The 288,358-nt window shown below is 44.9% G+C and overlaps 2 protein-coding genes across 3 annotated transcripts; one reads left to right on the forward strand and one right to left on the reverse strand.

Moving 5' to 3' along the window:
- The first annotated feature begins 1,961 nt into the window (after nt 1-1,961).
- Nucleotides 1,962-4,584, forward strand: LOC143775065 (uncharacterized). The gene is made up of 6 exons (XM_077262900.1): nt 1,962-2,186; nt 2,267-2,335; nt 2,532-2,724; nt 2,887-3,043; nt 3,164-3,300; nt 4,511-4,584. The coding sequence occupies exons 1-6, from the start codon at nt 2,115-2,117 to the stop codon at nt 4,582-4,584; spliced, it is 702 nt and encodes a 233-aa protein (XP_077119015.1). The 5' UTR covers nt 1,962-2,114.
- Nucleotides 4,585-69,472: 64,888 nt separating this feature from the next.
- Nucleotides 69,473-193,836, reverse strand: GFRA3 (GDNF family receptor alpha 3). Of its 2 annotated transcripts, none has more exons than XM_077265545.1 (8): nt 193,633-193,836; nt 105,048-105,311; nt 91,725-91,814; nt 84,509-84,854; nt 83,141-83,250; nt 81,886-82,020; nt 72,659-72,777; nt 69,473-71,437 (listed from the first exon to the last, which is right to left on the reverse strand). In XM_077265545.1, exons 1-8 carry the CDS (start codon nt 193,670-193,672, stop codon nt 71,333-71,335), a joined length of 1,209 nt encoding a protein of 402 aa, XP_077121660.1. In that variant the 5' UTR covers nt 193,673-193,836; the 3' UTR covers nt 69,473-71,332. The 2 variants fall into 2 exon arrangements, with proteins under 2 accessions (XP_077121660.1, XP_077121659.1); XM_077265544.1 differs by having other exon boundaries at nt 69,473-71,485; nt 193,633-193,835.
- Nucleotides 193,837-288,358: the final 94,522 nt, after the last annotated feature.

Consider the following 288,358-nt stretch of genomic DNA (forward strand, 5'->3'; position numbering starts at 1 on the left):
ACTAAACACGATGACCCGGAAGACCACCCCTAAGATGACGACGACACCAGAGACGACAACCACCGTGATGACGACGACCCTGGAGACGATGACCCTGAAGACCACCCCGATGACGACGACCCCGGAGACGACAACCACCGTGATGACGACGACCCTGGAGATGATGACCCTGAAGACCACCCCGATGACGACGACCCCGGAGACGACGACCCTGGAGACGACGACGACCTGGAAGACCAAGAAGCAGAAGAACAAGAGGCTGCAGAACAAAGAGCAGAAGAACATTAAGCATAAGACTAAATATCAGAGCAAAAGATATTATCTAAATTATAAGCAGAAGAAGACTAAGCAGTGTATGGGGGTGAGTCCGTTCCTCCTCGTGGTGCCCCTGGATAAAGCCTGATGCTGCAGGCCAAACTGAACGCGGACAAATGTAACTGTTTTGTGACAGGCAGAACGGAAGGTGTAATCTTCAAACTTTTATAGATAACAACTACGGGAATGCCTGTCACAAATAAGAATATGATGAAGAAGTAGAATATGAAGAAGATAATAGTAAAATAAAAAGAATATGAACAATGTAACAAAAAAAATAATAGGTAGAAGATGAAGAAGAAGATGAATAAGGTGAAGAAGTTGATGTCAAAGAAGCTGATGATGAGGATAATGAAGAAGAAAGTGTGGGAGAAGTAAAAAAGAAGGTGAAGGGCGTGGAAGTAGTGAAACATCAATATCTGACAAAATAAAATAAAAAAAAATAACAGTCAAAATCTTTCTAACGCCGAACGTCATAAAAAAAAATAAAAATCCTGCTATTCTATTTGATTGGGCTAAACCTCTGTGCCTTTAATGTCTCCGCCACCTCCCCCAATACATCCTACATTATTCTTAGTTGTTTTCCTTCATGTAGAATGAACCTACAAGTTTATAAAGGGTTTATTTTAATTCCGATATTTTCGTCCCATTGACTTGCATTGGGATCGGGTATCGGTATCGGATTAGATCCGATACTTTGACGGTATCGGCCGATACTTTCCGATACCGATACTTTCCGATATCGGAAGGTATCGCTCAACACTATACATCAGTGATTTTGTAGGTGTTGACATCATTTCCTGGACATGATTAGTGTTAAGTAAGCATGCGTATCGAATGCATGCGTACGCATGTCCTTGCGTACCAATGCGTTCCCATGGACTGTAATGCTTTTTTTATGCAATCATCCACAATCGTCGGCATGCGGATGATTGCGCAATATTTGACACCTCAAAAAATGCAACATTTTACGTTCGCCGGACACCGCCCCACACCGTGAAACAACGCATGCGTACCCATCTGCATGTGAACCCATGCGATCGCATGTCCTTGCGTACACCATGTTAAAGATATGTACACATGATGCTTGGGGATGTATGCAGATCATAAGCAGCACAGAGAAACACTAATGTGAACCCGGCGTAAGCGGCAGTTGCAACCTCACCCGCCGCTGATTGCCTGCCAACTCTGTACTGATGCACAGTTGAGCAGGCTGTCAGGGTCATAGCGTGTTTAGGGTGGTTTCACACTTGCGTTTTTGTCTGCAGCGTTTTTTTTTCAAAAAAACGCATGCGTTTTTTTTCCTATATTTAACATTGAAAACGCATGCGTTTTTATGTGTACGCGTTTGGTCGCGTTTTCAATCGCATGCGTTTTTTTACTGCATGCGTTCATTTTCAAAAATGCAACTTGTAGTATTTTTGAGGGGCGTTTTTTTGACCCAAAAAAACGCATGCGTTTTCATGCGTTTTTTTTGGCCAAAAAATGCATTGGCGTCAATGGGAACGCATGCGTTTTTTGACGCATGCGTTTTTTTAAACAAAAGTTGAATAGACTGTAGATAAGGTTATCTAGACACTGATAAGCCTCCCCCATAGCAGCAGGGTTATAAAAGGAAGGTTGGGGGAAGTTTCTGGTCATTTCTCATCAGACTCAAAAGAAGACCAGACCCTGGCCGGACTCATTGATGGACAAGACCCAGAGCAATGTGAGTATATCCTAGGCAATGCGTTTATTTTAAATTTTTTTGATCTACATGTCCTAATTTATTATTTTTTTTTCTTTCAACATGCATCAGAATGTCTTCTACGGAGTATTCATCAGATGAGGAGTTCCAGCCACGTCAGTCAGAAGTGGATCGTGTCAGTGAGGTTAGTTTTTGGTCCTTCAGCTTGGTAAGTATTGACTGTCACATCGACACATGAGACAATTTGATTTTTTTTTTTTATAGAGCACTTCAACTGAGGGACAGAGAGGGACTGAGCAGCGTAGTCAAGGTCCGGTGGGAAGACGGCAGCGGGTATGTATATAAGGCAGACTGTCCTCATTGAAATATTCTTGAATCTTCCTTTCTGTACCCTTGATTTTCTTTAAATTTTTCTTGTATGATCCTTTTCTTAAATTTATCTTTCAGATTCCTGCCCTTTCTCATATTATGGTTTTTTCTTTTTCCTAATGTGATTGAGCAAATTTAATTTTTTTTTTTTTTCTTTTAGGTATCACAACGGGACGAGGACCGGATCGATAATGACCTCCTGATCACCTTGGTCCAGGAGCGAGTCCCGTTGTGGGACAGCCGGGATCCACAGCACGCCGTCAACAGTACGCTACGTCGTTTGTGGAGTGAGGTGGCCCAAGCGTTGTGGGATGGCTGGGAGAATGCCCCGCCACGGGTCCGTAATGCATTTAGTAAGTATTGCACTGCAGTGTGAAGCAGCAGAGACCTTGGCCGGGCTCTCTTGACTTTGTGTGATGAAAGAAACTTTTCGGAGTTTCTTTCATCACACACAGTCAAGAGAGCACGGCCTAAAGTCCTTTTTCTGACCATTATATTTTATTGTTATTTCACAGTGGACAAAGTAAGAACACGTTGGCGTTCCATGAAGGACCGCTTCAACAAGGACCTTCGTGATGAGAATCGTGCAGCCAGTGGTTCCGGAGCAAGGCACCGGCCGTACAAATATCACCGTGTGCTGGCCTTTCTAAGACCGGTCCTTCTCATGAGAACGTAAGTATTTCTCACATGCTTCCGGTTGTATTGCATTGAGATAATCTGTCATTTTTATTTCCACAGGATGTACCGTCTTGTTATAGTTTGGTATTAATTTTCTGTTTTCTTTTTACACAGCACACACTGCACGACTGTCGCAACAGGTTCTGGAGCGGTCCTTCAGCCGGCAGCCACGGACCCGTCCCAGCCATCCAGCAGCGCAGCACCAGGTGGGTCTTCCACACTCACTGGAGACCAGGGGGCTGGCACATCAGGTCTTCCCCTTTCGCAATCCTCTTTCACTGCACCCATTTTTGCGGGCACATCCCGGCAGCGACAGAGGGCTTCGGATAGGTCCCTCATGCCTGAGTTTTTGCACTTGAGCTCGGTTTTACACGAAGCTATCAAGGCTTTAGGTGACAGAATGGATGTGACCCATAATCTCTTACATTGCCGCATCCAGGATGTCGCCAAAAGCGTTGATCAATTGAAAGCCGACCTCAAGAAGCCAGCTCATCATTTTTTTAATCAAATCCTACAGGGCATGTCGGAACACCTTAGCCCTGATCTCCAGCTGAGTGTGATGCAGGCCTGCAATGTTGCTTTTGTGCAGGCTATGCAGCAGAGTCAGAGTCGAAATGTGGCGGCATATCCTACTGTGCCGTCACTGTCACTATTAAACACCATTCCTACCGCTGCTGCATGCCACTGCACGGCCACCTCTATTCTATCCACAGGTGTACTCCACTACAGCGCCAACACGATGACGAGTGCTGTTGGACATCCCACTGCCACCACCGTGACAACCGCTGCTCCGGCTTGGACCTCCTCCGCTGACACCACGATGACGCAGGACCCTGGCGTGGCTTATCGGCCCGGCCCCCTCCCGATGCAGCAGGACCCATCCATGGCATATCGGACCGGCCCACCCCCGATGCAGCAGGACCAAGGCCTGGCATATCGGACCGGACCCCCCCGATGCAGCAGGACCCATCCATGGCATATCGGACTGGCCTACCACCGATGCAGCAGGACCGAGGCATTGCTTTCCTGGCAGGACACCCCCCGATGCAGCAGGACCCAGGCCAGGCGTATAGGACGGCCCACCCCCCGATGCAGAAGGACCCAGGCATGGCGTATAGGACGGGCCACCCCCCCATGCAGCAGGACCCAGGCATGGCGTATCGCACTGGCCCCCCCATGATGCAGCAGGAACCTGCCACGCCTTTATGTTCCCCCCCACCAGCAATGCAGCAGGACACTGGTATGGGCTTTGTTTCCCCCCCCCAACGAGGCACCAGGACCCTGGGATGGTTTTATGTTCCCCCCCCCAACGAGGCACCAGGACCCAGGCGGGGCTTTATCTTTCCCCCCCACTACAATGCTGTTGGACTCAGATGTTGCCGAGCGCACCACAATGGAGACGGACTGTGTAATTGTTGAGCCGGGTCCTGACGTGTCTCCCGCCAACACTCAACATCCTAGCCCAAGAATACATCCCCCTACCAGGAGAACCCAAAGGCAAACCGGACAAACTCACAAAGAACAAAAAACTCTGAATATTCCTCCCCCATCACCTACCGATGTGTCTCTATTGTCTCTTGTGTCTCAACCTTCCAGTGTGTCTCAAGCCCCTCATGTTTTAAGCCCCATCCCCGAACTTCCAGACTCTTCCAGTTTTATTGCCCCTTCTCCTGCCACCTCTGCCTGCTCCACGGTGAGCCAGGCTTCAGTTCTGAACACCCCCCAGATACGTCACTCCACCCCACGCCGGCGCGGTACAACCCATCGCGGCACAAAAAAATAAATTTGTTTGTGTTTAATCAATAAAAAAAAAGTTTATTTGCAACAATTATGCTTGGTTTATTGTGTCTTTCACCCCTCTCAATACACATCAATAAACTTCGCCACACACTTATTCTTTTGGCCAAAACATATCTCCAGTAGTATAAAATACAAGACAACATCTATATGTGTTTCTTTAGTATAAAGATATGAGTTGGCCAAAAAAATATTATTTATTTCCATACTCTTATTTTTGTACCTAGTGTAGTGTCACTGTACAAAGAGAAAATTGTGGAAATCAAGTTCAGAACTCAACTGAACCGGTCAGATGTCAAAATAGACATATTCACCATATTCTATATAGCACATTATGGGACAATGGTTGTCACACGCTACATATCTATGCTCACCTGGCCAGGTGTAAAAATTGGTGAATTCATGATCATGTATATGTTTATCATGAATTTATTATTTCTTACACTTGACTTGATGGGTATAGAGACCGTGACAGTCTTGACGCAATGACGTCAACAAGATTAACAATAAATAAATGTAAATTTTGTACCATTATTATAAGTATTGGGGCCGTGTTTTATATCATTCTTTGAAAACCAAAATAAGGAGTGCAACAGAGGTAAATTACGATTAAAAAATAAAAATTATTACCTCATCAACTATCACCCACTCCTGGATTTGGATTACAAAATATGATATACATATCTACTTCCCATCTTTGGTCAACCTTTGTTTAGAGAGGAAAAAGATAGTAGACATGGTCAACACAAAAAAGTTTATTAATTTGAAAAATTTGTATCAGTGTTTAATAATTGTTAAACATAAACATACAACAGGACATTTACACAACATTGTCCTGCCATGACACACGTCCAATATCGGACACAAAATAGGCCGCAAATTGGTCCCGCATAAGACCAACGGCTGCAGTTGACCGCATCGGGTGAGGCTGAAAATCAGGCAATGGGTGTGAAACAGGTTCATCAAGTTCAATGTGGGGTCGCTCCTTAGCCATTATATAATTGTGTAGAACCACACAGGCTTTGACCACCTCGTCCACTGTTTCCACTTTTAGATTGATGGCTGTTGCAAGAATGCGCCATTTAGCAACAAGAATGCCAAAGCTGCACTCTACGGTTCTTCTGGCCCTGGTCAGTCTGTAGTTGAATATTCTTCTAGTGTGGTCCAAGTCCCTACTAGAATAGGGCTTCAGGAGATTTTCACACATCTGGAAGGCCTCATCCCCAACCATAACAAATGGCAGCGGTGGGCCTTGAGTGTTGGGGAGAGGCTGTGGAGAGGGAAAATTAAAATTGTTGCCATACACCCGACGGCCCATATCCGAGCTCTTGAAGGTCTGGGAATCATTGCCATGGCCAAAACCTCCAATATCCACGGCGATGAAGCGACACTCCGCATCCGCTATTGCCATGAGCACTACCGAAAAATATTTTTTATAATTATAAAACTCAGATCCGGTTCTGGCAGGTTTGACAATGCGGATGTGCTTTCCATCCACCGCCCCTAAACAGTTGGGGAAATCACACACGTTCAAAAATGTAGTTGAAATTTCCCGCCACATGTCCACGGTGGGTACGGGTATAAACTCCTCACGGAGTACATTCCATAACGCACGACAGGTGTCCACAACAATTCCGGAGAGGGTTGAGATTCCAAGGTGGTATTGGAAGTGCAGGGAAGATAAACTCTCTCCTGTGGCAAGAAATCTAGAAGAAAAAGAAACAAAAAAAACATTTAAAATCGGCTCTTATGGTGTGTTTAAAAAAAAAAAAAAAAAAGTAATAACAACAAATTTGACGGTCATTGGTTTAGTTTTGTAACGTACCGTAATGTCACTAACAGACGTTCCTCAGGTGGAATCGCTCTACGGAGCCGTGTGTCCTGTCGCCTTATGGATCCTTCGACACGAGCCAGTAAATCCCGGAAAGAATCTTGAGACATTCTGGTATAATCCTGGAATTTCTCCGGGTTGTCATTCAGCTCTGCATAGAGCGTGTGATATGCTCCACGGCTCTCACGCACTTCAATGATGGGGTGCCTCCAAAAACGCCGACGCTGTCTCCTTCTCCATCTTTGGCGGTTTCGGTCTTGCTCCCAAGCAAAAACACAGGCAAGGAAAATCTTGAAGCTGAACTCCAGATTGAAATAAAAGTTATCCATAGCAAGATCCATCATGACACAGGAAACAGTAGCAAGCTATGAAAATTTCTGTCCCCCTAGGGTCTATATATTGAGAGACAATCATATACGCCCTCTCTATTCCCATTGGTTGTGTCAGGTTATCTTTTTTTTTTTTTTGTAAAATTTTCAAAAAAACGCAAACGCATGCAAAAACGCATGTAAATGCGTGTAAACGCTGCGTTTTTTTGACGCACGCGTTTAAAGCATGCGTCAAAAAAACGCTGCGTTTACATGCATTTACATGCGTTTTTGCACCATGCGTTTTTTTTTTTAAACGCATGCGTTCAAAAACGCAAGTGTGAAACCAGCCTTACAGCTGCCGCTCACTATGTACTGAGTGATGACTGAAAGCGTGCTAGCCACATCCCTACAACTGAAAGTCAGAGGCTGCCAGGAGGAATAAAGTTAATTTCTTCCCAGAAGACTGGTTTTCAGTGCAGACATGGCAGCTTCAGAACGCTATTAACCTGCAGATTAACCCCATAACTGCAGGTTAATTTTGTTTTAGGTCATGACAGGTTTCCTTTAAACAGTAACACGTTTTGGAAAGAGTCTTATTTAAATGATGGGAAAATAACCATGAATAGAGATCTGTTTGAGTTTTTTCCACCCTGAATTTGTTCTGAAATTAACCCCTTTCTGACCTCGGACGGGATAGTACGTCCAAGGTCGGAACCCCCGCTTTGATGCGGGCTCCGGCGGTGAGCCCGCATCAAAGCCAGGACATGTCAGCTGTCTTGAACAGCTGACATGTGCCCGTAATAGCGGCAGGTGAAATCGCGATTCACCCGCCGCTATTAACTAGTTAAATGCCGCTTTCAAACGCAGACAGCGGCATTTAACTGGAGCTTCCGGTCGGGCGGCCAGAAATGAGCGCATCGCCAACCCCGTCACATGATCGGAGGTCGGCGATGCATCAGAATAGTAACCATAGAGGTCCTTGAGACCTCTATGGTTACTGATTACCGGTAGCTGTGAGCGCCACCCTGTGGTCGGCGCTCACAGCACACCTGCATTTCTGCTGCATTGCAGCGATCTGATGATTGCTGCTATGTAGCAGAGCCGATCGGGTTGTGCCAGCTACTAGGCTATTGAAGCATGGCTAAAGTAAAAAAAAAAGTTAAAAAAATGTGAAAAAAATAAAAAAATATAAAAGTTTAAATCACCCCCCTTTTGCCCCAATCAAAATAAATCTATAAAAAAAAAAATGAAACCTACACATATTTGGTATCGCCGCATTCAGAATCACCCGATCTATCAATAAAAAAAAGCATTAACCTGATTGCTAAACGGCGTAGTGAGAAAAAAATTAAAAATGCCTGAATTACGTTTTTTTGGTCGCCGCAACATTGCATTAAAATGCAATAACGGGCGATCAAAAGAACGTATCTGCACCGAAATGGTATCATTAAAAACGCCAGCTCGGCACACAAAAAATAATCCCTCAACCAACCCTGGATCATGAAAAATGGACACGCTACGAGTATCGGAAAATGGCGCAATTTTTTTTTTTTTTAGCAAAGTTTGGAATTTTTTTTCACCACTTAGATCAAAAAGAACCTAGTCATGTTAGGTGTCTATGAACTCTTACTGACCTGGAGAATCATAATGGCAGGCCAGTTTTAGCATTTAGTGAACCTAGCAAAAAAGCCAAGCAAAAAACAAGTGTAGGATTGCACTTTTTTTGCAATTTCACCGCACTTGGAATTTTTTTCCCGTTTTCTAGTACACGACATGGTAAAACCAATGATGTCGTTCAAAAGTACAACTCGTCCCGCAAAAAATAAGCCCTCACATGGCCAAATTGACGGAACACGGAAAAACGGAAAATCCCAAGGTTAATGTCAAAGATTAGGACTGTTTATTCCCTACACCAGGTAACCAAAGCAAGTTACATACAGTTTTCTATCCTACAATTCTTATAATCTTTTTTATTGAAAATTAAATGTGTTTCTTTAGTAGTGTAACTAGCTTCAAGACTACAGCAATTTTATCACCCCTATCATAGGCACATGTAAGAAGAATCCATTGGTGAAGTCTCCGATCTGGTACTGCCACTGGTTTCCAGAATGAACAGATGCTTAGGCTACTTTCACAGTAGCGTCGTACGACGCACGTCGCAATGCGTTGTTTTGGAGAAAAAACGCATCCTGCAAAATTGCCTGCAGGATGCGTTTTTTCTCCATACACTTGCATTAGCGACGCATTGCGACGGATTGCCACACGTTGCATCCGTCATGCGACGGATGCGTCGTGTTGTGGCAGACCGTCGGCACAAAAAAAGTTACATGTAACATTTTTGGTGCGTCGTGTTCGCCATTTCCGACCGCGCATGCGCGTCCGGAACTCCGCCCCCTCCTCCCTGGACATCAAAATGGGGCAGCGGATGTGTTGTAAAACTGCATCCGCTGCCCCCGTTGTGGTTTTTTTTCACAGTATGCGTCGGTACGTCGGCACAACGCATTGCGACGTGCGTCGTACGACGCTAGTGTGAAAGTAGCCTTAGTGTGTTGAAATCCCTTCCGTATTGCTCAGACCTTTCTGGCAATCTAACATGACATGCTGTCATTTATTTGAATGCCTTTGCTTAGAATATTTAGCTTGTAAGTAACAGAAAGGTGTGGGTAGTGCCAAAGGGTTAATGCACTGTATAGAGTCTATTTTATTACAGCGGTATTCTGTAATTTTCTAAAATATCAAATATCAAACGGTTGTATTTTTTCTATTCCTTACTTGGATATTTGTTGTTATTAGTTCTAATAGTTTTATTGCTCTATTGATTTTACCTCCAGTACATTCATTTACAACAAATCCTGGATAAAATAAATGCAATTTATCAGTTCTACTGGACTGGAAGAAACTGTTTATGGCTTTTCTAAACTTTAATTTGCTTATGAATTATTTATCGTCAGGAAGAATTATGACCACCTATGTGCGATAGCTTCAGTTTGGTTTTTTTTACTATGTTGATGGTTTAGTATATGGATTTTAGTTTTCTAAGCACCCTTTTGTGGAGACATTTGATTCCAGACTGCCACTGGATCCTTGATTTGGCAAGCAGTTCAATGCCTCTTGGTCAACTTCATCGTTCTCCACGATGTTCTGGGCATCCCAAAGGACCAATTCCTGAATCAAATCTGACCATGTGTTGGTGGCCCGGCATTTGATGCTTCGAAGCTGGCACAACTCCTGTAGTTACATTTCTGTTGAGCCAACCTAGTGGAGTTGGACATGGTGGCGTCCTAGACCTGCTGTGTATGCCTCACCTATTGTCTGATAGGACTGTCTATCTGCCTCCCTGGTTGTGGAGCCCTTAAAAGGTGTCTACAAACACCAGTCCCCTGCAGCTCCCCCAGATCTGGCAGGCTGAGTAGTATCCCACCGCTGCCACCAAGTGTGAAGACACGAAGGTAAGTGGGTGCTCTCATCCACTGGCCTGGCTGTCATTAGAAAGACCACATAGATCAGGGCTCATCCCACTGAATGCACTCACTCCTTCCCTGTGGGCAGAATACTACTCAGATAACAGTGTGATAGTAACACAATGAGGTTATTCTTTATTGGGTCAATAACATAATAGCATAATAGCAAGTACATAAGATGGTGCAAATGACAGAGTCTGACCGTTCCACTACCTCGCAGGGAATTAGAACATCTGCGACTTTGGTGCTTCCAGGGCAAACTACCCCAACAAGTAGCACCCCGATTCTGGCGGGCACCCATAGAGAGGAGGTAGGGGTAAGCTTATTAAGCTGATAGAGTCCATTGAGGTATGTGGCCAGGTGTCCTGATTGTCCCAACCTGGGATCTCCAAATGTCTCCATGGGTTCAGTGATGGTCACTAGAGCAACTTTGTATTCTACCGGTTGGAGCCATGTTGTCTTGGCTGCTGTTCTATAGAGTCTCTGTCCTTCAGGGCATTATCCACACTTTTGGGGGGGAAGATATAATCCCTCATTGTTTGAGTGTTCAAGTTAACTTGCATACTTTGATCTTTAATGTTTGCAGAGCAACAAGCTAGGAGCGTTGCAGCCTGCAGTTGTCAGTTTTGCCTGGCTGGTAATCAAAAATACAGGGGAACTCCACGTCATTTTTTTTTTGGGGGGATCCCCCATTTTTATAACCATGAAAGGCTAAGTCTACAGCTGTGAACTGATATTAATAGCCTGGGAACCTTTATGAATATTGTCTCTTTCCCAGAATGTTAAAATCAGCTCCCAGCCGTCAGCTTTCCAACAGCTGTTTATGAAAATTATGAGGGACCACGCTTCATTTTTTTCATTTATTTATTTATTTACTAGTACGGTAAAATACACACCCAAGGTAACCTTAGTTAACAGCCTTCAGGTGTTCCAGCAGCTGAAAACTTCAGTAACCTTAAAATGTCCCTCATAATTTCATATGATGTTTCAGGGCCTCACAGCTGTCAGGAGACCCAATAGCTCTGAACTCTGGTAACATGAAAGGTTACCTGAGTACAAGCCACCGGGTCTCATTGTAGCTTCAGTGCCGGACTGTTGAATGCCAGAGTGCCGATTGCTGGATTTATGGCGGTTCATCAGACCGGCACTGGCACTGGCACTAGCAAAGCAAGAGAAACAGATACTATGAACTCAGGTGACCTTGCTGTTCTTGTTGACAATTAAAATAATTGAAAATAAAAACGCATGGGGGTCCCCCATAATTTTCATAATCAACAGAGGGAAAGCCGACAGCTGGTGGCTGATGATAATATTCTGGGAATAAGACAATATTCATAAAGGTTCCCAAGTGATTAATATCAGCTCACAGCTGTATACTTAACTTTCCTGGTTACTAAAATGGGGGACCCCTCCAAAAAAATGATTTAGGGTCCTCCTATATTTAATAACCAGCAAAGGTTAGGCAGGCAGCTGCAGGCTGATATTAATAGCCAAGGAAGAGGCAATGAATATTGGTGCCTCCCAGACTAAAAACATCAGCTCTCAGCAGCCCCAAAAATGGTGCATCCATGAGATGCATCAAATCTGGCACTCTTCCTCGCTCTTCCCACCTGACCTGGTGCAGGTGGCAAGTGGGGTGATAGTTGGGGGGGTTGATATCAGCTTTATATGGTCAGGTGACATGAAGCCCAGTGGTTAGTAATGGAGAGGCGTCTATAAGACGCCCCATTACTAACTCCATAGTCATATGGTATAAAAAAAAAACACACCCAGAAAAAGTCCTTTAATTGAAAGAGTGGCACAGACTCCTTTAATCTAAATTAAACCATACTTATGTCATCACCCAGTCCACAGAAGCCATGGTCTCCTGTAAGAGAATTAAAATAATAAACAACAGTATTCCTCACCTGTCCGCAGAGACAATAATAATCCATTTGTCCCATGACGGGTCTAGCTCTGCTACATTTAGATGGTAAGTTGCATTGTGTCATGATGAGACTATAAAGCCTGCCATCCAGCAGAGACACTGTGTATGACAGTGCGACAAACACCTGGTGTTCAGGGGGCCAAACCTGAACAGTAACATGGACGTCCTGCGAAGTCCGTGTTCGGTGTCTGTACCCAAACAGTAGGTGTTAGGTAAGGATGCCGAACTTTACTGTTTGGGTTCACCCGTCTCTAATTGTAAGCACTTATGTGGGAAGGCCACTCCACTATTTGTCTCGGTGTCTATAAATGTTTTTATTACTTTCCATTACTTGTCTATTTTGAATAATATTGAGTGTTATATTGAATATACATTTTTTAGATGATGTGAAAGAGAATAAACTAGTTCCAGATACAATATATCAGAACAGAGGAGCATAGAATTTACCAAGTAATGTTGGGAACAGACTGATATTTATACAGGTGAGTGGTACGTGCACGCCTCAACATTGAACTTGCAAAACTATGTTGGCAAACCCATGAAGAGGCATTCATGAGGGAACATCACTCTGGTCCTACTCCTGGGATTATGGTTTGGGGTGGCATAATGTACCATAGCCAGACCCTTTTAGTCTTCATTCAAGCTACACTATCAACTCGTTACATTGATTTAGCTTTAGAACCACTGGTGCAGTCATTTCAGCAAAGTGTCCCAGGAGTCATTTTTCAACAGGAGGACACAAGGCCAAATGTTGCTCATGGCCTAAATGTGCTACCAAAATCTGCAGTGTCTCCGGAATTGTCGCAAATCTGTCATTGGTCAACTGCAAAGAGAGCTGCCAGCAGTGGATTTTGATAATTTGCATGCTCAAGTGTATTCACAATGGCAGAACATTCCTCAGAAAATCATTAATAACCTTGTGCTTGTATTTCTGTGTGTGGCGCCCAAACTCCATTCTGAATAAATAAAGATGTTTTGAACCTTTTTTTCCACTTTTTTCTTCAGCATTGTTATATTATTAACATGTTTATCAATCCTGTGATTTCCATAATTCCACGACTTTTCCTTCTTGGTGTTTTAATTTCAATGCTGAGTAGTGTATATTCCATTCTCTGACTGAAATAAAAATACATGTACGCAGATGTGTTATGCCGTGGGTATGGACTTTTGTCTCCCAGATCTTGGAAGTAAAGGTTCACCTTTTAAAAGGACAAGATGATCATATACATGAATTATAGCTTCAGAAGGGTCAATGCTTCCATCATAAATCTGTCCTCACATCTTCCAGTTTTCTAGAGCTCTGATGTACAATAGGAATAATGTAATAGGAAAAAAGCAATAAACTACGCCCCAGACAGCAATAACCTCAGGTGGCAGTCTGAGGTCATCAGGGGATTTGTTTCTGAAATAACATTTGACTTTGCTTACATTGCAGCTATTTGCCTGCATTACTAATCAGATATTGTAGGATATATGTAGAACAACATTTAAACACACATCGGTGATTTATCTGTGGTTAATGCCAGATTTCTACCAGATTCATCTGAACACTATTTATACAAACACCATATTTAAGTTGTGAAGTTTATTGAGTTTTCATGACATTAGTTTTTCTGTAAATAGTTTATTGTGTTATTTTCATGAAGATGGAAACATAAACTTCAAGGGGTGCTGATGTAGAGAGATGGAAATGCTGCCCATGTTCCCCTTGAAGAATATAAGAATATGTGTATTGTTGATGTGTAATGTGAACTCTGAAATGAGTTATGGTGTTGGGATTGTATTCTGCCCAGCAACAGATAATTTACTGGGACAGTTATAGTTAATGGTTGGTAATATATAAAAATAGAAGGTCCCAGCAATCATGTTAGTTAGCGCTCTTTACTAGTGTTGAGCGATACCTTCCGATATCGGAAAGTATCGGTATCGGATTGGATCGGCCGATATTCAAAAAATATCGGATATCGCAGATACCGATACCCGATACCAATGCAAGTCAATGGGACCAAAATATCGGAATTAAAATAAACCCTTTCTTTCCTTGTAGGTTCATTCTACATGAAGGAAAACAACTAAGAATAATGTAGGATGTTTTGGGGGAGGTAGTGGAGACATTAAAGGCATAGAGGTTTAGCCCAATCACATAGAATAGCAGGAATTTTATTTTATTTTTTTAAGACGTTCAGAGTTACAAAGATATTGACTATGTTAAGATTTTTTTTATTTTGTCAGATATTGATGTTTCACTACTTCCCCGCCCTTCACCTTTTTTACTTCTCCCACACTTTCTTCTTCATCATCCTCAGCAGCAGCATCTTTGACATCAACTTCTTCTTCACCTTATTCATCTTCTTCTTCATCTTCTACCTATTATTTTTTTTTGTTACATTCTTCATATTCTTTTTATTCAACTATTATTCTTCTTCATATTCTACTTCTTCATCATATTCTTATTTGTGACAGGCATTCCTGTAGTTCTTATCTATAAAAGTTTGAAGATTACACCTTCCGTTCTGCCTGTCACAAAAGAGTAACAACAGGATTTGTCCGCGTTCAGTTTGGCCTGCAGCAGCAGGCTTTATCCAGGGGCACCACGAGGAGGAACGGACTCACCCCCATACACTGCTTAGTCTTCTTCTGCTTATAATTTAGATAATATCTTTTGCTCTGATGTTTAGTGTTATGCTTAATGTTCTTCTGCTCTTTGTTCTGCAGCCTCTTTTTCTTCTGCTTCTTGGTCTTCCGGGTCGTCGTCTTTAGGGTCTTGAACTTGGAAATGTAGCAGAAGGTACAAAAAGGCTGAGAAAATGCCGAGAACCAGCTGATGGAACTGGAACTCGGATGGCTACCCGAAGGTCCAAGAGCCAATGGAACTACCGAGGACCAGCTGACGTTACTGGAACCCGGTTACTAAGCAGGAGGTACCCCTGCCAGAAAGCACTACCAAGGACCCCCTGACATTGGTGGAACTCGGATAACAAGAAGGAGGCACCTAAGCCGAAGGCTCTGCCCGGAACCAGCTGACGGTACTGGAACCAGGATGGGGAGCATAAGGTTCAAGAGCAAAAGACACTGCCGAGAACCAGCTGACGGTACTGGAACCCGGGTGGGTAGCCGAAGGTCCAAGAGCCAATGGAACTACCGAGGACCAGCTGACGTTACTGGAACCCGGTTACTAAGCAGGAGGTGCCTGAAAGCACTACCAAGGAGCACCTGACGTTGGTGGAACTCGGATACCCAGAAGGAGGCACCTAAGCCAAAGGCTCTGCCCGGAACCAGCTGACGGTACTGGAACCAGGATGGGGACCTATTCAAGATTGTCTTCCTAGAGCCCCAACTAGCGGTGTTGGAGCAAAGGGTCAGCAGGGGGAGCAGAGTGTAGGCCGGATCCTGCACTGGAGGCAGCTTAGTGTCTGTTGTGTCTGCGTGGCATTTGCAGGACACGTTGCCGGCTACACAGCAGGGGAACAGCTGGCGTTGCTGAACTCCACTGACACATTGGCGGGTGTTTTTCTCTGTGTAGCCAGCACTACCGGGCACCAACTGGCGGTGTTAGAGCCCAGGGAATCCAGGAATAGGAGAGGAGCAGAGTGTAGGCTGAAGCCTGCACTGGAGGGAGGCAGCTTATTGTCTGTTGTGTCTGCGTGGCGTTTGCAGGACACGTTGCCAGCTACACAGCAGGGGAACAGCTGGCGTTACTGAACCCCACTGACACATTGGCGGGTGTTTTTCTCTGTGCAGCCAGCACTACCGGGCACCAACTGGCGGTGTTAGAGCCCAGGGAATCCAGGAGGAGGAGAGGAGCAGAGTGTAGGCCGAAGCCTGCACTGGAGGGAGGCAGCTTATTGTCTGTTGTGTCTGCGTGGCGTTTGCAGGACACGTTGCAAGCTACACAGTAGGGGAACAGCTGGCATTACTGAACCCCACTGACACATTGGCGGGTGTTTTTCTCTGTGCAGCCAGCACTACCGGGCACCAACTGGCGGTGTTAGAGCCCAGGGAATCCATGAGGAGGAGAGGAGCAGAGTGTAGGCCGAAGCCTGCACTGGAGGGAGGCAGCTTATTGTCTGTTGTGTCTGCGTGGCAGTTGCAGGACACGTTACCGGCTACACAGCAGGGGAACAGCTGGCGTTACTGAACCCCACTGACACATTGGCGGGTGTTTTTCTATGTGCAGCCAGCACTACCGGGCACCAACTGGCGGTGTTAGAGCCCAGGGAATCCACGAGGAGGAGAGGAGCAGAGTGTAGGCCGAAGCCTGCACTGGAGGCATTTGGAGGTCTGTTGTGTCTGCGTGGCATTTGCAGGACACGTTGCCGGCTACACAGCAGGGGAACAGCTGGCGTTACTGAACCCCACTGACACATTGGCGGGTGTTTTTCTCTGTGCAGCCAGCACTACCGGGCACCAACTGGCGGTGTTAGAGCCCAGGGAATCCAGGAGGAGGAGAGGAGCAGAGTGTAGGCCGAAGCCTGCACTGGAGGCAGTTTAATATCTGTTGTTTCTGCGTGGCGGTTGCAGGACACGTTACCGGCTACACAGCAGGGGAACAGCTGGCGTTGCTGAACCCCACTGACACATTGGCGGGTGTTTTTCTCTGTGCAGCCAGCACTACCGGGCACCAACTGGCGGTGTTAGAGCCCAGGGAATCCAGGAGGAGAAGAGGAGCAGAGTGTAGGCCGAAGTCTGCACTGGAGGGAGGCAGCTTATTGTCTGTTGTGTCTGCGTGGCGTTTGCAGGACACGTTGCCAGCTACATAGCAGGGGAACAGCTGGCGTTACTGAACCCCACTGACACATTGGCGGGTGTTTTTCTCTGTGCAGCCAGCACTACCAGGCACCAACTGGCGGTGTTAAAGCCCAGGGAATCCAGGAGGAGGAGAGGAGCAGAGTGTAGGCCGAAGCCTGCACTGGAGGCATTTGGAGGTCTGTTGTGTCTGCGTGGCGTTTGCAGGACACGTTGCCGGCTACACAGCAGGGGAACAGCTGGCATTACTGAACCCCACTGACACATTGGCGGGTGTTTTTCCCTCTGCAGCCAGCACTACCGGGCACCAACTGGTGGTGTTAGAGCCCAGGGAATCCAGGAGGAGGAGAGGAGCAGAGTGTAGGCCGAAGCCTGCACTGGAGGCAGTTTAATATCTGTTGTGTCTGCATGGCGGTTGCAGGACACGTTACCGGCTACACAGCAGGGGAACAGCTGGCGTTGCTGAACTCCACTGACACATTGGCGGGTGTTTTTCTCTGTGCAGCCAGCACTACCGGGCACCAACTGGCGGTGTTGGAGCCCAAGGAATCCAGGAGGAGGAGAGGAGCAGAGTGTAGGCCGAAGCCTGCACTGGAGGGAGGCAGCTTATTGTCTGTTGTGTCTGTGTGGCGTTTGCAGGACACATTGCCAGCTACACAGCAGGGGAACAGCTGGCGTTACTGAACCCCACTGACACATTGGCGGGTGTTTTTCTCTGTGCAGCCAGCACTACCGGGCACCAACTGGCGGTGTTGGAGCCCAGGGAATCCAGGAGGAGGAGAGGAGCAGAGTGTAGGCCGAAGCCTGCACTGGAGGCATTTGGAGGTCTGTTGTGTCTGCGTGGTGTTTGCAGGACACGTTGCCGGCTACACAGCAGGGGAACAGCTGGCGTTACTGAACCCCACTGACACATTGGCGGGTGTTTTTCTCTGTGCAGCCAGCACTACCGGGCACCAACTGGCGGTGTTGAAGCCCAGGGTCAGCAGGGGAAGCAGAGTGTAGGCCGAAGCCTAATTGGAGCAAATTGAAAGGGAACCTTTAAACCCCCCTCAGGTGTTACAAACTAGAATAGCCACCTTGTGCAGCAGTAATGCTGCACAAGTAAAAGATTGCTCTTTTAATTTTGTTCCTTGCACACGCTGAATGAAACACATTTAAAATTTAGCCCCTTATACCGTCAAACTGTCTTGGAGGCGGGACTTTCCTTCTTAATGAGACGCAGCACAGCTGTCAAAAATACCACCTTGGTGCTGGGCGCAGCCTCCTGAGCGTCGCTTTTTTCTGTCCCGGAGTCTGCTCTGTTGTGTTATCCCTTGGCCATGCGCTGTTATCGCTGCCCGTCTTCTGACATCATTTGATGTCAGCCGGTGCGGTCGCGCTGCCCATGAATCCCAGCCCCGCAGTGTCTTTTCATTTATTCACACTGCGGGGCTGGGATTCATGGCCTTGCGCAGTAAATATGTTCGCCTCTCACTCATGTCCTTACACCTGCTTCAGACTGTGCGGCGTCAGCTGATCCCTTATCGCATGCCACGGCCATGAAGCCGCACAGTCTGAAGAAGGTGGAAGGAGATGAGTTAGTGGCAAAGATATGCACCGCTCATGCCCATGAATCCCAGCCCCGTAGTGTCTTTTCATTTATTCACACTGCGGGCCTGGGATTAATGGCCTTGCGTAGTAAATATGTTCGCCTCTCACTCATGTCCTTACACCTGCTTCAGACTGTGCGGCGTCAGCTGATCCCTTATCGCATGCCACGGCCATGAAGCCGCACAGTCTGAAGAAGGCGGAAGGAGATGTTAGTGGCGAAGATATGCACCGCTCATGCCCATGAATCCCAGCCCCGTAGTGTCTTTTCATTTATTCACACTGCGGGCCTGGGATTCATGGCCTTGCGCAGTAAATATGTTCGCCTCTCACTCATGTCCTTACGCCTGCTACAGACTGTGCGGCGTCAGCTGATCCCTTATCGCATGCCACGGCCATGAAGCCGCACAGTCTGAAGAAGGCGGAAGGAGATGAGTGAGAGGCGAAGATATGCACTGCTCATGCCCATCAATCACACCCTCGCTGTCAAAATAAGTAAGACACTGAGGGGCGTTGTTTCGGGCAGGGCGGCCGCACAGACGCAGCCAGCCTGCCAACCAATGATGTTAGAAGACGGGCAGCGCTACCTGCGCATGGCCAAGGTTGAACATAGCAGCGCAGGGTCCGTGGCAGATTCAAACAATGCTGATGAGGCAGCGCATGGCACCAAGGGGGTTGCTGCGTGTCATTACAAAGGAAAGTCACACCTCAGGGACGGTTTAATGGTATCAGGGGACACATTTTATACGTGTTGAGTTTGACGTGTGCAAGGAGAATAACTTAATGAGCCACTTTGTTCAAATGCAGCATTACTGCTGTACAAGGTGGCTGTTATACATACAAATGCCTGGGTTGGCAGGTTCCCTTTAATTTCAGTTGTGGTGTCTGCTGTTGTGAATTTGCTTTTTGCTCCCTCTAGTGGTTACTAGTTTTTTGACTCTGGTTTTTCTGTCTTTCCTTTTATCCGCACCTGGGTCGTTAGTTAGGGGTGTTGCTATATAAGCTCTCTGGACCTTCAGTTCTATGCCTGGCAACGTAGTTATCAGAGCTAGTCTGCTGTGCTCTTGTCTACTGATCCTGGTTCCAGTTATACCAACTAAGTCTGCCTTTTGCTTTTTGCTATTTGTTTTGGTTTTGTATTTTTGTCCAGCTTGTTCCAAATCTATATCCTGACCTTTGCTGGAAGCTCTAGGGGGGCTGGTGTTCTCCCCCCGGACCGTTAGACGGTTCGGGGGTTCTTGAATTTCCAGTGTGGATTTTGATAGGGTTTTTGTTGACCATATAAGTTACCTTTCTTATTCTGCTATCAGTAAGCGGGCCTCTCTGTGCTAAACCTGATTCATTTCTGTGTTTGTCATTTCCTCTTACCTCACCGTCATTATTTGTGGGGGGCTTCTATCCAGCTTTGGGGTCCCCTTCTCTGGAGGCAAGAAAGGTCTTTGTTTTCCTCTACTAGGGGTAGCTAGATTCTCCGGCTGGCGCGTGTCATCTAGAATCAACGTAGGAATGATCCCCGGCTACTTCTAGTGTTGGCGTTAGGAGTAGATATATGGTCAACCCAGTTACCACTGCCCTATGAGCTGGATTTTTGTATTCTGCAGACTTCCACGTTCCTCTGAGACCCTCGCCATTGGGGTCATAACAGTTTGCCAGGCCAGTATTAAATGTTTTATGCATTGCAGAAGAGGGATTATAAGAAAGAAGATTCTGAGTTTTTTTTTTTTTTTTTTTTTCTTCTTCCCCTTTACCTCAGAGTGGCTATGCTTGCTGCAGACATGAATGTCCAGACCTTGATTACAAGTGTGGACCAGCTGGCTACTCGTGTGCAGGGCATACAAGACTATGTTATCAGAAATCCTAGGTCAGAACCTAAAATACCGATTCCTGAACTGTTTTCCGGAGACAGGTTTAAGTTTAGGAATTTCATGAATAATTGTAAATTGTTTTTGTCCCTGAGACCCCGTTCATCTGGAGACTCTGCTCAGCAAGTAAAAATTGTTATTTCGTTCTTACGGGGCGACCCTCAGGATTGGGCTTTTTCGCTGGCGCCAGGAGATCCGGCATTGGCTGATATTGATGCGTTTTTTCTGGCGCTCGGTTTACTTTATGAGGAACCCAATCTTGAGATTCAGGCAGAAAAGGCCTTGCTGGCTATGTCTCAGGGGCAGGACGAGGCTGAAGTGTATTGCCAAAAATTTCGGAAATGGTCCGTGCTGACACATTGGAACGAGTGTGCACTGGCCGCTAATTTTAGAAATGGCCTTTCTGAAGCCATTAAGAATGTTATGGTGGGTTTTCCCATTCCCACAGGTCTGAATGATACTATGGCACTGGCTATTCAAATTGACCGGCGGTTGCGGGAGCGCAAAACCGCAAATTCCCTCATGGTGTTGTCTGAACAGACACCTAATTCGGTGCAATGTGATAGAAAAACCGCAAATTCCCTCATGGTGTTGTCTGAACAGACACCTGATTTAATGCAATGTGATAGAATCCTGACTAGAAATGAGCGGAAAATTCATAGACGCCGGAATGGCTTGTGCTACTACTGTGGTGATTCTACACATGTTATCTCAGCATGCTCTAAACGTATAGCTAAGGTTGTTAGTCCTGTCACCGTTGGTAATTTGCAACCTAAATTTATTCTGTCTGTAACTTTGATTTGCTCACTGTCGTCTTATCCTGTCATGGCGTTTGTAGATTCAGGTGCTGCCCTGAGTCTTATGGATCTGTCATTTGCTAAGCGCTGTGGTTTTACTCTTGAACCATTAGTTAATCCTATTCCTCTTAGGGGTATTGATGCTACGCCATTGGCAGCAAATAAACCGCAGTATTGGACACAGGTTACCATGTGCATGACTCCTGAACACCGCGAGGTGATACGTTTCCTGGTTTTACATAAAATGCATGATTTGGTGGTTTTAGGGCTGCCATGGTTACAGACCCATAATCCAGTCCTGGACTGGAAGGCTATGTCAGTCTCAAGTTGGGGCTGTCGTGGTATTCATGGGGATTCCCTGCCTGTGTCTATTGCTTCTTCTACGCCTTCGGAAGTTCCTGAGTATTTGTCTGATTATCAGGATGTCTTCAGTGAGTCTGAGTCCAGTGCACTGCCTCCTCATAGGGACTGTGACTGTGCTATAGATTTGATCCCAGGCAGTAAATTTCCTAAGGGAAGACTGTTTAATCTGTCGGTACCTGAACATACCGCTATGCGTTCATATATCAAGGAGTCTCTGGAGAAAGGACATATTCGTCCGTCTTCTTCCCCTCTTGGTGCGGGATTCTTTTTTGTGGCAAAAAAGGACGGATCTTTGAGGCCTTGTATTGATTATCGGCTTTTAAATAAGATCACTGTCAAATTTCAGTATCCTTTACCGCTGTTGTCTGACTTGTTTGCCCGGATTAAAGGTGCCAAGTGGTTCACCAAGATAGACCTTCGTGGTGCGTACAACCTTGTGCGCATTAAGCAAGGTGATGAATGGAAAACCGCATTCAATACGCCCGAGGGTCATTTTGAGTACTTGGTGATGCCTTTTGGGCTCTCCAATGCGCCTTCAGTTTTTCAGTCCTTTATGCATGACATTTTCCGGAAGTATCTGGATAAATTTTTGATTGTTTATCTGGATGATATTTTGGTTTTTTCTGAGAATTGGGATTCGCATGTGGAGCAGGTCAGGTTGGTCTTTAAAATTTTGCGTGAAAATTCTTTGTTTGTCAAGGGCTCAAAATGTCTCTTTGGTGTACAGAAGGTTCCCTTTTTGGGGTTCATTTTTTCCCCTTCTGCTGTGGAGATGGACCCAGTCAAGGTCCGAGCTATTCTTGATTGGACTCAGCCCTCGTCAGTTAAGAGTCTTCAGAAGTTCTTGGGTTTCGCTAACTTCTACCGTCGTTTTATCGCTAATTTTTCTAGCATTGTGAAACCTTTGACGGATATGACCAAGAAGGGCTCCGATGTAGCTAACTGGGCTCCTGCTGCCGTGGAGGCTTTCCAGGAGTTGAAACGCCGGTTTACTTCGGCGCCTGTTTTGTGCCAGCCCGATGTCTCACTTCCCTTTCAGGTTGAGGTGGATGCTTCAGAGATTGGAGCAGGGGCCGTTTTGTCGCAGAGAGGTCCTGGTTGCTCTGTTATGAAACCTTGTGCCTTTTTCTCTAGGAAGTTTTCGCCTGCCGAGCGAAATTATGATGTGGGCAATCGGGAGTTGTTGGCCATGAAATGGGCATTTGAGGAGTGGCGTCATTGGCTCGAGGGTGCTAAGCATCGTGTGGTGGTCTTGACTGATCACAAAAATCTGATGTATCTCGAGTCTGCTAAACGCCTTAATCCGAGACAGGCCCGCTGGTCATTGTTTTTCTCCCGCTTTGATTTTGTTGTCTCGTATTTACCAGGTTCAAAGAATGTGAAGGCCGATGCTCTTTCTAGGAGCTTTGTGCCTGATGCTCCTGAAGTCGCTGATCCTGTTGGTATTCTTAAAGATGGAGTTATCTTGTCAGCTATTTCTCCGGATCTGCGACGTGTGTTGCAGAGATTTCAGGCTGATAGGCCTGAGTCTTGTCCACCTGACAGACTGTTTGTCCCGGATAAGTGGACCAGCAGAGTCATTTCTGAGGTTCATTCCTCGGTGTTGGCAGGTCACCCGGGAATTTTTGGCACCAGAGATCTGGTGGCCAGGTCCTTTTGGTGGCCTTCCTTGTCAAGGGATGTGCGGTCATTTGTGCAGTCCTGTGGGACTTGTGCTCGAGCTAAGCCTTGCTGTTCTCGTGCCAGCGGTTTGCTCTTGCCCTTGCCTGTCCCGAAGAGACCTTGGACACATATCTCCATGGATTTCATTTCTGATCTTCCGCTGTCTCAGGGCATGTCCGTTATCTGGGTGATATGTGATCGCTTCTCCAAGATGGTCCATTTGGTTCCTTTGCCTAAGCTGCCTTCCTCTTCCGATCTGGTTCCTGTGTTTTTCCAGAACGTGGTTCGTTTGCACGGCATCCCTGAGAATATTGTGTCAGACAGAGGATCCCAGTTCGTTTCCAGGTTCTGGCGATCCTTTTGTAGTAGGATGGGCATTGATTTGTCGTTTTCGTCTGCTTTCCATCCTCAGACTAATGGACAGACGGAGCGAACCAATCAGACTTTGGAGGCTTATTTGAGGTGTTTTGTCTCTGCTGATCAGGACGATTGGGTGACATTCTTGCCGTTGGCTGAGTTTGCCCTTAATAATCGGGCTAGTTCCGCCACCTTGGTTTCGCCTTTTTTCTGCAACTCTGGTTTCCATCCTCGCTTTTCTTCGGGTCATGTGGAACCTTCTGACTGTCCTGGGGTGGATTCTGTGGTGGATAGGTTGCAGCGGATCTGGAATCATGTGGTGGACAACTTGAAGTTGTCACAGGAGAGGGCTCAGCGCTTTGCCAACCGCCGCCGCGGTGTGGGTCCCCGACTACGCGTTGGGGATTTGGTATGGCTTTCTTCCCGCTTTGTTCCTATGAAGGTCTCCTCTCCCAAATTTAAACCTCGTTTTATTGGGCCTTACAAGATATTGGAAATCCTTAATCCTGTATCTTTTCGTCTGGATCTTCCTGTGTCGTTTGCTATTCACAATGTATTTCATAGGTCCTTGTTGCGGCGGTACATTGTGCCTGTAGTTCCTTCTGCTGAGCCTCCTGCTCCGGTGTTGGTTGAGGGCGAGTTGGAGTACGTGGTGGAGAAGATCTTGGATTCTCGCCTCTCCAGGCGGAGGCTTCAGTACCTGGTTAAGTGGAAGGGCTATGGTCAGGAGGATAATTCCTGGGTGGTCGCCTCTGATGTTCATGCGGCCGATTTAGTTCGTGCCTTTCATGCCGCTCATCCTGATCGCCCTGGTGGTCGTGGTGAGGGTTCGGTGACCCCTCACTAAGGGGGGGGGTACTGTTGTGAATTTGCTTTTTGCTCCCTCTAGTGGTTACTAGTTTTTTGACTCTGGTTTTTCTGTCTTTCCTTTTATCCGCCCCTGGGTCGTTAGTTAGGGGTGTTGCTATATAAGCTCTCTGGACCTTCAGTTCTATGCCTGGCAACGTAGTTATCAGAGCTAGTCTGCTGTGCTCTTGTCTACTGATCCTGGTTCCAGTTATACCAGCTAAGTCTGCCTTTTGCTTTTTGCTATTTGTTTTGGTTTTGTATTTTTGTCCAGCTTGTTCCAAATCTATATCCTGACCTTTGCTGGAAGCTCTAGGGGGGCTGGTGTTCTCCCCCCGGACCGTTAGACGGTTCGGGGGTTCTTGAATTTCCAGTGTGGATTTTGATAGGGTTTTTGTTGACCATATAAGTTACCTTTCTTATTCTGCTATCAGTAAGCGGGCCTCTCTGTGCTAAACCTGATTCATTTCTGTGTTTGTCATTTCCTCTTACCTCACCGTCATTATTTGTGGGGGGCTTCTATCCAGCTTTGGGGTCCCCTTCTCTGGAGGCAAGAAAGGTCTTTGTTTTCCTCTACTAGGGGTAGCTAGATTCTCCGGCTGGCGCGTGTCATCTAGAATCAACGTAGGAATGATCCCCGGCTACTTCTAGTGTTGGCGTTAGGAGTAGATATATGGTCAACCCAGTTACCACTGCCCTATGAGCTGGATTTTTGTATTCTGCAGACTTCCACGTTCCTCTGAGACCCTCGCCATTGGGGTCATAACAGTCTGCGTGGCGTTTGCAGGACACGATGACAGCTACACAGCAGGGGAACAGCTGGCGTTACTGAACCCCACTGACACAGTGGCTAGTGTTTTTCTCTGTGCAGCCAGCACTTCCAAGCACCAACTGGCGGTGTTAGAGCCCAGGGACAGCAGGAGGAGCAGAGTGTAGGCCGAAGCCTGCACTGGAGGCAGTTTTAGGTCTGTTGTGTCTGCGTGGCGTTTGCAGGACACGATGCCGGCTACACAGCAGGGGAACAGCTGGCGTTACTGAACCCCACTGACACAGTGGCTAGTGTTTTTCTCTGTGCAGCCAGCACTTCCGAGCACCAACTGGCGGTGGTAGAGCCCAGGGACAGCAGGAGGAGCAGAGTGTAGGCCAAAGCCTGCACTGGAGGCAGTTTTAGGTCTGTTGTGTCTGCGTGGCGTTTGCAGGACACGTTGCTGGCTACACAGCAGGGGAACAGCTGGCGTTACTGAACCCCACTGACACAGTGGCTAGTGTTTTTCTCTGTGCAGCCAGCACTTCCGGGCAGCAACTGGCGGTGTTGAAGCCCAGGGACAGCAGGAGGAGCCGAGTGTAGGCTGAGGCCTACTTGTAGCAAGTATAAAGGGAACCTTTAACCCCCCCCAGGCGTTTGTAGCTGAAAGAGCCAACTTGTGCATCTCAAATGCTGCAAAAGGAAAAGGTGGCTCTTGTAATTATGCTCCTTGCAAACGCAGAACTAAACACTTATAAAATGTGTCCCCTGATACCGTGAAATCGTCCCAGAGGTGGGACTTTCCTTCGTGGTGGGATGCAGCACTGCCGTTATTCCTACCCCCTTGGCAGCGTGCGCCGCATCCTCAGCGTTGTTGGAATCTGTCACCGAGCCTGCGCTGTTATGTTCAACCTTGGTCATGCGCAGTTAGCGCTGCCCATCTTCTGACATCACTTGGTGTCAGGCGGGCTGTGCCTGTGCGGTCGCACTGCCCGGGATCCCACCTCGCTGTGTCGTCTAATGTAATCACACCACAGGCCTGGGATCCATGGGCATGCGCAGTGCATATCTTTGCCTCTCACTCACCTCCTTTCGGCTTCTTCAGACTGTGCGGCGTCACGGCCGTGGCATGCTATTAGGGATCAGCTGACGGCGCACAGTCTGAAGAACGTGGAGGGAGATGAGTAAGAGCCTGAGGTGAAGATATGCACTGCACATGCCCATGGGTCCCAGGCCCGCAGTATGATGAAATCAGAAGACACTGCGAGGCGGGATCTCGGGCAGCGCGGCCGCACAGGCCCAGTCCACCTGACACCAAATGATGTCAGAAGACGGGCAGCGCAAACAGCGCATGGCCAAGGTTGAACATAGCAGAGCAGGCTATAGGACAGATTAAAACAACGCTAAGGAGGTGGCGCAAGGTGCCAAGGGGGTAGGGATGACGGCTGTGCTGCGTTCCATTACGAAGGAAAGTCCCACCTCCGGGACGGTTTTACGGTATCAGTGGACACATTTTATAAGTGTTAAGTTCTGCGTGTGCAAGGAGCACAAGTAAAAGAACTACCTTTTCCTTGTGCAGCATAACTGATGCACAAGGTGGCTCTTTCAGTAACAAACGCCTAGGGGGGGGCAGGTTCCCTTACATTTCAGTTGTTGTGTCAGCATGGCGTTTGCAGGACACGTTGCCCGATACACAGCTGGGAATAAGCTGACGTTACTGAAACCCAATAACAGTGGGTCATGTGTTTTGACTGTGCAGACGGCACTTCTGAGCATCAACAGGCGTTGTTGGAGCCCAGGGATTACAGGTCAGGTGGTAGAAAGATGAACACAACAGGAGACCTGGATACTGTAGACACCCAATTATTTAATCAGGAAGAGGAGTGGCGAATTCCTGCGAGATCCAGGCCTTGTTCATTTTCAGAAAAGTAAGCCGGTCAACGTTATCGGAGGATAGTTGCATGCGACGGTCTGTTAGTACACCACCTGCGGCACTAAAGACGCGTTCCGATAATACACTAGCCGCAGGGCAAGCCAGCACCTCCAATGCATACTGGCTAAGCTCTGGCCATGTATCCAGCTTAGAGACCCAAAACTTGAAAGGAGAAGAGCCGTCTGGGAGTACAGTAAGAGGGCAAGACATGTAGTCTGTCACCATCTGACGGAACCGTTGCCTCCTGCTGACTGGAGCCGCCTGTGATGGTGTAGACATTTGTGGCGGGCACACAAAACTGTGCCACAGTTGGGCCATACTGGTCTTGGCACTGCTTCTGCTCCCTCTTTGTGCAGAGCCTCCTCCACTGCCTCGACGCACTGAGCTGCTTTGTAAAGCACTAGCAGCACTGCTCTCAGTTGGACTGGAGAAGATGATGGAATTCACCAGTGTGTCTTGGTACTCCCGCATTTTACGCTCCCGGTTCAATGGTGTGATGAGGCTTTGTAAGTTGTCCCGGTAGCGAGGATCGAGGAGGGTGTACACCCAATAATCAGCCATGTTGAGAATGTGGGTGATGCGGCGGTCGTTTCTCAGGCACTGCAGCATGTAATCAACCATGTGCTGCAGACTGCCAACTGGCCAAGAAACGCTGTCCCCTGCTTGAGGCGTGATCTCTGCCTGCTCTTCATCACCCCACCCTCGCTGTACACACTGACTACAGGACAATTGTGTAACTCCCTCCTCTGGACGGATGTCTTCCTCCTCATTTGACTCCTCTTCATCCTCCTCACAAAATGTCCCCTGCCTAGGCCTTTGTGAGGAACCACGTAGCGCTGACTGTCCAGAAGCTGATGGAAATGGTGACTCCTCATCCTCCACCTCTTCCACAACATCATCCCTTAGCGCTTGCAGTGTTTGTCAAAGCAGGCAGATAAGGGGGACAGTCATGCTGACTAGTGCATCATCTGCACTCGCCATCCGCGTGGAATAATCGAAGGGATGCAAAACCTGGCAGACGTCCTTCATAGTGGCCCATTCTGTGGTTGTGAAGTCTGAACGGCACGGAGTGCAACTTCTTTGCGCCTGATGCAGCTGGTACTCCATTACATAGCTTGCTGCTGCTCACACAACCGCTCCAACATATGTAATGTGGAATTCCACCTGGTGGGTAGGTCACATATGATGCAATGTTCCGGAAGGCGGAATCGGCGCTGCAGAGCTGCAATGCGCGATCTTGCCATGCTGGAACGCCGCAAGTGAGCACACTCTAGGTGGACCTTGTGCAGCAATGCATCAAGATCCGGATAGTCCCTCAACAAACTCTGCACGACCAAGTTGAGCACATGTGCCAGACATGGGATGTGAGTGAGGTTGCCTAGGCCCAGAGCTGCCACCAGATTTCGGCCATTGTCACACACTACCATGCCTGGCTGGAGATTCGCTGGCACAAACCACACGTCGCTCTCCTGCTTTATGGCATTCCAGATCTCCTGCGCTGTGTGGCTTCGATTCCCCAAAGAAACTAATTTCAAGATGGCCTGTTGACGTTTGGCCATGGCTGTGCTCATATCGGTCGTAACAGGTAAACGTTCATGGGTCCATGTGGTGGTGGACTGTGACGGCTCCTGCAGCGATGATTCTGAGGAACTTGTGTATGAGGAGGAGTCAATGCGTACAGACTGGATTCCTGCAATCCTTGGAGTTGGCAGAACACGTTCTGTGCCACTCGCACGATCTGTACCCGGCTCAACAACATTAACCCAATGGGCAGTGAGGGAAAGGTATCGCCCCTGTCCATGGTGACTGGTCCACGCATCGGTGGTGAGGTGGACCTTGCTACTGACGGCGTTCAGTAGCGCGTGTTTTATGTGTCCCTCCACATGCTTGTGCAGGGCAGGGACGGCTTGCCTGCTGAAATAAAAGCGGCTGGGCACGTTGTATTGTGGGACTGCCAATGCCATCAAGTTACGGAAGCTGTCAGTCTCCACCAGCCTGAATGAGAGCATTTCAAGGGACAGTAGTTTTGCAATGCAAGCATTCGGAGCCTGTGCTCGGGGGTGGTTTGCCGAGAATGGCCGCTTTTTCTCCCATGCCTGTGCTACCGATGGATGTAGACTGGGCTGGGACTGTGAGGATGACTGGGAACGTGGTGCTGTGGGTGGAATTACAGTGGGTCTCTGAACAACAGTGCCAGAGGTTCTTCCATGGCGTTACTGTGAGGAAGCCGAACCAGCTGTGTGTGAGCTGGAGGAAGAGGCAACAACACGAGCTGAAGAGGTGGTAGGTGCCGCTGTTGGTTGGCCTAGGTCTTCAGTGTGTTTTTGTAACTCCGCCGCGTGCCTGCTCCACACATGTTTCCACATATTTGTGGTATTGAGGTTGCTGACATTTTTCCCTCATTTGACTTTCTAATGACACACCGTGCATTTGACAAAGCAAAATGTCATCTGCAACTGTGTCAAAAAAGGACCAGGCACTGCAAGTCTTGGGAGCGCCCGTTTTGGCTTTTGGAAGAGACATGCTCCTAACGGGTGCCAAAGTGGAGGCTACAGGCTCCGCAGTCTTCCCCCTCCCTCTCCCTCTTTGGGCCGTTCGGGGAATCTCTTCCTCAGAGCTGCTCCCACCACCTTCCTGTACCTCACGGCATGATGGGTCCAGGACCTCATCATCTACACTACCCTCTTCCACCAACTGCTTCTCCTGGGTAGTCTCGGCAGCACAGTACGCACCAGAAAGTGGCACCTGGGTCTCATCATCAGCTGCGTACTGAGGTGTGCTGACCGGAGGCACTGGCCCACCCATCTCTTCAGAGTCAGAGAGACAAAGCTGTTGGGCATCACTGCATACTGCCTCTTCTTCCATTTCTCCAATGCTGCTTGGCTGGCCCCGTTTCCAAGCCAAGAGATTCAGAGAACAGAAGTAGAGACGGCTCCTGTCCTGGGCTCTCTGACTGCCTGGGCAATTTGGCAGGTGGTGAAGAGACAGATGGGTGCTCTTCAGTGCTCTGTGCCTGAGAGGATGTGGCACTAATTGAAGTCGATGCGTTAGCTGCCATCCATCCAACAACGGCTTCAATTTGGTCTTCATGCAGCAGCGGTGTACGGCGCTCTCCTACAAAGCTGCGCATGAAGGACTGTTCCCTGCTGAAACTGGGTGATGATGAGTCACCGGTGCCCGCAGCAGGCACATTATCCCCACGTCCTCTCCCAGCTCCGCGCCCACGTGCCTTACTCCCTGCCTTCTTCATCTTGGTTGACTGATAAAGATAAGCAGAAAAGTACTACTAAGGGCTTAGTGTGCTTATTCCTGAACAGCTCCTAACAGGTATAAGAAACACTGATTTTCTAGAGTGTGGACTAGACTTTAATATGAGCTAATGCGGCCTACACAACTGTAAAGTGGTGTGTTTAGTGAACTTTTTTAAATTTTTTTTTTTCCTTGCAGAACTGACTACTGAGTGAGCTGCAGTCAGACAAAGACCGTGCAGACAGCCGTAAACGGCGCTGCAAGGCCCAAAAAAGCTCCTCTCTGTTATCCTATGTAGTGTTTTTCCAAAATTTAGCTGGATACGGATGGAAAGCCACTAATAGGAAATATTTGAAAAAATGTGCAGCAGGCTGCACTATTTGGCAAAAAAGGACAATGGATTTAACTGTATGAGGCTGTGACGCACCCTGAGCTGACTCCAACCGGCTGTGGCTGCAGATAGACTACAGAGCGATGTGCACTCACACAGCGACCGTGCAGACAGCCGTAAACGGCGCTGCAAGGTCCAAAAAAGCTCCTCTCTGTTATCCTATGTAGTGTTTTTCCAAAATTTAGCTGGATACGGATGGAAAGCCACTAATAGGAAATATTTGAAAAAATGTGCAGCAGGCTGCACTATTTGGCAAAAAAGGACAATGGATTTAACTGTATGAGGCTGTGACGCACCCTTAAGTGACTACAACCGACTGTGGCTGCAGACAGACTACAGAGCGATGTGCACTCACACAGCGACCGTGCAGACAGCCGTAAACGGCGCTGCAAGGCCCAAAAAACCTCCTCTATGTTATCCTATGTAGTGTTTTTCCACAATGTAGCTGGATATGGATGGAAAGCCACTAATAGGAAATATTTGAAAAAATGTGCAGCAGGCTGCACTATTTGGCAAAAAAGGACAATGGATTTAACTGTATGAGGCTGTGACGCACCCTGAGCTGACTCCAACCGGCTGTGGCTGCAGACAGACTACAGAGCGATGTGCACTCACACAGCGACCGTGCAGACAGCCGTAAACGGCGCTGCAAGGCCCAAAAAAGCTCCTCTCTGTTATCCTATGTAGTGTTTTTCCAAAATTTAGCTGGATACGGATGGAAAGCCACTAATAGGAAATATTTGAAAAAATGTGCAGCAGGCTGCACTATTTGGCAAAAAAGGACAATGGATTTAACTGTATGAGGCTGTGACGCACCCTTAAGTGACTACAACCTACTGTGGCTGCAGACAGACTACAGAGCGATGTGCACTCACACAGCGACCGTGCAGACAGCCGTAAACGGCGCTGCAAGGCCCAAAAAACCTCCTCTATGTTATCCTATGTAGTGTTTTTCCACAATGTAGCTGGATACGGGTGGAAAGCCACTAATAGGAAATATTTGAAAAAACAGTGCAGCAGGCTGCACTAATAGCAAAAAAGGACAATGAATATAACAGTATGAGGCAGTGAAGCACCCTGAGCTGAGTACAACCGGCTGTGGCTGCACACAGACTACAGAGTGAGCTGCACTCATACACACACAGAGACCTTGCAGACAGCTGTGAACAGCGCTGCAAGGCAAAAGCAAGTTTCTCACACAGCGGTTGCTAAATTAGCCTGGGTAAAGCACAATGAAGCAAATCGCTATCTCTAAACTGGCCCTCAGTCAGAACACAGCATCCTGTCCCTAACTGAATTCACAGCAGAGTGAGCCCGAAATGGCGGCAGCGATTTTTATAGTGCATCATGACATCATTTCAGCAGCCAATCACAGCCTTGCCAGTAGTTACATGCCCACCATGCAGAACAGGATGTGCCCACACTTGTAATCATTCCTCATTGGCTGAATTAGGCAGTTTGAATTATGGGAACTTCCGATTCCGGTATCCGATATGCGGAAAATATCGGAATTCGGTATCGGAATTCCGATACCGCAAATATCGGCCGATACCCGATACTTGCGGTATCGGAATGCTCAACACTACTCTTTCCTGAAAATCCACTCACAAGTTAGTTGTTGGGACTAGCCCACAATGGGAGGGGCTAAGCTGAAGTGACAAAAGACAGTTCTTGTCAGAATGTCAGAAAGGGTCCAGTGTGCCTAAACAAAAGACCTATGGTCTAATGCGAGCAGTGCCACATGATGTGGATTTCCCTAATGAGAGAGGAGACAGAGGATAGTGAGATTCTGAGAAAAGAAGTGACTGAAGGAACAGAGTGATCGATCACAGATGAGTCCTATGTCAGGATGCCTAGCAGTATGACCCAGAGTTTGTAACTCACAAAAGTAACAGGCCTAGATGGGACAGAGTACGTAGGTTGAAGAGAGTGCCCCGGCCCCTGGGCAGGAGTTCCAGAGCTTCAGAAGCAGAAGAGATAAGTAATGGCTATAGTGACAAAGTAGCTCCCCTAAGGGGAAAAGATGTGGAACCACAGATTGAGACTAGGACTCTTACAAACTGTACTGCAGTATTTAGCTGGTCACTGATGAGAAGTTTGTATGTTCTCCTCGTGTTTATGTGGGTTTCCTTCGGGTTCTCCTGTTTTCTCCCACATTCCAAAGACATACTGATATGGAATCTAGATTGTGAGCCCCTATGGAGACAGTGATGATAATGTCTGTAAAGCGCTGCGGAATAAGATAGCGCTAAATAAGAAAAGCATAATAAATAATGAATAATGTAAAGGTGAATACAGAGAACAGAAGAGAAAAGAGGAAAGAATCTGTGTACAAAAAATGCTCCGGATTGTGAAAGAAGCGTTCATCAAGATATGTGCCAGCTATCTTCTGCATATATAATTCCTTCCCAGTTATCATTCAGCAAAAAGTTTATTTCTGACTGGTGGTCTCCTTCAGGTGAGATGTCAAACATCTGGTCCTGGCAAACCAATGTTACCGGTTACATGTGGCCTGCAAGGGCGTAGCACCCACACAGCACAAGTCGACATACCCAGCCAGGACCCCCACTTTCATGTAAAGTGGCAGGGTGCAAGAGATGAGTACCTCGATCATTGCTACTGCCCCACCCCAGGTTACAGCCTGGCAACTAAAATGTATGTTCTATCTATCTATCTTTACACCCTAACCACTTTTGTAATTTGCTTTATTATACAACACCATACACTTTTCCTTATCTAACTAATCTCTACATATGCTTTTTTACTGTAATTACTGTAATGTTTTACTTGAGAGGAGTCTAAAACGTGATGCCATAGGTGTCTGGGTCTGAATTCACTTCCCACAGCGTCCATCACCCCTCCTGGAACAGGATGTCACAGGGGGCAGTGCTGCAGTTACTCTCTACTTTCATGCCTCACTGCCCCCTCTGAAGATGTCCTCCATGATGGACTCTGTAGCAGATGTGAGTGCCCCATAGCTTCTCTGAATGAAGATGTTATCAGAGGCGGATATGTAAGCAATCAGTGACACCTGCGTTGCCCCATAGCTCCTAGCATGATCCTCTAACAAGTCATCAGAAGGGGGTGGTAATAAATGCAGTGAGTGACACCAGCACCGTGCACACAGCTTCTAGCACCACCCTCAAATGATTTGTCATCAGGAGGCGATGACAGAAGCAGTGAGTGACACCAGCTGTTCCCCGATTCTGATTCTTCTGAGGGCAGTGCTAGAAGCTGTGGAGCAGTGGTGATGTCACGCTCTGCAGCTATCACTCTTCCTTGATGCTGTATTTTTTCACATACGCTATAGTGGCAGTGGAGACAACAGCAGAGAGCCAGCACTCAACTCACATCTGCCACAGCGTCCATCTCCCAGGATCCAGGACATCTTCAGGGGGACAGCGATGTAAGAAACCAGTGTGTAACTGCAGCATCCTATTCCAGGACATCCTGCTCCAGGTGGTGCAAAGGACACTGAGGGGAGTGAGTACAGCCCCAGCCTCCTGTGATGCAACATTTGAGAACCCTCTCAGATAAAGCGTCACAGGAAGTATAGTACACTTTTAGAGATTAAGTAGGGTATCGTATAATAAAGCAAATTACAAAAGTAGTGTTCTGTCCCCACATGAGGCGAATGGAGGTGTGGTTGATTAATAGAGGTTGTGAGAGATTCATACCTTCAGTTTCCTCAATGCAGGGCAGACAGGACCAATGCTGTTCAGCGTCTTGAGAGATGATGCACACCAGGGATTGTGCAATCCAGACTTGTTTATTTGGAAATCTGGACATACAGCGTATAATCGGTAATACAGTACTTTCTCGGGAAATGCAGGTGTAGACAAGGTACAGCAAGATGAAGCACCAAGTATGGCTGCAAGTGTGAGCAGCAAGAGGTCGAAAGACTGATGCCTTCCTAAACCCGGTACAAGCGGGTCCTCTCACAACAGCAAGTAAACTAAAAAATGAAATGGCTGCCAGAGGAAGAGAAGACGTGACCCCTGAACCGGAAGACATGCCCACAAGAATTAATTAATAACAAGCTGCCATACAGAAAAAGCCCATTAAGTGGCAGCAGAGTAAAATATAAGAGCAGATATATACATGGAAACAACACATAGAAACTGAAGAGCATATGAGTCGCTTGCCATGGCCATGGGGTACTTAGTACCTGGTCCTGAGTTTCACAGGGGGATGTCACGGTGGCAACCCGGTCCGTGTCCCTGGGCGCCCAAGTAAAAGGGAAAGGTCTTTAAAGGGAATAAAGTTTATGTTCGTGACGCCACCTGTGGTATTCGGTAAGTGGGGACCGACGCTGCTTTAAGGCGTCCTCTGGGGCGATGTTATGGCAGCTAGATGGTATAACTTCCCACAGTTGAAGTATATCCACAGGGCTCCCGGTGTGTAGATGGAATATGGTGAGTGGTGCAATGAAGAACGAGGACACAGATTTGCAGTCTCTTTACCTTATTTACTGAAGTCTTCAGGCAGCCACAGTCCAGGGCACCAGATCACAGGGCAGGCAGGATCCAGCCGGCTTGGAGGCAAGTTAGGAGTCCCCCTTACCCAGGTGGAAATCAAAGCCTTCCTCTAGCGCCATGGTGTTGTAGTCCCTTACTGCCTAGGGCTTCAAGTAAGGTCCTCACAGGTGTTCTATTGTTCTCTCTGTCCCCCATATAGGATAGGACATGACCCGTATGACTGGTGACTTGAGGCGGTTTATAGGGACTCTAGCACGCCCCAGTGTCTAAGGGTGTCACTGTGCCTCCTGGGTACTAAGGTGGACAGGTAACATGGAGTTTAGCTGTCCTTCCAGTCTTTGATGTAAGTCGTGTAGGGCCTTACGATCCTCGGTGTTCCGGCTACCGGTTTCTGCACCTCATAAGAAGGCAGCCTGCTTGGGGCTGGTCTCCCCCTGGTATCCTCTCATGTGCTTTTCTCTCCTGCACGTTCACTGCAATGTATTCGGCTTTCTGAATGTCTTAGTGTTTACTGCTAGTAAAAAAAAGATTCTGAGGATTCAAGGTGCTTACAGTGCTACAAAAACAATATTTTACAAAGTTTTAAAGTTTGAGAACATCTTGAAAGATTGATATTCCACCCTTCTTCTCTTTCTATTATTAATTATGTTTGTATAAGCAATTGTTAAAAAAACTGAGGAAAAGGTGCATGTCAACTCCTTATAATTGACCAAGGAGTAGCATTGTAAAGTCCGCCATACATATTAGATGTCATCTCAGCCAGCTCTATTATACACTGGGACACCCCTTTGACCAAGCGCTCCAATGTTGTCTATGAGTTCTCCAGGAACACAAAGTGGTTGGCAATCCTAAATTGGCCTATTCTCTATAGACATCTCCCTTGTGAATCAGTTGACTGGTGCCCCCACACACATGAGGGTGTAGGCTGAACCTATCGATGTTGGCGGCTGCGGCCAACTTTAGTCATATGTATGAGGAGTTAACTCTACTCTGACTTGTTTGTAGTTAGTGAATAGAAAAATAAATGACTTTGTTGTGGTGGCCCTGCAGGACAAGGCTGAGACCTTTGCTCCAGTTATTTTATTAGCACAATAATGTCAACACATTTGGAAACTGGTCTCTTTCTCAGGACAGTAATGTTATTCTACTCTGACTTTTGGTACTGATTATTGTGGTAAAATCAAAGCGCCATATAAGAAGGAAATAACGATGTACAAAGCACAGAAAAAAATGTGGTCTCCTTAGAAATTATGTAAACAGGATAAAATTGTTAACTGTGTAGATGAATAGTAAATTTTTTTTAATAAAATAAGAGATGGAATACAGCAGCAGGGGGCTCAGTGATTAGTACTGTTGCTTTGCAGCGTGAGGGACCTGGATCAAATCCCACCAAGGACAACATCTGCAAGGAGCTTGTATGTTCTCCACGTGTTTGCGTGGATTTCCTCCAGATTCTCTGGTTTCCTCCCACACTCCAAACACATATTTATAGGGATTGTGAGCCCCAATGGGGATAGTGTTGATATTATCTGTAAAGCACTGTTAATGGTGCTATATAAATAATGATGAGATAAAAAATAGAGATGGAGCAAATGAATTTTTTTAAGACTCTGGAGGGTGTCTGACAGGAACTGGCTGGCACTTTTCAGCCTGGGGGCAATCACAAGGCAGGGGGCAATCACAAGGCAGTGGCCCTTGAGTTGCTATCGCCCACCTTTGCCCTACTTATCTCTGACTGCTGCATTAAAGTGAACCTGTCACCCCCAAAATGGAAGTTGAGCCAAGCCTACCAACATCAGGGGCTTATCTACAGCATTCTGGAATGCTGTAGATAAGCCCCCGATGTATCCTGAAAGATGAGAAAAAAAGGTTAGACTATACTCACCCAGGGGCGGTCCCGCTGCAGTCCGGTCCGATGGGCGTCGCGGTCCGGTCCGGGGCCTCCCATCTTCATAGGATGACGTCCTCTTCTTGTCTTCACGCTGCGGCTCCGGCGCAGGCGTACTTTGTCTGCCCTGTTGAGGGCAGAGCAAAGTACTGCAGTGCGCAGGTGCCGGGAAAGGTCAGAGAGGCCCGGCGCCTGCGCACTGCATAGATATGGGAGCAAAACCAAGCTTACTGCCTACATAGATACTGTAACAGAAGCAAGCTGACTACATATACACGAGAAGGATGGATTACTATGTAGATAAGGGAGCAGAACCGACCTTACTAGAGAGATATAGGAGTATAACCAAGCCTACTACAGAGACATGGGAGCAGAAAAGAGCTTACTTTGATATTGGAGAGGAACTGAGCTTACTACTACAAAGATAAGGGAGCAGGACTGAGCTTACTACAGAGATATGGAAGCAGAACTGAGCTTACTACAGAGATATGGGAGCATAACTGCACTTACTACAGAGATAAGGGAGCAAAACCAAGCTTAATACAGAGATAATGGAGCAGAACGGAGTTTACTACAGAGATAAGGGAGCAGAAGAGAGCTTACTACAGAGATAAAGGAGCAGAATGGAGTTTACTACAGAGATATGGGAGCAGAACAGAGCTTAATGCAGAGATAAGGGAGCAGAACCGAGCTTACTACAGAGAAAATGGAGCAGAACGGAGTTTACTACAGTGATAAGGGAGCAGAACAGAGCTTACTACAGATGTAAGGGTACCGTTACACTAAACGACTTACCAACGATCACGACCAGTGATACGACCTGGCCGTGATCGTTGGTAAGTCGTTGTGTGGTCGCTGGAGAGCTGTCACACAGACAGCTCTCCAGCGACCAACGATGCCCAAGTCCCAGGGTAACCAGGGTAAACATCGGGTTACTAAGCGCAGGGCCGCGCTTAGTAACCCGATGCTTACCCTGGTTACCATTGTAAATGTAAAAAAACCAAAAACACTACATACTCACATTCCGGTGACTGTCATGTCCCTCGCCGTCAGCTTCCCGCACTGACTGTGTCAGTGCCGGCCGTAAAGCACAGCAGTGACGTCACTGCTGTGCTCTGCTTTTACTTTACGGCCGGCGCTCACAGTCAGTGTGGGAAGCTGACGGCGGGGGACGTGACAGACATCGGAATGTGAGTATGTAGTGGGGTTTTTTTTACATTTACAATGGTAACCAGGGTAAACATCGGGTTACTAAGCGCGGCCCTGCGCTTAGTAACCCGATGTTTACCCTGGTTACAAGCGAACACATCGCTGGATTGGTGTCACACACACCGATCCAGCGATGACAGCGGGTGATCCAGCGACGAAATAAAGTTTCAAACGATCTGCTACGACATACGATTCTCAGCGGGGTCCCTGATCGCAGTAGCGTGTCAGACACAGTGAGATCGTATGTATATCGCTGGAACGTCACGGATCGTACCGTCTTTGCGACCAAAGTGCCACTGTGAGATGGTACCCTAAGGGAGCAGAGCAGAGCTTACTTACAGAGATAAGAAAATGGAGCAGAACGGAGTTTACTACAGTGATAAGGGAGCAGAACAGAGCTTACTACAGATGTAAGGGAGCAGAGCAGAGCTTACTTACAGAGATAAGGGAGCAGAACCAAGCTTACTACAGAGATAATGGAGCAGAACGGAGTTTACTACAGTGATAAGGGAGCAGAACAGAGCTTCCTACAGATGTAAGGGAGCAGAAGAGAGCATACTACAGAGATAAGGGAGCAGAACCAAGCTTACTACAGAGATAATGGAGCAGAACTGAGTTTACTACAGAGATAAGGGAGCAGAACAGAGCTTACTAAAGATTTAAGGGAGCAGAACAGAGCTTACTTACAGAGATATGGGAGAAGAACCAAGCTTACTACAGAGATAAGGGAGCAAAACAGAGCTTACTACAGAGCTGAAGGAGAAGAACTGAGCTTACTCCAGAAATATGGGAGCAGAACACAGCTTACTACAGAGATATGGGAGCAGAACAGCGCTTACTACAGAGATATGGGAGCAGAACCAAGCTTACCACAGAAATATGGGAGCAGAACCGAGCTTGCTACAGAGAAATGGGAGCAGAATTGAGCTTACTACAGAGATATGGGAGCAGAACCAAGCTTACTGCAGAGATAAGGAAGCAGAACCAAGCTTACTAGGTCTACTACATATATACGGGAACAGAACCAAACTTACGGCATCCATATGGTACCAGAATCTAGATTACTATATCGATATAGTACCAGAACCAAGCTTACTGCTTAGATATGGAACCATAACTGAGCTTACTTACAAACATACATATATCTCTAGAAACACTGACAAGTAAACACACAGTATGGCAGGGAAATTGCTAGGGTTCTAAAAGATCAGGGGTCAAAGCCCCAAAGAGCATGTCTCCCCATCTAACCCCCCTACAACCATTTAAAAGAGCATCTACAGTATACATATATAATTACATTATCACACTGTTGTTAACCAAAAACATACAATGCAAAGACCAATATTATCAAAATTACTACTATAAAAGACCAAAACAATAAAACTACTCAATGTCCACCAGCATCACCTCTACACAGTGAATACATAATCTACTATATAATTGTCTAAGGGTCACTTCCGTCTTTCTGTCTGTCTGTCTTTCTGTCTGTCTGTCTGTCTGTAACGGAAATCTCAAGTCACTGACTGGTCGCGGCAAAACAGCCACGACCAATCAGCAACGGGCACAGTCCGGCGGCAAAATGGCCGCTCCTTACTCCCCGCAGTCAGCGCCCGCTCCATACTCCCCGCAGTCAGCGCTCACACAGGGTTAATGGCAGCTTTAGCGGACCGCATTATGCCGCGGGATAACGGACTCCGTTAATGCTGCTATTAACCATGTGTGACCAACTTTTTACTATTGATGCTGCCTATGCAGCATGAATAGTAACAAGATCTAATGTTAAAAATAATAAAAAAAAATAAAAAAAAAAATAGTTATATACTCACCGTCCGTCAGCCCCTCGAATCCAGAACAGGCCTTTCCCGCTCCTCGCGACGCTCCGGTGACCGCTCCATGCATTGTGGTCTTGCGAGATGATGACGTAGCGGTCTCGTGACCGCAATGCACTCTTGGGACCGGAGCGCGCGAGGAGCATCGGTAAATGCTTCGCCTGCATCCGGGGGCCAACGGAAAGTGAGTATATAACTATTTTTTATTTTAATTCTTTTTTAACAGGGATATGATGCCCACATTGCTATATACTACGTGGGCTGTGCAATATACTAAGTGGGCTGTGCAATATACTACGTGGGCTGTGCAATGTACTACGTAGGCTGTGCAATATACTATGTGGGCTGTGCAATATACTACGTGGGTTGTGCAATATACTACGTGGGCTGTGCAATGTACTACGTGGGCTGTGCAATGTACTACGTGGGCTGTGCAATGTACTATGTGGGCTTTGCAATGTACTACGTGGGCTGTGCAATATACTATGTGGGCTGTGCAATATACTATGTGGTCTGTGCAATGTACTATGTGGGCTGTGCAATGTACTATGTGGGCTGTGCAATGTACTACGTGGGCTGTGCTATATACTACGTGGCTGTGCAATATACTACGTAGCTGTGCTATATACTACTTGGTCTGTGTTATGCACTACATGGGCTGTGTTATATACTGCGTGCGTGGGCTGTGTTATACACTACATGGGCTGTGTTATATACTGCGTGCGTGGGCTGTTATATACTACGTGAGCTGTGTTATATGCTACATGGGCTGTTATAAACTAAGTGGCTGTGTTATATGCTATGTGGGCTGTTATACACTCCGTGGGCTGTGCTATATACTACGTGGCTGTGCTATATACTCAGTGGGCTGTGTTATATACTACATGGCTGTGCTATATACTCCGTGGGCTGTGCTATATACTCCATGGGCTGTGCTATATACTACATGGCTGTGCTATATACTACGTGGCTGTGCAATATACTACATGGCTGTGCTATGTACTACGTGACTGTGCTATTTACTACTTGGGCTGTTATATACTACGTGGCTGTGCTATATACTACGTGGCCGGCAGCGAACAATCAGTGACAGGCGCAGTCCGAATTGGCGCGGGATTTGAACCACGCTTCGCTAATTGGTCGCGGCCGGCCGAATCTGTGTATAAATTGCATTATTCTAAAATCTTCATAAATAAACTACATACATATTCTAGAATACCTGATGCGTTAGAATCGGGCTACCATCTAGTATAATGTAATACCGTATAATATTACCAGAGACCAATGACACCACCATACACCTACTACTACATAATGACTGAAACTAATTTAGCTGTTACTAAATAAAAAAAATAAAAAAAAGACTACTAAAAAGAGTAATATTACCACCTTACTGTAACATATATTGGTAGATACCAGTCCTGCAGAACATACACGTGAGTACAGTACAGTTATATATAGTAACTTACAAATGACGATCTTTCTGATTTAGGTCGCTCACTTTTCCCATCTTTTCCATCTTGCCCAGACCTCCATTTCCACTTCTCCAGCTACAACTCGTATGCACAGATTACAACAAAAACGCATCTGACTTCTCACATTTCTAGTGATGTCTCCATTTATTCCCAACCTACAAAAACTCTGCATGCAGCATAGAATACTGACCCCAATATTTAAAAAACTGTGTCATTACTATGATTACTCCCTCCCAAAAAAAATAAAGTGTCCCATAGAAAGTATTAATACCCCCACTGTGCAAAGGCCTGTATGCTCCTTTGAAAGATTTAATATCCCATTTGACCCCTTCCAGCAACAAATACCCTTGAGTGTCCATTTCAAGTTAACAATGTCCCCACCCCAAAAAAAATTACTGGAACCTGAGTGCCCCTATCAAAACTATTAATATCCCCATTTATAACAAATAATGTCCGGAGTGCCCACAAAGCTCTGCATATACAGAGCCCCGAATTTACACAGCCCCAATACACAATATGGTGGTCCCCAAAGCCCTTTATTATACACTAGCTGAAGAGCCCGGCGTTGCCCAGGCATAGTAACTAACTGTTAGTTATAGCACCTCACTTCTCTTATTTTCCCCCTCACATCTCTCATTTTCCCCTCACTCCTCTCATTTCCCTCCACACCTCATTTTCCCCCTCACACCTCTCATTTTCTCCCCTCACTTCTCTCATTTCCCCCCAACACCTGTCATTTTGACCTCACACCTGTCTTTTTCCAATCACTCCACTATTTTCCCCTCACTCCTCTCCTTTTGCACTCACACCTCTTCATTTTCACCTCACATCTCTTATTTTCCCCTCAGTATATACCTGTATGTCATCTGCTCCTGTATATAGTATATACAGTGGGGCAAAAAAGTATTTAGTCAGTCAGCAATAGTGCAAGTTCCACCACTTAAAAAGATGAGAGGCGTCTGTAATTTACATCATAGGTAGACCTCAACTATGGGAGACAAACTGAGAAAAAAACATCCAGAAAATCACTTTGTCTGTTTTTTTAATCATTTTATTTGCATATTATGGTTGAAAATAAGTATTTGGTCAGAAACAAACAATCAAGATTTCTGGCTCTCACAGACCTGTAACTTCTTCTTTAAGAGTCTCCTCTTTCCTCCACTCACTACCTGTAGTAATGGCACCTGTTTAAACTTGTTATCAGTATAAAAAGACACCTGTGCACACCCTCAAACAGTCTGACTCCAAACTCCACTATGGTGAAGACCAAAGAGCTGTCAAAGGACACCAGAAACAAAATTGTAGCCCTGCACCAGGCTGGGACGACTCAATCTGCAATAGCCAACCAGCTTAGAGTGAAGAAATCAACAGTGGGAGCAATAATTATAAAATGGAAGACATTCAAGACCACTGATAATCTCCCTCGATCTGGGGCTCCACGCAAAATCCCACCCCGTGGGGTCAGAATGATCACAAGAACGGTGAGCAAAAATCCCAGAACCACGCGGGGGGACCTAGTGAATGAACTGCAGAGAGCTGGGACCAATGTAACAAGGCCTACCATAAGTAACACACTACGCCACCATGGACTCAGATCCTGCAGTGCCAGACGTGTCCCACTGCTTAAGCCAGTACATGTCCGGGCCCGTCTGAAGTTTGCTAGAGAGCATTTGGATGATCTAGAGGAGTTTTGGCAGAATGTCCTATGGTCTGATGAAACCAAACTGGAACTGTTTGGTAGAAACACAACTTGTCGTGTTTGGAGGAAAAAGAATACTGAGTTGCATCCATCAAACACCATACCTACTGTAAAGCATGGTGGTGGAAACATCATGCTTTGGGGCTGTTTCTCTGCAAAGGGGCCAGGACGACTGATCCGGGTACATGAAAGAATGAATGGGGCCATGTATCGTGAGATTTTGAGTGCAAACCTCCTTCCATCAGCAAGGGCATTGAAGATGAAACGTGGCTGGGTCTTTCAACATGACAATGATCCAAAGCACACCGCCAGGGCAACGAAGGAGTGGCTTCGTAAGAAGCATTTCAAGGTCCTGGAGTGGCCTAGCCAGTCTCCAGATCTCAACCCTATAGAAAACCTTTGGAGGGAGTTGAAAGTCCGTGTTGCCAAGCGAAAAGCCAAAAACATCACTGCTCTAGAGGAGATCTGCATGGAGGAATGGGCCAACATACCAACAACAGTGTGTGGCAACCTTGTGAAGACTTACAGGAAACGTTTGACCTCTGTCATTGCCAACAAAGGATGTATTACAAAGTATTGAGATGAAATTTTGTTTCTGACCAAATACTTATTTGCCACCATAATATGCAAAGAAAATGATAAAAAAAACAGACAATGTGATTTTCTTGATTTTTTTTTCTCAGTTTGTCTCCCATAGTTGAGGTCTACCTATGATGTAAATTACAGACACCTCTCATCTTTTTAAGTGGTGGAACTTGCACTATTGCTGACTGACTAAATACTTTTTTGCCCCACTGTACCTGTATGTCACCTCCTCCTGTATATAGTATATACCTGTATGTCATCTCCCCTGTATATAGTATATACGTGTGTCATCTCCCCTGTATATAGTATATACCTGTATGTCATCTCCCCTGTATACAGTATATACCTGTATGTCATCTCCTCCTGTATATAATATATAGCTGTATGTCATCTCCTCCTGTATATAGTATATACGTGCATGTCATCTCCCCTGTATATAGTATATACCTGTATGTCATCTCCTGTATATAGTATATACCTGTACGTCATCTCCCCTGTATATAGTATATACCTGTATGTCATCTGTATATAGTATATACCAGTATGTCATCTCCTGTATATAGTATATACCTGTATGTCATCTTCCCTGTATATAGTATACACCTGTATGTCATCTCCTGTATATAGTATATACCTGTATGTCATCTCCTGTATATAGTATATACCTGTATGTCATCTCCTGTATATAGTATATACCTGTAAGTCATCTCCCCTGTATATAGTATACACCTGTATGTCATCTCCCCTGTATATAGTATATACCTGTATGTCATCTCCTCCTGTATATAATATATACCTGTATGTCATCTCCTCCTGTATATAGTATATACGTGTATGTCATCTCCCCTGTATATAGTATATACCTGTATGTCATCTCCTCCTGTATATAGTATATACGTGTATATCATCTCCCCTGTATATAGTATATACCTGTATGCCATCTCCTCCTGGCTGTCAATTTGCCTCCAACACTTTTCCTTTCAATTTTTCCCCATTATGTAGATAGGGGCAAAATTGTTTGGTGAATTGGAACGCGCGGGGTTAAAATTTTGCCTCACAACATAGCCTATGATGCTGTTGGGGTCCAGATGTGTGACTGTGCAAAATTTTGTGGCTGTAGCTGCGACGGTGCAGATGCCAATCCCGGACATACACACACATACACACACACATTCAGCTTTATATATTAGACTAGCTGTACTACCCGGCTTCGCCTGGGGTAATAACTGCTGTTAGCAAAATAGAATGTGTTAACAAAAATTTATTCTGCACAAAAAAACCACAAAACAAATAGACAGAAATGTAATTATTAAAAGGCAAAAACTAAGCTAATAGAAGCATTTTACAACATATATTTCAACACCAGAGATATTCCACACAGATTTAACTAAATTGGCCAACCAATGTGAAGTAATCTTCTACTACTTATTCGAGAGCCTTTTGATAAACGACATTCTTAGTTTTTCCTTCAGGTGCAAAGACAAACAGATTTTTGGCTGTTCCAACTCTTGAACAGGCCACATAAAGTTGACCATGAAAAAAGCATGGAGATTGTAAATCTAAGCTAGCTGAAGAGCCCGGCGTTGCCTGGGCATAGTAAATATCTGTGGTTAGTTATAGCACCTCACTTCTCTTATTTTCCCATCACGCCTCTCATTTTCCCCATCACATCTTTCATTTTCCCCCTCACATCTCTCATTTTCTCCCTCACACCTCTCATTTTCCCCCTCACTCCTCTTATTTTCCCCCTCACTCCTCTCATTCCCCCCTAACACTTGTCATTTCGACCTCACATCTGTCATTTTCCGATCACTCCACTATTTTCCCTCACTCCTCTCATTTTGCACTCACACCTTTTCATTTTCACCTCACACCTCTCATTTTCACCTCAGTATATACATGTTTGTCATCTCCCTTATATATAGTATACACCTGTATGTCATCTCCTGTATATAGTATATACCTGTATGTCATCTCCCCTGTATATAGTATATACCTGCTGTGTGTCATCTCCCCTGTATATAGTATATACCTGTATGTCATCTCCTCCTATATATAGTATATACCTGTATGTAATCTCCTCCTGTATATAGTATATACCTGCGTGTCATCTCACCTATATATAGTATATATCTGTGTGTCATCTCCTCCTGTATATAGTATATACCTGTATGTCATCTCCTCCTATACATAGCATATACCTGTATGTCATCTCCTCCTCTATATACTATATACCTGTAGGTAATCTGCTCCTGTATATAGTATATACCTGTGTGTCATCTCCTCCTGTATATAGTATATACCTGTATGTCATCTCCTGCTGTATGTAGTATGTACCTGTATGTCATCTCCTCCTCTATATAGTATATACCTGTGTGTCATCTCTCCTGTATATAGTATATATCTGTGTGTCATCTCCTCCTGCATATAGTATATACCTGTGTGTCATCTCCCCTGTAAATAGTATATACCTGTGTGTCATCTCCTCCTGTATATAGTATATATCTGTATGTCATCTCCTCCTGTATTAGACCTCGTTCACACGTTATTTGGTCAGTATTTTTACCTCAGTATTTGTAAGCTAAATTGGCAGCCTGATAAATCCCCAGCCAACAGTAAGCCCACCCCCTGGCAGTATATATTAGCTCACACATACACATAATAGACTGGTCATGTGACTGACAGCTGCCGGATTCCTATATGGTACATTTGTTGCTCTTGTAGTTTGTCAGCTTATTAATCAGATTTTTATTTTTGAAGGATAATACCAGACTTGTGTGTGTTTTAGGGCGAGTTTCGTGTGTCAAGTTGTGTGTGTTGAGTTGCGTGTGGCGACATGCATGTAGCGACTTTTGTGAGATGAGTTTTGTGTGGCGACATGCGTGTAGCAATTTTTTGTGTGTCGAGTTGCATGTGAAAGGTTAGTGTAGCAAGTTGTGTGCAGCAAGTTTTGCGCATGGCGAGTTTTGCGCGTGGCGAGTTTTATGTGTGGTGCCTTTTGAGTATGTGCAAGTTTTGTGTGAGGCAACTTTTGCATGTGTTGCAACTTTTGTGCATGTGGCAATTTTTCCACGTGTGCAAGTTTTGCGTGTGGCGAGTTTTCCATGAGGTGAGTTTTGCACGTGTGGCGAGTTTTGCATGTGGAGAGTTTTGCGCGTGGCGAGTTTTGAGCGGCGACTTTTGTGTTTCAACTTTTATGTGGCGAGGTTGGTGTATGTGTGGTGAAATGTGCGCTGAGGGTGGTATATGTGTTCGAGCACGTGGTAGTGTGTGGCGCATTTTGTGTGTGTGTTCATATCCCCGTGGTGGTGTGGTGATTATCCCATGTCGGGGCCCCACCTTAGCAACTGTACAGTATATACTCTTTGGCGCCATCGCTCTCATTCTTTAAGTCCCCCTTGTTCACATCTGGCAGCTGTTAATTTGCCTCCAACACTTTTCCTTTCATTTTTTCCCCATTATGTAGATAGGGGCAAAATTGTTTGGTGTAATTGGAAAGCGCAGGGTTAAAATTTCACCTCACAACATAGCTTTGACGCTCTCGGGGTCCAGACGTGTGACTGTGCAAAATTTTGTGCCTGTAGCTGCGACGCCTCCAACACTTTTCCTTTCACTTTTTCCCCATTATGTAGATAGGGGCAAAATTGTTTGGTGAATTGGAAAGCGCGGGGTTAAAATTTCACCTCACAACATAGCCTATGACGCTCTCGGGGTCCAGACGTGTGACTGTGCAAAATTTTGTGGCTGTAGCTGCGACGGTTCAGATGCCAATCCCGGACATACACACATACACACATACACACATTCAGCTTTATATATTAGATTGAGGACCTCATAGCTCCCCATATAGTAAAATGGCTACATAGCTCCTATATACAATGTGATGTCCCCACTGCCCCATATATAGAGTATGATGGGCCCACTGCCCCCTGTATATAGTATCATTGTCCTCACTTCCTCTATATATGGCCCCAGTTTTCACAACATATATAGTATGATGGCCCTAGTTCTCCCATATATATAGCATAATGGCCCCAGTTCCCCCATATATATTATGATGGCCCCATAGGCAGCCAGTACAGTATTGTGCACCACCATAGGTAGACTGTATCGTATAATGCACCCCCATTAGGCAGCCAGTACTGTATAATGCACCCCCATAGGCAGCCAGTACAGTATAATGCACCCCCATAGGCAGCCAGTACAGTATAATGCACCCCCATTAGGCAGCCAGTACAGTATAATATACTCCCCATAGGCCTGTATAGTATAATGCACCCCATAGGCAGCCAGTACAGTATAATGCACCCCCATTAGGCAGCCAGTACAGTATAATGCACCCCCATTAGGCAGCCAGTATAGTATAATGCACCCCCATAGGCAGCCAGCACAGTATAATGCACCCCCATTAAGCAGCCAGTATAGTATAATGCACCCCCATTACGCAGCCTGCATAGTATAATGAACCCCCATTAGGCAGCCTGCATAGCATAACGCTCCCGCTCTCATCAATGTGGTCAGCTGTATCGGCATCCAGCCAATACAGCTGACCCTGCGATGACGGGCAGGGGGCCCTGTGCTAGCGGCCGGCGGCAGAGCAGAGAGATTGATTCGCTCTGCTCTGCCACAGAATGTAACGCAATTAACTCGCCGATGCAGCTACATAGGCAGCCAACCCTACACAGATACTGGGGTAGCGGCTCAGGGGGGGGGTTGCCTTTCTGCTGCCTGGCCCAGCCCACCCCTGATTTCTGAATAATAAAAACAAACAAATCGCATGTACTAAATTCCTCTATTTACCCCTGATCAGTAGCGCACTACCGGGGGGCAGAGGGTGCGGGCACCCCGGGCCCGGTGCTCAGAGGGGGCCCACCCGGAGCTACGCTACTGTAACTGTATCGGCGCACACAGCGTTCCGATGCAGCTACCTTCTGCGGCAGAGCAGGGAAAATCGATCTCCCTGCTCTGCTGCTGTCCGCTATGGGGCCCCTGAGCAGGTGGGGGGCCTGGTGCCAGCAGTGGCCCCCCGCCTGTCAACGCAAGGTCAGCTGTATCAGCATTTAGCCGATACAGCTGACCGCAATGATGAGGGAGCACTGCACTCCTTCCCCCATCATCCCCCTGTCAGCGTCTGACGTCGGCGATGCTGACAGCGGGCGCGATGAGTCACTGCCGGTGCTCGCTGTCAGGAGACGAGCGGGAGCTCACAGAAGCACAGGAACCAGGAAGAAGAGAGGTGAGTATTTATTTTTTTAAGGGGTGCTGCCTTATACTACAGAGTCTGCCTATAGGTGCTATCTTATACTACAGGGTCTGCCTATGGGGGGATCTGCCTAATAATACAGGGTCTGCCTAATACGACAGGGTCTGCCTATGGTGGGTCTGCCTTATACTACAGGGTCTGCCTATGGGGGGGTCTGCCTTATACTACAGGGTCTGCCTATGGGGGTCTGCCTAATACCACAGGGTCTGCCTTATACTACAAGGTCTGTCTATGGGGGTCTGCCTGATACTACAGGGTCTGCCTATGGGGGGTCTGCCTTATACTACAGGGCCTGCCTATGGGGGATCTGCCTAATTCTACAGGGTCTGCCTATGGGGGTCTGCCTAATGCTGCAGGGTCTGCCTAATACTACAGGGTCTGCCTATGGGGGGGTCTGCCTTATACTACAGGGTCTGCCTATGGGGGTCTGCCTTATACTACAGGGTCAGCCTATGGGGGGTCTGCCTTATACTACAGGGTCTGCCTATGGGGCTGTGCCTAATACTACAGGTTCTGCCTATGGGGGGTCTGCCTTATGCTACAGGGTCTGCCTATGGGGGTCTGCCTAATACTACAGGGTCTGCCTATGGGGGGTCTGCCTAATTCTACAGGGTCTGCCTATGGGGGGTCTGCCTAATGCTGCAGGGTCTGCCTAATACTACAGGGTCTGCCTATGGGGGTCTGCCTAATACTACAGGGTCTGCCTATGGGGGGTCTGCCTTATACTACAGGGTCTGCCTAGGGGGCTCTGCCTAATAATACAGGTTCTGCCTATGGGGGGTCTGCCTTATGCTACAGGGTCTGCCTATGGGGGTCTGCCTAATACTACAGGGTCTGCCTATGGTGGGTCTGCCTAATACTACAGGGTCTGCCTAATACTACAGGGTCTGCCTATGGGGGGTCTGCTTTATACTACAGGGTCTGCCTTATACTACAGGATCTGCCTATGGGGTACTTACTTATACTACAGGGTCTGCCTATGGGGGTGTTGCCTTATAGTACAGGGTCTGCCTATATAACGGTGCTACCTTATACTACAGGGTCTTCCTATAGGGGTGCTGTCTTATAATACAGGGTCTGCCTATAGGGGTGCTGCTTTATACTACAGGGTCTGCTTGTGGGGTATTAACTTATACTACAGGGTCTGCCTATGAGGTGCTGCCTTATACTACAGAGTCTGTCTATGGGTGCTGCCTTGTGCTATAGAATCTGCCTATGGGGGTGCATTATACAATACAGAGTTTGCCTATGGGGAGTGCATTATACTATATTGAGGACTATAAGGTGCATTATACTATATTGAGGACAATCTGGTGCATTATACTATATGGAGGCTATCTAGAGGCGCATCATACAGTGTGGGGATTACAGTGTTGGAGCCACCAGTTTGGAGGCTACTAAGGGGTCAGTATACTGTGTATAAGAGAGCATCATACTGTGTATAGGGGAGCTGTACAGGGGCAGACTCGAGACATTATTAAATGTAAAGTGGGCACTTATTGTTATAGGGGAACTCAGGTTACTATGACTATCAAAGGGGCACACAGGGCAATATTACTTTCTAGGGGGCAAAATGTAGGCACTGTTTTCTAGGGCACTTGCACCTGGCATTGCTATATTATAGAGGGGTGCTTTAGAATTTAGAGGGCACACAGAACCACACAGCAGGGGCAGTAATAGGGTCACATATGGCAGCAACGGCTCAGTATTGGGATATCAGGGGCAGTAATAGGGACACATACAGCAGCAGCGGCTCAGTATTGGGATATCAGGGGCAGTAATAGGGACACATAGGGCAGCAGCTGCTCAGTATTGGGGTATCAAGGGCAGTAATAGGGACACATACGGCAGCAGCTGCTCAGTATTGGGGTATCAGGTGGAGTAATAGGGTCACATACACCAGCAGCGGCTCAGTATTGGGGTATCAGGGGCAGTAATAGGGACACATATGGCAGCAGCGGCTCAGTATTGGGATATCAGGGGCAATAATAGGGACACATACGGCAGCAGCTGCTCAGTATTGGGGTATCAGGTGGAGTAATAGGGTCACATACAGCAGCAGCGGCTCAGTATTGGGGAATCAGGTGGAGTAATAGGGTCACATATCGCAGCAGCGGCTCAGTATTGGGATATCAGGGGCAGTAATAGGGACACATAGGGCAGCAGCTGCTCAGTATTGGGGTATCAGGGGCAGTAATAGGGACACATACGGTAGCAGCGGCTCAGTATTGGGGTATCAGGGGCAATAATAGTGACACATACGGCAGCAGCGGCTCAGTATTGGGGTATCAGGGGCAGTAATAGGGTCACATACAGCAGCAGCGGCTCAGTGTTGGGTTATCAGGGCCAGTAATAGGGACATATATGGCAGCAGCAGCTCAGTATTGGGGTATCAGGTGCAGTAATAGGGACACATAGGGCAGCAGCTGCTCAGTATTGGGGTATCAGGGGCAGTAATAGGGACACATACGGCAGCAGCGGCTCAGTATTGGGATATCAGGGGCAGTAATAGGGACACATAGGGCAGCAGCTGCTCAGTATTGGGGCATCAGGGGCAGTAATAGGGACACATACGGCAGCAGCAGCTCAGTATTGGGGTATAAGGTGGAGTAATAGGGACACATACGGCAGCAGCGGCTCAGTATTGGGGTATCAGGGGCAATAATAGGGACACATACGGCTGCAGCGGCTCAGTATTGGGGTATCAGGGGCAGTAATAGGGTCACATACAGCAGCAGCGGCTCAGTGTTGGGTTATCAGGGCCAGTAATAGGGACATATATGGCAGCAGCAGCTCAGTATTGGGGTATCAGGTGCAGTAATAGGGACACATATGGCAGCAGCGGCTCAGTATTGTGGTATCAGGTGCAGTAATAGGGACACATATGGCAGCAGCGGCTCAGTATTGGGGTATCAGGAGCAGTAATAGGGACACATACGGCAGCAGCGGCTCAGTATTGGGGTATCAGGTGCAATAATAGGGACACATATGGCAGCAGCAGCTCAGTATTGGGGTATCAGGGGCAGTAATAGGGACACATATGGCAGCAGCGGCTCAGTTTTGGGATATCAGGTGCAGTAATAGGGACACATATGGCAGTAGCGGCTCAGTATTGGGGTATCAGGTGGAGTAATAGGGACACACGGCAGCAGCGGCTCAGTATTGGGGTATCAGATGGAGTAATAGGGTCACATACGGCAGCAGCGGCTCATTATTGGGGTATCAGGTGCAGTAATAGGGACACATATGGCAGTAGCGGTTCAGTATTGGGGTATCAGGTGGAGTAATAGGGACATACAGCAGCAGCGGCTCAGTATTGGGGTATCAGGTGCAGTAATAGGGACACATATGGCAGCAGCGGCTCAGTATTGGGATATCAGGGGCAGTAATAGGGACACATACGGCAGCAGCGGCTCAGTATTGGGGTATCAGGGGCAGTAATAGGGTCACATACGGCAGCAGCGGCTCAGTATTGGGGTATCAGGGGCAGTAATAGGGTCACATACGGCAGCAGCAGCTCAGTGTTGGGTTATCAGGGGCAGTAATAGGGACACATACGGCAGCAGCGGCTCAGTATTGGGGTATCAGGGGCAGTAATAGGGACACATACGGCAGCAGCGGCTCAGTATTGGGGTATCAGGGGCAGTAATAGGGTCACATACGGCAGCAGCAGCTCAGTGTTGGGTTATCAGGGGCAGTAATAGGGACACATACGGCAGCAGCAGCTCAGTATTGGGGTATTAGGTGCAGTAATAGGGACACATATGGCAGCAGCGGCTCAGTATTGGGGTATCAGGTGCAGTAATAGGGTCACATACAGCAGCAGAAGCTTAGTATGGGGGTATCAGGTGCAGTAATAGGGACATATATGGCAGCAGCGGCTCTGTATTGGGGTATCAGGTGCAGTAATAGGGTCACATACGACAGCAGCGGCTCAGTATTGGGGTATCAGGTGCAGTAATAGGGACACATACAGCAGCAGAAGCTCAGTATGGGGGTATCAGGTGCAGTAATAGGGACATATATGGCAGCAGCGGCTCTGTATTGGGGTATCAGGTGCAGTAATAGGGTCACATACAGCAGCAGAAGCTTAGTATGGGGGTATCAGGTGCAGTAATAGGGACATATATGGCAGCAGCGGCTCAGTATCGGGGTATCAGGTGCAGTAATAGGGACATATATGGCAGCAGCGGCTCAGTATTGGGATATCAGGTGCAGTAATAGGGACACATACGGCAGCAGCGGCTCAGTATTGGGGTATCAGGGGCAGTAATAGGGACACATATGGCAGCAGCGGCTCAGTTTTGGGATATCAGGTGCAGTAATAGGGACACATATGGCAGTAGCGGCTCAGTATTGGGGTATCAGGTGGAGTAATAGGGACACACGGCAGCAGCGGCTCAGTATTGGGGTATCAGATGGAGTAATAGGGTCACATACGGCAGCAGCGGCTCATTATTGGGGTATCAGGTGCAGTAATAGGGACACATATGGCAGTAGCGGTTCAGTATTGGGGTATCAGGTGGAGTAATAGGGACATACAGCAGCAGCGGCTCAGTATTGGGGTATCAGGTGCAGTAATAGGGACACATATGGCAGCAGCGGCTCAGTATTGGGATATCAGGGGCAGTAATAGGGACACATACGGCAGCAGCGGCTCAGTATTGGGGTATCAGGGGCAGTAATAGGGTCACATACGGCAGCAGCGGCTCAGTATTGGGGTATCAGGGGCAGTAATAGGGTCACATACGGCAGCAGCAGCTCAGTGTTGGGTTATCAGGGGCAGTAATAGGGACACATACGGCAGCAGCGGCTCAGTATTGGGGTATCAGGGGCAGTAATAGGGACACATACGGCAGCAGCGGCTCAGTATTGGGGTATCAGGGGCAGTAATAGGGTCACATACGGCAGCAGCAGCTCAGTGTTGGGTTATCAGGGGCAGTAATAGGGACACATACGGCAGCAGCAGCTCAGTATTGGGGTATTAGGTGCAGTAATAGGGACACATATGGCAGCAGCGGCTCAGTATTGGGGTATCAGGTGCAGTAATAGGGTCACATACAGCAGCAGAAGCTTAGTATGGGGGTATCAGGTGCAGTAATAGGGACATATATGGCAGCAGCGGCTCTGTATTGGGGTATCAGGTGCAGTAATAGGGTCACATACGACAGCAGCGGCTCAGTATTGGGGTATCAGGTGCAGTAATAGGGACACATACAGCAGCAGAAGCTCAGTATGGGGGTATCAGGTGCAGTAATAGGGACATATATGGCAGCAGCGGCTCTGTATTGGGGTATCAGGTGCAGTAATAGGGTCACATACAGCAGCAGAAGCTTAGTATGGGGGTATCAGGTGCAGTAATAGGGACATATATGGCAGCAGCGGCTCAGTATCGGGGTATCAGGTGCAGTAATAGGGACATATATGGCAGCAGCGGCTCAGTATTGGGATATCAGGTGCAGTAATAGGGACACATACGGCAGCAGCGGCTCAGTATTGGGATATCAGGTGCAGTAATAGGGACATATATGGCAGCAGTGGCTCTGTATTGGGGTATCAGCAGGATGAGGAGTTTGTGCAGGTTGGGAATAGATGGTGATGGCTGGAATGTGAGAAGTGAAACGTGTCTTTGTTTTATTCTCTGCAGCCAAGTCCTGGCTGGAAGAAGTTGTCATGTCGGTCTGGGCCAGATGGAAAAGACAGGAAAAATGACCGATTCCATCAGATAGAACGTCAGCGGTAAGACATTATCTGTAACTGTGCTGTGATCTCTTATATGTCCTGTAGGACCGTTATCTACCACTGACCATATGGCGGTAATATTTATGTTGGTCTTTATATAGAGATTATGTTCAGTAACAGCACGGTCATCTGCTGAGGTTCTCCTCCACTATTAGGGCGCGTCACTGAGTTGTAATCAAGGTTACCTGGTTAGGGGCCCACTCAAAAGCTTTGCCCCCCCTGAACCAAAACCCTAGCTACAACTCTGCCCCTGATTATTAGTATCTGAGACTACTTTCATCCGATTGACTCAATACAGAGGAAATTATATGACAAGATGGTGAACAACTATTATAACAAGCACAACATCTAAAATAACGTTCAATAAAAACATATTTTTATTAATACATAAGAAATAAAAATTATTTAAAAAAGGGAATATAGTATACAGAGAGGATCAATCATACACTGGGAATTTCACTGGGTAACGTGTTAGGATGTAGGTATATCAGAAATGTTAATTTCCCTAAACAAATATGGTTTACAAGTCTAATAAGGCTAGCTTCACACTAGCGTTCGGCAGGGCTGCGGACAGCAGCCTTCTTGCTCCTTGAAGACCCGCCCACTGCCACGCCTCTTCCTTCAGCTCCGCCTACGTCTGCATGCGTTCTGCATACCCTATTTTTAACATTCTATCTGGCAGCAGGTTTACTAGTCCTCTAGTGATAATCTCCTGCTGATAAAACAGTGATTTTATCAAAATTTGCAAGCAGCTCAGTAAGTGATACATTGCTGGAATTAGTCTTTTTCTCCATATGATGCTGCTCTCTGATTAGGTGGCAAAAACCTGGTGAGATAATTCCTTTAAACACATAGCTAGACTAGATTTCTTACTGTAGGTAGGTCTGTAAATGCACTGAATACATTTTTGTAAGAGCATAGAATGGGTTCTCTAGGAAGGAACAAGCTAATTTACATTGGCTTCTGTAAAGATCGCTCTAGGCCTCTGGAATATCAACTTTCTGCAGAAATCATGTATACTGAACATAACATTAGATAATTGTCTGCAGATTATATCAACGTTTAGTATTCCTGGTGACAATCTTATGTGTGGGAGAGCGATTGACTGTCCTCCATTGACTTCCATTTATTAAATGAATTGCTGAATGCTAGAATGACTGATCATTTATTTAACCAAAAACTAAAGGTACCTTCACATTAAGCGACGCTGCAGCGATAGCGACAACGATGCCGATCGCTGCAGCGTCGCTGTTTGGTCGCTGGAGAGCTGTCACACAGACCGCTCTCCAGCGACCAACGATGCCGAGGTCCCCGGGTAACCAGGGTAAACATCGGGTTACTAAGCGCAGGGCCGCGCTTAGTAACCCGATGTTTACCCTGGTTACCAGCGTAAAATGTTAAAAAAAAAAAACAGTACATACTTACATTCAGCGGTGACGTCACCGCTGTGCTGTACTTTCACTTTCACTTTACGGCGCTCAGTCAGTGTGGGAAGCGGACGCCGGGGGACGCGAAGGTGAGTATGTACTGTTTGTTTTTTTACATTTTACACTGGTAACCAGGGTAAACATCGGGTTACTAAGCGCGGCCCTGCGCTTAGTAACCCGATGTTTACCCTGGTTACCAGTGTAAAACATCGCTGGTATCGTTGCTTTTGGTGTCAAACACGACGATACACGCTGGTCTGACGACCAAATGAAGTTCTGGACTTTGTTTAACGACCAGCGATATCACAGCAGGATCCTGATCGCTGCTGCGTGTCAAACACAACGATATCGCTAGCGAGGACGCTGCAACGTCACGGATCGCTAGCGATATCGTTTGGTGTGAAGGTACCTTAAGTGCAGCATGCATGCTGGACCAACAGATTCTTCTAGAAGTGGTAGTCACCAGTGTAAGCAGATAAGGATCACTAGTAAAAGTCTATGGGAAGAGCTGGCAGATATTTAGTGCTATATCGCCGGTGCTACATAGATCACCCGTGAATTCAGTTGCCGAACAGTTTGACATCCGACATACAATAAAGTATATGTGAGCAAATTATCGCTAGCTGTATGGTCACTGAAGTCCTACAGGACCACAAAGAGGAGAAACAAATGGAATAATAATCATTAAATTGCTAATTAAAAATGTAGAGTCGGGTTTAGCTGCCATTTCAATAACTAGCGAGATTCTTTCCCAGTTTGGCCATTGTATTCACACAGGGATAATTGGTTTGTTTTCTACTTCGCATGCTTCCTTTTAATGGCTTGATGTGGTTTTCTTAGATGCAGTTGCTAAATGTGTTGAAGTCATTTGTGGGAAGACATGTTCGATGGTGAGCAAGACTTTCATATATCTTATTTATAGTGTGTACAGAAAAACTAACACCACCTTCCAGTACACCAAATTGTGCTATCACATCCAGAAACTCTCATGCAGTTCACCAAGAGTAAATCAGACATTTTTTATGATTTCTTTTTTATTGCGCTGTTGCAACACATCTCATATACAAAAAGCAGCTTTGTATATAATATTGATTATTATTATTAATGTTGATTAATCACACAACCCATGTGCAGTCTCTTCTATCTGTACTCAACATTTTATTACTCCATAGGTGAGCAAGAAGTAGGGGCAGTATGCAAGGCTGGACTACACCATGGAGACACGTGGGTCCACATAGAAGTGGTACACATTGCAGCAAAGAAAAAAAATCATTGCAAAAGTGGACATACTATATAGGCATATTTTTAATAGCTGTGTATTATACATATTTATGGCAGTACGGTGGCTCAGTGCTTAACACTATGGCTTTGCAGCACTTTGGTGGTTTGGATGTTCTCCATGCTTGCGCGGGTTTCCTCCGGGTTCTCCAATTTCCTCCCACGCTCCAAAGACATAATGATAGGGAATGTAGATTATAAACCCATATGGGGACTGTGATAATATTAGCAGTAAAGCACTGAACAAGTAAGTAATGATAATGAACCAGTGCTTTTTTTAGTTTATGGCACGGTGCATGTGGCTGAATGAACAGTGTGACACAAGTTACTGGTGAGGTGTCAGAATCAAGTTGTTGGCGCCATAATGAAACTTAAAAATGAAATCAGTGGAAGATAAGAAAATCTCTTGTGTGAAACCATCTACCTGGAAACTACCTCTAAAAAAATATTTGACAACAATATGCCGGTAATAAGTTAAAAAAATGCTGTGGAAGTAGATTTTTGTTAAGGCCAACCATACACGTAATGAAAAAGTGAAAAAGTCAACTAAAATGTCTACTTTTGACCATAACAAACGATCATCAGCTATGACAGTGACATGAGCGATCGTTTGTTTCGACTGATAAACAAGCATTATAGTTCAAATATGCCGATCGGCATGTTGGGTTGGATGTTTTGGGAAGATGATAAGCACTGGCTTAAAAATTCCACCATGGCCGATGCAGTCTGAGATGGTTTTTCTTTACCGTCAACTGTTCGTCTGACTGATGAACAATCGCATGTCACCCCATTTTTTAGGTGTATGGGGGCTTTTAGTATGTTACTGTTACCTATTACTTATTTCTAGACAGCGCGGGATACAATACAGTCACAGTGGTAATTAAAGGTTGGCAAATGCCACAAATCTATAATTACCAAAGGTTAAAGACAATAGGAAGTAACCCGATTGTGCCAGCTACTTCACAATCTGCTTAATAGAGTTGTCCATTCTTGACTTTTCTCCTTTAATTATCAAAGATGTCATTAATTTAAGAGACACTCTCATCCTCTCATTATTTAGCACACACTTTAATGTCATTAAAATCTTCCAAAAGGACACAATTTCTCTAAGAGCTTTATCTCTGCATCACTAATGGACAGCGTTTGGCTTGGATCCCTGTGAGGGGAAAGCAAGCAGTTGTTTACCGGGAATATAGGACTACATTACACAGGGAATTAGCTCTGAGCTGTTAGTCTGATTAATGCACTTAACTATTCCTGAGCTCCCCCTCCTCCTTGTGGAAGATAATGTATGGCGACCAGCTGTGAGTGGTAAGGATGTGGGGGTCACAGTACAGGAGCGCTGAATGGGAGGAAGGCAAGGGGTGACCAATCTGCAGTGCTTTAGGAAGAAGAAAGAATGTAGAAATCACTTCCAGGACAGGAGTCGCAATGGACACTTAGAAGTGAGTCCATTAGGAAATTTGCTAAAATTCCAACACCTTTCTCTTTTAGCAGTAAAAACCTTAAAACCACAAGGATGAAAAATGAACCCAACATGGCCAGAACAAGCCTGAATCTGAAATCATGGCTTCATTTCTACATTAGCAGAGCTGGTTATTTCCTTTCAAGTGCTCGGATACATATTGAAAGTATAAAACTTTAATACAAAGAAGAAAATATGTTTTCCATTCAAATCTTTACCGATAATTGCTCTTATATCGATCCTCATTTTCAACAGTTACAGCTGTAAGCCTCTATGTCTGTATGAATTAATATCAGAATTGACAACAGATAAATAATAGAAAGCATTAGTCCTATGCTTCCTGTTTAGATGAAGGCCTGCAATGTTGTAATTTTTATTCAATTAGTCCAGAAATCAAGTAAATTAACAAGAAATGGATGCGAAAAAGAAAACTATTAACTTACATTTTTCAAGTTGAGATTATACTGATAGAGAGTTTAGATTGTGAGCCCCAATAGGGACAGTGATGTTAGTGTTTGTAAAGCGCTGGGGAATATGATTGTGCTATGTAACTGAGTGTACTAGGTACAGTGGCATGTAAACGTTTGGGCACCCCTGGTCAAAATTACTGTTATTGTGAACAGTAAAGCAAGTTAAAGATAAAATAATCTCTGAAAGGCCTAACAATAAAGATGAGATGTTTACTTTGCATTTTAGGAAAAAATAAATATATATATTAATATTTTTTAAATTTTAAAAATTAAAAAAAGGAAAATGGGCTGATGCAAAATATATCAACACGAGGGGTCTGTTTACCTGATTTTCATAAAAAGTGAAAAGAGCCTCTCGTGATAATGGTCACCATTACATTTTATTTTCATCAAGTATAAGGTAGTCTTTGGCACCAAACCATTACTTATAGAAAAATCACTCTTGCGGTATCAAAAAATGGATTCAGGGGGTGCAAAGCCAAATAGTATGAGTTAAATTGTCCAAGCCAAAAAAAGTGGAGAAATAGCGGCACTCACCAATTTCCTTAGAATAGTCCTTTATTGCAGATTGCGGAACATGTGAGCAGCATGCAGGCGGTGTGGTCGATTCAATGAATTGTCCATTGATTTCCCCACACAGCCTGCACGCCACTCGCATGTCCCGCAATCTGCAATAAAGGACTGTTGTTAGGAAATTGGTGAGTGCCGCTATTTCTTCACTTCTTTACACTCCCTGACAGAAGTTATGTCGCTTATCCATGTTATGTAAATAAAAGCTTATAACCTGACGTTAAATTCATCCATTGGTTGTATAAATTATTCTTTTGAAAGCTGAAACCCCCCGAAATGTGGTTTAGGTTAAGAAAATAAATTGGCATCAATGCAGAAATATTGATCAGTTAATGGACACAGAATGGTCAGATTTTGGCAAGACAAAAGTTTTGTCGCCTGGTCATATAATGCACCCAATCCTAGTTTACATCCTCACCTGTGCTCAGTAAATGATCGGTTAATTAGTGTGTGTGTATAAAAAGAAATCCAGTGCCCCAGACCTTCACTTGAGCTGCAACTTGGGCTCTAACAACATGCCAAAAATCTACCCTGTGACCAAAGTCTTGATTATCAAGAGGCTGAAGACCAGATCCACTGCAGAGGTGGCTGGCACCTTTAATGTGTCTCAGTGTCAAGTACAAAGAATTAAAAAAAAGATTTGAAGAGACTGGAGATGTGATTGACAAGCCCAGGTCCGGCAGACCCCGCAAGACAACTGCTCAGGAGGAATGTTTGTTGGTTAGAAAATCCAAAGCAAGCCCTCTTCCACTGCAGCAGAGCTCCAACAGGCCTGGTCACCTCAAGTCCCTGTGTCAACTAGAACAGTTTGTAGGATTCTGTCTCGAAATGGCCTCCATGGTCGAATCAGTGCCCAGAAGCCAGCACTAAACAAAAGGCAAATAAAAAACCGTGTGGCATTTGCCAAGTCCCACAGCCTGCTAAACAGATGGACGCTGGAAAAGTGGCAGAAGGTGGATTTCTCTGATGAATCTTCAGTAGAATTACACCACAGCCACCGCAAATACTGCAGGAGACCTACTGGAGCCCATATGGATCCAAAATACACCCAAAAAACAGTTAAATTTGGTGGTGGAAAGATCATGGTCTGGGGTTACATTCAGTATGGGGGTATGTGAAACATTTGCAAGGTGGAAGGCAATATCAATAGCCTAAAATATCAAGAAGTATTAGCTACCTCTTATATTCCAAATCACAAAGGGGTCAAATTCTGCAGCAAGATGGTGCTCCATCTCATACATCCATCTCTACAACAAAGTTCCTCCAGGCAAAAAAGATCAAAGTGCTCAAGGACTGGCCAGCCCAGTAACCACACATGAACATCTTGAGCATGTTTGGGGTAGGATGAAAGAGGAAGCTTGCAAGACAAAACCAAAGAATCTAGATGAACTCTGGGAGGCATGTAAGACTGCATTCTTTGCTATTCCTGATGACTTCATTAATAAATTGTATGAATCATTGTTGAACCGCATGGATGCAGTCCTTGAAGCTCATGGAAGTCAACCAAAATATTAAATATGACTCCAATAGCACCACAACTTCATTCACCAATGTTATGCAACATATATTTGTATTTTAAGTTAATTATTTGTTTGAATACCACATTACTTTCTGTGGGCGACAAAACATTTGTCTTGCCAAAATCTGACCATTCTGTGTCCATTAACTGATCAATATTTCTGCATTGATGCCAATTAATTTTTTTAACCTAAACCACATTTCGGAGGGTTTCAGCTTTCAAAAGAATAATTTATACAACCAATGGATGAATTTAGCATCAGGTTATAAGCTTTTATTTACATAACATGGATAAGCAACATAACTTGTGTCAGGGAGTGTATGCTTGGACATTTTATTTTCAGCCTAACCAGTCATGATGGACCATCAGGGAACCTCTTTGTTGAGAAAAGTGATGGTACCAGAGGTGGAGTCTACACTTCTCAGACAAACACTGAATATGCCATAAATATCTGAATTGGAATACCCCTTTAAAGGTGTTTGCTTTGAGATATTCTCCTGCAGTGTAACACAAGTAACATAGTCCAAAAATTTGTAATCACTCACATTAGACCATGTCCCCACTGGAACTCACTATTGAATTAGCCTGCCTATACTTTAACTTGGAATAGGTATTATAGATATTATATTTTATATTTTTAGACTACATTATCTTTGTGATCTGGTACAAACCTGAAACTTCTGCCCCTTCTGTGGTCTTCTCAAAGGAACAAATGTATTAACTGAAAAGTTTCTTGTAGATAGGCTTTAATAACAAATGTACATCTGTCTCTGGAGACATTGTATATCTCTCAAAGCTGCACAAAGATAGTTCAACGTTAAGGTTTCATTATTCCTAGCACATACAGTAAAAGAAAGGGCACCTTGGCTATTGATGAATTACAACTCTTATTGTTATCAATGTTGATCAGGTTGATAGGATTTGTGGTTCAGACTGCACCACTCATAAATAACATCCACTCTGACATATTATGATTTCAAATACGTACATTGTTCGATTCATAAGCAGAGTGATTCCATAAGAGATTGCAGAATTTCAGAGTGTATTCTCAGCCACGGCTTAGTAAGCTTTCTATTATGTCTGAGTCCATCAATAATAGAAGTGTGTATCAAAGTTACAAATATTGCTCAAGATAGACTTAATTTTTTTTTATTTTAGAATTCAGTTTGACATTAAAAAAAGAAAAACACAAGACATTTATTTTCCTAAGTCAGACATTGTTTCTGCCAGTAAGATGCCTCTATCAATGTATCTATACAAGCCATGACACATCAACACTTTTTTTTGTAATTCAAATACGTACAGTATAGCAAACTTTCAGGAAGATACAGTAATTCATCTGTATATTCACTCATGTTAATGAATCCCATGATAAATGATAAATTATTTGGATCAGTAGTAATTATTGATGAGCGAGTGTACTCGTTGCGCGGGTTTTCCAGAGCATGCTTGGGTGGTCTCCGAGTATTTGTAACTGCTCGGAGATTTCGTTTTCGTTGCCTCAGCTGCATGATTTACATCTTATAGACAGCTTGAATAAATGTGTGGATTCCCTAGCAACCAGGCAACCCCCACATGTACTCTGGCTGGCTAGCAGCTGTAAATCATGCGGCTACGTCAACAAAAACTAAATCTCCGAGCAGTTACAAATACTCGGAGACCACCCGAGCAATGAGTACACTCGCTCATCAGTAATCCATTAAGATGTCCAACAGAATGTGACTGATGGATGCTAGACATGCCACCTTCTTTGCTCGAGAAAATGCGGCATGTCTGATGTGCTTTCTAGATATACCTGGATTCAGGGGCAGACACTGACAGCTTGGCACCCCTGTGCAAGAAATGTGTCTGGGGGCCCCCTCCTTTTATGGTGACAAAGTTACATACGGTACATATATATATATGTGTATATATATATATATATTTATAAATATAGTTATATATATTTACAGCTCTGACAAAAAGTAAGAGACCACTGCACAGTTTTATAAAAATCAGCTTCTCTACATGTCTGACAGCTATTCCATTCCAGTGTCAGTTGAATTCCAACCAGAGGACACCTCATTCTACTTAATGTGCTTCTGATTAGGTGATCGCCTGAACCAAATCTTATTTAACGAAGGAAAGTATAAAAAAACCCTGCTGTGGTGTTCACAATCCTCTTGCAATAGGACAAGATGGATGGCAAAACAAGTGCTAGTAATATTCCAAAAGTAATAGGAATGAAAAAATAACTTTTAACCATGTCAAAGGAGTTGAAAAGAAAAGTCTTGAGTGAGGAAAAGGGCTCAATTCTGGCTTTACTAGCAGAGGGACACAGTGAGCGTCATGTTGCCTCCATCCTTAAAATTTCTAAGACGGCAATCCATTACAACAAGGTCAAGCAGCAGACATTGGGGACCACGAAGCTACAGACCGACAGAGGGCAAAAACGACTCTCCACTGAGCGGGATGACCATCATCTTATTCGAATGTCACTCAGCAACCACAGGATGACATCAAGTGACCTACAAAAGGAATGGCAAATGGCAGCTGTAGTGAAGTGCATGGCAAGAACAGCTCGTAACAGGCTCCTAGAGGCAGGACTCAAGTCATGTAAAGCTAGAAAAAAGACTTTCATCAATGAGAAGCAAAGGAGAGCCAGGCTGAAGTTTGCCAAAGACCATAAGGATTGGACCATAGAGAACTGGAGTAAGGTAACCTTCTCTGATGAGTCTAATTTTCAGCTTCGCCCAACACTATATACCTAAGGGACTGTGCTATACATAATAAGGTTATATTCCTGTATCCGTGTGCAGTGTCGGTGTGCTGCCCACTTTTACAGACCCATTGAGCATGTTCTAGTCTGATCATCAAAATCGAATCAGAACAGGATATTCTCTGACCCTCATGGATCTCATTCTCAGATCCATGATTTTCACAAATCTGTGAATGGATCTATAAAACTCTACGAGTTCGTGTGCCGTCCGATAAAAAAATCTGGCATCACACAGACATATCACCCAAATGTGAGAATGCAGCTTAAGGGACTCTACGGATAACACTATCACTCCAAGCCACACAGTGCAGAAACAGAATATTTACATCCAGGAACTGACGATACCGCTGAGGTTTCATCTGATTAGATAAAATTTCTGCTGTTTCTTCTGCATCTGATGTCGACATCTCCCAGCTACGACTCATCTTGTCACAATGATTGTCGCAAGCCTGAAAATAACAAGATCACATCTATTGTATACAACATGTGTCTCCCCTGCACTGCATCCTTGAATACAGATATGTACCCCACCACTAATATACTATTAGCCATGCATCAATCTAAATATAAGGTGATAAGCAGCACTGTGTCCTTCATTACCTATAATCTCTGCTAGTCAATAATATAAATGATTCAGTCTGTGACTATCCCCAATTAACTTGTAACGCTATGTGCACACGGAAAGTAGGCAAGGTTTTACAGTACAAGCAAACTGAATGAGATCACTGAAGTATCATGCACACGTTGCTTATTTTTTCTTTGCAGTTTTGCAGCAGATTAAAATCTGCATAATGACAATTCTTGTACTGTATTTCAGCCAGGAGTGGGGGAAAATACGCAACAAAATCATGTAAAAAAATATGGCAAAAAATTAATTTTACGCAGTATTCTTCCTGCCAACACATTAGGATATGCAGCAGAATTTTCTCCTGCATATCCTCAACATGTGCACATAGCCTTAGTCCCTGTCCTGCCTTTAATTTAAGTATTTGTTAGCATCATAATGAATTTGGGGGTGGTAGAAGACGTTATCAGACACTGAACATTCTCTGTCACCTCCCAATTCATTAAAAGTCCCTGTTGGCATTTTCTCCCACCTTTCAATTTATTATAAAGGGTCCTATGCACCTTACTGCCTCCTCTCCCACTCCTCAATACATTTTAAGTCTGTGATAGCATCACCATGAATTGTGAGCTGGGGATGTGATCAGGGACTTAGCACCCTTTCCACCACCCAATTCATTTTACATCCATATCTAACATCTTTCTACCCCCTGTCCATGGTAAGTCCCCACCCCCTCATTGTCCTCTCCCACCTCCATCATTGCCCTGTCCCCCACCTCCATCACTGTCATCTCCCCCACCTCCATTATTGCCCTTTCTCTCACCTCCATCATTGTCATCTCCACACCCCTCCTCATTGTCCACTCCCCTCCTCCATCATTGTCCTCCCTCACCTCCATCATTGCTCTCTCCCCCACCTCCATCAATGTCATCTCTCCCACCTCCATCACTGACCTCTCCCTCGCCTCCATCATTTCCATCACTGTCAGCTCCCCCTCCTCCATCATTGTCCTCCCCCACCTCCATCATTTTCCTTCCCCCACCTCCATCCTAGCCCTCTTCTCCACCATTGCCTTCTCCCCATCTCCATCATTGTCCTCGCCACCAACCCAATCATTGTTCTCCCCCACTCCCATCATTGTTCTCTCCCCACCTCCAACATTGTTCTCTCCCCCACACCATCATTGTCCTCTCCCCCAACCAATCATTGGTTTCCCCACCTCAATTAGTTCTTCCCTACCGCCATAATTGTGGTCTCCCTCGCCTCCATCATTGTCATCTCCTCCACCCCCTCATTGTCCTCTCCTCCTCCATCATTGTCCTCCCCCACCTCCATCATTTTCCTTCCCCCACCTCCATCATAGCCCTCTTCTCCACCTCCATCATTGCCTTATCCCCATCTCCATCATTGTCCTCTCCACCAACCCAATCATTGTTCTCCCCCACTCCCATCATTGTTATCTCCCCAACTCCATCATTGTACTCTCCTCCAACCCAGCATTTCTTTTCCCCACCTCCATCATTGTTCTTCCCTACCGCCATAATTGTCCTCTCCCTCACCTCCATCATTGTCATCTCCTTCACCCCCTCATTGTCCTCTCCTCCTCCTCCATCATTGTCCTCCCCACCTCCATCATTTTGCTTCCCCGCCTCTATCATAGCCCTCTTCTCCACCTCCATCATTGCCTTCTCCCCATCTCCATCATTGTACTCGCCACCAACTCAATCCTTGTTCTCCCCCACTCCCATCATTGTTCTCTCCCCCACCTCCATCATTGTTATCTCCCCCACACCATCACTGTCCTCTCCCCCAACCCATCATTGTTTTTCCCCACCTCCATCATTGTTCTCCCCTACCACCATAATTGTCCTCACCCTCACCTCCATTATTGTCCTGTCCACCACCCCAATCATTGTTCTCCCCAACCTTCAACATTGTCCTCTCCCACACCTCTATCATTGTCCTCTCCCACACCTTCATCATTGTCCTCCTCCACCTCCATCATTGCCTTCTCACCCACCTCCATCATTGTCAACTCCACAACCCCAATCATTGTTCTCCCCCACTCCCATCATTGTTCTCTCTCCCAGCTCCATCATTGTCCTCTCCCCCGACATCCCATCATTATCCTCTCTCCCACACCCAATCATTGTTCTCCCTCAACTTCATGATTGTTTTCCTCCACTGCCATCATTTTCTCCCCCACCTCCAACATTATCCTCTCCCCACCTCCATCATTGTCCTCTCCATTCACATCATTATTCTCTCCACCATCCCAATCATTGTTCTCCCCATCTCCATCAATGTTCTCTCCAATCTCAATCATTGTTTTTCCCACCTCCATCTTTTTCCCCTCCACCACCTCAATCACTGTTCTCCCCCACTTCCATAATTGTTCTTACCCACCACCATCATTGTCTTCTCCCCCACCTCCATCATTTCCTTCTAACCCAACCCATCATTGCCTTCTCCCCAACCAACATTATCATAGCCTCACTTTGAGCACTGGGGCATAACCATCCTAAAATAGGAAAGGGAATCCCCACAAATTGTTGTTGTAAAATCGGAATAACAAAATTGTCTAAAATATATCTGTAGGCTGTAACATTAATATTACTCTTGGGAATAAACATCTTGGCACAATTTCTTAAAAAGTTCGATAATATTATACCTCATCATCCTAATTTACAGTAGGAATTATGTTGTCTAGTTGGTAGCGTTCTCTCAGCATGCACTAAACCCAGATATTTCAATTAGACACCCAGATAGTGAAATGTGATTTATCGTTTGAAGAAAATAATTTTCCCTGCTCCAGAGTCATGTGGCAGTGTGATTTTTCCATTTCAGTTGATTTTTTTGCACATGGTGATATTAGCTTATGTTCAGATGGCCATCCATGGAATCCCATTTCTTGGAGCTCAAAATGCAAAGTTCTTGTTCCAGGCAGTTTAAATCTCTGTAATTAGTGATGTAGCAAAATACAGGCTCCAAGAGGTTAAGCACTTGGTGGTTCCGATCTGTAAGTTTGCATGGTCTCCTGCATCATGACTGAGCTATTCCTTCTTAACATTTCCAATTCACAATGATATACTTAAAGCACTTATTGATGACTGATGAAAACTTAGCAGATCAGACATTATCAAAGCGATGTCATAGAAGTGTCATCCTATGATAGCGTTTCTGGTGTATTGCACACTAATATAGAGCCATGTAATGCCCTGCTATCCATTCCGCAAAACATCCTTTACTAGACTTCTGCTAGAGTCTGTGGTTTGCTCAAGGTGCTATATAGACATCGGCATGATAATGCATAGTCTGAAGACAGGCTGCAGGGATGGTGTTTTCCCAGAGGCTACCTTATACTATCCACAGATATATTCTGCATATATCAGGAGTGATTTGGATACTGAAATTGTAAAGAGAAGCTGAGAACGTTGGCTAGAGACACAGAGAAATAATGGGACCCCACCCAAGGATTCACTAGTGCCAAAACATAAGAATAAAATAGTTCCTTAATATAAAAACACACCCAAACATGGTGCCTAATTTAAAAAAGCTCCAGTGGGCAAATATACTTCACTTTAACCAGCGTAATCCTCCATGACAAAACCATAACCTTCCCTTTGGTCATAGTAATTCACGATCCCATTTGCTGATGGCACTTAATCAGAACTGGGTGAGGTTTGTACACAATAGATAATGTTACTGTTGGTCCAACCCCTAGAACCCCTTATGAATCCAAGAAAGGGGCTTTGCATAGTGATATCTGAGTGGAGTGGAGGTATTGTCGAATATAGCCATTCACTGCACTCCACTTTATCTGGCAGTCCCACTGACAAAAAATAGACCTGAGCTGTGAATGCGGCTCTGCTCCCTTCTCGCGATTGCAACTTCTCAGCAGTCGGACCTCTTGCCATCAGTAAGTCGTTCCCTATCCAGAGGTTAAATTAGTAACTGGTTGCAATCACTTTAAAGCTAGTCTGTGTGTACAGTAATGTGGTACTATTAACCTGCAGCATAATGGACCTGTTCCACACAGCAGCATTATTTTTGTGTATGGTACGTCATCATTATTCTGTATTACTGTCCAAATTGGAAATTGCAAGATGTGTTTTCTTTATTATATATCATTGTATAAAATAGCAATACTAGCCACCCTGCAGGAAAGTAAACCCTTTCGACCTCTTACATTTATGTTATAAAGCTTCTCTTGCCTGAAGATATGCTATAAGTTCTTGCAACATACTGAAACAATATGATAACATAAAAACTTGCATTATCCCTATTAAAAAGCATATGTACATTTATTGGTCTTATCTTTAAAAGCAAATTAGACACTTTCCTGTAGGATAATTAACTTGTTACTTTATTTTACACATATATAATAATTTACACACATATTAGGTCAGTGCACAGCTTACTTTAGACAGTGATGTGCAGAATTCTGCGTTAATATGCGTTCATTACCAGTTATGTTATGAACAGTAGATGAAAACCAGGTACAAGTATTGTGTAAGTGGATATAAGCCGTCCAGTAGTTTTTATGCATTAGATGCAGAAAGTACATTTTTTCATACTTTAATCCTAAATACCAAATAAATTCTGTCTTTCTGTAAAGTGATTTTTGACAAAATAATCTCTCATCTAAAATAATGATCTTGAAAATGTCAAATGCAGTCAGTATTTTCACTAAAACATTAGTGTGATCGGGGTTCAAAACTAAAACTTGAGTTTTTTTATATCTAGCTGTCAAGGAGCTGGGGTAGCAACCCTCTATGAGCTCTCTAAGTTGGCAAAAAGGGGCTCATATAGTCAAAAGTTGCCCCAGGCCTTTAAATGGAATTTTTTAAAAATCATGTATAAATGATCATATATTCAGATTGCAAATTGCCTCTTCAGAGAGGAAGAGGACATGAAGTCCTCTTCCTCTCTGTAGATGTAATTTGCATATGAAATTTCCCAAGGGAGCATTGCACAAGGAACAAGCCTCCTTCTATTGGCATGCCACAGCTGGTATGTCACTCTCCAGAAGGAAAACCGTGACCCCAATGGGTTCAGAAGTCATTTTAAATGATCTGAAGCCCTACCAGGAAAGAAGCATTACTGTTGCTTAGCAAGAGCTGGGCACTATCCAGCAATGCCTTAAGTAAATGTTACTACAAGTATTTACATTAAGCAATCATGCCGCCAATATGATGATTTGAACAATGGCACAATTAATCAAGATCCACAATAAATAACAGAGTTATAGTTTATTGCTGATCTTTCTTCTTAATTTTCACTGGCAAATTATTATTACATTTAGTCTGAAGCCAGTGAATTTTAATAAGGGCAGGAATAAACAGATCTTTACTTGCTGTCACTTCAAATGCTTTTATGTGCCAAAACCCTGGAGCAGTGGAATTGATCTATCAAGACATCACAAATTACCACCGAAAGCAGATTGTCAACTTCTTGGAATGTAGCACCTTTTCAGAAATGTTTCCACACTTTTCACTCCTAATCACCACAAAATGCTTCCACCTTCAATACTAGACTTCTGCAATTGTTAGCAGCTCTGTATACATTAATAAACCTGTGTTCACTTATACAAAGCTATGCAATTGGCATAAAGTCACAGATAAAAGGGATTTGTAGTGTCTTGAACATTCCTCAGACTCTCAATTTACACGCCAAGGAGTCTTACAAGCCGGTACCAAAGATTCCTATATATACGATAGATCTTTTCATTGGTCATTATTGGTCATCTCATCTTCTTCAGACAATTATATCTATAAGAAAAGCTCTTGAAAGCTCTTTCAGTCACATTATCAGGAACACATTATGTATCTAGTATGACATCCACATGAGTGTCCCATTTGCTTTGGAGGCATCTGGTAAAACACTCAAGTTACCTGTGGTTGTAAGTTTTCTCTGAGAAGCAACACTCCAACATCTAGAGCTCCAATGGTGCTTAACATACATCAGCCAATGTCCTACCGAGACAATTGCAGATCATCAAGTCTTTGCAGTGTGTGGTCCTTGGCTGTTCACACCATCTAGTCTTATTGCCTTGTGAATCATCATCTTTAGTATTTAAGTTCAAGATTGAAAAAAACAATTCACACACCAGTGTTTCCCAGCTGTCATTTTCTCAATCCAAGCATGTTCATAGTTATTGTGCTGTCATGTTACTTTGGTGGCCTTCCTTTTCTTCTGTCACATTAATACCACCACTTTTAGCAGCCACAAAAATAGTGCTGGCTTCAGTAGGGTGAAAGATGGTGCACAAACACCTGATGATGGATCAGAAGACATTTGTTTCTTGGAGGGAAGCACAGACATATCATTCATTTCTGCTGTCTGCTTGTTCTGAAAAACATGTATTTTAAAATCAGCCTTACCCCTAATGTTGTGTAGGCCAGACAGTACTTCTTATAAACAATGACAATTATCTTTTATATATTATATTCTGTACCATTTTATTCCACCTACACACACAATCTCTGTATTTGTGATCTCCGTAATTAACATAGTTGCCAAAAGTTGAGATGAGAGAACCAATTTGCGATGTATTGGCTGGATCAGTAATGTGTGACCTCTGGATGGGAGGCTTGCGAATCTCCTTGCCAGCTCTTCTTTTAATTAGCCAAGCTGGCATGACGTCATCACTGTGACATGACACACAAAGACGTTGTACCAGCCCAGCTAATCAAAAGAATAGTTGGAGATGTAAGGAGGTTTGCCGTCCAATGGTCACAGATTACTGACCATGTTGGTGGACCGGAGTCCTATAAATTGATTCTTCCATCTCTATTCCTGATTTTCCCAGGTTTATCTCAAAGTTTTATAAACAAGTCCAGAAAATTTTGGCATGTCCCAGTCCAAAAGGTATGTGTCACACAGAAACCTCAGCTTATTTAAAATTGGGACATGTTAGGAAGAGGGTTTTCCTGCCCTGTTTTATGTGTTCCAGAGGAGGTCTTGGAGGCTGGGCTTAGAGGAGATTTTCCATGAACAAAGTTCATTTAAATCAACCCTGCAGGACATTGGTCTGATCATACCACAGCTCCTGGGCAGGGGAGGAAGTAAAAAAGTACACAGAATACAGCACAGGATAACAGCTGATTTTATCTTTGAGTTAAAATATTGTTCAAAAAGAGGCATCCCATGGTGTCCTATCTGTATACTCTTTTGTGTCCTCCCCTGACCAGCAGCTGTGGTAAGATCAGACCATGTCCCTGCATGGTCAGACACAGCCATTACACAGTACACAGCAGGGGCACATTTATAAGATTATCTCAGCACAGGAACATTTTTTAACACATCAAATTGTGGAACTTATTATTATTCCAAGATCTATTGATTAAAATGTACTTTGTTCATGGGAAATCCCTTTAAACATCCCTTTTTTCCAACCAATATGTTGCTATGTATAAAATAACAAAAGGAAGGAAGGTAAAAAAATCAAATATAGGATGGAAATAGTCATAGAAATCAATCATAGCGTTCTTTTATCTTCAAGCAAAGAGAAATAAGCCTTACCTGCTTTTCATCAGTGTGGATGGATAAATGAGGACTACTTTTATCATCATCAGACCTTCGCTGGTCATCATTTACTGTCTTCGGGACATTCTGGTTATGGTCTGGGCTAATTGCTTTTTCTGCAGATAAATAAGTTATTATTTATTTGGCTTTTTAAGGTTTCATAGTTTCATAAGAGTTAAAGCATATACAGTATTTAGTAGTAAACTTTATAAGTGTAATCTGAGTGAAGTCAAAACTATCCATCATACCAATGTCTACCTCCTCAGTCCATAGATTCACAAAATATATAATAGTTGTTATAAATGTGCACATGGATTTATGTATGATCAGCTAAAAATCTATGCTTCTCATTGTTTTAAATATGTGTCCATATATTAACATATCACAATCTTACAAGAACACTGAACCCAAGAATGAATGATTAAATTGAATAAAAAATATAGTTTCTCTTGTTTGTTAGTCTGCAACAATTTTTGCGCTATCCTAGACCACTCAATTAAGGAGGCGTCTACCACAGCCGGTTGTCTTATGGCCACACACAAAATATTGAAGAAAAGATGGGCATGTTTCCTGGGATACATGGAGAAGACTGCTTTATATATTTCTCATATTTGAGTGTTTCATATGACAAAACACATCATGAAAGGAGGAGATTAAAGAAAAATGTGCTGCCGAATGTTTTGTACATTTTTTGTGTTTAGTGCTCCTTTAAGAGTTTCTTAATGAGAAGGGAAATGCAACAGAAAGAACATGTAATAAGTTACACCCACTGAGTGAGGAACTCCTGCTTCCACTATGGAAAAAAAGTTAGGGTAACATTACTATGCCCACTATAGCAGGGGTGGACACTAACAGCTTGGGGCCCATGTGCAAGACATGTGTCTGGGCCCCCCTCCTTTTATGGTGACAAGGCTACATACTGTATATACTGTATATATATATATATATATATATATATATATATATATATATATATATACATATATATATATATATATATACACTCACTGGCCACTTTATTAGGTACACCTGTCCAACTTCTTGTTAACACTTAATTTCTAATCAGCCAATCACATGGCGGCAACTCAGTGCATTTAGGCATGTAGACATGGTCAAGACAATCTCCTGCAGTTCAAACCGAGCATCAGTATGGGGAAGAAAGGTGATTTGAGTGCCTTTGAACGTGGCATGGTTGTTGGTGCCAGAAGGGCTGGTCTGAGTATTTCAGAAACTGCTGATCTACTGGGATTTTCACGCACAACCATCTCTAGGGTTTACAGAGAATGGTCCGAAAAAGAAAAAAAATCCAGTAAGCGGCAGTTCTGTGGGCGGAAATGCCTTGTTGATGCCAGAGGTCAGAGGAGAATGGGCAGACTGGTTTGAGCTGATAGAAAGGCAACAGTGACTCAAATCGCCACCCGTTACAACCAAGGTAGGCCTAAGAGCATCTCTGAACGCACAGTGCGTCGAACTTTGAGGCAGATGGGCTACAGCAGCAGAAGACCACACCGGGTACCACTCCTTTCAGCTAAGAACAGGAAACTGAGGCTACAATTTGTACAAGCTCATCGAAATTGGACAGTAGAAGATTGGAAAAACGTTGCTTGGTCTGATGAGTCTCGATTTCTGCTGCGACATTCGGATGGTAGGGTCAGAATTTGGCGTAAACAACATGAAAGCATGGATCCATCCTGCCTTGTATGGAGCATCTTTGGGATGTGCAGCCGACAAATCTGCGGCAACTGTGTGATGCCATCATGTCAATATGGACCAAAATCTCTGAGGAATGCTTCCAGCACCTTGTTGAATCTATGCCACGAAGAATTGAGGCAGTTCTGAAGGCAAAAGGGGGTCCAACCCGTTACTAGCATGGTGTACCTAATAAAGTGGCCGGTGAGTGTATATACACTGTATATATATATATACACACACGTACATGTATACAGTATATTACATAGTCTCCTTTATTATGTATATTGCAGTCCCTTATACAGTGCCCTCTCTTCCTATGTACAGCACCATCCCTTAGATATTGGATTACCGTATACAGAGCCCTGTTTTTTTAATCACAAACCATCCTCTCTTGTAAAGGTACCGTTACACTACACGACTGGCCAACAATCACGACCAGCGATACGACCTGGCCGTGATCGTTGGTAAGTCGTTGTGTGGTCGCTGGGGAGCTGTCACACAGACAGCTCTCTCCAGCGACCAACGATCAGGGGAACGACTTCGGCATCGTTGAAACTGTCTTCAACGATGCCGAAGTCCCCCTGCAGCACCCGGGTAACCAGGGTAAACATCGGGTTACTAAGTGCAGGGCCGCGCTTAGTAACCCGATATTTACCCTAGTTACCATTGTAAAAGTAAAAAAAAAAACCACTACATACTCACATTCTGATGTCTGTCAAATCCCCCGGCGTCCACAGGGTTAAAACTGCTTTCGGCAGGAGCGCTGCTAATATGCACGCACTGATGCTGAGAGCTTCCCTGCAGTGAATGTCTCAGCGCCGGCCGTAAAGCAAAGCACAGCGGTGATGTCACCGCTGTGCTCTGCTTTACGGCCGGCGCTGACACAGTCAACCCTGTGGACGCTGGGGGACGTGACAGACATCAGAATGTGAGTATGTAGTGTTTTTTTTTTTTTACTTTTACAATGGTAACCAGGGTAAATATCGGGTTACTAAGCGCGGCCCTGCACTTAGTAACCCGATGTTTACCCTGGTTACAAGTGAACACATCGCTGGATCAGCGTCACACACGCCGATCCAGCGATGACAGCGGGTGATCAGCGACCAAAAAAAGGTCCTGATCATTCCCATCGACCAACGATCTCCCAGCAGGGGCCTGATCGTTGGTCGCTGTCACACATAACGAGATCGTTAGCGGGATCGTTGCTTACGTCACCAAAAGCGTGACGTTGCAACGATATCGTTAACGATATCGTTATGTGTGACTCAGCCTTAAGGTATATAATGTAAGATGGCTGATGGAGCATGGGAAAGCTTCTTTTCTAATGGAGGAGATAATGGACTGGTAGTCTGGTCACCGGCTCCTCCATCAGCAGTCATTTTATATCTAACAAGAGAGCAGACTATGTAATAAAAGAGGACGCTGTGAATAACAAAATAACAAGAATACACTATGTAAGAGACAGCACTGTACATAACAGCAGAGGAAGCTATATAATAAGGGATGGCACCATATGTAACTAGAGAGGATGGTATGTAATAAAGGATTGTGTTATACATAACAAAAGAGGAAACTATGCATCTAAGGATGGTGTTATACATAATAAGTGAGTACACTATATACTATGGGACTGTGCTATACATAAAAAGTGACTACACTATATACTGAGGGATGGCGTTATACATAATAAAGGAGTACACTATATACTAAGGGACAGGGCTATACATAATAAGTGAGTACACTATATTACTAAGGGGCTGTGCTATGTATAATAAGTGAGTACACTATATACTAAGGGACTGTGTTAAAGGGAACCTGTCACCTGTTTTGGCCGCTATAAGATGCGGCCACTGCCTTTCAGGGCTTATCTACAGCATTCTATAGTGCTGTAGATAAGCCTCCGATCCGACCTGAAAGATACGAAAAATAAGTTTAATTATACTCACCTGGGGGGCGGTCCGGTTCGATGGGCGTCGCAGGTCTGAGTCTGGCGCCTCCCATATGCTTGCGATTCCGCCCTCCTACTTGCTTCATGGCTCCTCGGCATCGCACTCCTGCGCAAGTGAACTTATCTGCCCTGTTGAGGGCAGAGCAAAGAACGGCAGTGTGCAGGTGCCGGGAAAGGTCAGAGAGGCCCAGCGCCTGCGCACTGCAGTACTTCATTCTGCCCTCAACAGGGCAGATAAGTACACCTGCGCAGGAGCGCAATGTTGGGGAGCCATGAAGCAAGCAGGAGGGCTGCATCGCAAGAAGATGAGAGGCGCTGGACCCGGACCTGCGACACCCATCGGACCAGATCGCACTTGACCGTTCCACCCTGGGTGAGTATAATAAAACTTATTTTTCTTCACTTGCAGGTGGGAATCGGGGCTTATCTACAGCATTAACCAATGTGGTTGATAAGCCCTGAAAGGGGCCCTCCGGAGCCTTGGGGCCGGATAAACAGGCCAGATTGCCCTCATTATTAGCCGCCCTGCAGCCTCTGGGCCCCGGTGTAATAAGGTCTCCCATCTTGGTTCCCTTCTTAGAGCAATGACCCTATGGTTGGCTGGTGGATGATATTAGTATTGTGGTGCAGACAGCAGGTCTCTATGCCACATTACATTTCAATTGAATGTGCGTCAATGATGCACATTCAGCTGAAAAGAAGCTCAGGCATTGGGGCCTCCTGGACCGGAACGTGATCATCTCGGCAGTTCCAGTGCAGAATGCAGCCTCAGGGGCTGCCGTGGGCCATGTGTTTGAGACCCCTGACTTACATTGTAACGTGTTGCTCATTTAGATTGCTGTGCTTGCTTATAATAAGCTTATGTGCAGATAAAGGTTATGTAATGTTTTCATTACTTGTATGTACTGTAAGTGGACAGTCATATGCATGTAGCACCCACAATGGTTTGGATAAATAAGGCAAAGGAGTTAATATCTCACATATCAACTATGCAGAGTTATCTAGTTAGCTATGAATGGCTGAAAGTGGAATACTCCTTTAAGGCTGCTTTCACATTTGCGTATATGTGCGCAGCGTTTGATCTGCATATATCTGCATGCGTCTTGCGTACCTACCTTTAACATGCTGTACGCAAGGACATGCGTTTGTATGCGTTCGCATGCATCTGCGTACACATGCGTCGTTTCTCAATGTGCGGCGGGGCACAGCGAATGCAACATGTTGCATTTTTTGAGGCGTCAATTATGCGCAGTTATCCCCATGTGGATGATTGCGAATGGAATGCGTTAAAACACCACATTACTGTCTATGGGAACGCAATGGTAGGCAAGGACATTCATACGCATGCGTACGGAACGCAATTCGTACTTAACACTAATCATGTCCAGGAAACTGTTACCACCTGCAAAATCACTGATGTATAAAAAGGGTGTGGAGTCAGGTAGTCCATTACTCTCAAGACTCTTGATGGAAGCAGAAGACTCTCGACGGAAGCACAAGACTCTGCACGAAAGCACAAGACTCAGCACTGAAGCACAAGACTCTGCACTGTAGCACAAGACTCTGCACTGAAGCACAAGACTGCACGGAAGCACAAGACTGCACGAAAGCACAAGACTCTGCACTGAAGCACAAGACTCTGCACTGAAGCACAAGACTCTGCACTGAAGCACAAGACTCTGCACTGAAGCACAAGACTGCACGGAAGCACAAGACTGCACGGAAGCACAAGACTGCACGGAAGCACAAGACTCTGCACGGAAGCACAAGATTAGTTGTCTCCTGGTGCTGCCATCTCTCTTGGTGCTGTAGTCTCTCCTGGTGCTGCCATTTGTCTCTGGTGCTGGCGTCTCTCCTGATGCTGCCATCTGTCTCTGGTGCTGGCATCTCTCCTGGTGCTGCTTGCCTGGTGAGGACAACACTGGCTATGTAAGTATAGAACCTTTGAAAATGTCTGTCTCTCTTAATTTTTCTTTTCCTTTAGACTGGTTGTCTCCTGGTGCTGCCATCTGTCTCTGGTGCTTGCATCTCTCCTGGTGCTGCCATATGTCTCTGGTGCTGGCGTCTCTCCTGGTGCTGCTTGCCTGGTGAGGACAAGACTGGCTATGTAAGTACAGAACCTTTGAAAATATCTGTCTCTCTTAATTTTTCTTTCTGTTCCTTTAGACTGGTTGTCTCCTGGTGCTGCCATCTGTCTCTGGTGCTGGCATCTTTCCTGGTGCTGCTTGCCTGGTGAGGACAAGATTGGCTATGTAAGTATAGAACCTTTGAAAATGTCTGTCTCTCTTAATTTTTCTTTTCCTTTAGACTGGTTGTCTCCTGGTGCTGCCATCTGTCTCTGGTGCTTGCGTCTCTCCTGGTGCTGCCATATGTCTCTGGTGCTGGCGTCTCTCCTGGTGCTGCTTGCCTGGTGAGGACAAGACTGGCTATGTAAGTACAGAACCTTTGAAAATATCTGTCTCTCTTAATTTTTCTTTCTGTTCCTTTAGACTGGTTGTCTCCTGGTGCTGCCATCTGTCTCTGGTGCTGGCGTCTTTCCTGGTGCTGCTTGCCTGGTGAGGACAAGATTGGCTATGTAAGTATAGAACCTTTGAAAATGTCTGTCTCTCTTAATTTTTCTTTCTGTTCCTTTAGACTGGTTGTCTCCTGGTGCTGCCATCTCTCCATGTGAACACACTTTTACAGGATATCAATAAACGCCTTGACCGCCTGAAAGCCAACCTTGAGAGACCGGCAAGACATTTCTTTTCAGCAATAGAGCGGAGCGTGTCGGAAAACCTTACGCCTCAACTCCAGCTGAACGTCATGCAGGCCTGCCAGGCTGCTTACAGCCACGCATTGCAGCAGTCCCAGCAGCAGTCCCAAAGCTACAATCCACAGGCCAGAGGATATTACCAGCAGCCACACATCTACTTTACATCTCCCACAGGACCAAACTATCCTCCACCACCACCGCCTCCAGTTCACAGATCCACCACGCTGCCGAGTTCAGCAGCCCTGCAGCCAGCATTATCCACAATGCTGCCCATTCCAGCACCTTTGCAGCCAGCAGTATCCACAACGCTGTCCTTTCCAGCACCCCTGCAGCCAGCAGTATCCACAACACTGCCCATTCCATCACCCCTGCAACCAGCAGTATCCACAATGCTGACCATCCCAGCACCATGCCAGAACACTAAAGTGGCCATCACTACCAGTCGGCCAAGAAAACAAAGAACCAGGACAAAGCTTTGGAACCACAAAAAACTGCCAAGATTTGACCCACCACCTCCACCCTCACCAACCAATGTGACCTTGTGTCTGTGTCTGTCCCTTCCAGCTTGTCTATCCATTCTCATGATTCCACTGTGTCGTCTATCCCGGATGTGTCCACTCCCATTCATGATCCAATCCTTCAATTTGTTGCCCCTTCCCCTGTAACCCCTGCCTCATCAACTACCACCCAAACCTCACATCTCCTCACCCCCTTAAGGTCCACCTCATCTCACCCTCAGATAGGCCCTTGATCCAAAACCCAATCACCCCTATCCTAAATCCCCCCATCCTAAACCCAATCACCCCTATCCTAAACCCATTTTTTTGTTAAATATTGTTAAATAAAATTTGTATTTTTTTGCCACAATATCTGTGTTTTCTTTGTACCTTTATGCGCCGCCGCCGCAAACACACACAGGTGTGTATTGTATTGTTGAGGGAACTTGTAAGTTTAACTGGAGGTATTTAAATATTTGAGTAAGCACAAATTACAGGTACAGTGTAAAATTAAAGGTATATTTTAACATTAAAGGTACATTGTAAAATTACAGTTAAATTTTAACATTACATGTACATTTGAACAGCTCCATTTTAAAATTACATGTACATTTTAACATTACATGGAATTTTTAACATTACAGGAATATTTTAACATTGCAGGGACATTTTAACATTAAAGAAAAATTTTACTTGGCGGCTTAAGCCATTTCGTCTTGCCATGCAACACGTCCATTATCAGAAACAAAATAAGCAGCAAACTTATCCCTCATCTGAGCAACTTCCACTGAAGTCCTCAGAGAGTGATCTTGGTAATCATGCAATGAAACAGGTTCCTCAGGTTCTAAGTTTGGTCACTCTTTTACCAGGAAGTAGTTGTGCAGAAGAACACAAGCTTTCACAACCTCATCAATAGTCTAAATTTCTAGATTAATGGATGTTCCCAAAATGCACCATTTAGAAACCAGCAATCCAAAGGCACACTCAACAGTTCTTCTTGCCCTTGTCAGTCGGTAGTTGTAAATCTTTTTTGTGTGATTTAAGTCCCGACTTGAGTACGGTTTGATGAGGTTGGCACACATTTGGAATGCTTCATCCCCAACCACAACAAATGGCATTGGTGGTCCTTCAGTGTTGGGAAGAGGTTGTGGCTGTGGAAAATTAAAATCATTCCCATATAAACGTTGGCCCATATCAGAGTTTTTGAAAGCCTGTGAGTCATTTCCTCGTCCTTACGAGCCAATGTCCATGGCAACAAATCTACACCCAGCATCTGCAATTGCCATTAGAACAATGGAAAAGTATTTTATATAATTGAAATAGTCGGTTACACTTCTGGCAAGTTTCAGAATCCGAATTTGTTTGCCGTCCACAGCCCCCACACAGTTAGGAAAATTACAAATTTCCTTGAATTTTTCAGCATTTTCAAGCCATATTTCAGTTGTGGGTTGTGGGAGGAATTCTTGTTGCAGAACCTCACCTAAAATACGGCAGGTGTCTCCTATAATCCAAAAAAGTGTTGACACTCCAATTCTGAATTGAAAATGGAGGGATGACAAGGTCTCTCCGGTAGCCAGGAATCTACGGAAGAGAAAATGAGAAAATAAAATCAGTACATGGCTTTTTGAAAAATCATATTAATGACAGGTGTTTCTTTTTCCAAATTATGTACCTCAGGGTGACCAAGAGACGTTCCTCAGCAGGAATTGCTCGACAGAGCTGTGTGTCCTGCCTGGCGATTGATCCTTGGACATGTAGCAGCAGGTCATCGAAACTCTGTTCTGACATTCTTGTTTAGTCCAAAAACTTCTGAGGGTTTGCACGCAGCTCTGTGTACAAAGAGTGGTAGGCTCCACGTCTCTCTCGGAGTTCAAGGATGGGGTGTTGCCAATCTCGACGATGTCTTCTCCGTCTTTCTCTTCTTCTTTGTTCTTGACAAGCCACAGCAAAGGAAGCAGCCAATTTCAATTGTAAATCCAGATCTTCATAGAAGTCCATGACAAGATCCATCTTGCTGCTTGATACAGCAGCCAAAAAGTGAGTCTATATATATATAAATCCCATGAGACACGCCTACTGGGTGTCTGATGTCAAGGAAAAGCTACTGTGAAGCATTGGAAATATCTAACGCATGCGCATAAACAACGCAAACGCATGCCAAAATGCATGCACACGCAGCATTTTTTTGGCGTCATACGTACGATGATGAGGATAAAAAAACGCTGTGTAAGCATGCATTTGCACATGTGGATGATACGCTGCGGACTGAAATGCTAATGTGAACCTAGCCTAAACGCAGCGAAAATTAGGAAATATTGGGATTTTTACTTACGGAGACACCTGTTGGAAGTGAACATCCCAAGGAAGACATTGCACTCTTCCAGCTCGTTACCACTACCTTCACAAGTGCACCATAGTGATGTATCCATGCTCGAGTTGTTAATAAAATTAGGGGTAACTGCAGTGCCTGTGTGGCGAAGAAGAAAATAGGCATATAAATTGCAATTGCAATTTTTCTCAGGTGGGTGTCCCAAAAGTCAGACCCTCACAATCACGATTTTATAACATATCTAATTAAAGTTATGCTCACACTATGTTATTGTTAGGCAGGTTTGGAGCAAGTTCACCCTAAAACCTGCCTGAAAAAGTGCCAATAAAACACTCAAAAGAACAAATATATTCATTTCTACATAAAACCAACTTGCTGTGCACATGATTAGGCATTTGATCATCCTCTAAAGGCTTCAGGTTTCCAAATATGCTTAAAAGAAGTGGACTGCTCAGTCTCCTTGCATGTTCCTCTCTGAAGACTCTCTATACTTTGCAATACAAGTCAATAGGAAAGTTTTAAAAAAAGAATTTTTGAGCACCTTGTCAGCATTTTTGCTTCCAAAACCAAAAGAGGTTTCTTCATTGTTGAAAGGATTTAAAAAATAATCCTGAAATTGCCAATACAAAAGACACCCAAAAAGACACACAAAAAATCTGCTAGTGGTCAAAGAAGTCAAAAAAGAGTTCAGGAAACAACCAAAAAAGCACTAAAAAATGCTAAAGATTTACTAGATGCCAGAAAAAAAGACAGTTCCACGAAAAAAATTAGTCGATATTGGCTGTCTGAAAAAAAAAATTGTGTGAGCCTACCCTAAGCAGGTTTTCAAGAAATACTTTTATTTTTATTTTAAAGGTTGTACATGTGAAAAACAATAAACATAAGCTGTTCTGGTCTCTGTGTACAGGCATCCGCAGGGACATCATGACTACAGCGCACTTCACCGCTGCAGCCAGTCACTGAGCTCAGAGGTTCTGTGATGTAGGCAGCACAAGTGTTGAGCTTAGTGTTTGGCTACAGCGGTGATGTGGCTGCTTTCTCTACTTCATCAAACAGAGAGTAAACAAAGACTGGAGCGTGGCAGAAAAGGCGAGCGCTGGACCTAAGGAGGGTGAGTATCGTGTGTTCTATGTTTACAAAATATGGAAGACTTTGAAAAAAAAAACGTATTACCAGGCAACATTTTTAGCGTAATATAGAATGGTCTAAGTGGAAAATTTATTTAGAATCCTAGGTTCCTCTTATATTTAGGTCTTACCGATCAGCCTAATGTAGGACTTTATGCACGGATCATATTGTTCCACAGAACAGTTTTCATTCTTTTTTTCAAACAGGTGGCAATGTTTCTGGTAGTCCAAAAGACGAGATCTGAAAGATGTAAAATTATATTTGCAATTCATATTAAAACTTAAAAATGTTTGTTGGTCTGTCCGAAACATTAGTGCGCTCTGATGTGAGAAGAACGTTTTAGCTGTCAGTATGATCAATTACAACCCAGAAGTTCACTTTATATGTATATTTCTTAGATGCTACCATAGTAGCCAGGTGTTAATGCTTGTGGCATAGGTGCAATATGGCAATCTGAAATAAAACATGCTTAATGTGGTATTCCCATCTCCAAGATCCCATCCCAATATGTAGTAGGTGTAATAATAATAATATTATCAAATTCCTCCTATTAGAAATGTTGTATAGTTCTTCTAATAAGCTACATGTGTCGGGCATTGCAGTAGCTTAAATATCCATGGTTACAATCAGTAACTGTCACTATATGAGTGGTCGTAACCATGGATACATAGCTAATCAGGTGAACTACAGTATATTTCTAACTCAAGGTATTTGCTACTAATATTATTATTATTATTACAGCTACTAAATATTGGGATTTTATCTTGGAGATGGGTATACCCTTTTAAAGTGGTATTTCAGTAAATAAAATATATGCATTATACAGTAACAAAAAAAAGAGTGTCAAAATTTCCAAAATAATTTCTGGATCATTTTTTCATAATTTTTAATATCTCTGCTTGCAATCAGAGAGAACCTTTATTAATTACTTCTCATGTATATAAACTTCTGTCCTGATTATGCGATGAACATAAAGGCACAGGACAGATTACAGATACAGCATGTAACTGTAAAATTGATTTTACTAAAAAGAAATTAAAATATATATCTATATGCTATAAATAAACTGTTCATATTGTTTGTATGCTGTTTGTGCTTAGAGATTGCCTTAGGGGCCAATTTTTTGTACTTAAATGCATGGATTTGGGATAAAAAAATAATAATTTTTACAATAGGGTTTCATTAAAAATGTCTGCATTGTTTGACTTTTACAGGCTGTTTGTTTTCCTACAATTCTGTGGCCATAAATCAGATGGGGGGAGCTCCGAAAATGACTGATAAAAGAGTTACAAACGCCCCTTTAGACCATCATAGCGAGCTGACTGACTGATTTTAGTGGACTCATTTAGAGAGTGCAACACACATAAGCTATAGGAGGCAAATGGTGCAACATTTTTAATGAAACTCAGTTGTAAAAAATATTTTTAGGCCCAAATAAATGTATATAAGTGAAATTCCTGTAAAGAATGAACTGGTTTGATCTGTTTTTAGTACTCACCTGCACAAGTTGTCGCTCATGCAGGAATCATAGAGCTCCAGACAGTTTTTCTTTTCCCTGTCCTCAAAAGAACACTTGGGCACTATAGTCTTGCGTCTGCGTTCTCCACAGTTTGCATTCTGCTTGCATGGACAAAATAGCAATCTCTTTGTGAATTCCATAGGAAGTTTTTTTAAAAAATTCCTGAGGTGGTTGTGACACTTCCGTCGGTCACAAAAGCCTACAGCTTTTGAAACACTGCAGGCAATAACATATTCGTTCTTCAATTGCGTGCACTTCTCAATGGAACTACAAATAGCCGCTTCATGTAAACAAGTGTTCGTCTCCTCATTGGGAAGGAGAGACTCTGAGATAAAATATTAGAATAAATATATTTATTAGTCAGGGAAATATTTTATAGAATTAAATGATAAAAAGTCCCAATAAATACTCCTAGGGTCACCATTAGAATAAATACATCAGAAAACACCACAACCAAAAATCCACTGGTTAGATATATAGAGATTACCACATTTAATGACAAAATATATTATTTTATTGAAATATTTTTTTATTTTTTTTTAAATAAAATTAGGTACCTCAACAAAGTGGGACACAGAACAATATCCATATGTACACAACACGATGGAACAAGTAACAATGGTAACAGACTGGCATTACCTAGTTATACAATAGCTATCTTAAATACGCATTAAGGAAAAGGAATACAGCCCAATGTGGAATGTATATTTACCGACATTTGTATCTCAAGGAAAGCCGTGCCATCCTGTTCTGTGTCCCTCACCCCGACGCGTGTTTCATACCACTTCCTCAGGGGGCGTGTTGTGCACATATGGATTTGTTGAGGTACCTAATGTTATTAACATTTTTGAATATATTTCAATAAAATAATATATTTTATCATTAAATGTAGTATTCACTACCACCAGCGGATTTTTGGTTGTGGTATTTTCTGATATGTATTTTATAGACTTAGCAAGAAATATTTTCAGCCTTTTCCACTGGAAACCAATCATATCACTTCTTTCATAGTCTAACATGCAATTTAAAATGAAAGGTATGGCCCTGTTTGCTATTGGAAACCTCTTCTGTATCCGGAGGACATCACTGTGGCCAACTCTCACCTCTGAACTGCCAACCAGCGAAGCACAGTAAGCGCTGATCACCATTGTCCGACAGGTAGATCACCAGAAGAAATAATTGAGGCTCTATAAACCTGCCATACAGGACCACTTCATATCTAATTAAAGGGAACCTGTCTTCACAACCACGGGCAACATGAATCATACAATGGCTATGTGACTGCATCCAAGTATGTTTTCCTCGGAAATACTGAGATATTTCACAGTACAAAAACTTTGAAAAGATAGTTAGGGACTACGGAGTCGATTCATTAAGACCTAATGAACAGGCTTGCTGAAGCACAATGGGCCAAATTAACTTAATTAGGTGCATCTCTGTCAAGTGTTGTTGCCAGAAATGTACTAGAGTCAGAGACTGGAGTAAGTTCTGCCACTAAATAGGTGTAACATTTTATGAATTTGATGGTGAAACTTAACTATGTCTCATCCTGCTCATGCTCCACCCATGCTAAGCCCATATTGGCATAGCTGGCCAGGACTAGCATGTAAACACTAAGGCTTCTTTTACACATACCGTTGTTTTGCGGCCGCAATAGATTTCTATGGGGCCGCAAAAACGGGCCGCAATAATTTCACGGTGCTCTGTGCGCCGTATGGCCGTGAGGGCCGTATTTATGGCTGTGAAAAAAGATTGAGCCTGCTCGATCTTTTTCATGGCTTATGGACATGGCCCCCATTGAAAATCAATGGGGCCGCATAAACAACTGAAGCTTGTTTTTGCGGTGCACTGTGACTTCCGGTTTTGCAGAACGCTGTTTTTTTTCCAATACTATTTCCGAATAACGGCGATCTGCAAGTTTTTTGCGGTCCGTTATTGTGGCAGACCGTGAAAATTGCGGCGATGCAACCCGCAAAAACGGCCCACAATAATGGGCCGCAAAAAACCCGGTAGGTGTAAAAGAAGCCTTACAGTTGCAATATTTTTATGCAACTTTTAATTTGCACAAAAATATTACAACTTATTAAGGTGTTTTATGCAAGAATTAAGTCATAAGCACCTTCATTAATCAGCCCCCATGTATATCGGCTTACTAGTCCACGGCAGGTCCCTGGCCAGCTCCTTCTTTTGACTAACAGGTCTCTCCCTATGTATACACTTTAGTAGAGACCTGTACACTCTTAGGCCAGTCTCACACGTCCAGATAATTCCGGTACCAGAAAAAACGGTACCGGAGTTATCCGTGTCCGTGTGCTCATGTGGCACATCAGTGTGGCACACGTGCGGCAGCCCTGTGCCGCCCGTGTGCCGCCTGAAGACCACACGGACCGTGCAGGAGAGACATGGCTACAGTTAAGTGCTGTCCCCAGCGTGTGGTGCTGAAGCCGGCATTCATCCCTTCTGTCCTGCTTGGCTGAAAGCAGCGCTTGCAGGAGAGAAGGGATGAAAGATCAAGTTTAAAAAAAACTTGATCTTTCATCCCTTCTCTCCTGCAAGTGCTGCTTTCAGCCGAGCAGGACAGAAGGGATGAATGCCGGCTTCAGCACCAAACGCAGGGCACAGCGCTTAACTGTAGCGCTGTTTCTCCTGCAGCGGTACGTGCACACGAAGGAGAGTGCACACTGTCCTCCGTGTGCACGTGTGCGGGACGCTTTGCGGACCGTGCTGCCAGAGAAAAATGGACATGTCTCCGTGTTTTGCACACGGACACACGGTCCGTGAAAACACGCAGGCATGTGCATGGACCCATTCATTTGAATGGGTCTACGTGTGTCAGTGACGTGAGAAAACTGTCACTACACGTAGCGGAGTGACTGACGTGTGAAACCGGCCTTATGGAGAGGCCTGTCAATCAACTGAGGATGGGCGGGAGAAGTGTCACTGTGTTTCAGAGGAAACACATCTGTCTGCAATAGTGCAGACAGTGTCTGATAAATGCTGTCCGTTGCAGGGCCTGACGTAGTAATATATGACTTTTCTATTTAGTTTTTTGAATCCCTAAGGCTACTTTCACACTAGCGTTAACTGCAATACGTCGCAATGCATAGTTTTGCCGAAAAAACGCATCCTGCAAAAGTGCTTGCAGGATGCGTTTTTTCTGCATTGACTAATTAGCGACGCATTTGCGACGCATTGACACATGTCGCAACCGTCGTGCGACAGTTGCGCCATGTTGTGGCGGACCATCGGGAGCAAAAAACGTTACATGTAACGTTTTTTGCTCACGACGGTCTGCTTTTTCCGACCGCGCGTGCGCGGCCGGAACTCCGCCCCCACCTCCCCGCACTTCCCCGCACCTCACAATGGGGCAGCGGATGCGCTGGAAAAATGCATCCGCTGCCCCCGTTGTGCGGCGGAGACAACGCTAGCGTCGGTGACCTCGGCCCGACGCACGGCGACGGACCGAGCCCGACGCTAGTGTGAAAGTAGCCTAAGTCATACACCACCCTTTGAGTCCCTGTAATAGCAATAAAACAGCCTTCCTGAAAATGCATTGTGAAACAACCTAAATATTAAGTGATATTGTCTAGTGTCTGTGTTCTTTACATCTAACGATTGTAATGGATGGAGCCCATACATTTTTCAGAATCTGGGATCACTGGAGGGTTCTCTAGCTCTGTGATCGCCTAGCCCAATCCTGTTTGATCCAGCCAATCCATGGTTGGAATCCATTGGCAAAAGCAATAAAAAATATATCATAGAGGCATGTATGTTGTATATGTAATAACAGCAATTCAGAGGCTGCATGTACAAACGATATTAGACAATTACACAATAAAACATAATGAATCAATTAAAATAATGGGATTGAGGGTCCTGTTTGCAAGCTTACAACATATAAGGAAACAAGGCTGCTATGGGGCCCGTGAGTTGAGTTGAGTTGAGGATGGGGGGCAGTGATGAGCAGCATGACCCCGCGCCAAGCATCCCAAGATACTGAGACAGTTGAATACAATGGTGGAACAGTGAGCAATCAGTGCCCTGCTCCACCATTCAGCCGGTGCCTTTAAGTCTCAGTGCAGCAGGTGCAGTAACATCACAAGATCACACCTGGTGTACGAAATCTCAGTCCACATGTTACACACACAAGAATGACACTTTGAGGAATGGGGCTAGGTTTTTTATTAGTCAGTACTTATAGGTGAAACTTATGGGAGTATAATACTGTGTGGAGGCCATTATACTGTGTGAAGGCCATCATATTATAAGGGAGAGCTGTGAGGCCCACAATACTGTCTGAGAGGCTATGGGGGACATTATATTGTGAGGGTCCATCATATTGTATGGGCCTGTGAGGGCCATCATACTGTGTAGGGTGGCCTCATTCTATGTGGGTCTGCTGTAGTAGGGTAATCATACTGTGTGCTGGGTCATCATACTGTATGAGGGGCTGGGGGAACCATTATACTATGTTTTGAGAGTTACTTTTGGAAAGCATCATACTGTGTGACCATCATTCTGTATGGGTAATGTGGGGGACCATCATATTATGCATGGGGGCTGTGGACCATCATATTGTGTGGGGGCCTGGGGGCTATAGAGGCCATTATACTGTGTGGGGAGCTATGGAGCCATCACACTGTGTACAGGAAGCTTCTGTCAGTGTACACTCCCTGACGGAAGTTATGTCGCTTATCCATGTTATGTAAATAAAAGCTTATAACCTGACATTAAATTCATCCATTGGTTGTATAAATTATTCTTTTGAAAGCTGAAACCCTCCAAAATTTGGTTTAGGTTAAGAAAATAAATTGGCAACAATGCAGAAATATTGATCAGTTAATGGACACAGAATGGCCAGACTTTGGCAAGACAAAAGTTTTGTCACCCACAGAAAGTAATGTGATATTCAAACAAATAATTAACTTAACATACAAATATATGTTGCATAACATTGGTGAATTAAGTTGTGGTGCTATTAGAGTCACATTTCATATTTTGTGTGTCTTCCATGTGGTGGGGAGCTATGTGGATTATCATACCGTGTGTGGGGAGCTGTGTGGGCTATTGTTCTGTATGTGAGAGCAATCTCATATTGTGCATGGGGACTGTGGTGGCCATCATACTGTGTGGGGGTTTGTAGGAGCATCACACTGTGTGTGGGACTTGTATGGGGCATTATATTGTAGGGGGTGACTGTGGGAACATGATGTTAGAAAAAGCAGAAGTACAATCACTGGTATATACGGTACGTGTGTGTTAGATGGTTGGCACTAGTACAAAAATCTTTCCAACACAGTTAGTAAGGATAAAACTTGCCATTTTGGGAGCAAAACCCATCTTTTTAAAGAAGTCTCCTGAACTTTTACTTACTGAGGCTCATGCAGCTATCACTCTAGACTGATTTGAATGAAGTGGAGTCTTCTCTTATCAGTCCAGCAAAACACAGATTTTAGAAAAATAAATTATGTCCTGCCAGAATATATCTTCTTATAAAGGATAGAACAGTGTACACAAATCTACGTTCAAATAAAGCCAACAATTATAATTATAAGCACCCTTACAATTACAAAGAACATAATCTCAGTGTTAGAATTTAGGTTATTTTTAACGTCCCTTAGGCTCAGATAAGGACATATGGTTTCCATATGATTTCTATTACAATTTGCAACATCTTGTACGTGGAACATAAGGATAATGACCCAGATCAGGAAATTAGGAATGAGTGGTCCTGGTGGAATAGTACCATGTGTGAAAACACACAAGTCAGGGACAAAACATGGTCAAGTAATGGATACAGATGTTATTCGTCCAAACAGCCTCTAGATATGTAGCTGTCAATAAGTGTGAATAATTCACGAGGTCTTGGGTTATGTGTACATAAGAATGCCTTATACTCAATCTCTAAGCTAATAACTTGGTTCTTCAATGTGATGTTAAAATTGAGCCAGCGGGATCAGAATCTTATAAAATGCACGAGGTTTTCATATCCCAATAATACATCTCCTTCATCTTGATTCCCTAATTTAGCATGCATTTAGCATTTAGCATTAGCTATCAGGTTAATATGTGTGTTATTTCCATTGGAGGTTGTTTGATGAACTTTAATTGTTCGTGCTTAGAAAGTCTGTGTGAACAATGCTGCACAGTATGTTGTTGGAGGCAGGACATTTCTTTATGAAGAAATTTGGGCACTTTTACTATTCAGGTCTATTATTTAGACAGTTTAAACCCTGAATGACCCAGAAACTTTTAGTTTTGCACTTTCCTTTTTTTCCTCTCCTTGTTCCAAGAGCCATAATTCGTTTTTGGGAAATAATATGAGGGCCTGTTTTTTGCAGGACGAGTTAGAGTTTTGAATGACCTCGTCCGTTTTACTGTGTAATGTGGTGAAAAAAGCTAAACAAATGAAATGTGTAGTGTGATTGTGGAAAAAAAGTGCAATTCTGCCTATATTTTGAGATTGTTTTGGTAAAAATGACTTTGTAATATAATTCTACAGGTGAGTACAAGTACAGCTTACATACCAAACTTGTCCAGTTTTTTGTTATTTTAATGGAGAAAAAATATTTTGAAATTCATAAAAAATATAAATATATCTGTAACGCCATCTTTTGAGATTCGTTACTTTTTATTTTTCCATATTTTTCAATCCATAATGTTGGATAAGGGCTTGTGTGCTTAATTTTCATGGATATTTTGGTATATATATATATTAATATATGTAGTTTGAGAGGTTTTTTTATTGTATTTTCTATGGGAAGTGTGTGGATTTGAAAAGTAGAAATTCTGGCATTATATTTTCAGCGTGTAATGTATGGTTTCAATAATTTAATACGTTGGTTTTCTTTGGACACAGGGATAAAAATACGGCTAATTTTTTAATGTCTTTCCTTTTAATGGAGTAAAAATTGGTAATTTGAACTTTTATGCGTTTCATTTATTTTATTTTATTTTTTTTTTACTTTAATTTTTAACCCCCTTAGTAAACTTGAACTTACAATCGTTCGATAGTTTAATTGGCAGGGGTTAATGTGACTGCAGAATGCCGAATTGTGAAACGCTGTCACAATTCCTTAGCATTCCCCTTGCTTGTCAGTTGTCATGTGACCAAAGTCAAGAATACCCCTTTAAGATATCAATAGCAAGGAAAAGCAAGGCAGACACATGGAAGCATTATACAATAGATGTTTACCAGAAGTGACAGTTAAGAGTTGCCTCAACTTCGTTTCTTCTTTGGTTTCTAAGTCATCTGCGTATGGAGAGTCATAGGAAACTAGGGAACCTGTGTAAAAAAAACACAACAGTAAATAGTGAATTACGTTACATGGTGTTTAATAATATTAATATATGATATATTATTATTTTAATAAAAGCCCTGTTCATGGATCTAAATATGCAGCTTGCAACATTCAGGAACATTGCAAACTTGGAGAGGAGTTTAGAGCTCACTGAGGATGTTCTGGCTGGGGCTGGTAGCTGGGTAATAGCTAAGGCATATGCACACAGAGTCTTTTAAATACTGGCATCCCTATATCTCATTCAGAAGACGCTTCGGAAAAACGCCGCAGTATTTTTCCTGAATTGTTTTTTCTGACCTCTGTTTGGATGCCTTCTGCGGAGGCTTTAGTACAGAAGGATGGACAGGTCACTTCTTTTAGCCACTTCACGGATTGAAAAGCCTGAAGTGGTTAAAAGATGTTACGAAAGACAGAACACATGCACAGCAAGTCATTTTGACACTACAGTTCATATATTAATTCTTTTTGGAGTTTGTTTTAGTGCTATTTCAGGCGGAATCCATCTGAAAAAGATGCCATGTGCACAAACCCCCAGAAGAAAGAGATAGGGGAAAAATATCAGATAACCCAATCCTGATCTGAGGCAACCTAGTAAATATGTCTGTTTGGCTGATATTAGGGAATGCTAATCTAGAACTAGCATTAATACTCTATGGTTTTGCTCCTAACAACCAGGAAATTGTCTTTCGTAGCAAGAAGAGAAATAGGAGTGCAGCAAAGGCCAGACAGATGTTGGTGGTAGTGGGACTCTATAATTAGGTGGACAGAGAGGGTCATCTGCCATCATGACTGAGAATGCTGAACAATGTGTTGGCTACCTCTCAAGTGTGGCATAATGCAGGTCGCATACACAGATTGCTGGATGGAGGCTAAGGAAAACCAAGTGGTTATGGCAGTCATAGGAAGATGAAAGGTCCTTTAACCCCTTAGTGACAGAGCCAATTTGGTACTTAATGACCGAGCCAATTTTTACAATTCTGACCAGTGTCACTTTAAGAGGTTATAACTCTGGAACGCTTTATCAGATCCCGCTGATTCTGAGAGATTGTTTTTTCGTGACATATTGTACTTCAAGTTAGTGGTAACATTTCTTTGATATTACTTGCAATTATTTATGAAAAAAATGGAAATATGGCGAAAATGTTTAAAATTTTGCAATTTTCAAACTTTGTATTTTTATGCCCTTAAATCAGAGAGATATGTCACAAAAAATAGTTAATAAATAACATTTCTCACATGTCTACTTTACATCAGCACAATTTTGGAAACAATTTTTTTTTTTTGTTAGGGAGTTATAAGGGTTAAAAGTTGACCAGCAATTTCTCATTTTTACAACACCATGTTTTTTTAGGGACCACATCACCTTTGAAGTGATTTTGAGGGGTCTATATGATAGAAAATAACCAAGTGTGACACCATTCTAAAAACTGCACCCCTCAAGCTGCTCAAAACCACATTCAAGAAGTTTATTAACCCTTTACGTACTTCACAGGAACTAAAACAATGTGGAAGAAAAAAATGAACATTTAACTTTTTTTTGCAAACATTTTACTTCAGAACCATTTTTTTTAATTTTCACAAGTGTAAAAACAGAAATTTAACCACAAATTTTGTTGTGCAATTTTTCCTGAGTACGCCGATACCCCATATGTGGAGGTAAACCACTGTTTGGGCGCACCGCAGAGCTTGGAAGTGAAGGAGCACCGTTTGACTGTTTCAATGCAGAATTGGCTGGAATTGAGATCGGATGCCATGTCGCGTTTGGAGAGTCTCTGATGTGCCTAAACAGTGGAAACCCCCCACAAGTGATACCATTTTGGAAACTAGACCCCTTAAGGAACTTATCTAGATGTGTGGTGAGCACTTTGAACCCCCAAGTGCTTCACAAAAGTTTATAACGTAGAGCCGTGAAAATAAAAAATCTCATTTTTTCTACAAAAATGATCTTTTTGCCCCCAAATTTTTATTTTCACAAGGGTAACAGGAGAAATTAGACCACAAAAGTTGTTGTGCAATTTCTCCTGAGTACGTCGATACCCCATATATGGGGGTAAACCACTGTTTGGGCGCACCGCAGAGCTTGGAAGAGAAGGAGTGTCGTTTTACTTTTTCAATGTAGAATTGGCTGGAATTGAGATCGGACGCCATGTCACGTTTGGAGAGCCGCTGATGTGCCTAAACAGTAGAGACCCCCCACATATGACACCATTTTGGAAACTAGACCCCTTAAGGAACTTATCTAGATGTGTGGTGAGCACTTTAAACCCCCAGGTGCTTCACAGAAGTTTATAACGTAGAGACGTGAAAATAAAAAAATCGCATTTTTTCTACAAAAATGATCTTTTTGCCTCCAAATTTTTATTTTACCAAGGGTAACAGGAGAAAATGGACCCCAGAAGTTGTTGTACAATTTGTCTTGAGTACGCCGACACCCCACATGTGGGGGTAAACCACTGTTTGGGCGCATGGCTGAGCTCGGAAGCAAAGGAGCGCCATTTGACTTTTCAATGCAAAATTGACTGGAATTGAGATCGGACGCCATGTCGCGTTTGGAGAGCCCCTGATGTGCCTAAACAGTAGAAACCCCCCAAAAGTGACCCCATTTTGGAAACTAGACCCCCCATGGAACTTATCTAGATGTGTAGTGAGAACTTTGAATGCCCAAGTGCATCACAGAAGTTTATAATGCAGAGTCGTGAAAATAAAAAATATATTTTTTTTAACAATTAAGATTTTTTAGCCCCCAAGTTTTTATTTTCACAAGGGTAACAAGATAAATTGGACCCCAAAAGTTGTTGTCCAATTTGTCCTGAGTATGCTGGTACCCCATATGTGGGGGTAAACCACTGTTTGGGCGCACGGCAGAGCTCGGAAGAGAAGGAGCGCCATTTTGGAATGCAGACTTTGATAGAATTGTCTGCGGGCGTTATGTTGCGTTTGCAGACCCCTAATGTACCTAAACAGTAGAAACCCCCAACAAGTGACCCCATTTTGGAAAATAGACCCCCCAAGGAACTTATCTAGATATGTGGTGAGAACTTTGAATGCCCAAGTGCTTCACAGAAGTTTATAATGCAGAGTAGTGAAAATAAAACATATTTTTTTTCCCACAAAAAAGATTTTTTTAGCCTCCAAATTTTTATTTTCACAAAGGTAACAAGAGAAATTGGATGCCAATATTTGTTCTCCAATTTGTCCTGAGTATTCTGGTACCCCATATGTGGGGGTAAACCACTGTTTTGGCACACGGCAGAGCTCGGAAGAGAAGGAGCGCCATTTTGGAATTCAGACTTTGATAGAATTGTCTGTGGGTGTTATGTTGCGTTTGCAGAGCCCCTGATGTACCTAAACAGTAGAAACCCCCACAAGTGACCAAATTTTGGAAACTAGACCCCCTAAGGAACTTATCTAGATATGTGGTGAGAACTTTGAAAGCTCAAGTGCTTCACAGAAGTTTATAATGCAGAGTAGTGAAAATAAAAAAATATTTTTTTTTCCAACAAAAAAGATTTTTAGCCCCCAAGTTTTTATTTTCACAAGGGTAACAGGAGAAATTGGACCCCAAAAGTTGTTGTCCAATTTATCCCGAGTACGCTGATGCCCCATATGTGGGGGTAAACCACTGTTTGGGCGCACGGCAGAGCTCAGAAGGGAGGGAGTACCATTTGACTTTTTTAGCGCAAAATTGGCTGTCGTGTTTGGAGACCCCCTGATGTACCTAAACAGTGGAAACCCCCAAATTATAACTCCAACCCTAACTCCAACACACCCCTAACCCTAATCTCAACCCGATCCATAATCCTAATCACAACCCTAACGATAATCACAACCCTAACCCCAAAACAGCCCTAATCTCAACCCTAACCATAACCCTAATCAAAACCCTAAATCCAACACACCCCTAACCCTAATCCCAACCCTAACCCTAATCCCAACCCTAATCCCAAACGTAACACTAATCCCAACCCTAATCCAAACCCTAACCCTAATCCCAACTCTAACCCTAACTTTAGCCCCAACCCTAACTTTAGCCCCAACCCTAACCATAACTTTAGCCCCCGTCGTCACAAAAAAAGTTCAATGTAACCTTTTTTTTGTACGTCGCGTCCGCCATTTCCGCGCATGCTTGGCCGTAACTCTGCCCCCTCCTCCCCAGGACATAGACTGGGCAGCGGATGCGTTGAAAAACTGCATCCGCTGCCCACGTTGTGCACAATTTTCACAACGTGCGTCGGTACGTCGGGCCGACGCATTGCGACCGCCCCGTACCGACGCAAGTGTGAAAGAAGCCTAAGGCTACTTTCACACTAGCGTCGTACTCGGCCCATCGCAGTGTGTCGGGCCGACGTACCGACGCTAGCGTTGTAAGCGCCGCACAACGGGTGCAGCGGATGCTGTTTTTTCAACGCATCCGCTGCCCCATTGTGAGGTGCGGGGAGGCGGGGGCGGAGTTCCGGCCACGCATGCGCGGTCGGAAATGGCGGACACGTCGCACAAAAAAGTTACATGTAGTTTTTTTTGTGTCGACGGTCCGCCAAAGCACGACGCATCCGTCGCACGACGGATGCGACATGTGGCAATCCGTCGCAATGCATCGCTAATGCAAGCCAATGGAGAAAAAACGCATCCTGCAAGCACTTTTGCAGGATGCGTTTTTTCTCCGACGCATTGCGACAGAAGCCAAAAAACGCTAGTGTGAAAGTAGCCTAACCCTAACCCTAGCCCTAACCCTAACCCTAAATTTAGCCCCAACCCTAACCCTAACTCTAACCCTAACCCTAACTCTAACCCTAACCCTAACTCTAACCCTAACTCTAACCCTAACCCTAACTCTAACCCTAACTCTAACCCTAACCCTAACCCTAATTTTAGCCCCAACTCGTCTTCTCCTGCCGGCCGGCAGATGGCAGCAGATGGCGGGCGCACTGCGCATGCGCCCGCCATGGTGAAAAAGCCGGCTGGCAGGAGAAGACAGAAGAGGACCCAGGGACACCGGGTGAGTATGTTAGGGTCCCCGAATCCCCCTATTTCTCTGTCCTCTGATGTGCGATCACATCAGAGGACAGAGAAATAACTGATCGCTTTTTTTTTTCTTTTTTTGCGGTCGCCGGTAAACTGTTAATTACCGGCGATCGCAAAGCAGGGGTCGGTGCAAACCGACCCCGATCATGTTCTTTGGGGTCTCGGCTACCCCCGGCAGCCAAGACCCCAAAGATCCTCCGGGTGCCGGGCGGCGGGCGTACTGCGCGTACGCCCGCCATTTTTTCCCGGAAAAAAGATGGCGGCGCCCATCGGGAGCCACGAGGAGCACCGGGGGAGGTAGGTAAGTATCGGGGGGCTATTGGGGGCCATCGGGGACCACATTTCTCTGTCCTCCGATGTGCGATCACATCGGAGGACAGAGAAATTAAACGGCAAATCGCGTTTTGTTTTTTTTTGTTGCGACCGCCGGTAAACGGTTAATTACCGGCGATCGCAACTCGGGGGTCGGTAAAAACCCCCCGAATCATGTTCTCTGGGGTCTCGGCTACCCTCGGCAACCGAGACCCCAGAGAAAATCCGACTCTGGGGGGGCGCTATTCACTTTTTCCACAGCGCCGTTAATTAACGGCGCTGTGGTTTAAGTACCCTTAGCGGCCGCCATTAAAAGGCGTATCGGCGGTCGTTAAGGGGTTAAATTGATATCAGGAAGCTGAGAGAGAAGCTGTAGTCTAGAACCTCCAAGATGGCGGATTACCATGAGTGTGACTAGAAAGACAGCAGAAGCTTTGGGAGATAAATTAGGCCACGTGCACACGTTAAGTATTTGGTGAGTTTCTTACCTCAGTATTTGTAAGCCAAAACCAGGAGTGGGTGATAAATACAGAAGTGGTGACGTGTTTCTATTATACTCTTCCTCTGATTGTTCCACTGTTGGTTTTGGCTTACACATACTGAGGTAAAAAACTGACCAAATATTCAATGTGCACACATGGACTAAGCGGATTACATAATTGTGCAAGAAGAAAGGGCTTATGGTCATGATAGAATTTGGCTGAATTACCTGCTGGTTACAGGTTTTACAGTAGGGACAGGTTGCACCTCAATGGAAAGGATACAGCTGTGCTGAGGAATTGGTTAAAAGGTTGGATGAGCTTTTAATCCCTGAATGCTCCATGATATACCATACTATTGCACCATGTAATGTGTCAGGGCGTGTGTTTGGAGCGGGTTCCGGAGCCGAGCTTGCTCCTCATAAGTGCCCAGTTCTAGGCACTACATTTTAAAAAAGACATTGAAAAACTGGAGCAAGTTCAGAGAAGAGTTACCAGGATGGTGAACGCACTGCAAAGAATGTTTTATGATGAGCAGTTAACACCTATACCCCCCAAGCCTGTTTGCACCTTTATGACCAGGCCAAATTTTACAATTTTGACCAGTGTCACTTTATGTGGTAATAACTCTGGAATGCTTCAACATATCCCACAGACTGTTTTTTTCATGACACATTTTTACATCATGATAGTGGTAAAATTTCTTTGATATGACTTGCAATTATTTATGAAAAAAATGAAAATTTGGGAACATTTTAAAAATTGAGCAAGTTTTATGCCCTTAAATCAGCGAGATATGTAACAAAAATAGTTAATAAATAACATTTCCCATATGTCTACTTTGCATCACTATATTTTTTGAAACATACTATTTTTTTTGTTAAGAAGTTATAAAGGTTAAAGTTGACCAGCGATTTCTCATTTGTTCAACAAAATTTACAAAACCTTTTTTTTATGAACCACATTACATTTGAAGTGACTTTGAGGGGCCTATATGACAGAAAATACCTTAGGCTATGTTCACACTTTGCGGTTTTTGCTGCGGATCCGCAGCGGATTTGCAGCTGCGGATCCGCAGCAGTTTTCCATGCAGGGTACAGTACAATGTTACCCTATGGAAAACAAAAACCGCTGTGCCCACTTTGCGTTTTTCCGCTTGAAAATCCGCGCTGATTTTCTGCGGAAAAAAAGATGGAGCATGTCAATTCTTTCTGCGGATTCCGCAGCGGTTTTCCACCTGCACCAATAGGAAAGTGCAGTTGGAAACCCGCAGTGGAATCCGCAGTAGAAACCGCACAAAAAACCGCAGTGAAAACCACCGCGGTTTTGCACTGCGGTTTTTCCAAATCCGCAGCTGAAAAATCCGCAGCAAAAAAAGGAAAGTGTGAACAAGCCCTAAAAGTAACACCATTCTAAAAACTGCACTCCTCAAGGTGCTCAAAACCATGTGAAAGAAGTTTATTAACCCTTTAGGTGCTTCACAAGAATTTTACTTTAGACCCAATTTTTATATTTTCACAAGGGTAACAGAAAAAAATGGACACCAAAATTTGTTGTGCAATTTGTCCTGAACCTGCCGATACTTAATATGTGGGGGAAAACAGCTCGGAAGGAAAGGAGTGCCATTTTACTTTTTGAATGCCACATTTGCTGGAATAATTACAGGATGCCGTGTTGTGTTTGGAAAGCCCCTGATGTACCTGATCATTATAAACCTTCCACAAGTGACATCAGTTTGGAAACTAACTAATAATAAAAATCAATTTGCACAAAAAGTGAAGAAAGAGATATGCTTCAGTAGGGGTTAATGAAGATTTATATGAGGTCCTGTCAGGAAAATAGGTGACTAAGAAAAAACATGGACCTAAAAATAAATAAATGTGGCAGTCACTGACATCGCTCACCCCTTTCTCTCCTGGGCCCCGACCATCTTTCCCTCCCCGCACTCAATTGTATTCACATATGCCAGACGCTAATACAATTACTGCATGGCCGCCCGGCTCAGTAGCAGAGCAGCTGTAATCTCCCCTGTTCTGCTGGGATCTCCAGCAAGAAGCAGGCCACTTCCGGCCTGCGCCTTGTTAGAGGAGGCACACGCAGTTATGCCATCCAGCGTCCACTGCTGTACTTCACAGAAGAGGAGGTGGTGGACTGGAGCCAAGATAAGGAGAGTAGAAACTTTTCTTTATTTTTTTGAAATTCTTATATTACTGTGCATGGGGGCATAAAATGATGGGTTGTGCAGATAAGGAGGGAATAAAATGAGAGGAGAGGCTGTGCTGATGGAGGGGAATAAAATTAGGAGCTGTGCTGATGGGGGAATAAAATGAGGGGCTGTGCAGATGGGGGGAATAAAATGAGGGGCTGTGAAGATGGGGGGATAAAATGAGGGTCTGTACAGAGGGGGGAATAAACTGAGGGGCTGTGCTGATGGGGATAAAATAAGGCGAGGGGCTGTGCTGATGGAAGGAATAAAATGAGGGGCTCTGCAGAAGTAGGGAATAAAATGAGGGTTTGCGCAGAGGGGGGAATATAATGGGCTGTGCAGAGGGAGTGAATAAAATGAGGGGCCGTGCTGATAGGGGGAATAAAATGAGAGGCTTTGGTGATGGTGGAAATAAAATGAGGGGCTGTGCTGATGGGGTGAGTAAAATGAGGGGAGGGACTGTGCGGGGGGAGAAATGAGGGGACAAGCTGTGCAGAGGGGGTTAAAATGAGGGTCTGTACAGATGGGGGAATAAACTGAGGTGCTGTGCTGATGGGGGGATAAAATGAGGAGGGGGCTGTGCTGATGGAAGGAATAAAATGAGGGTTCGTGCTGATAGGGGGAATAAAATGGGGTCTGCGCAGAGGGGGGAATAAAATGAGGGGCTGTGCAGAGGGGTGAATAAAATGAGGGGCTGTGCTGATAGGGGAAATAAAATGAAGGGCTGCACTGATTGGGGGAATAAAGGGCTTTGCTGATGGTGGAAATAAAATGAAGGGCTGTGCTGATGGGGGTGAGTAAATGAGGGGAGGGGCTGTGTGGGAGGGAGAAATGAGGGGACAAGCTGTGCAGAGCGGGGTTAAATTGAGGGTCTGTGCTGATGGAGGAATAAAATGAGAGTCTGTGCAGATGGGGGAATAAAATGAGGGTTTGTGCAGGGAGGAATAAAATGAGGGTCTGTGCAGATGGGGAATAAAATAAGGGGCTGTGTAGATGGAGGATAAAATGAGGGGCTGTGCTGATGGGGTGAATAAAATTAGGGGCTGTGCAGGGGGGATAACATGAGCAGCTGTGCTGATGAGGGACTGTACTAATAGGGGAATAAACTGAGGGGCTGTGCAGATGGGAGAATTACCTGAGGGGTTGTGCAGATGGGGGATAAATGAGTAGGGAATAAAATGATGGACTGTGCAGCTGGGGTGAATAGGATGAGGGGCTGTGCAGATGAGGGGTGAATAAAATGAGGGGCTGTACAAATGGGGTAATAAATTGAGGGTCTTTGCAGATGGGGAATAAAAAGAGGGGCTCTGCACATGAGAGAGGAATAAAATGAGGGGCTGTGCAGATGAGGAGGGAATTAAATGAGGGGCTGTGCATATGGGGGAATAAATAGAGGGGATGTGCAGAGGGGGGAATAAAATGAGGGGCTATGCAGATGGGGGAATAAAATGCTTTGCTTTGCAAGTGATCAAACTGCAAAAAGTGAAAGTTCTTTAGTGGGACAAAGTAAAAAAGTGAAAAAAAAAATTGAAAACCTGTAAAAAAAAAATAAATCACAAAATAATTTTAAAAAATAAAAATATATTGAACCCATAAATAAATATTTTTGTGAAAAAAAATAAAAAAGCATACATATTTGGTATCGCTGTATCCATAAGACTCGACAGTTAAAACTGTCCCACAAATTAACCCTTTAGTGAACACTGCAAAATAAAAAATAAAAAAATGATGCTTTATCATAAAATTGATTAAAATGCGATCAAAAGACAAATGTAGATAAAAATGGTATAGTTGAAAACATCATCTTGTCCCGCAAAAAGCAAACTGCCATAGAGCTCAATCAGCGATAATAATAAAAAATTATAGAATAAAGTGATGTAAAAATAATTAATTTTTCTATAAAATAGTTTTTATTGCATAAAAGTGACAAAACACAAAAAAACTATATAAATGTGGTATCGTTGGATTCGTACTGACCCAAAGAATAAAGCTGCCTTATCAATTTTACCACACGTGGAAGGACATAAAAAACCTCCAAAAAACAATTCCTGAATTGTTGGTGTTTGTTCATTTTGCCAACCAAAAAACAAAATAGAAAGTGATAAAAAAAAATGTAATGTGCTCGAAAATGGTACCAATAAAAACGTTAACTTGGCCTGCAAAAAAACAAACAATCACATAGCTCTGTTAGCAGAAATATGGAAAACTTATAGTTCTCAAAATATGGCGATGCAAAAACTTATACATTTTTTTTAAAAAGTGTTTTTAGTGTGTGACAGCAGCCAAACATAAAAAATATAAATCTGGTATCACTGTAATCGCACCGACCCAACAAAAAAGTTGTCTAATCACTTATACCACACGAGTAATGGTGTAAAATTAAAAACAATTTTTCACCTGTAGTTGATTTGTTCATTCTGCCTCTCAAAGATCGCAGTAAAGCTTTACTTACATTTATTCTGTGCTCAGTGCTGAGCGCTTACCCCGGGGTTTTTGTGTAAATATGTGATTCAGATGGAACCCCCAGCGGAAGATTCCCTATAAAGAGGGAAATGGAGGCACTGTGGATTCAGTCTGGCCTGTGACCCAGCTGTATCTGTTTTTTTAGGGTGCATACAAAGGCGGTTGAGGCTGTCCACCACAGTTTTGTGCACTTCTGAAAAAAAGGACTTTGCTGAACAGAGGTAACTGCTGCCTCATTATAGTTAATGTGTCCTTCTGGGGTTTCATCTGAATCACTTCAGAGATTTAGATAGAAACCCCAAAGTAAATGCTCAGCATGGAGCACAGGTTAAATGTGATCTCAAATGTTATGTAAAATGTTCCCAATAAAAGCTTCAACTCAATCCACATAAAAAGCTCCCAGTCAGGTCTGTCATCTGTCAATGGAAATATTGGAGGCTTTCACATTACTAGTAGCACAAAAACTCTGGAAAAGCAAAATGGCTAATGGCCCAAAAGAAATTCAGCAAATTCTGCGCTCTCAAATCCAAATGCCCCCTCCCTTCTGAGCCCCACAGTGTGCCTAAACCATATTTAGCATCCACGTTTGGCATTTCTGTAGTGATAAGAGCCTACCTAATTTACAGGTGCATGCCTCTGGCATCATGAGCTGGGCATAACGTACTGGTCACTAAAGCATACTGGTCACTACAACGACAGTTTGCAATTTTCACTCAACAACATCCACTGCTGTAAAACACCCATATAGCCAAAATCAACAATACACATGTAGATAATTTCCCAAAGGGGAAAAATTTCCAAAATGGGGTCACTTGAAGGGAGGAATCTGCTCTTCTACAACTTAGGTGCTCTGTCTATGGAGTCCGCAAACTATTCTGCGCTCCAGGAGGCAAATAGCACACTGTCCCTCCGGAGTCTCCCTATATGGCTAAGCAGTACTGTACAGCCACATATGGGGGATTTCTACATTCATCAGAAACTGTGGGACAAATTTTGGTGCCATTTTTATAAATTTCCCAGTGTGACAATGTAAAATCTGGGGCTTAAAATTTTTTTTGCTGGTTATAATGTAATTATTTTTTTTTTCAATGCCCAATGGTATAAAATTCTGTGACCCACCCATGGTGTCATTATGATCACTGCACCCAGTCCAGCAAAATCTGAACTCCAATATGGCACTTCTGAGATTTGCACTGTGCCTCCAAAGTAGTTTGAGACCACATATTGGGTATAGGCATACTCAGGAGAAATTGCACAACACATTTTGGAATCTATTTTCCCATGCTACCATTGTGAAAGTAAAAAAATGTGGCAAAAATAAAGTTTTTATGAAAAAATGTAATTTTTTTTTATTGGAGATTCAATGTGCTCACCACACATCTAGATATATTACTTGAGGGGTCTAGTTTCCAAAATGGGGTCACTTGTGGGGGTTTCCACTGTTTAGGCACATCAGGGGCTCTTCAAGCGCAACATGCCACTCACAGACCATTCTATCAAAGTCTGCGTTCCAAAACATCACTCCTTCCTTTCTGAGCCCAAACAGTAGTTTTCCCCCACATTTTGGGTATCTGCTTACTCAGGAGAAATTGCACAACAAATTTTGGGGTCCATTTTCTCCTGTTACTTTGTAAAAATACAAGATTTGGGACTAAAATAATTTTTTGTGGGAAACATTTGATTCTTTTATTTTCCTGGCCCTACGTTACAAACTTCTGTGAAGCACCTGGAGTTTAAGGTGCTCACCACACATCTAGAAAAGTTCCCTGAGGGGTCTAGTTTCCAAAATGGTGTCACTTGTGGGGGGTTTCCACTGTTTAGGCACATGAGGGGCAATCCTAATGCGACATGGTATCCACTAATTATTCCAGCATATTTTCCATTCAAAAAGTCAAATGGCGCTCCTTCCCTTCCGAGCCCTGCCATGCGTCCAAACAGATTTGGATCTAAAGTAAATTTTTTGTGAAAAAAGTTAAATGTCCTCTTTTTTTTCCAAAAGGTGTTAAGGGGTGAAGTTTTTAGAATGGTGTCACTTTTGACTATTTTCTGTCATATAGACCCCTCAAAGTCACTTCAAATGTGATATGGTTCCTAAAAAAAATGGATTTGTACATTTTTTGGAAAAATGAGAATTCGCTGGTAAACTTTTAACCCTTATAATTTCTTAACAAAAAAAATGTTTAAAAAATTGTACTGATGTAAATTAGACATGTGGGAAAAGTTATTTATTGACTATTTTGTCTGATTTAAGGGCAAAAAAATAGCTTTGCCAAATTTCTTTTTTTCACAAATAAATGCAAGTCATATCAAAGAAATGTTACCATGAAGTACAACATGTCACAAAAATCAATCTCAGAATCCCCGGGATCTGTTGAAGCGTTCCAGAGTTATTAACTCATAAAGAGACATTGGTCAGAATTGTAAAATTTGGCCTGATCATGAAGTTGCAAACAGCCTTGGGGGTAATGGGGTTAATACATATCATGACTTTTTATTCAAATAATTTGTTATAAAATGCATAGAATGCAAAAACCTGATTTAAAAAATAGGCTATTTTTTATAACATTCACTTTAAGAGTACAGAAAAAGGCTGATTTAATTGTACAGAATTTTAAAAACTACACTGTTACACGTAACATGCTCTCAGTATGAAAATCATAAAAAAAATTCTGTTCTATGAGAGTTCTGCTCTCTTTTCATGTACGGTAAATTGGAAAGTTGCATAAAATGCTTACCGGGCATATAGGCAGGATGCACAGTCCAATAAATGTTCAAACAAAGCTCCTCCTTCTTCATACGATGATGACATTTGCAATGGATGATGGGAGTCTGAGAAATTAGCTGAGATGCCTCTTGACATTCGGGTGTGTTTAGAGGGTATACTCCACTGGACACAGAGCAATTTTTTAACACAAGGTAGCTGTTATTGCACAGATTATCATTCTTACAAAGGAACTCTGCAAAGATGCAGTCATTGTGTTCCACGGACAAAGTGAAAGCTGAAGAAAAAAATGAAAAAAACACATCAGATGATAATATGTACTTTTTGGCTACCTTTGCTATTATACAGCATCTGTTGAACACATAATGGATATGTTCACCCTTGCAAACCAATTTTATTTATTGTTAAAAATACATCAGCCCCTTCCAACTGATCTGTAAAGTGTGCTGCAGTGGAGCAAGTGTGTTCCGTGCCTGTGCATTCCAGACATGTTATAACTCTGGAAGGACAAGCACAGTTTAAAGGGGTTTTCTAATCCTGAGAAACATTTGGCAAGCACTGCAACTTGCTGAATCCTAGAGTGTGTAATATACACAAGTTAGGATTCGGCTCTGCTGACCCCCCCCATTTCCTGTCCTCTATGATGAAGAAAAGAATGAGTATATACAGGTGCTTCTCACAAAATAAGAATATCATCAAAAAGTTAATTTATTTCAGTTCTTCAATACAAAAATTGAAACTCATATATTATATAGAGTCATTACAAAGTGATCTATTTCAAGTGTTTATTTCTGTTAATGTTGATGATTATGAGTTTCACTTTTTGTATTGAAGAACCGAAATAAATTAACTTTTTGATGATATTTTAATTTTGTGAGAAGCACCTAATAATAATAATAATTTTATTTCAATAGCGCCTGCATATTCCGCAGCACTTTACATTTTAGAGGAGACTTGTACATACAATAGACATTACAGCATAACAATAAACACATATATCAAAACAGATACCAAGAGAAATGAGGGCCCGGCTTGCAAGCTTACAATCTATGAGGAAAAGGGGAGACACAAAAGGTGAATGTTAACAATTGCTTTAGTTGTTCGGACCAGCCATAGTGTAAGATTTGGGTGTTCATGTAATGCTGCATGAACCAGCCTAAGTATGTAACAGTACAGACACAGGGCTATTGAATGCATAAAGCATGTGAGAACATGATGCGAGGAACCTGGTTATGGTAAGAATTTTGAATGGGCAACACAGGGATAGTTAGGTAAATGCATTGAGACAGTAGGCCAGTCTGAACAAATGTGTTTTTAGGGCACGCTTAAAACTGTGTGGATTGGGGATTAATCGTATTAACCTGGGTCGTGCATTCCAAAGAATTGGCGCAGCACGTGAAAAGTCTTAGAGACGGGAGTGAGAAGTTCTGATTATTGAGGATGCTAACCTCAGGTCATTAGCAGAATGGAGGGCACGGGTAGGAAGTTAGATTGAGACAAGGGGGGAGATGTACGGTGGTGCTGAGCCATGGAGTGCTTTGTGGGTGAGGGTAATACGTTTGTACTGGATTCTGGAGTGGATGGGTAACCAGTGTAATGACTGGCACAAGGTAGAGGCATCGGTGTAACGATTGGTGAGGAATATGATCCTGGCTGCAGCATTCAAGACAGATTGGAGAGGGGCGAGTTTGGTAAGAGGGAGACCGATTAATAAAAAGTTACAATAGTCCAGATGAGAATGAATGAGAGAAACAGTGAGCGTTTTTGCAGAGTCAAAAGTAAGAAAGGGTCGAATTCTAGAAATGTTTTTAAGGTGCAGATAACAAGAGCGAGCCAGTGATCGGATGTGGGGGATGAAAGAAAGCTCTGAATCAAGTATGACCCCAAGACAGCGGGTGTGTTGCTGGGGAGTAATGGTGGAACCACACATGGAAATGGCAATGTCGGGAATAGGTAGGTTAGTAGAGGGAGGAAAAACAAGGAGTTCAGCTTTTGACAGGTTCAGTTTCAGATAGAGGGAGGACATGATGTTAGAGACAGTGGTAAGAGAATCACTGCTGTTATCTTAATAGGCAGGCGTGATATCAGGAGAAAAAGTGTATAATTGGGTGTCATCAGCATAGAGATGGTACTGGAAACCAAATCTACTGATTGTTTGACCAATAGGGGCAGTATACAAAGAGAAGAGAAGGGGGTCTAGAACTGATTCTTGAGGTACTCCAACAGTAAGGGGAAGATGAGAGGAGGAGGAACCAGCAAAAGATACATTGAAGGAGCGATCAGAGAGATAGGAGGAGAACCACGAGAGAACGGTGTCCTTGAGGCAGATGGAGTGGAGCACAGTGAGGAGGAGCTGATGAGCCACAGTATCGAATGCTGCAGAGAGTTACAAGAGAATTAGCAGGGAGCAGTGACCATTCGATATGGCTGTTTGTAGATCATTAGAGACTTTAGTAAGGGCAGTTTCAGTAGAGTGTAAAGAGATAGCGGACAAGGAGTTTTGAGATGAAGGGAAGATTAGAGACAAGTCTATAGTTAGCGGCACAGTTTTGGTCGAGGGATGGTTTTTTAAGTAATGGATGCATGCATGCTTAAATGAGGAGGGAAAGATACCAGAAGAGAGAGGTTGGATATTTTTGTTAGGTGAGTGGTGACAGCAGGGGAAAGGGACTTGAGGAATGGGGTCACTGGTGCAAGTGGTAGGGCGAGAAGATGCAAGGAGCCTGATTACTTCTTCTTCTGTGACTGGTTAAAAATCAGAGAGTGAGCTAGATGTAGTGGGGGAGGGAGGACAGTGCATGTTATGAGGGGATTGGGACATCATTTCCTGTCGGATATGGTCAATTTTTTTTTTTAAATAATTTGCCAGATCGTCAGCGCGGAGATCCGTGGTTGGGACCTGCACTCTTGGGCTGAGTAGGGAATGAAACGTGTCAAAGAGATGTTTCGGGTTATTGGATAGTGAGGTAATGAGGGTGCTGAAATAGGTTTGTTTTGAGAGGTGAAGGGCAGTGTTGTATGTTTTAAGCATAAACTTATAATGGATGAAATCTTCGGGTAGATTGGATTTTCTCCACAGAAACGTGTTTGCAGCGTGTGCCAGGGTTGTTGCCGTCTGTGCTGTGTTGTTCTATGTATAGGAGGTGCAACTTCATCCAGGGCACGTTGCAGTGTTTCATTATAATGCTTCAGTGCAGAATCAGGATATGAGAGGGAGGAGATAGGGGCCAATGATAACTGCAAGTTCTTCATACGTTTCTGGGTGTTAATGGCCTGTATATTTCTATATGTGTGGAAAGTAGGGGTGACCTGAGCGGGATGGCATTTCTTGACACCTGCATGTGTATATACACTGTGCATAGTGTGTGCAGGCTGTGTGTATATCATCTGTGTATAGTGAGTGTAGAAAGGGGATGATCCAACTTCCAAGCTTGTAAAAATGTATTGGATTAAAAAATATTTTTTGTCATTTGTTTTCTCTTCTCTTTTTCATTCGGCCCAGACCTCCATGACTGTTGTGAATTAGACTTTTTTGGCTCCCTCTTGTGGTCACTAGTGATATGACTCTGGGATTGTCTTTCCTCAGTTTGGCACCCACCTGGGTCGTTAGTCCAGGGGTGTTGCTATATGAACTTCCTGAATTCTCAGTCTGGTGCCTGGCATCGTTGTAATCAGTCCTTTCTGTTTGCTCCTGTCTGCTGGTCCTGGTTCTTGCAAAATTAAGCTAAGTCCTGCTTTCTTGTTTTTTGGTTATTTGTATTGCTCTTATTTTTTGTCCAGCTTGTACTAAATGTGATTCCTGATTTTGCTGGAAGCTCTAGGGGGCTGGTATTCTCCCCCCGGGCCGTTAGACGGTTCGGGGTTCTTGAATATCCAGCGTGGAAATTTTGATAGGGTTTTTGCTGACCGTATAAGTCATCTTACTATTTTCTGCTATTAGTCAGTGGGCCTCTCTTTGCTAAATACCTAGTTCATTCTTACGTTTGTCTTTTCTTCTTACCTCACCGTTATTATTTGTTGGGGGCTTGTATCCAACTTTTGGGGTCTTTTCTCTGGAGGCAAGAAAGGTCTATCTTTTCCCTTTAGGGTTAGTTAGTTCTCCGGCTGGCGCGAGACGTCTAGAACCAACGAAGGCACGTTCCCCGGCTGCTGCTATTTGTGGTGCTAGGATTAGATATACGGTCAGCCCAGTTACCACTGCCCTATGAGCTGGTTTTTTGTGTTTGCAGACTTGGTATTTATTTCTGAGACCCTCTGCCATTGGGGTCATAACAGTATGCCAGGCCAAAGTTGAATGTTTAATGCATTGCAGAAGTGGGATAATAAGAAAGGAAATTCTGAGTTTTGTTTTTTTTTCCTCTCTTTCTTCCTCCCCTTTACCTCTGAGTGGCTTGAGCTTGCTGCAGACATGAATGTCCAGACCTTGATTACAAGTGTGGACCAGCTTGCTGCTCGTGTGCAGGGCATACAAGATTTTGTTACCAGTAGTCCTATGTCTGAACCTAAAATACCTATTCCTGAACTGTTCTCTGGAGACCGATTTAAGTTTAGGAATTTCAGGAATAATTGTAAATTGTTTCTATCTCTGAGACCCCGTTCGTCTGGAGACTCAGCTCAGCAAGTTAAAATTGTTATCTCTTTCTTACGGGGCGACCCTCAGGATTGGGCCTTCTCGCTAGCGCCAGGAGATCCGGCATTGGCAAATATTGATGCGTTTTTTCTGGCGCTCGGATTGCTTTACGAGGAACCCAATCTTGAAATTCAGGCAGAAAAAGCCTTGCTGGCTATTTCTCAGGGCCAGGATGAAGCTGAAGTGTATTGCCAAAAATTTCGGAAATGGTCCGTGCTTACTCAGTGGAATGAGTGTGCTCTGGCCGCAAATTTCAGAAATGGCCTTTCTGAAGCCATTAAGAATGTGATGGTGGGTTTCTCCATTCCTACAAGTCTGAATGATTCCATGGCGCTGGCTATTCAAATTGACCGGCGTTTGCGGGAGCGCAAAGCCGCTAATCCTCTTGTGGTGTTGTCTGAACAAACACCTGATTTAATGCAATGTGGTAGAATTCAGACTAGAAATGAACGGAAAAATCACAGACGTCAGAATGGGTTGTGTTTTTACTGTGGTGATTCTACACATGTTATATCAGCATGCTCTAAACGCCTAACAAGGGTTGTTAGTCCTGTCGCCATTGGTAATTTGCAACCTAAATTTATTTTGTCTGTGACTTTAATTTGCTCATTGTCTTCCTACCCTGTTATGGCGTTTGTGTATTCAGGTGCTGCCCTGAGTCTTATGGATCTGTCATTTGCCAAGCGCTGTGGTTTTGTTCTTGAGCCGTTGGTAAATCCTATCCCTCTTAGAGGTATTGATGCTACGCCATTGGCGGAAAATAAACCGCAGTTTTGGACACAGGTAACCATGTGCATGACTCCTGAACATCGGGAGGTGATTCGTTTTCTTGTTCTGCATAAAATGCATGATTTGGTCGTTTTGGGTCTGCCATGGTTACAGACCCATAATCCAGTCTTGGATTGGAAGGCAATGTCTGTGTCAAGTTGGGGCTGTCAGGGAATTCATGGTGATTCCTCGCCGGTGTCTATTGCTTCCTCTATTCCTTCGGAAGTTCCTGAGTATTTGTCTGATTTTCAGGATGTATTCAGCGAGTCCAGGTCCAGTGCTCTGCCTCCTCATAGGGACTGTGACTGCGCTATAGATTTGATTCCAGGTAGTAAATTTCCTAAGGGAAGACTATTTAATCTGTCTGTACCTGAGCATACCGCAATGCGTTCGTATATCAAGGAATCTCTGGAGAAGGGGCATATCCGTCCATCCTCTTCCCCTCTTGGTGCGGGATTCTTTTTTGTGGCCAAGAAGGACGGATCTTTGAGACCTTGTATTGACTATCGGCTTCTGAATAAAATCACTGTTAAATTTCAGTATCCTTTGCCTCTGTTGTCGGACTTGTTTGCCCGGATTAAAGGTGCCAAGTGGTTCACCAAGATAGATCTTCGTGGTGCGTACAACCTTGTGCGCATTAAGCAAGGAGATGAATGGAAAACTGCATTTAATACGCCCGAAGGTCATTTTGAGTACTTGGTGATGCCTTTTGGGCTCTCTAATGCTCCTTCAGTGTTTCAGTCCTTTATGCATGATATTTTCCGGAAGTATCTGGATAGATTTATGATTGTATATCTGGATGATATTCTGTTTTTTTCTGATGATTGGGACTCGCATGTAGAGCAGGTCAGGATGGTGTTTCAGGTTTTGTTTGAGAATGCTTTGTTTGTTAACCCTTGTCAGGCTGCATAATTTTACAACCTTAACAGGCTGCATAGGTACAATTGTACCTTCACATATACCTCCACTGTGGGAAGACTTTACTTGGTTTCAGAAACTAAAGTTCATTCAGCTACAAATGTTATGCTGATATCTATTGTTCAGTGTTGTTACTGGTCACTTATGTTGCTGTCAATTAAGTTAATTCAAACTGGGAGTGGCTTCTACTTGTCTTCCTGCCTCCCTCCTCTCATTAGCCATTTTGCTGTTCATCTCATTGCTGTGAGCACACATTTCTAGGCTTGTGAAGTCTTCAATTTCTTGGAAACGAAGGTAGGAAAGTCTCACAGCATCTAACAGCCAGTTATACCTTTATTCTCATTATGTGGGGACAGAACAGTCAAATTGTCTTTCAGCCTGGACTTGGCTTACATATATTTTGTATGAAACTTATCACTATAGGTATAATTTTTATACGAAAAATGGATAATAATTAGTATCTACATATTGTTTTACGATGTTTTATTTATATTCAGCACAAAATACGAAGCCAAAATTCATCTAGCAAGTCATCATGAGTGATAGTAATGCTGGATCTAGTTTCCGCCATAATCCAAGAAAACGTGTTTGCAGGTTAGTATAATTTTGTGAAAAGCCAATAATGTAGTATTTCGGAAAATTATTTATTTTACATTTTTTCATATTTACAGATTTACGTCTGACGAAATAATGCGAATGCTAGAAGAATCTGATTCTGAGCATGAGGATGAACCATATGTTGCATCTGATGATGAAAACTATGTACCACAAGTGGATGTTACTGAAGAAGATTCAGACATTGAACAAGAAATGGTCATAGAGCATGAAAATGAATACGAATCAGACGAAAGTGTTGAGGATGATTCTGTGCCTCAAAGTGCAGGCGACATTTGGACTGCTAAGGATGAAACTCAATGGTGCAGTAATCCACTGCCAAATGCACAAACAAAATCTCGTAATGTCCTACGACAAAGAGGTGGCCCTGCAGCAATCAGCAACCTATATACAGCAAAAGAGCTATTCAAGTCCATCATGACTCCCGAGATGTGTGACATCATATTACGGGAAACGAATCGAAAGGCCAAGAGAGTTTGTGATGCTTACAACAACGAACTGGTACAACGTTTTCCTGATTCTTCCAAACGGCCACCACAAAAAACATTCAAGCAATTTACTGAAACTGAACTTCATGCATTTTTGGGCATACTGATTGCTGCTGGTGTGCACAGAGCCAACAAAGAGAATCTGGAGGAAATGTGGAATGTTGCTGCTCTGCCTCTTATACGTGCAGCCATGTCTCGTGACCGCTTCAAGATGATACTCAGATTTATCAGGTTTGACAACGAAAATACACGTGCAGAACGTGTGCAAACAGATAAAGCTGCACCAATACGGGACATCTGGACAATGCTGAACAGTAATCTGGAGAGAGCCTACAAGCCATATCATTGTATCACCGTCGACGAGCAATTATTTCCATTTAGAGGTCATACTAAATTTACCCAGTATATACCTTCAAAACCAGCTAAATATGGCATAAAGATTTTCTGGGCTTGTGACTCATCAAATGCCTACCCTTTACAAGGTCAGCTCTACACTGGGAAACCAACTGATGGTCCTCGACAAGTAAACATTGGAGAACGAACAGTATTGGACCTAGTGAGCTCGTATAAAGGCTCTGGAAGAAATGTCACCACCGATAACTTCTTTACAACCATGGAACTAGCTAAGGTATTGAACTCCTGGAACATGACACTAGTTGGTACAGTAAGAAAAAACAAAAGGTTCCTACCTAGCAACATGCAGCCTGCCAAAGAAAGGCCTGTAAACTCGACAAATTTTGCCTACAATCATGATGCAACAGTCTGTTCATATGTACCAAAGAAGAACAAATCAGTCGTGCTTCTATCATCTATGCACATGACGGGAGAAGTTGAAGAGACACTAGCAGCCAAGCCAGAGATAATAAAATACTACAACATAACAAAAGGTGGCGTTGATGTTATGGATAAAATGTTGGGAGAGTACACTGTGAAACGACGAACATCACGTTGGACTTTGGCATTTTTCTACAATATGATTGATGTCAGTGGGTTAGCATCCTACATCATCTACAGAGAACACAATCCAAGCTTCAGGGCAAAGGATCAACGAAGAAAGTTCCTGAAAGATCTCGCAAATCAGCTGTGTATGATTGCAATTGAAGATCGTAGTACAAACAAAATGATAATGAGAAACCATTTTCTTCGAGGTGCAGTAGAAATGGTGCTTGGACGATGCATTGTGGTAGCATCGCAGCCAGCAGCTGGCCCCAACATACCTCATGGTAGTCGTGGACCCGCCCCTGTTGTTGGTAGTTGCTATGTCTGCAGAGACCTGAGGCGAAAACAACGCAAGACTAGAAAGTCTTGTGTGGTTTGTGTGAAACCCATTTGCGATGAACACTCTGTAGCAAAGCCAACATGCATTACTTGCAAAGAAAATCAATAAAAAAAAGTTTCTTACATTTTCTTTTATAATGTAAATGAACAGTTTTTTACTTGTTTATAATAGTTAAATAGCATTATCATTAAAAAAAAATTTATGCTTTTTCCCTTGCATTATCTTCATTCAAAATATATGAGGTACATTTGTACCTATGCAGCTTGTTATGGATGCAAAAAGATCTCGACCCCTTATCTCGGAAGCGGGTGGAGATATTTTATTGAAATTTGGCCAATATATTCTGGACCAAAAATGTAGAGATGTCACGAAATTTCAGCCCTCTACGTCTTTTCAAAAAAAAGTTATTGCAATTTTAAAACGGAATAGTTACAATTGTACCTATTCAGCCGGATAAGGGTTAAGGGCTCAAAGTGTCTCTTTGGAGTACAGAAGGTTCCCTTTTTGGGTTTTATTTTTTCCCCTTCTGCGGTGGAGATGGACCCAGTCAAGGTCCGAGCTATTCATGATTGGACTCAACCCACGTCAGTTAAGAGTCTTCAGAAGTTCTTGGGTTTTGCTAACTTCTACCGTCGTTTTATCGCTAATTTTTCTAGCGTTGTTAAACCTTTGACGGATATGACCAAGAAGGGTTCTGATGTTGCTAACTGGGCTCCTGCAGCCGTGAAAGCTTTCCAAGAGTTGAAGCGCCGGTTTACTTCAGCGCCTGTTTTGTGCCAGCCTGATGTCTCACTTCCCTTTCAGGTTGAAGTGGATGCTTCTGAGATTGGGGCAGGGGCCGTTTTGTCGCAGAGAGGCCCTGGTTGCTCTGTAATGAGACCATGTGCTTTTTTCTCTAGGAAGTTTTCGCCTGCTGAGCGGAATTATGATGTTGGCAATCGGGAGTTGCTGGCCATGAAGTGGGCATTTGAGGAGTGGCGTCATTGGCTCGAGGGTGCTAAGCATCGTGTGGTGGTCTTGACTGATCACAAAAATCTGATGTATCTCGAGTCTGCTAAACGCCTGAATCCTAGACAGGCCCGTTGGTCATTGTTTTTCTCCCGTTTTGACTTTGTGGTCTCGTATTTACCAGGTTCAAAGAATGTGAAGGCTGATGCTCTTTCAAGGAGAACCAGTTGGTATTCTTAAAGAGGGAGTAATCTTGGCAGCCATTTCTCCGGATTTGCGACGTGTATTGCAGAGATTTCAGGCTGGTAGACCTGACTCTTGTCCACCTGACAGACTGTTTGTTCCTGATAGATGGACCAGCGGAGTCATTTCCGAGGTTCATTCCTCGGTGTTGGCAGGGCATCCGGGAATTTTTGGCACCAGAGATTTGGTGGCTAGGTCCTTTTGGTGGCCTTCCTTGTCACGGGATGTGCGGTCATTTGTGCAGTCCTGTGGGACTTGTGCTCGAGCTAAGCCTTGCTGTTCTCGTGCCAGCGGGTTGCTCTTACCCTTGCCTGTCCCGAAGAGGCCTTGGACACACATTTCCATGGATTTCATTTCAGATCTTCCGGTGTCTCAGGGCATGTCTGTCATCTGGGTGGTATGTGATCGCTTTTCCAAGATGGTCCATTTGGTATCTTTGCCTAAGCTGCCTTCCTCTTCCGATCTGGTTCCTCTGTTCTTTCAGAATGTGGTTCGTTTACACGGCATTCCTGAGAATATCGTGTCTGACAGAGGATCCCAGTTTGTTTCCAGGTTCTGGCGATCCTTTTGTGCTAAGATGGGCATTGATTTGTCGTTTTCGTCTGCCTTTCATCCTCAGACTAATGGACAAACGGAGCAAACTAATCAGACTCTGGAGGCTTATTTGAGGTGTTTTGTTTCTGCAGATCAGGATGATTGGGTGACCTTCTTGCCGTTGGCTGAGTTTGCCCTTAATAATCGGGCTAGTTCTGCTACTTTGGTTTCGCCATTTTTCTGCAACTCTGGTTTCCATCCTCGTTTTTCCTCGGGACATGTGGAGCCTTCTGACTGTCCTGGGGTAGATTCTGTGGTGGATAGGTTGCAGCAGATTTGGAATCATGTGGTGGACAACTTAAAGTTGTCACAGGAGAAGGCTCAGCGTTTTGCCAACCGCCGCCGCGGTGTGGGTCCCCGACTTCGTGTTGGGGATTTGGTATGGCTGTCTTCTCGATTTGTTCCTATGAAGGTCTCCTCTCCTAAATTTAAGCCTCGCTTCATCGGTCCTTACAGGATATTGGATATCCTTAATCCTGTGTCCTTTCACTTGGATCTTCCGGTGTCGTTTGCCATTCACAACGTGTTCCATAGGTCTTTGTTGCGGCGGTACGTTGTACCTGTGGTTCCTTCTGTTGAGCCTCCTGCTCCGGTGTTGGTTGAGGGCGAGTTGGAGTACGTGGTGGAGAAGATCTTGAATTCTCGTCTCTCCAGGCGGAGGCTTCAGTATCTGGTCAAGTGGCAGGGCTATGGTCAGGAGGATAATTCCTGGGTGGTTGCCTCTGATGTGCATGCGGCCGATTTAGTTCGTGCCTTTCACGCTGCTCATCCTGATCGCCCTGGTGGTCTTGGTGAGGGTTCGGTGACCCCTCCTTAAAGGGGGGGTACTGTTGTGAATTAGACTTTTTTGGCTCCCTCTTGTGGTCACTAGTGATATGACTCTGGGATTGTCTTTCCTCAGTTTGGCACCCACCTGGGTCGTTAGTCCAGGGGTGTTGCTATATGAACTTCCTGAATTCTCAGTCTGGTGCCTGGCATCGTTGTAATCAGTCCTTTCTGTTTGCTCCTGTCTGCTGGTCCTGGTTCTTGCAAAATTAAGCTAAGTCCTGCTTTCTTGTTTTTTGGTTATTTGTATTGCTCTTATTTTTTGTCCAGCTTGTACTAAATGTGATTCCTGATTTTGCTGGAAGCTCTAGGGGGCTGGTATTCTCCCCCCGGGCCGTTAGACGGTTCGGGGGTTCTTGAATATCCAGCGTGGAAATTTTGATAGGGTTTTTGCTGACCGTATAAGTCATCTTACTATTTTCTGCTATTAGTCAGTGGGCCTCTCTTTGCTAAATACCTAGTTCATTCTTACGTTTGTCTTTTCTTCTTACCTCACCGTTATTATTTGTTGGGGGCTTGTATCCAACTTTTGGGGTCTTTTCTCTGGAGGCAAGAAAGGTCTATCTTTTCCCTTCTAGGGGTAGTTAGTTCTCCGGCTGGCGCGAGACGTCTAGAACCAACGAAGGCACGTTCCCCGGCTGCTGCTATTTGTGGTGCTAGGATTAGATATACGGTCAGCCCAGTTACCACTGCCCTATGAGCTGGTTTTTTGTGTTTGCAGACTTGGTATTTATTTCTGAGACCCTCTGCCATTGGGGTCATAACACATGACCTCTTCTGTCCATAATTCGTCAAAGTAAAATGTAACACAGAGACATCTTTACTGCTTTTCCAGGACCCTCCTCCCATTCTATCATCTCTACACAAACCACTTGTGCTGCCTTATAATAATTCCCCTGTGCCTCCTTTAACCCCTTTCTGCCATTGGACGTACTATTCCGTCCATGTGGGGTGGGCCCTACTTCCCAAGGACGGAATAGTACGTCCAGAGAGATCGGTCGCGCTCACGGGGGGAGCGCGGCCGATCGTGGTCGGGTGTCAGCTGACTATTGCAGCTGACATCCGGCACTATGTGCCAGGAGCGGTCACGGACTGCCCCCGGCACATTAACCCTCGGCACGCTGCAATCAAACATGATCGCATTGTTCCGGCGGTACAGGGAAGCTTCCCTGAGACGATTGGTACAAGGTGATGTGCCCACCTTGTACCGAGTGTCTCCTCCCTGCAGGCCCTGGATCCAAAATAGCCGCCGGGCTGCATCCGGGTCAGAGCAGGAGCCGGGAAGCCTCCCTGCTGTGCATGTCAGATCGCTGATCTGACACAGTGCACAGCAAAGTGTCAGATCAGCGATCTGTCACTTTACTGTGATGTCCCCACCTGGGGCAAAGTAAAAAAGTAAATAAAAAAAAATTACATGTGTGAAAAAAAAAAATATATATCCTAAATAAATAATAATAAAAAAAAATACTGTTCCAATAAATACATTCCTTTATCTAAATAAAAAACAAAACAATAAAAGTACACATATTTAGTATCGTCGCGTCCGTAACGACGTGACCTATAAAACTGTCCCACTAGTTAACCCCTTGAGTGAACACCGTTAAAAAAAACAAAAAACGCTTTATTATCATACCGCCGAACAAAAAGTGGAATAACACGCGATCAAAAAGACAGATATAAATAACCATGGTACCGCTGAAAACGTCATCTTGTCCCGCAAAAGATGAGCTGCCACACAGCATCATCAGCGAAAAAATAAAAAAGTTATAGTCCTCAGAATAAAGCGATGCAAAAATAATTATTTTTTCTATAAAATAGTTTTTATCGTATAAAAGCGCCAAAACATAAAAAAAGATATAAATGAGGTATCGCTGTAATCGTACTGATCCTAAGAATAAAATTGCTTTATCCATTTTACAAAAACCGGAACGGTATAAACGCCCCCCCCCAAAAGAACTTCATAATTGCTGTTTTTTTGTCATTCTGTCTCACAAAAATCAGAATAAAAAGCGATCAAAAAATGTCACATGCCTGAAAATGTTACCAATAAAAATGTCAACTCGTCCCGCAAAAAACAAGGCCTCACATGACTCTGTGGACCAAAATATGGAAAAATTATAGCTCTCAAAATGTGGCAACGCAAAAAATATTTTTTGCAAAAAAAAGCGTCTTTTAGTGTGTGACGGCTGCAAATTATAAAAATCCGCTAAAAAACCCTCAATAAAAGTAAATCAAACCCCCCTTTATCACCCCCTTGGTTATGGAAAAAATTAAAAAAATGTATTTATTTCCATTTTCCCATTAGGACTAGGGTTAGGGCTAGGGTTAGGGCTAGGGTTAGGGCTAGGGTTAGAGCTAGGGCTAGGGCTAGGGTTAGGGCAAGGGTTAGGGCTTGGGTTGGGGTTAGGGCTAGGGCTAGGGTTAGGGCTAGGGTTAGGATTGGGGCTAGGGTTAGGGCTACAGTTAGGGTTGGGGCTAAAGTTAGGGTTGGGGCTAAAGTTAGGGTTAGGGTTTGGATTATATTTACGGTTGGGAATATGGTTGGGATTAGGGTTAGGGGTGTGTTTGGATTAGGGTTTCAGTTATAATTGGGGGTTTCCACTGTTTATGCACATCAGGGGCTCTCCAAACGCGACATGGCGTCCGATCTCAATTCCAGCCAATTCTGCGTTAAAAAAGTAAAACAGTGCTCCTTCCCTTCCGAGCTCTGCCATGCGCCCAAACGGTGGTTCCCCCCCACATATTGGGTATCAGCGTACTCAGGACAAATTGGACAACAACTTTTGTGGTTCAATTTCAACTGTTACCCTTGGAAAAGTACAAAACTGGGGGCTAAAATATAATTTTTGTGGAAAAAAAGGATTTTTTATTTTCACGGCTCTGCGTTATAAACTGTAGTGAAACACCTGGGGGTCCAAAGTTCTCACAACACATCTAGATAAGTTCCTTGGGGGGTCTAGTTTTCAATATGGGGTCACTTGTGGGGGGTTTCTACTGTTTAGGTACATTAGGGGCTCTGCAAACGCAATGTGATGCCTGCAGACCATTCCATCTAAGTCTGCATTCCAAATGGCGCTCCTTCCCTTCCGAGCTCTCCCATGCGCCCAAACGGTGGTTAACCCCCACATATGGAGTATCAGCGTACTCAGGACAAATTGTACAACAACTTTTGGGGTCCAATTTCTTCTCTTACCCTTGGGAAAATAAAAAATTGGGGGCGAAAAGATAATTTTTGTGAAAAAATATGATTTTTTATTTTTACGGCTCTGCATTATAAACTTCTGTGAAGCACTTGGTTGGTCAAAGTGCTGACCACACATCTAGATAAGTTTCTTAGGGGGTCTACTTTCCAAAATGGTGTCACTTGTGGGGAGTTTCAATGATTACGCACATCAGGGGCACTCCAAACGCAACATGGCGTCCCATCTCAATTCCAGTCAATTTTGCATTGAAAAGTCAAATGGCGCTCTTTCCCTTCCGAGCTCTGCCATGTGCCCAAACAGTGGTTTACCCCCACATATGGGGTATCGGCGTACTCAGGACAAATTGTACAACAACTTTTGGTGTCCATTTTCTCCTGTTACACTTGGTAAAATAAAACAAATTGGAGCTGAAGTAAATTTTTTGTGAAAAAAAGTTTAATGTTCATTTTTTTTTAAACATTCCAAAAATTCCTGTGAAACACCTGAAGGGTTAATAAACTTCTTGAATGCGGTTTTGAGCACCTTGAGGGGTGCAGTTTTTAGAATGGTGTCACACTTGGTTATTTTTTATCATATAGACCCCTCAAAATGACTTCAAATATGATGTGGTCCCTAAAAAAAATGGTGTTGTAAACATGAGAAATTGCTGGTCAACTTTTAACCCTTATAACTCCCTAACAAAAAAAAAATTGGTTCCAAAATTGTGCTGATGTAAAGTAGACATGTGGGAAATGTTACTTATTAAGTATTTTGTGTGACATATCTCTGTGATTTAAGGGCATAAAAATTCAAAGTTTGAAAATTGCGAAATTTTCAAAATTTTTGCCAAATTTCCATTTTTTTCACAAATAAACACAGGTAATATCAAAGAAATGGAGAACGATATATACTGCAGCACTTATGGTACATTTATTTTCCCTCTACTAAAGCTCCTAAGTGGTCTCAATCATTTTGATACCTCTTTCATGACCCCCATAGAGCATTATGCCCAAACACGGTATGATGACCTCACAAACCCTATACAAAGTATGATGCAGCACAGCACCCCACATATTAAGATGGTCACCACAACCTCAATATATTATGGTATTCACCACAGCCCCTAATATACAGTATGAGGTGCACAACTGGCCCCTATAAAAAGTATGATCCCCCCCATAACCACCTCATTAAGTCAAAAGGTCTACACAGCCCTCCGCATAGTATAATGTAGTTCATAGAACTCCACACAGTATAATGTCCACTACAGCCCACACACACACCTATGTAGTATGCTGGTCCCCCTAACAGCCCCCCATACAGTATGATGGTCCTTCCCAAAAGCTCCCTATATAGTATGATGGTTCCCCACAAACAGCCTCCATACAGTATGATGGTTCTGCAAACGGCCCTCTTTATATATTATGATTGTCCCCCACAAAAATCCCCCATATAGTATGGTGGCTCCCCTCAAACAGCCCCCCATACAGTATGATGTCCCCCAAACAGCCCCCTGTATAGTATGATGGTCCATCACAAACAGCCCCATATAATATGATGGTCCCCCACAAAAAGGCCTCCATACAGTATGATAGTCCCCACAAACAGCCCCCAAGTAATATGATAGTTGTCCGAAGCAACATAGTGGGCCCCGCAAAGAGGGAAGTCCAGTCATCTAGAGTCAGCGGGCCAGAAGTGCAGCAGTGACAGCAACCATGCAAGAAGCAGTGACAGGGGTAGTGAGAGCAGGTGCTACCGCAAGAGTCACAGCAGGACAGTACCGCGGGTCGTTCTGAAAATGTGGCAGCTTGCTACTTGGGCTGATACCCTTATGTCTGGTGTGAAACGGACAAGGGAATCCTAAAGGTTGTCAGACTGGATAGAGAGGACGCTGCGATACCGAATGGGACGGGAACACTTTGAAAAGCACAGGGAAAGTGAAGGACATGTGCTGTGTGGAACCTAATGTTGATGTTGTAACTGAAAAGGCAAAGGAAATATGCTGTGCAGAACCTAATGTTGATGCTGCAAAAGACATGGATGTGCTGAGAGAAGAAACCAGTTAAGTTATCTGTTTTAAGTTGAACATGGACTCTGTCTCTATTTGTGCGACAACACCCGCAGCAGAACTTCGGCTGCTCAGATGGGACCCTGATGGTGCAGATGATGTAGCTGAAGGTACGCTAAAAAGGGGACACTGTTTTCATGTGGCTGGAGTCCAGGGCACATGTAAACAGATAGTCTCAGCCACGACTACGGCCCTGGCCTACCCTCACACAAGCAAAGTGAATGAGATCCAGTAAATCTCATGCACACTTTGCTTAATTTTTCCTTGCATATTTGCAGCAGATTAAAATCTACATAATGTCAATTCTTGTATCATATTTGTTATGATCTGGTGACCTTGGAGCCGCATGAAAACTTTCTCTGGAGTCGGTGGAACCTGTACTGACCGCAAATCCTGAACTAACACCGCAACTAGAAGTAGCCGTGGGGTGTGCCTAACAAACGCTAGACACCTCGACACAGCCGGAGGACTAAATACCCCTATAGATGGAAATAGGAATGCTATCTTGCCTCAGAGCAGACCCCCAAAGGATAGGCAGCCCCCCACGAATAATGACTGTGAGTAGGAGAAGAATAGACACACGCAGGTAGAAAACAGGATTTAGCAAAAGAGGCCACTCTAGCTAAATAGGAAAGGATAGGACAGATTACTAGGTCGTCAGTATTAAAACCCTTCCAAAAATATCCACAACAGATAATACAAAAAGTTCCACAATCTAACTAAAGACATGGAATGTATATCTGCCACTCCAGAGAATCCAACAAGACTGAGAAAATACTGACACAATCTAAGCTGGACAAGAAAACACAAAGAATAGCACTGAATTGTGAAGCACACAGCATGTGTGCCACAGGAAAAAAAAAAACAGACACTTATCTTTGCAGATTTGGCAGAAAGGCAGGAGGAACCAGGCAGAGGTCCTACACCTCCCAACAATTGACAACTGGCAAGGACTAATGAATCCTGCACACCTAAATACCCCAGTCAGAACTGCAATCAGCAGACACACCTGACCAGGACTGCAACCCAGGGACAACTGCATTACCACCTACTACCACCGGAGAGAACCCAAAAGCAGAATTCACAACAGTACCCTCCCCTTGAGTAGGGGTCACCGAACCCTCACCAGCGCCCCCAGGCCGATCAGGATGAGCCAGATGAAAGGCACGGACCAGATCAGCAGCATGGACATCAGAAGCAAAAACCCAAGAATTATCCTCCTGGCCATAACCCTTCCATTTGACAAGGTACTGAAGCCTCCGCCTCGAAAAACGAGAATCCAAAATCTTCTCAACCACATACTCCAACTCCCCATCAACCAAAACAGGGGCCGGAGGATCAACAGAGGGAACAACGGGCACCACATATTTCCGCAATAAAGATCTATGGAAGACATTATGGATAGCAAAAGAGGCCGGAAGCGCCAATCGAAAAGACACCGGATTAATAATCTCAGAAATCCTATAAGGACCAATAAACCGAGGCTTAAACTTAGGGGAAGAGACCTTCATAGGAACATGACGGGAAGACAACCAAACCAAATCCCCAACCCGAAGCCGGGAACCAACACACCGACGACGGTGAGCCTCCTCCTGAGACAACACCAAATTGTCCACCACATGAGCCCAAATCTGCTGCAACCTGTCAACCACAGAATCCACACCAGGACAGTCAGAAGGCTCAACCTGCCCAGAAGAAAAACGAGGATGAAATCCAAAATTACAAAAAAAAAGCGAAACCAAAGTAGCCGAACTAGCCCGATTATTAAGGGCAAACTCGGCCAATGGCAAAAAGGCCACCCAATCATCCTGATCGGCAGACACAAAGCATCTCAAATAAGTCTCCAAAGTCTGATTAGTTCGCTCGGTCTGGCCATTTGTCTGAGGATGAAATGCAGAAGAAAAAGACAAATCAATGCCCAGCCTAGCACAAAAGGCCCGCCAAAACCTAGAAACAAACTGGGAACCTCTGTCGGACACAATATTCTCCGGAATACCATGCAAATGAACCACATGCTGAAAAAACAACGGAACCAACTCTGAAGAGGAAGGCAATTTAGGCAAAGGCACCAAATGAACCATCTTAGAAAACCGGTCACAAACAACCCAGATAACCGACATCCTCTGGGAAACCGGAAGATCAGAAATAAAATCCATAGAAATATGCGTCCAGGGCCTCTCAGGGACCGGCAATGGCAAAAGTAACCCACTAGCACGGGAACAACAAGGCTTGGCCCGCGCACAAGTCCCACAGGACTGCACAGAAGAACGCACATCACGTGACAACGAAGGCCACCAAAAGGACCTACCAACCAAATCTCTGGTACCAAAAATACCAGGATGACCAGCCAACACAGAACAGTGAACCTCAGAAATCACTCTACTAGTCCATCTGTCAGGAACAAACAATTTCCCCACAGGACAGCGATCAGGTCTATCAGCCTGAAATTCCTGAAGAACCCGCCGTAAATCAGGGGAAATGGCAGAAAGGACCACCCCTGCTTTCAGAATGCCGACCGGTTCAAGGACCTCAGGAGAATCAGGCAAAAAACTCCTAGAAAGGGCATCGGCCTTAATATTCTTAGAACCCGGAAGATACGAAACCACGAAATCAAAACGGGAAAAAAACAAGGACCATCGAGCCTGTCTAGGACTCAGCCATTTGGCAGACTCGAGGTAAATCAAATTCTTATGATCGGTCAGGACCACAATACGGTGCTTAGCTCCCTCAAGCCAATGTCGCCACTCCTCAAACGCCCACTTCATAGCCAACAACTCCAGATTGCCGACATCATAATTGCGTTCAGCAGGCGAAAACTTGCGGGAGAAGAAGGCACACGGTTTCATCAAAGAACCAACAGAATCCCTCTGAGACAAAACGGCCCCTGCCCCAATCTCAGAAGCATCAATCTCAACCTGAAACGGAAGAGAAACATCTGGTTGGCGCAACACCGGAGCAGAAGTAAATCGGCGTTTAAGCTCCTGAAAGGCAGAGACAGCCGCAGAGGACCAATTCGCCACATCAGCGTCTTTTTTCGTCAAATCAGTCAAGGGTTTAACCACGCTGGAGAAGTTAGCAATGAACCGGCGATAAAAATTTGCAAAACCGGATCCATCTCCATAGATGAGGGAAAAAATAAAGCCCAAAAAAGAAACCTTCTGCACCCCAAAGAGAAACTTAGACCCCTTCACAAACAAAGCATTGTCACGAAGGATCTGAAATACCATCCTGACCTGTTCCACATGAGACTTCCAATCATCGGAAAAAATCAAAATATCGTCCAAATATACAATCAAGAATTTATCAATATAAGTCCGGAAGATATCATGCATGAAGGATTGAAAAACAGATGGAGCGTTAGTGAGCCCGAATGGCATCACAAGGTATTCAAAATGGCCTTCGGGCGTATTAAATGCAGTTTTCCATTCATCACCCTGCTTAATACGAACAAGATTATATGCCCCCCGAAGGTCAATCTTAGTAAACCAACTAGCCCCCTTAATCCTAGCAAACAAATCGGAATGCAAAGGTAAAGGGTATTGAAACTTGACCGTGATCTTATTCAAGAGGCGATAATCAATACAAGGTCTCAAGGAGCCATCCTTCTTAGCAACAAAAAAAAAACCTGCTCCTAACGGTGAAGAAGATGGCCGAATATGCCCTTTCTCCAAAGACTCTTTAACATAACTCCGCATGGCGGTATGTTCAGGCACAGACAGGTTGAAAAGTCGACCCTTAGGAAACTTACAGCCTGGAATCAAGTCAATAGCACAATCACAGTCCCTGTGTGGTGGAAGGGAATTGGACTTGGGCTCATCGAATACATCCTGAAAATCAGACAAAAACTCTGGAATTTCAGAAGAGGAAGAAGAGGAGATTGACATCAAAGGAACATAATTATGAACCCCCTGACAACCCCAACTAGTCACAGACATAGATTTCCAATCCAATACAGGATTATGTACCTGCAACCACGGGAAACCCAGCACGATAACATCATGCAAATTATGCAACACCAGAAATCGACAATCTTCCTGATGGGCTGGCGCCATGTGCATGGTCACCTGTGTCCAAAACTGAGGCTTATTTTTAGCCAAAGGTGTAGCATCAATCCCCCTTAAAGGAATAGGGTTCTGCAAAGGCTGCAAGGGAAAACCACAACGCCTGGCAAACTCAAAATCCATTAAGTTCAAGGCGGCGCCTGAATCCACAAACGCCATGACAGAGAATGATGACAATGAGCAAATCAAGGACAACGATAACAGAAATTTAGGTTGTACAGTACTAATGGTAGCGATCCTCTTTGTCCGCTTAGGGCAGGCTGAAATGACATGAGAAGTGTCGCCACAATAATAACACAACCCATTCTGACGTCTGAATCCTTGTTGTTCCGTTCTAGACAAAATCCTATCACACTGCATTGGCTCTGAGGACGACGCCACAGCGCGCAGAGTTCTACGCTCCCGCAAGCGCCGATCAATCTGAATGGCCAGAGACAAAGAATCACTCAGACCGGAAAGCGTGGGAAACCCCACCATAACATCTTTAACGGATTCAGAAAGACCCTTTCTGAAAATTGCCGCCAAAGCATCATCATTCCATTTAGTCAACACAGACCATTTTCTAAATTTCTGACAAAACAATTCTGCCGCCTCTTGACCCTGAGACAGGGCCAACAAGGTTTTCTCCACTTGATCCACAGAATTAGGTTCATCATATAATAAACCTAAAGCCTGAAAAAAGGAATCTACATTAAGCAAGGCCGGATTCCCAGATTCCAGGGAAAATGCCCAATCCTGTGGATCACCACGCAGCAGGGAGATGACAATTTTAACCTGCTGAATGGAATCACCGGAGGATCGCGGTCTCAGAGCAAAAAACAATTTACAATTATTTTTAAACCCCAAAAATTTGGACCTAACACCAAAAAACAAATCAGGAGTAGGAATCTTCGGTTCTAAAGCTGGAGTCTGAACAATATAATCAGAAATACCCTGTACCCTATCAGCAAGCTGGTCTACACGAGAAGCTAATTCCTGAACATCCATGCTGGCACAAGACTCCTCAGCCACCCATAAATAAAGAGGGAAAAAAAGACAAAACAGACTGCAGAAAAAAAATGGCTCAACACTTTTCTTCCCTTCTTCTGAGATGCATTTAACTCATTATGGGCCAGTTGTACTGTTATGATCTGGTGACCTTGGAGCCGCATGAAACTTTCTCTGGAGTCGGTGGAACCTGTACTGACCGCAATCCTGAACTAACACCGCAACTATAAGTAGCCGTGGGGTGTGCCTAACACTCCCTAGACACCTCGACACAGCCGGAGGACTAAATACCCCTATAGATGGACATGGGAATGCTATCTTGCCTCAGAGCAGACCCCCAAAGGATAGGCAGCCCCCCACGAATAATGACTGTGAGTAGGAGAAGAATAGACACACGCAGGTAGAAAACAGGATTTAGCAAAAGAGGCCACTCTAGCTAAATAGGAAAGGATAGGACAGATAACTAGGCGGTCAGTATTAAAACCCTTCCGAAAATATCCACAGCAGATAATACAAAAAGTTCCACAATCTAACTAAAGACATGGAATGTATATCTGCCACTCCAGAGAATCCAGCAAGACTGAGAAAATACTGACACAATCTAAGCTGGACAAGAAAACACAAAGAATAGCAATGAATTGTGAAGCACACAACATGTGTGCCACAGGGAAAAAGAAACAGACACTTATCTTTGCTGATTTGGCAGAAAGGCAGGAGGAACCAGGCAGAGGTCCTACACCTCCCAACAACAATTGACAACTGGCAAGGACTAATGAATCCTGCAAGCCTAAATACCCCAGTCAGATCTGCAATCAGCAGATACAAGTGACCAAGACAGCAACTCAGGGGCAACTGCATTACCACCTACAACCACCGGAGGGAGCCCAAAAGCAGAATTCACAACAAAGATGCTGGGACCAACGTCTCCGCTGAGCAGGCTCCATCGCGGCAGGAGAAGAATGGGAGACCGCAGCGGAGATGGCCCGAGATTCTCCCTGTGCAGAGGCGGGAACTCGACCCCTAACAATATCCTCCATCCTCAGGAATTCCACGCCTCAACATGTACGATTATCCACCACCCTCGGATCCTTCAGACGGAACCTGAAAACCCATCTCTTCAGGACAGCCTACAGCCTGCAATAACCACTCTGCCGCCTCACCACCACCCGAGTTGCCGCCTCATCACCACCAGAGCTGCTGCACCCCCGACCCTCTGTCTCTTCCCATTATCCTGTAGAATGTAACTCCGCAAACACAGGGTCCTCTCCTCTCTCTACCAGTCTGTCATTGTAAATTTGTTTACTGTAAACAATATCTATAACCCTGTATGTAACCCCTTCTCATGTACAGCACCATGGAATTAATGGTGCTATATAAATAAATAATAATACTAATAATCAGCTTCCTGAAAAGGTCATCACAAAAAATAACTTTACCCCAGACCTTTGAAGTCCAATCCCTGTACCTCCTGCAACATTATTTGAGTCATGCTAAGAGTAAATTATTTGTAGAAATACTTAATTTTCTAGAACAATTTCAAGGGTGCCAACACTTTAAGACATGACTGTATATGATAACTTTATGAAGCACAAGTCAATAGCTTGGGCACACTTATCCATGCAATGGTTTTCTTTATTCCTATTGAAATGTGCACATTGTAGGTACCTATTCAAGGAAGTTAAGCCACGAATGTACACATGCAGAAACAAGGAGTAAAGAAACAGAGATGAAACAAACCAATTAATGTATTAAGCCTTAGATTTTTCAAATCACCTTTAATTCTGGTGACAGCTTTACATCCCTTTGGCATTCTCTCAAGCAGTTTCATGAGGTAGTCATATGGAATGGCCTCCAATCAATGGGTGTCTTGTCAAGAATACAACAAATAGCACTTTGGCCTCATACCATAAATACTAGACCTGCCTAAAATACACAAAGAAAGGGCTAAGGCATCATATCTAAATATACAGGTCCTTCTCAAAAAATTAGCATATAGTGTTAAATTTCATTATTTACCATAATGTAATGATTACAATTAAACTTTCATATATTATAGATTCATTATCCACCAACTGAAATTTGTCAGGTCTTTTATTGTTTTAATACTGATGATTTTGGCCTACAACTCCTGATAACCCAAAAAACCTGTCTCAATAAATTAGCATATTTCACCCGTCCAATCAAATAAAAGTGTTTTTTAATAACAAACAAAAAAACCATCAAATAATAATGTTCAGTTATGCACTCAATACTTTGTCGGGAATCCTTTGGCAGAAATGACTGCTTCAATGCGGCGTGGCATGGAGGCAATCAGCCTGTGACACTGCTGAGATGTTATGGAGGCCCAGGATGCTTCAATAGCGGCCTTAAGCTCATCCAGAGTGTTGGGTCTTGCGTCTCTCAACTTTCTCTTCACAATATCCCACAGATTCTCTATGGGGTTCAGGTCAGGAGAGTTGGCTGGCCAATTGAGCACAGTAATACCATGGTCAGTAAACCATTTACCAGTGGTTTTGGCACTGTGAGCAGGTGCCAGGTCGTGCTGAAAAATGAAATCTTCATCTCCATAAAGCATTTCAGCCGATGGAAGCATGAAGTGCTCCAAAATCTCCTGATAGCTAGCTGCATTGACCCTGCCCTTGATGAAACACAGTGGACCAACACCAGCAGCTGACATGGCACCCCACACCATCACTGACTGTGGGTACTTGACACTGGACTTCAGGCATTTTGGCATTTCCTTCTCCCCAGTCTTCCTCCAGACTCTGGCACCTTGATTTCCGAATGACATGCAAACTTTGCTTTCATCAGAAAAAAGTACTTGGGACCACTTAGCAACAGTCCAGTGCTGCTTCTCTGTAGCCCAGGTCAGGCGCTTCTGCCGCTGTTTATGGTTCAAAAGTGGCTTTACCTGGGGAATGCGGCACCTGTAGCCCATTTCCTGCACACGCCTTTCCACACCAGACTCAGTCCACTGCTTCCTCAGGTTCCCCAAGGTCTGGAATCGGTCCTTCTCCACAATCTTCCTCAGGGTCCGGTCACCTCTTCTCGTTGTACAGCGTTTTCTGCCACATTGTTTCCTTCCAACAGACTTACCATTGAGGTGCATTGATACAGCACTCTGGGAACAGCCTATTTGTTGAGAAATTTCTTTCTGGGTCTTACCCTCTTGCTTGAGGGTGTCAATGATGGCCTTCTTGACATCTGTCAGGTCGCTAGTCTTACCCATGATGGGGGTTTTGAGTAATGAACCAGGCAGGGAGTTTTTAAAAGCCTCAGGTATCTTTTGCATGTGTTTAGAGTTAATTAGTTGATTCAGAAGATTAGGGTAATAGGTCATTTAGAGAACCTTTTCTTGATATGCTAATTTATTGAGACAGGTTTTTTGGGTTATCAGGAGTTGTAGGCCAAAATCATCAGTATTAAAACAATAAAAGACCTGACAAATTTCAGTTGGTGGATAATCAATCTATAATATACGAAAGTTTAATTGTAATCATTACATTATGGTAAATAATGAAATTTAACACTATATGCTAATTTTTTGAGAAGGACCTGTATATATTTATTGAATAAATCCACAGTTACAAAAAAATCAGAAATAATTAGGGAGAGACACCAGACTAAAAAGACATACAAAAATTGGTGGGCTCACATTATATAGTGGTCCACAGAAAGCCTCTCATGGGGCACATCACACATAATGATAATTAACTATTACTACTATCTAGGAGATAAAAAACTAAAAAGGAGAAATACAGTAAAAAAAACATAAGAGATAATCAAAAGGCAAACAATTACCAGGTGGTATAATGAAGAACTGGCATATATTGTATTAGATGATAGATAATAGAAAGTGTCAAAACAAATAATTATGGACAAGATAAGTACTAAAGGCCTAAAAGAGTAAATGAGTACAACAATAATCAAAGGTTTGATGATAGAGAAAAATAAGACCTACAGGTTATTGATGCCTTTTGACATAATATTGCAAATAAAATGGAGCGAGATGAAAGGTGGGTGAGGGGGGCAGACAAACACCTCAATGTGCTTTTCATCAACACTCAGCTTCGTCAGTGTTTTCTATCATCTAACCGATTCCTTTTTTGGCTTTTCCATATCTACTAGATAGTTTTACCAGTTATTATCATTCATGGCATGTATTGCTATTGATGCTAATTGATTATTACACTGATTATGGCCGGTATCGTTAGTGTCTGTGTGGGTGAGGGGGTTCTTTAGCTTTATACTAGAGGTGTTTGTGTGGACCAATACATTGTATGGGTCCTCTTACCCATCCGTTTTGTATGTCTTTTTAGTTTGGCGCCTCTCCCTCACTATTTAACCCCTTCATGACCCAGCCTATTTTGGCCTTAATGACCTTGCCGTTTTTTGCAATTCTGACCAGTGTCCCTTTATGAGGTAATAACTCAGGAACGCTTCAACGGATCCTAGCGATTCTGAGATTGTTTTTTCGTGACATATTGGGCTTCATGTTAGTGGTAAATTTAGGTCGATAATTTCTGAGTTTATTTGTGAAAAAAACGGAAATTTGGCGAAAATTTTGAAAATTTCGCAATTTTCACATTTTGAATTTTTATTCTGTTAAACCAGAGAGTTATGTGACACAAAATAGTTAATAAATAACGTTTCCCACATGTCTACTTTACATCAGCACAATTTTGGAAACAAATTTTTTTTTTGCTAGGAAGTTATAAGGGTTAAAATTTGACCAGTGATTTCTCATTTTTACAACAAAATTTACAAAACCATTTTTTTTAGGGACCACCTCACATTTGAAGTCATTTTGAGGGTTCTATATGGCTGAAAATACCCAAAAGTGACACCATTCTAAAAACTGCACCCCTCAAGGTGCTCAAAACCACATTCACCCATTATTAACCCTTCAGGTGTTTCACAGCAGCAGAAGCAACATGGAAGTAAAAAATGAACATTTAACTTTTTAGTCACAAAAATGATCTTTTAGCAACAATTTTTTTATTTTCCCAAGGGTAAAAGGAGAAACTGGACCACGGACGTTGTTGTCCAATTTGTCCTGAGTACGCTGATACCTCATATGTGGGGGTAAACCACTGTTTGGGTGCACGGCAGGGCTCGGAAGGGAAGGAGCGCCATTTGACTTTTTCAATGAAAAATTGGCTCCAATCTTTAGCGGACACCATGTCGCGTTTGGAGAGTGTGCCTAAACATTGGAGCTCCCCCACAAGTGACCCCATTTTGGAAACTAGACCCCCAAGGAACTTATCTAGAAGCATAGTGAGCACTTTAAACCCCCAGGTGCTTCACAAATTGATCCGTAAAAATGAAAAAGTACTTTTTTTTCCCCAAAAAATTATTTTAGCCTCAATTTTTCATTTTCACATGGGCAACAGGATAAAATGGATCCTAAATTTTGTTGGGCAATTTCTCCTGAGTACACCGATACCTCACATGTGGGGGTAAACCACTGTTTGGGCACATGGTAAGGCTCGGAAGGGAAGGAGCGCCATTTGACTTTTTGAATGAAAAATTATCTCCATCGTTAGCGGACACCATGTCGCTTTTGGAATGCCCCTGTGTGCCTAAACATTGGAGTTCCTCCACAAGTGACCCCATTTTGGAAACTAGACCCCCCAAGGAACTTATCTAGAGGCATAGTGAGCACTTTAAACCCCCAGGTGCTTCACAAATTGATCCGCAAAAATGAAAAAGTACTTTTTTTTCACACAAAATTTCTTTTAGCCTCAATTCTTTCATTTTCACATGGGCAACAGGATAAAATGGATCCTAAAATTTGTTGGGCAATTTCTCCTGAGTACGCCAATACCTCATATGTGGGGGTAAACCACTGTTTGGGTGCACGGCAAGGCTCGGAAGGGGAGGCGTGCCATTTGACTTTTTGAATGGAAAATTAGCTCCAATCATTAGCGGACACCATGTCGCGTTTGGAGAGCCCCTGTGTGCCTAAACATTGGAGATCCCCTACAAGTGACCCCATTTTGGAAACTAGACCCCCCAAGGAACTTATCTAGATGCATAGTGAGCACTTATAACCCCCAGGTGCTTCACAGAAGTTTATAACGCAGAGCCGTGAAAATAAAAAATAATTTTTCTTTCCTCAAAAATGATTTTTAGCCCAGAATTTTTTATTTTCCCAAGGGTAATAGGAGAAATTGGACCCCAAATGTTGTTGTCCAGTTTGTCCTGAGTACGATGATACCCCATATGTGGGGGTAAACCACTGTTTGGGCGCACGGCAGGGCTCGGAAGGGAAGGCACGCCATTTGGCTTTTTGAATGGAAAATTAGCTCCAATCATTAGCGGACACCATGTCGCGTTTGGAGAGCCCCTGTGTGCCTAAACATTGGAGCTCCCGCACCATTGACCCCATTTTGGAAACTAGACCTCCCATGGAACTAACCTAGATGTGTTGTGAGCACTTTGAACCCCCAAGTGCTTCACAGAAGTTTATAACGCAGAGCCATGAAAATAAAAAATAATTTTTCTTTTCTCAAAAATGATTTTTTAGCCCACAATTTTTTATTTTCCCAAGGGTAACAGGAAAAATTGGACCCCAAAAGTTGTTGTCCAGTTTCTCCTGAGTACGCTGATACCCCATATGTGGGGGTAAACCACTGTTTTGGCACACGTCGGGGTTCGGAAGTGAAGTAGTGACGTTTTGAAATGCAGACTTTGATGGAATGCTCTGCGGGCGTCAGGTTGCTTTTGCAGAGCCCCTGATGTGCCTAAACAGTAGGAACTCCCCACAAGTGACTCCATTTTGGAAACTAGACCCCCAAGGGAACTTATCTAGATGTGTGGTGAGCACTTTGAACCCCCAAGTGCTTCACAGAAGTTTATAACGTAGAGCCGTGAAAATAATAAATGTGTTTCCTTTCCTCAAAAATATTTTTTTAGCCCAGAATTTTTTATTTTTGCAAGAGTAACAGGAGAAATTGGACCCAAAAGTTGTTGTCCAGTTTCTCCTGAGTACGCTGATACCCCATATATGGGGGTAAACCACTGTTTGGGCACATGCCGGGGCTCGGAAGGGAAGTAGTGACGTTTTGGAATGCAGACTTTGATGGAATGGTCTGCGGGCATCATGTTACGTTTGCAGAGCCCCTGATATGCCTAAACAGTAGAAACCCCCCACAAGTGACCCCATTTTGGAAACTAGACCCCCCAAGGAACTTATCTAGATGTGTGGTGAGCACGTTCAACCCCCAAGTGCTTCACAGAAGTTTACAACGCAGAGCCGTGAAAATAAAAAATCATTTTTCTTTCCTCAAAAAAGATGTTTTAGCAAGCAATTTTTTATTTTTACAAGTGTAACAGGAGAAATTGGGCCCCAATATTTGTTGCCCAGTTTGTTGTGAGTGTGCTGGTACCCCATATGTGGGGGTAAACCACTGTTTGGGCACACGTCAGGGCTTGGAAGGGAAGTAGTGACATTTGAAATGCAGACTTTGATGGAATGGTCTGCGGGCGTCACATTGCATTTGCAGAGCCCCTGATGTGCCTAAACAGTAGAAACACCCCACAAGTGACCCCATTTTGGAAACTAGACCCCCCAAGGAACTTATCTAGATGTGTGATGAGCACGTTCAACCCCCAAGTGCTTCACAGAAGTTTACAACGCAGAGCCGTGAAAATAAAAAATAATTTTTCTTTCCTCAAAAAAGATGTTTTAGCAAGCAATTTTTTATTTTCACAAGGGTAACAGGAGAAATTGGGCCCCAATATTTGTTGCTCAGTTTGTTGTGAGTGTGCTGGTACCCCATATGTGGGGGTAAACCACTGTTTGGGCACACGTCAGGGCTCGGAAGGGAAGTAGTGACATTTGAAATGCAGACTTTGATGGAATGGTCTGCGGGCATCACGTTGCATTTGCAGAGCCCCTGATGTGCCTAAACAGTAGAAACACCCCACAAGTGACCCCATTTTGGAAACTAGACCCCCGAAGGAACTTATCTAGATGTGTGGTGAGCACTTTCAACCCCCAAGTGCTTCACAGAAGTTTATAACGCAGAGCCGTGAAAATAAAAAATAATTGTTCTTTCCTCAAAAATTATGTTTTAGCAAGTAATTTTTTATTTTTGCAAGGGTAAGAGGAGAAATTGGACCCCAACAGTTGTTGCCCAGTTTGTCCTGAGTACGCTGGTACCCCAAATGTGGGGGTAAACCACTGTTTGGGCGCACGTCGGGGCTTGGAATGGAGGGAGCACCATTTGACTTTTTGAACGCAAGATTGGCTGGAATCAATGGTGGCGCCATGTTGCGTTTGGAGACCCCTGATGTGCCTAAACAGTGGAAACCCCTCAATTCTAACTTCAACACTAACCCCAACACACCCCTAATCCTAATCCCAACTGTAGCCATAACCCTAATCACAACCCTAACCCCAACACACCCCTAACCACAACCCTAACCGCAACACACCCGTAACCCTAATTCCAACCCTAATCCTAACCCTAATCCCAACCCTAACCCTAATCCCAACCCTAACCACAACTGTAACCCCAACGCACCCCTAACCCTATCCGTAACCCTAACCACAAGCCTAATCTTAACCCTATTTCCAACCCTAGCCCTAATTCCAACCCTAACTCTAATTCCAACCCTAACCCTAAGGCTATGTGCCCACGTTGCGGATTCGTGTGAGATTTTTCCGCACGATTTTTGAAAAATCTGCAGGTAAAAGGCACTGCGTTTTACCTGCGGATTTACAGCAGATTTCCAGTGTTTTTTTGTGCGGATTTCACCTGCGGATTCCTATTGAGGAACAGGTGTAAAACGCTGCGGAATCCGCACAAAGAATTGACATGCTGCGGAAAATACAACGCAGCGTTTCTGCACGGAATTTTCCGCACCATGGGCACAGCGGATTTGGTTTTCCATAGGTGTACATGGTACTGTAAACCTGATGGAAAACTGCTACGAATTCGCAGCGGCCAATCCGCTGCGGATCCGCGGCCAATCCGCTGCAGATCCGCGGCCAATCCGCTGCAGATCCGCGGCCAATCCGCTGCGGATCCGCGGCCAATCCGCTGCGGATCCGCAGCCAAATCCGCACTGTGTGCACATGCCATAACCCTAACCCTACCCCTAACCCTAACCCTACCCGTAACCCTAACCCTACCCCTAACCCTACCCCTAGTTCTAACCCTAGTTCTAACCCTAACCCTAGTGGAAAAAGAAAAAAAAATATTTTCTTTATTTTATTATTGTCCCTACCTATGGGGGTGATAAAGGGGGGGGGTTTATTTATTATTTTTTTTATTTTGATCGCTGTGATAGAACCTACCACAGCGATCAAAATGTACTTTGTAATGAATCTGCCGGCCGGCAGATTCGGCGGGCGCACTGAGCAAGCGCCCGCCATTTTGGAAGATGGCGGCGCCCATGGAGGAGGCGGACGGGCACCGGGAGCCTCGGTAAGTATAAGGGGGGGGGAGATCGGGGCACGGGGGGGCGTCGGAGCACGGGGGGGTGACATAGGAGCACGGGGGGAGCGGACAGGAGGACGGGGGAGCGGATCACAGGACGGAGGGGACTACAGGACAGATCGGTGGCTTGGGGGGGACGATCGGCGGGGTGGGGGGGGTCACTTCAGTATTTCCAGCCATGGCCGATGATATTGCAGCATCGGCCATGGCTGGATTGTAATATTTCACCAGTTTTTTAGATGAAATATTACAAATCGCTCTGATTGGCAGTTTCACTTTCAACAGCCAATCAGAGCGATCGTAGCCACGGGGGGTGAAGCCACCCCCCTGGGCTGAAGTACCACTCCCCCTGTCCCTGCAGAACGGGTGAAATCGGAGTTAACCCTTTCACCCGCTCTGCAGCGACGCGATCATTCCACGACGCCACATAGGCGTCATGGGTCGGATTGGCACGGGTTTTCATGACGCCTACGTGGCGTCATGGGTCGGGAAGGGGTTAAGTATTCATGATTTTTCTTTAATTGGAGATTTATCAATAAATACATCTATTCATACTTCTTGGATTATTCTTCCAATTTTTTGTTATTTTAGGAAAGTGCCATTGGTTGTATTCTAATATATAAGAGGATAGATTTATTAATTTTAGGTTTTATATGGAGGTTCATTGTAGGCTTTATATGTCTTGTCAAGAGTTCCTTTGCAGAATCACCTGTCTTCAGAAAGTGTTTACGACCATCAGGTGTGTAAAACTGAGGACGTATTGAGACATAGTTCCATACAGTGCTAAGCTCTATTCCACAACTGCAAAAAAACTAAAAATCGCTCGACACGTGTGCCTGAAAGAACAGCAGCAGGCAAAACCAGCCAGTAAGGTGTGTGTAACTGCCAAGAGATAATCAACATATATAAAAAAGCTTGCCGCGCTGAAGGCACTTACAGATTGAAGTGTAGTCCTGTGTAAAAAATGTCCGTTTGTGTGGCGGTTTCTTCTCCACTATTCAGTGGTGCTGAGCAATGGGAGCGTCCTCTGTTATGACCCCAATGGCAGAGGGTCTCAAAAGAACATACCAAGTCTGCAAACATAAAAAACCAGCTCATAGGGCAGCGGTAACTGGGCTAACCGTATATCTAATCCTAGCACCACAAATAGCAGCAGCCGGGGAACGTGCCTACGTTGGTTCTAGACGTCTCGCGCTAGCCGGAGAACTAACTAACCCTAGAAGGGAAAAGATAGACCTTTCTTGCCTCCAGAGAAAAGACCCCAAAAGTTGGATACAAGCCCCCAACAAATAATAACGGTGAGGTAAGAAGAAAAGACAAACGTAAGAATGAACTAGATATTTAGCAAAGAGAGGCCCACTGACTAATAGCAGAATATAGTAAGATGACTTATACGGTCAGCAAAAACCCTATCAAAATTTCCACGCTGGATATTCAAGAACCCCCGAACCGTCTAACGGCCCGGGGGGAGAATACCAGCCCCCTAGAGCTTCCAGCAAAATCAGGAATCACATTTAGTACAAGCTGGACAAAAAATAAGAGCAATGCAAATAACCAAAAAACAAAGAAGCAGGACTTAGCTTAATTTTGCAAGATCCAGGACCAGCAGACAGGAGCAAACAGAAAGGAACTGATTACAACGATGCCAGGCACCAGACTGAGAATTCAGGAAGTTTATATAGCAACACCCCTGGACTAACGACCCAGGTGGGTGCCAAACTGAGGAAAGACAATCCCAGAGTCATATCACTATGACCACAAGAGGGAGCCAAAAAAGTCGAATTCACAACAGTTCTCCGGCTGGCGCGAGACGTCTAGAACCAACGTAGGCACGTTCCCCGGCTGCTGCTATTTGTGGTGCTAGGATTAGATATACGGTCAGCCCAGTTACCACTGCCCTATGAGCTGGTTTTTTGTGTTTGCAGACTTGGTATTTATTTCTGAGACCCTCTGCCATTGGGGTCATAACAGTATGCCAGGCCAAAGTTGAATGTTTAATGCATTGCAGAAGTGGGATAATAAGAAAGGAAATTCTGAGTTTTTTTTTTTTCCTCTCTTTCTTCCTCCCCTTTACCTCTGAGTGGCTTGAGCTTGCTGCAGACATGAATGTCCAGACCTTGATTACAAGTGTGGACCAGCTTGCTGCTCGTGTGCAGGGCATACAAGATTTTGTTACCAGTAGTCCTATGTCTGAACCTAAAATACCTATTCCTGAACTGTTCTCTGGAGACCGATTTAAGTTTAGGAATTTCAGGAATAATTGTAAATTGTTTCTATCTCTGAGACCCCGTTGGTCTGGAGACTCAGCTCAGCAAGTTAAAATTGTTATCTCTTTCTTACGGGGCGACCCTCAGGATTGGGCCTTCTCGCTAGCGCCAGGAGATCCGTCATTGGCAAATATTGATGCGTTTTTTCTGGCGCTCGGATTGCTTTACGAGGAACCCAATCTTGAAATTCAGGCAGAAAAAGCCTTGCTGGCTATTTCTCAGGGCCAGGATGAAGCTGAAGTATATTGCCAAAAATTTCGGAAATGGTCCGTGCTTACTCAGTGGAATGAGTGTGCTCTGGCCGCAAATTTCAGAAATGGCCTTTCTGAAGCCATTAAGAATGTGATGGTGGGTTTCTCCATTCCTACAAGTCTGAATGATTCCATGGCGCTGGCTATTCAAATTGACCGGCGTTTGCGGGAGCGCAAGGCCGCTAATCCTCTTGTGGTGTTGTCTGAACAAACACCTGATTTAATGCAATGTGGTAGAATTCAGACTAGAAATGAACGGAAAAATCATAGACGTCAGAATGGGTTGTGTTTTTACTGTGGTGATTCTACACATGTTATATCAGCATGCTCTAAACGCCTAACAAGGGTTGTTAGTCCTGTCGCCATTGGTAATTTGCAACCTAAATTTATTTTGACTGTGACTTTAATTTGCTCATTGTCTTCCTACCCTGTTATGGCGTTTGTGGATTCAGGTGCTGCCCTGAGTCTTATGGATCTGTCATTTGCCAAACGCTGTGGTTTTGTTCTTGAGCCGTTGGTAAATCCTATCCCTCTTAGAGGTATTGATGCTACGCCATTGGCGGAAAATAAACCGCAGTTTTGGACACAGGTAACCATGTGCATGACTCCTGAACATCGGGAGGTGATTCGTTTTCTTGTTCTGCATAAAATGCATGATTTGGTCGTTTTGGGTCTGCCATGGTTACAGACCCATAATCCAGTCTTGGATTGGAAGGCAATGTCTGTGTCAAGTTGGGGCTGTCAGGGAATTCATGGTGATTCCCCGCCGGTGTCTATTGCTTCCTCTATTCCTTCCGAAGTTCCTGAGTATTTGTCTGATTTTCAGGATGTATTCAGCGAGTCCAGGTCCAGTGCTCTGCCTCCTCATAGGGACTGTGACTGCGCTATAGATTTGATTCCAGGTAGTAAATTTCCTAAGGGAAGACTATTTAATCTGTCTGTACCTGAGCATACCGCAATGCGTTCGTATATCAAGGAATCTCTGGAGAAGGGGCATATCCGTCCATCCTCTTCCCCTCTTGGTGCGGGATTCTTTTTTGTGGCCAAGAAGGACGGATCTTTGAGACCTTGTATTGACTATCGGCTTCCGAATAAAATCACTGTTAAATTTCAGTATCCTTTGCCTCTGTTGTCGGACTTGTTTGCCCGGATTAAAGGTGCCAAGTGGTTCACCAAGATAGATCTTCGTGGTGCGTACAACCTTGTGCGCATTAAGCAAGGAGATGAATGGAAAACTGCATTTAATACGCCCGAAGGTCATTTTGAGTACTTGGTGATGCCTTTTGCACTCTCTAATGCTCCTTCAGTGTTTCAGTCCTTTATGCATGATATTTTCCGGAAGTATCTGGATAAATTTATGATTGTTTATCTGGATGATATTCTGTTTTTTTCTGATGATTGGGACTCGCATGTAGAGCAGGTCAGGATGGTGTTTCAGGTTTTGCGTGAGAATGCTTTGTTTGTTAAGGGCTCAAAGTGTCTCTTTGGAGTACAGAAGGTTCCCTTTTTGGGTTTTATTTTTTCCCCTTCTGCGGTGGAGATGGACCCAGTCAAGGTCCGAGCTATTCATGATTGGACTCAACCCACGTCAGTTAAGAGTCTTCAGAAGTTCTTGGGCTTTGCTAACTTCTACCGTCGTTTTATCGCTAATTTTTCTAGCGTTGTTAAACCTTTGACGGATATGACCAAGAAAGGTTCTGATGTTGCTAACTGGGCTCCTGCAGCCGTGGAGGCTTTCCAAGAGTTGAAGCGCCGGTTTACTTCAGCGCCTGTTTTGTGCCAGCCTGATGTCTCACTTCCCTTTCAGGTTGAAGTGGATGCTTCTGAGATTGGGGCAGGGACCGTTTTGTCGCAGAGAGGCCCTGGTTGCTCTGTAATGAGACCATGTGCTTTTTTCTCTAGGAAGTTTTCGCCTGCTGAGCGGAATTATGATGTTGGCAATCGGGAGTTGCTGGCCATGAAGTGGGCATTTGAGGAGTGGCGTCATTGGCTCGAGGGTGCTAAGCATCGTGTGGTGGTCTTGACTGATCACAAAAATCTGATGTATCTCGAGTCTGCTAAACGCCTGAATCCTAGACAGGCCCGTTGGTCATTGTTTTTCTCCCGTTTTGACTTTGTGGTCTCGTATTTACCAGGTTCAAAGAATGTGAAGGCTGATGCTCTTTCAAGGAGCTTTGTGCCTGACTCTCCTGGAGTCGCAGAACCAGTTGGTATTCTTAAAGAGGGAGTAATCTTGGCAGCCATTTCTCCGGATTTGCGACGTGTGTTGCAGAGATTTCAGGCTGGTAGACCTGACTCTTGTCCATCTGACAGACTGTTTGTTCCTGATAAGTGGACCAGCAGAGTCATTTCCGAGGTTCATTCCTCGGTGTTGGCAGGGCATCCGGGAATTTTTGGCACCAGAGATTTGGTGGCTAGGTCCTTTTGGTGGCCTTCCTTGTCACGGGATGTGCGGTCATTTGTGCAGTCCTGTGAGACTTGTGCTCGAGCTAAGCCTTGCTGTTCTCGTGCCAGCAGGTTGCTCTTGCCCTTGCCTGTCCCGAAGAGGCCTTGGACACACATTTCCATGGATTTCATTTCAGATCTTCCGGTGTCTCAGGGCATGTCTGTCATCTGGGTGGTATGTGATCGCTTTTCCAAGATGGTCCATTTGGTATCTTTGCCTAAGCTGCCTTCCTCTTCCGATCTGGTTCCTTTGTTCTTTCAGAATGTGGTTAGTTTACACGGCATTCCTGAGAATATCGTGTCTGACAGAGGATCCCAGTTTGTTTCCAGGTTCTGGCGATCCTTTTGTGCTAAGATGGGCATTGATTTGTCGTTTTCGTCTGCCTTTCATCCTCAGACTAATGGACAAACGGAGCGAACTAATCAGACTCTGGAGGCTTATTTGAGGTGTTTTGTTTCTGCAGATCAGGATGATTGGGTGACCTTCTTGCCGTTGGCTGAGTTTGCCCTTAATAATCGGGCTAGTTCCGCTACTTTGGTTTCGCCATTTTTCTGTAACTCTGGTTTCCATCCTCGTTTTTCCTCGGGACATGTGGAGCCTTCTGACTGTTCTGGGGTAGATTCTGTGGTGAATAGGTTGCAGCAGATTTGTAATCATGTGGTGGACAACTTAAAGTTGTCACAGGAGAAGGCTCAGCGTTTTGCCAACCGCCGCCGCGGTGTGGGTCCCCGACTTCGTGTTGGGGATTTGGTATGGCTGTCTTCTCGATTTGTTCCTATGAAGGTCTCCTCTCCTAAATTTAAGCCTCGCTTCATCGGTCCTTAGAAGATATTGGAAGTCCTTAATCCTGTGTCCTTTCGCTTGGATCTTCCGGTGTCGTTTGCCATTCACAACGTGTTCCATAGGTCTTTGTTGCGGCGGTACGTTGTACCTGTGGTTCCTTCTGTTGAGCCTCCTGCTCCGGTGTTGGTTGAGGGCAAGTTGGAGTACGTGGTGGAGAAGATCTTGGATTCTCGTCTCTCCAGGCAGAGGCTTCAGTATCTGGTCAAGTGGAAGGGCTATGGTCAGGAGGATAATTCCTGGGTTGTTGCCTCTGATGTGCATGCGGCTGATTTAGTTCGTGCCTTTCACGCTGCTCATCCTGATCGCCCTGGTGGTCTTGGTGAGGGTTCGGTGACCCCTCCTTAAAGGGGGGGTACTGTTGTGAATTAGACTTTTTTGGCTCCCTCTTGTGGTCACTAGTGATATGACTCTGGGATTGTCTTTCCTCAGTTTGGCACCCACCTGGGTCGTTAGCCCAGGGGTGTTGCTATATGTACTTCCTGAATTCTCAGTCTGGTGCCTGGCATCGTTGTAATCAGTCCTTTCTGTTTGCTCCTGTCTGCTGGTCCTGGTTCTTGCAAAATTAAGCTAAGTCCTGCTTCCTTGTTTTTGGTTATTTGTATTGCTCTTATTTTTTGTCCAGCTTGTACTAAATGTGATTCCTGATTTTGCTGGAAGCTCTAGGGGGCTGGTATTCTCCCCCCGGGCCGTTAGACGGTTCGGGGGTTCTTGAATATCCAGCGTGGATATTTTTGATAGGGTTTTTGCTGACCGTATAAGTCATCTTACTATATTCTGCTATTAGTCAGTGGGCCTCTCTTTGCTAAATACCTAGTTCATTCTTACGTTTGTCTTTTCTTCTTACCTCACCGTTATTATTTGTTGGGGGCTTGTATCCAACTTTTGGGGTCTTTTCTCTGGAGGCAAGAAAGGTCTATCTTTTCCCTTCTAGGGTTAGTTAGTTCTCCGGCTGGCGCGAGACGTCTAGAACCAACGTAGGCACGTTCCCCGGCTGCTGCTATTTGTGGTGCTAGGATTAGATATACGGTCAGCCCAGTTACCACTGCCCTATGAGCTGGTTTTTTGTGTTTGCAGACTTGGTATTTATTTCTGAGACCCTCTGCCATTGGGGTCATAACACCCTCACTTATATTTTTCTTTTTGGTGAGTTTCCTACCCCCTCTTTTCCCACGTTTGGTTTTGTACCTCGGACCCGAAAAAAATTTTGATGCCCTTTTGGGTGAGTCTTCATAGTCCCTCCCTTCTTGGGGGGAACCCCTTTTTGCTGGATCTTTTTTATACCTAAATTTTTTAAAGACCCCAAAGTAGGTGTACTATTTTCATTATCTTTCCTTTTTTGTATATCATTCCTGAAAGGGGGCCTGCTCATTCCTTGTGTCTTTTTGTTAAAGAATAGTGCAGAAGAACCCTTTGCATAAGAAGTCCCTGGTTCTTCATTAGTCAGTTCTAATTCTGCATATCTATTCTTTGTTGGAATATTAACACTTATGGCACTGTATTCATTATTCCCTATAGTGACCAAATGTGTTACGTCCAATGGGTCCATATTTCCCCCATCCTCCAATACTGACCCTGGAGTTTCCTCCTGTGTAATTTGTCTTCTATAGGGTATGGGAGTATATTGAGTGGAATTTGAATTTGTATACGTTGAAAAAACTGCTGATACATTAAGGGGGGTAGTGGGTGAATCTCCCCTGTATTCATCTATTACTACAAATTGTGTTTCCCTACATGTCTGGTCAGGGATCTCAGATTGTAAGAATTCTGTATGCCCTTGAAGAGTGACTTCATCTCTTATAAATTTCTTTAACTTTTTGGATCTTATCTCTTTCTCTTTTTCTTGAAGTCTATTAGTAATATTAGTTGCCAGATCTTGTATTTCCCCTACATGATCAAAGTTTTTTAACAGTTCTAATTGTTTTGTTATTTCATTACCCACATGTTGTACATTAATTTTACGTTTCTCAATAATAAACTGCACTGCCCTCTTAGAAAAACTGAAAAACATATCCTCCCATTCATGCTGTATGGAAGGGTTACCAAAGTCTCCTGCCAAGGGTCTATAAAACCTCAGGCCCTTGGGGACTTTAGTGGCCTCGAGGTATCTTTCTAGGGAAGCAATCTCCCAAAGGTCTCTCATTTCATTACATAGCAATTTCTCTAGAGACCTTAGGAGATACCTCCCTTTAACGAGATCCGTATTAGGAGCCTGAGTATGAATAGTATGCTCCTTAATCAATTTCAAACGGTAATCCCTGTCCCTCCATAGACAGGAAGTAGCTACAGTTAGGTCCATATATATTTGGACAGAGACAACATTATTCTAATTTTGGTTCTAGACATTACCACAATAAATTTTAAACAAAACGATTCAGATGCAGTTGAAGTTCAGACTTTCAGCTTTCATTTGAGGGTATCCACATTAAAATTGGATGAAGGGTTTAGGAGTTTCAGCTCCTTAATATGTGCCACCCTGTTTGTAAAGGGACCAAAAGTAATTGGACAGATTAAATAATCGTAAATAAAATGTTCATTTCTAGTACTTGGTTGAAAATCCTTTGTTGGCAATGACTGCCTGAAGTCTTGAACTCATGGACATCACCAGACGCTGTGTTTCCTCCTTTTTGATGCTCTGCCAGGCCTTCACTGCGGTGGTTTTCAGTTGCTGTTTGTTTATGGGCCTTTCTGTCTGAAGTTTAGTCTATAACAAGTGAAATGCATGCTCAATTGGTTTCAGATCAGGTGACTGACTTGGCCATTCAGGAATATTCCACTTCTTTGCTTTAATAAACTCCTGAGTTGCTTTGGCTTTATGTTTTGGGTCATTGTCCATCTGTAGCATGAAACGACAACCAACCAGTTTGGCTGCATTTGGCTGGATCTGAGCACACAGTATAGCTCTGAATACCTCAGAATTCATTCGGCTGCTTCTGTCCTGTGTCACATCATCAATAAACACTAGTGACCCAGTGCCACTGGCAGCCATGCATGCCCAAGCCATCACATTGCCTCTGCAGTGTTTTACAGATGATGTGGTATGCTTTGGATCATGAGCTGTACCACGCCTTCGCCATACTTTTCTCTTTCCAGCATTCTGGTAGAGGTTGATCTTGGTTTCATCTGTCCAAAGAATGTTCTTCCAGAACTGTGCTGGCTTTTTTAGATGTTTTTTAGCAAAGTCCAGTCTAGCCTTTTTATTCTTGATACTTATGAGTGGCTTGCACCGTGCAGTGAACCCTCTGTATTTACTTTCATGCAGTCTTCTCTTTATGGTAGATTTGGATATTGATACGCCGACCTCCTGGAGAGTGCTGTTCACTTGGTTGGCTGTTGTGAAGAGGTTTCTCTTGACCATGGAGATTATTCTGCGATCATCCACCGCTGTTGTCTTCCGTGGGCACCCAGGTCTTTTTGCATTGATGAGTTCACCAGTGCTTTCTTTCTTTCTCAGGATGTACCAAACTGTAGATTTTGCCACTCCTAATATTGTAGCAATTTTTCAGATGGGTTTTTTTCTGTTTTCGCAGCTTAAGGATGGCTTGTTTCACCTGCATGGAGAGCTCCTTTCACCGCATGTTTACTTCACAGCAAAACCTTCCAAATGCAAGCACCACACCTCAAATCAACTCCAGGCCTTTTATCTGCTTAATTCAGAATGACATAATGAAGGGATTGCCCACACCTGTCCATGAAATAGCCTTGGAGTCAATTGTCCAATTACTTTTGGTCCCTTTAAAAACAGGGTGGCACATGTTAAGGAGCGGAAGCTCCTAAACTCTTCATCCAATTTTAATGTGGATACCCTCAAATGAAAGCTGAAAGTCTGAACTTCAACTGCATCAGAATTGTTTTGTTTAAAATTCATTGTGGTAATGTCTATAACCAAAATTAGAAAAAGGTTGTCTCTGTCCAAATATATATGGACCTAACTGTATGTGTGAAGCTGCCTATAGTAATGTTTACACACCCAGAAACAAACTGCAAAAAAACTAAAAATCACAAAGGCGCTCGACACGTGTGCCTGAAAGAACAGCAGCAGGCAAAACCAGCCAGTAAGGTGTGTGTAACTGCCAAGAGATAATCAACATATATAACATATATGAAAAAACTTAATCTTTTAGCCACCAAAGGGAAGGTAGCAGGTATTTTGAACAAGAAAGAATATGAGTTTATTTACAATAAAGTACCGAGTTTAGCTATATTCTACCATATCCCGAAAATACATAAGGATTCCAAGTGCCCTCCAGGGAGACCCATTATATCGGGTATCAATTGCCTAACGGCTAATCTTTCAGAATATGTGGATATACAGTTACAGAAGTGTGTCCCATCTCTTCCAGCTTTTCTCAAAGACACCCAAGATACCATCAGGGCCTTAGAGAATATCGAGTGGACTGATAAATATATACTGGGCACCTTGGACATTAAGTCCCTTTACACAGTGATCGATCAAACAAAAGGGTGTGAATCTGTAGAGTATTTTCTAACTAAGGGTACGGTCACACAGTGCCATTTTCATCGCTACGACGGCACGATTCGTGACGTTGCAGCGTCGTATGATTATCGCTCCAGCGTCGTAGACTGCGGTCACACGTTGCAATACACGGCGCTGGAGCGATAATTTCATGATGTATTTGCGATGTAGAAGCCGTTGGTTACTGTGCGCACATCGTATACAACCTGTGTCACACGATGCAATCATGCCGCCACAGCGGGACACTAGACGACAAAAGAAAGTTTCAAACGATCTGCTACGACGTACGATTCTCAGCGGGGTTCCGGATCGCAGTAGTGTGTCAGACACTACGATATCGTAACGATATCGCTAGAACGTCACGAATCGTGCCGTCGTAGCGATGAAAATGGCACTGTGTGACGGTACCCTAAATCCCAGCTATATAACCCAACACAAAGGGAGTTTATTTTGGAGGGTATGAAATTTATCCTCCAACATAATTATTTTGTATATAATAATCAATTTTATCTACAAGTTTGGGGAACGGCTATGGGGACAAAATTTGCCCCAAGTTGCGCCAATTTGTACGTTGGAAAGTGGGAGGAGTCGTATATTTTTCAGGATGGGACGTTACATAAAGGTTTGATTATGTGGCGTCGGTATATTGACGACGTCCTTTTTATCTGGGAAGGGTCCCATCAACTGCTGGAAGAAATTGTGGGGGGTCTAAACAGAAATACTTATGGCTTAGAATTTTCAGGTACCTTTAGTAAAACGGAGGTTAATTTTTTTGATTTGAACATCTTTATTGAAAATAATGCCCTATACACGAAATGCTATCACAAAGAGGTAGATTGTAATAGCTACATTCAGATGGATAGGATAGCTGTCATCTTCCTGCTTGGCTCCGTAACATTCCAAAAAGCCAGTTTATACGGATTAGGCAGAATTGTACGAGAGATGGTGATTTTGATGTCGAATCCAATATTTTACAGAAACAGTTTTTAGAGAAAGGGTATGATCTCCCCTCCCTTGAACAGGTAAGCCAGGAGGCCAAATCTATCTCAAGACCCAATTTGATCCATACAATTAGGGAAAATAAAGAAACGAGGTCCTTGGCACAAGAAATTGGGAGAATCCCATTGATCACTCAGTATCATGCAGATCATGGGAGATTCTCAAAAATTATTAATAAATACTGGCCAGTTTTACAAAAAGACAAGGTGGTGGGAGAATTCTCACAACTAATGCAATGCACACTTTTAGGATTCTCCACTGATGGTGGACAGTCATGTCAGCACAAGCATGTGATTTGTATACTTCTGACCACATTCCGACTAGACATGCCGGGCCTCACTCAGTATATTTTCATTGAGTGAGGCCACACATGTCTAGTCAGCACGTGACCGCAAGTATGTAAATCGCCAGCACGAGAGAATCCTGACAGTGTGCAGTGCGCACTGTGAGAACTGTTATGATCCCAATGGCAGAGGATCTCTGATATTCCGGCAAGATAGCAAAAACATAAATACTGCTCTAGGGAGGTGGAAACTGGGCTAACCGCATACCTGATCCTAACACAAACAACTAGAAGCAGCCGGTGAACGTGCCTACGTTGGTTCTAGACGTCTCGAGCCAGCCGGAGAACTGTCTACCCCTAGAGGGAAAATAAGACCTCACTTGCCTCCAGAGAAATTGAACCCCAAAGATATAGAAAGCCCCCAACAAATAATAACGGTGAGGCAAGAAGAAAACACAAATGTAGAGATGAACTAGATTTCAGCAAAGTGAGGCCCACTAGTCTAGATAGGCAGAAAATAGATAGTGGACTATGCGGTCAGCAGAAAACCCTACAAAAACATCCACGCTGAACATTCAAGAACCCCCACACCGACTGACGGTGCGGGGGGAGAACATCAGCACCCTTAGAGCTTCCAGCGAGCCAGAAAATCAAATATAAGCAAGCTGGACAAAAACACTGAAAAATGCAAACGATCCAAATTGTTCAAAACAGACTTAGCTTTTCTTGCATGAGACAGACTGAAAGGAATCCGGAGGAGACCATATAGGTCTGGATACAACGATGCCAGGCAAGAGACTGAGTCCAGAGGAGACTTAAATAGGGAACACCCGCTGCTTAACGACACAGCTGGAGCTCAGGCCTGCAACAAGACATGCCTAACACAATACCGTTAGTGACCACCAGAGGGAGCCCAGAAACACAGTTCACAACAGTACCCCCCCCTTGAGGAGGGGTCACCGAACCCTCACCAAGACCCCCAGGGCGATCAGGATGAGCAGCATGAAAGGCATGAACCAAATCAGCCGCATGAACATCAGAGGCGACAACCCAGGAATTATCCTCCTGACCATAGCCTTTCCACTTAACTAAATACTGGAGCTTCCGTCTAGAGATACGAGAATCCAGAATCTTCTCCACCACGTACTCCAACTCGCCCTCAACCAAAACCGGGGCAGGAGGCTCAACAGCAGGAACCACAGGCACCACGTACCGCCGCAACAAGGACCTATGGAACACATTATGAATAGCAAATGACGCTGGGAGGTCCAAGCGAAAAGACACCGGGTTAAGGATTTCCAAAATCTTATAAGGACCGATAAAGCGAGGCTTGAACTTAGGAGAGGAGACTTTCAAAGGAACATGCCGAGAAGACAACCAAACCAAATCACCAACACGAAGTCGGGGACCCACACCGCGGCGGCGGTTGGCAAAACGCTGGGCCTTGTCTTGTGACAATCTCAAATTGTCCACCACATGGTTCCAAATCCGCTGCAACTTATCCACCACAGAATCAACCCCAGGACAGTCAGAAGGTTCAACCTGGCCCGAGGAGAAACGAGGATGAAAACCAGAGTTCCAGAAAAAGGGTGAAACCAAAGTGGCAGAACTAGCCCGATTATTAAGGGCAAACTCGGCCAGTGGCAAAAAGGTAACCCAGTCGTCCTGATCAGCAGAAACAAAACATCTCAAATAAGTCTCCAACGTCTGATTAGTTCGCTCGGTCTGGCCATTAGTCTGAGGATGAAAAGCCAACGAAAAAGACAAATCAATACCCATCTTAGCACAAAAGGATCGCCAGAATCTGGACACAAACTGGGATCCTCTGTCAGACACAATATTCTCAGGGATGCCGTGCAAACGAACCACATTCTGAAAGAACAAAGGGACCAAATCAGAGGAGGAAGGCAACTTAGGCAAGGGCACCAAATGGACCATTTTAGAAAATTGATCGCACACCACCCAGATGACAGACATCTTCCGAGATACCGGAAGATCCGAAATGAAATCCATGGAAATGTGCGTCCAAGGCCTCTTTGGGATAGGCAAGGGCAAAAGCAACCCGCTGGCACGAGAACAGCAAGGCTTAGCTCGAGCACAAATCCCACAGGACTGCACAAAAGAACGCACATCCCGCGACAAGGAAGGCCACCAAAAGGACCTAGCCACCAAATCTCTGGTACCGAAAATCCCAGGATGTCCCGCCAACACCGAAGAATGAACCTCAGAAATAACTCTGCTGGTCCATCTATCAGGGACAAACAATCTCTCTGGTGGGCAACGATCAGGCCTATCAGCCTGAAATTTCTGCAGCACTCGTCGCAAATCTGGGGAAATGGCAGACAAAATCACTCCCTCTCTGAGAATACCAGCCGGCTCAGAGACTCCCGGAGAGTCAGGCACAAAACTCCTAGAAAGTGCATCAGCCTTCACGTTCTTTGAGCCAGGCAGGTACGAGACCACAAAGTCAAAAAGGGAGAAAAACAATGACCAACGAGCCTGTCTAGGATTCAGGCGCTTGGCAGACTCGAGGTAGATCAGATTTTTATGATCAGTCAAGACCACCACACGATGTCTAGCTCCCTCGAGCCAATGTCGCCACTCCTCAAATGCCCACTTCATAGCCAACAACTCCCGATTACCAACATCGTAGTTCCGCTCAGCAGGCGAAAATTTCCTTGAAAAGAAGGCGCATGGCTTCATCACGGAGCCATCAGAACTTTTTTGTGACAAAACAGCCCCTGCACCAATCTCAGAAGCATCAACTTCAACCTGGAAGGGAAGAGAGACATCCGGCTGGCACAAGACTGGCGCTGAAGTAAACCGACGCTTCAGCTCCCGAAAGGCCTCCACGGCCGCAGGAGACCAATTAGCAACATCAGAACCCTTCTTGGTCATATCCGTCAAAGGTTTAACCACGCTGGAAAAATTAGCGATAAAACGACGGTAAAAATTAGCAAAGCCCAAGAACTTCTGCAGGCTCTTAACAGACGTGGGCTGAGTCCAGTCATGAATGGCACGGACCTTGACTGGGTCCATCTCCACAGTAGAAGGGGAAAAAATAAAACCCAAAAAAGAAACCTTCTGTACCCCAAAGATACATTTTGAGCCCTTCACAAATAGAGCATTCTCCCGCAGAACCTGAAACACCATCCTGACCTGGTTCACATGGGACTCCCAATCATCAGAAAAAAACAAAATATCATCCAGATAAATAATCATGAATTTATCCGGAAGATGTCATGCATGAAGGACTGAAACACAGAAGGGGCATTAGATAATCCGAAAGGCATCACCAGGTACTCAAAATGACCCTCGGGCGTATTAAATGCCGTTTTCCATTCATCTCCCTGCTTTATGCGCACAAGGTTATACGCACCACGAAGATCTATCTTGGTAAACCAACTGGATCCCTTAATCCGAGCAAACAAATCAGACAACAATGGCAAAGGATACTGAAATTTAACTGTGATCTTATTCAGAAGACGATAATCTATACAAGGTCTCAAAGACCCGTCTTTCTTGCCCACAAAAAAGAATCCCGCACCAAGAGGGGACGAGGATGGGCGAATATGTCCCTTCTCCAAAGACTCCTTTATATAACTCCGCATCGCAGCATGCTCTGGCACAGATAAATTAAAGAGTCGTCCCTTAGGAAACTTACTACCAGGAATCAAATCTATAGCACAATCACAGTCCCTATGAGGAGGAAGGGCACTGGACCTGGTCTCATTAAATACATCCTGAAAGTCTGACAAAAACTCAGGGATCTCAGAAGGAGTAGAAGAAGCAATAGACACCAATGGAGAATCGCCATGAATCCCCTGACACCCCCAACTAGACACAGTCATAGCTTTCCAATCCAAAACTGGATTATGGGCCTGTAACCATGGCAGACCCAAAACGACAACATCATGCATTTTATGCAGTACCAGAAAACGAATCACCTCCTGGTGTACAGGAGTCATGCACATGGTCACTTGCGTCCAATACTGAGGTTTATTCTCTGCCAATGGCGTAGAATCAATTCCTCTAAGAGGAATAGGATTTTCCAAAGGCTCCAGGACAAAACCGCAGCACTTGGCAAATGACAAATCCATCAGACTTAAAGCAGCACCAGAATCCACAAAAGCCATAACTGGGTAAGAAGATAATGAACAAATTAAAGTCACAGACAAAATAAACTTAGGTTGAAAAGTACCAATGGCGACAGGATTAACTTCTTTTTTTAAACGTTTAGAGCATGCTGAGATAACATGTGTTGAATCACCACAGTAGAAACACAACCCATTTTGACGTCTATGATTTTGTCGCTCGGCTCTGGTCAAAATTCTGTCACATTGCATAGAATCAGGTGACCGTTCAGACAGCACCGCCAAAGGATTAACAGATTTGCGCTCCCGCAAACGTCGATCAATTTGAATGGCCAGAGCCATTGAATCATTCAGACCTGTAGGGATAGGAAACCCCACCATCACATCTTTAATGGCTTCAGAAAGACCATTTCTGAAATTTGCGGCCAGTGCACACTCATTCCATTGAGTAAGCACGGACCATTTCCGAAATTTTTGGCAATATACCTCAGCTTCGTCCTGACCCTGAGAGATAGCCAGCAACATTTTTTCAGCCTGATTTTCAAGATTAGGCTCCTCATAAAGCAAACCAAGCGCCAGGAAAAACGCATCAACATTCACCAATGCAGGATCTCCTGGCGCCAGAGAGAAGGCCCAATCCTGAGGGTCGCCGCGCAAGAAGGAAATAACAATCTTAACTTGCTGAGCGGAACCACCAGAGGAACGAGGTTTCAGAGACAGAAACAATTTACAATTATTCCTAAAATTCAGGAACTTAGATCTATCTCCAAAAAACGGCTCAGGAATAGGTATTTTTGGTTCAAACATAGGGCTATGGATAACAAAATCCTGAATGCTTTGCACCCTAGCAGCAAGCTGATCCACACTAGAAGTCAGAGTCTGGACATTCATATCTGCAGCAGAGTTTCAGCCAATCAGAGAAAAAGGGGATGGAAGAAGCTAGGCAAACTGCAGCAAAAAAAACCAAAAAAAAAACTCAGAACTTCTTTTTAATCCCGCTTCTGCGATGCATTAAACATTTTCTTTTGGCCTGGCATTCTGTTATGATCCCAATGGCAGAGGATCTCTGATATTCCGGCAAGATAGCAAAAACATAAATACTGCTCTAGGGAGGTGGAAACTGGGCTAACCGCATACCTGATCCTAACACAAACAACTAGAAGCAGCCGGTGAACGTGCCTACGTTGGTTCTAGACGTCTCGAGCCAGCCGGAGAACTGTCTACCCCTAGAGGGAAAATAAGACCTCACTTGCCTCCAGAGAAATTGAACCCCAAAGATATAGAAAGCCCCCAACAAATAATAACGGTGAGGCAAGAAGAACAAATGTAGAGATGAACTAGATTTCAGCAAAGTGAGGCCCACTAGTCTAGATAGGCAGAAAATAGATAGTGGACTATGCGGTCAGCAGAAAACCCTACAAAAACATCCACGCTGAACATTCAAGAACCCCCACACCGACTGACGGTGCGGGGGGAGAACATCAGCACCCTTAGAGCTTCCAGCGAGCCAGAAAATCAAATATAAGCAAGCTGGACAAAAACACTGAAAAATGCAAACGATCCAAATTGTTCAAAACAGACTTAGCTTTTCTTGCATGAGACAGACTGAAAGGAATCCGGAGGAGACCATATAGGTCTGGATACAACGATGCCAGGCAAGAGACTGAGTCCAGAGGAGACTTAAATAGGGAACACCCGCTGCTTAACGACACAGCTGGAGCTCAGGCCTGCAACAAGACATGCCTAACACAATACCGTTAGTGACCACCAGAGGGAGCCCAGAAACACAGTTCACAACAGAGAACTCAGAAGTCTGCAGTCACAAAGAATGACTGCAGACTCATTACAAACCTGGACATCCCCTTTAACCCCTTTCTGACATTGGTCGTACTATCCCGTCGAGGTGGGGTGGGCCCATATGACCACCAATGGGATAGTACGTCCAGCGCGATTGGCCGCGCTCATGGGGGGAGCGCGGCCGATCACGGCTGGGTGTCAGCTGACTATCGCAGCTGACATCCGGCACTATGTGCCAGGAGTGGTCACGGACCGCCCCCGGCACATTAACCCCCGGCACACCACGATCAAACATGATCGCAGATTGCCGGCGGTACAGGGAAGCATCGCGCAGGGAGGGGGCTCCCTACGTGCTTCCCTGGGACCCCCAGAGCAACGCGATGTGATCGCGTTGCTCCGGGGGTCTCTTACCTCCTCTCCCTGCAGTCCTCGGATCCAAAATGGCCGCGGCATCCGGGTCCTGCAGGAAGGGAGGTGGCTTACCAAGTGCCTGCTCAGAGCAGGCGCTTGGTAAGCCTGCAGCACTGTAAGTCAGATCGCCGATCTGACAGAGTGCTGTGCAGACTGTCAGATCAGCGATCTGTGATGTCCCCCCCTGGGACAAAGTAAAAATGTAAAAAAAAAAATGTCCACATATGTAAAAAAAAAATAATAATAATTCCTAAATAAAGAAAAAAAATATATATATTATTCGCATAAATACATTTCGTTATCTAAATTAAAAAAAAAAAACAATAAAAGTACACATATTTAGTATTGCCGCGTCCGTAACGACCCAACCTATAAAACTGTCCCACTAGTTAACCCCTTCAGTGAACACCGTAGGAAAAAAAAAAAACGAGGCAAAAAACAACGCTTTTACCGCCGAACAAAAAGTGGAATAACACGCGATCAAAAAGACGGATATAAATAACGGATATAGATAGACGGATATAAATAACCATGGTACCACTGAAAATGTCATCTTGTCCCGCAAAAAACGAGCTGCCATACAGCGTCATCAAAGAAAAAAGAAAAAAGTTATAGTCCTCAGAATAAAGCGTTGCCAAAATAATTATTTATTGTATAAAATAGTTTTTATCGTATAAAAGCTCCAAAACATAAAAAAATGATATAAATGAGGTATCGCTGTAATCATACTGACCCGAAGAATAAAACTGCTTTATCAATTTTACCAAACATGGAACGGTATAAACGCCTCCCCCAAGAGAAATTCATGAATAGCTGGTTTTTTGTCATTCTGCCTCACAAAAATCGGGATAAAAAGCGATCAAAAACTGTCACGTGTCCGAATATGGTACCAATAAAAACATCAACTCGTCCCACAAAAAACAAGACCTCACATGACTCTGTGGACCAAAATATGGAAAAATTATAGGTCTCAAAATGTGGAGACGCAAAAACTTTTTTGCTATAAAAAGCGTCTTTTAGTGTGTGATGGCTGCCAATCATAAAAATCCACTATAAAAAAATGCTATAAAAGTAAATCAAACCCCCCTTCATCACCCCCTTAGTTAGGGAAAAATAATAAAATTAAAAAAATGTATTTATTTCCATTTTCCCATTAGGGTTAGGGCTAGGGTTAGGGTTAGGGCTAGGGTTAGGTCTAGGGTTAGGGTTAGGGCTAGGGTTAGGGCTAGAGTGAGGGTTAGGGCTAGGGTTAGGGTTAGAGCTAGGGTTAGGGTTAGAGCTAGGGTTAGGGCTAGGGTTAGGGCTAGGGCTAGGGTTAGGGTTGGGGCTAGGGTTGGAGCTAAAGTTAGGGTTAGGGTTGGGGCTAAATTTAGGGTTAGGGTTGGGGCTAAAGTTAGGGTTAGGGTTTGGATTACACTTATGGTTGGGATTAGGGTTGGGATTAGAGTTAGGGGTGTGTCAGGGTTAGGGGTGTGGTTAGGGTTACCATTGGGATTAGGGTTAGGGGTGTGTTTGGATTAGGGTTTTAGGTAGAATTGGGGAGTTTCCACTGTTTAGGCACATCAGGGGCTCTCCAAACGCGACATGGCGTCCGATCTCAATTCCAGCCAATTCTGCATTGAAAATGTAGAACAGTGCTCCTTCCCTTCCGAGCTTTCCCGTGCGCCCAAACAGGGGTTTACCCCAACATATAGGGCATCAGCGTACTCGGGACAAATTGGACAACAACTTTTGGGGTCCAAGTTCTCTTGTTACCCTTGGGAAAATATAAATTTGGGGGGCTAAAAATCATTTTTGTGGGAAAAAAAAGGATTTTTTATTTTCACGGCTCTGCGTTGTAAACTGTAGTGAAACCCGTGGGGGTTCAAAGTTCTCACAACACATCTAGATAAGTTCCGTGGGAGGTCTAGTTTCCAATATGGGGTCACTTTTGGGGGTTTCTACTGTTTGGGTACATCAGGGGCTCTGCAAATGCAACGTGATGCCTGCAGACCAATCCATCTAAGTCTGCATTCCAAATGGCGCTCCTTCCCTTCCGAGCTCCGCCATGTGCCCAAACAGTGGTTCCCCCCCACATGTGGGGTATCAGCATACTCAGGACAAATTGGACAACAATTTTTGGGGTCCAATTTTTCCTGTTACCCTTGGGAAAATACAAAACTGGGGGCTAAAAAATAATTTTTGTGGAAAAAAAAATATTTTTTATTTTCACGGCTCTGCGTTATAAACGAGTTTTCTCATCCACAGCCATCTCTGCAGACTTCCATCTTCTCCACACTTTTGCAGAAAATCTCCACATGATGCCCTTAAAGATACAAGTGTCATTATAATGCTCCTGAATAAAAAAATTGCCCCTCACTATTATTGTCTGCACAAAATATGACCCCCACATTGTCCCTCTTATGGTACATGCTCTTCACACTGACCTCTCCTTTCCATACCGGCCCCCTCTTCACACTGTCCTCTCACACTGTGTCCCCCCTATAGGGCCCAGTATTTATATTGTACTCTCATCACACTCCCCCTCCTTGGTATACTGTCCCCTCCTGGCTGTGCCTTTACACTGTCCCCCCATGCCAAAAACCCACTACTCAGTTTCTATTCTGTTCCCACTCACTTTTCTCCCCCCATACAGTCTCCTCACACTATTCCCCTCCCTCCTCATACTGTCTCCTCTCACAACCCTCCTGTTCACCATACTGTCTCCTCATATATTTACCCCCTCACTTTCTATACTGCCTGCTCACCTGACTCCCCATACTGTGTCTGCACACATCCCATAACCCTCATACATGTTTCCTCATACATGCCCTCATTCCCCCGTACTGTTTCCTCATACATGCCAACCCATTCCCCTGTACTGTTTCCTCATACATGCCCCCCATCTCCGCCTTTGCTCTTCATTTTGTGTCCTCAAATCTCCCTCACACATTAAATCCCCCCATCCCCACTCCAATTCTCCCCACACAATCAATCCCCCCATTCCCCACACAGCCCCTCATCACCACCATCTCCTCATCCCCCCACAGCCCCTCATCAACCCCATCTCCCCCTCAGCCCCTTATCACCCCCACACAGCCCCTCATCATCACCCACACAGCCTCTCATCCCCCCATCACCCCCATACAGCCCCTCATCACCCCCCTTCTCCCCAAAGCCCCTCATCATCACCCCTTCTCCCACACAGCCCCTCATCATCAACCCTTCTCCCACACAGCCCCTCATCATCCCTTCTCCCCACACAGCCCCTCATCATCCCCCCATTCCCCACACAGCTTCTTATCATCCAATACACAGCCCCTCATCATTATCCCTCCATTCCCCACACAGCTTCTCATCATCCACTACACAGCCCCTCATCATCATCCCCCACAGCCTCTTATCATCCACTACACAGCCCCTCATCATCCCCCCATTCCCCACACAGCCTCTCATCCACTACGCAGCCCCTCATCATCATCCCCCCACAGCCTCTTATCATCCACTACACAGCCCCTCATCATTCCTCCATTCTCCACACAGCCTCTCATCATCCCCCATTCCCCACACACCTCGGTAATCTCCTCACATGGCTCCATGCTGCAGACCCTCAGTCCTCTCCTCACATGGCTGCATGGTGCAGGTGAAACCCCTCATTTCCCACTTATTTTCTCTAGCACGTTGCTGTGAATGAAGGAGGCCCCGCCCCTTCCGGTGACATCATTGCCTCCCGAAATCACCTCCATTCTAGTCACTGCAGTCAGATCTTCAATTGTACTCGTGTCTGTAAGATACGAGTACAATTGAACACTGGGAGGAGACTCTCCTTCAGGCCCTGGGATCCATATTCATGTAAAAAATAAAGAATAAAAATAAAAAATATGGATATACTCAACCCTCTGAGAAGCCTGGCTGTCACCGCTGCAAGCTTCTGTCTCCGTTCATAAGAAGTGCAGAGCGTGAAGGACCTTCGATGACGTTGCTGTCTTGTGATTGGTCCGTGACCGCTCATGTGACCGGTCACCTGACCGCGACGTCATCGAAGGTCTTTCTCGCTCTGCAATTCTTAGGAACGGAGGCAGACGCTTGCAGCGGTGACAGCCAGGCTTCTCGGAGGGGTGAGTATATCCATATTTTTTATTTTTATTCTTTATTTTTTACATGAATACGGATCCCAGGGCCTGAAGGAGAGTTTCCTCTCCTTCAGACCCTGGGAACATCCAGGATCGCTCCCAGTCCCTGCACACACCGTACCCGGCGTATAAGACGACCCCCGACTTTTGGGACAATTTTTAGGGGTTAAAAAGTCGTCTTATACGCCGGAAAATACGGTATATATATTTTCTATAAAATAGTTGTTAATGTGTAAAAGTGCCAAAACATAAAAAAGATATAAATGAGGTATCGCTGTAATCACACTGACCCAAAGAAGAAAGCTGCCTTATCAATTTTACCACATGTATATCAGCATGAAAAAAAGCCCCCCAAAAAACAGTTTCTGAAATGTTGTTTTTTATTTATTGTAAACAAAAAACAAGCCATCACATGACTTTGTCAGCAGAAATATGGAAAAATTATAGCAAAATATGGTGATGCAAAAAAATAGGTTTTGAAAACAAAAAAATCGTCTTTTATTGTGTAACAGCAGCCAAACATAAAAACCTGATATAAATCTGGTATCACTGTATCTAGTATCACTGTAATCATACCGACCTGAAGAATAAAGTCATCTAATCACTTATACCACACGAGGAACGGCATAAAAAATAAATAGAAACAATTCTTCCCCTGCTTTTGATTTGTTCATTCTGCCTCCGAAAGATCGCAGTAAGGCTTGGCTCACATTTATCCTGCGCTCTATGCTGAACGCTTATATCAAGGTTTCCAAGTAAATCTCTGAAATGCATGATTCAGACAGAACCCCCGGTGGAAGATTCCTTATAATGAGGCAGATGGAGGCACAGTGGACGCTGTCTGACCTGTGATCTGGCGGTTTATTAGGAGTGCATAAAAGTACCATTGGCCATAGTTTTCTGCACTCTGAAAAAAAGGATACTGCTGAACAGAGGCCAGATGGAGTCTAGAGTAACTTTGCTGCCTCATTATAGTGAGTGCCTCCCTCAAGGGTTTCATCTGAATTATGTCATTTGAAAATTTAAAGGAAACCCCGACGTAAGTGCTCAGCATACAGCACCGAATACATGTGATCGAAATTATTATGTAAAATGTTCCCAATAAAAACTTCAACTCAATCAACAAAAAAAGAAGTCCCTATGTTACTGGTAGCACAAAGGCTCTGGAAAAGTGAAATGACCCTCATCCCCCAAAAGAAATTCATCAAATTCCCAAATGCAAATGTCACCCTCCCATCTGAGCGCCACAGTGTGCCTAATCCATAGTTAGGGTACACATGTTTGGCATTTCTGTAGCAATAAACGCCCACCTAATTTACAGGTGCATGAGCTGGGCACAATGTATGGGCACTACAACGTACTGGTCACTACAACGTACTGGTCACTACAATGGTAGTTTGCAATTTTCACTCAGCAACATCCACTGCTACTTGTTTCTAGAAAACTGCCAAGGAGTCAAAATCATCCCTACACCTGTAGATAAATTCCCAAAGGGGTATCATTTCCAAAATAGGGTCACTTGAAGGGGAATTCTCCTCTTCTTGCACATAGGGGCTCTGTATATGGAGTCCGCAGGTATTATAGAAAATGCTGCTCTCCAGCATGCCTCCTGTATAACAGTACTGCTTAGCCATATGGCAAGACTCGGGAGGGACGGAGTGCTATTTGCCAATACCACTCCATCCCTCCCAAGTCTCGCTGTATGGTTAAGCAGTACTGTATAGCCACATTTGGAGCATTTCTGCATTCAGCAGAAATTGTGGCACAAATTTTGGTGTCATTCTAAACCAATTTCCCCATGTGAAAATGTAAAATCTGGTGCTAAAACAAAATCAAAATTTTGGTGGTAAAAATATATTTTTTCTTCATTGCCCAATGGTATAAAATTCTGTGACCCATTTGTGGTGTCAATATGATCACTGGATGAATTGATTGAGAGGTGTAGTTTGTAAAATTGGGTCTCTTTTGGGGGTTTCTGCTGTTCTGGCACCTTAGAGGCTCTGCCAATGTGACATGGCACCCTCAAACCAGTCCAGCAAAATGTGAACAACAATATGGCGCCTCTTCTTTTCTGAGCTTCGCACTGTGCCTCAAAAGTTTTCGACCACATATTAGGTATTGGCGTACTCAGGAGAAATTGCACAAATTGTGGTGTACATTTTCTCCTACTATCCTTGTGAAAATAAAAAATTGAGGATAAAATAACATATTTGTTGGAAAAATTAGATTTGGTTTATTTTCTCTGCAGTGGCGTATCTAGGGGGGGGGGGGCAGCCAGGGCATGTGCCCCGGGCGCAGCTGGCAGGGGGGCGCAGTCAGGCTACCAATTGCGGTGGTCCACAGTGTCTCCCCTGGCAGCTGCATTCTGCCACCCCCCGCACTGGGAGTCAGCTGTTCTCTGTGCCGACTGTCAAGCTGACAGCCGGCACAGAGAAGCTGCAGCGCGCCGGCTCCCAGTGTTCAATTGTGCTCGTATCTTACAGACACGAGTACAATTGAAGATCTGACTGCAGTGACTAGAATGGAGGTGATTTCGGGAGGTAATGATGTCACCAGAAGGGGCGGGGCCTCCTTCATTCACAGCAGGAACTTGCTAGAGAAAATAAGTGGGAAATGAGGGGTTTCACCTGCACCATGCAGCCATGTGAGGAGAGGACTGAGGGTCTGCAGCATGGAGCCATATGAGGAGATTACCGAGGTGTGTGGGGAAAGGGGGGATGATGAGAGGCTGTGTGGGGAATGGAGGAATGATGAGGGGCTGTGTAGTGGAAGATAAGAGGCTGTGGGGGGATGATGATGAGGGGCTGTGTAGTGGATGAGAGGCTGTGTGGGGAATGGGGGGATGATGAGGGGCTGTGTAGTGGATAAGAGGCTGTGGGGGGATGATGATGAGGGGCTGTGTAGTGGATGATGAGAGGCTGTGTGGGGAATGGGGGATGATAAGAGGCTGTGGGGGGATGATGATGAGGGTCTGTGTAGTGGATAATGAGAGACTGTGTTGGGAATAGAGGGATAATGATGAGGGGCTGTGTAGTGGATGATTAGAGGCTGTGTGGGGAATGGAGGGATAATAATGAGGGGCTGTGTAGTGGATGATGAGAAGCTGTGTGGGGAATGGAGGGATAATGATGAGGGGCTGTGTAGTGGATGATAAGAGGCTGTGTGGGGAATGGGGGGATGATGAGGGGCTGTGTGGGGAGAAGGGGGGATGATGAGGGGCTGTGTGGGAGAAGGGGTGATGATGAGGGGCTGTGTGGGAGAAGGGGTGATGATGAGGGGCTTTGGGGAGAAGGGGGGTGATGAGGGGCTGTATGGGGGTGATGGGGGGATGAGAGGCTGTGTGGGTGATGATTAGGGGCTGTGTGGGGGTGATAAGGGGCTGAGGGGGAGATGGGGTTGATGAGGGGCTGTGGGGGGATGAGATGGGGGTGATGAGGGGCTGTGTGGGAAATAGGGGGATAGATTGTGTGGGGAGAATTGGAGTGGGGATGGGGGGATTTAAAGTGTGAGGGAGATTTGAGGACACAAAATGAAGAGCAAAGGCGGAGATGGGGGGCATGTATGAGGAAACAGTACAGGGGAATGGGTTGGCATGTATGAGGAAACAGTACGGGGGAATGAGGGCATGTATGAGGAAACATGTATGAGGGTGATGGGATGTGTGCAGACACAGTATGGGGAGTCAGGTGAGCAGGCAGTATAGAAAGTGAGGGGGTAAATATATGAGGAGACAGTATGGTGAACAGGAGGGATGTGAGAGGAGACAGTATGAGGAGGGAGGGGAATAGTGTGAGGAGACTGTATGGGGGGAGAAAAGTGAGTGGGAACAGAATAGAAACTGAGTAGTGGGTTCTTGGCATGGGGGGACAGTGTAAAGGCACAGCCAGGAGGGGACAGTATACCAAGGAGTGGGAGTGTGATGAGAGTACAATATAAATACTGGGCCCTATAGGGGGGACACAGTGTGAGAGGACAGTGTGAAGAGGGGGCCGGTATGGAAAGGAGAGGTCAGTGTGAAGAGCATGTACCATAAGAGGGACAATGTGGGGGTCATATTTTGTGCAGACAATAATAGCGAGGGGCAATTTTTTTATTCAGGAGCATTATAATGACACTTGTATCTTTAAGGGCATCATGTGGAGATTTTGTGCAAAGAGCAGAGAAGATGGAAGTCTGCAGAGATGGCTGTGGATGAGAAAACTCATCATGGGGTCTGGGCAAGATGAAGAAAAGCAGAATGGCTCCAGAAACGACGTCATCTATAAGGTACCTGAATGTAAATGTTATTTGTGAAACTAATTCTCATGCTTTTATTTATGTTAGGAGCATTAAAGGGGATGTCCAGGTTTGTAATGAGTCTGCAGTCATTCTCTGTGACTGCAGACTTCTGAATTCTCACAGTGCGTACTGCACGCTGTCAGGATTCTCTCGTGCTGGCGATTTACATACTTGCGGTCACGTGCTGACTAGACACGTGTGGCCTCACTCAATGAAAATAAACTGAGTGAGGCCCAGCACGTCTAGTCGGAATGTGGTCAGAAGTATACAAATCACATGCTTGTGCTGACATGACTGTCCACCGTCAGTGGAGAATCCTAAAAGTGTGCAGTGCATTCGTTGTGAGAATTCAGAAGCCTGCGATGTCAGGATTCAGCTCTGCAGGTTCCAGTAGTCATCACATGGACACTTCACTCACATGTGATTTTTATACTTGTGGTCCTGTGACAACAAGCTTCTCTTCTGCTTCTCTCAGTTTTTCACTGATCATTGAGAGGATTAGGGAGAGGAGCTTGTGGGTACATGACTAAAGGCCCCGTCACACATAGCGATTTACCAACGATCATGACCAGTGATACGACCTGGCCGTGATCGTTGGTAAGTCGCTGTGTGGTCGCTGGGGAGCTGTCACACAGACAACTCTCTCCAGCGACCAACGATCAGGGGAACGACTTCGGCATCGTTGAAACTGTCTTCAACGATGCCGAAGTCCCCCTGCAGCACCCGGGTAACCAGGGTAAACATCGGGTTACTAAGCGCAGGGCCGCGCTTAGTAACCCGATGTTTACCCTGGTTACCAAAAAAAAAAAAACAGTACATACTCACCATCTGATGTCCGTCAGGTCCCTTGCCGTCTGCTTCCTGCTCTGACTGAGATCCGGCCGTACAGTGAGAGCAGAGCGCAGCGGTGACGTCACTGCTGTGCTGTACTTTCACTTTCACTTTGCGGCGCTCAGTCAGTGTGGGAAGCAGACGGCAAGGGACCTGACGGACATCAGATGGTGAGTATGTACTGTTTTTTTTTTTTTACATTTACGCTGGTAACCAGGGTAAACATCGGGTTACTAAGCGTGGCCCTGCGCTTAGTAACCCGATGTTTACCCTGGTTACCAGTGAAGACATCGCTGGATCGGTGTCACACACACCGATTCAGCGATGTCAGCGGGACCTCAACGACCAAAAAACGGCCCAGGCCATTCCGACACGACCAGCGATCTCACAGCAGGGGCCGGGTCGCTGGTACGTGTCACACATAGCGAGATCGCTACTGAGGTCGCTGTTGCGTCACAAAACTTGTGACTCAGCAGCGATCTCGCTAGCGATCTCGCTATGTGTGACGGGGCCTTAAGTGTACAAATTGCATAAGTCCTGGGGGAGGGCGCCAAACTGAACTCTTGCCCCGGGTGCCAGAAACCCTAGATACACCTCTGTTTCTCTGCACTGCGTTATAAACTTCTGCGAAGCAGCTGGGATTCAAGCTGCTCACCACATATCTAGATACATTACTTGAGGCATCTAGCTTCCAAATGGTGTCATTTGTGTGGGTTTTCCATTGTTTAGGAAGCTCAGAGGCTCTTGAAACAAGACATGACACCGGCAGACAATTCCATCAAAGTCTGCATTTCAAAACATCACGCCTTCTTTTCTGAGCAGTGCTGTGAACCTAAACAGTATTTTACACTCACATATGGGGTATTTGTATGCTCAGGATTAATTGCACAAGAAATTGTATAGTGCAATTGCAGCGCACCAGAGTCCTGTAATGTCGCTCTGCCACTAAGGGGAGTGATGTTACGTCTGATTACACTAAAGGAGTTTCTCTGACCAGGTAACACTCACACTACACTTCACACTCCGGCCACCAGGGGGGGGTGGTTCTATCTAGTAGGCCACTCCTCACACCCTGGTAAAACTGGGGGTTGGACAGGAAGAGAGAGAGAGAAGCAACTGGGAAGAGCTAGTGAGAGGACCTGTCAGGGATGGGATCCTGGCAGACTCCTAAGAGCAGAACTAACCAGTGAACAACGGGAATACAGTAAAGAGGAATTAGGACCAGAAGGAGTCGTGCTGTTAGACCGAGGCAACATCCTTCTGAGGCGCAAACAGTCGGTGGCCGGAACGCCGAGCAAGTAAGAGACTTTAAGTACTACTGCAAACCACAGCAGGACAGCCAATTATAGGTTGGCTGTCTCACACAGATCACCTAAGCAGACAACGGAGGCAGCTGTGGGAGAGGGGCGACTCTAGGGTCCCGGAAGAACTCCAGGCCTACCCCGTCATACGGGTGCGTCCTACCATATCACCTGGGGGACGGAGAGAACGAACATCAGAGACAGACACAGCAGTTGTGAGGACTATCCCGGGGTGCTCAGCAGGGAAGAACTACAACACCCAGCGCTAGAAGGTAGACACTGATTCCCACCTGTAAAGGGAACTCCTGATGTGCCTTTGGACCGGCCGGTCTCTGACAGCCCTGTTGACAGTGCTCTGGACTGAGGACTCTAAAACCTTCAGTAAAGAGGTAAAGAGACTGCAACCTGGTGTCCTCGTTATTTACTTCGACCTACACTGCACCGCAACGTCACCACCATCCACATCTGTTACTGTACGCCCCTCAGCAGGGTCACGGACCGGGTCTAGCCACCGTGACAACCCCAGAGCAGAGACTTAGAGGCCCGGTACCGGGTACCCCTCGGCCCTGCGGCAGTGGGGGTGCTACAACTTGGCGTCACGAACAGGATCTACTTAAGCCTGAGGAATCAGGTCATGTGTGCCTTGGAACTGTGATTTATTGTGCTTGGACTGTAACTTATTGCAAAGACTGTGCGTCGACAATTGCCGCCAAGAGTTCCCGCCACGATTCGCCATCACAGTGTGCGGAGGGAGGAGCCACAGCTTCGTGGGCGGAACCGGCCAAAAGAAGCACGGAACGAGAAAGCGCGGTAACGTGCCGATCCCGGAAGAGGAACCCCGATCTCCAGCAGGTTAGTGGAGGAAGGGCCAGCCATGTCCGAGTCGGGAGGAGCGGAGGAGGAGGCCGCAACCGGGGACGCAGGGGCACCTCCGGGCCCCGCAGCGGGCGAAGCCACGGCCCTAATACCACCACCGGTTGCCGCAGAACCCGCTGCCCCCAGCAGTCAGTCGGACACTGCCGCTACCACAAAAACCATAATGCCCTTCTCTATGCCGTACCTGCCCGGAGCGGCCTGGCTCCCGCGATACTCCGGGGAGTCGCATATATTCACTGACTTTAAGGAAGGGCTCTGCAGCCTGCTCGAGTTCTATCCCCTGACAGAGCCTCAGAAGGTTCATATGATAACCGGCCAACTCTTTGGGGCGGCTCTGAGAGAATTGAAGTCCTGGCCCGCCGAGGATAAGGGAACTGCACAGCAGATTTTTGCAAAGCTTAAAGCCACCTTCGATACTCGCACTGCTACAGAAATCAAACTGACTTTCTATGGATGCAAACAGGGACCGCAGGATAGCTTACGGGACTATGCCCTTAATCTCCAGGAGGCTATGCGGGCCATTAAGTAGAGTGACCCCGGCAGCATGCAGGATGAGGATAAACTCCTGAAGGAGCGGTTCATTGAGGGGCTCCTGTGCAGTCACCAGCGGGGCCAATTGCACTTCCTTGCCATGCAAAATCCAGACTTGACTTTTGCGCAATTCAAAGATAAAGCTATCCAGGCATTGCAGGAGCGACAACCCAGCCGTGCAGCACCTCCCCGGCGCCCCGCTCTCACATACCACCAGGGGGTGGCGTCGGATGCCCCAGTCGCCGCCGAGACCGATACCCAGAGCCTAGAGGACGACTCCCCTGCAGGACTTCGCCTCCAGATGCAGGAGCTAACCAAGAGCGTTGCTGCCCTGGCCCGGATGGTGCAGTCCCTACAGGAGGCCCCCAAGGAGAAGATCCAGTTGGCCTCCAGACCAGAGGATGTCCCTTGGATGCGACAGAGGAGGACTCCGCCGACCAGAGGCCGGAACGACGATCGCTTCCACCAGGAGGGACGATCCATCTGCCGCCGCTGTCACCAGGTGGGCCACCTTGCAAGGTACTGTCCTTTAAACGAGCAACCCCTGGGGCAAAGGGCCAACCCCCAGGAGTAGGACGGTCAGGCCCACAGCATTGGAGAACCAAGTACATTGGAGGACGACCAGTTCTCCCTGTAGTGGTTGATGGAATCCCCTTGAACGCTTTGCTGGACACCGGTTCTCAGGTGACGACTATACCTTACGTGCTTTATAGACGGTATTGGGAGGACACCAATATTACTCGTGGCCCTGACGATGATTTCACCATAATAGCCAGTAATGGTCAGCCGTTGCCACAAGTGGGGTATAAGGAGGTCACCATCAAGGTGGGGCGGGTGGAATTGAAAGCCCAAGGGATTGTGATTGTTGATATTGACCGTCGAGAATGTAATCCCATGATGACTCTTGGTACTAATGTTATAGAAAATTGTCTTGCAGAAGTTATTGTTTTATTGCAACAGGTGGCAGAAACCGCTGGCCACAGTGAGCAACGTGCCTTGCAGAAGGAAATCAGAGCTCTGATGCAGAGACAGCAGGTAGAGCTGACTGGTGGTGAGAGAGGTCGTGTCACTGTGAGTGATTCAAACCCCATCGCGATACCCCCCAGGAGTGAAATGTTAATATGGTGTCGGGCAGCCATAGGCCTCAGGGGAAAGGACTACCAGGCCTTGGTAGAACCCGTATATTCTGACAATAGGCCTACTATTCTGACAGCCCGGGGGGTGGTCGACGTTCGCCAGGGGAGAGTGCCCGTACGTGTCCTCAATTGTGGGGAGGAAGAGGTTCACCTCACCAAGTATGCCACGCTTGCCAAATTGTTCACCGTTAATAATAGTGTGATACAGACACCTGAACTCTTGGTCCCGTCAAACGTGGCGGAGGACAACGGTTCTGCAGAGCACTCGAAAGACTGGTGTCGGGAATTGCATGTGGGCACTGACTCTACCCCATCCCATCAAAAGCAGGGGGCCTACGGGGTGGTACACGAGTACGAGCAGGTATTCTGCAAACACCCCTTAGATTTTGGGCAGGTGAAAGGGATCCAACACCATATCCCCACGGAAGATCACCGACCCATAAAAGAGAGATATCGCCCTGTACCCCCAGCTCATTACCAGTGTGCCAAGGACATGTTGCGGGAAATGAAGGAGGCTGGGGTGGTGAGAGACAGCTGTAGCCCCTGGGCAGCTCCGTTAGTCCTTGTTAAAAAGAAAGATGGTACAATGAGAATGTGTGTTGATTACAGGCAGTTGAATCGCATTACACATAAGGACGCATACCCACTGCCCAGGATAGAGGAGTCTCTGGCTGCCTTTAAATCTGCTAACTACTTCTCTACCTTAGATCTCACCAGTGGGTACTGGCAGGTTCCTGTAGTGGAGGCGGACAAAGAGAAGACGGCCTTTACGACACCAATGGGTCTCTGCGAATTCAATTACATGCCCTTCGGATTGTGCAATGCTCCCGGGACGTTCCAGAGGATGATGGAGTGCTGCTTGGGACACATGAACTTCGAAACCGTGCTGCTGTATTTGGATGATGTCATTGTCTTCTCTAAGACCTACGAAGACCATCTGAAGCATCTGGCCGAGGTGTTTGAAGCCCTGCCCAACTTTGGCTTAAAGGTTTCCGTCCAAGTGTCATCTGCCGAAACCTAAAGTGCAGTACCTGGGCCATGTGGTGAGCGCTGAAGGAGTGGCCCCAGACCCCGACAAGGTCAAGGTTGATCAAGGACTGGCCAAAGCCCAGTGACCTTCACGAAGTCCGGCAGTTCCTCGGGCTGGTAGGCTATTACCGGAGGTTCATTAAGGACTTTACCAAGAAGGCCGCACCCTTGCAAAACCTGTTGGTGGGCCAACCAAAGAGGACCAAGGGGAGGAGCACCCCCTTTGATTGGAACGAGGAGCTGGAGGGATCCTTCACTTGTTTGAAGTCGGCACTGACGGGAGAAGAGGTACTGGCTTACCCCGAATACGACCAACCGTTTGTGCTGTACACAGATGCCAGCAATGTGGGATTAGGAGCCGTGCTGTCCCAGGTCCAGAAAGGCAAAGAAAGGGTGATCGCTTACGCCAGCAGGAAACTCCGTCCCACGGAAAGAAACCCTGATAACTACAGTTCCTTTAAGCTGGAATTCCTTGCCATCGTCTGGGCAGTGACAGAGAGGTTCAAACACTACCTGGCCTCCGCGAAATTCACCGTCTTCACGGATAACAATCCGCTAACGCATCTGGATACTGCCAAACTCGGGGCCTTGGAACAGCGGTGGATGGCCCGGCTGTCCAACTATGATTTCACCATCAAGTACCGGGCAGGACACAAGAATGCCAATGCCGATGCCTTGTCCCGAATGCCCAATTTGCCAGAAGCGGGAGAAGACCCGGAGGCACTTGAAGAGGTGGAGCTGCCTGCATTCCATCACCCCAAAGCCACTCAGAACTCTCATCATGTGAAGAACAGGCACAGGAACCAACCGGATGCCACGCTGAATCCCCTGCCCCATCACGGATGGGCGGAAACTCAGGATGGTGACCCCGCAGTCCGTCGGGTGAAAGAGCTCTTGACGCAGGCAGGGTTGCATCCCGGCCCAGATGATCCACAGGAAACCCAACAGCTGTGGAAGGGGAGAAGCAAACTGTTTATCCATGATGGCAAGCTGTGCAGGAGGAGCATCGACCCATGTACTCATGAATTGGTGTGGCAGATAGTGGTGCCAAGGCGAGATGCGCCCATGGTTCTGGGAGCCTACCACGATGGAGCCGGACACTTCGGATGGAGGAAGCTAGAGAGGCTACTCCGAGGGAGGTTCTATTGGATTGGCATGAAGAGAGCCATTGAGAAGTGGTGTCGGGAGTGCGGTCCATGTAGCCTGCGCAGGAAGGACCGTGGCAGCCAACGGGCTCCCCTGCAGCCTATCATCACCAAACGGCCGCTCGAACTGGTCGCGCTGGATCATGTGAAGTTGACACCTAGCCGGTCCGGCTATATCTACGCTCTTACCATCATAGATCACTACTCCAGATTTCTGGTGGTTGTACCTGTCAAGGATCTAACGGCCAGGACTGCCGCCAAGGTCTTCCAGCAGTACTTTTGTAGGCCCCATGGCTACCCGGAGAAGGTACTGACTGATCAGGGACCAGCATTCGAAGCAGAAGTGTTCCAAGAGTTCTGCCAACTGTACGGGTGTAAGAAGATCCGAACCACGCCGTACCATCCTCAAACCAATGGGATGTGCGAAAAGATGAACCAGGTGGTGATCGACTTATTGAAGACCTTGCCCGTAGAGGAACGGAACCTGTGGCCGACAAAGTTGCCTGACTTGGTGGATATCTACAATCACATCCCAGTAAATTCCACCAACTGTACTCCAGCGTACCTAATGAGGGGAAGGCCTAGCCAGTTACCCTTTGATCTGGACATGGGGGTCCTAGTCCCCGAAGATACCTCGCCGGATGCAGATTGGGATGCAGAAAGGCAGCGAAGGTACCGCAAAGTACAGGAGTGCGTGGAAAGAAGTCTTGCCCAGGCTAGGCAAAAACAAGAAAGGGACTACAACCAGCACGCTCCTGCGATTCCCCTGTCACCTGGTGAGCAAGTACTCAAACGAAAGAGGAGACTACACAAGCTCGATGACCAATGGGAAGCAGAACCGTATACCATCCTGCCATCCGATTTCGACAACACGAAGGTCTGTCTCATCAGCAAGGACAGAGGGGAGACCTCGACAGCGGTATCCAGGGATCACCTTAAGGTCTGCCCCGATAAGTTGAGAGAGAGGGACACGACCCCAGGAATCTCCCCGCCGGAGGAGAAGGAGAAGATGATCCATACCGTCCTAGGTGACTTTCCCCAGTCCTGGACTCAGATAAATCAGGCCGTCGTGGTACCTGTTCTAACGTTTCAACAGCCGGACCCACCAGAAACAATGGTGGTACCAGATCATCCGGTCCCGCAACCTCAACAAGCCCTACCTGAAGATGCCATGCCGACCGTTGAACCGGCAAATCCTCCCTCCGCTATCAGTGAGCCTGCCGTGCCTACTGTTGCCAGTAGCAGCAGCCCTGAGAGCTTCAGCCTGCCAGTGCTACCCAGACTCACTGAAAGTGTAGCTAGAAGGCAATACACTACACCAGGGGTAGCAAGTATAGTGGGCCCTGTTAGGCCAGTAGCAACCCCCGTGCTGCGAAGGTCCACACGCAGCACTCAGAATCAAATTCCCCTCCGCTACAAAACTTAGAGATACTAATAAGGGCTGTTATTTAGTTGAAAATGTTTGTGTATATATCTTTTGTTACAGGTTTTAAAATGGACAATAGAGTAATGGACGGTGAATTGCTCCAAAAACTTCTAAAAGGGGACCCCTTTGTTTACCCGGGGTCCCCGCAGTTTCAACCACTGAACTGAGAGTCATAAACTGCGCATGACCTAACTTTCGCAACGTTCAAGAGTCCTCACCTCCCATAAAGGGAAGCACTGCAATGTTTAATTGTTTATGATATTTCAAAATTTTGTGTGTTTTCTGTTAACATGTAATGTTGTTCTTGTTTTCCCAGTCCGGGAGTACTGGATTTAACCGGGGGGGAGTGCAGCGCCCCAGAGTCCTGGTCGTTGCAGTAATGTCGCTCTGTCACTAAGGGGATTGATGTTACGTCTGATTACACTAAAGGAGTTTCTCTGACCAGGTAACACTCACACTACACTTCACACTCCGGCCACCGGGGGGTGGTTCTATCTAGTAGGCCACTCCTCACACCCTGGTAAAACTGGGGGTTGGACAGGAAGAGAGAGAGAGAAGCAACTGGGAAGAGCTAGTGAGAGGACCTGTCAGGGATGGGATCCTGGCAGACTCCTAAGAGCAGAACTAACCAGTGAACAACGGGAATACAGTAAAGAGGAATTAGGACCAGAAGGAGTCGTGCTGTTAGACCGAGGCAACATCCTTCTGAGGCGCAAACAGTCGGTGGCCGGAACGCCGAGCAAGTAAGAGACTTTAAGTACTACTGCAAACCACGGCAGGACAGCCAATTATAGGTTGGCTGTCTCACACAGATCACCTAAGCAGACAACGGAGGCAGCTGTGGGAGAGGGGCGACTCTAGGGTCCCGGAAGAACTCCAGGCCTACCCCGTCATACGGGTGCGTCCTACCATATCACCTGGGGGACGGAGAGAACGAACATCAGAGACAGACACAGCAGTTGTGAGGACTATCCCGGGGTGTTCAGCAGGGAAGAACTACAACACCCAGCGCTAGAAGGTAGACACTGATTCCCACCTGTAAAGGGAACTCCTGATGTGCCTTTGGACCGGCCGGTCTCTGACAGCCCTGTTGACAGCGCTCTGGACTGAGGACTCTAAAACCTTCAGTAAAGAGGTAAAGAGACTGCAACCTGGTGTCCTCGTTATTTACTTCGACCTACACTGCACCGCAACGTCACCACCATCCACATCTGTTACTGTACGCCCCTCAGCAGGGTCACGGACCGGGTCTAGCCACCGTGACAACCCCAGAGCAGAGACTTAGAGGCCCGGTACCGGGTACCCCTCGGCCCTGCGGCAGTGGGGGCGCTACACAATTTCTACTGTTACCCTTGTGAAAATGCATAATTTGGGGCTAAAAAACATTTTTGTGGGGGAAAATTTGTTTTGTTTTTATTTTCACCGAACAATATTCTAAACCTCTGTGAAGGACCTTGGGGTTCAAGGTGCTCATCACACATCAAGATATGTTCTCTGAGGGATCTAGTTTCCAAAATGGTGTCACTTGTGGGGGGTTTCCACTGTTTAGACACATCAGGTGGTCTCTAAACGCGACATGGCGTCTACTAATTAGTGCAGCAAATTTTGCATTCAAAAAGTCAAATGGCGCTCCTTCCATTCTAAGCCCTGCTCTTTGCCCAGTAGTTTTCCCTCACATATTGAGTATCAGGGTACTTAGGAGAAATTGCAAAATAAATTGTATGGTGCAATTTCTCTTGTTACCCTTGTGAAAATGCTAAATTTGGGGGTTAAATACATTTTTGTGGGGAAAATGTGTTTCTCTTATTTTCACTGCTCAACGTTATAAACTTCTGTTAAGCACTAGGGGGTTCAAAACACATCTAGATGAGTTACTTGAGGAGCATAGTTTCCAAAATGGTGTCACTGGTTGGCAGTTTCCACTGTTTCGGCACATCAGGGGTTATAAAAATGCAGATATGTCAGGGTAGAATCAGGAGAACCCCAAACACAAAATATGAAATGGTTGTTAGCCGAATAATCAGTTGAAGCATTTTTCGGCCGTGAGCCATTTAATGTGTATGGGAGCCCTTACTATAATGTTTCAATTATTTGATATGTGCATATTTCAAGGCCTGGTTGTAAGTTCCATCCTTTAAAAGGGGTTATCCCAGCAATGTTTATAATCTATCCACAGAATAGGTGACAAATGTACGATCGGTGAGGGTCCAGCCACAGATTATGATAATGAGGTCTTATGAAACGTAGTGGAGATGCACAGTTTCAGTCACTTCGATTGGCGCAATAGTGCACACCAATGTTCCCATACAATTGAAGAGTGGTCACACAGGTCAATTCAATTTAAGGTAGTCAGATTAGTTCCTCTAGTTTTTTCAGAGTAAAATGGGTCAATCCCAATGAAAAAGCTTGTGTTGATGTACCTCTTGGTAAATTGTTTTGCAATCCTAAATTTTCTCATAGTCTCAAACAACATTAGCACTGTATTAATATACGAATGTACATAAATCTCTGTTTTACAACGGGATCATAACAAATACACTCGTCTTCGTCTTTGTTTTACAGTCATCTATACTGTACTTTTTCCATCTCCCACCCACATCTTGCGCACAGGACCAGATGGAAGGATCGTTCACCACATCCCTCCAGATGGAAAATCTTTGTTTACTTAAGCACGAATCAGCAAATATATTGGCTAAACTGCTCTTATCAGGAAAACAATAGGGTTAATTTATAACCTGTGATCAGTGTGTTGTGCATATTTGTCCGGCGTGCTAAGAAAAGTGACCTTTACCGATATGACACTTTGAACACCAGGTGAGACTGTTTTTTTTTACTAATCCAAATGTCGCCTGCTGTCAAAGTTTATACTGCAGCAATGAGCAGAGATAATTTATCTTAGAATGGTTGTTATATGTCTGACTAAGCAGCCGTGTTCATTTTATAATATTTCACCAATTAGCATATATTTGATTACAGATGTTCATATATATTATATGGAGAAAAAACAGTCAGGGCTCGTGCAGATGACCATTTTAGTCATACGAGTGCTACCTGTCATTTTGACGGATAGCACTCGTACTCAGGTTATTTTATAAGGCTGTACACACATCTGAAGTTTTCCTCTGACTGAGTGGTCTGAGGAGAAAAATCTCAGCATGCAGGATTTGCCTTTAAAAATCAGATGGTAGTCGTCCACTCCTGTTTATGGGTTCATGAAAAAAATCGGACCACACTTGCTTGACATCTAAGTGCAGTTTGATTTTCATGGACTGACATAATGGAGAAAGTAGAGAAATTTTTTTCTCTCCGACGAGAAAATTGAATCCCACTGTAATCAAACTCTGATCAGAGCCTTATCAGCATAATCAGAGGGAGAGAAAAATGGTTGTGTGCACCTCAATACGAGATTTGATGTGCATGATTAGACTATCTACAAGATGGCTGACTAGTCCTAAGGATCCATAACACCGTAACAGCAGCTATTCGGCAATTACTGTGCACACTAAAGCCCACCATACACATTAGATAGCTGATTGTTCAGCTGACTGCTATCTCACCCAACCAAACCATTGTCACGAGGGTGTCACGTCCCCCCTGGAAGGCTTGGATTTAGACGGTGACGTCGGGTAATGAATCTTAGTCCTCTTTAGAAATGGTGTGATTCGTGTCCTAATTTAAATGGATTTCCATTTCCTTCAGTGCTGAGAGGGTAAAGGACTCTTTCCATGCTGGCTTAGACCATACAGCCTGGTTGTTGTCAGTTGCAACTGCTTATCCTTTACTCCCTCTATACATACAGGCTCTGGCCGTTTAGTCCCTGCCTGTGAAAGATTTATCTACCTGTGCAGTGTGCTAAAGCTAAGTTGTTGAAGTTTGAAGTTGGAGTTGTGGTGTTCTGTAATGTGCTGTTGTACGTGTGTGTTTATCTCCTGTTCCCTTTTCTCATTCAATTTATTCCTCCCTGTCCCTATCCTCCTACCTATGGTTGGTTAGTGCTTTTTGTATGATAGAGATTTTCTGTTATCCCTGTTTTGTCTAAGTGTCTGGTTTACCTTTTATTTCTGTCCCATGCCTCATGGGGTGGGGAAGGGAACAAATTAGGGTTTTTTCAGGAGCATAGTAAGGCTGGAGACTCGAGCCCCTCTACCTTTAAGAATACCCCTGGGATAGGAATATTTCCCAGCTCCAGGGACAGTTAGAGGCCCCTCTTCCTTACTGAAGACTGTCACAGCGTGACAGCCATGCACAGAAGCACTCGTTCTGTTGAGTGCTCCTATGTTCTCTATGAGAGACCAGCTGCCAGACATCTTTGGTGGAGACTTATCTCTAGAGAACCTAAGGATCTGCAGTCAGAAATATCCTCTAACATTATTTGTCAGGGGCCCCCATACTCATTAGATCATTGACCAAATACGTCAATATCATCAATATTAACAGGTTAGGTTTATGCTGATTTAATGTATATGGGACCTTTTACACCATAGCACATACACCTCTTCCAATAATCTGGATAAAGATTTCCAATAGTGAAGGATTCAATGGTCATTAAAGGGAACCTATCACCCCGTTTTTTAAAGATTAGATAAAAATAGTGTGAAATAGGGGCAGAGCTGGGCTTTACATTAGTGCCTTTTTGGTGCCTTTACACCCCCGTTAGGCTGCCGAAATACCTTTGTGAAGTGGCCGTTTTGTCCTGTCACTCAAGTTGGTCAGGTCGGATGGGCGTGGTCACAGCGCTGTTTCTTCCCCAAATCAGGCTCATCATTACGTTGGTGGCGTAGTGGTGTGCGCATGTCCAAAGAGAAGATCCACTGCCCAGGAGATTCAAAACAGCGCGGTCTTCGCTATTTGCCGTTTACCGGTGGGTGCGGCCATCTTTCCTATGGCCGCGCGTGCGCAGATGGAGCGCTCTGCTGCCCGGGGCTTCAGGAAAATGGCCGCGGGATTCCGCGCGTGCGCAGATGGAGATCGCGGCGGCCATTTTCCTGAAGCCCCGGGCAGCAGAGCGCTCCATCTGCGCACGCGCAGCCACAGGAAAGATGGCCGCGCCCACCGGTAAACGGCGAATAGCGAAGACCGCGCTGTTTTGAATCTCCTGGGCAGTGGATCTTCTCTATGGACATGCGCACACCACTACGCCACCAACGTAATGATGAGCCTGATCTGGGGGAGAAACAGCGCTGTGACCACGCCCATCCGACCTGACCAACTTGAGTGACAGCAGAAAACGGCCACTTCACAAAGGTATTTCGGCAGCCTAACGGGGGTGTAAAGGCACCAAAAAGGCACTAATGTAAAGCCCAGCTCTGCCCCTATTTCACACTATTTTTATCTAATTTTTAAAAAACGGGGTGATAGGTTCCCTTTAAATTGAAGCGAGTCTGATAGCTTTCTTTAAATTTTATGGCCATAAGACACTACTGAATCTACCAGGGGACACGGAGCAGAATGGATACATTTACTAATGTTGACACCATTATGACATTACTATTATGTTTTGATGTTTATGAGCTTATTCTTTATTTGCTAACTCGGTGTTAGGACTAGCGGAACGCACCGAGTAAATAGAGATGTTTTTATTGATATTGGTGCTTTCGCAGCCCGGGGTCCACCGTGCAGGAGTACCTGCTGCTAGCAAATGGCGGCACTATATGGCGGTATGGACTAACTCAGTTAATTCACAGAGTAGCCGTGAAAGCAAAGCAATGTGCCCTGTTAGACTTCACAGAGGCACAGGCTAACTGCCCAAACAGAGAGCAGTCAGTGGTCACGCATGCACACAAAACTCCTCGCCGGAGGTGCCAGCATTCTAGGGGCTTATTTCAGCCAGGTCCCTGAATACATACAAACAAACTCCTCGCCGGAGAAGCCAGCATTCTAAGGGCTTATTTCAGCCGGGTCCCTGAACACACTCTCACGTGACCACACTGGCGCAAAGCACTTAACAAATAACAATACTAGAGCATGGCCGTGCGGCCATGCGAGCCTTAAATAGTTGCAGCACGTACAGGACCTTCCTAGAAGGACCACTGAGAGGCTGCCACAGAGCGTGAGCACCCACAGGACCTTCCTGAAGGACCAATGGCCTTAGCTGCAGTATCTGATCATGTGACCCTCGATCTCCACTGAGAGATCTTACTCTGGGCATGCTCAGAACGAGAAAAGCAGGACTTAGTCCCAGAAGCGTCTGCTCGCCGCTGCCCAGCACTGACTTCAATGGCAGAAGCAGGAAAGGCAGCATTAACTCTTTGTACAGAGTCAGACTGAGCGAAACGCTGGGACCGATGTCTCTGCTGAGCAGGCCCCACTGCGGCAGGAGAAGAATGGGAGACCGCAGCGGAGATGGCCCGAGATTCCCCCTGTGGAGAGGTGGGACCTCGACCCCTAACACTCGGTACTGTATTATCCTTTCTGCTGTCATTTCATTTATTGGGAAGCTCAGATGTTTGGTATGCTATCAGACTCTCCATTATACTAGGCTTCTTGTACTAAGCGGATGGAGTACGAGTTCAGGTAACAAAATAATTATAACCAACTGAAATCTTTTCTGTGACTTGGACTTTTTATTAAAAGGTTTAATGTGACTCTCAAAACTTGGATACCATATAGCAAATTTAACCTAAAAAAAGATCCAAAATTCTCATTCACTTGTTAAATATCTGAATATTAGTTGGAGCTTTTCAAAAACAAAGCCCTAAATACCAAGTTGATTTGAATGTCAAAAATCCACCAGTATATGAAAGTTAAGACCAAAGATGATCAATTCCTTTTGCAGAACCCAGATCTAGTGGCCACGCCAACATTCCGTGGCCACCAGGCAGGAACCCTGCAAACAGCCTCTCACCTGACGGAATCCTTGGCACCTCTTCTGATCTGATTTGTAGGCCCAGTACACCGTCATCATTATGATCTGACTCAAGTATGAGACTACGCCAAGTCTTTTTTTCAGAACTGGTGTCATGGATGCCAGCAGGTTTTCAGAGCTCCCATCTGGTGGCCACAGAATACTAAAGTGGTCATTGGACCACATTACTTCAAGTCGATTTGCACATCTCTAGATAGGACCCTACAACATACTGTTAATATTATATTATTGAGTTTAATAAATAATCAGTATGCAGTCATCTTCCAAGCTTCTCCAAGTTGTCACTGCAGGAAGCCAAAATACAATGTTCTACGTGATCTTTGTCTAAACAGAGTATTTAGAGCGAACAATAGGTGCCTTAATTTTTTTTACCACATTTGACTAGTTTGCTAGAACTGTTCATCCATAAATCTATTTAATGTTGAGAAGTAAATGTAGCTAGCGCACAATTAGATGTAGATAAGTGAAATTCTTGCATTAATTCTGGCGTTTGACCCATGTCAGTTGGTCTGGCAGCTGCCCAAGTTCAGTTTCTTTGAAGATCACCCAAGTCTGTTCATTATGTGGGAATAATAAGTCCTTAGATATAGATATTGAAGAAAAGGACTAGGGAGTGTCCTGGAGACCATTTGGGAGCTTTGAATAGTTCCCTTCTCTGTGTATGAGAAATCACCCTAGAGATATTTTATCTGTGTTTCAGATTTCTGTGATTTATACAGAATATTTTACAAATTATAACATAAACATGTATTTGTCTATATTACAGTATTTTTCAATTAATTGGCCAATTTCATAGACATTAAATAGTGCTGTATGTATAATAATAATAATAATAATTTTATTTCTATAGAGCCAACATATTCCGCAGCACTTTACATTTTAGAGGGGACTTGTATAGACAATAGACATTAAACATAACAATAAACACATAGATCAACAGATACTAAGATATGTATGAAGACATCCTGAAGTGTTGAGGTGTCACTCGACTTTTGCTCGATGGCATCTGTCAAGGGAAAGGATTATCGGGCATGTCAAATTTCAACATGTCCAATTTTTTTCTCCTGCAGAAGATACGATGCTCACAAGGCTCTCTGGTACTGGTTTTGCTCTCTCCTTATTGAAATAAACTAGCTTACATGTTTATGGTGAAGTCGGAAGAAGTGGACAGTGTTTCCACGTGTATGGCTAGCTTAACCTTATAAAGTCTCCCTTAAAATTATTACTTTTTATTTTTTTCTGTAAAGTACCTTTGTGAAAGCCACAACTGTCAGCCATATTAGTTATGGCTATTTCTCTGTCAATTACGACCATGGGAGTCTGTCAGTGTAAAATAACCCTTCTATTCTTCATAGGCAGGTGTGATTATGAGCACAGTAGACCTGGGGTCGGTCTGAAAACTATGGCCCACACATGGCCCATTAATACATTGATGTCTATGTTCAGTGCACATTTTCAGGTCATAGGGTTCACCCATCCATTAAATTACCATTTACTTCAATGATTGCTGTATTTATACCATAAGGATTAATATTTTGACCCCACAGACTTCATGTCGCAACAAGAATAAAAGAAGAATAATCGTATCGTAAAATGTATCTATTATTATGTCAGTAGAAGGGGAAGGATGTCTGCTGGTAAAATATAAACCCCACCATCTATATGTCATATCACTGTAATCTTTCATTATCCATAATTGCAAACAGCATGGTCTACATGACCCCATCCTATTACACCTCTAGTCCTCAATTATCTAGCCTCTTTATCTATCCACATGTCTTAGTTATATAATGACAATAAATTCAATGACATGAGACAATATTAGTTTTTTAACTAGTTTAACAATTAGTTTCTGCAAGTGCAAACAAGTCTGGATAGGAAAGAGCAATAACATGTCTTATTTCCTAAGAAAAAAATTGCTTAAGACATTCAAAATAGACTTTCTATACTGCTCAAAAAAATAAAGGGAACACTTAAACAACAGAATATAACTCCAAGTAAATCAAACTTCAGTGAAATCAAACTGTCCACTTAGGAAGCAACACTGTTTAACAATCAATTTCACATGCTGTTGTGCAAATGGAATAGACAACAGATGGAAATTATTGACAATTATCAAGACACACTCAATAAAGGAGTGGTTCTGCAGGTGGGGACCACAAACCACATCTCAGTACCAATGCTTTCTGGCTGATGTTTTGGTCACTTTTGAATGTTGGTTGTGCTTTCACACTTGTGGTAGCATGAGACAGACTCTACAACCCACACAAGTGGCTCAGGTAGTGCAGCTCATCCAGGATGGCACATCAATGCGAGCTGTGAAAAGAAGGTTTACTGTGTCTGTCAGCGTAGTGTCCAGAGGCTGGAGGCGCTACCAGGAGACAGGCCAGAACACCAGGAGATGTGGAGGGGGCCATAGGAGGGCAACAACCCAGTAGCAGCACCGCTACCTCAGCCTTTGTGCAAGGAGGAACAGGAGGAGCACTGCCAGAGCCCTGCAAAATGACCTCCAGCAGGCCTCAAATGTGCATGTGTCTGCACAAATGGTTAGAAACCGACTACATGAGGAAGGTCTGAGTACCCGACATCCACAGATGGGGGTTGTGCTCAAAGTCCAACACCGTGCAGGACGCTTGGCATTTGCCACAGAACACCAGGATTGGCAAATTCGCCACTGGCGCCCTGTGCTCTTCACAGATGAAAGCAAGTTCACACTGAGCACACGTGACAGATGTGACAGAGTCTGGAGATGCCATGGAGAGCGATCCTGTGCCTGCAACATCCTTCAGAATGACCGGTTTGGCAGTGGGTCAGTAATGGTGTGGGGTGGCATTTCTTTGAAGGGCCACACAGCAATTCCATGTGCTCACCAGAGGTTGCCTGACTGCCATTAGGTACCGAGATGAGATCCTCAGACCCCTTGTGAAACCATATGCAGGTGCGGTTGGCCCTGGGTTCCTCCTAATGCAGGACAATGCCAGAGCTCATGTGGCTGGCTGGAGTGTCAGCAGTTCCTGCTAAATGAAGGCACTGAAGCTATGGACTTGCCCGCTCGTTCCCGAGACCTGAATCCGATTGAACACATCTGGGACATCATGTCTCACACCATCCACCAACGTTACGTTGCACCACAGAGTGTCCAGGAGTTGGTGGATGCTTTAGTCCAGGTCTGGGAGGAGATCCCTCAGGAGACCATCCACCGTCTCATCAGGAGCATGCCCAGGCATTGTAGGAAGATCATACAGGCACGTGGAGGCTACACACACTACTGAGCATTATTTCCTTGTCTTGAGGCACTTCCACTGAAGTTTGATCAGCCTGTAACTTCATTTTCCACTTTGATTTTGAGCATCATTCCAACTCCAGACCTCCGTGGGATATTAGTTGTGATTCACGTTGATCATTTTTAGGTTTTATTGTTCTCAACACATTCCACTATGTAATGAATAAAGATTTACACCTGGAATATTTCATTCAGTGATATCTAGGATGTGGGATTTTGGTGTTCCCTTTATTTTTTTGAGCAGTGTATATATCAATAGATATAGCAATTTAGCATTCTAAGTCAGTTACTCCTGAATTCAGCCCTGCCTTAGAGGTAATGTATCACATTTTTTATCAATAGTAATTATATAAACATGTTTTATTTGTACTGCATTTATTATTATTATTATTATTATTATTTATTTTTTCCTGCCACTGTGGGCTGCTGTTTATATTTACTGGTGTGTAATTGTCACAGCATGACATATAGACTTCGCAAATACAACAGCCATAGGCTACTGCCTATTTTTGATGCCATGGTCTTATCAGCTATAAATTGAGCAGGCACCCACCTTATGAAGTTCATAGCTGTTAAGGGGGTAACCAGGGTAGCGGTGGTGAGAACAAGTGAGAAGCTTGTCATTATACTACTAAAGCTATTGACCTGTTTTCACGAATGGAAAAAGTCACCACTGTAGTATTGCTTTCACCACAATAGCGGTAGTTGTGGCAGTGACTTCTAATGGTGAGAACAAGTCAGAACCAAGCATTACTAGTACAAAGTCAGGCTTCTCGACGTGCTCTCACTGCTGCAGTGTTCAGAGCTAAGCAGTGTAATAATCATGCTGCAGGGCTCTGAACACTGACTCAGCTCTGATCAATGAGTGTTAGGCAGGGGTCACACTAGAGAGGAATATGGACGAGCGAGAGGTGAAAAAACAACGCATTGCACACAGACCAATGTTTCTCTATGGGGCAGCTCCCATCAGCCGTATATTTCTCAGACATATTTTACGGGCAGAGAAAATCACAGCATGGTTGCATTTGTCAGCATATTGTGCAAAAAATCAGCCAATGAAAGTCTATGGGGGCGAGAAAAATACGGATTACACACGGACCATGCGTGTGACTTGCAAGAAATACGCAACGGTGTTCTATAGAAAAGCTGGCAATTCAATGCGGTGTACAGAAAAATCACACTGACAGTTTAGAAAAGAATAGCTAAAATAAATGTCTGCACATAGAATAGGTATATACTGTATATATGTATATATATATATATATGTCATTGACACACACACATATATATATATTTATATTTAATACAGAGCTAGATAGCTTAAAAGCCAGTAATTCAATTGCCAGCTTTTGCTATCTCCTTATCAAAGCCGACATACAGTAAACCATTTCATATCCGTTATATTTGTTCATATTCCTCACTAGTAATGTTAGTAGTGTCTGTGTGTAAAATTTGGGAGCTCTAGGTGTTAAAATAAAGGGTTAAATCACTGAAAAAACTGGCGTGGGCTCCCGCGCAATTTTCTCCACCAGAGTGGGAAAGCCAGTGACTGAGGGCAGATATTAATAGCCTAGAGAAGGACCATGGTTATTGGCCCCCCTGGCTACAAACATCTGCCCCCAGCCACCCCAGAAAAGGCACATCTGGAAGATGCGCCTCTTCTGGCACTTAGCCACTCTCTTCCCACTCCCGAGTAGCGGTGGGATATGGGGTAATAAGGGGTTAACGTCACCTTGCTAATGTAAGGTGACATTAAGCCAGGTTAATAATGGAGAGATGTCAATAAGACACCTATCCATTATTAATCCAATAGTAGTAAAGGGTTAAAAACACACACACACATTATGAATAAAGTATTTTAATGAAATAAATAAACACATGGGGTTTTAATATCTTTATTGTACGCTCAATCCAACTGACGACCCTTGATCTTCTGAAAAAAAAGGAAAAATAAAAAAAAAACAATATCCCATACCTGTCTGCCGTACAGTCATGTCAAACGATGTAAATCCATCTCAAGGGGTTAAATAACTTTACAACCAGGAGCCTGCTAATGCAGCTGCCCCTGGCTGTAAAAACTGGGGAATGAATGGAATGCAGCTTCGCTGACTTGCGGTGATGCGCCCCCTGGTAGCATAAACTCATATGAACTCTAGCATGAAAAAATATTCAGAAAAATTCCCACGCTAGAGTTGATATGAGTTTCTGCCACCAGGGGGCGCAGCACCGCAAGTCAACGAAGCGGCTTTTCTGCTATCTAGCTATGTATGAAATATAAATATATATATATAAATATGTGTGTCTCACTGACATATATATATATATATATATATATATATATATATATATATATATATATATATATATATATATATATATATATATAGACTGTATATATGTTTTCACGAATATTTGAGCCCAGGGATCCATTATATGTCCATTTTGCAAGCCGGCGAGAAAGTCTCGCCGTACGGATGACACACAGATAATTTTTGGAGGAAGAATCGCATCATCGCATTGAATACTGATCACCCTTCAGGAAATTTTCTGCGTATCTCGGCCGTAAAAAACGGACCGTATTTTGATACGTTAGGTGTGACCCTGTCTTTAATCCTCATTGAAATGTCCATGATGCACAGGAATGTCTGAATGAGGTAAATGTGCTCTGCTTGTTCAATATCAATGTGCAGTGCAGGATAACCAGTGACAATGTCATCTATGTCATCTCTTCTAAGGGCTGTCCCACACGTCCAGATAATTCCGGTACCGGAATAAATCGGTACCGGAGTTATCCGTGTCCGTGTGCCTGGGAACTCACGGAGGCCATACCTGCGGCACACGTGTGCCGCCCGTATGGCGAGTGGGTACCACACGGAGCGTGTGGTACCCACTCTGCATGGTGCTGAAGCTGCGATTCATATCATCCCTGCAGCAACGTTTGCTGCAGGGAAAATATGAAGAATAGTGTTTAAAATAAAGATCCATGTGTCCGCCGCCCCCCCACCCCCTGTGCGCCCCCCCCCCGCTGGTCAGAAAATACTCACCCGGATCCCCCGTCGGCAGTCGCTCCTTCCTGGTCTGGCCGCGGCTTACTGTATGCGGTCACGTGGGGCCGCTCATTTACACTCATGAATAGGCGGCTCCGCCCCTATTGGAGGTGGAGCCACATATTCATGAGTGTAATCGGCCGCATACAGTAGGAGGCGCGGCCAGACCAGGAAGGAGCGACAGCCGACGGGGGACCCGGATAAGTATTTTCTGACCAGCGGGGGGGGCGCACAGGGGGTGGGGGGGCGGCGGACACATGGATCTTTAGTTTAAACACTATCATTCATATTTTCTCTGTAGCAAACGGTGCTACAGGGAACATATGAATGGCGGCTTCAGCACCATGTGGGGGGGACAGCGCTTACTGTAGCACTGTCTCCGGCACGCCACACGGACCCCAGACGGAGAATGTCCGTGTGAGGTGCGTGTTTTACACGGACCCATTGACTCTATTGGGTCCGTGTAATCCGTGCGCTCCCACGAACACTGACATGTCTCCGTGTTTGGCACACGGAGACACGGTCCGCACACGGTCCGCACAAAATCAATGACATCTGAACAGATGCATTGATTTTTATGGGTCTACGTGTGTCAGTGTCTCCGGTACGGGAGGAAACTGTCACCTCACGTACCGGAGCCACTGACGTGTGAAACCGGCCTAAGGCAGTTTGCACAGGGGGCCGTAAAGCCTCATTCATACAACTGTACACCACAGACGTCTGAATAAGGCTTTAAGTGACTGAGCAGCATTAGTGTTCAGTGTGCAGAGTGCAGCAGCCATGAAGATTTAACTGCTGCACTCAACATAGAGAAAAAATAACATTTGATTCACCCACCTCCTTCACCTACATTAAAAATAAAGAAATTTAAAAAACAACATATTTGGTATTGTCGCATCTGTTAAAGTCTGGTCTATCAAAATATGAAATTAATCATCCACTAAAGTAGATACCATAAACAGAAACATATAGTGGGTACAGAAAGTATTCAGACCCCTTTAAAGTTTTCACTCTTTGTTTCATTGCAGCCATTTGGTAAATTCAAAAAAGTTCATTTTTTTCACATTAATGTACTCTCTGCACCCCTGACTGAAAAAAAAACAGATGTAGAAATTTTTGCAAATTTAATAAAAAAGAAAACCTGAAATATCACATGGTCAGAAGTATTCAGACCCTTTGCTAAGTATTGAGTAGAGGCACACTTTTGAGCTAGTACAGCCATGAGTCTTATTGGGAATGATGCAACAAGTTTTTCACACCTGGATTTGGGGATCCTTTGCCATTCTTCCTTGCAGATCCTCTCCAGTTCCATCAGTTTGGATGGTGAACGTTGGTGGACAGCCATTTTAAGGTCTCTCCAGAGATGCTCAATTGGGTTTAGGTTAGGGCTCTGGCTGGGCCAGTCGACAATGGTCACACAGTTGTTCTGAAGCCACTACTTTGTTATTTTAGCTGTGTGCTTGGGGTCATTGTCTTGTTGGAAGGTGAACCTTCTGCCAAGTCTGAGGTCCAGAGCATGATGCTGCCACCACCATGTTTCACAGTTGGCATTGTACTGGGCAGGTGATGAGCAGTGCCTGGTTTTCTCCACACATACCGCTTAGAATTATCACCAAAAAGGTCTTTCTTTGTCTCATCAGACCAGAGAATCTTATTTCTCATAGTCTGGGAGTCCTTCATGTGTTTTTATTTTCCACCATAATTTGCTAAATAAATCCTGCCAAATCAGACAAGGTGATTTTCTGGAATTGTTTTCTCATTTTGACTCTCATAGTTGTGGTCTACCTATGATGTAAATTACAGGTCTCTCTCATCTTTTTAAGTGGGAGAACTTGCACAATTTTATCCCCCACTGTATATGGCCGCAATCTTGTATATGGCCCCCACCCTGGTATATGGCCCCCATCCTGGTATATGGCCCTGCTGTTGTTCAATACACGGGGGAAAAAATAAATTTTCCCGCTCACCTTCCCAACACTCCCAAGCCAGGTGGCATCCCCTTCTGAGGCCGGCAACTGACTTCGGCATGCGATGAGAACACATTACATCATTGCCATACGTCCCCCCTCACATGCACACCAACGTTAGCTGCTGGCCTCTGATTGGCCGACAGCGTGCATTGTGGTGCACGGACCTGATTGGTCTGTACACTGCAATACACTTCAGCTGAATGTGCATCCGAAGATGCATGTCCAACTGAAGTAGGGGCTAAATGTGTGTCCTTGGGCCCCATTGGCAGGCCCCCCACATGCCGTGCTGGCCTGGTTGCAGCAGCAACCGCTGTGACCACGGTCGTTACGCCCCTGCTTGTGGCGGGCAATACTGAAGTTACTGCTGAAGTCAATGATTGGCTGCAGTAGCCACTTGTCCATTTCCAAATGCCCTTACTAGAAGCGAGGATTAAACAACCAGTGGGAACTTGGGAAGTGATGGCACAGTAGCCACAGGGATTGGAAACTAAGCATTACTAAGGTTGTTACCTATTTTTCTATTTTACCGAGTGGATAGCCCTTTTTAAGGAATTTTTCTTTCATTTTGACAGCTGCATTCTTTAAAAAGGTTGTCCATTTGCAGAAAAAATTAACCTAGAACTTTTAAATATGTGTAGAATATAAATAAAAAAAAGTTTATTAATATATGTGAGATATGGGAAAATCTAATTGATATCATTTTGATATCTGATGAAAATCAGATACAGTTTGGCCCAAAATACTTCCTCTCATACTCAGCCCCCATCTTTGGCATTCCCCCAGGTCAAAAGGGAAGTCAAATACACATCAAACAATGGGACATCATTATCCAGTGAAGGCACTTCCTTGGACGGGCTTTTTTAATTAGCTCGAGCAAAAAGGCCTTTGAAACTCTCTCCGGAGGGGGGGGGGGCAAAAGGCATAGACCCTGTGTCCCTCAGCATCAAGTCCAGCAATTAGCACAATGATGTGAACTCTTGTGCAGTTACCAGCCAACTGGCTTCCTTTCTTGGACTCAGGCTTACACGCAGACATATTGGCACTGCAGATCCCTGGCTCAACAGCACAAGGCTCTGAGATATTGAATCTAGAAAATGTCCTATAATAAAAGAATGCAATATCTCTGAACCTAGCAGAGCACATAATCGGAATCTGCATTCCTTTCCCCACAAGCCCATACCATGCAGCCACCTCTAGAACTCGGCATTATTGAGTTATAAACCATAGCTACCAGAAATTAAATATGGTAGCCATATTTGGTCTCCCTGCACAGATAAAATCCAGCAGAACCCAGTGGCGCCGCCGTCCCATTTAGAGCTTCGGGCGGCAAGTTATGGGCATCCATGGTTCTGGACGGAAAACTATGCTCTCAGATATGGGAGGAGAGAGGCTGCACAGCCCAGGGGATAATAGGCAGCTCCTGATTTTGGTCTGAGTTTTTTCTACTAACAGGAGGTCCGTTAGCTGACACGGCCAGAGAATTACGTAACAAAGATTTGGACCTGTGATTCATCAGCACCTCCCTGTGGTCACATGCTAAATAACACGGTAATTGCAATCTATCTGTATCCTACCTTTGTACTACACTTCTGCTTGTATACTTGTATATTGTTCTTGCATATATATATACACTGTGAGGCAGTGACTCGTGTCACAGGTAGGGGTCGCTGTGTGTTCTCCCCAGGTTGTGCATAGAGACAGATGAAGTCCATAGGTGTGCATGGCAGTCACAGATTTGTTTGTTAAAAACACTGCGGTAAGGGGTATGGGTGTGTCTGGTGTCAGGTACAACATCAGTGTCAGGCCGGCGTCACACTCGGCGTAAGACAATACGGTCCGTATTTTACGGCCGTAATACGGCCGAAATACGGTGAAATGTTCCCAAAATAGTGATTCGTAGGCAGGGTGTGTCAGCGTATTTTGCGCATGGCATCCTCCGTATGTAATCCGTATGGCATCCGTACTGCGATATTTTCGCGCAGGCTTGCAAAACCGACATCTAATGGATTTATGTGCTCAAATGTTCATTAAAACATATATACAGTATATATATATATATATATATATATATATATATATATATATATGTCATTGAGACACATATATATATTCTGTATTTAGATTTCATTCAGCGCGATATCTGTGAACAGCCGGTAATTCAATTGCCGGCTTTTCATTTCTCCTGCACAAACCCGACAGGATATGAGACATGATTACATACAGTAAACCATCTCATATCCCCTTTTTTTTTGCATATTCCACACTACTAATGTTAGTAGTGTGTATGTGCAAAATTTCAGCGCTGTAGCTGCTGAAATAAAGGGTTAAATGGCGGAAAAAATTGGCGTGGGCTCCCGCGCAATTTTCTCCGCCAGAGTGGTAAAGCCAGTGACTGAGGGCAGATATTAATAGCCTAGAGAGGGTCCATGGTTATTGGCCCCCCCGTGGCTAAAAACATCTGCCCCCAGCCACCCCAGAAAAGGCACATCTGGAAGATGCGCCTATTCTGGCACTTGGCCACTCTCTTCCCACTCCCTGTAGCGGTGGGCTATGGGGTAATGAAGGGTTAATGCCACCTTGCTATTGGAAGGTGACATTAAGCCAGATTAATAATGGAGAGGCGTCAATTATGACACCTATCCATTATTAATCCAATTGTTGGAAAGGGTTAAAAAACACACACACACATGATTAAAAAGGATTTTAATGAAATAAACACAGCGGTTGTTGTAATAATTTATTGTTCTCGCAATCCATCAGGAACACCCTCGCTTGGAAAAATAATAAACGCACAAGATACATACCTTCTGGTGAACCGTCTCGTCCCACGAAGTAATCCATCTGAAGGGGTTAACTAATATTACAGGCAGAGCTGCGATAAACCACTCGCTCGTGCCTGTAATCCCCGGGTGCTGAAAGGAAAGCAGTGATCTGTACTTACATTGAGTCGCGGTGAGGCGCCCTCTGGTGGATGTTCTCATGAACTGCAGCCTGGGAACTTTTTCCCACGCTCCAGGTCATATGAGGACATCCACCAGGGGGCGCATCACCGCGACTGAAGGAAATGTAGGTCATTGACCTACATTTCATTCATTCGCCGGGGGATTACAGGCACGGAGCACAGCTGCATTTAGCAGGGCTCCTGCCTGTAATATTAGTTAACCCCTTCAGATGGATTACATCGTGGGACGTGATAGGACATCAGAAGGTATGTATATTGTGCGTTTATTATTTTGCCAAGCGAGGGTTTGCAAATGGATTGCGAGAACAATAAATTATTACAACAACCGCTGTGTTTATTTCATTAAAATCCTTTAATCATGTGTGTGTGTGTGTTTTTTTAACCCTTTCCTACAATTGGATTAATAATGGATAGGTGTCATAATTGACGCCTCTCCATTATTAATCTGGCTTAATGTCACCTTCCAATAGCAAGGTGACATTAACCCTTCATTACCCCATATCCCACCGCTACAGGGAGTGGGAAGAGAGTGGCCAAGTGCCAGAATAGGCGCATCTTCCAGATGTGCCTTTTCTGGGGTGGCTGGGGGCAGATGTTTTTAGCCACGGGGGGGCCAATAACCATGGACCCTCTCCTGGCTATTAATATCTGCCCTCAGTCACTGGCTTTACCACTCTGGCGGAGAAAATTGCGCGGGAGCCCACGCCAATTTTTTCCGCCATTTAACCCTTTATTTTAGCAGCTACAGTGCCCAAATTTTGCACATACACACTATTAACATTAGTAGTGTGGAATATGCAAAAAAAATGGGGATATGAGATGGTTTACTGTATGTAAACCATGTCTCATATCATGTCGGGTTTGTGAAGGAGAAGGAAAAAGCCGGCAATTGAATTACCGACTTTTCACTAACACCGCTGCATATTTCTCGCAAGTCACACTGCAGGTCCGTGTGGAATCCGTATTTTTCTCGCCCCCATAGACTTTCATTGGCGTATTATTAGCGCAATACGCTGACAAACGCAGCATGCTGCGATTTTGTACGGCCGTAGAAAGCCGTATAATACTGAACCGTAATATACGGCTAATAGGAGCAGCCCCATTGAGAATAATTGTGCCGTATGTTATGCGAGTTTTACGGACGTAGTTTCTGCGCTCTTACGTCCGTAAAACTCGCCAGTGTGACGCCGGCCTCAGTCTGGTGTGTGCTGGTGGGCACAGCAGAGGCCTGCAGAGCACTGGCTGTGTGTGTGAAGCATCACAGGCCAGCAGAGCCAGCAGCTATGGCAGCTGAATAGCCTTGCACCCACAGCATAGACAGCGATGCAAGTCATCCATGGTAACTGGTCTTGGATGTGGACAGTCCTGTGCCCAGGGGTGTACCGCAGGATGTCCTGTGCCCGAAAGAGTCAGATGTGGACAGTCCTGTGCCTGGAGATGAACCGGAGGTGGATGTCCTGTGCCCGAAAGAGGACTGGCATGTGTTGTTTGACGAGGCTTATATCTAACGAGGAACTGGTGGCAGCATACCGTACTGTGTTAGTGAGGAACTCTGACAGTGACGGCCAGGAGGTTTACCTATATATCCCCAGCCTGGACTGGTGATATATATCCCCCCTCACTGGGAGCTCCCCAATAACTGGTATCTATAAGGGAAGCCTCTCCGGTGACTATTTGCCCTCGGTGCAGTTCCCTGACTGACCTGGGGTAATGGTGGTGCGAGAGAGACGATCCCTGCTGGGTCATTCTCTCCCTTCCCCAGAGGTGAGTGAACTTGACACACCCCTCCCCCTGTACGATCCGCCACAATATACTTTTATTTTCAAAGCTGTCAGCCTTGATCCTGGGATCTGCAGCTGCCCCGCCAGTTCTGTACTAGACAAAGTAAAGTATTTTCTGTGTCAGCACATCATCAAAGTTGTGTGTAAAGGAGGCTGGCTAACAACTCATTTTAATAGCTTAACCAGCCCCTTCCTTCTCTACATACAGGTTGTGGCAGAAAATAGGGGCTGGTTTAGCTATTGACTTGAATTGTCAGTTAGCCTAAACACAGGAAATAATTTCTTGCGTTGAGCTGGGATTAGCGCTCTGCAGAATTTGTAACCGAGGTAAATCACCCTAATAATAGTATATTTATAACCTATTTATATTCCTTTTTAAAAGTATTATTTTTCAGATGGAAAACCCCTTTAAGCTCAGCACTCCACGAATAAATGCTACTGGTCTGATTAAAAAAAAAGTTCTTTAAGTAATGTGTATATAAAACTATGAAGTCTTATACAGTATATATTGTCAGCTGCGTAGCATGACTTAATTTAATTTGTATACTTCTGTATAATAAGAAATAAAAAAGGTAAATTAGGAAATGGCCTCTAAATAAGCAAAGCTAATTATTTTACTATTTCAAGGCAAAGATACTGAGTAGTCCTATTACATGTTTGACATCATGCTATGAGCACAGGTGAACGGCGCCCTTACTTAATATGTTCACCGCTACTTCATACATCGTAGAACTACATGAATAATACATGATACAGTATTATGAGCAAGTAAAGTGGTTTTTCCAAGCAGAATTCATGTTGCCCTTCATATTTAATTGCTGGTGATGTCATTTACTATGTGAAATGAATTCTTCCTTCATAATGTAGCAATACAATGTCAGGGCGTGGGGCGTGGATTTCCCATCAGTACTCCACTACTGTTATACCTTTATACTGTACAGTTAATACAAAAAAAATCCAAAATGTATCTGCTCAGACCCTAGCAATCCCTACAAGGGACACAGCATAGAACATGTGAAACATTTTAGCAAATTTCTTCCAAAGAATTTTCCAATGAAGCAAATGTCAGTGACCCCCACCAATTCCAAGAAAGGGGCTGCCTATTCTTGGTTTCCATCACAGAAGTCAGAGTGTATGCTCCCTATTATAATCTATGAGAGAAGCAGAAAAAAACTAAGTACACTCGGCCAGCTGTGTCCTAAGGTACCACAAACTGAGATATGTTTTTTTCTTTTCTGGCATTAACTTCACTGGGAACATCCAGATTTGCCACAAATGTCCTTTTATAGGGAACCTCTTGAAGTCAGAACTTCAAGCACAGCTACTCAATGAAGCACTACTGTAATAAATGACATGCGATTTGGAGGTATATGTCAAAAATATCCTCAGTGTGACACAGATTGTAAGTACGGTAAGTGAGAATCTTTAAAAAAAGACTAGAGGAGTTTGTGTGTAGAGCCCCTGAATTTTGTACACAAGTGGTGGTCCTTTTACAATACACCATATAGATCAGTGTTCCCCAACTCCGGTCCTCAAGAGCCATCAACAGGTCGTGTTTTCAGGATTTCCTTAGTATGGCCCAGGTGATGGAATTGTTGCCTGTCTAGGTGATGGAATTGCCACCTGGGCAATACTAAGGAAATCCTAAAAATATGACCTGTTGGTGGCTCTTGAGGACCGAACTTGGGGAACACTGATATAGATAGTCTATATAATTGCAAGGGTGCACTTGCTAAAATCTTACATAGACTTCAACTCATCATCAGGAGTGGTCTGAGCATGTACAAGACTCACCCAAGGGCACCTCAAATTACTAGACAAAAGAGAAACGAAATAGGTCAAGAACTAAGCCAATTTGAGGATGGGAGAATGACATTATGGAGGTATTCAAGTTTTTTAATTTTTGCTATTTTGCCCCCTCTACTTCTCTGAATGTAAACAAATGAGAAAATTAAATCAGAAATAAACTGGAAACATACATATTTTGGAGGAAGGATTGTCCTATATTTTGCTTCATAATACATACCAGTCAAGCAATCCATGTTTCTAAACCCGACCATACACATAGGACAATCATCGTATAAATCTTTACACGTCAGTATTTTTATAGTCAGGAACATATGTGACGAGATAACAACAGCATGGCAACAGCAAATTCACAGAATAGCCAAAACGTAAAGGGATGTTCCAGTAGGAAGAAATTATCTCCCGGACACAGGAGACACTGGACACAGGATAGGCGATAGCTTCTAAATTGGAAGGGGTCCGGCTTCTGGAACTTGGCTTTCTCTGGCAGTCCCGCAGGGAACGAATGAAGCAGAGATCACACTATTCTAATTGGTGCAGGTTCCCGCTGCTGTGCCGCTATCAGTCTAGAAGCTATAAACTACACTAGTGGTAAGGTAATAACTTCATCCTACTAGAAAACCCCTTTAGTTTAGTGATTGCATTACAAATCTATAAGGTAGAAGACTATTTCTAAACAAAACTCAAACATTTGCTTTGTGCTGATCATGGGTAGTAGAAGTACTTCCGTAGACTAATTCAGTGACCTGCAAACTAATAAGAACCAGTACAACCAGTGCAGGCTGTGTGCTAGATGGCTGATGGGGATTTTTAGAAAATTCATTGCTTTTTCCCAATTGCAAAACTGCTCATGTTTGAAGGCGGGAGCTGTCCATCAAGAATCGAGTCCTATGAGTGACAGAGAGCCATGTGCTGGGTATGCCATGGGCAACCACAACACTAGCAATTACCTACTGTCTGCAGGTGATGACAGGTCTATGGAACAATGGAAGAAAAGTGCTACAATCCAGAGCACCTGTACAGAGCGATACAGCCATCACCATCTCTATAAACCTGTCACTAGTGGTACTACTATTAGATAGATAGATAGATAGATAGATAGATAGATAGATAGATATTGGATAGATAGATAGATAGATAGATAGATAGATAGATAGATAGATAGATATGGGATAGATAGGTATGGGATAGATAGATATTGGATAGATAGATAGATATGGGATAGATAGATAGATAGATAGATAGATAGATAGATAGATAGATAGATAGATAGATAGATAGATAGATAGATCCATTTACCAGTAGTCACAAGGAGCAGGACGACCCCCAAGCACTTCATAGTGGAGAACAGCAGAGTTTTCTACGATGCAGAGAAGTTAATATCCAGGCTCCATCCCCAGCCAGTCCCCCAGGATGATAGGAGTAGTGGTAGTCTCCTGTAGTAGTACAGTGAGCAGCCCGTCCTGAGCAGCGGCTGACCCCAGACTGAGCGGTGTAGTAGCAGAGCTGAGTGCTCTCTCCCTGCAGCGCCGCCCCTCAGCTCTCTGTCACCGCCACTTTCCCCTCAGCTGTCTGTCACCGCCACTTTCCCCTCAGCTCTCTGTCACCGCCACTTTCCCAGCTCTGCTGCTCTGTGGTGACACCGGGGGCTTCTCCCTTTCCTTGCACTGAGCACGTCCAGTCTGAGCGGAGGAGATGTTTAGACAGAGGGATATTATTACTAAGTTGCTTTGGCTCTGACACTGACCAAGTAATGAGGAGACGATCCTGTGCATGCAGTAGAGATGGACACGGAATAGTCGCTGACACTTTCTTTTACTTCACCATCTACATAAAAATCAATGGGACTGATTTACTAAATCTGCCTAACTTTTGGAAGGACTAGACCATGTTACGCCGCAATCAAACAATCCAAGTGTGGCCATTAATTGCTCTGCCAATTGGCTACATAAAAGCCTATCGCCAGTCACAGGCAGCACATGGATGGCATCCAATGCTGTCCAATTTATTCACTGGCCTATAGACTGGCATTGGTGATTTTGATGAGTGATGTTGATCCAAATCAGACAAGTCTTTGTCCTTTTGTGCGGACCACTTGGTTAGCAAAAATGCACGGACATGTGGACGACTCCATAGACCAGTGGTGAGGAACGTTTTTTCTGCCAGGATATTTAGGGTACGTTCACACAGGACTTTTTTGCTGCTTTTTTTTATGCTAATTTTCAGCTGCTTTTTACAGTACCAGTAGCCTATGAGATTTCAGAAATCTCATGCACACACGTTGGTTTTTTATTTGATCAGTATTTTCTGCTTTGCTGCTTTTTTTGGACATAGGGCATGTCACTTCTTTCAGCGTTTTTGCTGCGTTTTTGCAGCGTTTTTTCACCCATTGACTTGAATGGGTGATGAAAAAAACGCTGAAAAAACGCATGTAGCATTATTTGCTGCGTTTTTTGTGCAGAAAATCATGGCCAGCAGGAAGTGATCTCACAGCCAAGAGCTTAGGGGTGTGGTTAGTGAGGTGTGAAGAGCCATTGTGAGCCATTGTGAGGTGTGAAGAGCCATTGTAAGGTGTCCTGATTGTGATCTATTGTGAGGGAGTTTCTGGTAGTGAGGTGTGAAGAGCCATTGTGAGGTGTGAAGAGCCATTGTGAGGTGTCCTGTTTGTGATCTATTGTGAGGGAGTTCCTGGTAGTAAGGTGTGAAGAGCCATTGTGAGGTGTGAAGAGCCATTGTGAGGTGTCCTAGCAGCTGAAAATTGGCATAAAAAAAGCAGCAAATATCTGCAGCAAAAATCTGCAGCAAAAAAGTCCTGTGTGAACGTACCCAAAAAACGCACCAAAAACGCACCAAAAAAAACGCACCTAAATTAGCATAAAAAAAAGCAGCAAAAAAAAGCAGCAAAAAAGTCCTGTGTGAACGTACCCTTATACTATCATTCGGGGGTCATACAAAATTATCAACTGGAAATTCATCTTGTTATTTCCCAGAGGAGCATTGCACGGCGAATAAGCCTCCTTACCTTGACAAGTCAGAGCTGGTATGTCACTCTCCACAAGGAGAAACGTTACCCCTTAGACCCCAGTCCAGAGCCTCTCACCTAGCCAAATCAGTTCTCAATATTCGCACTGACGAGGGCCAACAGCCCGAAACACTGTGTCTGCGAATGGAGATACTGATTTGGCTTTTATCCTAAGTCATATTGCACGACTCGTTAAAGGGTTGATTGTGACTTGTAGGATCGCCACTTCCAACAGGAGGCGCTATAGAGTTCAAGTCCTCTTTTTCTCTGAAGAGGAAATTTGCATATTTTAGGTCAAACATTTAATGAACTCACCCCAAATGTGATCACTGGAGCATCTACTCTTTGGAGCAATGATGTTAGGTGGCAGTGATGATGTTACTACTCACACCTGTTTTTCCAGATTTGTGTCAGTCTGGAGAACAGTCACCTCTGCAATGAATTTTGAAAAGAACTTCCAGCAATAAGTTCTGAGCACAGATGTGTGTTACACTGCAGGTCCTCTCACCACTGCTCTGGTAACATTTCTAGAACTGAAGCAGTGTGGGGTCTGTAGCATTCATCACATAGGAGACACTGAGACTGCTCTATATACACTGATGAGCAAAAGGGTAAGGTTTGAAACTTTTGACTTTCAGGCTCCATATCTCACCATCCACTACTGCTTTAATCATGTAACAACCATCATTTTATAGACAGTCATCTTGGCTGTCTCATACATAAATTTGACTTACAGCTATTTAGCATATGATTAGTTATGCAGATTCTTGTCATGGCACTGCAGTGTTACTGTTTTGTTTCTGGTGTTGGAAAAATATTTTCTTCCTCTATGCTGCAAATTAGATCCTGTTCTCATGTTCCCCAATAGCTCAGTGTGCTATTAGGTTGATTCCCAAGCAAATGATCACTGGTCTGAATCAAGGAGCAGCAAAGAACAAGATTTCTCAAGAAATGAGAAACGGCATCATGCAGGTCATCCATCGATACCGGTCTCTTGGCCAAGAAAATTGCCAAACAGCATCATGTGAGTTTGCAAAAAACTACAAAAAGTGGACACTAGAAGATTGGAAACGGGTGATTTGGAGTGACGAGACAAAAGTCAATTGACTAGGCTCTGAGGGGTGCAAATGGGTCAGGAAGAAAGAAGGCAAAGAGGGGCTAACGGATAGATAAATTGAAGGAACCGTCAAGTTCGGTGGAGGAAGCCTGATATGAGTTGTTTCACAGCCAAAGGAGTTGAATACTTGACCAGGATCAATGATGGTCTCAATGCTGAGCTATATGTCAGTATCGTACAAGATGAGTTCCTTTGCGCACTTGAGTTCTGTGGGTATAAAAAGGACAACATAGTGTTCCAACAGGACAACGACCTGAAGCATATGTCGATATTGGCAATGAAATAATTCAATGACAATGAAGTAGAGGTGGGTGCTGGATTGGCCCAAATGATCATATGATGGTAGAGTTGAAGAAAAAGCTGTATACATACCCAAGTCAGTTGACCAGTATGCACCAACTTTGGGAACGTGTAAAATAGACCTGGGATCATATTTCAGTCGAGAGCATGCTCAGAAGAATTCAGACTGTGTTGAAAGCCAAAGGTGTATTTACAAAATAATAAAAATAAAAATTTAGATTTTTAGGAGTAAAACAGTAACAATGCAGTGACATGACAATAATCTGCATAAATAATCATATGCAAAATAGTTGCAAGCCAAATTTATGTATGAGATAGCCAATATGATTGTCTATAATCTGATGGTAGTCAAACATTTGAAGCAGTAGTGGATGGTGAGATACGGAGCCTGAAAGTGAAAAGTTCAAAACATTGTTACCCTTTTGCTCATCAATGTACATTACAAAGGAGACACAGACAACTGTATATACATCACATAGGAGATGCTGGGGTTGCAGCATGTACATCACATAGGAGATAATGGAACATATATTTTAAACAGGAGATGCTGGCACTGGAGAATAAAAAATACAAAGCAGACACTGGGGATACAGCATATACACAACATAGGAGACACTGGGACTAGAGCATATATATTACACAGGGGATGCTAGTGCAGCACCCCAGAGTCCTGGTCGTTGCAGTAATGTCGCTCTGCCACTAAGGGGAGCGATGTTACATCTGATTGCACTAAAGGAGTTCACCTGACCAGGTATCACAGTCACACATTACACTTCATACTCTGGCCACCAGGGGGAGCAAAAGGTTCTATGTATTAGGCCACTCCTCACACTCTGGTAAAACTGGGGGTTGGATAGGAAGTTAGGGAGAAGCTGACTGGGTTTTGCCCAGGTAACATCTAGTGAGAGGAGAGCGTTGCTTGGGAAGATTCAGGGGGGTCCCTGTCAGGAGTGGGATCCTGACAGAGGCCTAGCAAAAGGACAGATTGTTACAGAGCCGTGCCTGCACCTCATTGCGGCGGCATCTTAAGAAAGGACACGAAGCGAAGGATATTGTGGAGAAGTGAGAAATGAGATCACAGCACAAAGGCGATAGAACCAGTAGGAGTCGTGCCCCGAGATCGGCAACATCCTACTGAGGCGCGTAGCCGGTGGCCGGAACGCCGAGAAAGTAACAGACTCTACGTATTACTTTGAACTACGGCCGGGCAGTTAACTTTAGGTTGGCTGTCTCACCTTTACACCTAACGAAGACAACGGAGGCAATTGTGGGAGAGGGGCGTCTCTAGGGTCCCTATAAAATAACTCCAGGCCTACCCCATCATACAGGTGCGTCCTATCCATATCATCTGGGGGACGGAGAGAGAAAGAACAGAAACATACACGACAGTTGTGAGGACTATCCCGTGGTGCTCAGCAGGGAGGTACTACAACACACAGGCGCTGGAAGGAAGGCCACTGATTTCCACCTGTAAAGGGAACTCTGGATGTGCCTTCGGACCGGCCGGTCTCAGCCAGCCCTGTTAGCAGTGCTCTGGATTGCGGATGCCGAAGCCTTCAATAAAGAGGTAACGAGACTGCAACCCGGTGTCCTCGTTATTTACTGCGACCTACACCGCCACCTACATCTTTAATTGGGCGCCCCTTAGCAGGGCCACGGACCGGGTCAGGCCACCGTGACATCCCCAGAACCGAGAGAGACCTGGTACCAAGTACCCCGCTGCCCTGCGTTTGGGGGCCGCTCCAACTAGGACTTGAGCATATACATCACATATGATACTGTAGGGCATATACTTCACAGGAGACATTGGGGCATATACATCACAGAAGATATTGGGGCATATACAGGGGTTGGACAAAATAATGGAAACACCTAACATTTTGGCATCATAATCTTCGAACATGTGATAAACATGCAAACCGTGACATATGGTAATGTTTTGTAGTTGATTATTTGTGTTATGTGATATGTGTATGTAAATTAACTGTTTGTTTTGCATAATTGTAAGAACATTGATGAGAACCTGATACCAATGGCAGACCTCTTGGATTTTCAAAGAGGCCAAATTGTTAGTGCTCGTATAGCAGGTGCTAGTGTTACAGAAAGTGCCTGAATGCTTGATGTGTCAAGAGGTACTGTCTCCAAAGTAATGACTGCGTTTGAAAGAGAAGGAAAAATGTCCGCAGCAAAGCACAGGTCCGGCCGAAAGTCAAAGTTGACTGAGAGAGACAGTCGGACTCTAAAGCGTATTGTGAGAGAGGATCGCAAGACCACGGCTCTGAAAATCACTGCTGAGTTAAATGAACACCTACAGAACCCAGTTTCCACAAAAACTGTTCATCAGAAGCTGCACAAATCTGGATTCCACGGAAGAGCTGCAATTAGAAAACCGCTGCTCTCAATGACAAATGTTTCCAAGTGTTTAGAGTGGTGTAGAAACCTCCAGAATTGGTCCCTCGAGCAGTGGAAACATGTGGTATTCTCAGACGAATTATCGTTTACCCTATTTCTGACCTCCGGCCGAGTGTATGTTTGGAGACAGCCGAAAGAAGCATTCCATCCAGACTGCCTTCTCCCAACCGTAAAACATGGTGGAGGTTCTGTGATGATCTGGGGTGCTATTTCATGGAGATCCGCCAGGCCACTGATATCCCTTCATGGAAGAATTAACAGCCGAGATTATTTAGGCATTTTGGGCGACCAAGTGCATTCAATGGTTCAAGCACTGTTCTCGGAAGGGAACGCCATCTTTCAGGATGATAATGCACCAATTCATACAGCTAGAATTGTTAAAGCATGGCACGAGGAACATTCTAATGAAGTTGAGCATCTCATCTGGCCCCCACAATCCCCAGAACTCAACATTATTGAGCATTTATGGTCAATTTTAGAGATTCAAGTTAGACATTGATTTCCGCCGCCATTGTCGCTCAGAGAACTGGAGGGTGTTTTAACTGCAGAATGGGCTAAAATTCCTTTGGAAACAGTTCATACCTTGTATGAATCCATACCTCGGAGAATTGAGGCTATAATCGCCGCAAAAGGTGGACCTATACCAAATTAAACTAACTTTTGCTGATGTTTCCAGGTGTTTCCATTATTTTGTCCAACCCCTGTACATCACATGAGTTTACCTGTATGCCCATATTAATAGGTCATATATGTCCCGGGGGTGACAGATTCCCTTTAACCCCTTCATGACCTTGGGATTTTCCATTTTTACGTGTTCGTGTTTCGCTTCCCTCCTTCCCAGAGCCATAACTTTTTTATTTTTCCGTCAATATGGCCATGTGAGGGCTTATTTTTTGTGAAATAGAAAACGGGAAAAAATTCCCGGTAAGTTCGCACAGAATTTCTGTGGATTTTGGAGCTCCAAATCTCACATGAAAAATGTCTTTGAAAAGGCTTCCTATTGATTTCAATAAGAAAAAACTCCTTAATGGAGTCGTCCACTATTTGGACAAGCACTTCCTAATCGAAACAGTTCTCCATGCAAAATAAAACAGCATATACTTAACTCATGAACCATCGTCATTCCAGTGATGTTGGTGCTGTGGGTTCTAAACTAACATTGTTAGGCTGCAGCACTGACGTAACTTAGCACTTGTCTTGGCCAAAACAGATTAAAACAAGGAAAGTGTAAGCATTGTAACTGCAGCGCAATGTGCCACACCAATGTCACGTGTGTACCCAGACACAGCACCAACAATGGCATCAGTCCAGGAAGTGAGTATTTGCTATTTTTTATTTTACACATGACACTTTTTCATTTAAGAAGGTATGGTCCAAGTAGTGAACAACCCCTTTAAGTGCACATGTTGCTGTTTTTCTCTTTGGGGAAAAAGAAGTAATATATCAAGTCTTGAGGTATTTCTGCTTGAAAAAAACGCTTTAAATTAGACAGCTACTGAATCAATAGCATCAGAAAAAAACACCCCGCACTCCAAAAATGACTAAAAAACACGTAACAAAAAATAAAATAAAAAAGGTAACTTTTTTGAAACAAAAAAATTCATGAAAAACAATTATCATGAATATACACTATATAGGATTATACAACTTGTTCCATAAAGTGACAATTTTTGGTGCAATTTTTTGGCACAATTTTTGCACACGTGATTTAGACCAATCACCTTTAGCTTCCCTTCCATTAGGCTACACCGCCTTGTCAATCATGGCTACAATTTGTCTAGAACTTCTTTGAAAAAACATAAATTGGTGCAAAGCATGAAAGATGGTTTCTTGCCACAAATTAAGCAAAATTGCTAGAGCATGTACCGAAGTAAATCGGTCGCAATGTGTGTGTATAAGATTAACCCCCTACTGAAACTGCCATGCATATTCAGTTCACTATTATTTTTCTCCACCACACAGGAACCACAATTTAATGTTTTGGATTTTTTTTCGATATACCTATCTGAAGGCTTGTTTTTTGCATGACAAGCTGTTGGCACTATTTATATTATTATTATTTAATGGAATTGAAAACAGGAAAAATTATGCGTTGGAAAGAAATAGTAGTTCTATTTAGATTTCATTTTTATATCGTTCACTATACAGTAAAAATGCCATGTTAACTTTATATTTTTTTGTGTGTATAATTACAGCGATATTATATAAAATTTTTCATAATTTTACAACTGTTTTGAAAAATAGCCAATAACTTCTTTACTTTCCATTAATGGAGCCGCACTAGGGCTTATTTTTGCATGGTGAGCCATAGTTTTCAATGGTACTTTTTGATCATTTTTAATTCTATTTTTGAGAGGAGGCTAGGTGACCCAGGCAATGTGATTTAGAGATGACATTCTTGAGTACCGCTGGAGTGACCGCTGCTGCCAATCACTAGTCTCAGAGGTAGAAGTGGATGGCAGGGTATGTCACTTCTGCAGTAAATATAGACCATAAATGGGCACTGATACTGGAACTGAAGAACTTGTATAAGGGGCACTTATTAGATGGCAATAAGCCCCTTGGGCCATTTTTTCTGGTCTCAGAAAACCGGTTTAAATCTATTTTTTTTTCTTTAAGATGAGCATAACCAGAGATATCAAGCAACTCCTCATTCTGTACTTGTTCCCTCCATAGCGATAACATTTTTGTCTGTAGAGGTTCTATAAATAAGGTACTCTGTGTAGCCCAGGTAATGTATTCGCTCTCACATGTATGCAGTGTGAACTCAAAGGGCCCCATATTCCCTGCGGAGAAGGAAAAATAAAAGTCATACAATCTGTTCAGTTGGTGCAGCTGCTGAAGTAGCCACATAGGTCAATGCCCTTGGTTCTTCAGTAGACTTCTCACACTGCAGAAAGCAGAAACCTTCCCATTGAAATTATGCCTGGTGGTAATGTCTTTCATCTCCTTGTTCTTACGGTCTCATTTAACTTTGGAAAATTTGGGGGTGTTAAAACAAAAACACCTTTGTCAGTCACTGTGCACCCTGCTGAATTCACTATAGTCAGTGGATGTATGAATGGGTGAATGGAAGCAAGTTACTCCAAACAGAAATTGCATAGTATATATTTGTATACATGTTGGCTGCAAAATTTTAACCAATTTCAACCCAGTATTCAAGGTTTTGTTGGCATTAATATACCCTTGTCCAATTCAATATAAATATTTTGTCTATGGTGCACACAGTTGGTCATATACAGTGGCAGGGGCATACATAGAAATCACGGGGCCCTATGGCAAAAGATCTAATTTTACCTTCCCTCCTCCCCAAAACAAAACAATTATTCAGCGGGATCATGGTGTATAGACACACTCACAGAAGTTCATATGGAGATACTGTATAAAGGAGGAGAGGGACACGTATTACGACACAAACCCTAATGAAGTCCCTTAATGTTCTCACCCACTAGGATAATGCTTTCATAGCTGTCATAGAGTCTAATGGCACCAAAATGCCCCAATACAGTATGATGCGTCTAAAGTGCCCCACACAGTATGATATCCACACCAATCCACACACACTTTATGATTCCCCCACACAGTATGATGCCCCTGCAGCGCCCCCACTGCCGCAGGGCCGAGGGGTACCCGGTACCGAGCCTCAGAGTCTCTGCTCCGGGGTTGTCACGGTGGCTAGACCCGGTCCGTGACCCTGCTGAGGGGCGCCCAATAATAGGTGTGGATGGTGGTAGTAGTGCGGTGCAGTAAATAACGAGGACACCAGGTTGCAGTCTCTTTACCTCTTTACTGAAGGCTTCAGGGTCCTCAATCCGGAATACGGTTAACCGGGCTGCGCAAGCCTGACCGGTCCGATGGCACCTCCAGAGTTCCCTTTGCAGGTGGAAATCTGTGCCTACCTTCTAGCGCTTGTGTGTTGTGGTCCTCCCCTGCTGTGCTTACGGGATAGTCCCCACAAATGTTGTGTCTGTTTCTCGTGTTCCCTCACAACTCGATTCTGATGTTCTTCCACGTCCCCCAGATCTTATGGTTAGGACGCACCCGTATGACGGGGAGGCTCGGAGCTCTTCCGGGACTCTAGCGTCGCCCCACTCCTGTTGTTACCCCCCTGTGTCTTCCTAGGTCAATTGGGTGAGACAGCCCGCCTATAACTGACTGTCCTGCCGTAGGTTTGAAGTTTGGCTTGGAGCTCTATACTTCCTCGGCGTTCCGGCCACCGGTTATGCGCCTCAATAGGATGTTGCCTCGTCTTACAGCACGACTCCTACTGGTATTCTCCTTGTTGCGTTGATCTCGTTTCTCACTCAGCACAATAAACCTCGCTTCTTGTCCTTTCTTGGGGTACCGCCGCTATATCGTGCAGGCGCGGTCCCGTAACGTTCTCTCTGGTTGCTAGGCCTCTGTCAGGATCCCACCCCTGACAGGGACCCCCCTGAGTCTCTCCCCGCAACACCCTCTGCCACAGGGTGTTGCCTGTTCGATTCCCAGTCAGCTTTCTCATCTAACTTCCTGCCTAACCCCCAGTTTTACCAGATTGTGAGGAGTGGCCTAATACATAGTACCCTTAGCTCCCCCTGGAGGCCAGACTGTGAAATGTATTGGTGTCTGTGATACCTGGTCAGATGAACTCCTTCAGTGCCATCAGACGTACCATAGCCCCCCTTAGCGGCGGAGCATCAGTACTGCAACGACCAGGACTCTGGGGCGCTGCACCCCTACATTGAATTAACCCATACAATTGATTCACACAGTACTCTCAATATGCACAACATGATGAACCCACAGTGCCCCCAAACATTATGATGTGCCCACAGTGCCTCCCAATACGGCATAATGCCCTCAAAAGCCTCTTAGAGTATGATGCACCAAAAGTGCCTCACACAGTATGAGGCCCCCACCATTCCTCACACACTTTATGAGGCTCCCAAACTGTATGATGCTTCCACAACCCCCAATACCATATGATGCACCTCACACCGTATGATGACTCACACAACTCCACACAGTATTATGGGCCCCACAGCCCCTCACTTACAGCATGATGGATCCTATAGCCCCCAAACAGTGTGATGCACCCACATCACCCAACAAAGACTATTACATCTCCACAGCCCATACACAGTATAATTACCCCACAACATGATTAACCCCATAGCCGCTGCACACAGTATGTTTGCCCTCACAGCCTCTCCAAGCATATGTTTGCACTCCCAACCCCCGTAAAGTATTATGACCTCTATAGTTTTCCCCCACAGCACGCCTCCACACAGCATGATGGCCCCCACTGTTTCCCCCATACAGTCTCCATATTCCCCTCACCTAAAGGTATGATGCACCCACCCCATTAGTACTGACTGCACAATGTAAAAAAAACCAACAAAAACTTATCATTTAGCTCTGTTCCATCGATTCACTGCTCCACTCTGTGTAGCGTGGACTGAGGCATTCTGCAGCTTGCCAGATCTAGTGTCATCATCACACCTGCAGAGTTGAAGCTCCTGAGGATGCAGATACTGTTGAGATCATAATGCTGGGAGAGTTGAGCACAGTGTTGCTCAAAGAAATGGCTCCTCCAATTCAAAGGCCCCAATGGGTCATCTTTTGCTTTTATGGGCTGTTCATTGATTATTGGGTAAATGCCTTTCAAACACTTGTTCAAATGACAGTTATTTTGACAATTTCACCAAAAATTGGCAAGCTTAGATTGATCAAGTGTGAATAATTCAATGAGGAGCAGGAAATAAAAGTCTGCCAGGCTGTACATTTCCAGAAAGAATAAAGCATATTACATTGCAATCCCACATTCCTATGACAGTAATGGCTGAACTTATGATGTAGTAGTACTTACAATCTTTTTCCAATGGAGCTTTTCAGAGCTGCTCTGAAGCTGTTTAGATCACTAAAGAGCACTGTTAGCTCTCGATCCCATCTATCTTCAGCTCTTCCGATGCTACTACATGAGGACGTTTGCCTTTGGAAAAGCACACAGTTCAGGTCAGAGGCACAACGGTGCCACTGGTCTAAACTGTGAAACAACCTATAGCAAGCAGGAAGCCAAGAGTTTGAAGGAAGTGGAGTAGTCTTGTTCAAGAAGATGTGATAACCCCTTTAATGTACAATGCCTATTCAAATTTGTATTTCAATGTCTATTTCAAATACCTTTTTTAAGCAGACTTTTCTTACAGAGATGTATGTGACTACCTAAAGGCAAAAGAGGAAAGTATAGTGGTCCTTTGTAATGGAAAGATAACGGAATTCCTAGCTTATGGACTCCACCAAGGTCATCTATAACATGGGTGACCTGTGGACCGTTTATGGCCCGCAACGTCCTTTTCTCTGACCCCCCGGGCAGATTCCCTGGGACTGCAGTGCTCGGTCCGGCAGCTGGTAAAACATTGCCCCTTAATTTCTCCTGACATTGCATGTGAGTTGCCCGCCAGGGCCGTGGGGTACTCGGTACCGGGTCCAGGGATGTCACGGTGGCTGCAACCCGGTCCGTGGCCCTGGTCGCCCAATTAGTCTTTAGGGGGTTCTGTGAATAAAGTTTGTGTTCATGACGCCACCTGGGGTATTCAGTCAGAGGGGACCAACGCTGCTTAAAGGGGTCCTCTGGGGTGATGTTATGGCAGCTAAGATGGTATAACTTCCCACAGGTGAAGTAAGTCCCCAGGGCTCCCGGTGTATAGATGAGGATGGTGCGTGGTGCAGTAAAAACGAGGACACAGGTTTGCAGTCTCTTTACCTGGTTTACTGTATCTTCAGGCAACCACAGTTCAGGGCACCAAATCACAGGTACAGGCAGGGTCCGGCCGGCTTGGAAGTGAATCCAGGGTCCCCTTTACCAGGTGGAGATGAAAGCCTTTCTCAAAGTGCGGTGGTGTTGTAGTCCCTTACTGCTTATGACTTCTGATAAGGTCCTCACAGTTCTTTTCTGTCCCACATATAGGCTAGGACACAAACCCCTATGACAGGTGACTCGAGCCTTTCTATCAAGACCCGGGCTCTATATGGCACTGTGCCTCCTGGGTAGTAAGGTGGCCAGGTAATTTATAATCAAGCTGTCCTGCCGATTTCCGCTGTGCCTCCTAGAGTCCGACACAACCCCTGTCTTCTGGCTACCGGAATCTGCGTTCTCCCAGGGAGGTAGCCCAGTCACAGCTATCCTCCCCAGATGTCACTCTCCTGTGCTTTACTCTCCTGCACACTTTATACAAAACTGTCCTTTCTTTCTCAGTTCTCTTTCTCCAGGAGCTGTAGCAAATCTGGCTACACAGCCCCTTCAGTCTTCCTGACACTCAATGTCTGACTGCTCTCTTCTTGTCCTCCTGACAGACTTTCTACTCACTTCCCCTCCAGCCAGAATATATATCAGGGAAGTTCTCCTTAATCCAGGTTCAGAGCGCCCGCTGCTGGCCTGGAGTATGAACATGTTGTGTGTATGTGATTACCTGATTAAAGAGATCTTTCATTGCTTCCAAGCGTGACATCACTCTCCCCTGGGGCATCACACATGCACACACATGCAGCGTTCACTACTGAACACTGCAGCACGTGCAATGAAGGATTACTTCCTGACTAGTGTTGAGGCAATCCAAACAAGCAATCCATGAAGGCACGAGGTCTCGAACATATTATTCGAGCACACCTAAGACACTCGGTCAGCACCCGAGCATGCTCCAGTCCCACCGACGACAACAACAGCATCGGCAGCTCCAGGTCCTCCTGTGATGTATATTCCCCCAGCCCATCCTATGATGTATGTGTGCACAGCCACTTCTGTCATGTGCCCCAGCATCTCTTGTGATGTATATGCCCCAGCCCCTCCCATGATTTATATGCTCCAGAATATTCTGCGATGTTTGTACCGTCCCCCCACTGATGTATATACCTTAGCGTCTCCTGTGATGTATGTGCCCCAGCCCCAGTGTCTCCTGTGATGTATATGCCCAAGTGTCTCTTGTGTTGTATATGCCCCCAATGTGTCCTGTGATGTATGTGCCCCCAATGTGTCCTGTGATGTATGTGCCCCTGCCCCTCCTGTGATATGCCTGCCCCTGCATCTCATGTGAAGTGGATGACACCAGCAGCTCCTGTGATGTACAGTATATGTTCCCAGACCCTCCAATGATGTACATTCCCCAGCCCCTACTGTGACGTATATGTAACAGTAATAATAATCTTTATTTTTATGTAGCTTGAACATATTCCGCAGTGCTTTACAGTTTGCACATATTATCATCGCTGCCCCCGATGGGGCTCACAATCTAAATCCCCTATCAGTATGTCTTTGGAATGTGGGAGGAAACCGGAGAACTCGGAGGAAACCCCCACACACACACACACACACACACGGGGAGAACATACAAACTACTTGCAGATGTTGTCCTTGGTGGGATTTGAACCCAGGATTCCAGCGCTGCAAGGCTGCAGTGCACTGAACCACCGTGCTGCCCACAGCCCCTCCTGTAATGTATATGCCCCACCATCTCCTGTGATGTATAAGCCCCCAGCCTCTACTGTGATGTATATGCTCCAATGTCTCATGGGATGTATATGCCCCAGTGTCGTCTGTGATGTATGTGCCTCAGTTACTCCTGTGATGTATATGCCCCAGCATCTCCTCTGATGTATATGTCCCCAGCCCCTCCTGTGATGTATATGTCTCAAGCCCCTCCTATGATGAATATTCCCCAGCGTCTCATATGATGTACATGCACAGTGTCTCCTGTGATGTATATGCCCCAGCATGTCCTGTGATATATATGCACCAGCCCCTCCTGTGATGTCTAAGCCCCAGCCCCTCCTGTGATGTATATGGTCCAAGCCCCATCTATGCTGTATATTCCCCAGCGTCTCCTATGATGTATATGCCCCAGCCCCTCTTGTGGTATATATGCCCCAACATGTCTCTAGTCCCCACCCATGTTCTATAACAAGATAAGTTAAAAAAAGAACCAAAAGGGTTTGAAGTGAATGTTCATTTGAACTAACTTGAAGAGAATGTTCATTGTGTTCTTCATGTTTGGTAAATTCACCATTCTGTGCTGTTGTATTCCGTAATAAATGTTAGTTTATAGTTGGTAATTGTCTGAACTTAAGTTCTTTGAAACAGAGCTCCAAATTTGTTTCATTTCATACTGGAAAAAATTAAACAATAAAATATTGGCTGCCCGCATCCACCACTAGAAGGGGTTTTATTGCATAAATGTACTGTATATAGTTTATTAAAGTAACTAATAAGACAGAATTCATTAAAGACAACCGGTTACCTAATTCATGCTGCCCAAACCATTATAGTATGGTGAGGAGGTTCTATTTCCTTTTTGCATAATGGTATTTTTTTATTCTATTATTTCTTTGTTTTTTAAGAGGGCCGGTTTGGAGGAGATGGCGTTCCAAAATTTGCCCTGGCATCCCTATAAATCTAGTTACATCTTAGGGTATGTTCCCACGGTCAATGCTGCGGTTTGGACACTGCGTACATTCGCAGCGTCCAACCCGCACTGGTCAGATGTTACAGTGTAGTGGATGGGATTTCAAGAAATCCCATCTCCACTATGCGTGCACAAGCACCCGCGGCTTCCCTGCAGAGACGGACATGCGGCGCGTCTATCCAGACCACAGCATGTCAATTTATCTTGCGGACATACTCAGTCTCCGCAAGATAAATGTCACCCGTACAATGTATTGGACGCAGTGATTCCGCACGGTTCAATGAACACATGCGGAATCACCTGCGTTAAGAAGCCGGCAGCGCTTTGGACGCAGCGGACATGTGCTGCGTACAAAGCGCTGTCTAATATTGACCGTGGGAACACACCCTCAGAGTTTCATACGTATTTTTAAAATATGAATTAGTTGACTGTTAACTACAGCTAATGGCATGAATTCGTATAAGGTCATTTACTAAGAAGAACAGTTCTTCACAATTGCTATCATTGTATATAAATGTCAGTGATGAACCACACTTCACAGAAGAGAACTAGTAAGAAATATTTCACAACAATGTTAGATCCCATATAATGATTTGGCTCTGTGTATGATCAAATGAAGTACTCCACTTTAAAATTACCTTTTATATTCATGTTCCATATAGAGAAGCAACATTTTCTAATAGTACTGCAAATTGCAATTGCTAAAGGGCAGAGCAGAATTGCGCTCTTTACTGGATGCACAGATGGTCTGTTGCCTGAAGAAGCAGCAACTGCTAAAAGGTTTGTTGTGGTACAGTGCACTTAGTAATAAGATTGGAGTCTCACTGCCGAAATCAAGGCTTTTTTCACAAATTAAATATTGATTTAATTTTTCACTCTTCTCACTTAGCAGTTTACTCTTTTCCTTTCCTAACAAATGGAAAGAAAAATAATGTAGGAGCTCACGTATAGCTCTCATTGTGTTCTACTGTATGTAAGAGTTTAGATTCGGGAATGTTTCATATGTGATTGTCTGTAACAGTTCTCATTCCAGCAGTGAGGTATGGGGAGTCATTAATGAGATACGACTTAATCACGTATAACACAAAAATGATATCAATAAAGTATATAGTATAACTGATATAAGAAAAGATCAACTACAAAGTACTTCTGGCAATGGAAAAAGTATTATGTAAATTATGTCTAGCCAAATATGAAGCAAAATTAGGATATGATATGAGCAGGATATAAGTTTCTATAAAGAAGTTGGCCTATCTGGACAACCCTTCACCACAGTACACTACAGTACAGTAGAGTTATCAGAGCTATTTCTTTTAATGAGGTAAAGGCCTCATATACACTACACTAGCCCCTAGCCCGTAGAATGTAAGTCCGCAAGGACAGGGTCCTCTCCCCTCTGTACCAGTCTGTCATTGTAAATTTGTTACTGTAAACGATATCTATAACTCTGTACGTAACCATGGAATTAATGGTTCTATACAAATAAATAATAATAATAGTACTGGCAGAATTGTCTGACAATCTAATTTGTATGGCGGTCTCCCGACTCTCGCCCAACATATGATGTTGAGTAGATGGGTAGAGAATTCACAGGAATGAGGAACGCAGCCAGCAGCACTCTATCAAAGGATGCAAAGTCAAAAGCTCCAAGGAACCCACTTAAAGATAATCCAGTTAACTAGTAATAGACAGCATCCTGGGTGAAAAAGTAAAATAAAATTTACTCTACCTTATAAAAGGTAACAACGGTTCAACCTATCAAAAAGATCTTTATCAAATTCAAAGGGTACTTCAACAAAGTATTAGTTTATGAGTACGTTCACACTAGCGTATAAAAAAAAAAATCGATCCCATTCTTTTCCAGGAGAGTGGCACGATTTTTTCCTCACTTGTCATCTCTGTGCTGTCTGTATACAATTCCTTTTTCTTACACAGCAACTATTAATCTTTTACATGACCATTTGTAAGGTTCCAGAGAGTGGTAGTTGTGGGCTAACTGCTGCTCCATATCGCCCTGTGTTACACTCTATTGCAGACCGCAGTCCTCAGCTGTTTCTAGGTCTTTTGTTTCATGGACTGACTCACATGAATCAGGGGACACCCAGTTCCTTTCAACACACAGAAATTTACTCGACAGTTCAAGTGCATCGGATTGTAACACGCAATATCGGGCACAACACTCTCTATTTTTCCGTTTCCAAAGTATAGTACATTTCCAGCTTTTCTATCTGTTTTTCCTGAATTATTCCTACTTTTACTGATCATTTCAGCCCCAGTTCTGTTCTGAAATATACCTTTCCCACTTGCAGTTCCATGTCCATCTTCCTCTGTACGGAAAGGCTTGCGGTACTCTCCATAGCAGCTGTTTCGAGCCTTGAGCTCCGGACATTGCAAGAATGTCCGCAGGGAATTTTGTAAAGCCTCACACCGCCCTGAACAATATGTACTCCTTATGCTATCAGCCCACTGTACCTTGAACTTGACCTTGTCACACTACTCAGCTAACCCCTATTACGGCCAGTTTCACAAGTCCTTATATTTCGGGTACCAGAAAAAACGGTACAGGAGATGTCAGTGTCCGTGTGTGTTTAAAATTTGCGGTACATGTGTGGCAACCAAGTGCCACCCATGTGCCGCATAAGTACCACACGCAGCGGCGCCTGAGAAACAGCAGTACTGTTAGCACTGTTCCCCAGTGCCGGATGCTGATGGGAGTAATAGTACCATCAGCCGCCGCCTGCTGTCTCTGTTATCATTTGAATATAGCGCTCATCATTCTCCCCTGCTCTGCCAGCGATCAGCGCAAGCAGGGGAAGATGATGAGAGCTGTATTCAACTGATAACAGAGACAGCAGGCGGCAGCTGATGATACTATTACTCCCATCAGCTTACACCTGCTGCCGCTAATAACATTGAGAGCAGGAGCAGTTGATGGGAGTATTCATCACCCGCCGCCTGCGCTATAAATAAATAAAAAATTTGGCGTTGGTTCCTCTGTATTTTCTATAACCAGTCAGGCAAAACTCACAACTGGGGGCTGCAACCCTCAGTTGTCAGCATTAGCAATGCTGGTTATCAAGAATAGAGGGGTCCTCACGCCGTATTTTTTAATTATTTAAATAAATAATTTTAAAAATGGCATGGGGTCCCCCCCCCATTTCTGACAACCAGCCTTGCTAAAGCTGACAGCTGGGGGCTGGTATTTTCAAGCTGGTAAGGGGCCATGAATATTGGTCCCCCCAAATCTAAAAATAGCAGCTCGCTGCTGCCCAGAAAAGGCGCATCTATTAGATGAATAGATGAAGGCGGATGCCAAAACGTGCATTGGGGCTGGCACCATCACCCACTAGAAGGTAATATTTTTTTAACTTTTTTTGCTTAGTTTGTAGAGCTTATTCTTGTGCTCTCTGGAGGGACACCATGACCGCATGGTGCCTCCACTCATTTGGGATAGAGGGCCATTATTAGATGGATTTATCATGTGCAGCCTCCTTATGGCTTTATAGTGGGTAAATGGTGCCATTTTGTGGTTTCCCACTCTTTTATACCTTGTCTTTTTTATGTGATTTGTATGTGGTTTTCTACTTAATAAAAATTATATCTTTTTATATTTTTGTTCTTGAGTACATTTTTTTCCGATTTAATTATTAGAAACGGTAACATGAGTGTTCTCAGAGTACTGCAGTGGTCCTTAGCTAATTAAACTTCAACATTTTATAAAGTAAGTTTCTAAAGTACTTGAATGCCCATATATCACTAGAGTGAAGGGGTTTCAGAGTTTTAGCAGATGCTGTTGTTTCACCTTCATTTGACTTTTTTCATGACTTTAGTTGGTAGGACATTACATCGAAGTAAAAGATTTACCCAGGTCATCCAAGGTTTTACGCCAGAATTTTGAGAACTTTTCAATTACATTTTAAATTTCCCACCATCTGAACACCAAAAGTATTAAAATAATTCATGTATGTGGTCTGTGCATGTTCTGGACCTTTGTAACACACTTTTAGGTTCTATTACTGTAGACATCACTATCCTTCCCTATGTTCATTAGGACAAGTGTTCACCTGCACCATTAGTAAAATAATTGACATTGCTTGAGTGGCCAGTAAAGCGGTGAAACAGGTTTATTTGACTGCTTCACCCTGTAGATCTTTCTTTTTATATCTGCTCAAAGGTTGTGTTAAGAAATATATTTTACTGCATCTGTAAGGGATTTTGTAATGACCAAAATATCTTCCAGTGTTTTTGAAATCTATGATCTGAATTGCGTAAGCCTTTGGAATGGATCAACTGTTCTTTATCAGTAACACAATGTCTGGTCTGTCATAAAAAGCATGCATCCCATTCATTGATCTCATAGCCCATTGAATTACTCTCATTCAGGCACATTCATTTCAATCTGTACCACTGTATCATAAAAAGAAAAATTAATCCAATAGGGGAAGATTTTGTCTACTGTTTACATAAATAACCCTCTTTAAAAATGTACACTGTGCAGAATTATTAGGCAGGTTGTATTTTGATCACATGATATTTTTTATACATGTTGTCCTACTCCAAGCTGTTCAGGCTTGAGAGCCAACTACCAATTACGTAACTCAGGTGATGTGCATCTCTGTAATGAGGAGGGGTGTTGTCTAATGACGTCAAAACCCTATATAAGGTGTGCTTAATTATTAGGCAACTTCCTTTCCTTTGGCAAAATGTGTCAGAAGAGAGATTGTCGGGCTTTGAAAAGTCCAGAATTGCGAGATGTCTTGCAGAGGGATGCAGCAGTCTTGAAATTGCCAAACTTTTCAAGTGTGATTGTAGCGCCCCCACTGCCGCAGGGCCGAGGGGTACCCGGTACCGGGCCTGTGAGTCTCTGCTCTGGGGTTGTCACGGTGGCTAGGCCCCGGTCCGTGACCCTGCCGAGGGGCGCACAGTGAATGAAGTGGTGTGATATGACGGATGATGGTGGTGATGCTGTAGTGGTGCGGTGCAGTAAATAACGAGGACACCAGGTTGCAGTCTCTTTACCTCTTTACTGAAGATCTCTGGGTCCTCAGTCCGGAATCCGGATAACCAGGCTGCGCAAGTCCGGCCGGTCCAATGGCACCTCCAGAGTTCTCTTCACAGGTGGAAATCTGTGCCTTCCCTCTAGCGCTATGTGTTGCGGTCCTTCCCTGCTGTGCTTACAGAAAGTCCCCACAACTGTTGTGTCTGTTTCTTAAGTTCCCTCACAACTCGATTAGATGATGTTCTGCTAATCCTCCGTCCCTCCCTGGTGTTCTGGTTGGGACGGCACCCGTTTGACGGGTAGGCTCGGAGCTCTTCCGGGACCCTAGAGTCGCCCCTCTCCACAGGTTGCCCCCCAAGACTGCATAGGTGATTTAAGTTAGACAGCCCGCCTTAGACTGACTGTCCTGCCGCTGTTTGGAGTATTGCTTGAAGCTGAATGTTATGATACTCCCTCGGCGTTCCGGCCACCGGTAGTGCGCCTCAGTAGGATGTTGCTTCGGTCTTACAGCACGACTCCTACTGGTATTTCTCCTTTTGCGTGATCTCGTTTCTCACTCAGCACAATCTATCTCGCTTCTAATCCTTCCTTGGGCACCGCCGCTATGCTGAGCAGGCACGGTCCCATTACGTTCGTTCAAGTTGCCAAGCCTCTGTCAGGATCCCACCCCTGACAGAGACCCTACTGTATCTTCCCCCACAACACCCTCTGCCACAAGGTGTTGCCTGGTTCCAACCCAGTCAGCTTTCTGATCTAACTTCCTGCCTGACCCCCAGTTTACCCACTATGGTGGGGAGTGGCCTAGTGAATAGAACCCTTAGCTCCCCCCGGAGGCCCGACTGTGAAATGTCTTGGTGTCTGTGATACCTGATCAGATGAACTCCTTCAGTGCCATCAGACGTACCATAGCTCCCCTTAGCGGCGAAGCCACAGTACTGCAACGACCAGGACTCTGGGGCGCTGCAATCCCCCCTGGTTAAACACAGTACTCCGGGACTGAGAAGAAAACAACAATACAGGTTAGCAAAAAGACATACAATTTTTGTGAGTGCAATAACAGTAAGCATATTTAAACAGGCTTCCCTTTATGGGAGGTGAGGACACTTGAACGTTACAAACGTGGTTAAATATCATAGCAACATGCTATAACTAACTTTCTTTTACCCAACCGGGTATTCTACTAAGTGCAAAATTGTTGAACAATAATTTAACATCGCCTTTAAGGATGTACACTCTGAATCCGCTGAAGACCTTCTTATAATCACATTATAAGGTAATTTAACTTTTACATTCTCCTTCTTTAAATCGGCAGGACCGCCTGTCCTAACGGCACCAGACCTACTGCCTCTCCTTTCTTACAGGACCGCTCCTTTCAGCCCGAGCCTTCTGTCTTTTCAACTACTATACATAGTATAGAACATAACATTACTTTCAGTTTAAGAACACCGAGCCATCTCTACATGGCTCCTAGGAGGACTCAGGGTTCACCTTCTATCCTCATTATCTATCAACATTATCAAACATTTTCCATGGAACATTCAACCTTCTCATTATCTCTCTCACTAACATGCATGCTGGACACCACGTCTACCCCTACGGGCCCACTGCATCCTTCTTCTAGCTTTCACTTTCTTTCAGGGAACATCATCAGCATTTCTTTACAATTAACTAACTGGATACATATAACTTTCTCACACAAACATTATCATCACGTTCTTTTTTATCAAGACATTATTGCTATCTCTCAGTCTCAAAGCAATACCATTCTTTAAGTGCAACACATGAACATCCCCTTTAAGAGGGGACCAAGTCTCTATGAGGTAGCATATCTTCTCAAGCTACCAGTCCATACTCAACAAAGATTCCAGTGTGGTATCTTCACAAAGAGTCCTTTTTGAAGTAAAACCAGTAGGGAGTACCTTTAATAAGGTGCAAACTATTTACAAAAAGTTTGTATCATGCACTGTTCATGATCCAGCAGTTCTTTGTAAACTTGGGTAAGCAAGGAGCAAAAGGAAAATAAAAACAAAAATAAAAGCAATAGGGATCCCGGGTAAACTAAGGGATCCCTTTAAGAATAACCCAGGTCGGGTATTAGTAGCAAAAAGCAGGGAAACAAACAGTTAACTATGTACAGTTTCAGGTTTCCGAGGTTTAGTTGGACGGCTTCCAGGGCTGCACCTGGCACTTAACCCTTCTTGGCCTGGGAAAAGTGAGGTCCAGGGTTACACCCAGTGCTGGACAAACGCCGTTAATCCGTCTTTCATGTACAGTTAAATCATGCGCAGCGATGGAGGTCTGCGCAGCTTGAGTATGGGCATTTGCTGCAGCAGAGGTAGCGGCTGCTGCAAGATCAGTCACTGGAACGGAGTCAGCAGTTGTGGCACTAGCAGTCACTGGAGTGGTGTCGGTCGTCAGGGCAGGGTCGTCCTTCATACCTGCTTCAGATGCGGTCCCTCCGGTGCCGGTCTGCTCTGCCTCCGCTAGGGTCTGGAATGCTGGCTGCAGGGCCTCGTGCTGCGACGTTGTCATCTCTGCTCGCAGCATCTCGCTTTCCGGCAGGGCCTTGCTTTCTGGCTTCGGAGCGCTGGAACTTCTTTCTTGCTCCGGACCAGACGAGGCTGCCGACAGATGTCTGGTGAGGCTCCTGATGATGGCCTTCTTCCACCCGGCCCCAGTGCTCAGCTGCGTCCGCCGGGGTCGGTCGCTGAGCTCGTCCACTCCGGTCTGTAGGAATTCAGCATCAGCGGTGGAGGCCTGGTTGCGGTGCCCCTCTGGGTGGCTGGGGGAGTCCTCTGCTCCGACCCCACGCTCCGGCTCCAGGCGGCTCACAATGGCGTCCTCCATGTCGCTCACTCCTTCTTCCTGGTCCTTTTCCCGCTCTCTCCTTCGTGGGCGGTTTCGTTTTCTCTGTCTCTGCCCACCATTGAGGATCAGGAGGCGGATCTCGGCTGCTGATGGACACGTCCTCAAGGGGCCGAGATATTTAGACTGGGCGGCCATTGTCTTTCGCGCTCTTCAGCTTGTTCACACCCACTTCCACGCCCTTCTTCTTCTCCTGCGCTCTCCTTAGCGCTGTAATGGCGGCGGTTTTGGCGCGAACTTTTGGCGGCAAGTGACAATCCACAGTCTTTGCAATAAAGTACAGTCCAAGCACAATAAATCACAGTTCCAAGGCACACATGACCTGATTTTTCAGGCTTAAGTAGATCCTGTTCGTGACACCAAGTTTGTAGCGCCCCCACTGCCGCAGGGCCGAGGGGTACCCGGTACCGGGCCTGTGAGTCTCTGCTCTGGGGTTGTCACGGTGGCTAGGCCCCGGTCCGTGACCCTGCCGAGGGGCGCACAGTGAATGAAGTGGTGTGATATGACGGATGATGGTGGTGATGCTGTAGTGGTGCGGTGCAGTAAATAACGAGGACACCAGGTTGCAGTCTCTTTACCTCTTTACTGAAGATCTCTGGGTCCTCAGTGTGGAATCCGGATAACCAGGCTGCGCAAGTCCGGCCGGTCCAATGGCACCTCCAGAGTTCTCTTCACAGGTGGAAATCTGTGCCTTCCCTCTAGCGCTATGTGTTGCGGTCCTTCCCTGCTGTGCTTACAGAAAGTCCCCACAACTGTTGTGTCTGTTTCTTAAGTTCCCTCACAACTCGATTAGATGATGTTCTGCTAATCCTCCGTCCCTCCCTGGTGTTCTGGTTGGGACGGCACCCGTTTGACGGGTAGGCTCGGAGCTCTTCCGGGACCCTAGAGTCGCCCCTCTCCACAGGTTGCCCCCCAAGACTGCATAGGTGATTTAAGTTAGACAGCCCACCTTAGACTGACTGTCCTGCCGCTGTTTGGAGTATTGCTTGAAGCTGAATGTTATGATACTCCCTCGGCGTTCCGGCCACCGGTAGTGCGCCTCAGTAGGATGTTGCTTCGGTCTTACAGCACGACTCCTACTGGTATTTCTCCTTTTGCGTGATCTCGTTTCTCACTCAGCACAATCTATCTCGCTTCTAATCCTTCCTTGGGCACCGCCGCTATGCTGAGCAGGCACGGTCCCGTTACGTTCGTTCAAGTTGCCAAGCCTCTGTCAGGATCCCACCCCTGACAGAGACCCTACTGTATCTTCCCCCACAACACCCTCTGCCACAAGGTGTTGCCTGGTTCCAACCCAGTCAGCTTTCTGATCTAACTGCCTGCCTGACCCCCAGTTTACCCACTATGGTGGGGAGTGGCCTAGTGAATAGAACCCTTAGCTCCCCCCGGAGGCCCGACTGTGAAATGTCTTGGTGTCTGTGATACCTGATCAGATGAACTCCTTCAGTGCCATCAGACGTACCATAGCTCCCCTTAGCGGCGAAGCCACAGTACTGCAACGACCAGGACTCTGGGGCGCTGCATGATCACCGAACAATCAAGCATTTCATGGCAAATAGCCAACAGGGTCGCAAGAAGCGTGTTGGGCAAAAAAGACGCAAAATAACTGCCCATTAATTGAGGAAAATCAAGCGTGAAGCTGACAAGATGCCATTTGCCACCAGTTTTGCCATATTTCAGGGCTGCAATGTTACTGGAGTAACAAAAAGCACAAGGTGTGCAATACTCAGGGACATAGCCAAGGTAAGGAAGGCTGAAAAACGACCACCTTTGAACAGGAAACATAAGATAAAACGTCAAGACTGGTCCAAGAAATATCTTAAGACTGACTTTTCAAATGTTTTATGGACTGATGAAATGAGAGTGACTCTTGATGGGCCAGATGGATGGGCCAGAGGCTGCATCAGTAAAGGGCAGAGAGCTCCACTCCGACTCAGACGCCAGCAAGGTGGAGGTGGGGTACTGGTATGGGCTGGTATTATCAAAGATGAACTTGTGGGACCTTTTCGGGTTGAGGATGGAGTGAAGCTCAACTCCCAGACCTACTGCCAGTTTCTGGAAGACAACTTCTTCAAGCAGTGGTACAGGAAGAAGTCGGTATCGTTCAAGAAAAACATGATTTTCATGCAGGACAATGCTCCATCACATGCCTCCAACTACTCCACAGCGTGGCTAGCCAGTAAAGGTCTCAAAGAAGAAAAAATAATGACATGGCCCCCTTGTTCACTTGATCTGAACCCCGTAGAGAACCTGTGGACCCTCATAAAATGTGAGATCTACAGGGAGGGAAAACAGTACACCTCTCAGAACAGTGTCTGGGAGGCTGTGGTGGCTGCTGCACGCAATGTTGATCGTAAACAGATCAAGCAACTGACAGAATCTATGGATGGAAGGCTGTTGAGTGTCATCATAAATAAAGGTGGCTATATTGGTCACTAATGTTTGGGGGTTTTGCATGTCAGAAATGTTTATTTCTAAATTTTGTGCAGTTATATTGGTTTACCTGGTGAAAATAAACAAGTGAGATGGGAATATATTTCGTTTTTATTAAGTTGCCTAATAATTCTGCACAGTAATAGTTACCTGCACAAATAGATATCCTCCTAAGATAGCCAAATCTGAAAAAAAAAACACACTCCAACTTCCAAAAATATTAAGCTTTGATATTTATGAGTCTTTTAGGTTGATTGAGAACATAGTTGTTGATCAATAATAAAAATAATCCTCTAAAGTACAACTTGCCTAATAATTCTGCACTCAGTGTAATGTTTATTAGAGACTAGATGGAGGCCCGATGCTATCGCATCGGGAGGGCGGTAATGTCACGATGTGGGCAGGCTTTGCAGAGTTTAGAATCTCTCCCCCTCTTGTGCTCACCCACCTATCCACTCTCTCTTTCCCCATGTGCTGACTTCTCCCATCTGTGCTCTCTTCTTTGACCTGTCTACCCCATGTGCTATCCCCCTTGTCTGCTGTCTCTCTCCTTCCTGTGCTGTGTTCTCCCCTCATATGCTGTCGCATTTGAGCTGTCTCCCCCTGTGCTCTGTCTCTCTCACCCCTTTGCGCTTTCTCTCTTCCCCATCTGCTGTCTTCTCCTCTCGTGTCATCTCATCTTTGACCTGTGTAGGCATATACAGTGTGTGTGTGTCTGTGGTGCGTACGGGATATACAGAGTGTGTGTTGCGTACGGCATATACAGAGTGTGTGTGTATGTGTGTGGTGCGTACGGCGTACACAATGTGTGTGTATGTGGTGCGTACAGCTTATACAGTGTGTGTTTGTTTGTGTGTGTGTGTGCGGTGCATACGGCGTATACAGTGTGTGTGTGTGGTACGACGGAGTTCCACTGGTGGTACCGCGCAAGAGGCCGGTACCACCTGCAATTTTCATATTGAGACACCTATCACTTGGGTGTCCCAATATGGCGGTCAGTGAACTTCCGCCACTTAGAATTCTGGAATCCGGACACATCTGGACGGAACAGGATGTGAAGACATTGCAAGCTAAGTATATATTAAGAAATTAAAATATACTTGAAAAAAATCACATCTAAAGTGAATAAAGTGCTATACAAGGTACAAAAAACTTTAGTTTAATCAATATAATAGTCGCTGCCAGTGCTCAGTTAAGGGGGAATAACTACTCAAGATACCCTAGTCTCACCCTTCCTGTCCGTAGAGGTTGGCACCCTAATTCAGTACGCCAGTGGCGCAACTACAAGTCGTCTATCCCTTAGTCTCCCTATATGTCCGTAATCCCACTGACAGACTGGATATAGCAGGGGCAGATAGAAAGTATATACAACATAGGTACACTAGGTAAATAAATTAAGGACAGTTTTGATTTTTAGATTTTGTCAAATAACATTTTAAGAAGCCAGCCCAGTTCTGGAAAATGATTCTTAGGACAGATGAAATTAAGATCAACCTGTTCCATAATGATGGAAAGAAGAAAGTGTGGAGAATGCTTAGCAGGTCTCATGATCCAAAGCACACCACATCCTCGGTAAACTATGGTGGAGACAGTCTGGTTGCATGGACATGCATGGCTTCCAATGTCACTGGTTCACTAGTGTTTATTGATGAAGTTGCTGAAGACAGAAGCATCTGGATGAATTCTAAAGTTTCAGGGCTATATATATTTTCTGCTAACATTTAACCAAATGCAGCAAGGTTGATTGGATGGTGCCCCACAGGACAGATGGAAAATGGCCCAAAACATACTGTGAAAGCAACCCAGGAGTTTTTTAAGGTAAACAAAAGACTGTGGGGGTGGCGCTGGTCTATACTCGCTAGGTACCCTGACACTGCCCTCTGACACTGCGCTCTCTTCCATGTTGCCAGATCTTTATTACTGATCTCAGCCACCAACTCAGAGCGTACTATCAATGCACACATCGCACAATGACAGCGCACAGGGAAAAAGTAGGAATTAGCCCTGCTCCTGAAATGAGCATTACTGATGACAGTTCATTTGAGGGAGGAGTCACAGGCTGAGACAGTGATCACAGCCTTTGTCTTCTGATTGTTGAACTCACATGCCAGGCATTCTCAGACAGTGCCAACTCAGCCGTACTGACTTATAATAAGAGTCCAGGAGAAACAGAGTTGATATTCTCTGAAATCTTGTATTAAGTACAATGCAGCAGGTGGAAAGAGTAATCCCAACTAGGGTTGAGCGACTTTTACTTTTTCAGGATCGAGTCGGGTTTCGCGAAACCCGACTTTGTCAAAAGTCGGGTCAGGTGAAATCGGCCGATTATTGCGAAAAGTCGGGGATCCGACCAAAACACGAAACCCAATGCAAGTCAATGGAGAATCAAAGTCGGCAGTGAGTGGAGGACAGGAAAACACCAACAGAGCCCATTTTAATGCCAAAGACATCAATTCTTGTTACTTAAGCTTGTCAATCTTAATTTACCTTATAATAATAGTTAGCCATTGAAAATTTGGGGGTCATTTGGCAACAGTTGTGGGGGGAGTAGGGCTGGCTCAAGTTTTTCGTGGGCCCAGGAAACGCGGACTACGTCACGGCGGTGGAGCAGGGAGAGGTAAGTATTTCAACTTTGCAAGTGCTGTGATCCTGAGCAAGCAGGGGGGGCACACTCGTTCGCATTGCCACTGGCACAGGACCCCTCAAAGTACAGCGTTGTGATTGACGGCGGGAGCGCCTCCCACCGGCAGAGACACTTTTGCGTACTATGAGGGGCCCTGTGTCAGTGACGTCGCCAACGAGTATGCCCCCCCACCTGTTGAAGGAACCTGCACTTTCATCTGCACCTTCCTCTTTGTCCCCGAGTAAGGTGATATAGTATGCGGGAAGGGGAACCAGACTTTCTGCAGGGTCAGATACTGGCTATGTAGAGTGCAAGGGGAATGTAGTGGTCTGGGTCAATGTACCGGCAGACTCATCTAGCAGTGGCTGGGCAATGGGCAGGATGAGGAGGAAACGCAGATATAGGCCCAAAGAATAAAGTAGGCTAAATGCAGTTCAAAATTGGTAACAGGAGTAAACAGGCAGCACTGCTTTGTTCAGTGGAGGAGAACAGCAAGGAGCGGCAGACACCGTTAGTAGGCCCAACCAAACCAGTAGGCCAAATGCAGTTTTAAAATACCTATAGGCCGAGAGCCTGAAGATTGAAGCTCAGGAGAAAAACACAGGAGAATACCAAGGAGCGGCAGACACTGTTAGTAGGCCCAACCAAACTAGTAGGCCAAATGCACTTTAATATGTGATATCGGCTGCAAATTGAGGCTCTGCTTTGTGCAGTGAAGGACAGCTGTATTGAGTGGCGCAGACAGACACAGGTAGTAGGCCTAAATTAAAAAAGTTGGCTCAATGCAGTTTAAAATTGGTTACAGGGGTACACAGGCGGCAGAGCGTTGTTAAGCGGAGGACGATTGTCAGGACTGGAGTGGCCCAGACAGACTTAGTAGGCCTAAAATAAAAAAGTTGGCTCAATGCAGTTTAAAATGGGTAACAGGGGTACACAGGCAGCATTGTTTTGGTCAGCGGAGGACGATTAGTAGGAGTGGCGCAGACAGACTTACTAGGCCTAAAATAAAAAAGTAGGCTCAATGCAGTTCAAAATGGGTAACAGGGGTACACAGGCAGCACGGGTTTGGTCAGCGGAGGACGATTGCTAGGAGTGGCGCAGACAGACTTACTAGGCCTAAAATAAAAAAGTTGGCTCAATGCAGTTTAAAATGGGTAACAGGGGTACACAGGCAGCACTGGTTTGGTCAGCGGAAGACGATTGCTAGGAGTGGCGCAGACAGACTTACTAGGCCTAAAATAAAAAAGTAGGCTCAATGCAGTTCCAAATGGGTAACGGGTACACAGGCAGCATTGTTTTGGTCAGCGGAGGACGATTAGTAGGACTGGCGCAGACAGACTTACTAGGCCTAAAATAAAAAAGTTGGCTCAATGCAGTTTAAAATGGGTAACAGAGGTACACAGGCAGCACTGGTTTGGTCAGCGGAGGACAATTGCTAGGAGTGGCGCAGACAGACTTACTAGGCCTAAAATAAAAAAGTTGGCTCAATGCAGTTTAAAATGGGTAACAGGGGTACACAGACAGCACTGGTTTGGTCAGCGGAGGACGATTGCTAGGAGTGGCGCAGACACACTTACTAGGCCTAAAATAAAAAAGTAGGCTCAATGCAGTTCAAAATGGGTAACGGGTACACAGGCAGCATTGTTTTGGTCAGCGGAGGACGATTAGTAGGAGTGGCGCAGACAGACTTACTAGGCCTAAAATAAAATAGTTGGCTCAATGCAGTTTTAAATGGGTAACAGGGGTACACAGGCAGCACTGGTTTGGTCAGCGGAGGATAATTGCTAGGAGTGGCGCAGACAGACTTACTCCAGGAGGGTCGGACTACATTGCGGTGGGTATAATTCTTGTCTTGCTATACATCTCCATTCTTTGCTGCATGTGTTATTGTTTTAGTATTATAGCAGTGGTATTGCGGACATATGTCATTATTAGTTCCACCGTTTTCTGCTATGCAATGTTTATTGGTCTGGGACTTTATTATGGATGGGGACCCATTGCCAGTGGTTGTGGATATATTTATTTCCCCATGATTTGGGTTATTTAAATCCCCTGTCTCTGGGTTGCCTCTCAATTATTGGTATTAGACTCTGCATATATTTTTAGTAACCCCCAGCTTCATGCCTCCCGTCAATGTTGTTATATGGCACGAATTTGTCCGTGTGCTATTTATCCCCTCTAGTCACCTGATGTCAGTTTTTAATATATGTGATAAATAAAGTTTTGTGATTCTTACATAACTCTTTAGACTGAGTATCATCTGTTTTTTGTGATATATGACAGACTTACTAGGCCTAAAATAAAAAAGTTGGCTCAATGCAGTTCTAAACTGGTAACAGGAGTAAACTGGTGGCACTGCTTTGTTCGGTGGAGGACAACTGGAATAAGTGGCTGACACAGTACGTTGGCCTAAATAGTAAAGCGGGCTAAATGTCTGCAAAAAAATGTTCGTAAATAAACAGGTGGCAAAGCAACGTACAGGGGTGGGTTCCTCTGCTGAGTACCAGATAGTGGTAGTTCGCGCACAGTATTCACAGGTCAAAATGGAGGGCATGGTCCCTGTATATATTTACTATCATCTCTCAATTTGTATTGGCAGTGCCATTGAAGGATTTAACAGCACCGACTAAACAGCAGTGGAGCACTGTTTGAGCTGGGGGGGGGGGGGAACACTCTCGTGGGCGGCGGTACTGGCCCAGGGCCCCTCATATTACGACGGTGTGTCTGACGTTGGGTGTGCACCCCCACCGCCAGAGACACTTAATTGTACGATGAGGGACACTGTGCCAGTGCCATTGGCCAAAAGTGGGCACACCCACCTGTCCAGGCAAACGGCACTCGCACGGGTGCTTGCGCCAAGTGGTGACCACGGGCCCATGGGGGGAGTCAGCCCATTTAGGGAGGTGTTAAAAATGGCCTATGGTGGACATTCAGCAGCAGCAAATGGAGGAATTGGAGCAGTCAGTAAGAGGAGTCCAAAAGCAAGACCTTTTTAAAGGAAAGCTACATGTCAGCAGGGGAAGGAGGGGCAAAAGAATTTGAAATCCATGATTGGTTCATTTTAATGAAGGTTAGATCATCAACATTTTGGTTAGCCAGAGGTGTCCTTTTTTCGGTCAGTATTGAACCAGCAGCACTGAAGACTCTTTCTGATAGCACACTGGCAGCAGGGCAAGCAAGCTCCTGTAACGCATATTCTGCCAATTCAGGCCAGGTGTCTAGTTTAGATGCCCAGTAATCAAAGGGGAATGACCTGTGAGGGAGAACATCGATAAGGGAGGAAAAGTAGTTTGTAACCATACTGGACAAATGCTGTCTCCTGTCACTTTGAATCGATGCAGCTGTCCCTGTCATGTCAGCGGTCATTGAAAAATCACTCCACAACCTTGTCATAAAACCCCTCTGTCCAACGCCACTTCGGATTTCTGCACCGCTAGCACCTCTGCCATGTTGCCCCCTACGGCTCGTGTGAGAAACATCACTGTCGCTGTGTGCTGGGAATGCCAGAACCAAACGGTCTACAAGAGTTGCTTGTTTGGTAGCCAATATTTGCTCTAGGTTCTCATGTGGCATGATATTTTGCAATTTCCCTTTGTAGCGTGGATCCAGTAGGCAGGCCAACCAGTAATCATCATCGGTCATCATTTTGACAATGTGGGGGTCCCTTTTTAGGATACGCAAGGCATACTCAGCCATGTGGGCCAATGTTCCAGGTGTCAATTCACTGCTTCTGCTGGGTTGAGGAGCACTTTTTTGCAAATCTACATCACAAGTGTCCCGCAAGAAACCTGTACCAGACCTTGCAACGGCACCAGTTTCTATTGCCCCCTGAGAAGCTCCCTCCTCCCATACATATTCAGCCCCATCATCCTCCTCCTCATCCTCTTCATCCGCCACCTCGTCCTGGACAGTTCCCTGACCAGACAATGGCTGACTGTCATCAAGGCTTCCCTCCTCCTCGGCTGCAGACACCTGCTCCTTAATGTGCATCAAACTTTGCATCAGCAGACGCATAAGTGGGATGCTCATGCTTATGATGGCGTCGTCTGCACTTACCAGCCGTGTGCATTCCTCAAAACACTGAAGGACTTGACAGAGGTCTTGTAGCTTCGACCACTGCACACCAGACAACTCCATGTCTGCCATCCAACTGCCTGCCCTTGTATGCGTATCCTCCCACAAATAAATGACAGCACGCCTCTGTTCACACAGCCTCTGTTCACACAGCCTCTGAACCATGTGCAGTGTGGAGTTCCACCTTGTTGCAACATCTATAATTAGGCGTTGCTGTGGAAGATTTAGCGATCGCTGATGGTTCAGCATACGGCTGGAGTGTACGGGCGACCGGCGGATGTGCGAACAAAGTTTTCGAACCTTCAGGAGCAGGGCTGGTAACTCCGGATAATTTTTCAGGAAGCACTGCACCACCAGGTTCAAAGTGTGAGCCAAGCAAGGTATGTGTTTAAGTTGTGAAAGGGCTATGGCAGCCATAAAATTCCTTCTGTTATCACTGACTACCTTGCCTGCCTCAAGATGTACACTGCCCAGCCATGACTCACTTTCTTGCTGCAAGAACTCGGCCAGTACTTCCGTGGTGTGTCTGTTGTCGCCCAAACACTTCATTTCCAACACAGCCTGCTGACGCTTACCACTAGCTGTTCCATAATGACACACCTCGTGTGCAACACTGGCAGCTGCGGATGGAGTTGCCAGGCGACTGCGCTCTGTGGACGAGCTGTCGCTTCTGGAGGAGGAGGAGGGGTGTCGAATGCCTACTGCCAACTGTTTCCTAGACCGTGGGCTAGGCAGAACTGTCCCACTATGGCTGTCCCCTGTGGACCCTGCATCCACCACATGTCATGTCGGACGCTGTTCAGACCAGGTCGTTCGACAGACAGCGGTAATTCCGCTTTTGACCACTATTTGCTCATTGGCGTCAGCTAGATTTCATCTAGCTGTTCCGGGGTTAATTTACCTGATCCTCGGATTGGAAGCTGGGCCATGCCCATTGCCTTTAAATAGTTCTCCTGATCATTGGGTGTCGCCGATTATAGCTTCTGTCTTGTGTGTTGTTATCTCGGTCTGGAGTGGAGAGCTGGTTGTTGGAGATTCGTTGCTGGTGGTGCATTTTCCTTAGTCTTATTTACTCCTTCCTATATTTGTATTTATTTTGCCCTGCACATTTATAGTGTATTCCTGAGTGACTGCGGCGTGGTGTATATTTTCCTTTATCCTTGTCTGTGCTAACTGTGGGTATTGGTGTATTACCTCTTCACTGGGTGGTGGGCGGAGGTTTCAGCCTAGGGTTGAAACAGGAGACAGGGTGAGGTTCGAGGCCTGGACATGCACACCATCAGTGTATACTCCAGGTAGAGGGTCAGTCAGGATTTCCCTAGTCTGAGGGAAATTGCAGGGGCCCGGGTTATTAGCTCTCGCTCACCTAGTCTCCCCGTGACATTATAATCGGCCCAACAACAAAAAAGAAAAAAAAAAAAAAGGGTTTCTTTTTTTTCTTTTGTCATGGATCCCATGACTTCCATAACTCGCCAGTTGGAGGCGCTGTCCCTACAGGTCACTGAGTTGAGGGGGGCAGTTCAGCAACAGGGACTAGCAGTATCTAATGTGCAAGCTGGAGCGACAGGAAGAGTTGCTGAGCCTAAATTCCCTTTGCCTGAAAAATTTGCTGGGGAACGCAGTAAATTTGTTTCTTTTCGTGAATCTTGCAAACTATATTTCCGTATGCGCCCGATCTCCTCGGGTAATGAGGCTCAGCGTGTGGGCCTGGTGTTGTCATTGTTAAGCGGGGATCCCCAAGCATGGGCGTTTTCTTTGCCATCTGATTCTGCTGCATTTGACTCTGTGGAGAGTTTTTTTTCCTCTCTTGGAAAAATCTACCATGAACCTGACAGAATGGCTCTAGCAGAATCTAAGATACGCACTATTCACCAGGGGGAGCGAGTTGCAGAGGATTACTGTTCTGAATTTCATCGCTGGGCGATCGATACACAATGGAATGATCCAGCATTGCGGAGTCAGTTTATTCATGGGGTTTCTGGAAGGGTTAAAAAAGCCCTTCTGATGTACGAGACTCCTGCTTCTCTAGATTCCGCTATGAGTCTGGTTGTCCGCATTGATCGCCGTTTGCGTCAGGGAAAGCATGAGACACCACCTATGGGAGAGGGTTTAGGTTCACGTGAGGTTGCTGCAGGTGAGCCCACGGAGCCTATGCAAATCGCAGGGGTGTCACATGTGAAGCGTCGAGCCCCTGAGCTCAGGAAGCAGGGAGACTGTTTTTACTGTGGTAAAACTGGTCATTTTATTAACATCTGTCCTCTGCTGTCTAAGAAAAATGCAACGGCGGAAAACTTCTAAGCTCAGAGGGTGTGGAGGAGACCAATCTGAGCTTATGTATATCCTCCATGGTGGTTTCTCAATGCATGCTCCCTGCTAAGGTTTTCATCGCTGGCAGTGAGCTGCCAATTACTGTTTTTGTGGATAGTGGTTCAGCCACAAATCTCATTGATGAGGAGTTTGCGTGCACAGCAGGTTTTAGGATTGAAAAACTGTCTCATCCTATCCGCGTGGTCACCATCAATGCTGCTCCTCTCTCTCAGGGGGAGATTACTGAATTTGTGGCTGAGGTGAAACTCCACATTGGGGTTCTACATTCCGAGCGGGTTTCATGTAAGGTGCTCAGGAATCTTCCTGCTCAGGTGGTTTTGGGTTTTCCTTGGTTGTCCATGCACAACCCGGTAATTGACTGGAAAACTCAGGACATAATTCAGTGGAGCGAGTTCTGCCAGGAGAATTGCCTGGCCACATGTGTGGCTGCGGTGACTTCAAGCGTTCTGGAATCACTTCTGGATTTTGTGGATGTGTTCTCTGAAAAGGGTTGTTCAGAGTTGCCGCCACATCGTCCCTATGACTGTTCTATCAGGTTTAAACCAGGGGCCAAGTTGCCTAAAGCAAGGATGTTTAACATCTCCGGTCCGGAGAGACAAGCGTTAAAAGATTATATTGCTGAAAGCTTGAGCAAAGGGCACATCAGGCCGTCATCCTCGCCGGTGGCAGCAGGGTTCTTCTTCGTGAAGAAGAAAGATGGTGGATTACGCCCGTGTTTGGATTTCAGGGAGTTGAACCAGATTACGGTTCGTGATCCATACCCGATGCCACTGATACCAGATTTGTTCAACCAGGTGGCGGGTGCTAAGTGGTTTACCAAGCTTGACCTCAGGGGGGCGTACAACCTCATAAGAGTCCATCAAGGTGATGAGTGGAAGACGGCTTTTAATACCCCTGAGGGTCATTTTGAAAATTTAGTGATGCCTTTTGGGTTGACTAACGTACCTGCAGTGTTCCAACTTTTCGTCAATGATGTGTTCTCGCATGTTTTGGGGAAATTCGTTATCGTGTACCTAGATGACATCCTCATATATTCTTGCGACCATGATGCTCATTTAAATCATGTCAGGCAGGTGTTACAGCTTCTCAGAGAGAATAAGCTGTATGCTAAACTTGAGAAATGTGTATTTTCTGTTCAAGAGTTGCCTTTCTTGGGTTATATTGTGTCTGCTTCTGGTTTTAAAATGGACGCCGCTAAGGTGCAAGCGGTGCTGCATTGAGAACGTCCTGATAACCTGAAAGCACTTCAGCGGTTCCTTGGGTTTTCTAACTACTATAGTAAATTTATCAAGGATTTTTCCATCATTGCTAAACCGCTAACTGACATGACTAAAAAGGGTACCAATTTCTCCATTTGGCCTGAGGCTGCTGTGCGCGCATTTGAATTTCTTAAGAACAGTTTTGTTTCAGTCCCCATTCTTGTGCAGCCAGACGTATCAAAACCCTTTGTTGTGGAAGTTGATGCGTCTGAGGTTGGTGTGGGGGCGGTACTATCTCAAGGCTCATCTTTGAGTGGTTTGCGTCCGTGCGCCTATTTCTCCAAGAAACTGTCGTCCGCCGAACGTAACTACGATATCGGCAACAGGGAGTTGTTGGCAATCAAGTTGGCCTTTGAGGAATGGCGACACTTCTTGGAGGGGTCAGTACATCAGGTTACTGTTATTACCGATCATAAGAATCTGCTTTATTTGGAGTCAGCCAAGCGTCTGTCCCCCAGGCAGGCTCGCTGGGCATTGTTTTTCACGCAGTGCAATTTTGTTGTCACTTACAGACCGGGGTCTAAAACCACTAAGGCGGATGCTCTGTCCAGGTGTTTTCCAGGGGGTGAACCTCGGGAAGATCCAGTACCCATCCTCCAAAAGGGTGTTGTGGTTTCGGCTCTCACTACCGAGGTTGAGGCTGAGATAGCCGAGGCTCAGGAGGAGGTACCATCTGAGCTTCCCATCAACAAATCTTTTGTACCGCTTCATCTCCGCTTAAAGGTTTTGGTGGAGCATCATGATGCTGTCCTGGCTGGCCACCCAGGGGTTAGAGGTACCTTGGAGTTGGTGTCACGTCTGTTTTGGTGGCCCAAGATCCGACAGGACGTGGTCTCATACGTGTCAGCTTGTGCCACGTGCGCTAGGGCTAAGACGCCCCGCTCCCGTCCTGTTGGCACACTACTTCCTCTTGAAGTACCTAGTAAGCCATGGACGGAAATCTCCATGGATTTCATCACTGATTTGCCCTCATCAGCTGGGAACACGGTCATCTTGGTGATTGTTGATCGGTTTTCTAAAATGTTGCACTTTGTGTCTTTGCCTTCGTTGCCTAACGCTAAGACTCTGGCTCAGGTTTTTGTGCAGGAGGTGGTCAGACTTCATGGGGTTCCGTCTGACATCGTGTCTGATAGGGGTACTCAGTTTGTGGCAAAATTTTGGAAAGCATTTTGCTCACGGCTGGGGATCAAGTTGTCTCATTCTTCGGCGTTCCATCCTCAGTCAAATGGTCAGACTGAGCGTATGAACCAAAATTTGGAACAGTACCTACGCTGCTTTGTCTCTGATAACCAGGAGGAGTGGTCTACCCTTCTTCCTTTGGCTGAGTTTGCCATCAATAATCACCGCCAGGAGTCGTCTGGGGAGTCTTTGTTTTTTTGTGTTTACGGGCTACATCCTCAATTTTGTACCTTGAGTCAGAGGGGCTCTTTGGGCGTTCCGGAGGAGGATCAGTTAGGAGCACAATTGTCATCAGTCTGGAGGAGAGTTAAACAGCGCCTGTTGAGTGTGGGTGCTAGGTACAAACGTGTGGCTGACAGTAGGCGTGTGCCAGGTCCGGACCTGAGTGTGGATGACTGGGTGTGGTTATCCACAAAAAGCATAAGACTCAAAATACCGTCCCTTAAATTGGGTCCACGGTTTATTGGTCCATTTAGGGTCACCGCCGTCATTAACCCAGTAGCGTACCGATTGGAGCTCCCTACAGTGTATAAGATACACAACGTGTTCCACAGGTCTCTTCTAAAGAAGGTGGTGGGTTCTGTGGACGCGGCGCCTATGCCACCTCCAGTCTTGGTGGATGGTAATTTGGAGTTTGAAGTCTCCAAGGTGGTTGACTCTCGTGTAGTGCGTCGCACTTTACAGTACTTGGTACACTGGCGTGGTTATGGGCCTGAGGAGAGGTCCTGGGTACCAGCCTCGGATATTCATGCGGATCGGCTGGTCAGGTTTTTTCATCGTCGCCATCCAGACAAGCCAGGTCCTATAAGCCGTGAGGGCCCTGGGGTCCCTCGTAGAAGGCGGGGTACTGTCATGTCGGACGCTGTTCAGACCAGGTCGTTCGACAGACAGCGGTAATTCCACTTTTGACCACTATTTGCTCATTGGCGTCGGCTAGATTTTATCTAGCTGTTTCGGGGTTAATTTACCTGATCCTCGGATTGGAAGCTGGGCCATGCCCATTGCCTTTAAATAGTTCTCCTGATCATTGGGCGTCGCCGATTATAGCTTCTGTCTTGTGCGTTGTTATCTCGGTCTGGAGTGGAGAGCTGGTTGTTGGAGATTCGTTGCTGGTGGTGTATTTTCCTTAGTCTTATTTACTCCTTCCTATATTTGTATTTATTTTGCCCTGCACATTTATAGTGTATTCCTGAGTGACTGTGGCGTGGTGTATATTTTCCTTTATCCTTGTCTGTGCTAACTGTGGGTATTGGTGTATTACCTCTTCACTGGGTGGTGGGCGGAGGTTTCAGCCTAGGGTTGAAACAGGAGACAGGGTGAGGTTCGAGGCCTGGACATGCACACCATCAGTGTAACCTCCAGGTAGAGGGTCAGTCAGGATTTCCCTAGTCTGAGAGAAATTGCAGGGGCCCGGGTTATTAGCTCTCGCTCACCTAGTCTCCCCGTGACACCACATTAACCCAGTGCGCCGTGATGGACACGTAACGTCCCTGGCCATGCCTACTGGTCCATGCATCTGTGGTGAGGTGCACCTTTCCACTGACAGACTGCCTCAGTGCATGGACAATGCAGTCTTTGACATGCTGGTAGAGGGCTGGGATGGCTTTTCTCGCAAAGAAGTGGCGACTGGGTAGGTCATAGCATGGTACTGCGTAGGCCATCAGGTCTTTGAAAGCTTTGCTTTCGACCAACCGGTGAGGCATCATCTCTAACGAGATTAATCTGGCAATGTGGGCGTTCAAACCCTTTGTACGCGGATGAGAGGATGAGTACTTTCTTTTCCTCATGAGAGTCTCTTCTAGGGTGAGCTGGACAGGAGACCTGCAGATGGTGGAACTAGCGGTGGTGGTGGACATGGCGGATTGAGAGACAGTTGGTGATGTTGGCCTACATACAGTGCTTCCTACCAATAACCTTCTGATTCCCTGCCTGCTTTGGCCTTGCGACGATCCCTCCACATTTGCTGCTGGTGGTGTCCGAACCGGTGGGCTTACAGTGAGGAAAGCAATGTAGTGTTGCTGACTACCTTCATTCTGACCAGGTGCACCAACGGTACAGGACGTTTGGTAATTAGTCCAAGTTAAATGTCTACGCATGCACGTTGTATTTAGATTTTGAAGAATCTTCCCTCTGCTAAAGGTCTTTGAGCATTTCTTACAGATCACTTTAGACTGATCATTGGGATCTTGGTAAAAAAAATGCCACACTGCACTCTTCCTACTATGGAATTCCTTTTCAGGCATTGCACGCTGTGCAACTTTCAGCGGTTGGCCACGCTGTCCTAAAACTGTTTTTGTCACACGTTTTGGGCCTGATACGGGCCTGGCTGATGACAGCTGTTGCGATGTAGATTGGTGTTGCTGCAGATAACCCTCCTCCGCTTGTGAGCTACTGCCAGCGGCACCCTCTTCCCCCAATGGCTGCCAATCTGGGTCAAGAACTGGGTCATCTATCACCTCCTCCTCCACAATGTCATGTGCACCTTCCTCAGTGTCACCGTGTAAGCCGGTGCTATAGCGTTCGGGACAGAGCACCATAGTCTCATCAGGGTCAGATTCTGGCTCAGGAAACTGCGAGGTCAATGTAGTGATCTGAGTCAATGGAACAGCATCATAATCTAGCTGTGGCTGTGCATCAGTGCACTCCATGTCCGATTCTTCTTGTAATGGGCAGTGTACAATTTCCCTTTCTAACCCTGGCACGGTATGGGTAAAGAGCTCCATGGAGTAACCTGTAATGTCGCCTAACGCATCCTTCACTTTTGGTTTGGGAGAAGGACACAAGGAAATGTCTTTTTCCGGACCGGAAGCATACACTGACGACTGGCTGCTCTTAGATTTTGAACTTTGGGAAGAGGAGGCGAAAGAGCTAGAGGCTGAGTCAGCAAGGAAACACAAAACTTTTTCCTGCTGCTCCGGCTTTAAAAGCTGTTTTCCTACTCCCAGGTAAGGGAGCCTTCGAGGCCTTGTGTAGCCAGACGATGAAGCAGGCTCAACACCTCCAGCCTTAGGTGCTACTGTGCTTTTGCCACTACCACCAGATGCAGCACCACCACCACCATCAGTACTAGCTGGCAACCCCTGCCCACGGCCTCTTCCACCAGACTTCCTCATTTTTTGGGGGGAGACACTGAACCACAACTCTGGCCCAGTGGTATAACACAACACTATGAACGTGGCTGAAAGTTGCTGCCTGATATATGACACACTAGCAGTACTGCAGAATATAAACTGTGTTAAAAATACTATCTCACTTTTGGGGGGAGACACTGAACCACAACTCTGGCCCAGTGGTATAACACAACACTAAGAACGTGGCAGAAAGTGGCTGCCTGATATACGACACACTAGCAGTACAGCAGAATATAAACTGTGTGAGAATTACTATCTCACTTTTGGGGGGAGACACTGAACCACAACTCTGGCACAGTGGTATAACACAACACTATGAACGTGCCAGAAAGTGGCTGCCTGATATACGACACACTAGCAGTACAGCAGAATATAAACTGTGTGAGAATTACTATCTCACTTTTGGGGGGAGACACTGAACCACAACTCTGGCCCAGTGGTATAACACAACACTATGAACGTGGCAGAAAGTGGCTGCCTGATATACGACACACTAGCAGTACAGCAGAATATAAACTGTGTGAGAATTACTATCTCACTTTTGGGGGGAAACACTGAACCACAACTCTGTCCTAGTGGTATAACACAACACTATGAACGTGGCAGAAAGTGGCTGCCTGATATACGACACACTAGCAGTACAGCAGAATATAAACTGTGTGAGAAATACTATCTCACTTTTGGGGGGAGACACTGAACCACAACTCTGGCCCAGTGGTATAACACAACACTATGAACGTGCAAGAAAGTGGCTGCCTGATATATGACACACTAGCAGTACTGCAGAATATAAACTGTGTGAGAAATACTATCTCACTTTTGGGGGGAGACACTGAACCACAACTTAGGCCCAGTGGTATAACACAACACTATGAACGTGGCAGAAAGTGGCTGCCTGATATACGACACACTAGCAGTACAGCAGAATATAAACTGTGTGAGAATTACTATCTCACTTTTGGGGGGAGACACTGAACCACAGCTCTGGCCCAGTGGTATAACACAACACTATGAACCTGGCAGAAAGTGGCTGCCTGATATACGACACACTAGCAGTACAGCAGAATATAAACTGTGTGAGAAATACTATCTCACTTTTGGGGGGAGACACTGAACCACAACTCTGGCTCAGTGGTATAACACAACACTATGAACGTGGCAGAAAGTGGCTGCCTGATATATGACACACTAGCAGTACTGCAGAATATAAACTGTGTGAGAAATACTATCTCACTTTTGGGGGGAGACACTGAACCACAGCTCTGGCCCAGTGGTATAACACAACACTATGAACGTGGCAGAAAGTGGCTGCCTGATATATGACACACTAGCAGTACAGCAGAATATAAACTGTGTGAGAATTACTATCTCACTTTTGGGGGGAGACACTGAACCACAGCTCTGGCCCAGTGGTATAACACAACACTATGAACCTGGCAGAAAGTGGCTGCCTGATATACGATGCACTAGCTGTACAGCAGAATATAAACTGTGTGAGAAATACTATCTCACTTTTGGGGGGAGACACTGAACCACAACTCTGGCTCAGTGGTATAACACAACACTATGAACGTGCCAGAAAGTGGCTGCCTGATATATGAGACACTAGCAGTACTGCAGAATATAAACTGTGTGAGAAATACTATCTCACTTTTGGGGGGAGACACTGAACCACAGCTCTGGCCCAGTGGTATAACACAACACTATGAACGTGGCAGAAAGTGGCTGCCTGATATATGACACACTAGCAGTACAGCAGAATATAAACTGTGTGAGAATTACTATCTCACTTTTGGGGGGAGACACTGAACCACAGCTCTGGCCCAGTGGTATAACACAACACTATGAACCTGGCAGAAAGTGGCTGCCTGATATACGACACACTAGCTGTACAGCAGAATATAAACTGTGTGAGAAATACTATCTCACTTTTGGGGGGAGACACTGAACCACAACTCTGGCTCAGTGGTATAACACAACACTATGAACGTGCCAGAAAGTGGCTGCCTGATATATGAGACACTAGCAGTACTGCAGAATATAAACTGTGTGAGAAATACTATCTCACTTTTGGGGGGAGACACTGAACCACAGCTCTGGCCCAGTGGTATAACACAACACTATGAACGTGGCAGAAAGTGGCTGCCTGATATATGACACACTAGCAGTACAGCAGAATATAAACTGTGTGAGAATTACTATCTCACTTTTGGGGGGAGACACTGAACCACAGCTCTGGCCCAGTGGTATAACACAACACTATGAACCTGGCAGAAAGTGGCTGCCTGATATACAACACACTAGCTGTACAGCAGAATATAAACTGTGTGAGAAATACTATCTCACTTTTGGGGGGAGACACTGAACCACAACTCTGGCTCAGTGGTATAACACAACACTATGAACGTGCCAGAAAGTGGCTGCCTGATAGGCCGGAGACACACTGGTGCGAGATACGGCCGAGTCTCGCTGGTTAAAAGCAAGCTGTGGCACCTGCACTCCGGAGCGGAGCGTGCGGCTCCATAGCAATACATGGAGCTGCACGCTCAACTCCGGAATGCAGGTGCCACAGCTTGCTTTTAACCAGCGAGACTCGGCCGTCTCTCGCACCAGTGTGTCTCCGGCCTTATATGAGACACTAGCAGTACTGCAGAATATAAACTGTGTGAGAAATACTATCTCACTTTTGGGGGGAGACACTGAACCACAGCTCTGGCCCAGTGGTATAACACAACACTATGAACGTGGCAGAAAGTGGCTGCCTGATATATGACACACTAGCAGTACTGCAGAATATAAACTGTGTGAGAAATACTATCTCACTTTTGGGGGGAGACACTGAACCACAACTCTGGCCCAGTGGTATAACACAACACTATGAACGTGGCAGAAAGTGGCTGCCTGATATATGACACACTAGCAGTACTGCAGAATATAAACTGTGTGAGAAATACTATCTCACTTTTGGGGGGAGACACTGAACCACAACTCTGGCTCAGTGGTATAACACAACACTATGAACGTGGCAGAAAGTGGCTGCCTGATATACGACACACTAGCAGTACAGCAGAATATAAACTGTGTGAGAATTACTATCTCACTTTTGGGGGGAGAAACTGAACCACAACTCTGGCACAGTGGTATAACACAACACTATGAACGTGGCAGAAAGTGGCTGTAAATATTATAAAAAAAAAAAAAATTACTGCAATAACACGCTCCCTAATCCCTACAATGATCTCAGGACAAGTATGGCAGCAATAAAAAGGACTTCAGAACAAAAAAGTGTGGACAAATAAACAAGACAGGTAACTGTGCAGAAAGGAGCAACAGGATTTTTGCTTTGAAAAAAGCAGTTGGTTTGCACAGCACCGTGCACACAGCTATGCAGCTGCTGCACTAAAATACGACCTCCACTGTCCCTGCACAAAAAGGTGGTGTGGGACAGTGAAAATCGCTCCAGCACAAGCGGTTTGGGGGTTTATATTTCCTCCCTAACTCTGTCCCTGCTTCTGACTAACTGCAGCAAACTCTCCCTATGCTCAGATCGGCAGAAGTAAGATGGCGGTCGGCGTGCACGCCCCTTTATAGCCCCTGTGACGCCGCAGACAGCAAGCCAATCACTGCCAAGCCCTTGTCTAAGATGGTGGGGACAGAGACCTATGTCATCATGCTGCCCACACTCTGCGTCCTCCTTCATTGGATGAAAAACGGCGGTAACAGCGTCATACGAAACGCTACTTTGGCGCTCTGATCTTGTACCGCATGGCCGATCCCACACTAGGATCAGTTCGGGTTTCATGAAACCCGACTTTGCCTAAAAGTCGGCGATTTCTGAAAATGACCGATCCGTTTCGCTCAACCCTAATCCCAACCAGAGAAGCATACATGTGCATCCAAAGATGGCTACAGCAAACTGATAATGAAGAAGAAGGAAGGGGCAAGGGCTAACATCATCAACTACAGGAGAGACAAAGGGACAAACATAGAGGGCAGAGCTTCTCCATAGCAACAACAGAATTAAATTCATAACACAGAAAAAACACACAACTAGTTGTTCCCACTCATGGGAAACAACACTCCATGTCTGAAATCTTCAGATTTCACAATGTCTCTGTATGATGTGACCAGTCATTGCTGTCCAACGCCGACATGGAACCTGAAAAGAGGAGAGAGAAGAAAACACTATGCAACAATAATACAACAAGTCCATACGCAAGCGACGATGCATAGTCCTTGAAAAAAGAAATAAAAAATGAATATGAGTTGAGTAGAAAAACCCATCTTCGGGTTGGGGAAGCCGCAACAAGCCATCTCTTCCACCAACGCAACAATCCAATGGCAACATTTAATCAACGGAGAAGTGTTCAAGTCCGGTTGCACACAGAGCGTTTTATGTCCTAACACGGTTGGGGTATGAGGAAGTATGCTCCCCGCCATGACGAAGTCAAGCAACAATGTTCATTTCATGTGACGTCCTCCTTCGTTAGAAGTAGCATGAGTTCAGTGACTGAACGCAAGAAGATTCGAGTTGAACACCCTTTTTTCACCTAGTAGTTATCGTAGGTATCCTTGTATAAGATACTTGGAGGTGTCAGCCACATGTCACCGAGCTTGGATGCAGCTGTGAGTCTCGTTCCTCGGTCAGCTGGGTTTAGATCAGAGGGGATGTGATGCCCCTTCTCAGGAGTAGCAAAAAGTCTGATGTGCTCTACTCTATTACTCACGTAGACGTAGAATTGCGTTGTTTGGTTATACATATATATATATATATATATATATATATATATATATATATATCCGAGTACCACTCTACTATCTGTGTAGAATGTAAAGGAATCGATTGTGATGTCCATTTCATCTCTCACGACTTCAGCAATTTCTACCGCCAATACTGTGGCACAATGTTTAAGCCTTGGTACTGAGTGTGCAGGTTTAGGGGTTAGTTTGGCCTTAAACAGAATAAAACCACAGTGCACTTCATTGTGCGCTCCCAAGGTCTTCAGATAAGCTACTGTTGCTATGGATTCTGTAGATGCGTCTGAGAAAATGTGGACTTCTCTTCTGGCGGCAACTGAAAAAGATTTTACAGAATAACAACGTGGGACTTGGAGTTGTTCTAGGACCTTCAGTGACTTCTTCCAGGCCTCCAATCTTTGTTGTTTCTGGCACGGCGGTGGAGCATCCAATCGGTATTTTCGGCAGTGAGCTGTTTTAGCAGAATCTTGCCTTGAATAGTGATGGGTGCGACGAACCCAAGAGGATCATAGATACTGTTTATGACAGATAGGACTCCTCATTTGGTGAATGGATTGTCACAGGGTGACACTTGAAAAGTCAATGTGTCCTGTTTAATATCCAATAGCAGACCAAGGCTGCGTTGTGTGCGAGGGATGTCGTGGCATAGTTTTCAGATGCAAACGCTTCCATTACCTCTTGACTGTTGGAAATCTTGTGGAGCGTTTGATGGAGATTTGATGAAGAGAGCATTTCCTGAGTTCTGGAGAGCAGATCGATAGCCTCTTCACTCGAGGATAAAGACTTGAGCCCGTCGTCCATGTAGAAGTTCTTCTCCACAAACTGACAAGCATCGCATCCATATTCTCTCTCACCTTCCTGGGATGCCCGTCTCAGTCCATAAATCGCTACAGCAGGTGAAAGGCTGTTGCCAAAGATGTGCACCTTCATCCAGTAGTCCATGACCTCGTTGTGGATGTCGTTGCCCTTGTGCCTTAGGAACCTGAGATAGTTTCTACTGTCTTCCCTCACAATGAAGCTATGAAACATCTGTTGGATGTCGGTCATTATCGCCACAGATTCCTGCCTGAAGCGAATCAACACTCCTATGAGGCTGTTGTTCATGTTGGGTCCAGTAAGAAGCAAGTTGTTGAGGGACACATCTTCATGCTGAGCACTGGATTCAAATACCACCCTGATCAGGTTAGGTTTCCGAGGGTGGTAGACCCTGAAGTACCAGCATTCTTCTCCTTCCTTCAGTGGTGGTGCGGGTACTGCATGATCTCTGTCAAAGATGTTTTGCATGAAATCAATGAAATGTCTTTCCATCTCTGGCCTTCTTTTTAAAGTGCACTTTAGAGAAGAGAACCTTGCAGTTGCTTGCTGCAGATTGTTTGGCAACCTTGGTCTTGGAGAACGAAAGGGTAACGGAACCATCCAGCTGTCGTCTTGAGACAATTCTTTGTCCATAACTCTTATAAATTCTTTATTTTCTCTTGTGGGTGCCAACTTGTTGTCTTCACTTGTGGAATTGAACACCATTGATCCGAGGTCGTCGTCCCAGGGATGGTCCGTGTTCGCACTGTCAAGTGGTGGCCATCGCCTCTTGGTGTCGCTCAGTTTCTCTTTCACCCAGTAATAATGTGGGCATGGCTGGAAATGAGTGTTGTGACCATTTGGCAAGATGTGCATCTTCTGGGAGAAGATAACTTTAGGTCTTTTCATTTTATAGTTGTACCATATGATCACCCAGCCTAGGTCAAAGTGCTGAGCAAATGGTGTGTTGTGTGCACCGTTGATTTGCTGACGTACTTTGTGTAAACAGAGGATGTCTCTCCCAAATAGAATCAGGATTTCTGCATTGAGATCAAGAGCTGGAATCTTGCTGGCTATATTCTTCAGGTGAGGGTGATGAAGAGCGGCTTCCGGCTTTGGAATGTCTTCCTTACTAGACGGTATCTGATTGCACTTGACGAGTGTGGGTAGAGGTATTTCTATGTATTTTCAGGAGATGTTACCATGAGACCACTGGCCCTTCTTCTGAAGACTTCTGAAATGCCACTTCAGGTGCCGAAGGTGTAGGAGTAGGCACTTCCCTTTAAATTGAACAGATCAAAGAGTTCTGACCTCGCTAGTGATCGATTGCTCTGATCGTTCAGGATGCTATACACCCTTACGGCCCTCTCTGAGTGACCTTTGAGATATACCTTTACGAGGCAAATCTTCGCACAAGACTTGTCCCAAAGACCTTCTCTGCAGATTTCCGTGCATGAAAAAGATACTGAGATGACTTGCAGCTTGGCCTGTACTCTCTCCGCCATGGCTTGTGGTGGGAGAAAGCGTAGGTGTAGGGTTAATTAAGCTGAGATGGATGCAGCGCTTGCACATGGTCCTCGCTGTCACTCTCCATAGACTTGATTGTAACCTTACAGTCCTTAGCAAGGTGTTCAGTAGAAGCACAACATCTGAAGCATACTCCAAACTTCTTTAGAAGCTCCTTGTGTTCTTGAAACGGTTTCTTTCTGGAGCCGATACATTTCTTCAGCGGATGTGGCTTCTTGTGGAAGGGACACTGACGGTTTGGATTCTCGACTCTTTCACCCTTGTTGTCCTTGTCAGAAACCAATGCTGATGTGGGAAGAACGTCAGTCTTTTTTTACCAATACTGGGCCTCTACGTTTTCTGTCAATTTGACGAGGGCTCTCATATTTTGGAGCGGATGATGCTGTGTCGGTGGGTTCTCCACAGGTGAAGCTCGGGTCAGCTTTACGCTCAGCATTGTTTTTGATGAACTTGCAAAAGTAGGAAAACGGAGGAAAGGACACCTGGTGTTCCTTTTTGTATCTTGTCCCTAGCGTAGTCCACCTTTCTTGCACGTTATATGGCAGCTTGGCAACTATGTGTTTCACCCCACATTGCGGTGTCCAGTTAGCTGAGGCCAGGTAGATGTGTGTCTGTCTTGGCCATCTGGAGTTCGAACAGAAGTTCTCTGAGTTTCTGGAATTTTGAAGCGTCCTTGCCGGATATTTTAGGAAAATCCAGTAATTGTTTGAGCAGTGCATCTTCTATAGTTTCAGGACTGCTGAAACCTTTCTCTAGTCTGTCCCATGCGGTCTTGAGATCAGCCGCTGGATCGCTGATGAAAACAGATCTGATTCTCTTGATTCGCTCTGTGGATCCAACCACCTGATCAGCAGGTCCAGCTCTTTAGCAGCAGTAATGCCGAGGTCACTAGTTGCAGTTTTAAAGGCACACTTCCCCCCTCTGTAGTTTTTGGGTTGGTTGTCGAACCTTGTGAGACTGGTGTTGGTGAGTTCTCGGCGAATCATGTACCTCGCAAAGTCGGACATGTCTGTTGTTTCTCACTTTGGGAGCACACTTACTGGCTGAGTAGTGCTGTTCACTTTGGTTGTAGTCCCTTGGTTCAGAAACGTGGGAACGTATGGAGCGTCATAAGCATTTAACCTAGCAACTCGTTTGGTGTATACAGTCTCTGTCATATGCGGGGCTAGAGCCATGCAGTTGTCAAAGGTGTAGAGACTTGCCATCATGTTAGGTTGCATGTAGACGTAGATATATGGAGTTTGCTGAGGTGCAGCATTTGGCTGTGTGTTGGAGCGTGAATGAGATTCGGGTTTGTATTGGACTGACCTTGAATGCTGGGAGCTGCTGGAGGATCAGCGCCTTGGTGCCTTGGAGAAGTGTCGGAACTGACAGGAACGTTAGTGGTGATCGGTAGTTCATTGTTTTGGCTTAGTACATAGTCTCTTGTGCGCTTAAGGGGGTCTTCTGTATCGATCTCACACACTGATACTGTCCCCTTGACTCCCACTTAGAGCTTGTTCAAAGACCTTTAACCTTGCCATGGCTGTCACATGTTTGCATTCTTTCTCTAGGACTTCTATTTCCGCCTTCTTACGTGCAGCCTTGGCTTCTGCCCTTGCTGTCAATGCATCAATGTCTGCCTTCTTGCATGCAGATTCAGTTTCCATCTGCTTTCCTGCGTGCAGCCTCGGCTTCTGCCCTTGCTATCAACGCATCCATGTCTGCCTTCTTGAGTGCAGATTCAGCTTCCATCTCCTCTTTCCATTGGGCGAAGATGGCTTGCACTTTCGTAGTTTCCGCTTCGGCACACGCTCTTTTAAGCTGTTCATTGAGGGTAGAGAATTTTGATGCACTTGATCTGGATGAGTGTTTTGAGTACTTAGCAGACCTGGATTTGCAAGATGGCACTTCTGACATCTGTACGATTTTTGCTTCCATTTTATTCACAATGTCGCGCACAATGCAGTCTCATTCAGAATTGAGTTGTTGAAAGCTTTGAAGTTCCTTTAGAGATTCTGGTGTGTTTAGTTTCACCAAGACAGAGGTATATTTCTCACAAGTGTCCTCGAAAGACTGGCATGCTGAGTACAATCATTTCAGGGCTCCCTCTGGCGGTAACTCATGAGCACCAAGCATAGATAAGACAGTCTCTTGATTCTGCACCCTTTCCCATAGGGAAGTTACACTGGAAAGTAATTCACATTTGCCGGCTTCTATATCGTCTTTGACCTTCCATGTAGGTTTAATCAAGTGTTTGGACCTTTCACTGAAGGCTGCATGAGATCTTGCATCTTTTTATTGCTGTTGTAAATCAGGCAGAGAATTAGAAATCCTTCCTGTATTTGCAATTATGCAAGGAATGCAAGGATGAGGGCTGTTCTGCTCCTAGCTGCAGAGGAGTTCATATACAATGTTGCAATCTATAAGCAGCACAGGCAGGGTCTGCAGACTCTATGCTACGTTCACTGTTGTGAACTCTGTGTTCAGGCTCCCTCTTGTGGTCACTGGTGGTATGGTGTGACTTTTGCTTTGGGCTCCCCCTGGTGGCTTTGCCTGTTATCCTGCTGGTCTCTGGCTATCAGCTGGTTCGTTATCCTCTGGGAGGTTCCTATATAGCTCTGTTTTACTTCCACTTGTTGCCGGCTGTCGATGTAATCAGTGCTACTCAGATTCCTTCTGACTACCTTGCTCCCAGTCCATCCAGGATAAGCTAAGTTTTGTTTGCTCATTTTTTGATCAGCAGTGTTTATCATGTTTTCTGTTCCAGCTTGCTAAAATGTAATTCCCTCGCTTGCTGGTTGCTCTAGTGGGCTGAGTTTCTCCCCACACACCGTTAGTTGGTGTGTGGGTTCTTGAAATCTCAGGATGGATATTTTGTAAGGGTTTTTTATTGATCGCATAGACCCCTGCTCTATTTTCTGCTTTCTAGTACTAGTGGGCCTCTTTTGCTGAATCTGATTTCATCCCTATGTATGTGCCTTCTTCTTACTTCACCGTTAATATTTGTTGGGGGCTTCTATATCTTTTGGGATTATTTCTCTGGATGCAAGCGAGGTCTTTCTTTCTCTTTAGGGGTAGCTAGTTCCTCAGGCTGGCTCGAGACATCTAGGAATTTTTTAGGCACGTTCACCGGCTACCTCTAGTTGTTTTGGATAGGTTCAGATTTGCGATCAGTCCAGTTACCATCTCCCTAGAGCTCGTCCTTAGTTTAATCACTTGCTGATCTATTTGTGATCCTCAGCCACTAGGGATCATAACAGTACAGCCGGCCCGCAAAGTGTTAATTGCATGGCAGAAGCAGGAGAAAAGAAGCCTTGAGAAATTTTTTTTTTTTTTTTTCTTGTTGTTGCCGTGTGTCTAGCTGCTGTGCTAGCTTCTCTCCTCCTCTTAATCTTGGTGTGGCTCTGAGTTCAGCTGCTGACATGGATGTCCAGAGCTTGGCTTCCAGTTTGGATCATCTTGCTGCTAGAGTTCAGAGTATTCAGGATTTTGTTGTTCACAGTCCTATGTCTGAGCCTAGGATACCTATTCCGGAGTTGTTTTCTGGAGATAGATCTAGGTTCCTAAATTTTAAGAACAATTGTAAGTTGTTTCTTTCTTTGAAACCTCGTTCCTCTGGTGATGCATTTCAGCAGGTTAGGATTATTATTTCCTTTTTGCGTGGTGACCCTCAAGATTGGGCCTTCGCATTGGCGCCAGGGGATCCTGCATTGCTCAGTGTGGATGCGTTTTTTCTGGCCCTTGGATTGCTCTATGAGGAACCTAATCTTGAGAACCAGGCTGAAAAAGCGTTATTGGCCCTCTCGCAGGGGCAAGATGAAGCAGAGGTGTACTGCCAGAAATTTCGGAAATGGTCGGTGCTTACTCAGTGGAATGAGTGTGCCCTGGCTGCAAATTTCAGAGAAGGTCTTTCTGAAGCCATTAAGAATGTCATGGTGGGGTTCCCTACGCCTGCAGGTCTGAATGAGTCAATGACTCTGGCCATTCAGATTGATCGGCGGTTGCGGGAGCGCAAACCTGTGCACCATTTGGCGGTGTCTTCTGAACAGACACCTGAATCTATGCAATGTGACAGAATTCTGACCAGAAGTGAACGGCAAAATTATAGACGGCAAAATGGGTTGTGCTTTTACTGTGGTGACTCAGCTCATGTTATCTCAGCATGCTCTAAGCGCCAAAAAAGGTTGATAAATCTGTCACCATTGGTACTTTACAGCCTAAGTTCATTTTGTCTGTTACCCTGATTTGTTCCCTGTCATCTTACCCGGTTAATGCCTTTGTAGATTCAGGTGCTGCCCTGAGTCTGATGGATTGGTCATTTGCCAGGCGCTGTGGTTTTGATTTGGAGCCTTTAAAATTCCCTATTCCACTAAGGGGAATTGACTCTATGCCATTGGCTACGAATAGACCTCAGTACTGGACACAAGTGACCATGTGCATGACTCCTGTTCATCAGGAGGTGATTCGCTTTCTTGTATTGCATAATTTGCATGATATTGTCGTGTTGGGTCTACCATGGTTGCAGACTCATAATCCAGTCCTGGATTGGAAAGCTATGTCTGTGTCAAGTTGGGGTTGTCAGGGAATTCATGGTGACGCTCCTGTGGTGTCAATTGCTTCGTCCACTCCTTCTGAAGTCCCTACGTTTTTGTCAGATTACCAGGATGTATTTGAGGAGCCCAAACTCAATTCTCTACCTCCTCATAGGGACTGTGATTGTGCTATAAATTTGATTCCTGGTAGTAAGTTTCCTAAGGGACGACTTTTCAATTTATCTGTGCCGGAGCATGCTGCCATGCGGAGTTATATAAAGGAGTCTTTGGAGAAGGGACATATTCGCCCGTCCTCTTCCCCTCTTGGTGCGGGATTCTTTTTTGTGGCTAAGAAGGATGGTTCCCTGAGACCTTGTATTGATTATCGCCTTTTGAATAAAATCACGGTCAAATTTCAGTATCCTTTGCCATTGTTAACTGATTTGTTTGCTCGCATTAGGGGGTCTAGTTGGTTCACCAAGATAGATCTTCGTGGTGCGTATAACCTTGTGCGTATAAAACAGGGTGATGAATGGAAAACTGCATTTAATATGCCTGAAGGCCATTTTGAGTACCTGGTGATGCCTTTTGGACTTTCTAATGCTCCTTCAGTCTTTCAGTCCTTTATGCACGACATCTTCCGTGAATATCTGGATAAGTTTATGATTGTGTATCTGGATGATATTCTGTTTTTTTCGGATGATTGGGAGTCTCATGTTACGCAGGTCAGGATGGTCTTTCAGGTCCTGCGTGACAATGCTTTATTTGTGAAGGGCTCAAAATGTCTTTTTGGAGTCCAGAAGATTTCTTTTTTGGGTTTCATTTTTTCTCCTTCTACTATTGAGATGGACCCAGTCAAGGTTCAGGCTATTCATGACTGGACGCAGCCTACATCGGTTAAGACTTAAGAGTCTTCAGAAGTTCTTGGGTTTTGCTAATTTTTACCGTCGCTTCATAGCTAATTTTTCTGGTGTTGTTAAGCCTTTGACGGATTTGACCAAGAAAGGTTCTTATGTGACTAATTGGTCCTCTGCGGCTGTGGAGGCCTTTTGGGAGCTGAAGCGCCGGTTTTCTTCGGCTCCGGTCTTATGTCAGCCAGATGTCTCACTTCCCTTCCAGGTGGAGGTTGATGCTTCCGAGATTGGAGCGGGGGCTGTTTTGTCGCAGAGAAGCTCCGATGACTCTGTGATGAAGCCATGTGCTTTCTTTTCAAGAAAGTTTTCGCCTGCCGAGCGGAATTATGATGTCGGTAATCGGGAGTTGTTGGCTATGAAGTGGGCATTTGAGGAGTGGCGACATTGGCTCGAGGGAGCTAAGCATCGTGTGGTGGTCTTGACTGATCACAAGAATTTGATTTATCTCGAGTCGTCCAAGCGGCTGAATCCCAGACAGGCTCGTTGGTCGTTGTTTTTCTCTCGTTTTGATTTCGTGGTTTCGTACCTGCCTGGTTCGAAGAATGTGAAGGCTGATGCTCTTTCTAGGAGTTTTGTGCCTGACTCTCCTGGAGATTCAGAGCCGGCTGGTATTCTTAGAGAAGGGGTGATTTTGTCTGCCATCTCCCCAGATTTGTGACGTGTGCTGCAAGAGTTTCAGGCGGATAGACCTGATCGCTGTCCACCGGAGAGACTGTTTGTCCCGGATAGATGGACCAACAGAGTCATCTCCGAGGTTCATTCTTCGGTGTTGGCGGGCCATCCTGGAATATTTGGTACCAGAGACTTGGTGGCCAGGTCTTTTTGGTGGCCAGGTCTTTTTGGTGGCCTTCCTTGTCGCGGGATGTGCGTTCCTTTGTGCAGTCTTGTGGAATTTGTGCTCGGGCTAAGCCTTGCTGTTCTCGAGCCAGTGGTTTGCTGTTACCTTTGCCTGTCCCGAAGAGGCCTTGGACGCACATTTCCATGGATTTTATTTCAGATCTCCCTGTCTCTCAGAGAATGTCTGTCATCTGGGTGGTGTGTGATCGTTTTTCTAAGATGGTCCATTTGGTGCCCTTGCCTAAGTTGCCTTCCTCCTCCGAGTTGGTTCCACTGTTTTTTCAAAATGTGGTTCGTTTGCACGGGATTCCTGAGAACATTGTTTCTGACAGAGGATCCCAGTTTGTGTCTAGATTTTGGCGGACCTTTTGTGCTAAATTGGGCATTGATTTGTCTTTTTCGTCAGCCTTCCATCCTCAGACGAATGGCCAAACCGAGCGAACTAATCAGACCTTGGAGACTTATTTAAGATGTTTTGTTTATGCTGATCAGGACGACTGGGTTACTTTTTTGCCGTTGGCCGAGTTTGCCCTTAATAATCGGGCTAGTTCTGCTACTTTGGTTTCTCCTTTCTTTTGTAATTCGGGGTTTCATCCTCTTTTTTCCTCGGGTCAGGTGGAGTCTTCTGACTGTCCTGGAGTGGATGTTGTGGTTGATAGGTTGTATCAGATTTGGAATCATGTGGTGGACAATTTGAAGCTGTCTCAAGAGAAGGCTCAGCTCTTTGCCAACCGCCGTCGCTGTGTGGGTCCCCGACTTTGCGTTGGGGACTTGGTGTGGTTGTCGTCTCGCTTCGTTCCTATGAAGGTCTCCTCTCCTAAGTTCAAGCCTCGGTTTATCGGTCCTTATAAGATTCTGGAAGTCCTTGGCCCTGTGTCATTTCGTCTGGACCTCCCAGCATCATTTGCTATTCATAATGTGTTCCATCGCTCGTTGTTGCGGAGGTATGTGGTGCCTGTGGTTCCTCCGGTTGGGCCTCCTGCCCCGGTGCTGGTTGAGGGAGAATTGGAATACGTGGTGGAGAAGATCTTGGATTCTCGTATTTCTAGACGGAGGCTCCAGTATTTGGTTAAATGGAAGGGCTATGGTCAGGAGGATAATTCTTGGGTTGTCGCCTCTGATGTTCATGCAGCCGATTTGGTTCGTGCCTTCCATGTGGCTCATCCTGATCGCCCTGGTGGTTTTCATGAGGGTTCGGTGACCCCTCCTCAAGGGGGGGGTACTGTTGTGAACTCTGTGTTCAGGCTCCCTCTTGTGGTCACTGGTGGTATGGTGTGACTTTTGCTTTGGGCTCCCCCTGGTGGCTTTGCCTGTTATCCTGCTGGTCTCTGGCTATCAGCTGGTTCGTTATCCTCTGGGAGGTTCCTATATAGCTCTGTTTTACTTCCACTTGTTGCCGGCTGTCGATGTAATCAGTGCTACTCAGATTCCTTCTGACTACCTTGCTCCCAGTCCATCCAGGATAAGCTAAGTTTTGTTTGCTCATTTTTTGATCAGCAGTGTTTATCATGTTTTCTGTTCCAGCTTGCTAAAATGTAATTCCCTCGCTTGCTGGTTGCTCTAGTGGGCTGAGTTTCTCCCCACACACCGTTAGTTGGTGTGTGGGTTCTTGAAATCTCAGGATGGATATTTTGTAAGGGTTTTTTATTGATCGCATAGACCCCTGCTCTATTTTCTGCTTTCTAGTACTAGTGGGCCTCTTTTGCTGAATCTGATTTCATCCCTATGTATGTGCCTTCTTCTTACTTCACCGTTAATATTTGTTGGGGGCTTCTATATCTTTTGGGATTATTTCTCTGGAGGCAAGCGAGGTCTTTCTTTCTCTTTAGGGGTAGCTAGTTCCTCAGGCTGGCTCGAGACGTCTAGGAATTTTTTAGGCACGTTCACCGGCTACCTCTAGTTGTTTTGGATAGGTTCAGATTTGCGATCAGTCCAGTTACCATCTCCCTAGAGCTCGTCCTTAGTTTAATCACTTGCTGATCTATTTGTGATCCTCAGCCACTAGGGATCATAACAGTTCACATTTGCGTTGTGCACCGCAGCGTCGGACGCTGCAGCGTCGCCGCATGCGTCATGCGCCCCTATACTTAAAATGGGGGCGCATGGACATGCGTTGCATTGCGTTTAGGGACGCATGCGTCCTTTTTGGCGCAAGCGGCATAGCGCAGAGGATGCAGCATGTTGCATTTTTTTTGCGTTCAAAAATAGAACGCATGCGTCGCAAAACGCAGCGTTGTGCATGCGTTGTGCATACGTTGTTCCTGCGTTGTGCGTTGCGTCGCCGACGCTGCGGCGCACAACGCAAATGTGAACGTAGCATTAGATAACTGTATGATTGTTGAACTCACATGCCAGGCTTCCTCAGACAGTGCCAACTCAGCTGTACTGACTTGTCATAAGAGTCCATGAGAAACAGAGTTGATATTCTCTGAAATCTTGTATTTAGTACAATGCAGCAGGTGGAAAGAGTAATCCCAAACAGAGGCGTATACATGTGCATCCAAAGATGGCTACAGCAAACTGATAATGAAGAAAAAAGGAAGGGCAAGGGCTAACATCGTCAACTACAGGAGAGACAAAGGGACAATCTTAGAGGGCAGAGCTTCTCCATAGCAACAACACAATTAAATGCATAACAAGATGTTCCCATTCATATGACACAACAGTGTATTTAGGGAACGTTAGGGAATTTTTAATGCAAGTATATTAGAAATTAGTTTAAATTACGGCATCAAATAGATAGGAATTTGGTTTAAAAATTCTTTGACCTCCGGACCACTCTTTCAAGACAAAACTCAAATCAGAAAGACCCACAAAACAAGCAACAACTGAAATCAGCTGCAATAAAGGCCTGGTAAAGCATCACAAAGAGGGAAACCCAGAGTTTGGCAATGTCCATGGCTTCCAGATTTTAGGCAGTCATTGCCTGAAAAGGATTCTCTACAACGTATTAAAAATGAACATTTTATTTGTTAAAGTTAATTTATCCAATTACTTTTCAGCCCCTGAAAGGAGGAGGAGGCTTTGTAGAAAAATGAGTGCAATTCCTACACATTTCATAGTATATTTTCGTTCAACCCCTTGTGGTAAATCGGCTTGCTCGACTTATTATAGAGGTAGACACAGGAACCGTTTCTATTTAAAGTCCGCCTGGTTTATTGCAATCCTCATAAACCACATCACCAGAAACATAAATACAGCACAAGGTAAAACATAAAGTAACAAGTCCATACAATAGTGCTGGTTAGCCCACCTGGCTTAGATTCCAGCTTCCATGTCCTTTAGCAAAGGACATTCTATCCAGGAGACCTGCAATCTCCATACATCCAGCTTTTCTTAGCACAAAAGCACATCTCCAGAGCTTGCATCTCCAGACCCACCCAGGGGCTGACTGGCCCAGGTGTCAAAGAGGCAAATGCCCCCCGGGCCGCTCCCCCAACAGCTGTTCAGGGCCGGCTGCCTGGTGGTGGCTACAGCCACACAGCAAATTGTACGCAGCCATATCTGCTGTACTGTGACATGGCCGGCAGCAGACACAGCCGCATCTCAGTCAGCGCACACGTCTGCGCTGGGGCCAGGAGCTATGCTTGGCTGTCACCTTGATGGCTGCGCAGCTACTGCTCCCTTCATGTTCTCTATACTTCCAGGTTAGGTATTGGGCATGAGCGATGGCATCCTCACGCACACGCCGACATGACCCAGATGCTAGAAGCAGAGAGGCAATGCAGGGGAGCGACTGGTGAGGTAAGTATGAAGAACTTTTTGTTTTCTTTATACAAGAAATTTTATGGTGGGTAACTGCAAGTGATGAAGTGGGGGGGTGTAAGGAGACTGCACATGATGGAATTTGGGGGTTAAAGGAGACCGCACATGATGGAGTTAGGGGGTAAGTAGGGCTGCACATGATGAAGGTTGAGTGGGGCTGTACATGATGGAGTGGGGCTGCACATGATGAAGGGGGAGTGGGGCTGCACATGATAGTTTAGTGGATAAAGGAGACTGCACATGATGAAGTGGGGAGAGTGGGGTTGCACATGATGGAATGGGGCTGCACATGATGTGGGGGTAAGGGGGATTGCGCATGATGAAGGGGGAGTGGGGCTGCACATGATGAAGTGGGGGGTAAGGTGATCTGCACATGAAGTGGGGGGTAATGGGGACTGCACATGATAAAGTGGAGTGTAAGATGGACTGCACATGATGAAGTGGGGGGTAAGGGGACTGCACATGATGAAGTGGGGGGTAAGGGGACTGCACATGATGAAGTGGGGGGTAAGGGGGACTGCACATGATGAAGTGGGGGGTAAGGGGGACTGCACATGATGAATTGGGGGTTAAAGGGGACTGCACATGATGAAGTGGGGGGTAAGGTGATCTGCACATGAAGTGGGAGGTAATGGGGACTGCACATGATAAAGTGGAGTGTAAGGGTACCGTCACACAGTGACACTTTGATCGCTACGACGGCACGATCCGTGACGTCGCAGCGATCGTATGAGTATCGCTCCAGCGTCGTAGACTGCAGTCAAACGTTGCAATCACGGCGCTGGAGCGATGCCGAAGTCCCCGGGTAACCAGGGTAAACATCGGGTAACTAAGCGCAGGGCCACGCTTAGTAACCCGATGTTTACCCTGGTTACCAGCGTAAAAGTAAAAAAAAAACAAACAGTACATACTCACATTCCGGTGTCTGTCCTCCGGCGTCTCAGCTTCTCTGCACTGTGTAAGCACAGCGGCCGGAAAGCACAGCGGTGACGTCTGACGTCAGACGTCACCGCTGTGCTCGCTTTCTGGCTGGCCGCCGCTCACAGTGCAGAGAAGCTGAGACGCCGGGGGACAGACACCGGAATGTGAGTATGTACTGTTTGTTTTTTTTTAACTTTTACGCTGGTAACCAGGGTAAACATCGGGTTACTAAGCGCGGCCCTGCGCTTAATTACCCGATGTTTACCCTGGTTACAAGCGAACGCATCGCTGGATCGCTGTCACACACAACGATCCAGCGATGTCAGCGGGAGATCCAGCGACGAAAGAAAGTTCCATACGATCTGCTACGACGTACGATTCTCAGCAGGATCCCTGATCGCTGCTGCGTGTCAGACACAGCGATATCGTATGGATATCGCTGGAACGTCACGGATCGTATGGTCGTAGCGATCAAAGTGTGACTGTGTGACGGTACCCTAAGATGGACTGCACATGAAGTGGGGGGTAAGGGTGACTGCACATGATGAAGTGGGGGGGTAAGGGGACTGCACATGATGAAGTGGGGGGTAAGGGGACTGCACATGATGAAGTCGGGGGAAGGGGACTGCAGGACTGCACATGATGAAGTGTGTCTGATGTGGGACTGCTCATGATGAAATGGAAGGGGGATAGGGGGCTGCAAATGATGAAGGGGCACTGCAGATGAAGTGAGGGGGTGATAGGGGACTGCAATGAATGAAGTAAGGGGACTTCAAATTAAAGTGGGGGGGCTGCAAAATGATACATTCAGTGTGAGGGACAGGGGACAGCAATTTAATTGAAGGTGGGGGTGGGGAGAGCAAATGATCAATTGAAGAGGGGGTGGGGAGAGCAAATGATGATTTAGGGGAAGAACAAATAATGAATTTTAAGGGTGGGGGAGTAAATGATGTATTGAATGTGGGGTAGAGCAGTTGATAATGAATAGAGAGTGAGAAAGAAAGACATGACAATGAATTGGGGTGGGAGGGGCATGTAACTATAATGAATCGGGGTTAGGGTTAGAGTGGTAGGTACATAGTGGGGGGCGATGAGGATGAAGGGACTGGTAATGAATTGGGGGAAAGAGTACAGGTGCCAATTAATTTATATATTAACCCCTTCCCGACCTTTGACGCCACGTAGGCGTCATGAAAGTCGGTGCCAATCCGACCCATGACGCCTATGTGGCGTCATGGAATGATTACGTCCCTGCAGATCGGGTGAAAGGGTTAACTCCTATTTTACCCGATCTGCAGGGAGAGGGGGAGTTGTACTTCAGCCCAGGGGGGGTGGCTTTGCCCCCACGTGGCTACGATCGCTCTGATTGGCTGTTGAAAGTGCAACAGCCAATCAGAGCAATTTGCAATATTTCACCTATGAAAATGGTGAAATATTGCAATCCAGCCATGGCCGATGCTGCAATAGCATCTGCCATGGCTGGAAATCATGTTCTGCCCCCCCCCACCGCCCCCGATCTCCTCCCCAGTCCTCCGTTCTGTCCGGTACCCCCCTCCGTCCCCCTGTCCGCTCCCCCGTGCTCCTGTCCGCTCCCCCGTGCTCCTGTCCGCTCCCCCAGTACTCCGATCCCCCTCCCCTGTGCTCCGATCCACCCCCCACCACCCCCTCATACTTACCGAGCCTCCCGAAGTCGGTCCGTCTTCTCCCTGGGCGCCGCCATCTTCCAAAATGGCGGGCGCATGCGCAGTGCGCCCGCCGAATCTGCCGGCCGGCAAAGTACATTTTGATCGCTGTGGTAGGTTCTATCACAGCGATCAAAATAAAAAAATAATAAATAAACCCCCCCTTTATCACCCCCATAGGTAGGGACAATAATAAAATAAAGAAAATATATATATTTTTTTTCCCCACTAGGGTTAGGGTTAGAACTAGGGTTAGAACTAGAACTAGGGGTAGGGTTAGGGGTAGGGTTAGGGTTATGGCATGTGCACACAGTGCGGATTTGGCCGCTTATCCGCAGCGGATTGGCCGCGGATCCGCAGCGGATTGGCCGCGGATGCGCAGCGGATTGGCCGCGGATCCGCAGCGGATTGGCCGCGGATCCGCAGCGGATCCGCAGCGGATTGGCCGCTGCGAATTCGTAGCAGTTTTCCATCAGGTTTACAGTACCATGTACACCTATGGAAAACCAAATCCGCTGTGCCCATGGTGCGAAAAATTCCGTGCAGAAACGCTGCTTTGTATTTTCCGCAGCATGTCAATTCTTTGTGCGGATTCCGCAGCGTTTTACACCTGTTCCTCAATAGGTATCCGCATGTGAAATCCGCACAAAAAAACACTGGAAATCCACTGTAAATCCGCAGGTAAAACGCAGTGCCTTTTACCTGCAGATTTTTCAAAAATCGTGCGGAAAAATCTCACACGAATCCGCAACGTGGGCACATAGCCTTACGGTTAGGGTTGGAATTAGAGTTAGGGTTGGAATTAGGGCTAGGGTTGGAAATAGGGTTAAGATTAGGCTTGTGGTTAGGGTTACGGATATGGTTAGGGGTGTGTTGGGGTTACAGTTGTGGTTAGGGTTGGGATTAGGGTTAGGGTTGGGATTAGGGTTAGGGTTAGGGTTGGAATTAGGGTTACGGGTGTGTTGGGGTTAGGGTTGTGGTTAGGGGTGTGTTGGGGTTAGGGTTGTGATTAGGGTTATGGCTACAGTTGGGATTAGGATTAGGGGTGTGTTGGGGTTAGTGTTGAAGTTAGAATTGAGGGGTTTCCACTGTTTAGGCACATCAGGGGTCTCCAAACGCAACATGGCGCCACCATTGATTCCAGCCAATCTTGCGTTCAAAAAGTCAAATGGTGCTCCCTCCCTTCTAAGCCCCGACGTGCGCCCAAACAGTGGTGTACCCCCACATTTGAGGTACCAGCGTACTCAGGACAAACTGGGCAACAACTGTTGGGGTCCAATTTCTCCTGTTACCCTTGCAAAAATAAAAAATTACTTGCTAAAACATAATTTTTGAGGAAAGAACAATTCTTTTTTATTTTCACGGCTCTGCGTTATTAACTTCTGTGAAGCACTTGGGGGTTGAAAGTGCTCACCACACATCTAGATAAGTTCCTTCGGGGGTCTAGTTTCCAAAATGGGGTCACTTGTGGGGTGTTTCTACTATTTAGGCACATCAGGGGCTCTGCAAATGCAACGTGATGCCCGCAGATCATTCCATCAAAGTCTGCATTTCAAATGTCACTACTTCCCTTCCGAGCCCTGACGTGCGCCCAAACAGTGGTTTACCCCCACATATGGGGTACCAGCACACTCACAACAAACTGGGCAACAAATATTGGGGCCCAATTTCTCCTGTTACCCTTGTGAAAATAAAAAATTGCTTGCTAAAACATCTTTTTTGAGGAAAGAAAAATGATTTTTTATTTTCACGGCTCTGCGTTGTAAACTTCTGTGAAGCACTTGGGGGTTGAACGTGCTCATCACACATCTAGATAAGTTCCTTGGGGGGTCTAGTTTCCAAAATGGGGTCACTTGTGGGGTGTTTCTACTGTTTAGGCACATCAGGGGCTCTGCAAATGCAATGTGACGCCCGCAGACCATTCCATCAAAGTCTGCATTTCAAATGTCACTACTTCCCTTCCGAGCCCTGACGTGTGCCCAAACAGTGGTTTACCCCCACATATGGGGTATCAGCGTACTCACAACAAACTGGGCAACAAATATTGGGGTCCAATTTCTCCTGTTACCCTTGTGAAAATAAAAAATTGCTTGCTAAAACATCTTTTTTGAGGAAAGAAAAATGATTTTTTATTTTCACGGCTCTGCGTTGTAAACTTCTGTGAAGCTCTTGGGGGTTCAAAGTGCTCACCACACATCTTGATAAGTTCCTTGGGGGGTCTAGTTTCCAAAATGGGGTCACTTTTTGGGGGTTTCTACTGTTTAGGCATATCAGGGGCTCTGCAAACGTAGCATGATGCCCGCAGACCATTCTATCAAAGTCTGCATTCCAAAACGTCACTACTTCCCTTCCGAGCCCCGGCATGTGCCCAAACAGTGGTTTACCCCCACATATGGGGTATCAGCGTACTCAGGAGAAACTGGACAACAACTTTTGGGGTCAAATTTCTTCTGTTACCCTTGCAAAAATAAAAAATTCTGGGCTAAAAGAATATTTTTGAGGAAAGGAAACACATTTATTATTTTCACGGATCTGCGTTATAAACTTCTGTGAAGCAGTTGGGGGTTCAAAGTGCTCACCACACATCTAGATAAGTTCCCTTGGGGGTCTAGTTTCCAAAATGGGGTCACTTGTAGGGGAGCTCCAATGTTTAGGCACACAGGAGCTCTCCAAACGCGACATGGTGTCCGCTAACGATTGGAGCTAATTTTCCATTCAAAAAGTCAAATGGCACGCCTCCCCTTCCGAGCCTTGCCGTGCACCCAAACAGTGGTTTACCCCCACATATGAGGTATCGGCGTACTCAGGAGAAATTGCCCAACAAATTTTAGGATCCATTTTATCCTGTTGCCCATGTGAAAATGAAAGAATTGAGGCTAAAAGAAATTTTGTGTGAAAAAAAAGTACTTTTTCATTTTTGCGGATCAATTTGTGAAGCACCTGAGGGTTTAAAGTGCTCACTATGCCTCTAGATAAGTTCCTTGGGGGGTCTAGTTTCCAAAATGGGGTCACTTGTGGAGGCGCTCCAATGTTTAGGCACACAGGGGCTTTCCAAACGCGACATGGTGTCCGCTAACGATGGAGATAATTTTTCATTCAAAAAGTCAAATGGCGCTCCTTCCCTTCCGAGCCTTACCATGTGCCCAAACAGTGGTTTACCCCCACATATGGGGTATCATCGTACTCAGGACAAACTGGACAACAACATTTGGGGTCCAATTTCTCCTATTACCCTTGGGAAAATAAAAAATTCTGGGCTAAAAATCATTTTTGAGGAAAGAAAAATTATTTTTTATTTTGACGGCTCTGCGTTATAAACTTCTGTGAAGCACCTGGGGGTTATAAGTGCTCACTATGCCTCTAGATAAGTTCCTTGGGGGGTCTAGTTTCCAAAATGGGGTCACTTGTAGGGGAGCTCCAATGTTTAGGCACACAGGAGCTCTCCAAACGCGACATGGTGTCCGCTAACGATTGGAGCTAATTTTCCATTCAAAAAGTCAAATGGCACGCCTCCCCTTCCGAGCCTTGCCGTGCACCCAAACAGTGGTTTACCCCCACATATGAGGTATCGGCGTACTCAGGAGAAATTGCCCAACAAATTTTAGGATCCATTTTATCCTGTTGCCCATGTGAAAATGAAAAAATTGAGGCTAAAATAATTTTTTTGTGAAAAAAAAAGTACTTTTTCATTTTTACGGATCAATTTGTGAAGCACCTGGGGGTTTAAAGTGCTCACTATGCTTCTAGATAAGTTCCTTGGGGGGTCTAGTTTCCAAAATAGGGTCACTTGTCAGGGAGCTCCAATGTTTAGGCACACGGGGGCTCTCCAAACGCGACATGGTGTCCGCTAAAGATTGGAGCCAATTTTTCATTGAAAAAGTCAAATGGCGCTCCTTCCCTTCCGAGCCCTGCCGTGCGCCCAAACAGTGGTTTACCCCCACATATGAGGTATCAGCGTACTCAGGACAAATTGGACAACAACGTCCGTGGTCCAGTTTCTCCTTTTACCCTTGGGAAAATAAAAAATTGTTGCTAAAAGATCATTTTTGTGACTAAAAAGTTAAATGTTCATTTTTTACTTCCATGTTGCTTCTGCTGCTGTGAAACACCTGAAGGGTTAATAAACTTCTTGAATGTGGTTTTGAGCACCTTGAGGGGTGCAGTTTTTAGAATGGTGTCACTTTTGGGTATTTTCAGCCATATAGAACCCTCAAACTGACTTCAAATGTGAGGTGGTCCCTAAAAAAAATGGTTTTGTAAATTTTGTTGTAAAAATGAGAAATCACTGGTCAAATTTTAACCCGTATAACTTCCTAGCAAAAAAAAAATTTGTTTCCAAAATTGTGCTGATGTAAAGTAGACATGTGGGAAATGTTATTTATTAACTATTTTGTGTCACATAACTCTCTGGTTTAACAGAATAAAAATTCAAAATGTGAAAATTATGAAATTTTCAAAATTTTTGCCAAATTTCCGTTTTTTTCACAAATAAACTCAGAAATTATCGACCTAAATTTACCACTAACATGAAGCCCAATATGTCACGAAAAAACAAGCTCAGAATCGCTAGGATCCGTTGAAGCGTTCCTGAGTTATTACCTCATAAAGGGACACTGGTCAGAATTGCAAAAAACGGCAAGGTCATTAAGGCCAAAATAGGCTGGGTCATGAAGGGGTTAAATGGGGAAAGTGGCTATTTATATTTAGTGGGTGCACAGTGGTGGATTATAATTTATATTTGGAATGGTCGGTTAATAATAATAATTATAATAATTTTATTTCTATAGTGCCAACACTTTACATTTTAGAGGGGACTTGTACAGACAATGGACATTAAGCATAGCAATAAACACATAGATCAACGGATACCAAAAGGAATGAGGGCCCTGCTCGCAAGCTTACAATCTATGAGGTTGCATAATAACCAATTATATATTGTTTGTGGGTGCACCTCTGTATTCAGATGTCTAGTGTACACCATGTTCCAAATTATTATGCAAATTGGATTTAAGTGTCATAAAGATGTAATTGTTTTGTTTTTCAAATAAACTCGTGGATGGTATTGTGTCTCAGGGCTCAATGGATCACTAAAATCAATCTTAAACACATGTGATCATTAGTTTTCCAGGTGATTCTAATTAAAGGAAAACTACTTAAAAATGATGTTCCACATTATTAAGCAGACCACAGGTTTCAAGCAATATGGGAAATAAAAAGGATCTCTCTGCTGCTGAAAAGCATTAAATAGTGCAATGCCTTGGTCAAGGTAGAAAAACATTAGATATTTCATGAAAACTTAAGAGTGATCATCATACTGTGAAGAGATTTGTGACTGAAACAGAGCAAAGACAGAGATCATGCAGATAAAGGCATAATGAGGAAGGTTTCTGCCAGACAAATTAATTGGATAAAGAGAGCAGCTGATAAAATACCATTACAAAGCAGCAAACAGTTATTTGAAGCTGCTGGTGCCTCTGGAGTCCCTCGAACCTCAAGGTGTTTGATCCTTCAAAGACTTGCTGTGGTGCATAAACCTACTATTCGGCCACCCCTGAACAGTGTTCACAAGCAGAAACAGTTGCAGTGGGCCCAGACATACATGAAGACAGATTTCCAAACAGTCTTGTTTACTGATGAGTGTCGAGCAACCCTGGGTGGTCCAGATGGATGGAGTAGTGGATGGTTGGTGGATGGCCACCATGTCCCAACAAGGCTGCAACGTCAGCAAGGAGATGGAGGAGTCATGTTTTGGGCCAGAATCATGGGGAAACAGCTTGTTGGGCCCTTTAAGGTTCCTGAAGGTGTGAAAATGACCTCGGCAAAGTATATAGAGTTTCTGACTGACAACTTTCTTCTATGGTCTAAAAAGCAGAAACGTGCCTTCAGGATCAAAATCATCTTCATGCTGACAATGCCCCATCTCATGCTGCAAAGAATCCCTCTGAGTAATTGGCTGCTATGGGCATAAAAGGAGATAAAGTCATGGTGTAGCCACCATCTTCCCCTGACCTCAACCCTATAGAGAACCTTTGGAGTATCATCAAGCAAAAGATCTATGAGGGTGGGAGGCCATTCACATCAAAACAGCAGCTCTGGGAGGCTATTCTGACTTCATGCAAAGAAATACAAGCAGAAACTCTCCAAATACTCACAAGTTCAATTGAGGCGAGAATTGTGAAGGTGATATCAAAGAAGGGTTCCTATGGTAACATGTGACTTGGCCTGTTAGGATGTTTTGGAGTTAAATAGCTTTTTTGTTCAGTGAATGTGACCTCCTGATGCTGCAAATTCCACAAATGAGCATTTTCAGTTCTTTAAAACAGATCAAATGTTTAGAAATTCTACTGTGCCTAATAATTTGGAACAGTGCATTTTGAGTTTTTATTCATTTTGGAGATTATACTGTTATCATTGGGAGGTTTCTTCAATAAAATTCGATGTATACTCTAACGGGTGATGACTTTTATTAGACTGACTGTCATTTGCACCAACCAATTAGGAATATCCGAGAAAAATATAATTTGCATAATAATTTGGAACATGGTGTAGAAGAAAGAGAAAAAGTGGGGAATGTGGTCTGGAAGCCATGCTCTAGGTAACTGTGTTATTTTATGCAGAGACGAGTCCTGGCTGGAAGAAGTGACGGCAGTCTGTGCTGGATTAAAATGAAGAGCAAAGATGAAGGACTTCAGCTAGAGACGTCACTAGTGAGTCAGTGTATTACCTGTACACTGACACTATACACTGTATACTATATACAAAGCTCCTGTGTATAATGTCACTGGCAGTGGTGATCACTATTACCTGTACACTGACACCTTATACAGATCTCCTGTGTATAATGTCACCAGTGATCACTGTAGTATCTTTACACTGACCATAAATACAGAGTTCCTGTATGCAATGGCACTTAGTATTGTGCTTTTTTAAAATTAATGATCAGTATTGTAGTATACAAGTAGTAAAAGGTGTACACTCCCTGACAGAAGTAATGTCGCTTATCCATGTTATGTAAATAAAAGCTTATAACCTGATGTTAAATTCATCCATTGGTTGTATAAATTCTTCTTTTGAAAGCTGAAACCTTCCAAAATGAGATTTAGGTTAAGAAAATAAATTGACATCAATGCAGAAATATTGATCAGTTAATGAACACAGAATGGTCAGATTTTAGCAAGACAAAAGTTTTGTCGCCTGGTCATATAATGCACCCAATCCTAGTTTACATCCTCACCTGTGCTCAGTAAATGATCGGTTATTTAGTGTGTGTGTGTATAAAAAGAAACCCAGCACCCCAGACCTTCACTTGAACTGCAACTTAAGCTCTGACAACATGCCAAAAATCCACCCTGCGACCAAAGCCTGGATTATCAAGAGGCTGAAGACCAGATCCACTGCAGAGGTGGCTGGCACCTTTAATGTGTCTCAGTGTCAAGTACAAAGAATTAAAAAAAAGATTTGAAGAGACTGGAGATGTGTTTGACTAGCCCAGGTCCGGCAGACCCCGCAAGACAACTGCTCAGGAGGAATGTTTGTTGGTTAGAAAATCCAAAGCAAGCCCCTCTTCCACAGCAGCAGAGCTCCAACAGGTCTGGTCACCTCAAGTCCCTGTGTCAACTAGAACAGTTTGTAGGATTCTGTCTCAAAATGGCCTCCATGGTCGAATCAGTGCCCAGAAGCCAGCACTAAATAAAAGGCAAATAAAAAACCGTGTGGCATTTGCAAACTCCCACAGCCTGCTAAATAGATGGACACTGGAAAAGTGGCAGAAGGTGGATTTCTCTTCAGTAGAATTACACCACAGCTGCCTGCCACAAACACTGCAGGAGACTTACTGGAGCCTGTATGGATCCAAAATACACCCAGAAGACAGGTAAATTTGGTGGTGGAAAGATCATGGTCTGGGGTTACATTCAGTATGGGGGTGTGCGAAACATTTTCAAGGTGGAAGGCAATATCAATAGCCTAAAATATCAAGAAGTATTAGCTACCTCTTATATTCCAAATCATAAAAGAGGTCAAATTCTGCAGCAGGATGGTGCTCCATCTCATACATCCATCTCTACAACAAAGTTCCTCCAGGCAAAAAAGATCAAGGTGCTCAAGGACTGGCCAGCCCAGTCACCAGACATGAACATCATTGAGCATGTTTGGGGTAGGATGAAAGAAGAAGCTTGGAAGACAAAACAAAAGAATCTGGATGAGCACCACAACTTCATTCACCAATGTTATGCAACATATATTTGTATTTTAAGTTAATTATTTGTCTGTGGGCAATAAAAATTTTGTCTTGCCAAAATCTGACCATTCTGTGTCCATTAACTGATCAATATTTCTGCTTTGATAACAATTTATTTTCTTAACCTAAACCACATTTTGGAGGGTTTCAGCTTTCAAAAGAATAACTTATACAACCAATGGATGAATTTAACGTCAGGTTATAAGCTTTTATTTACATAACATGGATAAGCGACATAACTTCTGTCAGGGAGTGTATGGTGGCATCATTGGTCTTTGTATAGAATGTAGTTTCATGTAGAGGTAATGGTGATATTATAATATTATGTATTCTCTGTGTAGTGGTGATAGTACTAGGCACTGTGTAGCTGTATTGTTGTGTGTATGTTTGTAAGTAAGCTCCGTTATGGCACCATATCTAAGCAATAAGCTTGGTTCTGGTACTCTATCAATGTAGTAATCTAGATTATGGTACTGTATGTATGTCGTAATCTCAGTTCTGCTCCAGTTTCTATGTAGCAGACTTGGTTCCATGTAGTAGACTTATTAAGCTCGGGTCTGCCCCCTTATCTCTGTAGTAAGCTCTGTTCTGCTCCCATATCTCTGTAGTAAGCTCTGTTCTGCTCCCATATCTCTGTAGTAAGCTCTGTTCTGCTCCCATATCTCTGTAGTAAGCTCGGTTCTGCATCCATATCTCTGTAGTAAGCTCGGTTCTGCTCCCATATCTCTGTAGTAAGCTTGGTTCTGCTCCCTTATCTCTGTAGTAAGCTTGTTTCTGCTGCCACATCTCTGTAGTAAGCTTGGTTCTGCTCCCTTATCTCTGTAGTAAGCTCGTTTCTGCTGCCATATCTCTGTAGTAAGCCCCGTTCTGCTCCCATATCATTGCAGTAAGCTCGGTTCTGCTCCCATATCTCTGTAGTAAGCTCGGTTCTGCTCCCATATCTTTGCAGTAAGCTCGGTTCTGCTCCCATATCTCTGTAGTAAGCTTGGTTCTGCTCCCTTATCTCTGTAGTAAGCTTGGTTCTGCTCCCTTATCTCTGTAGTAAGCTCGGTTCTGCTCCCTTATCTCTGTAGTAAGCTCGGTTCTGCTGCCATATCTCTGTAGTAAGCCCCGTTCTGCTCCCATATCATTGCAGTAAGCTCGGTTCTGCTCCCATATCTCTGTAGTAAGCTCGGTTCTGCTCCCATATCTTTGCAGTAAGCTCGGTTTGGCTCCCATATCTCTGAATCTAGTAAGTTCGGTTCTGCTCCCAATCTCTATAGTAAGCTATGTTCTGCTCCCATATCTCTGTAGTAAGGTCGATTCTGCTCCCATATCTATGCAGCAAGCTCCGTTCAGTTCCCATATCTGTGTACCAGCCTGTTTTTAAATCCTGTTATCTCTGCTACTTTAATGCAGTGGCCAGATATAAGCAGGGAAAAGGAAGGCAATCGCAACTCGAGGGCCACTGCCTTGTGATTGCCCCCCAGGCTGAAAATTGCCAGCCAGCCCCTGGACCCACCCACCCCCAAATGCTCTAGAAAGCTGGGGATTTATCCTCTGGACTACTCCCACTCTACAGCTGTACAATGATCCTAGCACTAAACATAACTGATTAACCCCACTCATCATTTAGTGTGCTGGAAGATATTTCCTAGATTTATTTTACTGAAGCTAACAACCTCAGTGCTACATATCTCCCCTCTAGTACTTTGCCAGTGACTTCGTCATGTATTCTCCTCTGCCCAAAGCCGAGGGTTTTGACACCTTCAATCATGAAACAGGGTATCTGTCCCCACGGCAAAATTTTCCCACGGTGCTCGCATTGTCATCAGAAAGGTGAAGTGAATTCACTGGCAGGAGAACATTCTCAAGCTCACAGTGCCGTCAGATAGGTAATACTAGATCACAGGGAGACACTGAGCACACAGTGCTCAGTATCTGCTGGATGAGAGACTGCATGGTCGCATCATGTAACCATGCAGCCTGCCATCTAGATGTAGCAAAGCAAGACCCATCAAGGGACAAATGGATTAGCATTTATCAGTGGAAAGGTGAGGAATATTGTTGTTTTTTTAACTGTTTTGCAGATGACTAGGGCATCGGGGGAATAGTCGAGATCGTAACTATGGTTTAAATAAGATTATTAAAGGAGTCTGTGTCATTCTTTCTATTACAGGACTTTTTCTGGGTGTCTGTGTTTCCTTACAATGTGACTATGGGGTTAGTAATGGGGCGTCTTATTGATGCCTCTCCATTACTAACCTCGGAGCTTGATGTCACCTGTGACAATATAAAGGTGACATCAACCCCCCCAACTATCACCCCACTTGCCACTGCTACAGGGCAAGTGGGAAGAGAGAAGCTAACTGCCAGAATTGGTGCATCTTAGAGATGTACATTTTCTGGGGTGGCTGGGAGCTGATGATTTTAGCCTGGATGCAGTATCCATGGCCCCTTCCTAGGCTATTAATATCAGCCCACAGGGGTCTGCATAGCCTTTGCTGGTTATTAATTATAAAGGGACCCTACATCATTTTTTAAGGGTTTCCCCATTTTAATAGCCAGTAAAGGCTAAATATACAATTGTTAGCTGATATTAATAGCCTGAGAAGCTCCATGGGTATTACCCCCTTCCCAGGCTATAAACATCGGCCCCCAGCCATTTGCTTTCCTTCTGCTGGTTATGAAAATTGCACCGGAGCCCATGCAATCTTTTGCAGAAAAATAATCTTTTATTAATTAAATACATGTACAATAATTTGCACACACTGCACTGTATGTAATCCATCTCTTCTATCCTGTCGGCTCCTGCAGTGATTTTACAGTGCAGATGAATTGCCGGCTTTTCTTCTATGTATGTAATATACAGGGTGAGCCATTTATATGGATACACCTAAATAAAATGGGAATGGTTGGTGATATCAACTTACTGTTTGTGGCACATTAGTATATGGGAGGGGGGAAACTTTTAAAGATGGGTGGTGTCCATGGCGGGCATTTTGAAGTCGGACATTTTGGATCCAACTTTATTTTTTTCAATGGGAAGAGGGTCATATGACACATCAAGCTTATTGAGAATTTCCCATATACTAATGTGCCACAAACAGTAAGTTGATATCACCAACCATTCCCATTTTATTTAGGTGTATCCACATAAATGGCCCACACTGTATATACATATGTATATATACACTAGATGGTGGCCCGATTCTAACGCATCGGGTATTCTATAATATGCATGTATGTATATAGCAGCCACATAGTATATAGCACAGGCCACGTAGTATATAGGAGCCATGTAGTATATAGCAGGCAAACAGTACGTGGCCTGTGCTATATACTATGTGGCTGCTATATACATAAATACATATTGTAGAATACCCGATGCGTTAATACAGGCCACGCAATATGTAACAGTGGCCACGCAGTATATAACACAGCCCAAACAGTATATAACACAGCCCACGCAGTATATAGCAGCCACGCAGTATATAACACTGGCCACATAGTATATAACACAGGCCACGCAGTATATAACACAGCCTACGCAGGATATAACACTGCCCACGTAATATATAGCACAGCCCGCGCAGTACAAAACAGCCCACATAGTATCTAACACTTGCCACGTAGTATATAGCAGCCAGACGGTATATAACACAGCCTACGTAGTATACAGCAGTGTGGGCGCCATATCCCTGTTAAAAAAAATAATTAAAATAAAAAATAGTTCTATACTCACCCACCGGGATCCAGCTGGCAATGCGTGCGCGGCTGCCGCCATCTTCCGTTCCCAGGATGCATTGCGAAATTACCCAGATGACTTAGCAAGACCACTAAGTCTTCTGGGTAATTTCGCAATGCATCTCTGGGAACGGAAGCTGGCAGCAGCCGCGCGCGCCTCGACGGAAGGAGAGAATAGCAGGTTTTTTGTTTTTCTATTATTTTTAACATTACATCTTTTTACTATTGATGCTGGCATAGGCAGCATCAATAGTAAAAAGTTGGGGACACACAGGGTTAATAGCAGCGATAACGGAGTGCGTTACCCGCGGCATAACGCGGTCCGTTACCGCTGGCATTAACCCTGTATGAGCGGTGACTGGATGGGAGTATGCGGGCGCCGGGCACTGACTGCAGGGGAGTAGGGAGGGACTATTTGGACTATGCCCGTCGCCGATTGGTCGCAGCAGCCATGACAGGCAGCTGGCGAGACCAATCAGCGACATGGGATTTCCGTTACGGAAGTTGAGGACAGAATGATGGAAGTACCCCTTAGACAATTATATATATAGATATATGTCTGTGTGTGTCACTGACAACTATATATCCATGTATTCTATGTGAATATATCTATTCTATCTATTCTATTCTAATCTGTCAATCTGTGATTTTACTGTACGCGGCATATGAATTTCCAGCTTTTATTTCATCTATAGTAGCTTTCTATCTATCGATTATCTATCTATATAATCGTCTAAGGGTCACTTCCGTCTGTTTGTTTGTCTGGTTGTCTGTCACGGAAATCAGCGATGGGCACAGTCCAGCCGCGAATTCGCACCTTCCTACTCTGCGTCAGTGCCCCCTCCAGTCAGCGCTCACACAGGGTTAATGGCTGCGTTACACCGCGTTATGCCACGGTGTAACACAGTCCATTAACGCTGCTATTTACCCTGTGTGACCAACTTTTTTGCCTATGCAGCATCAATAGTAAAATGATCTAATGTTAAAAATAATTACAAAAAATAAAAAATCATATACTTACCTTCCGGCGCCCTTCACGCTCCTCGTGACACTCCGGTCCAAAGAATGCATTGCGGTCTCACGAGATGATGACGTAGCGGTCTCGCGAGATCGCTACGTCATCACCTCGCAACACCGCAATGCATTCTTGGGACCGGAACATCAAGAGGAGCATCGCTAAACGCCTGGCTTGGATCCGGGGGCTGCCAGAAGGTGAGTATATAACTATTTTTTATTTTAATTCTTTTTTTTAACATGGTGCCCACATTGCTATATACTATGTGGGCTGTGTTATATACTGCATGGGCTGTGTTATATACTGCGTGGGCTGTGTTATATACTACGTCTCTGTGCTATATACTATGTGGGCTGTGCTATATACTACATGGCTGTGCAATATATTACGTGGCTGGGCAATATACTACGTGGGCTGTGCTATATATTATGAGGGATGTGAAATATACGTGGCTGGGCAATATACTATGTGGCTGTGCTATATACTATGTGGGCTGTGTTATATACTACGTGGCTGTGTTATATACTATGTGGCTGTGCTATATACTACGTGGGCTGTGTTATACACTGCGTGGGCTGTGCTATATACTATGTGGCCTGTTCTATATACTATGTGGGCTGTGCTATAAACTATGTGGATGTGCAGTATACTACGTGGCTGTGCTATATATTACGTGGCTGTGCTATATACTGTGTGGCTGTGATATATACTATGTGGGCTGTGCTATATACTACGTGGCTGTGCAATATACGTGGCTGAGCAATATACTACGTGGCTGTGCTATATACTACGTGGCTGTGCTATATACTACGTGGCTGTGCTATATACTACGTGGCTGTGCTATATACTACGTGGGCTGTGTTATATACTGCGTGGGCTGTGCTATATGCTACGTGGGCTGTGCTATACACTGCGTGGGCTGTGCTATATACTACATGGCTGTGTTATATACTACATGGCTGTGTTATATACTACATGGCCTGTGCTATATACTATGTGGGCTGGGCTATATACTACGTGGCTGTGCTATATACTACGGGGATGTGCAATATACTATATAGCTGTGCTATATACTACGTGGCCTGTGTTATATACTACGTGGCCTGTGTTATATGCTATGTGGGCTGTTATATACTACATGGCTGTGTTATATGCTACGTGGGCTGTGCTATATGCTACGTGGGCTGTGCTATATGCTACGTGGGCTGTGTTATACACTATGTGGCCTGTGTTATATGCTATGTGGCTGTGCTATATGCTAAGTGGGCTGTGTTATATACTATGTGGGCTGTGTTATATGCTACATGGCTGTGCTATATTTCTCTGCTGTATCTGTGCATCATGAATCGTGGTATGTGTTAAAGAGGGGGGCCCACTGAGACTCTTTCGCCCAGGGCCCTCAAAACCCTGGAGCAGGTCCTGGCTTCACTGATTGGTCACGCCCGGCCGCGAACAATCAGCAACAGGTGCAGTCCGGCTGAGAATTGGCGCGGAATTTGAACCACGCTTCGCTAATTGGTAGCGCCCGGCCGGCCGAATCCTGTGTATAAATTGCATTATTCGGAAACTTCATAAATAAACTACATACATATTCTAGAATACCCAATGCCTTAGAATCGGGCCACCATCTAGTATATATATATATATATATATATATATATATATATATATATACTGTATATGTATATACACACACAGAGTACCGTTCAAAAGTTTAGGGTCACCCAGAGAATTTTGTTTTTTCCATGAAAACTCATACTTTTATTAATCAAATGAGTTGCCAAATGAATTGAAAATCTAGTCCAGACATTGACAAGGTTCGAAAACAGATTTTTATTTGAAATAATAATTTTCTCCTTCAAACTTTGCTTTCGTCAAAGAATGCTCCCTTTGCAGCAATTACAGCATTGCAGACCTTTGGCATTCTAGCAGTTAATTTGCTGAGGTAATCTGGAGAAATTTCACCCCATGCTTCCAGAAGCCCCTCCCACAAGTTGGTTTGGCTTGATGGGCACTTTTTCCGTACCATACGGTCAAGCTGCTCCCACAACATCTCAATGGGGTTGATATCTGGTGACTGTGCTGGCGCTCCATTACAAATAGAATACCAGCTGCCTGCTTCTTCCCTAAATAGTTCTTGCATAATTTAGAGGTGTGCTTTGGGTCATTGTCCTGTTGTAGGATGAATTTGGCTCCAATCAATCGCTGTCCACAGGGTATGGCATGGCTTTGCAAAATTGAGTGATAGCCTTCCTTATTCAAAATTCTTTTTACCTTGTACAAATGTCCCACTTTACCAGCACCATAGCAACTCCAGACCATCACATTACCTCCATCATGCTTGACAGATGGCGTCAGGCACTCTTCCAGCATCTTTTCAGTTGTTCTGTGTCTCACAAATGTTCTTCTGTGTGATCCAAACACCTCAAACTTGGATTCGTCTGTCCATAACACTTTTTTCCAATCTTCCTCTGTCCAATGTCTGTGTTCTTTTGCCCATATTAATTTATTCCTTTTATTAGCCAGTCTCAGATATGGATTTTTCATTGCCACTCTGCCCTGAAGGCCAGCATCCCTGAGTCGCCTCTTCACTCTAAACATTGACACTGGTGTTTTGCGTTTACTATTTAATGAAGCTGCCAGTTGAGGACCTGTGGGTCGTTGATTTCTCAAACTACAGACTCTAATGTACTTGTCTTGTTGCTCGGTTGCGCAGCGGGGCCTCCCACTTCTCTTTCTACTCTGGTTAGAGCCTGTTTGTGCTCTCCTCTGAAGGGAGTAGCACACACCGTTGTAGGAAATCTTCAGTTTCTTGGCAATTTCTTACATGGAATAGCCTTCATTTCTAAGAAGAAGAAAAGACTGTCGAGTTTCACATGAAAGTTCTTTTTTTCTGGCCATTTTGAGAGTTTAATGGAACCATCAAATGTAATGCTCCTGATTCTCAACTAGCTCAAAGGAAGGTCAGGTTTATAGGTTCTCTAATCAGCCAAACTGTTTTCAGTTGTGCTAACATACTTCCACAAGGGTTTTCCAAGGGTATTCTAACCATCCATTAGCCTTCTTAAACAGTTACCAAACACAAAGTACCATAAGAACACTGGAGTGATGGTTGTTGGAAATGGGCCTCTATACACCTATGAAGATATTGCATTACAAACCAAATGTTTGCAGCTAGAAGATTTTTCTGTATTTTCATGACTATGAAAATTGTACATTCACACTGAAGGCATCAAAACTATGAATTGACGCATGTGGAATTATATACTTAACAAAAACGTGTGAAACAACTGAAATTATGTCTTATATTCTACGTTCTTCAAAGTAGCCACCTTTTGCTTTGATGACTGCTTTGCACACTCTTGGCATTCTCTTCATGAGCTTCAAGAGGTAGTCACTGGGAATGGTCTTCCAACAATCTTGAAGGAGTTCGCAGAGATGCTTAGCACTTGTTGGCCCTTTTGCCTTCACTCTGCGGTCCAGCTCACCTCAAACCATCTCGATTGGGTTCAGGTCTGGTGACTGTGGAGGCCAAGTCATCTGGCATAGCACCCCATCACTCTCCTTCTTGGTCAAATAGCTGTTACACAGCCTGGAGGTGTGTTTGGGGTCATTGTCCTGTTGAAAAATAAATGATGGTCCAACTAAACGCAAACCGGATGGAATAGCATGCCGCTGTAAGATGCTGTGGGAGCCATGCTGGTTCAGTATGCCTTAAATTTTGAATAAATCCCCAACAGTGTCACCAGCAAAGCACCCCCACACCATCACACCTTCTCCTCCATCCTTCACGGTGGGAACCAGGCATGTAGAGTCTATCCGTTCACCTTTTCTGCGTCGCACAAAGACACGGTGGTTGGAACCAAAGATCTCAAATTTGGACTCATCAAACCAAAGCACAGATTTCCACTGGTCTAATGTCCATTCCTTGTGTTCTTTAGCCCAAACAAGTCTCTTCTGCTTGTTGCCTGTCCTTAGCAGTGGTTTCCTAGCAGCTATTTTACCATGAAGGCCTGCTGCACAAAGTCTCCTCTTAACAGTTGTTGTAGCGATGTGTCTGCTGCTAGAACTCTATGTGGCATTGACCTGGTCTCTAATCTGAGCTGCTGTTAACCTGCGATTTCTGAGGCTGGTGACTCGGATAAACTTATCCTCAGAAGCAGAGGTGACTCTTGGTCTTTCTTTCCTGGGGCGGTCCTCATGTGAGCCAGTTTCTTTGTAGCGCTTGATGGTTTTTGCCACTGCACTTGGGGACACTTTCAAAGTTTGCCCAATTTTTCGGACTGACTGATATTCGTTTCTTAAAGTAATGATGGCCACTCGTTTTTCTTTACTTAGCTGCTTTTTTCTTGCCATAATACAAATTCTAAAAGTCTATTCAGTAGGACTATCAGCTGTGTATCCACCAGACTTCTGCACAATGCAACTGATGGTCCCAACCCCATTTATAAGGCAAGAAATCCCACTTATTAAACCTGACAGGGCACACCTGTGAAGTGAAAACCATTCCCGGTGACTATCTCTTGGAGCTCATCAAGAGAATACCAAGAGTGTGCAAAGCAGTCATCAAAGCAAAAGGTGGCTACTTTGAAGAACCTAGAATATAAGACATAATTTCAGTTATTTCACACTTTTTTGTTAAGTATATAATTCCACATGTGTTAATTCATAGTTTTGATGCCTTCAGTGTGAATGTACAATTTTCATAGTCCCGAAAATACAGAAAAATCTTTAAATGAGAAGGTGGGTCCAAACTTTTGGTCTGTACTGTATATATATATATATATATATATATATATATATATAGTGTGTGTGCGTTTTGATGAATATTTCCTTTGAAAAAGATGTGTAAATGACATAAATGTCAATCCCTTCACTGGCTCCCATTTGCCCAGGGACTCCAGTACAAAACCCTAACCATGACATACAAAGCCATCCACAACCTGTCTCCCCCATACATCTGTGACCTTGTCTCCCAGTACTTACCTTCACGCAACCTCCGATCCTCACAAGATCTCCATCTCTACTCCCCTCTTGTCTCCTCTTCACACAATCGCATACAAGATTTCTTTCACGCATCACCCCTACTCTGGAACTCTCTACCACAACACATCAGACTCTCACCTACCATCGAAACCTTCAAAAAGAACCTGAAGACCTACCTCTTTCGACAAGCCTACAACTTGCAGTAACCACCGATCGACCAAACTGCTGCACGACCAGCTCTACCCTCATCTATTGAATCCTCACCCATCCCATCTAGATTGGGAGCCCTCGAGGGCAGGGTCCTCTCTCCTACTGTACCAGTCGTGACTTGTATTGTTTAAGATTATTGTACTTGTTTTTATTATGCATACCCCTCCTCACATGTAAAGCACCATGGAATAAATGGCGCTATAATAATAAATAATAATAATAATAGAGAATTGCTGTATGTAAAAGCTCATGTTAAAATCGCACTGCATTCAGATGTAAATCAGATGCTAGGTGTGAAGAATCGGATTGTACTCGCATGACACTCGCATTACACTCGTGCGACTCTCGGTAGGGAGACTTGGACCCATTTTTCATACATTTATTGTAACGGCCTAAGTGTTATTATTTTAATAGGAGGAAAAATGGGGATTCAGAAGGGGTTGTCAGAGTAGTGGAAAACCTCTTTGATTAGAGTCATTTTGCCTTTATGTCAAGAAAGAACTACAATTAGTGTTTTCAATGTCTACAAATAAGGCTCAACCAATAGATTGAATCAGCACTCTTATTTTTGCAATGTAGCAACTATTAAAAATATTGTCTGCTTTACAATACCCATTTTCAAATACTATTATTTTAGCTATACTTTAATTAATAGGTAGCAGTGCCTCATTACATAGTCAACCAATTGATTTTACTAGGAAGCTTGTAAAGCTTCATTTATCATGTGGTGGTGTTAAAGGTGAGATGAATGCTTATTGCCCTGTTCCACTGCAGAATACAACTGAGCATTAGGGTATTACTCTTAAAGGATATACTACTTACTTTTGGAGTTCCCTTCTAACAAAATGTGACAATTCACTTAGCTCTCTGTAATCTTGCTTGTAGTGGTCCCACTTTAATGCTTGGAAATCTATTCATGATGAAAACTAACAGAAAACGCAATTGTTCCAGTCATCTACTCGGTTGAGCGGTTATACTTTTAAAGCTTCCATCTTCTAAACTGGAAATTCTTCTTCCTCATTGTAACACTAACTACCAGGAAGTTCTCAAGTTATGACAAGAACAATGAGCAGAACTGAATTTTCAACCATTTCAATGGTCTTGTTATTAAAGATAATGGTCAAAACTTTCCTGATTCTCTATTTCCTAATTTTCTATTATTCTATTTAAGTATAGTTTTTCTATCAATGACCTTTTTCTTTAATAAAAACTTTTGTGTAATAGTAACTAAAGAATAGAAAGGGTGCCAATTCTCAATGTTTCTTGATTAATAGTTAAGCTCTTTGTCAAAGGATAATCATTAACCTTCAACCTCTTTAGAGCTGCCAATTTGGGGCTTTTAGAATGAAGGATTTTTTTATTGTCTCATATTAGCAGCCATAATAATATTATTTCTTTCCTCAGTGTAGCTGTATGAGGATTTTCTTCTTGTGGGATGAGTTGTACTTGTCAGTAGTACCATTTTGGGGTACATATGATGTATTACCTAATTTTTATTGACTCTATATGGAGATAAAAAATGTATAAAAGCTATTCTGCTGTTGTTTCTTTACATTTTAAATGTTATGCTTTCACAAGTTGTACGAATATAATATTAACTTTGTTCTGTACGCTAACTTCATTATGGTAATATCAAATTTATGTACAGTAGGTTTTTTTTTACATTTTATGACTATTTATTATAATCACCTTTTTTATCCTCTTTGGAAGGTGGAATGATCTGAGAATAAACATCAATTCTGTTTGCTTTTTAAAACCTATTCACTATTCTGTTTAATTGCCATGTTAACTTTATTCTACAGGTCGATACAATAATTTTGGTGATGAGCACTGAGGATCTGTGGGTTAGCTTCAGTTTCTGTTATTAGTTAAGACTGAGGAAGTGAAGAAGCAAGTACCCCCTCTGCTCAAGGTGATCATCACCTGGGGTGTGTGTGTATCAAGCAAGGGATATGCATCAAAGATGATGAGGTCATGCACAAGCATTTTAGTAGATTGAAGGTTGAGGAAAGGACGGATTCTGGAGATATTTTTGAGCTCCATACAGAATACAGCTCCATACAGTATAATGAGCCCCATTTACAGCTCCATACGGAATAATTAGCCCCATATAGTGCTCCATCTATATATATAATTGTCTAAGGGTTTTTCTGTCTGTCTGTCTGTCCTGGAAATCCCGCGTCTCTGATTGGTCGAGGCCGCCTGGGCCTCGACCAATCAGCGACAGGCACAGTATCGACGTAGATGTCATAATGGTTGCCATGGTGATGATGATGTCATAAAGGTTGCCTTGACCAATCAGCGACGGGCACAGTCTGCCGCGAATTCTGGAATCATCATTGTCCATATACTACGGGGACATGCATATTCTAGAATACCCGATGCGTTAGAATCGGGCCACAATCTAGTATAGAATAATGAGCCCCATATATATTGCGCCATACAGTATTTTGGGTACCACATAGTGCTCCACACAGTATAATGAGCACCAAATATTGCTCCATACAGAATAATGAGCCCCATATATTGCTCCATACAGAATAATAAGCCCCATATAATGCTCCATACAGTATTATGGGTACCACATAGTGCTCCATATAGTATAATGAGCCCTATGTATTGTTCCATACAGATTAATGAGCCCCATATTTTGCCCCATACAGAATAATGAGCCCCATATAATGCTCCATACAGAATAATGATCCCCATATACTGCTCCATGCAGTATAATGAGCCCCATATAATGCTCCAAACAGTATAAAGAGCCCAATATAATACTCCATACAGTATAATGAGCCCCATACCTTGCTCCATACAGAATGGGCCCCATATAATGCTCCATACAGAATAGGTCCCATGTAATGCTCCATACAGTATATGATGGGCTCCATATAATGCTCCAGTATATGGTGAGCCTCGTATATTGCTCTAAACTCCAAACAGAATGGGCCCCATATATTGCTCCATACAGTATTATGGGTACCACATAGTGCTCCATATAGTATAATGAGCACCATATATTGCTCCATGCAGTATTATGGGTACCACATTGTGTTCCATACAGTATAATGAGCCCCATATATTGCTCCATACAGTATTATGGGTACCACATAGTGCTTCATACAGTATAATGAGCCCCATATATTGCTCCTTACAGAATAATGAGCCCCATATAATGTTCCATACAGTATTATGGGTACCACATAGTGCTCCATACTGTATAATGAGCCCCATGTATTGCTCCATACAGATTAATGAGCAACATATAATGCTCCATACAGTGTAATGAGCCCCATAATGCTCCAGTATATGGTGGGCCCCGTATAATGCCCCAAACTCCAAACAGAATGGGCCCGATATAATGCTCCATATATAATGGGCCCCATATGTTGCTCCATATATAATGGGCCCCACATGATGCTCCATTATATAATGGGCCCCATATCATGCTCCATATATAATGGGACCCACATGATGCTCCATTATATGATGGGCCCCATAGGATGCTCTATATATAATGGGCCCTACATGATGCTCCATTATATGATGGGCCCCATATGATGCTTGATATATAATGGGCCCCATATGATGCTCCATATATAATGGGCCCCACATGATGCTCCATTATATAATGGGCCCCATATGATGCTCCAGGCCCCCAGCACCGGTAGGTGCTGGAGGCCTGGGCTGTGCGGCTGCTGAAGTATATACAGGTGCTGGGGGCATGGGCTGGGCAGCTGCTGAAGTATACTTCAGCAGCTGCCCAGCCCATGCCCCCAGCACCTGTATATACTTCAGCAGCCGCACAGCCCAGGCCTCCAGCACCTGTATATACTTCAGCAGCTGCCCAGGCCCCCAGCACCTGTATATACTTCAGCAGCTGCCTAGCCCTGGCCCCCAGCACCTGTATATACTTCAGCAGCCCAGGCCCCCAGCACCTGTATATACTTCAGCAGCCCAGGCCCCCAGCACCTGTATATACTTCAGCACTGCAGCCGCCCAGCTCAGGCGCCCAGCACCTGTCCTGTTTAGATACAGTATATATACATATACAGGACAGGTGCTGGGGAACTGGGCTGCTGAAATATATAATATACTTCAGCAGCCAGCCACACAGCCCAGGCCAGCCCCCAGCTCATGCAGACCATCAGAAAACAGCAACATCATTGCATCATTGCACTCACTCAGGCGCACGCGGGTAGGAGTGTAACACCCCAGGTAACCGGTTGTTACAGTGATGTTGCCTTCCTTTCGGGGAAGGAGATATCATGCTTGGAGGCAAGGAGGATTTCTTTTACCAGGTAAGGCATCCAAATTCAACACATTCCGAATCCAGGCCAGAAGGGGGAGCTCTGAACCCGGATTCAGGGGAGCTTCCCTAGCTTTAAGTATTCTGGTCTGGAGGAGGAGTCAGTCAGTTGGTCCAAGGAGACCAAGGAAGTCAGTCTGGAGCAGACAGTGAAGGGAGAGGATGAGAGAGTAGACAGCGGAGCCGTGCAGCCAGGACTGAGCTGCATCTCCAGGAATGATGTGAACCCGAGGGGTTGAAAGTGGTGGAGCTTCTTAGGAAAAGAGCACAGTGGAGAAGGGAAGGGGCTCAGAGGGGGAATTGTGACTGGGCACCCTTAGAGCCAAAGCACAGGAACCGGGCACCGGGAGCCCGAGGCTGTGTTGTACTCCAGGACACATAGCAGAACCGGAGGGCATAGGACTGTATGTTATTTGCCCACACCATGCCTGGAGGTGAAGCAGCACCTGAAGAGCCCGGGTCATGATAGAGACCCTATAAAACGGCTCAAGCTGCCCACCATACAGGTACCTGTCTCAGGACAGGAGAGAGAGGACTTTGCCAGCAAGCTACAGGCAGCAGAGACCTCACATGCTAACGTAAGTAGGAAGGCTTATGGACCTCACCTGGGAGAGGGATCCACTATTGCCTCCTGGCCGGCCGGACCATTCAGCCACCTGTTCCTGGTACCCTGGACTGTGGATTGCTACTGCCAGTAAACCAGGTAAAGACTTTACAACTCGGTGTCCTCCACTTATTTGCTGGCACACACCATCCTTGCTCATACACCTTGGCAGCCCTTGTGGAGCCCGCTTCACCTGTGGGAAGCATCACCATCTTGCTGCAACAACATCACCCCAGAGGACCTTTTTAAGCAGTGTCGGTCCCTCTGACTGAGAACCACAGGTGGCGTCACAAATAGACTTTATTTGAAAATACCCTTTAAAGACCTTTCCCCCTTAACTTAAGTGCCCAGGGCCACGGACCGGGCCGCAGCCACCGTGACATCCCCTTTAATTGCGACTGGACCCGGTACCGAGTACCCCACTGCCCCAGCGGGCTACTCAGGAGCTCCTCCGGAATCTGCCTGATACATTCAGTGCTGCAGCCAGGGGCGGGAGATCAGAGCAGAGCGCGCTCTCTCCTCCCACTGTTGTGAAATTGGATTTTGGGCTCCCCCGGTGGCCACTGGTGGAATTGAACTTGTGTGCATCATCCCCTCTGTTCACCTGTTCCCATCAGGATGTGGGAGTCGCTATTTAACCTTGCTCCTCTGTCACTTCCATGCCGGTCAACATTGTAATCAGAAGCCTTTCTGTGCATGTTCCTGCTACCAGACAACTTCCAGCTAAGTCGGACTTTTGTCCTTGTTTGTTTTTTGCATTTTGTTCCAGTTCACAGCTGCAGTTTCGTTTCTGTGTCTGGAAAGCTCTTGTGATCTGAAATTGCCACTCTGATGTTATGAGTTAATACTAGAGTCTTAAAGTAATTTCAGGATGGTGTATTGATAGGGTTTTCAGCTGACCATGAAAGTACCCTTTCTGTCTTCCTGCTATCTAGTAAGCGGACCTCGATTTTGCTAAACCTATTTTCATACTACGTTTGTCATTTTCATCTTAAATCACCGCCAATATATGTGGGGGCCTCTGTCTGCCTTTCGGGGAAATTTCTCTAGAGGTGAGCCAGGACTATATTTTCCTCTGCCAGGATTAGTTAGTCCTCCGGCCGGCGCTGGGCGTCTAGGGATAAAACGCAGGCTACGCTACCCGGCTACTGTTAGTTGTGCGGCAGGTTTAGTTCATGGTCAGTTTAAGTTTCCATCCTTCCAAGAGCTAGTTCCTATGTATGCTGGGCTATGTTCTCTTGCCATTGAGAACCATAACAGTTTGACCGGCGCACAAAGGGTTAAATTAATCGGCAGAGAAAGGAGAGAAAAAAGAAGTCTGCTGAAAATTTTTTTTTTTTTTTTTTTTTTTTTCCTTCAGTTCTGAGTGTGCTTTCAATTGAATCACTTGCAAGTCTGCCTATATTGCAGCCTTCCTCTCTCTCTCTCTCCTTCTAATCCTGGAATGGCTCTGTGTTCACCTGTTTAAAATGGATATTCAGAGTTTAGCTGCAGGTTTGAATAATCTCACCACGAAAGTTCAAAATTTACAAGATTTTGTTGTTCATGTTCCTATATCTGAACCTAGAATTCCTTTGCCTGAATTTTTCTCGGGGAATAGATCTTGCTTTCAAAATTTCAAAAATAATTGCAAGTTGTTTTTGTCCCTGAAATCTCGCTCTGCTGGAGATCCTGCTCAGCAGGTCAGGATTGTGATTTCCTTGCTCCGGGGCGACCCTCAAGATTGGGCTTTTGCATTGGCTCCAGGGGATCCTGCGTTGCTCAATGTGGATGCGTTTTTTCTGGCCTTGGGGTTGCTTTATGAGGAACCTCATTTAGAGCTTCAGGCGGAAAAAGCCTTGATGTCCCTATCTCAGGGGCAAGATGAAGTTGAAATATACTGCCAAAAATTCCGTAAATGGTCTGTGCTTACTCAGTGGAATGAGTGCGCCCTGGCGGCGAATTTCAGAGAGGGTCTCTCTGATGCCGTTAAGGATGTTATGGTGGGGTTCCCTGTGCCTGCGGGTCTGAATGAGTCCATGACAATGGCTATCCAGATCGATAGACGTCTGCGGGAGCGCAAACCTGTGCACCATTTGGCGGTGTCTACTGAGAAGACGCCAGAGAATATGCAATGTGATAGAATTCTGTCCAGAAGCGAACGGCAGAATTTTAGACGAAAAAATGGGTTGTGCTTTTATTGTGGTGATTCTACTCATGTTATATCAGCATGCTCTAAGCGTACTAAGAAGCTTGATAAGTCAGTTTCAATTGGCACTTTTCAGTCTAAGTTTATTCTATCTGTGACCCTGATTTGTTCTTTATCATCTATTACCGCGGATGCCTATGTCGACTCTGGCGCCGCTTTGAGTCTTATGGATTGGTCCTTTGCCAAACGCTGTGGGTATGATTTAGAGCCTCTTGAAACTCCTATACCTCTGAAGGGGATTGACTCCACCCCATTGGCTAGTAATAAACCACAATACTGGACACAAGTAACTATGCGAATTAATCCGGATCATCAGGAGATTATTCGCTTTCTTGTGCTGTATAATCTACATGATGTGTTGGTGCTTGGATTGCCATGGCTGCAATCTCATAACCCAGTCCTCGACTGGAACGCTATGTCTGTGTTAAGCTGGGGATGTAAGGGGATGCATGGGGACGTACCTTTGGTTTCCATTTCGTCATCTATTCCCTCTGAGATTCCTGAATTCTTGTCTGACTATCGTGACGTTTTTGAAGAACCTAAGCTTGGTTCATTACCTCCGCACCGGGAGTGCGATTGTGCCATAGATTTGATTCCGGGTAGTAAATACCCTAAGGGTCGTTTATTTAATCTGTCTGTGCCTGAACATGCTGCTATGCGAGAATATATAAAGGAGTCCTTGGAAAAGGGACATATTCGTCCTTCGTCATCTCCCTTAGGAGCCGGTTTTTTCTTTGTGTCTAAGAAAGATGGCTCTTTGAGGCCGTGTATTGATTATCGGCTTTTGAATAAAATCACGGTTAAATATCAATATCCGTTGCCACTGCTGACTGATTTGTTTGCTCGCATAAAGGGGGCCAAGTGGTTCTCTAAGATAGATCTCCGTGGGGCGTATAATTTGGTGCGAATTAAGCAGGGGGATGAGTGGAAAACCGCATTTAATACGCCCGAGGGCCACTTTGAGTATTTGGTGATGCCTTTTGGCCTTTCAAATGCCCCTTCAGTCTTTCAGTCCTTTATGCATGACATTTTCCGTGATTATTTGGATAAATTTATGATCGTGTATCTGGATGATATTCTGATTTTTTCGGATGACTGGGACTCTCATGTCCAGCAGGTCAGGAGGGTTTTTCAGGTGTTGCGGTCTAATTCCTTGTGTGTGAAGGGTTCTAAGTGCGTTTTTGGGGTTCAAAAGATTTCCTTCTTGGGATACATTTTTTCCCCCTCTTCCATCGAGATGGATCCTGTCAAGGTTCGGGCTATTTGTGATTGGACGCAACCCTCTTCTCTTAAGAGTCTTCAGAAATTTTTGGGCTTTGCTAACTTTTATCGTCGATTTATTGCTGGTTTTTCTGATGTTGTTAAACCATTGACTGATTTGACTAAGAAGGGTGCTGATGTTGCTGATTGGTCCCCTGCTGCTGTGGAGGCCTTTCGGGAGCTTAAGCGCCGCTTTTCTTCCGCCCCTGTGTTGCGTCAGCCTGATGTTGCTCTTCCTTTTCAGGTTGAGGTCGACGCTTCTGAAATCGGAGCTGGGGCGGTTTTGTCGCAAAGAAGTTCCGACTGCTCCGTGATGAAACCTTGTGCTTTTTTTTCTCGTAAATTTTCGCCCGCCGAGCGGAATTATGATATTGGGAATCGGGAGCTTTTGGCCATGAAGTGGGCTTTTGAGGAGTGGCGTCATTGGCTTGAGGGGGCTAGACATCAGGTGGTGGTATTGACCGACCACAAGAATTTGATTTATCTTGAGTCCGCCAGACGCCTGAATCCTAGACAGGCGCGCTGGTCGTTGTTTTTCTCTCGGTTTAATTTTGTGGTGTCATACCTACCGGGTTCTAAGAATGTTAAGGCGGATGCCCTTTCTAGGAGTTTTGAGCCTGACTCCCCTGGTAATTCTGAACCTACAGGTATCCTTAAGGATGGAGTGATATTGTCTGCCGTTTCTCCAGACCTGCGGCGGGCCTTGCAGGATTTTCAGGCGGATAGACCTGATCGTTGCCCACCTGGTAGACTGTTTGTTCCTGATGATTGGACCAGTAAAGTCATTTCTGAGGTTCATTCTTCTGCGTTGGCAGGTCATCCTGGAATCTTTGGTACCAGGGATTTGGTGGCAAGGTCCTTCTGGTGGCCTTCCCTGTCACGAGATGTACGAGGCTTTGTGCAGTCTTGTGACGTTTGTGCTCGGGCCAAGCCTTGTTGTTCTCGGGCTAGTGGATTGCTGTTGCCCTTGCCTATCCCGAAGAGGCCTTGGACGCACATCTCGATGGATTTTATTTCGGATCTTCCTGTTTCTCAGAAGATGTCTGTCATCTGGGTGGTGTGTGACCGTTTCTCTAAGATGGTCCATTTGGTTCCCCTGCCTAAGTTGCCTTCTTCTTCCGAGTTGGTTCCACTGTTTTTTCAAAATGTGGTTCGTTTGCATGGTATTCCGGAGAATATCGTTTCTGACAGAGGAACCCAATTCGTGTCTAGATTTTGGCGGGCATTCTGTGCTAGGATGGGCATAGATTTGTCTTTCTCGTCTGCTTTCCATCCTCAGACTAATGGCCAGACCGAGCGGACGAATCAGACTTTGGAGACATATTTGAGGTGTTTTGTGTCTGCAGATCAGGATGATTGGGTTGCTTTTTTGCCTTTAGCGGAGTTTGCCCTCAATAATCGGGCCAGCTCTGCCACCTTGGTGTCTCCTTTTTTCTGTAATTCGGGGTTTCATCCTCGATTTTCCTCCGGTCAGGTGGAATCTTCGGATTGTCCTGGAGTGGATGCTGTGGTGGAGAGGTTGCATCAGATTTGGGGGCAGGTGGTGGACAATTTGAAGTTGTCCCAGGAGAAGACTCAGCTTTTTGCCAACCGCCGGCGTCGGGTTGGTCCTCGGCTTTGTGTCGGGGACTTGGTGTGGTTGTCTTCTCGTTTTGTCCCTATGAGGGTTTCTTCTCCTAAGTTTAAGCCTCGGTTCATCGGCCCGTACAAGATATTGGAGATTCTTAACCCTGTGTCCTTCCGTTTGGACCTCCCTGCATCTTTTTCTATTCATAATGTTTTTCATCGGTCATTGTTGCGCAGGTATGAGGTACCGGTTGTGCCTTCCGTTGAGCCTCCTGCTCCGGTGTTGGTTGAGGGCGAGTTGGAGTACGTTGTGGAAAAGATCTTGGACTCCCGTGTTTCCAGACGGAAACTCCAGTATCTGGTCAAATGGAAGGGATACGGTCAGGAGGATAATTCTTGGGTGACTGCCTCTGATGTTCATGCCTCCGATCTGGTCCGTGCCTTTCATAGGGCTCATCCTGATCGCCCTGGTGGTTCTGGTGAGGGTTCGGTGCCCCCTCCTTGAGGGGGGGGTACTGTTGTGAAATTGGATTTTGGGCTCCCCCGGTGGCCACTGGTGGAATTGAACTTGTGTGCATCATCCCCTCTGTTCACCTGTTCCCATCAGGATGTGGGAGTCGCTATTTAACCTTGCTCCTCTGTCACTTCCATGCCGGTCAACATTGTAATCAGAAGCCTTTCTGTGCATGTTCCTGCTACCAGACAACTTCCAGCTAAGTCGGACTTTTGTCCTTGTTTGTTTTTTGCATTTTGTTCCAGTTCACAGCTGCAGTTTCGTTTCTGTGTCTGGAAAGCTCTTGTGATCTGAAATTGCCACTCTGATGTTATGAGTTAATACTAGAGTCTTAAAGTAATTTCAGGATGGTGTATTGATAGGGTTTTCAGCTGACCATGAAAGTACCCTTTCTGTCTTCCTGCTATCTAGTAAGCGGACCTCGATTTTGCTAAACCTATTTTCATACTACGTTTGTCATTTTCATCTTAAATCACCGCCAATATATGTGGGGGCCTCTGTCTGCCTTTCGGGGAAATTTCTCTAGAGGTGAGCCAGGACTATATTTTCCTCTGCCAGGATTAGTTAGTCCTCCGGCCGGCGCTGGGCGTCTAGGGATAAAACGCAGGCTACGCTACCCGGCTACTGTTAGTTGTGCGGCAGGTTTAGTTCATGGTCAGTTTAAGTTTCCATCCTTCCAAGAGCTAGTTCCTATGTATGCTGGGCTATGTTCTCTTGCCATTGAGAACCATAACATCCCACATAGAACGTCACACCGCATTCTTAACCCCTATGTGCCTGCCTGCACTGCTTATGCCAGCGCCCGCTGCCCGCACCTGTAAAACCGCCGTGACTGCAGATTTAAAGGGCCGGCAGTAGGAAAAAAAGGCCGGTGGCGGTGGCCGCATCAGGGGGCCAGATGATCAGGCACCGCCAGCCATCAACGGCCCACAGGATGCAAACACATCGCGGCCCAACGGGAAAATGCCCGGTTCGGCAGATTATCAATCTGGGCCTGGTGAGGGGAGATATGTGTCACAAAGATTGCTTTCTTCTGTGATCTGAAACCCATAAGTTTCTCTCCAGCATGCTATGTGCTGAAGGGGTTAATCAGCCATTACAAGGGTCTGTGTTTTTGTGATTAGGTGAGAGATGGGCGGGATGCATACTCACCATATCTGCACCTCAAGGACTGGGAAGTGGCTGGGAAGTTAAATGTAAAGCTGCTGGTTTTTTTTCTCTTGTGTTGTGTGTTTTGGAAAGGAAGGTCTCCAGATGGTGGCACGAGGTGGAGCTGAAGACTAGTGTGATATTCTCTTCGGGCAAATCCCGCAAATATGAGGACTGTGTGATATTTTATGTTTTTGTTTTGCCTTTATGCCAGAAATGCCATGTTTATTTTGTTAAACCCTGCCATGTTTATGCTGTGCTTTAATAAACCAGCAGGTGACTTACCCAAGAAGCGTTCCTGTGTCTACCTCTGCAAGCAGCCAAGTAAATCACCCCTTCACATGGCCCACAACTGGCACAGACACAGCAGCAGGGTAGAATCATTTTTAGGCAAACTACTTGCAAAGAGATGGCTGCAGAGTATACCTACTCAAATAAAAATATCCAGTAGAGCTTGAGCTATGTGCTCCACATCTATGGATGACAGGGCAACAACCTCCGGATATCAGGTGGCAAAGTTGACCAGGGTGAGGATGAACCTTTTTCCACTGTGAAGAGTCTTCTTGGATCAGTGGGCATATCGGATCTCCAGCGGGGTCAGTTGGCTGTAAACTCATCAGCTATTTGGGTTGCTTGCTCTGGAGTGTTGGGCTTCCAGTTGGCTACCCACTCTCGATTTTCTGGGGCCATTTTCTCCATAAGTTGCTCAAGCATGATCACATCCTGAAAGGCAGCAGTGGAGTGGGCAGCTTTACTGTCGAGCTAACGGTTGCAGTGTCACCGGAGTTGACTGACAAATTCTACATAGGAGACCCCCTGGCGAGACAATATCCAGAACTTGGTGCGACATCTCTCGGGGGTAATGGTAAAAAATGCCAGCGGTGTCCTTAATAGTTCCATGGTCCAGGCAGTTGAGGCCCAAGTGACCGGGCAGTATCCAGTCCAACTAGTCCACAGCTATTTAGCCCAATCAGCTATGGGCACCTGGTGCATCAGCATTAGAGTCTCAAGATCTTGCAGATGTTCATAGACTTTGATGTTGGACTCATTAAACACTTGCACATTTCTGTAGAGGAGCTGAGTTCCTTGGTGGGGGACTATCATGGGGGTAGGGTCCAGTGCTGGCTGTAGGGGTACTGGAACTCACAAAACTGATTCCATAACACAAGCTCTTTCCCCACTTGAGGCTCCAGATCCCAATGCAATCAACAACTAATGGATTCGAGCTGCGAGTGACTGGGTTGATTCCAGACTGGCACTGGGTCCTTGCTCTGGCAATTCCTCTCGGTCCACCTCAACAGAGTTTTCATCATCCTCCACAGCGTTATGGGCATCCCAATGAACTAATTCCTTGATCAAATCTGACCGAGTGTCGGTGGTCCGGTATTCAATCCGTCGAAGCCGGCACAACTCCTGTAGTTGTCGTTTCTTGTTGCGGCTATATATCCACTCTGACCCTCTTCTCAAGACCGAGTTGGTGAGGTTGGACATGTGGCATCCAAAACTGACTGTGTATGCCTCATCAATGGTCTGCTGGGTCTGTCTGTATGCCTCCCAGGTTGTGGAGTCCTGGACAGTGTCTACGAACACCAGTCCCAGCAGCTTCCCCTGTTCCACCGGGCTGAGTAGTATCCCACTTGCTGACACCAAGTGTGCAGACATGGAGGTCAGTGGGTGCTCTCATCCACTGACCCAGCTGTCTTTAGAAAGACTGCATGGACCAGGGCTCATACCACTGAATGCCTGCTCTCTCCCCGTGGGCAGAACACTACTCAGACAACAAATGGTGAGGGTAAAACAGTGTGGCAATAATTTATTGAACCACAATCACATAATAGCATACAGAACAGCCCCAGCAAATACCCAAGGTGGTGCAAATTACAGTCTCACCCTTACGCTGACTCACTAGGATAAGAGATGTTTCAAGGGCCGAGTACCCCCACCAGTGGCTCCCCGCTTTTGGTGAGCCCCCACAGAGAGGAGGTAACGACAAGCTTAGGAACTCACCGAGAGCAGTGAGGTATGTGGCCAGGTAACCCAATTGTCCCAACCTGCATTCTTTAAAACATCTCTGGGGTTTAAGTGATGGACAATGAAGCGGTCCTGTGTTCTTCGAGCCTGGGTCATAGTCCCCAAAGCAGATATCCTGTAGAAAAAGCACAAAAATTGAGCATGCTTTAAGTTGGTATACATGCAGCACATAAACGCATGTTCACATTGGCCATAAAGCATACAAAACCTACAAGAAGCAAAATCAGCAAAAACCCTGCTGTAACTAAATAAGTAAAAAGCAAAAGTGCATTTAAATAACACAGGGTTCTTAGTAATACTATTTTTGATCAAAAATAGAATAAAAGCCATCCCACCATCAACAAGGTGACCCTGATCAGGACAACCCTACGCTGTCTAATATTAAAAACCTTACCATGTGTCAGAGTTGACCTCAGTGTGTGAATAAGGGTACCGTCTCACAGTGGCACTTTTGTCGCTACGACGGTACGATCCATGACGTTCCAGCGATATCCATACGATATCGCTGTGTCTGACACGCAGCAGTGATCAGGGACCCTGCTGAGAATCGTACGTCGTAGCAGATCGTTTGGAACTTTCTTTCGTCGCTGGATCTCCCGCTGTCATCGTTGGATCGGTGTGTGTGACACCGATCCAACGATGCGTTCTCTTGTAACCAGGGTAAACATCGGGTTACTAAGCGCAGGGCCGCGCTTAGTAACCTGATGTTTACCCTGGTTACCATCGTAAAAGTAAAAAAAAAAAACCATACATACTCACATTCCGGTATCCGTCAGGTCCCTTGCAGTCTGCTTCCCGCTCTGACTGACTGCCGGCCGGAAAGTAAGAGCAGAGCACAGCGGTGACGTCACTGCTGTGCTCTGCTTTCACTTTACGGCGGCACTCAGTCAGAGCGGGAAGCAGACTGCAAGGGACCTGACGGACACCGGAATGTGAGTATGTACTTTTTTTTACTTTTACGATGGTAACCAGGGTAAACATCGGATTACTAAGCGCGGCCCTGCGTTTAGTAACCCGATGTTTACCCTGGTTACCCGGGGCCTTCGGCATCGTTGGTCGCTGGAGAGCGGTCTGTGTGACAGCTCTCCAGCGACCACACAACGGCTTTCCAACGATCACGGCCAGGTCGTATCGCTGGTCGTGATGGTTGGAAAGTTGCAGAGTGTGACAGTACCCTAAGGGCAGGCAAAAGGACCGGGTCCCGACCTGTGGATACCAGTCTGGGAAAGCTTTTCAATGTAATTTCCAGCTCAGGAGAGGAAGGCCACACCCCGGCTTGCACAGAATGCAAAAATACAAAGAAAAAAACACAAAAATTGAGCTTGGTTTAAGTTGATATACATGCAGCATATAAACGCATGTTCACATTTGCCATAAAGCATACTAAACCTACATGAGCTGGAAATTATTTTGCTTCTTGTAGGTCTTGTATGATATTCTGTAGAGTCACACGGACTAGATGAAAAAGTCTCTTTATATATAGTTGGTCTTCAACCAGCATCCAGAGGTCAGAGAGAGATGTGAATGAGGCCAACCTGCCTTGTTTGATCATGTAATCTATTTGCATAGTTTTTCCTCCTCTGTTTGGAAATGCAAACAAACTGCCTGGCATGGACAATGTATGTAATCAACATATCAGCATCATTGTTCAGTGGCCATGCATTACTGTTCTGCGAAGATAACAGAAAATAAACTGTAGGAGGTAATATTAGAGGTAAATATTCATCCTATGAGAGTCAATACTTCAGACAACAGTTTATGTTTCTGAACCTACACAATTTACATCTGCATGAAAAATAGGAGAACCCGGAGCATAAAGTAAGAATATAAACAACTTCTTTATTAATACAAATATTTAAAAACCACATATCAACAATACATTTGGTGCATATTTTCCAATAAATAACAGAGATAAGGGGGAAACCCACCCCTCTATGATCCCCATACTAAGTAGTAACCATATAAAAGAGATGGAGCCAGAGGCACTTCCATGTATTGTATCTTAGTAGTGTGGCAAGCTGGTCAATAGTAAATATCAGTCCTTGCAGCCAAAGCAAAAGTGTCACAAACCAGGTTACCAGCGCACAGGGGAGACAGAGGAGGAGGGTCCCGCCGGAAAAAAATTTACATCTGACATAATTAAGAAGAAATGCTGTGTCATCACAAACCTCTTCTTCCAGACAACCAGAACTCATCCTCGAGAATTCACCAAAATGAGGAAGAAAACCATAATTCCAAAAAAAGGCCAGGTTTCAATAGACTGGTTAACTTGACTGTTAAAGGCAAATTCAGCAAGAGGCAAGAATGAGGACCAGAAACATCTTAGAATTTGCTCGAACAACTGATTTGTGCTCTCTGTCTGACTGTTGGTTTCAGGATGGGTAGCAGAAGAAAAGACAAGTTAATCCCCAATCTCTTACAAAACGCTCTCCATACGTTAGAGACAAACTGCACCTCCCTATTGGATACAATGTTTAAAGGAATGCCATGCAATCTCACCACATGATTAATAAATAACCTGGAAAATGTCTCAGCATTAGGTAACCCTGATGACAGAACAAAGTGAGTTTGTTTACTGAATCGGTCAACCACCATCCAAATAATGGTTTTCCCACTAGACAAAGGCAAATTAGTGATGAAATCCATGGACAAATGAGTCCACGGTCTTTCTGGAATATTCAATGGAGCCATTTCCCTGGCCAGCTGGTTATGACAAACTTTAGGGAGTGGCAAACCTCACAAGCAGATACAAAACCTTTAATGTCGTTAAGCACAGATGGCCACCAAAAAATTCTACATATAGCTTTTTGCATATCAGTGAACCCGAGGTGACCACTCTAGATAGAATCATGCAACAGACATAATCTTAGATACACGGGCACAAATAATTTAGATCCAGGAGTAGCAGAAGGAGCCAATGACTGGACTTGGTGAATCTCAGACTCCAACTCCGAAGACACCATAGAAATGATTATCCCCTGAGGAAGAATGGAGGAAGTATTTTCTGAAGGAGAAACTAAATCAAGGCTGCGTGACAAAGCATTAGCCCAAACATTCTTAGACTCCGGCCTGAACGTGATGGAAAAATTGAATCTAGAAAAAATAAGGACCACCTGGCCTATCTAGGTATTAATAAAAATTTAGCTTATATTAAATCTGTTAAGCGTTTATCAGTCACACTCGTGACCTGATGAGTAGCTCCCTCCAAAAAGTGCCTACATTCCTCAAAAGCTAACTTGACATCAAGCAACTCACGATTTCCAACATCATAATTTCTCTCAGCAGATGAAAATTTCCTAGAAAAAAATGCACATGAAGTAGTTATGAGCGAATATACTC

Source organism: Ranitomeya variabilis, chromosome 5 (genome assembly GCF_051348905.1).
Source record: "Ranitomeya variabilis isolate aRanVar5 chromosome 5, aRanVar5.hap1, whole genome shotgun sequence".
In the NCBI taxonomy this organism is placed as follows: domain Eukaryota; kingdom Metazoa; phylum Chordata; class Amphibia; order Anura; family Dendrobatidae; genus Ranitomeya; species Ranitomeya variabilis.

What these genes read in the sequence shown, in the direction of transcription:
- LOC143775065 (XM_077262900.1), top strand. Translation starts at nt 2,115, where the DNA reads ATGTCTTCTACGGAGTATTCATCAGATGAGGAGTTCCAGCCACGTCAG. An exon ending in AAGTGGATCGTGTCAGTGAG is followed by an intron (nt 2,187 to 2,266) that starts GTTAGTTTTTGG and finishes TTTTTTTTATAG; the next exon opens with AGCACTTCAACTGAGGGACA. An exon ending in CGGTGGGAAGACGGCAGCGG is followed by an intron (nt 2,336 to 2,531) that starts GTATGTATATAA and finishes TTTTTCTTTTAG; the next exon opens with GTATCACAACGGGACGAGGA.
- GFRA3 (XM_077265544.1), bottom strand. Translation starts at nt 193,672, where the DNA reads ATGAAGTGCTTGGGGGTCGTCCTGCTCCTTGTGACTACTG. An exon ending in GCATCCTGCCTATATGCCCG is followed by an intron (nt 91,815 to 105,047) that starts GTAAGCATTTTA and finishes TTTTTTACACAG; the next exon opens with GTTCCCTAGTTTCCTATGAC. An exon ending in TCCACACTGATGAAAAGCAG is followed by an intron (nt 71,486 to 72,658) that starts GTAAGGCTTATT and finishes CATGTTTTTCAG; the next exon opens with AACAAGCAGACAGCAGAAAT.